This window comes from Cryptomeria japonica, chromosome 1 (genome assembly GCF_030272615.1).
Source record: "Cryptomeria japonica chromosome 1, Sugi_1.0, whole genome shotgun sequence".
Lineage (NCBI taxonomy): Eukaryota > Viridiplantae > Streptophyta > Pinopsida > Cupressales > Cupressaceae > Cryptomeria > Cryptomeria japonica.
In genome coordinates, this window is record NC_081405.1 from 659034314 (window position 1) to 659272545 (window position 238232).

At 38.4% G+C, this 238232-nt stretch overlaps 1 protein-coding gene and 1 pseudogene across 1 annotated transcript; both read left to right on the forward strand.

Moving 5' to 3' along the window:
• Positions 1–22376: 22376 nt before the first annotated feature.
• Positions 22377–135253, forward strand: LOC131858323 (serine carboxypeptidase-like 17). The gene is made up of 7 exons (XM_059211525.1): positions 22377–22843; positions 127268–127413; positions 127947–128020; positions 128351–128473; positions 128580–128682; positions 134540–134917; positions 134991–135253. The coding sequence occupies exons 1-7, from the start codon at positions 22686–22688 to the stop codon at positions 135251–135253; spliced, it is 1245 nt and encodes a 414-aa protein (XP_059067508.1). The 5' UTR covers positions 22377–22685.
• On the forward strand, positions 86429–89536 carry LOC131047791 (potassium channel SKOR-like; annotated as a pseudogene).
• Positions 135254–238232: the final 102979 nt, after the last annotated feature.

Sequence of the window (238232 nt, forward strand, 5' to 3'; positions counted from 1 at the left end):
TTTTTTTTAAAAGCAACTCTTGTCTACTTCTCTAACTGACATTCCTCGCATACCGAATTAGTAGGCTTTACCAACTTAGGAAGATCTCTCACTGCTTGAGTAGAACTTATCTTAACCATGCAATCAAAATTTGCATGACACATCCTCCTAGGCCATAATCAACTTTCATCAATCTGAGCAATCAAACAACTTTTACCACCAGCATTTAAGTGAAAGATATTACCTTTAATCTTTGTCCCTGATGCAATCTCAATTCCGGAACCACTTAAGATTCTACACTTGCCATTCTTAAATTTTAAATCATATCCCTTGTCAACCATTTGTCCAACACTCAAAATATTATGCTTTAGACCTTCTACATACAAGACACCATTAGTATTATGCTTACCATCAAGAGAAATGGAGCCTCTACCACGAATTATACCAGCTTTGTCATCACCAAATCTTACTACACCAACATCATACTTTTCTATACTCACAAACTTACTCTTATCACTTGTCATAGGATGAGATCAACCACTTTCAATAACCCATTCATCTTTCTCATCAACTTTAGAAGTCAAAGCTTTCTCCTCATTAATGCAGCTAGCAGAATCAGTAGGCACTAGATCATCTTACTTGATAGCAATAAATACCCATTCATGATCACCTGAATTTCCTTTCTCAGATTCATCTATTGGCATTATGTGAATCAGTATGAGGACATAATGACATTGTGTGTTGCCATTGATGTAGATATGATGAAGAGAAGAGAACCGATATAACACTGTGAACCGACATTTGTGCCAAAGTGAAGCAGTGTGTTTGTTCAAGGTGAACCGGCATATGGGTATGGGAACCGACACATGGAAGCATTGTATGACTACCAGTTGGTAGTCTCAACTTTAGGGTTTCCGGTTGAAGTGCTTCAAGACTGTGTGGCTCAACCGGTGACTATGTGTGATGAGTTAGCATGGTAATGAAGAACAGATCATGTTGCCATGTAAGCCTTGTGTGTGTGAAGGATCTTGCATGAAGGAGATTGTTCCTATCTACCTCGGGAATGTGAGAAGTTTGTAAATGGTGATAATGTGTGATGGGTTATCAGCTGCCATGAAATCGGTGGAAAACAAACTATGGAGAATGTCTTGAGATTGGATCAAGACTTGCATTTAATGCAGTGTGCTCAATGGTCAGGATTGAACCGTTTTGAATTCCTTAACCTAACAGGTTTCGGGTTTAGGGTTTATGCTACCGACCTATCTATTTTCCTATAAGGTCGATGTTGTGGTTCTTTCTGAGGTTGTTGGCAAAATTTGTGTGTGTGTATCCAAGAGAAGAGATACATGATTCTTGCCAGACCAGAGGAGAGAAGTGATACCTGCAGAGTGTAAGTGTAGAAGGTGAAGAGGAGCTTAAGCGGATCTACATTGGCATTGAGTGTTGCTACCAGATCATTGTAATACCCATTGATCTCTAACCACCTCAACAGTTGGAAAATCCCTTAACAGGGTAGCTTTAACCGACTTGTTGTAAATCCTTTAACAGGGTGACTCAAAACCATTGAGTTCTTGAAATCCTCTAACAAGGTAACCTTTAACAAGGTTTAACCCTTAATCGGGTATTCTAGCCATCCCTTAACCGGGTGATCCCTAATAGGATCAGTTCCTAACAGAAACTATTGTATCAGTCTTTAACCGGACAAGGCTCCTAACAGAATGGACTTTTAAAGAGTTAGAAAACAAGCTTGTAGGTATTCATCCCCACCGTGGTTTTTCCCAGTTGGGTTTCTACGTGAAAAATATGTGTGTCATGTGTGATGTCTTCTTCATGTGATGCTATGTTGTTTTCTGTCAAGTGGTGAATCATGTTGATCTAGTTGCTTATATGTATATCTTTGATGGTAGATTACCTGTTCGTGCATTAGGGTGAAATGGAAATGAAGTGTTAGATTGTATGAGAAGATAAGTGTCAACCAATTTATGCTTGTCTCAGTTATTCTGGGTTTTGTCGATTATACTCTATTTAAGGATCAGTGTTACTGTTTGTCTGTCAATGCACAGTGTCTACTGACAAACTAGTTTAAGAGTGTGTTTTTGTCTGTACTGATTCGCCCCCCCCTCTCAGTACCAGTTTGGTACTATTTGTTCATCATTGAGTTATCAATTGGTATCAGAGTATCCTCCAGGTCCTATGTGTTATAAGCTTAACCGCTTGAGGTAAAGATCCCAGTCTAATGATGAAGAGGGAAGGTCCAAAGCTTAACAGAGAAAATTTCAGTATATGGAAAGATAGAATGAAGATATACATCAGAAGCATGGGTGCTCAACACTGGAGCTATGTTAAGAATGCCTATGTTGCCCCTACTGGTACTCTCACTGATGACCAAAAGAGAGAGATGCAGGAGAATGGGCAAGTCATGGAAGCCCTAATTAGTAGTTTATCTGACATTGAGTTTTTTGATGTCCAAGATAAGGTAAATCCCAAAGAGGTATTGGATACTCTTGAAAATATCTATGGCGGCGATGAGCATGTAAAACAAGCTAAGGAAGAAAGCCTTAGAGGGAAGTCTGAAGACATGTGGATGGTTGAAGGTGAGACCATTCAACAATATGGAATAAGAATCAAAACCGTTGTTGGAGATATCAAAAGTGCAGGTGGTAAAATGGAATATTCCACTGTGGTAAGAAAAGTCCCGAGATCCTTATTACCGATCTATGCAATAAGGGTTGCTACTATTCAGGAGCTGAGATCAATAGACAAGACTAAGGTATCCCTAGACTCCATCATTGCAAAGTTGACAGCCTATGAGCTAAATAGTTTTGATGGCAGTGTTCAAAAGACTGAATCGACTTTTAAAGCTTTTGTTGTATCATCCAAAAAAGGAAAAGAAGCTAGCACTAGTGGTGAACTAGACAGAGCAGAGAAATGGATGATGAGAAGATTTTGATGGCATTTGAAGCTCTTCTTGCCAGGAAACTTCCTAAGGGAACTGACAAATACATAGGTAAGCTTCCTTTGAAATGCTTTTCTTGTAATCGGATAGGACATATTGCTGTAAATTGTCCTAATGGTGACAACAAGGACAAACCGGAAAGGTTCATGAAATTCAAAGGAGGAAACCAGAGAAACTATTTTGTGGCAGTTGATGAAGGTGTCACAGATGAGGAATTAGAAGAAGAAAATGAAGATATTGTGTTTGTTGCTGTCAAGGAAGATGTGTCAGACAAGAAGGCTCTTGTCTCCCAGTTTGATAATTCCAATGAGTGGATTATTAACAGTGGTTGTTCTCACCATATGACTAGTGACCGGAGCAAGTTTCTATCCTTGGAAGAGTATGATGGTGGTGTGGTTCTCTTTGGTAATGATGCACCATGCATGGTCAAAGATAGAGGGTCCATCTCTCTAAATGGAAAGAGCAGTGCTGACAATATGTATTGGGTTGATGGTCTCAGACACAACCTTCTGAGTGTTGCCCAGCTGAATGACAGTGGTCTCACTCTGGAATTCAAGAATGGAGTGTGAAGAATCAAAGGAAAGAATGGTGAATTGGTTGCCACCGACATGTAGACCAAAGGTAACCTATTTCAGTTGAATGCAAATATAAGTACATGTCTTATGGCTAAATTTGATGATACCTGAATATGGCATAGGACACTCTGCCATGTAAACTTTGATAACATTGTGAAGGCTAGTAAGATCAAGGTAGTCAGAGGGTTGTCGGTGCTAAGCAAACTAGATAATACCTTGTGCAGAGAGTGTTAATTGGGGAAAATGTCTTCCTCAACCTTTAAAGGTAAATCTTTCACTGCTGACATTTTGCTTGATCTTGTGCGTACTGATTTGTGTGGTCCTATGAAAACTAGGAGTGTGTAGGGTGATAGGTACTTCATGATTCTCACTGATGACTACTCAAGAATGATGTGGGTCACATTCTTGAAAGATAAGTCTGATGCTTTTGTAAAGTTTAAAGCTTTCAGAGTATTAGTGGAGAAGGAAAGTGGTAATAGGATCAAGTGCCTGAGAACTGATCAAGGAGGGGAATTCACATCCGGTGAATTCAACAAGTATTGTGAAGAACATGGCATCAAGAGACAACTGTCTGCCCCCTGGATTCCTCAGCAGAATGGCCTAGCAGAGAGGAATAATCGGACTGTGGTTGAAGCAGCTAGAACAATGTTGATTCAAGGAAAGGTAGCCCACACCTTTTGGAGAGAAGCGGTGAGCACTGCAGTCTACACAATGAACCAGGTACTCATCAAGAAAGGTAAGGATAAAACTCCTTATGAGTATTGGACCGGTAAGACACATATGGTTAACTACTTTAGAGTGTTTGGTAGCAAATGTTACATCAAGAGGAGTGAACACCAGAGCAAATTTGATGCGAAATGTGATGAGGGAATATTCCTAGGATATTCCACCAAGAGCAAAGCTCTCAAGTGTTTCAATAATAGGACTCAGAGAATCATGGAAAGTGTCAATGTAAGAGTTGATGAAACCTCTGAGAAAACTGAGGAAACTGGCAGTAAGCAAGTGGTAAATGAACCAGTTGTAACCTTCTGGGAACCGGTTATCAATCAACCAAGTACCAGTAACAGTGTTCCTACACCGATAGATGTAGATGTTGATAGTGATGGAGATGAGGATGAAGAAGAAAAGCAAGAGGAATCTATCAAGACCATTCCTCGATACGTCAAGCTGAATCATGATCCTAAGCAGATCATAGGAGATAAGGATGCAGGGATCCTTACAAGAAGAAAGGTCAGAGAAAACTCATGTATGATCTCTGAATTTGAGTGTAAATCATTCAAAGAGGCACATAAAGATGAAGACTGGATCAAGGCAATGGAAGAGGAACTTGAGCAGATAGAGAAAAATGGTACATGGTCTTTGGTACCCAGACCAGAGCATAAAAATGTCATTGGTACTAAATGGGTTTTCAAAAATAAGCTGAATGAGGATGGCACAGTGATTAGGAACAAAGCCAGATTGGTGTGCAAAGGATATTCCCAAGAAGAAGGAGAAGACTATGGAGAAACCTTTGCTCCTGTAGCCAGATTGGAAGGAGTTCGTATGCTTCTTGCATATGCAGCTTTTAAAGGTTTCAAAGTATGTCAAATGGATGTAAAATCTGCATTCCTAAATGGTGTACTTGAAGAGGAGGTGTATATAGAGCAACCGGATGGGTTTTCCCTATCTGAAGACAGTGACATGGTATGTAGGCTACATAAAGCCTTATATGGTCTAAAGCAGGCACCTAGAGCATGGTATGAATGTTTGCATTCCCATCTTGTGAAGATTGGATTTGAGAGAACAAGTGAAGATAGCAATATCTACTTGAAGTCTGAAGAAGATCAGATCCTGATTTGTGAGGTATTTGTTGATGACATTATCTTTGATGGAGATGGCAAGATGAGTCATGAGTTTGCAAATGAGATGAAGAAAGAGTTTGAGATGTCACTCATAGGAGAGATTAAGTTCTTCATTGGACTGCAGATCCAGTAGATGAAAGATGGAATCTTTATCACTCAATCCAAGTATGTCAAAGAGGTGTTGAAGACCTTTGGCATGGAAGATAGCAAACCGGTTGGTACATCGATGGTGACCGGTTGTAAACTATCCAAAGAAGATGACTCGGTATTGGTTGATGAGAAGGAATACTGATCAATGATTGGTAAGTTGCATTATGTAGTGCATAGCAGACCAGATATTGCACATGCAGTTGGCATTACTGCAAGGTTCCAGAAAAGCCCAAGAGAATCCCACTTGGTTGCAGTCAAGCGGATTCTTAGGTATCTGAAGGGAACTGTTGATTATGGATTGTGGTATCCATATAGCAAGGATTTCAACTTGAAAGTATACACAGATGTTGATTAGGCAGGTAATGTAGATGACCGAAAAAGAACAACCGGTGGTGCATTCTTTCTTGGTGGTATACTGGTCTCATGGTCATGAGTAAGAAGCAGATTTGTATCTCTTAGTCTACAGCGGAAGCAGAGTATGTTGCAGCTTTCATGAACTGCAATCAGACAATTTGGATGAATCATGTATTAAATGGCTTCAAAGTTCCTGTATCCAAACCGGTAAGTATATTTTGTGACAATACTAGTGCAATTAACATCTCCAAGAATACGGTTTTACATTCTAGAACCAAGCACTTTGAGCTTAAGTATCATTTCTTGAGGGAAAAGGTTCAGAACAAAGAGATTGCACTGGAACATGTTTCCAGTAAGGAGTAGTTAGCAGACATATTCACCAAGCCTCTCCCAAAGGCTACATTTATATACTTAAGAGGTGAATTAGGGGTGTTGCCCCTTCAGGAGGAAAACTAAAAGCATATGCTCCACATCAGTTAGGTATAGCATAGTTTTTTTTTTGGATTGATGTGTTGAAGGATGCTACTCCTCAAGGGGAGCAACATAATGGAATAGGGCAGCTTGTGCCTCCACTTTGGCATTATTGTCAAAGGGGGAGAAGACGTGAAGCGGAGAAGATATCTATAGAAAATGGGGGAGAAGATGTGAAGCAGAGAGATATCTTTGTATATTGCCATCAATGCCAAAGGGGGAGATTATTGGCATTATGTGAACCGGTATGAGGACATAATGACATTGTGTGTTGTCATTGATGTCAATATGATGAAGAGAAGAGAATCGGTATAACACTGTGAACCGACATTTGTGCCAAAGTGAAGCGGTGTGTTTGTTCAAGGTGAACCGACATATGGTTATGGGAACCGAGACATGGAAGCGTTGTATGACTACCGGTTGGTAGTCTCAACTTCAGGGTTTCCGCTTGAAGTGCTTCAAGCCTGTGTGGCTCAACTGGTGACTGTGTGTGATGAGTTAGCATGGTAACAAAGAACAGATCGTGTTTCCACGTAAGCCTTGTGTGCATGACGGATCTTGCATGAAGGAGATTGTTCCTATCTACCTCGGGAATGTGCGAAGTCTGTAAATGGTGATAATGTGTGATGGGTTATCAACCGCCATGAAATTGGTGGAAAACGAACAATGGAGAATGTCTTGAGATTGGATCAAGACTGTTACATTTAATGCAGTGTGCTCAATGGTCAGGATTGAACCGTTTTGAATTCCTTAACCTAACAGGTTTAGGGTTTATGCTATTGACCTATCTGTTTTCCTATAAGGTCGATGTTGTGATTCTTTCTGAGGTTGTTGGCAAAAGTTGTGTGTGTGTATCCAAGAGAAGAGATACGTGATTCTTGCCAGACCAGAGGAGAGAAGTGATACCTGCAGAGTGTAAGTGCAGAAGGTGAAGATGAGCTTAAGCGGATCTGCATTGGCATTGAGTGCTGTTACCAGATCATTGTAATACCTATTGATCTCTAACCACCTCAACAGTTGGAAAATCCCTTAACAGGGTAGCTTTAATCGGCTTGTTGTAAATCCTTTAACAGGGTGACTCAAAACCATTGAGTTCTTGAAATCCTCTAACAAGGTAACCTTTAACAGGGTTTAACCCTTAACCGGGTGATCCCTAACAGGATCGGTTCCTAACAGAACCTATTGTATCAGTCTTTAACTGGACAAGGCTCCTAACAGAGCGGACTTCTAGAGAGTTCAAAAACAAGCTTGTGGGTATTCATCCCCACCGTGGTTTTTCTCAGTTGGGTTTCCACGTGAAAAATATGTGTGTCATGTGTGATGTCTTCTTCATGTGATGCTATGTTGTTTTCTGTCAAGCAGTGAATCATGTTGATATAGTTTCTTATATGTATATCTTTGATGGTAGATTACCTGTTCATGCATTAGGGTGAAATGGAAATGAAGTGTTAGATTGTATGAGAAGATAAGTGTCAACTGGTTTATGCTTGTCTCAGTTATTCTGGGTTTTTCCAGTTGTACTCTATTTAAGGACTAGTGTTACTGTTTGTTTGTCAATGCACAGTGTCTGCTGACAAATCGGTTTAAGAGTGTGTTTTTGTCTGTACTGATTCACCCCCCCCACCCTCAGTACTGGTTTGGTACTATTCGTTTATCATTGAGTTATCATCATCATCTCACACCTTCATCAACAACATAATAATATTTCTTCTGAAATTTAGGCTTGTATGGCTTCCTAGAAACTCTTTCTAGACACTTTGAAGCAAAATGTCCTCTTTTATTACATAAAAATATTTTAAGAGGAAATTTTCTTTCATACTTATTGACTCCTTTAGGCAATCTCCTGGCAATAAGGGCTTCAAGCTCCTTAAGTTCCTTTTCTTCTTCATCCATCTCCTTTATCTCCTTCTCATGTCTAGATACCATTCTTGAAGAACTTTCTCTTGGATCATACCTCTCCTTTCCAAAAATAATAGCTTTGAATGTAGATTTTGTCTTAGGAAGAGAGACACCAAACTCACTCAATTCAAAGGCAGGGAGCTTGCCAATCGACATGTCTCTAGTCACATTAGTCATGGTCTGGATCTCTTCAATAGCAGCAACTTTGTGTTTGTAAGTAGGAGGCAAGAATCTCAACACTTTAGCAACAATCTCTAATTCTTCCAATACTCCACCGGTACATCTGATATTACACACAAGCTCATTCACTTTCTGCATAAAAGAAGTAATGTTCTCATCTTTGCCCATCTTCAACAATTCATACTTTCCCTTCAAGCTTTGCAACTTGGAAATCTTCACATGATTGTCACCTTCATACAAAGTTTCCAACTTCTTCCAGATCTCATGAGCAGTAAGCAAATCCATCACATTAGTCATTTTAGAATCAATCAAGGCACTCAACAATGCGTGCTTCATCCTAATATTGTATTCAGCTTCCTTAATAGCATTCGGAGTTGTAAGACCATTCAGAGGAATGTTATACACATTTTTAGTAATCTTCCAGTGATCTTCACCAATGCATCTCAGGGTACACTCCATCCATCTTTTCCAAAGAGTGTAGTTTGATCCTTCAAATCTCGGACTATCCTTCTTATAAGTTTCCATCCTGGATCACACCAAGTGATCAAGCTTTTTTAGAGGAACTTGCTTTGATACCAGAAAACAAAGAGGGGGGGTGAATTAGTTTTCTCAAAATCTTTTCTTAACTCAAACACAATTTTAGATCTGATAATTAACAGTGAAAGCATAAGTCAACATCACATCAATAACACACATAACACCCAAGATTTTTGACATGGAAAAACCATGGTGGGAACCTACCCACAATATGATGATACCCTATTAGAAGTATATGAAATATTACAATGGAGAATTCACATTCATTCAGGCACACTGACTAGAGCTCATCGCTCAAAAACAACGAAGGCCTACAACCTAGGGAAGACTCACTGTCTTACAAACATATTCGAATTACATCGGGAAGATCATGAACTGAGAAAATAACATCTCCTAAAGCTTGGTTACAGTTCCAATTAGACACATATACTGCTCCTTCGCACTTATTCACACTAGTTCGCATTACTTCACTGCTTCTGAAAGATCAAAGCATTATTCGCACACACAGATACCTCTCTCACATGAGTATTACATTTATTTATACATATCATCAACCTATCTTTCAAGGTTGGCTCAACGCACATCACAAATTACAAAGATATAACCATACATACTACAATATTATATGCAAACTAAAACAATGGTGGCTAAGACATGGTATGGACCTATATCAACGCCTCAAACATGAAACACCTCCAAGAATTATGCCTTAAACATCCGCAACATGCTACAATCATCATGTCGGCCAAGAACATGAAGAACACCACCAGATGCACACAACGATTAATGCGAACCACCAACAAAAATAGGACATGATCTAGAAATATCCAAAAACATCATGAATTACTATAGAAACAACTGCACCAACACAACTTACTAGAATTACCATCATCATTATACTGAACTTCAAGAACACTAACTGCAACGACTGTCAAACTGAAAGATTCACTTGTAGACCTCCAAATCATGAACCATCTGAATTGAGGACATGCTAGAACATCCCAAACACTCTGCCAAATCCACAAATCAAGATATTGTAACGCAGAGCAATGCGGAGGAAAATCCAGAATACTGATCAACACCAAACAACTAAAAAACCAACTGCAATACCGGATCTCGTAACTCCAACAAATCTCCATGCATACCACTAAAACTTGAGCTAGATCAACTAGAGTTACTTATCTCAAAACCCTTTAATCCACAACAAATCATCTACAACACACTGGCCAAACCAACTCACTTAATTTGATTGCAACATTGGAATACACAGAGGAATATGTTGACAGCATGACAAAACATCACTAAAACACATATTTGCACATTATCCCAATAGGGGGCAGTCTAGCTCTAATGGGTAGTCATGTTTGTATTCTTGAGTGTTTCCATTAAATCCTTTTAAATGAATACACTTATCTTCTTGTATTATTTCCCCATATTGGCAACAATGTTTAAAATATGAACAAATGCAAGCATTTAATGTTAAGATATCAATTTCCATGATGATGATGTTTGTCATCTATTTATATATATATACATTAAGATATGTAACCTATCAATGGTATGTAAGCCTTCCTCCAAATTTAATTCAGTCATGGGTTGAATCAAAAAGTGTATTTTTGAGATAATTTGATCAAAATTCAGCCCCACAAAATGCATTGATTCAATTTTTAATAATTAAGAGGCACCCTCATGAATTAGTTCCACTATTTAATAAGAAGTTCTACATGATGTATCAAAGGCTTGATCCTTTTGATAGGGTAGTTAGTGATGGAATATTGAAAGAATACCGCTTATTTGATCTTGATGATTGGTTGGCATCTTAAATCAAAGGTATAATTGGATAACTAGTGTTCACCCTAGATGATACATTTACTAAAGTTCTTATGCTATAACATATAGGTCATGGTTAAATCAACATTCAAGAAAAGACACAACCAAGTCATAACATGCAATTGATTATAAGTTGTCAACAAAAACTATCATGCACCAACAACCTTTATCTACCCATGCCTAAATCATTTATTATCATAGCCAATATCCACTAAAATTCTAATCAAAACCTATAATAAATCATACTAGTTCATTAATAGCTCAAAATTTCAGTCAAAATATAATCTTTTATGCCAAATATCCATCTCTCGATGGTCCCTAAATGGTGTATAATAGATTTTTTTGTTAAAATGCAATAACATGGCCATTTAATGATGATTCCTCACATGGAGAGGCTTTAAATTAGTCACTAAAAGTCACAAATTAGAATTGGGATGAAGAGAAACAACATGAGATTTAAGGAATAAGTTAAACCATGAGCATTACTACTTGGGCACATGATCTAATTAACAAAGAGTTGTACATGATGGAAGCAATAATGAATTCAAAAATATGCAAGCATCTACAATATTATCCAAAGCTATAGTCCTATAAGGTTAAAATTTAGAATCTTCTTTGCCTCCACATGATACAAATTATAAGATTGGACTTTAATATATAATAATTTTGTGAAGAGATTCTAAATAGTCATTTTACTCATGTAATACAGTTGAACAAGATCATGTTAGAGATGGGATGGTTTCTCATTTAATTAGACCACTTCACTAGGGGGGTGTAGGAAACACCATACAATTTGAAACAATAAACATTATTACCCCCCTATTACTAATATTTTAATTCTATATATTAATTGAGAATTTGATCAAACATATATAGATAAACACATGCACAATTGAGTTAGTGAGGATGAAGCACAAGATGACACACATATTAAAAATACGACACATGAAATTACTATCGCACAAGGGAGTCTTGATGCATATGATGAGAAATATAAAAGTTATACTAGACTTGTTGCTCTTATACAAGAATTAATAAATCTCATGAGTCTTGTAAGGATCTCAACCATAGGTTTGTTGCCTTTTCTAAAATCCCAAATATTTTCAAATTTGATATATCTATTTGCATTGATTTACTCTTTGAGGCTCACGAGAATGGTTTGAGCACTATTTGTACTAATCTACTACTCGAGGCTCACAAGAATGCTTTGAGTCTAGTGCTTAATGAGATGAAAAATTTCAAGTTTATAGCAAGTCTATGAATGCATTGAATCCCTTGAAAAATTGAGGAGTGAATACATGATGCATTTGTTATCCTCAAAAGTAGGTGTTGTTGGTAATAAGTTGGCTAAAGTAATATAATTGAAGTGTATTTAATGCGTGTTAGTGTGGTTCATAATGTAAATGATGAGGATGCATGCTATAATCAAGAGACTACAACATTGGATCAAGCTAAAACTAAAAGTGAGGGTGCAAAAATTTGTAACAACACACACCTTGTGATCTAGATACAATGGCGAGAATATTGAAGGAAATAACTTGAATACATCTTTGATCTTCTCCCTTGTTGTATTGTCAAGGATTATGATGTTCTTTGTATATACTACATCTATTCAGTCCTTTTTCTCAATTGAGGTGGAGAATTATACTTCATAGGAGTGTGCTAATATGGATGCTATCAGTTCTAATCCAGATGTGCTTGTCTTGAGTACTAATATTTGGTCATGAAATCAATATCATGTAGGTGATGCATAAAACCTCAGGGAAATTCATGACATGGAACATAATGATCAAGTTAGAACCATAACAAAGTGCCAACTAGAAAATAACCAATTATAAACCATGATGGGCCTAAAAAGGAGTGTTTCATATACTACTTAATTATACTTGATGATAACTTTTTAGAAATATGTGGAAAAGTTCACTCATGAAAAGGAGATTTTAGTTACCAAAATTCATATATTTGAGTTATTATTACCTAATTAGATATCATGTAGATAATAGTATCATTCAAATCTCTCTAATTAGGCATTCTTGCAGATATTATAGAAGTGTATGTTGTACTTAATGATGAGCATGGGACATTTGATTCATATGCTACTATAGAGAGTAAATGAAGAGGGTTTTGTTGATATGTAGGATTGGTTTAATATCTTGGAGGAATAAAGTGATAATATTGTTAGTATGGAAGCATTGAGGCAATAAAGAACTCATCCAATATAGATCAAGTAAATATGATTTAGACTAATTTTTAGAGATAGCCAACCTAATGAATGTTAGTGAAAAATCATTAGTAGAAGACGGTTAATTGTATAATAGACTTGTGATTCAAATGAATCCATATTTCATACTAACAATTTTTTTGTAAGAATGAAATGAGAATAGGAACTTCTTATAAGTAGAGAACAACAACATCATTCATATTGAGTAAGTACAAAGAGATCCTCAATATCTTGATGTTGTTGTCCAAGTCTATACATCACCACAAAAAGAATGTTAAGGAATAAAAATCAAGGGAGTGTCCTTATGATGCTTATCCTTTACATTTGATTAGTTAAGCTATAGTAGATTGGCGTATATCATGATTTGATAATTTTAATCCCATTGATATGCATGATCATGAATTCTTGATGTAGGAGCATACAGGGTATAATAGCAATCTTAGATCAACCAGAAATATTTTTTTATTTTTTAATAAGGACCGAAGTGGAAGGGTTACTATTTTTAGTTAGTTTTCATTCTTGTATGTATAAATTGAAAACTTACCCCAAGGAGAAAAACTAAAATATGAAGAGAATGCCTAAAGAATCATCTCAATGTCTATGGTTAATAATGAAGAGATATTAGAGTTTTTGCTTTGAGAAATTTCTCCAATATAACATCAAATGCAATTTTGAGGGCATTAGAAGCCTCATTTAGGTTTCAAATTTGGGAGAATTCACTTTAGCACAATTCTAGGGTGATTACACTTTTCAGGATAAATAAATTGGGGATACAAAAGATATTTCAAAGTGTAGATTGTGGTTTTAACTTGTAGATTTTTGTAATCTAAAAGCCCATGTGGTTGCAACTTGTAATATTATGAATGATGTAATATCATTTCATTGAGATAATATAAAGTAGGTGTTTCTTTCTTCCATTTATTTGTTTATTTATTTGTTATTGTTGTGTGTTTGATTTTGTACTTGGAGAGTGCCCTTCATCAAGTGGTATCAAAGCAAAAATTCCTAAGTGTGTAAATATATTTTCAACCAGGAGGAAATTTATGTTGAACACACCACATGATTGAGAGGTGGGGTGAATCAGTCTGGACCTCAAATTACTTAATTTTTGATCTTTTAAAATTCAAACCACAACTATATAATTACTATAGTAATAAATGATGAAAGCACAAAGAATAAAAAACACATGAACACTAGATTTACATTGAAAATCGTAAGCAAGGAAAAACTACATTGAGATTTGCACTCACAATATGAATATAATATATTACAATGTTGCCTCCAAAACTCATTGCCCCTAAGAGGACTTGCAAAACTAAGGCACACAATCTTAGGGCAAGATATAAATGACTTGTAGGACAAACACACTGTCTCAAGGCAAGATACAAAAAGCTAGCAAGAGACACATTATCTCAGGGCAAGATACAAAAAGATGCCAAGAGACACATTGTCTTCTAGTAGAGAAAGGAATAGATGAATTGAAATGAACAAGATCTCCTAATTATGAAATTGTCCTTGAACCATTGTGTCAAGCAACCAATATCATGGAAAACACATTGGAATTCAAACACTATCTCAAAACATTGTCACACTGAAGATATCATCATCTAGGCTCTTTACAATTGAATTTTGCACATCTCCAACACCAAATCTGCTTGCAAATCATTCACATCCATTGCTCATTAATTCACATGTATCTCATACCTACATTCACACATCTGCACTCTTTTATATATAAGATTATTCATTCAAATCCTTGACTAGGTCATCCACAAATAGAATATACATTATTATATAAATTCGACCATCTAGACCAATAACAACCATTCTGGTCCACTCTAAGAGATAGAGAGGAACCAGATACATCACACCACATCCATCTAAGATGATTCCAAAAAACTTTACACACTAACACATCCTCCAAAATTGACTTCAAATGAAACATCTAAATAAACATTAAAACACGTTAACCAGTTGGCCAAAAACTATCCTCCAATGCAAATTACATTATGTGGATCTCCACATGCCATGGTGAGACCCAAAACACTAACCAAACTCATTCTCCAAAGCAAACCCATACCAAAAAAATATGATCTAATTAAGATAAGCCAACAGAACTAGCCTAAACACAACACAACTGAGCATGTCGAACATAAAACAACATAACTTAACTTTCTAGTTAACTTAACACCCAAAAACTTAATTGGAACACAAATAAACCTAATGAACATGTCCTCCAAATTGCAACACTTAAATCCACATATCTAAAAGCCACCAAGCAATCTTCGAATCAGTTCTGATAGGCAACCGTTGTCAGAAAAAACAACCACCACCTCTACCATCTAAGCAACAAAGAACCTATACAATTGATAGTAAAGTATACACAAAATATAAACATTGTATCCAAAGGCGCAACATATAATCTTCAAAATGCAATACAATGTCCAATAAGTTTGAGATTGGAAATTATCATGATGAGGTATGATGTGATATTATGCCTATGGATGTTTTCCATATGTTGTTAGGGAGATTGTGGTGATTTGATCAACATGCAATACATGATGGACATGCCAACATCTATTCCTTGACAAAGGATGAAGCTCATCATAAATTGAAGCCCCTGAAAGAGGTGGAGGAAAATGTATGCAATAATGATAGAATATGTTTATTTGATGGAAGAAATTTTTTGGAAGGTATGAAGCATGAATGTATGTGTTATGCATTGATTCCTAGAGTTGATAGAGAAGATGATAAAGATATACCTATAGAGATTTCAGATTTGTTGAATGGTTTTAGGATATTGTTTTTTATTATGAATTTCTTAAGTGGAGTTGAGTACTTCATGAAGATAAATTTGAAGAGTAAATATCACTAGATCTAGATTAGAGACTTGGGGATGAATGAAAGACAACTTTCAAAACCAAGGAAGGCTTGTATGAGTGCTAGTGGTGCCTTTTGGGTTAACCAATGCATCAAGCACATTCATGCGGCTCATGAACTAGGTGTTGATTTATATTTTTTGGGAAAATTTGTTATTGTTTACTTGGATGATATTTTGATTTTCAATAAGAAATTGGAGGAGCATTTAAATCATACTCGTATAGTCTTTGAGAATTTAAGAGAAGAGAAGTTGTTGATTAGCTTGAAGAAGTGCAATTTTCTGAAGGAGTTGGTGTACTTGGGAGTTGTTGTCTCAACAAATGGTCTTAGAATGGACCTTGATAAGGTGAGGTCTATCATTGAATTTCCTACCCCAAGGAGTGCTACTAACGTCATATGTATTTAGGGTTTGGCTATTTTTTACATAAAGTTTATTGAGAATTTTAGCAGTATTTGTGTACCCTTAATTGATATAATGAGAGAGGATAGAAAAGAGTTTAAGTGGACTATAAGAATAGCAAAGAGTTTTGAAATGTTGAAGAAGAAATTCATAAAGCAACCTATTTCTGAACTTCTAGACTTTAATAAGGTATTTAAAGTAATTGTGATGCTAGTAGTAATGTCATAGGAGTAGTATTGAGTCAAGAGGGTAAACCCATTACTCATTTTAATGAAAATTTGAATGATGCCAAGAGAAAATGTCCTATTTTTCATTAGGAATTTTATGTTATAGTTCAAGTATTGAAGAAATGGAGACATTGTCTTTTGCCAAAAGCTCATTTGTTTCTTTACTAGTCATCAAGATTTACAATATTTGAATATTCAAAGAAAGTTGAATCAAAGGCATTTGAAAAGGGTTTTTTTTTTCGCAAAGTTACACTTTTGTCTTGAAGTACAGGAGTGGAAGGTCTAACAAAGTTGCAAATGACTTGAGTAGAAGGTAGAATTTGTTAACAAAGATGTAGATTGTATTTGTTGGGTTCAATAAACTCAAGAGTTTATATCTTGATGATCCTGATTTTGGAAAGGCTTGGAGAGCTTGCATGTAGCCTATTAATTCAGATAGGACAAGGTGATTGAATTTTATAGTCAAGATGATATAAATTATAATTTAGAGGAATCCAGTTGTGCATTCCAAAGAGTTCCATGAGGGAGAACCTAATTAAGGAGAAGCATAGAGAATGATTGGCTAGACACTTTGGTTAGGATAAGACCAATGCTCTGGTTAGTGAGCATTATTATTGGCTACAATTGCAATAGGATGTGAAGAATTTTGTGCAGAGTTATAGAGTATGTTAGATGACAAAAGGAACAAATCAAATAGGAGGCTATATCAACCATTACATGTACCGGAGTGTCCATGGGAGGATATTAGGATGAATTTTGTTCTTATTTTATTGACGACTTAGAGAGGACATGATTCCATTTTTGGGCAGTGGATAGATTGTCAAAGATGGCACATTTTATTCCTTGTAAGAAGACTAATGTTGTTGTTCATGTTGCAGAGTAATTTTTCAGAGAGGTGGTGAGGCTACATTGTCTATCAAAGAGAATAGTTTCATATTGAGATACCAAGTTTGTTGGGTATTTTTGAAGGCTATGTGGAAGAAGTTGAAGACATATTTGAAGTTTAGTTCTGCACACTAACCATAGACCGATGAAAAAACACAAATGGTAAATAGGAGTTTGGATAAATTGCTAAGATGCTTAGCAAGAGATAATCCCAAGGGATGGGATTTGATTTTACTATAGGTGGAATTTTCTTACAATAATTCCATCTATAGGAACACTAGTAGATGGAAAAAGGAGAAAAGAAAAGTGTCAAAGCTAAAGACTTTGTAGAGCACCTAAATAATTTGTATGAAGAGGTGAGGAAACATATTAATAAGATGAATATTTAGTACAAGGATAAGGAAGATCAAAAGAGTAGATTTAAAGAATTTTAGATTGGAGAAGAAACACAGTTCACCTAAGAAAGAGATGTTTCCAATGGGAACATATAATAAGTTGAAGAGGAAGAAATTTGGGCCATGCAAAATCCCGAACAAGGATGATTCAGGTAATGCTTATGAGGTAGAGTTGCCATGTGAACTTAACATTTCACCTGTTTTTAATATTTCATATTCAATATTCAATAATATCATGGAGGCATTGAAGATGAATTGGTTGAAGCACAATGAATATTCCACCTACTTCAGAAGAGGGGGAGATAGAAGACATCTTGGATAGCCGTGTAGGTAGAAGCACAATAAACAAACAATATGAAGAGCATTTATTTAAATGGAAAGGAAGACATTGAAGATTCTTCATGGCTATCTAAGACAAATTTTGAATATCTTGGTTTTCCTTAAAATACCTTAGATGTGACAAAGTCACTTCTTAAATTACCTCAAGTGTTTGATACATAAGCATCGAGGGTGTAAGAACAATATTGTGTCACCCAAAAATATTGTTTATTTTTCAATAAGGGCTAAAATGGTAAGGTCACTATTTTTGGTAATTTTTCATTTGTTCACATATGAACCTGAAAACACACCCCAAGGAGGGAAACTGAAATGTCAAGTGAATGGTGAAAGAATCATCTCAATATCCTTTAGCATTGGAGGCCTAAATTTAAATTTTATTCCCGAGAATTTCTCCAATACAATTTCTAATGCAATTTTGAGGGCCTTAAAAGACTCATTTAGGTTTAAAAATTGTATGAATATGCTTTAGCATAATTCAATGTATCTCTTCACGAGCTTTCTGATGATATATAATGGTTGAAGATCCAATAGTCAAATTGAAAGCTATGGCTCCCAGAAATTATTCTACCAAAATCCAAATTTCCAATTTCTAATAAAATATTCTTTTGAGTGGAAAAATGGATAGTTGGAATTTTGGCACCCAAAATGGGAATTACACTTTTTAGAACATTCTAGGGTGAATACACTTTCTAGGATAAAGAAGGCAAATAGGGAATACAAAAGGCAATTAAGAGTGCAGATTGTGGTTCCAACTTGTAGATATTTGTAATAAAAAAGCCCACGCGGTTGTAGCTTGTAATTTTTTTGAATGTTGTAATTTCATTTCATTAAGATAATAGAAAGCATGTGTTCCTTTCTTGTGTTTTCTCTTTATTTCTCTATCGTTGTTGTGTGTTTGGGTTTGTAAGGAGAGCGCCCTTCATCACTTCCTCATTTTAGATAATGTTATTTATTACGATGATAAGTGTTTTGATGTTAGCTATACACATGAATAATGATTGAATGAATTTTCACTATATGGTTAAATCCTTGTGGTGCGCATATGTATAAAGAGAAACGCAGTACTTGAGGAACCAACTATTGAAGACAAATAATCTATTAAACTGTATAATCACTCTTCCAACTGATGACATCTTAAATTAGGTTGTTTCCCTACCTTTACCCTTATTTTACAGTAATATTCAATGTGATCATGGTGATTCAATATATAAAACATGTGAATGGGTTGAAAATTACCATGATGAGTTGCCTCAACATTTGATCCTACATGACATGTCTACATTAGATCCCAAGCCTAGTGTTGTCACAATATTTGAGTTTTAGAATGTTCCCATTTGCATACTCACCTAAACAGTCCAACCAATCCTATAAAGTGCATTGAATAAGTAGAGTAGGGTCAATTTCTAGAGTTACTTTCCTATCTCCTTAAGTACATAGTGTGTCTTTAGTTTTGGAAATTTTTCTTGTACATAGCTTGTCTTTATTTTTGTCTTCTATTTGGTCTTTATGTTGTTTTGTCTTATTTTAGTTTGGTGCTACAAGGTTGCCTAATTTCACTTGAGCTAGTATTCTAATTTTACTTTCTTTTTAGTAGAGAAATATTAAGGAAAGGGAAATCATTTTTCAGGATTTATTAGGTCAATTTGAATTGATCGTAAAGTATGAGCATGACTATTCATCTAGTAAGAAAAACACTTAACAGCAAATTCTAATCTACAGTTTGTTGTAATTTATCTTTTCCATTATTCCATGTTACCAACTTTGTTTTTTGTTTGTTTGTTCTCATTTTGTAGATTTCTCTATCATCGTAATGAACGATAATTTTTCATGCATGATGGAATATATTGTAGTTGTAGTAATGTAAATGCATTTGGTCTATTGTCCTTAAAGTGCACTATCATTTGTAGTATATTTTTCTTTTCAATCTCATTCTATGTTCTAGTCTTGCTCATATCCTTTTTTCTCAGCTCATTTACCAGGCTCTCTCTAGGTAATTCTCATTTTTCTAAATTTCCTTATTTTGAAGAAAAAACTTAGTATTTTCATCTTTAAAAAATAATACTTTATATAGGTGAAATACACTTTGATAAGAGCACATATATTTATTTTCTTTATCTATTTCAAACATTATAATTCTTTATATGGATCTTATCTAAGAATTTAGTTAATTGAAGCCTATAAGTAATAAAATAATCAACTAACCCGTCTTTCAAGAACTATGACCTATAGAAGTATATAGCTAAGAGATAGGCCATAAAGATGGGTTAAATTGGAGGAGTTAGAGGAAATTGTGGGTGTATAATTTATGTACCATGTGTTAGTACATTAGTGATTGTAATAATTTAGTGAAAGTGAGTATAAATGAAGAAGAGGAAGGAGTAGATGTACTCAAGGAAGATGTAGATGAAGCATAAACCATAGAAGGAAAGATAAATAATCTACTTGGCATCTTCATTACATTTAAATTACTTGAGATTTAAATTTAAAAAATAAAATTGAAAACATATCTTCTATTTTTCTAATTTTTTAAAATTCTCTCTTCATTTAACTCCATATGTTTTTTTTTTACTAAATATGAACACATCTAAATTCCTTTCCTATTTTTTTCAATTGTTAATAAATAATATTTTGTTTTACAAAAAATGTGATGAAATAATATTCTCCTTTGTAAAAATACGACCAAATTATCTTTTTCTTTGTAAAAATGTGACCAAGTAAAATATTATTTTAAGGGTCAAGTTCATGCTAGTTTTATATATTATAGTTATTTTACTTGATGTTCAATTGAAGCTAATGTTTCAATAAAGAATTGTAGATTAAAGATCACCTTCAAATGAAGCATCTACAAATGGAGGTGTCTAAGTGGCACTCATTCTACATGTTCACCCTTTGTTGGACAAAATATGCTAATTCAAGCCACATTTTTTTGTGATCAAATAAATTTGTTATGACACAATATTTTATTTAATTATTAGATCCTAAGAACTATTGGGATCATGCTAATGTTGTATATAAGCTATATTTTAAATTAAAAATTGACGTTCTAACAAAAATGATATTTTGTAGCTCAACTACTAGGAATTCCATGCTAAGACTTTGGTCAAATTCATAAAATAAAACAAATTTAAAGACATTTCTCACTAGATATGATATGTTGAAAGCTACATAATTAGTCAAACCTTCAAACCTTCCCTGTAGATAAACAAGAGGACCCATATCATATATCAATAAAAAAGAGGTCCTACTAAATTTCATTTAACTATTACATAATCATAAAAATAGCCTATATGCTTAATGACCCCTCTCTTCTATACATATTTAAGATACATATACTAATTTAGATGATACATAAAAATTACTAAAACTATCAACACAAATTATTAGTCCTATAACTTTATTACCTTTCTTTTCTAGATAAAAGAAGGGTTTATCTATCTACCTATTCATGGAAAGCACATGTCTAGTGGAGAGGGTCCTATATGTATGCACCCTAATTTTGCACTTTTCAAAATCTTATGTGGATATTTCAATTTTCTCTCAATTTTGTGCATTAATTGACTTTTCAAGTCCCCTACTTAAAAAAATCATTTCAAGTCCACATGGTCAAATATGATGGCACATTAACATGCATTTTTGTAAAGGTGTTTAAAATGGTCTCAAATCAATTTTGTACATTAGTTGACTTTTTAAATCCCCTACTTTAAAAAATCATTTCAAGTCCACATGGTCAAATATGATGGCACATCAACATGCATTTTTGTGAAGGTGTTTAAAATGGTCTCGAATTGTGATAAGACCAATAGCTGCGCTAAATCATGTTTACTTGTGTGCTGGTGTGGCATCACATGGTTGATTACTTTTTGAATTTTAGAAGTACTTTTTTAGGGATAAACATCGACATGACATTTTTAGTGCATCACTATTGATCCCATTTTGTCCAACTACCATAACATGTATTGTTACTCCAATCACCTATTAGTCCCTCTTTCCTATCTACCATTCAATTGATGGTTCCTCTCCCATTCATAGAAAGCACATCTATCTACCAGTCAATTGATGGTTCCTCTCCACAAATATATATATATATATATATATATATATATATATATATATATATATATATATATATATATATATATAACTATCAAATCCTTAATGAATTTATTGCCTTTCTTTTTCAAATGAGTGAGTCTGTTTTTATACCGATTTTGACAACACAGATGCCCCAATAAAGTCCCAAAAAGATCTCTACCTTCTTTGTAAACACATCTATCTATCTACCCTTCGTCATAAACATCTCTATACTAGATCTAACATTCGTCATGAGGTAGGCCAAGCATCTGAAAATAAGCATGCGTGAATTTTTCGCATTTATTGGCAACACTACAAAATAAGGACATAGACCACGAGAAGAAAATGAATGCTTTCAAGGACTGATGAATTCTAGAAAAAGTAAAATGGTTTGTCTTAATTGAATTGAAGACTCTAGCAACTACTGTGAATCATTTCAAGTATATGAACGCCAACTTCTATGATGTTATACTTGCATAGACAGCTTCTGCTAGAATGTATTGTAACAAATGCACTCGGGAGGCATTTTTATACGGTGTTGTTTACTTTTTGTTAGTAGGTTCACTTCAGGTGGCTGAACAAGCACCAGCAGATGCATGGGTCGAGTCCTTCCCTGGCTACATTGGAAGCCAGCCTTACAACATATATACCGGGTGTGTATCCCATCCTTATACTGTTCTAAGTATATATTCAATGTATATACGAATATATTAACATAGTTATATGAATATTTCAAGTCTGTAGTCAGTTCATATATGGATTGTTCAGGAAAGTTATATGGACAAGCTAGATGTATTTATCCACGTAATTGTAATTGTATATATATATGTGTCAGTTCCAAGTACATATTCAATGGATATATTTTATGTTCAAACTTCAAAGGGTACATAGGTAGTTTCATCATTAAAGTATATGTGGATAGGTCAGAGAGTATTTTCAATGCATATATGGATAATCCTGTACATACATATGGATAGTTCAAAGTGTATATGTTTATTGTGTATGAATATGTATGTATGTATGTATGAGTGAGACACACAGTTTCAAATAAATATTTAATGGATATGGATATGTATTCAGTTTAAAGCATATATAGATAATTGTTCACCGTGTATATAAAAAAGTGTATATATATGTGTGTGTATGTATGTATGTGACACAGTTCCAAATAATTATTCAATGGATATGGATATGTATTCAGTTCAAAGCATATATAGGTAATCTCAAGTATATGTGGATAGTTCAGATCGTAGTTTCAATACATGTATGGATTATCCTGTCTAAGTTCAATGTATATGGACAGTTCAGAGTGTGTATTCAATGTGTATATGAACAATTCAGAATTATATATAATTTAAGTATACCTGATATATATATAGAGAGAGAGGGGGAGAATTTTCAATGCATATATGGACAATCTTGTGTAAATTCAACGTAGATGGTTTGTTCAAATTGTATTCAATGTGTTTATGAACAATTCAGGATATACATTTAATTTATATATGAACAGCTCAAAGTATAGATGTATATTTCACAATTATATTCAATTTATATATGAATGGTAAAGAATATATGTTTAATGTATATATGTATAGTTCAAACAATGTATATATGGTTAGCTGAGAACATGAGCTGGGTTAGTTGAAAATGTATAGTCAAGTATACCTATTTTGTGTTGAACTGTAACTCTTAATTAGCAGAAATCAAAGCTACTATAGATGACGGTGTTTGGTGAGCAGTGTTAACTACACATTTTCTATCATCATAAATTGTTCTACCATCTCATGGAGATCTATGGCATGAACTTGAAGAGTAAACCCTTTAATGTGAATTTAAGAAGTAACAACTTCTCACATGCAATTTCCAAAGCTACTATGGATCCATTCCCCTTATATCACTCACACTTCACATTTCTGCAGGCTGCAACGCTCATGGTTATTGATCTCAAAACACTTTGGTATCGCCAGGATTGTACATAAATTGATTGATTAGATTCTTGCTCACCAGTTCTCAAAGAGAATAGCAGACCCCAAAGTATATATTCTTACGCACCAGTCCTGTAAGGCTAAAGCAACCCAAAAGGCAATGTCTACTAAAACTGGCCAAAAAGTTAAAAACAGTATTATAGGCATCCCAAAAAGCTGTGTATACTCAGATTGAGAAAAAAAACAGAGATATATCCAAAAGGCTAAAGCTAAACTTTTTCTAACCATGCACTTAGTGGCAGGTTTGTTCACTCAGGGCGTCCTCCGTGTGTTAAATTGCATGCTTTGATTTAGACTGCACTCAAATGAGTTTGGGCGTAGGTTCCAAACAAATATGGCAGAACAGAAACCTCTTGAACATGGCTTATAAGCCTAAAAGTGTTAAAAATTTGATGACGCATTCCAGTCAGAAGGTGAGGGTTGCAATTTACCTACTAGAAGTAAAATTTAAACTTAATATAAATCTTGTTAAAGATATTAAATTTCTGTGGTTCATAATTGTGAGAATTTGCCTATAGCAACTAAGATCTAGATGCCAATGAAAAGCACAAGAATAAGAGAGAAATAAATGTGACAAGAACAACTGTATTTTCATCAATGATGCAATAAGATGGATTGGATTTCATAAAATGAACATGAGCCTGTTTATAAATGGCACAGGGAATGAGAGCGCACACAATCATGACATGTGGCTCAATGAGATACAAAGGTAGGTAGGAGAAATAATACAATAGTCCACTAAAAGTGGATCACCCATCGAAAGTGGAATGTGACAACAAGATAAGACTACAAAAGGTGGAATTTCTCCTACAACCATCTTTCCTAGATGCACAATTCCTTAAGTGTCTCATATGCAGACTACAATGAATGCATTATCCTAAGTCAACTTAAGTAAAGTGTAATTATGAAACATAATTTACACCAACACCCCTCTTTAAGTGCAACTTAGGGGAATGTAGACTCAAGCTAACAATACAAGATGGGTCCCGACAACTAGGCCATGTTAGGTACCCATGAACAGATGCAAAGCAATGCAATCTCTCACAAATGGAGAAAGAGAGAAAAACCCAATGGGAAAAAACTCACCCCAAAAGAGAGATGAAGACACACAATGCTCTCAATGATGTATGAGAAGAACAAAACCTCATATGAGGAAAAAGTCCCCCCCAATAAGAGAGAAGAAGAGAGACCATGAAGTCCCCCCTCAATGTAGAATCTCCTGCAAAGATGGTCCAATGATGTTGACCGAAATTGCTCCCCATTAGGAAGAAATAGAGCCAATGTTGAACCAAGAATGTCGAAGTGTGACAAAACTAGGTACCAAAGTTGATGAAGAATGACTGATGAATCACTCACTGCAACATGATGAAGATCAAGCATGGAGAAACCTGCTTAAGCATCGACTGGATACTCATCAATGGCATATTGGTACAATCTAAGTCTCATTGGAGCCATGCACAAATGTGTACAATCTAAGTCTCAATTGGAGCCATGCATGAAGTCTCACAAGATATTTCCTAATCTACAGATTATAAGAGGATTATATCAAATATGTCATCAATGACAAAGTACAAAGAGGTGTGGCACTTTATATTAGTGTGACACAACATAGCTCATGCAAGAGAATACATGTCATAGAGCAAATTTGTAAACATGAAGATGATTCCACCAAAAAGATGCCTTGAAAATGCCTCCGATTGGAATGTCACCAAGAAAAATGTAGGAGAAAACTGACCCCCCCTTGGTTGTTGGTTGGAGAATGCTGCAAGACAGGTATGGTAGACAAGAAAAAAAATTTGTTCCCAGTCTCGCTTATTTAATGAAAATTTTGTTTTATAAAAGAGAGTTAATTTTTTTTAATAAAAATATTTATTTAAAAACACATTAAAATTTTTATTAAAAAATTAATAAAGAAATTTTTATTTTTTATTTTTTTTATTTTTTGAAAAACTGTTATAAAAAATAAAGTAAAAAACACACCTTTTTTAATTTTTGAGATTAAAAAACTTTATTAAAAATAATTAAGATTTTTTTTAAAAAAAATTTTAACATTTAAAAAACCTTTATTAAAAATAAAGAAAAATATTAAAAGTAAAAAAAAAAAAACATAAACAAAAATGATTTCCTCTGTACTTGACGTTCGTACGGCTTGGGAGGGGGTGGATTTTTTTTTTTCACTTCAAGGTGAGGAATTCCGATTTGGATGAATGGACAAGCGATCTTGGAGTTTTTGGGCCTTCTAAGCATAGTGGCGATTTCGGATTTTGCCAAAAATGCTCCAAAATTGCATATTGCTCCTAGGTTAGGTAACCACCCTCCACTTTCAAATGGCTCTAGATTTGGCCTCCGGTGTCGGATTTGGATGATACAAAAGGTAATTCTGAATTTTCTAACCTCCTCAATCCAATAGTGACCTTAGATTTGACCCAACAAGCATCAATATTAACCTACAATAGAAAGCTCCAAAGTACAAAACTCCAAATTACATTAATTTCTATCAAATGACTATCTATGGCACTTCAATGGCTCTGATACCTTGTGAGAATTTGCCTATAGCAACCAAGATCTAGATGCCAATGAAAAGAATAAGAACAAGAGAGAAATAAATGTGACAAGAACAACTGTATTCTCATCAATGATGCAATAAGATGGATTGGATTTCATATAATGAACATGAGCTTGCTTATAAAGGAAAGGGCATAGAGAATGAGAGCGCACACAATCATGACATGGCTCAATGAGATACAAGGGTAGGTGAGGGTAGGTAGGAGAAATAATAGAATACTCCACTAAAGGTAGATCATCCACTGAAGGTGGAATGTGACAACAAGATAAGACTACAAAAGGTGGAATTTCTCCTACAACCATCTTCCCTACATGCACAATTCCCTAAGTGTCTCATATGCAAACTACAATGAATGCATTATCCTAAGTCAACTTAAGCAAAGTATAATTATGAGACTTTCTAGATTTAATTGTGTAAGATTTATTTTGTATCAATGTTTTGAAACACAACCTATGATCTATCATCAAGATGATAAAAAGCTAAAAGAAAAGAATCTTATGAAATATTTTTCTTTACCTTCATAAATCCCTGTACTAAAATGTCCCCATCATTCTTGAACCTTAATCTACTAGTTTGTAATATTCCCCTTATTTTTTTTTGTTTTTCACAAAGTTACATTCAACAAAACAATTGTTAATGTTAGGAAATGAAAACCAAATGCTGCTGAAAGTAACCCTCCACTTTTTGATCACCGAGAGCCCAACCTAGGAGGGTGAGAGCATACAGTGCTGAGGGGATCGTTAGGAGCTTGAAAAACTGAAATTGATTACAATTTGGGTGGCAAGCCAGCCCCTTCCACTTTTCAATGGGATAGAAAACCAGAAGACTTGACGGTAAACCAGCCAAGGAGAAACACTAACACACAAAACAAATCAACTCTACCGCTGTATTTCAGCGGGAGGACTTATTACAAACAAAATCAACTCAACCGCAGTATTTCAGCAGGAGGACTTAATACAACAAAATCAACTCAACCACAGTATTTCAGCGGGAGGACTTACATTATTTCCTGATTACAAACATAGAAGGCGGCCAAGCCATCCTCTTCCACTTGCATAGTGGGAATTACAAATAAGATGCAACAAGAATGATTGATCAGTACTACTGAAACAATCTTACAAAATAGAGATATGAAATTAGATAAGAAGCTTGATGTTGATCTCAACCAATCCACTATCAAAATCACACAACACTAAAACACTACTGCTGTTCTAATTCTGCAAGTTAGAAACACACTGTCCAACACTGCCGGAAACAACAAAACATTCACAACTCTCTCAAAACTAACTGGAATCACACCAAATCAAATGCAAATGAAATATATAACATAGGCGACCAATCCCAAACCTCAAACCTGCAACTTGGAAGCTTCAAATGTGATGCATGCAAAATGAGGCACCTCCCAAATGGTATGGCCCTGCTGTAAATTTCGATTTGCAACTAAAAATCAGAATCTCCAAATCTCAATCTGCAAATTGGTGAACCTTATCGCCCAGGGCGTACCGATGGATAGAGTCGATACCCAAAATGATGCTCTCCACACACAGGCAGCTACGAATAAAACTCACTTCCAGCCAAAATGCACCAGCAACACCAAAAATCACAGCTTCGACAAGAAACTCCAAAACTCACACTGAAAACTGAATCACCAAAAACAACTATCCAGCTAGGTAGTGTGTCTCAAGTACGAAACTGAAGCAACTAGGAAGCTCTTCCAACTTCGAAGTTCAGTCACTAACCATTCTGGTAGCATAATGGTGTAAATTCTCAAGATGCCCAAAATGAGAGCCCAAGGCTCTTAATTATAACATTTGCTCCACCAAATTCAAATTCAACTGCTCCCAGATTCGCCCAAATCAAATTACATTTCATCTCATTTCAAAATGGCATTGCATTTCCATTTCATTTCACCACATGGGCGCCCAAGGAGAAGTTCGTACCATCTAGACAAGTTCGCCCATTTTGCAAGGTCCACACTTGACGACTTAAAGCATTATTTCATTAAGGTGCTCAACTTAGGAGAGAAATAAAAATCATTTAAATAAAACTTGATTAATATCTCCAAAGTCGTCCAAATAACCATTAAATATTAACTTTCCAAAGTCATCCAAATAATAAAATATTAATTTTAGAATGCAGTGTTAATATTTAATAAGTCATTCTGCAAGCCAAAAACTGATCAATACCAACTGGATTGAGGATTGAAGTGCTGAACCAACAATTGGAGTTTTGAACTACCCTGCTAATAATAGAACTGCCTAAAATGGTACTTACTAAAAATAGTAAGTCCCGAAAACAACTCTGAACAGCCTGATTTTTGAATCGTGAGAGGAAGCTCAGAGAACTCAGAATAATCTCAAAACCCTAACAACTGCCACCAACTTACTAAAAATAGTAAGTTTTGCAAATTCCCCTAAATGGATTGCATGTCATACCACTGAAAAGTTCTTGTAAAACCCAGAACGAATCCACAAACAAAAATGTAGAATTCCCACCGAACAATCCTCAAATGACTCGTGCAAAAATCCACAAAAATAGGAAACCGTAATTCTCCATTCCAATCAGCCTACGGACCTCCGAAATAGGCCAATGGACCACTGCTTACTCCTCACTGAGAAGGGGACATTACAGTTCGCCCTCCCCAAGATTGCTTGCCCTCAAGCAATCACAAGCTTGGATGCTGCAGAATCTCTTCATTCTCCCAAGTAGCATCCTCAACTGGTAAGTTCTTCCATTTCACTAAGTATTCATTGATGGTTCTCTTCCTCAAAAATAGTTCTTTGATATCAAGGATTTCCTGTAGAATGAGCACCAATTCTCCCTCTTCATCCAAAGGTGGTAAATCTATGGAGACCATAACATTGTGTCCAAGTGCCTTTTTGAGGCGTGACACATGGAATACATTATGTATGCGGCTACTTACTGGTAGCTCCAACTCATAAGCCACAATTCCAACTCTTCTGATGACCCTGAATGGACCATAAAAACGTGGCTTGAGTTTCTTTGCTCCACTCTTCTTAAGAGTAGACTATCTGAAAGGTTGTAGTCTCAAGTAGACCATATCTCCAACCTCGAATGAGCACTCAACTCTCTGCTGGTCAGCGTACAACTTTTGTTGGTTTTGCACAATCTGAAGGTTGTCCCTCAATGCCTTCAAAATATCTTGACATTGTTGAACCATGTCCTTAGCCTGAGGGGCTCGGCTATCACCAAAAACTAAATCAACAAAGCTGGGAGCCTCATAACCATACAGCGTCATGAATGGTGACATCCTGATAGACACGTGATAGGTGGAATTATAGCAATATTCACCCAAGTGCAACCATCTCACCCATGCTTTTTGCTGCTCTGAAATGTGGTTTCTGAGATAGGCTTCCAGCCATTTGTTTACTATCTCCGTTTAGCCGTCAGTCTGAGGGTGATAATTCGTGCTCGGGGTAAGCACAGTACCACACAATCGGAAAATCTCCTACCAGAAAGTGCTGAGGAACTTGCTGTCCCTATCACTTACAATGTTTTTAGGCAGCCCATGTAGCCTAAACACCTCATGGAAGAACACTACAACCACCTGTGCTTCTGTAAACGAGCTGGTGATAGCGAAAAAATGAGAAAATTTTGTTTATCTGTCTACCACCACATAGATACAATCCTTCCCACTAACCCTAGGCAACCCAGTGATGCAATCCAGAGAGATACTTTCCCATTTTTTATTGGGAATTGACAATGGTTGCAACAAACCGGCGGGTGTAGTGTGCTCGTCCTTGTTCTTCTGACAAGTATGACATTCCCTGATGTACTTCAAGACATCTTTTTTCAACCATTTCCAAGAGAATTTCTCTCAGATCTGCTTGTATGTCCTGAAAAAACCTTGATGACCAGCAAGGGGTATGTCATGAAAAGTTTGTAATACCTTCTCCTTCAACTTAGATTCAGGTGGAAGAAAGATTCTACCCTTATACATTATCAAACCATCCACCGAACTGTAATTTTCATCATGAAAAGTCCCCTCAATAAGGCTGGTTACAAATTGATTTTTGGCATAATTAGCCAGCAACAAGTCTCTCCAACCAGTAGTGAGCTCACATAAAGAGCTCAGATGTGGTCTTCATGAAAGTGCATCTGCCACTATGTTGTTTTTCTATTCGACATACTCAATGTCAAAGTCGTAAGCCTGAAGCTTACTAACCCACTTTTGTTGCCTCTCATTCAGATCTTTCTGGTGCATGAAGTGTCTAAGATTGTTATGATCAGTCTTAACAACAAACTTACTCCCCACAAGATACTTCCTGAACTTCGCAAGAGCATGCATTATGGCAAGCATCTCTTTATCATAAATTGAATACAATCTTTCAGGTCCTCTCAACTTCCTACATTCAAAGACAATAGGATGCTTGTCTTGCATAAGGACAGTACCAACACCTTCTCTTGATGCATCACACTGTAGTTCAAAAGGCGTGGTGAAATCTGGTAAGACCAAAACAGGGCATGAGCTCATAATCTCCTCGAACCGACCAAACACTGTTTGTGCCTTGTTTGACCACTCAAAAGCTCTTTTCTTAGTGAGATCTGTGAGGGGGGCAGCCAACTAAGAATATCCCTTCACAAACCTTCTGTAAAAATTACAGACCTGTTGATGTGTTTTTTATGCACATGCGGACACAAAATAAAATACCAAGGTATCTTATCCTCTCTTGAATAAAGTTTCCCCGAATGCTGAAGATTTCTCCTAAGGATCAATCGAGGTAACTCCAAGGTTCTGGTATGTAGGTTCTCTACGTGTGGATAAGCTCAATTTGGTCTGATGTGATTATGCTGGATTCACAAGGGGACTTACGTTTGACTGCCTGAGTATTTTAATCTGTTGGAACTTGAGTCCTAATTACTAACCGGGAAATAAAGAAATATCAAAAGGTTGAGGGCTCAGAAAGTCTACTCAAAGACCTAGAATGCGAGAAGATAGATGAATGACTAGGTGGAGTCCTACTGGGCTAGGTCTCACCATCAAACTGAACAATTCAACACCAGCTCAGTGTGATCTTCTAAGGGATGCTTCGAATATGTTCAAATCGTACACCATTAGACACTGATCACCATTCAAGATAATGCATGAACAATAGACATGTAACAACTTGAGATTAAGCTCATTCTGTGCCAGTTGACCATGCAGGGCGCACTTACAGTCAGCAAGAGGCTAGTGGTTTGGACTAGGCGGATTCCACGCTAGTGCATTCAATAACTTCCTTCATTCAATTTAATTAACCATCATCTAAAATGAAGATTCAACAAGAGACCATGCATATTGCAAAGAAACGACACATTTCACCATAACTTCAATGAAAATGGAGTTCATTTACAATTTAGGCAACAATTTCTTGCATTTTCCTCCTATTCTATTCTAATTGCTATCTATTCACTATTCTAGCTACTAACTCTTAACTATTAACTATTGACTAATCTCTCACTATTAACCTTTACAAATGAAGAACCAGAGCTTTATATAGGGAGCTCTTTACAATTCAATGGCTCTGATTGATTTACAATCAATGGCTAGGATTACAAGATGGAAAACCCTAATTAGGGTTTGTTGCAACAAACTCCCTTAGCCAATGAGAAAATTACATTCAAATTTTGAGAACCAATAGGAAGCAGGGGTAGGTGCCTCGAAGTTTGTGCCATCACTATTGAGTCAGGTACACTGAATCTGGACATGTTGAGGTGGAGCTATTTGACTGGAGGAACAATGACTAGGATGCCACCTTTTCTTGTACTTGCTTTGTCATGACCTTTGGTTGATCTTCCTCTGTCCTTGATGCACTCGATGAATGATGTACCTCCTTGACTCTCATGTGCTTGATGAAGCCTCCTTCTTTATCAAGTCTTTCCTTCTTCTCTGGTAGCTCATATTGCTTTAAAGTGCTTGTAAGATCCTTCTTCTCTGTCATCATGTGGTTTCTTCATGTGGTAGAATGAGGTCTTGAGGATAGCTTGCAACTCCTCTAATAGTTGAAGTCTTCCAACTCTTTAGAAGCACCTTGAGTCCTCGATAATGATGAAACTTGAAGAGGTCGCCCTTGTCCTGGCCTGGTCTCCCTCAAACTAGATTTTGTTGATCTGCAAAACAAACAAAAGATGATTAAGTATACATAATATATTCATTTTAACATAGCATTTCTTACCTTAAATCATCAACAAGAAGGCATTAGAATGAAATTCGCTCAAGATCCTCTCCAGGGACAAGCCCTATAGTGAAATTCGCTCTGGACCCTTTGGAAGGGTCAGGAGCAATTTTGTCATTTTGCTCAATTTACCTCACATTTTCATCATTTCACAAGGCAATAATATATCAATCCACTCCCAAGTATGTCCAAGGAACAAAGATTTCAGTCTAAACAAGGAAGAAAATAGTGCTTATGGGAAATTTTTCTCTAGATCCTTTGGAAGGGTCAGGAGCGAAATTCATGATTTGGGTTGATTTGAAAGATCCCTGATAGATCTTTGCTGTTAACCTGCTGTAATTTTTTTATTTTTAATTCTGTTTTCCTGTTTATTTAAGTTTTTCTTACAGAACTAGACAGAAGTGCAGAAAGGGTTGTTTACTTTTGTGTTTTTGATTGTTTTATAGCATAGGAAGGAATAGATAACAGCAAATATGAAGCCATACTGAAATAAATGAGTTATACAGCAAAAGTCAGAATTATTGCAAATCGTACCAGGCAGATTTGTCTGAATTACAAAGCCAAACAATGAATCCAATGTATTTCCCAAGCTCTCATACAAATTCGAAGTCAAACTGGAAGATGAAGAATGTTCTCCAAACCCACATACACTGGAAGTGAATACAAGCAATACCCTATACACCACGTGGTGTATTTGCTGCAAATGGCATTCCTCCAGCTGCAATGAACCACGTCTCCACTGGAAAGATGGTAGGCTACGCTGAAACCCTACTGAGAATTGATGCCTCTGTCCTTAATCACCACGCACAATGCCTTATAAGTCCGGTGCCAAAGATTGCTGAGGGCTACGTCCCAGCCAATCCTAATCCTGGGGTTTGCGTCCCAGTCTAGAAATCGCTCTCCAGAGCAAATTCATACAAGTTGTCAAATATGCAAAAGATGATCATAGAATGAAGCTCCTATCCCCTTATAACCCCTCTCAATTGCAAATCGAACCCTAATTGTCTCCAAGTGGCGTGGTCTAGTGGAAATGTTATAATTTCTTATTTTAAAGTGGTCATGTTACTAGAAAATGACCTGTTTCCTCATAGACAGAAATCCGCTCACTGAATTGCCCTGAGACCAAAGAGAAAGATTTAAAGAATTTCAAGATCTTTCCAACGAGCTATCACACAATAGGATGCGCATCCAGATGAGGCCAAAATCCCCTTATTACTCCAAAATGGCTAACAACTTAGCCTTATTTAATTATTAAACGCTAACTTAGGAAATATTAAAAATATAACCCAAATAGCCACAAAATGCCCAACTGACATTACAAACCCTAAAATCATCCTGTCACCTGTCTGTGACTGAAGTCGGAAATCAAGGATTCACTAGTAGTCTCATCCCTAAAATCTAGGGATGCTCCTAAAATTTAGGAAACAAGCCCGATCTCTCTGAAACTGAACCCAAAGAGGCAACTCATGGAGACCCAACCTTGGGCATGATCAAACCTCCTAAAAAGTAGGAACTGCCTCCTAAAAACAAGGAATGTCTCCCAATTGATCAATAACTGCTAGAACACCAAGTCTCCAACACTGAATAACCATACTGGGTCTCTGTCCAACCCTGTCAGCCTACACGACCCCATAATAAGCTGACTCACATGTCTCTGCTAGACAGAGCTAAAGAGGGGACATGACATGATTCCACACTTCTTCTCTCCTCAACTCACTTCAAACCTGATTTATCCAATTTATTCTCACCACAATCAAGTCAATTTGCCATCCATTTAACTCAAAACAAGGTCTTTTTAATGCATTAGGCAAAAAAGAGAGTCAAGTTGAGGATTTCGCTCTGGACCCTTTGGAAGGGTCAGGAGCGAAATTCTTCCTTTGGGTTGATTTTCACCACTTTATTGCCTCAAACTACCTTTCAAAGAAAAGTATACATCAAAACCTTCCCAACCATGCTTAGAAGTCAAAGTCTTGGTCATAACAAGGAGCAAATAGGGGTTATGGGAAATTTCGCTCTGGACCCTTTGGAAGGGTTAGTAGCGAAATTTGTCTTTGAGCACATTTCATACCTCCTTTCTCCTTTCCTTGACTTGGATATAACTTCTCAAGCCTTCTCCTATCATCATCAAGTCAACTTGCTCTCAAAGTGGCGTTTACTTCAAGGTCTTAGTGAGGAAATAAGGTCATTCAAGAATTTCGCTCTGGACCCTTTGGAAGGGTTAGGAGCGAAATTCACATTTAGGCTCAAATCTTGACTTCATCTCTCACATTTCCTTATCCAAACAAGTGCTTTGCCTTCAATAATGCCTGGGACAAGGATTGGTTCATAGGTTTGGGCAAGGTAGAATGTCTTACGGAGGAATTCGCTCTGAACCCTTTGGAAGGGTCTGGAGCGAAATTTCTCCTCTAAGCTCAAATCATCTTTTTTTCCACTTGGTTTTGCCTTAGACTCAATCCTTGATGCATTTCCTTCCATAGTCATGCAAATCTACCCAACTATCCAATGACTTAGGTGAAATCTTAGGTCTTTGGGAAATTTCACTCTGGACCCTTTGGAAGGGTCAGGAGCGAAATTGGTGAATTGGGCTAGAATTTCTCATTTTCCCCTCAACTTTGCCCTTTGACTTGGTTGTTAGATCATTCCTTCATCCTAATCAGGTCCATTCGCCTTCAAGGTGATATCATTTCAATGCTTTTGATGACAATTTAGGTCTTTTCCAAGGATTTCGCTCTAGACCCTTTGGAAGGGTTAGGAGCGAAATCCATCTTTTAGTCTAAAATTTTGACCTTTTCATCAAATCTCCAAGTCTAGACTTGTCCAAGGCGTCCCCAAAGGATAAATAGGTTAGCTTCACATCAATCAATGCCCAGGACCTCATCATTCATCAATTGGATCAATCTCAATCCCTCAAAGATGATATTCACTCACAAAGCTTTATTGACCTCCTCAAACTCAGACATGAGATAACCTAGCAATAAGAGCAAAACTTGACTTGTGGAAGGCTTTCAAAAAGACCCTATCCTGGACAACCTACTGACCCACCTTAACTCAAGCAGAGCCTATTATCTTAATGATCCCTCTGAAAACTCTCAAAATGAAAAGGCTAATAGATAAGAACCTAAAAGACCAAGAAAACAAACCCTAGAAAGCAAAAAGTAGGGGTCCACATTTGCAATGGGGCGATGTGTGAAAACGTCACAACAAGACCCAAGAATCCCTTCAAGTGTGTTATGTTCTCAGGTGGTGGCCAATCAATGATAGCTCTAATCTTTTCAGGATCCACCTTCACACCTTCTGCACTATTGATGTGACCAAGATAGAGTAGCTCTCTCATTCCAAATTCACATTTGGACTCCTTAGCAAATAGGGATTTGGACTCTAGTATAGTGATCACTTCATCTAAGTGTTGCAAGTGCTCCTTCCAAGACTTGCTGAAAATGAGGATATCATAAAAAAATATGAGCACAAACTTTCTCAACTGCTTCTGGAAGATCTTGTTCATGCAAGACTGGAATGTGGCAGGAGCGTTAGTCAAGCCAAAAGGCATGACTAGAAATTCGAAATGCCCAAAGTCGCATTTGAATGTCGTCTTCTCAACGTGAGATGCTCTCATCCTGATTTGATGGTAGCCCGATTTGAGGTCAATCTTCGAGAAGAACACTGCACCATGTAGCTCGTTAATGAGCTCATCGATCCTCGAAATAGGGTACCGATTCTTAATGGTTTTCTGATTTAGTGCACGGTAATCCACGCACATACGCATGGTCCCATCCTTCTTTTTTACCAATACAACAGCCAAAGCAAAAGGGCTCTTGCTTGGCCTAATGTAACCCATGTTCAACAGCTCCTTAATGGCTTTCTCAATCTCGTCCTTCTGCTTCTTTGGGTATCGATAGGGAGTAGTCATAATAGGCTTAGTGCCTTCTTCCAACTCAATGATGTGTTCTGTACCACTCTTAGGTGGTCTACCAAGAGGTGGATTCTCAAACACCTTACTCCTTTTTGTAAGCAAAGCTTGAATGTCATCAAGATAACTTCTCTTCTCTTTAAGTGGATTAGATGGCATGATCATACACTCAGAAGATCTACCAAGAGGTGGTTTCCCAAAGACCTTACTCTTATCTGTGATTAATGCTTGAATGTCTGCAGAGTAGCTGCCCTTGTCTTCTAGTGAGTTTGACGGCATTATCAAACACTTTGCTGCCCACTCCACTTGGTTATGGCGGATCAGCCTCTCCATCCTCTTCAATGAAACAACTCTAAGACCACCATTTGACATTCCTCTCAATACCACCTTCTTTCCATCAGACATGAATTTCAGCTCCATGGTTTGCAGATTTAAAGTGATCTCACCAAGAGATCTCAGCCACTGAATCCTGAGGACTGGATCATCAGTCCCTCCAATGCTAATCACAAAGAAGTCATCTCTAATTTCGTGATTTCCCAACTTCAGAGATATGTTGGAAATCATTCGGTTGCAGGATATAGTGGAGCCATCAGCTACCATGACTTTGAAGCCGTCTACTTCCTCAACCACTACCCCCCTCTTCGCAACAATTCTCTCATCAATGAAATTGTGAGTCGCTGCTGTATAAATGAGAGCAATGACATGATGTTCTCCTATCACTCCCCGAACTCTAAAAGATTCATTCTTGTGAATGCTCGAGAGTTGAGCAACCACTCCTCTATCTTCTAATTCACTATCAGGCCCTTCTGGAGCTTCTTCATACTCGTTGTCCTCAATTTCAGTCTGCTGTTCTGAAATTTCAGAATCTGATCCATCAGATGAATAGGACTCCATTTGGTGTAAATTTCTCTTCCCATGATATTTATGTCTTGGGGACCAAGGTTCTCTGCAAGAGTAGCAAAGATTCTTCCTCCGAAGCTCTTGATAGAGCTCATAATCCATCCAAGAAAGGGACTTCTTGGTCTGATTTGAGAACTTCTTCTTATCCTTTCGGAAAGGAAAAGGCTTGGACTGAAATTTACTCTTTGGGGCAGCCAACTCCATACTCCTAGATTTCTTGATGGCCTCCACCAAGGTAGGTGGATCGAAAGCTTTGACCCATCCTTTCAAGGGCTCTTCAAGACCTTCTGTAAAAAGAACAACTGGCCTCTTCTCTGAGATGCTGCTAACCATAACTGAGAGGTTTTGGAACTCAGTTATGTAATTGTCCAAGGAGCCTTGCTGTTTGAGTTGAGCAAGATCTCTAAACTTCACCTCTGGATCCTTAGAATCAAACCTATCAATCAGCTTGTTGGTGAATTCGGCATAGGTGGTTATCAAGTTATGTCCAGGGGTGACCAACCATGGTACCACCATTCGTGAGCAACTCCATCTAAGTGCAAGGTGGCAAACTTGCTGGCTTCTTCTTCGGGCATAGGCCTCAAGGACAAATAATTGTCCAACTTCTGCACCCACGCTCTAGCTGTACTCTTACTACTTCCATCAAAATGTGCCAGAGTAACCTTCCCAAGAGCTTGTTGATAATCTCTTGGAGTGGAGTATCGATTATCATATATTCCTTCCCTCCTCTTCTTTTGATTCATGTATTGGTCAAGAGACAAGACATTACGGATTTCTTGGGGAAGTGATGCATACTCCACAAAACTAGCCCGGATCTCATCAGCCACAGGGATTTCAACTTCAGGAGGCGGTGTTTCCCTTGGAAAGAAAATTGGTTGCAACGGCCTTGTCAATGATCCAACAGGCATTCCACTACTGTTGCTACCATTGTTGCTGCCATTCCCATTACCACTGGAGTTGTTGGAAGTGTTGGCATTATTTCCACTCATATTCTAATTCTGATCTTGACTATGCCCTCCTTCAGCACTCTGTCTAAAGGTGGCTATCATCTGGGACATCATAGTATCAATTTTTTTTTCCATTTTCTCCATAGCCACAGCTGCATCATTCTGACCAAACATTCTTTCTCCCATTGAATCTGCTAAATAAACTGGATCAATTTCCTTATCTTTGTTTCTCAGAACCTCTGAAAAAGTCTCTTCAACTGGCATTGTAGGAATCTGATACTGCTGTCATCTTTGTTCTTTGTTGTAGTAACGGATGTCTCTATCACTCATGGAGAACTCTGATCACTCTAAATTCATAGGTTGGCAGGAAAACCAGCTCTGATACCACCGTAATATTCCCCTTAATTTTTTTTGTTTTTCACAAAGTTACATTCAACAAAACACTTGTTAATGTTAGGAAATGAAAACCAAATACCGCTGAAAGTAACTCTCCACTTTCTGATCACTGAGACCCCAACCTGGGAGTGTGAGAGCATATAGTGCTGAGGGGATCATTAGGAGCTTGAAAAACTGAAATTGATTACAATTTGGGTAGCAAGCCAGCCCCTTCCACTTTTCAGCGGGATAGAAAACTAGAAGACTTGGCGGTAAACCAGCCACGGAGAAATACTAACACACAAAACAAATCAACTCTACCGTAGTATTTCAGTGGGAGGACTTATTACAAACAAAATCAACTCAACCGCAGTATTTCAACGGGAGGACTTAATACGACAAAATCAACTCAACTGCAGTATTTCAGCAAGAAGACTTACACTATTTCCTGATTACAAACATAGAAGGCAGTCAAGCCATCCTCTTCCACTTGCACAGTGGGAATTACAAATAAGATGCAACAAGAATGATTGATCAATACTACTGAAACAATCTTACAAAATAGAGATATGAAATTAGATAAGAAGCTTAATGCTGATCTCAACCAATCCACTATCAAAATCACACAACACTAAAACATTACTGCTGTTCTAATTCTGCAAGTTAGAAACACACTGTCCAGCACTGCCGGAAACAACAAAACATTCACAACTCTCTCAAAACTAACTAGAATCACACCAAATCAAATGCAAATGAAATATATAACATAGGTGACCAATCCCAAACTTCAAACGTGCAACTTGGAAGCTTCAAATGTGATGCACGCAAATCGAGGCACCTCCCAAATGGTACGACCCTATTGTAAATTTCAATTTGCAACTAAAAATCAGAATCTCCAAATCCCAATCTGCAAATTGGTGAACCTTATCGCCCAGGGAGTACGGATGGATAGAGCCGATACCCAAAATGATGCCCTCCACACACAAGCAGCTACGAATAAAACTCACTTCCAGCCAAAATGCACCAGCAACGCCAAAAATCACAACAGCAACAAGAAACTCCAAAACTCACAATGAAAACTGAATTAAACACTCCAAAAACAACTATCCATCTAGGTAGTGTGTCTCAAGTACGAAACTGAAGCAACTAGAAAGCTCTTCCAACTTTGAAGTTCAGTCACTAACCATTCTGGCAGCATAATGGTGTAAATTCTCAAGATGCCCAAAATGAGAGCCCAAGGCTCTTATTTATAACATTTTCTCCACCAAATTCAAATTCAGCTGCTCCCAGATTCGCCCAAATCAAATTACATTTCATCTCATTTCAAAATGGCATTGTATTTCCATTTCATTTCACCACATGGGCACCCAAGGAGAAGTTCGTACCATCTAGACAAGTTCGCCCATTTTGCAAGGTCCACACTTGACGACTTAAAGCATTATTTCATTAAGGCGCCCAAATTAGGAAAGCAATAAAAATCATTTAAATAAAACTTGCTTAATATCTCCAAAGTCGTCCAAATAACCATTAAATATTAACTTTCCAAAGTTGTCCAAATAATTAAATATTAACTTTAGAATGGAGTGTTAATATTTAATAAATCATTCTACCTACATATCTACCTATAAATATTAACACTCTAGTTCTATTTCTAGAATGAAGTGTAGAATGATTTATGTGTTGTTTTTATTGTAACTTAGATTCGAAAATAAAGCACATTTGTGTTGGGTTCTAATTGCCGATAGCCAACATTAGAACTCAACTAAAGAGGCCGGGCCCATGTTGCCTTTACTTAGCATGTAGCACCAAATTAAATGGGGCCTATGCATTGTAACATGTGTGGTTGTTATTTAAAATATGGCGCCAATACTCCTCTCAGCCGACTCAACCTTGGAGTCTATCCTCATATATATTGAGCACCATTTGATGCATTCAAAATACAATTACATTACATGCAATAATTATTCTGCAAGTGCGAAAATCAGAAAGAAAGAATTCTAAATGCGAAGTGAAGGAAGTGTGCATTGAGGCGATTGTTAATACAAGGGTGAACTTCAATAGAAGATGCGAATTGCAAGACATATGTGAAGCTAGAGATAATTTCCAGATCTATTCATCTGAAGGTCATCTTGCTGTTACATGCAAAACAGATTCAAGAGGTGTATTGTTGTGTGAAAGGCTTAGACAAATTGGTGTGCCACATCAAAGCTACCAGCTAAGTAATGTACTGTTACAATTGGATATAATTCATAGTCAGATCTGAGGATCTTTTGGCTAGGTTTTTCCTCCTAGGAGGTTTTCCCAGGGTATTTGTGTGTCATGTTCATTTTGCTCAATTTATGTTTATGTCTAAGTCTGAAAGTAATTCAACTAAACAACAAATATATTGATTTAGTAATTAACTTCAGTTTTTCTTAGTATAGTTTAAATCTGAAAGTCTAAAATCAACATGGTATCAGAGCTATAGGTTAGATCAACCTTCAGATTTCAGTATTATTTTATTTCCAAATTGTTGTTTCATTTTCTGTCGGGTCAATGGGGCTGAAAGTTGAAGATAGGCTTGATGGAAACCTCAACTTTGCTGCATGGAAGGTCCGCATCCGTATTGCCCTAGAAGAAGAAGAACTTCTTCAATTCATAAATGAAGAAAAGCTGACTGAACCTACAGATGCAGCTAAGCTAAAACAATTCAAAAGGAATGTTGTCAAAGCCAGAAAACTCATTATTGATTCAATTAAAGATCACCTAGTCACCTCCATTTTCTTATTCACTACAGCAAGGAAAATATTCAGTCATCTTCAAGGTACTTATGAAATCAACAATCTCAGTAGAGCAATTACCTCAAGGCAGCAATTACTTAATATCAAGATGTCAAAGGAAGAATCTGCTATGTCTTATTTCATGAGGATTTCAAAACTAAAGAATCAACTAGGTACAATTGGACATAACATGGAAGATAAAGATATTCTCATGATTGCTCTAAATGGTCTACGAGACTCATGGGACTCTTTCATTGAAACCATAAGTGGAAGACCTGAATTACCTACTTTTGATCGTCTTAAGAATGATTGCATTCATGAAGAGTCGTCTTATCACAAGAGGAAAACTCAAAAGTCCTCAAGTGAATGATCAACATGTACTTGCAGCCCAATGCAAGAAAGGTGGCCATTGGAAGAAGAATAATCCTAAGAGGAATAGAGATTTTAGATTATCAAATGCTCAGAATTCTGGGAAGAAGCCAAGGGATCTCTCTCGTGTTCGATGCTTTAGATGTGACAAATTTGGTCACTATGCTAAAGAATGTCAGAATGAACCTCCGCAAAGAGAAGCCAACCTAAATGAAGTCTTAGATCAAAATGAGGATTTCTTATTCATTTCTGCCGTGTCAACCAACATTCCCACAGACTGTAACACATGGTTGATTGAGAGTGGTGCTTCCAGACACATCACATGCTATTGTGAGCATCTTTCAAACCTAGTAGAGAAAGACACTAGTCTACATGTAGTAATTGGTGATGATGTTAAATATTCGGTAAGAGGTTCTGGCACTACTTCTCTGAATTTAGATTCTGGTATTTCTCTTCACCTTAGTGACATCTTATTTGTCCCTGGAATTAAAAGAACTTTAATTTCCATTTCTGCTCTAGAAGATAAAAGTTATCAAGTTGCATTTTCTGAGGGTAAAGTCCTTGCTTGGCCTAAGAAGGCTAGTTTTAAATCTGCTTGTGTAATTGGAAATAGATATGATAGTTTATATAAGCTCTCTGCTAACCCTGTTCAAGCCCTCATTAATGAGGCTCCCAAATCCTGTGAGCTATGGCATAGAAGACTTGGACACTTACACTTTCAAGCACTTCCCTCCCTTGGAAAGATAGTCAAAGGTATGCCTAAACTCAGTCAAATTCATGATGATACATGCAAAGGTTGTGCTATAGGTAAAAATGTTAAAAGTCCTTTTCATAAAAGTGAAAGTAGAGCTAAAGATAAACTGGAACTTGTTCACTCTGATTTATGTGGTCCTATGTCTGTAGCATCTCCTAGTGGATTTCTTTATTATGTAATCTTCATAGATGATTTCTCTAGGAAAACTTGGATCTACTTCTTGAAATCTAAAAAATCCGATGAAGTCTTAAGTAGATTTAAAGAGTTTAAGGCATTGGCTGAAAACATCTCTGGTAAAATAATTAAATGTTTAAGATTTGACAATGGAGGTGAGTATACCTCTGGTAGCTTTCATGATTTTTGTGTTGAGACAAGAATTAAGAGGGAGTTCTATGTTCCATACAATCCTCAACAAAATGGAGTTGCTGAAAAGAAGAATAGAACAATTGTTGAGGCTGTAAAGGCTATGATTCATGATCAAGATTTGCAAACTTTTCTATGGGTTGAGGCTTCTAGAACAACAATATATATTCAGAATAGATGTCCTAAGAATATGACTCCTGAAGAAGCCTTCACAGGATCCAAACCTGACATCAGTCACTTAAGAATTTTTGGAAGTCCTGTATGTGTCCATGTGCCCAAGGAAAAGCGAACCAAGTTGGAGCCTTCCGAGAAGAGAGGAATGCTAGTTGGATATAGTGAATCCTCCAAGGCCTTCAGGATCTACATTCCAGGACAAAGGTATGTTGAGGTAAGTAGGGATGTTACTTTTGAAGAAGATATTGCCTTTAAGAAATCAAAAGGTTCTCTTGTTATTGATGAAGTTAATGACAATCAAGATATGAATGTTGATACTAACCCTGAGATTCAGAGGGAGTCTATTGAGCCTCCACCTCAAGAAGAGCATAATGATCCACCTGAGCCTATGGATCCCACTGATATGCCTAGTGACATCGTTGTTAGCAAAAAGAGGCCACTTTGGGTGAGAAACACTATTCAAGAAGTTGAAAGATTTGCAGCTCCTAGTGGCACTTTCAGAGAAAGTAAGAGACCTCAAGTATTCTCCAACTATGTTGCATTAATGAGCAATCTCATTGAGTCTAAGCCACGTAATATTGAAGAAGCCTTGAGCCAACATGCCTGGAAGTTAGCTATGGATGAAGAATATCAATCGATCATCAAGAATGATGTTTGGGACATCGTGCCTAGACCCAAAGGTAAGTCTGTTGTCTCTTCTAAGTGGTTATTTAAAATTAAACATAATGCTGATGGTAGTATTGAGAAATATAAAGCTAGATTTGTAGCTTGTGGTTTTTCTCAAAAGGAAGGCATAGATTATGAAGAAACATTTGCTCCTGTTGCTAGATATATTTCTATTAGAACTATAATAGCCATTGTTGCAGCTAAAGGTTGGAAGCTACATCAAATGGATGTTAAGACTACCTTCCTTAATGGTGTCATTGAGGAAAAAGTCTATATTGAACAACCTGAGGGTTATGAGATTCATGATAGAGAAACTCATGTTTGCAAATTGAAGAAAGCTCTATATGGCCTCAAACAGGCCCCTCGTGCTTGGTATGAAAGAATTGATAAGTACTTGTTAAGTTTAGGGTTTTGTAAGAATGATGCTGACTCTAACATTTACCTTAAGATATCTAATGATGAAATGCTAATTTTGGTTCTATATGTGGATGATTTATTTCTTACTGGTAAATATGAGCTTATTATTAGATGTAAGAAAGAATTAACTTCAGAATTTGAAATGAAGGATCTAGGTCTAATGCATTATTTTCTAGGTCTAGAAGTATGGCAAAGATCTAACGAAATTTTTTTGAGTCAAGGAAAATATACTATTGATATTTTGAAAAGATTTAGAATGATGGATTGTAAACCAATGTCTACTCCTATGGAATCTAACTTAAAGAAGTTAAGTATTTCTGCAGCTAACTCTGATTTTGCAGATCCATCGGAGTATAGGCAGTTGATTGGATCATTGATGTATCTAGTTAACACTAGACTAGATATATGTTATGCAGTGAATGCCCTCAGCCAGTTTATGAGCATGCCTAAGCATGTTCATCTTGTTGCAGCCAAGCACATTCTGAGATACTTGCGAGGTACAGTTTCTCATGGGCTGAAGTATCCACTCAGGACTCCAATAACCTTGGAAGGTTACTCAGATGCAGATTGGGAAGGAAGTGTCAAGGACAAGAAAAACACCTCAAGAATTTGTTTTAACTTAGGATCCGCAGTGATCTCTTGGGCTTGCAGAAAACAATCCTCAGTTGCACTAAGTACTGTTGAAGCTGAGTATATTGCAGCAAGTGTTGCTTCTAGAGAAGCAGTGTGGCTTCGTAAGCTTCTTGCTGGGTTGTTTGGACAACCTTGGGAACCTACAGTTATTCATTGTGATAATCAAAGTTGTATCAAGATGTCTATCAATCCAGTGTTTCATGACAAGTCAAAACATGTGGAAACTCATTATCACTTCATTCGAGATATGGTGCAAAGAGGCGCCACTTACCTAAAGTATGTCGGTACTGATGAACAGGTTGCAGACATTCTAACCAAGCCTCTATCTAGAGTGAAGTTTGTGCACTTCAGAGATAGACTTGGTATTGTGGATAATGAAACCTTGGTTGAGAGGGAGTCTCAACCTCAGTGATGCATTGTGTTGCATCAACCACCCTCTGCGGGCAATGTAAGGTGGTAGTGTTATCTTCTCAGGGAGAAGAGTAATTTTTACCATCCTCTGCGGGCAATGTAAGATGGTAGAAAAGATCCTCTCCACCCTCTGCGGGTAGTGTAAGGTGGATCCATTCTTTGCTTGTGTGCAAGATGGAAGATTATGATGTTTTGACTATGTAATTATTTCCTCCCTAAGTTAAGAGGGAGTGTTATTTTTATTGTAACTTAGATTCGAAAATAAAGAACATTTGTGTTGGGTTCTAATTGTCAATAGGCAACATTAGAACCCAACTAAAGAGGCTGGGCCCATGTTGCCTTTACTTAGTGTGTAGCACCAAATTAAATGGGGCCTATGCATTGTAATGTGTGTGGTTGTTATTTAAAATATGGTGCCAATACTCCTCTCAACCGACTCATCCTTGGAGTCTATCCTCATATATATTGAGCACCATTTGATGCATTCAAAATACAATTACATTGCATGCGATAATTATTCTGCAAGTGCGAAAATCAGAAAGAAAGAATTCTAAATGCGAAGTGAAGGAAGTGTGCATTGAGGCGATTGTTAATACAAGGGTGAACTTCAATAGAAGATGTGAATTGCAAGACATATGTGAAGCCAAAGACAATTTCCAGATCTGTTCATTTGAAGGTCATCTTGCTGTTACATGCAAAACAGATTCAAGAGGTGTAATGCTGTGTGAAAGGCTTAGACAAATTGGTGTGCCACATCAAAGCTACCAGCTAATTAATGTACTGTTACAATTGGATATAATTCATAGTCAGATCTGAGGATCTTTTGGCTGGGTTTTTCCTCCTAGGAGGTTTTCCCAGGGTATTTGTGTGTCGTGTTCATTTTGCTCAATTTATGTTTATGTCTAAGTCTGAAAGTAATTAAAGTAAACAGCAAATATATTGATTTAGTAATTAACTTCAGTTTTTTTGAGTATAGTTTAAATCTGAAAGTCTAAAATCAACAATATGTATATATATGTATGTGTAAATGTATGGATATGGATATGGAACAGTTCTAAGTAAATATTCATTAGATATACATTGAATTCAAAGCGTATATAAATAGTTTCAAATATACATGGGTCATTTAGAGTATTTTCAATGCATATATGGATAATTCAAAGTGTATATTCAATGTCTGTGTGAAGAATTAAGGAAATATACAATGTGTATAGCTCAATGTTTATATGGATATTTCACAATCATATTCAATTTATATATGGATAATTAAAGAACATAAATTTAATGTATGTATGTATAGTTCAAAATATGTTCAATGTATATATGATTAGTTAAGAACATACTCTGGATTATATATGGACAGCTCAATGTATGTATGGATATTTCACAATTATATTCAATTTATATATGGATATTAAGAACATATATTTAATGTATATGTGTGTGTATAATTAAAAAATCATGTTCAATGTATATATGGCAAGTTTGTTCACTTAGGGTGTCCTCCATGTGTTAAATTACATGTTTTGATTTGGACTGCATTCAAATGAGATTGAGTGCAAATTCCAAGCAAATTTGACATAATAGAAACCCCTTGGACATGGCTTATGAGCCTAAAAGTGTTAAAAGTTTGAAGGTGCATTCCAGTTATAGAATGTGAGGGTTGCAATTTACCTAGAAGAAGCAAAATCTAAACTTAGCATGAATATTGTTATGGAATATTTTTATTTGCCATCATAAATCCATGTACTTACTTTAGCTAATCACGTCCCCATCATTCTTGAACCTTGACCAGCTAATTGTTGCTTCTTCACGTACCATATGATCATGTGTGCTATTTCCAAATTCCATGGCAACAAGGCCTAGGAGGTGAAAAAATCAAAAGCTGAATTCCTTTAACAAAGCCACGCTGTCATTTTCTGCATTAGAGACCTTTTCAACTTTGGGTTTCCCTTCCTCTTGAATATCTTATATCAATGGGGGCATCTGAAAAGTTGGAGATTGATATGAACCATAAGTTCTTAGATCATTATGATTGTATACATTCCAACTAAGCTCTTAGCCATAGAACCTGATAGTCATATTCTAAATTTATCAAGTCAAAGGAGCTTCAAGCCAAGAGGTAAACATGTTGTCTAGGAGTATCCACGGAACTTGAAATATATAATTAAATAACTTGTACAATAGAAGAATATAAAATATGCTGAAAATACTTGATAATAATATGCCACTTCAAGGGGTAACCTCCCAATTCACTTCAATAGTCTTCACTAAGAACATAATACACAACATGGTCATAACAACTAGCCACTAACTCTTATATATACCTAATTATGCGTTGGTTACCATCCAAGCTGACAAGTAGATAATTAAAACCCCTAGGATGACCTAAATTCCTATATAAAATTATAATAATCATCATATAACTTATTTAAGAGTTAAGGTAGCCATAAGTCGACTACCCATAACCCATACACGCTATAGGGTTAGGGACATACATTTCCCTCTCTTTACAAAAATCGTTGTCTTGAATGCTAATCAATTATGGATGCTTTTGCATAAAATCTTCATCTTAGTCTTTGTTGCCGGGAATAATCATTATGTTATGTTGTCATATTATGTTTATGTTGTCGTCGGTAATAATGAGTTACGGCAGTCAGTTAGTTAGTCGTCCCAAAGGGCAGTTGGACGCGACGGTTGGTCGCACTCCTTCGGGTATTATATATTGCATACCATTCCTTCTTAGTATCATCATGATAGTCGTATCTGGGTTTAATGTTATAAGCACTTGATGTACATGGACTGTTGAATTAATACAGAAACTGGTTATTTAATATATTTCCATTATGTTCTGTGCATTTACTTTCTGCATTTAATCGTTTACCCATATGTGGCAAACATTTGGCGCCATTGCCTAGACATACTCGGGAAAGGAAGGAGTGGATGGCGTACAGACACGATGGGCCTACCCATCAGTGAGATTAACCCAGAGGCTGACGATGCGCAAACAGAACAATTGTCGTGGGACGCAGAGCATGATGGCAAGAGGCGAAGGGGAAATTGAACCCTGTAATAATCTCGGCACAATGTTGAGATAAATTGTGGCCAAAAGGGGAAAAAAAAAGTTTTTTTCTTTTTTTTTTGTGTACATGGTGTGTGCTTGCTATGTACGGAAGTGATTTATGCCAAATATACTAAATAAGGACAAAAATAAAAAGATACAAAGTGACGAATGGGAAGTGGCACAAAGAGCGTTGAATCTTAGACAACAAATAGAACGAGGGCGTAGGCTAAGGCAGCTTGCCGAGGGACGACCGGTCGAGGGGTTGCTCGAAGGGAACCCAGGAGGTGTCACGGAGGTTGCAAAGGCAGAGATAGACGGAGAGAATTACACTCTCTACACTATCGTAGGTTTGCCCGAAGGGAACCTAGGAGTCACGGAGGGTGCCGAAGGAGAACTCTACAGTTCGCCTGAATACCACTGTAGGGTAAGAAGTCGCAAAGAGTTGGTGGAACAAACAAGGCGAAGTCTAAACCTGATCGATGCTACCAGAGACCTACTAAAGAACTTTTCCATTTCAGAGGACAACCGGAGCGAGACGACCGAAGGTGACGGTAAGGCCGACGGTGCCGAGGGAGCACAAGGGTACCGTACGGGAGGTAATTTGTTCGATTCAGGGTCAACAACCTTCTCTGGAGGACCCATGAGTGGAGGGTCAGGTGCAGGAGGCGAAGGCGGAGGATCACCATGTACAAGCACACAAGCACCAGAGGAGCGAGACCCAACGGTGAGATGGCAAGTAAGTAGAAGCTGCTGAAGTTCAACGGTGACGGGAAGGAAGATCTCATCCACCATTGTCGCACTTGCGAAACCATATGGTCAGTGAGCAGTGTTATCGACCAGGACGAGTGGGTAACACAATTTCCAGCAACCTTAAGGGGAGTGGCCATCGACTGGTACTCTGATACGGATAAGGCCAAAGTCGGCACATGGCCCAACCTGAAGAAGGAGATCGGGATAGACTTTTGTCTCCTCAGAGACGACAATGAAATAGTAGCCGAAACCTATGGCACAAAGCAGAACAAGAACGAGACTGTCCAAGCCTATAGTTGGCGGCTCAAGGAACTGTTGGGGAAAATGGAGAGTCAACCAGCGGATGGGTTGAAAAAGAGATGGTTCATGGAGGGACTGAAACACTCCATCCGGAAGAAGATGAAAATTGTTCCACCAACCTCGTACAGAGATGCATATAATAGAGCGATGGATCTCGAGAGCGAGACCAAGACATCCAAGAAGAAAAAGAAGAAGGATAGCTCGTCCGAGGATGATGACTCTTCTGAGGGAAGCAGCAGCGATGGTGAGTCCGGCAAAAAGGTGCAAGCCTTGCAGAAGGACATGCTGAGGATGATGAAAGAGCTGAAGGTTATGAAGGGAGGTCCGAGCAAGACCGACGAAGGGGAGCTTTGGTGCACGGAATGTAAGACGGATGGCCACACGAAAGGCTCCTGCCAAAAGAAGGCCTATTGTGATATATGCTAGTTGATGGGGCATCCCACCAGGGAATGCCCCTACAACATGAAAACACGAAACTAACAAGTATTGCTTGCGCAGGGACAACCAACTACATCGGGCGGTACCGACAGCTCCCAGGCGAACAACAATGCAATATCGAGAGGCTACCGAGATAACCGGTGGGGAGGATGAAACAACAATAACAATACAAGGAGTCGGATCCAATAGGACTCCAAAGGCCGACCGATGGTACAATGCAGAGCATGCAACCAGTGGGGGCACTTCGCCCGAGACTGCCCGAAGGGAGAGGCCACACAATATGTGTGCAAATGGTGCGGACTGGGAGACCACGAAGATGCCACCTGCTCGAAGTCCGGCATCAACTTGCTCAATATCGAGGAAACCAAAGAAGAGGAAGTGTTGGCCGTAACCCGCGCCCAAGCCAGACACGCAATGTGCCTAGACCCGGAGACGAAGAAGCGAAGGGTATGGGAAGCATGTGAAGAAATTGAGAAAGAGATACGAGAAAGGGCGAAGGCGAAGGGTACGACGGGTACTTCCAGCCGATCGGAGGCGGAGGAGGCTATACTAAATCAAATTTTAAAACTAGAGGTGCCTGTGAAGGTACATGACCTCCTCCAGATGATGCCTCAATTACGAACGGCGTTGCTGAATAATCTCTCCCAACCATGCACCAATACCAACCACCGCATAGATGTTTCTGGGGGGTCTGCAATAGACCCCATGTTGCTGGCAGTTAACACTAGAAGGAACCCAGCCATTGTGGAGATGGGTATCCTTGGCACCATTCTAACCGATACCATCGTCGATGGTGGATTAGGAGTGAATGTTCTTCCAGAAGAAACCTGGCGGAAGCTGGGGAAGCCGACGTTGTGGCCATCTACATTCAATTTGCTGGGAGTAGATCAACATGGAATCAAACCCATCGGGACACTGATGGGCCAGCAAGTTACCATCGGGGCGCAACCCTTCATACTAGACTTCGTGGTAATCCCACTAAAGAAAAAAGGGTATGATGCAATCTTAGGGAGAGGGTGGCTGGTGGCAGCCAAGGCCACCCACAACTGGAAGAAGAACACTCTGTCTATGGAGAATGGAGGAAGGAAGTTTATCATAGACCTTGGGACGCAGCTGGTTAGTGAGGAATTGGCATCATCTTCAGAATCGGAGGGTGAAGGAGAAGGTGACTTGAGGAACAAAGGACGCGGCTGCAAGGAGCCCAACGACGAAGGGATTCTCAAACTAGGAGAGTGTTCCGAGGATGAGATGGGGTCATTGAACGAGCTCTTCCACTAGCAGATGGAGGATTACGAAATGTTCCAGAGCTACAGGCTCGAAGTAGAGAAACCAAAGCAAGCAACAGAGGAGGTGTACCTGCCAGAATACAGAGAATATTGGAAGGGAGATGCCCCAAACCTCGGTGACGTAGATAATCCCAAGATCATTCGTGTCGGCAATGATTGGAACCCTGTGTGGAAGGCCGCAGCCTTCAAAATCTTTATTATTATTCTTCTTCTTATGTACGGGAAGGAGACTGTGGTTTCTGGAGAATTTATGGTTCCAGGTCTTCGGATGGCCATTGAAAATAGACTTGCCATCAACGGGTCCAAATTGAAACCCTACCACGAGAAGTGCGCAAAGGACCCGAGAGGCTGGAAGGACACTCGAGTGTCCGGAGGGGGACCCGAGAGGATGGAAGGGAACTTGAGAGGCTGGGCAGGTGACTCAACCAACACGAGACCAAAGCGGGAGACTCTCGGGTGAGGCAAACCGAGAAAGGGCAATCCCAGAGGCACGGGACCTGAGCCGAAGACTATATTAGGGATTTAAGAAAAAAAAAAAAAAATTGAAATTTTGTTTTGAAAAATAAAAATAAAATTTTTGAAAGTGGCGGTGGGACCACAGTACAGTGGAACCACCGCGGTGAGACCACCGTGCGGTGGAACCACCGTACGGTGAGACTACCGTGTGGTGGAACCACCGTACGTTGGACCACGTGCGGTGGAACCATCGTACGATGGACCATTGACAATGGAGGAGACCTGCGGTGGAATATCATCGTACGGTGGACCCCCATACGGTTGAACTGCATTGGGCGTGTGGAAGGAGGACTGTATGGTGTGGACGGTTGGTCATGTTGTCCGTATGGTGCGATCTGTACGATGGAGGGGTGACCGTACGGTAACAAGGGTGTTGACCGCACAGGAAGGTGGCCGTACGATTGGAGGTGTTAGTGCTGTTGTTGACCGTACGGGGAGGTTGTATGGCCAGGGTGCCATCAGGGACATTATAGTGGAAAAAAAAAAATGACGACCAGATTGAAAAATCATTCGATGACGTTTGGAGCCAGGACGCTGAAAATATTAGAGTGGAGAAGAAGGGTTTTGGCATCTTAAAATATCACAGAAATGATGTGCGCCATGGACTTTCATATGGTTCTGAGGGTTGTAAATTGGTGTTGGTGGCAGGGGCGCTGCCCCTCGACCCTGCCCTATACTGCGACAGGGAGTGCACTTGGGTCGCTGCCCCCGGACCCCGCGAGGGGTGCTACCCCTCGACCCTACTGGGGCGTTGCCCCAGACGCCAATTTATTTTTGAGCTAGAATATGTTTTTTGAGTTGGGTGAAGGCATCAAAGAAGTCACGGTAAGTGTTGGGTTGTCCCGTACTGTGAGAAAGAAGCCTACAGCTCAACATTGGGGAGAAGCCATAAGCCACAGAGGGAGACGGATTTGGAGGTTGCGAACAAACAGAGCCCGAGGGAAGGCATTGTAGGCACGCGAAGTCATACGGCACTAGGGAGTTATTCAGTTCAGTTATCAACCTTTGGGGAGTGTGATGGAGGATTTGAGGCATCTCCTAGCCTTTGTGTCGGAGGGTTGTGGTCACTTCCCGACATGAATGGTATGCTTTGAGGAACTTAGAGTATGTCTCGACTGGACGAGAGGTTGCCTTGGTGGATGCACAGAGGGCTCGGGAGGAGCTGACCACCAGGTTGGAGGCAGGAGTAGCGTGAGACTTAGCTCAGCATACCCAGGAGTTGGATGCTGAGAGGGCAGCGTGGGTGGCTATCGAGGACAAATTGGCTAGGGAGACAATATCATTTGAGTAGCAGTTGGTGGAGGCTGAGACTGAAAAGCGTGTTTTGCAGACAAGTTTGGTTTAGGCACAGGAGGACTGTGATGTCAAAGGAAGCACTAATTGTGAAATCCACACTTGAGCATCGGATGGTAGTAGAAAAGGGTTTTCAGGCGAGGATGCAGCAGGTGTATGAGTTCCACGCTCAACTAGCGTTCGCAGTTCCTGCAGTTCTCTACCTTGGTTTTGTTTAATGTCATCTCTATTTTATATTAAGTCGTCTGGAGACGACTTGTTTTCTTGGGGGGGATGATGTTGCCGGGAATAATCATTATGTTATGTTGTCATATTATGTTTATGTTGTCGTCGGTAATAGTGAGTTACGATAGTCAGTTAGTTAGTCGTCCCGAAGGGCAGTTGGACGCGACGGTTGGTCGCACCCCTTCGGGTATTATATATTGCATACAGTTCCTTCTTAGTATCATCATGATAGTCGTATCTAGGTTTAATGTTATAAGCATTTGATGTACATGGACTGTTGAATTAATATAGAGACTGGTTATTTAATATATTTCCATTATGTTCTGTGCATTTACTTTCTGCATTTAATCGTTTACCCATATGTGGCAAACAGTTTTCTTCTTTTTCTTTTCCTTTTGCTTCTTCTTCATCCCTTTTTTTTCCTTTTCTCCTTCTTCTTCTTCTGCTTCTTGTTCTTGTTCTTCCTCTTCCTCTTGTTCTTGTTCTTTTTCTTGCTCTTGTTCTTCTAGTTATTGTTCTAATTCTTGTTCTTATCCACTTGTTTTTTTTTGTTCTTGTTATTTTTTTATACTTGTTCTTCTTCTTTCATTTCTCTGTCTTATTGTGAAGAGCTAACCTCTAAAAATAATATCCAAGAACCTATTTGATTTGTAGCCTTGGAGGTGAAGTTGGTGCAAGCCTTAATTTTACAATAAATCACACAAAATAAATTCAATAAATCTAAAAATATTACTAAATCTTAATAGCTATACTTGGATCTCACTTCTCAAAAAAATCTCTTAGAAATTCTTTGATTTGCAGTCTTGATAGAAAATTAAGTAAAAAATCTTATTTTATAATAAATCTTTTAATCATGCTCCAATTGGCCCTACATTTGGATTGTAGTAGTAGAAATTATTTCTTAATAAACCCTCTAAAGGGTAAGTGCACCAAGATGGGAGACCAAAAGGGATAGTTGAGGTTTTACCTCTCATTTCCTCCCTCCCTTCACTCTCTACCGATACTTTGAGGGGCTTCCATTTGTACAATCACTCTTATTTTGTCAGGGTCAGTCTTTAATCTATCTTTATAGACTATGTGGTCTAGTAGTTTGCCTTGCGGTACCATGAATTGGCACTTCTTTGGATTCAACACCAACCTTGCTACTCTGCATTGTTCCATGCATTCCCCGAATTCCTTCAAATGGGTCTCTTGATCATTGTAGATTGACTAGTCATCCTAGAATGCTTTGAAGTTTCCAACTGACATTTTGTTTGACAAGTTGTTGAAGCATTTTACAAACCAAATGAAATTAGGTTGTATGCATACACCCTGTCTTTAGCCACAAACATAGTTTTCAACTTGTCCTCCTTGGCTATGCTTATTTGATTATACCTAAAGAATCCATCCATGAATTAGTAGATCTCGTGAGCCATTACCTCTTCCAAAATTGATTCATTGAAGGGAACTAGAAACGGATCCTTGATGGATACTACATTCAAACTTTTGAAGTCCACATGTATTCAAATTTGCTCAAATTCCATCTTTAGGGAGATGACTATTGAGGAGACCCACTCACCAGTCTCAACCTTGAAGATTATGCCAGCTTCCAACATTTTTTATATTTCCTCCTAGAATTTGCCAACATATTTCTTATTCATCCCCTAAGGTCTGTTTTGTACAAGTTGTGCTCCTCATATGAGAGGATTCTTGTGTACGCATAGTTTTGGTGGTATCCCCTTGATCTCCTTGAACGCCCAAGCAAAATTCTCCTTGTATTCCATGAAGATTTTGAATGTTGCTACCTTCCATAATAAGTTCCAATCATCTCCAACCATAATTGTTTGTGGATTGCCTTCATCTCCTAGGTTCACTTTCTTCATATTTGACTCCTTGTACTTAATCACTTTATCCCACTCAAAGTTATGGGCTGGCAGTCATGCAACTTGGTTACTCCCTCCTATTCTTTGTACTCTAAAGGAAATGTCTAATTTATCACATGTGGCTTTGTCATCTTCTTCTTCAATCTCCCCTATTTGCAACATGTTGCAATCAAGTTGGAGCAATGAACCTCCTTTCTTCTTCCGTTTTAGATTCTCCTCCTTCCAACTCCAAATCAGAAGACGTCATCTCTTTGCTTACTGCTTGCTTGCTCAAGTCAATGACATACTTTCTCTCATTGTTCTCTACTAAGAGAGTCTTTTGTTTTCTATTATGATTTTCCTTGGTTGCAATTAGCCATCCTCTCCCAAGTAATGTATTGTACACTTTCTTTTGCAGTGGAATGATCAAAAAGTTCAATAGGAACAATTGTGTTCCAATTGTTACCTTCTATGCCATTAGCATCCCCAATAGCTTGATTCCATTTTGGTTGACACATACTAATTGGAATGTCGATGGTTAGAGGTTTGGCTTCCTGAGGTACTTTTGTATCTTCAGGTAGTATTTTGACTCTTGAGCCTCCATCAATGATGGTGTTTTTTAGGTTCTTCCTCATGATCTCCCATGGAACAACAATTAGTTTCTTCCCTATGTTCACTATTAGTAACATTAGATCAATGACTTGGTCATCCTTAGGTGCCAGCTCTACAATCATGTCTTTAATTGGACCTTCATGTCACCAACTTTTGCCCTCACCGACCATGTTGGTGATTTCCACTCTCAGATGTAGAATGGTTTGAAGAAGGTTTGTCACATTTATTGATAAGGTTTTTTGTAGAACCTAGTATACAATGTTCTTCTCTTACTCCAATTGTAATGAGGTACTTGTAGTTTTGTTGGAGGTTCTTCTTTCTTTGGCGATCACATGTTCTACTTATGCTTTGACTTCTTGGAGTCATACCTTCTTCATATGAGGGTCTTGATATATTGCATTCTTCATTTATGATTTGGTAATTGCCAAAACTTTCTCATCTTGTTCCTCCACATCCAACATGTTAATTCCTTTTTGCTTTGAGCAGTAAATATCTTTGTGATCACCCATTCCACACCATTTGCACAACATTCCTCCTTTATTTTGCTTGTTTTGATATTCCTTGGTGATGACCCCATTCATTACATTTTCAGCACTAGATTGTTGGTCTTCCTTTGGCATCATACTAGATTTTGCTTCTTGGTTCACTGTTGTTGAACTGATTATTATTTCCCCATTTGTTATGGTATCCGCTAGGAGATGCATTAGTATTATATTTTTGTGGTTTTGGAGGTGTGGTTGGAGGAGTTAATTGTTGCCCCCGAGTAAAGAAAACTTGAGCTTCTTGTCTTCAAATTGTATGGGCATTGCTTGATGGAATGTCCCATCACTTGGCATATGTCAGAGAACAATTTTTTTTGGGCAGTTTGCTTTGGTGTGACCTTACACCTTGCAGTTAATGCACCATAATTCTTTAGTTTCTTTTAAGAATTCCCTTCTCGGCTTTTAGTTCTTTCATTATTCTCATCATGTCCTACACAGGGCTTGAACTGTCTTTGATTCTTCATCGTTGTTTTTTTTATGCTCTTGTCATCATCCATCTTCCACTTCCCTCAAGAGCACATCTTGTCCTCACTCTTGATGTCCATTTCTCAATTGTAGGCATAGATGTATGAGGATGGAGGCACAAATTTCATCTTTTCATGTAGTGAGGGGATCGATCCCTTAATGGACCATCATTGTTTGTGTCTATTTGTCGACTGGTTCTCCAACTTCACCAATAATTCTTTGAGCCTATGGTTGTAAGCTCATACAGTCTCATGCGTCCCTTGCTTTGTGTTGTAGATCTCTGCCACAATCTCATTGTCACCCCACAACAATTTGAACTCTAATTCAAATGCTTTCTTTAGTGTGTTCCATGGGGTTGTGAATTCCACTTCACATTCATGAACCAATCTATGGTTATAAACCATAGCATTGCTAGAAACGTTCTCAACCAAAAAAGAAATTCTTCATGGTTGCTTGCTATCCATATGGTTTAACACATCTTTTAGTGTCTCATGGGATCCTCAAACCCGTTCCTTGTGAACTTATGAGATTTTTTGTCTTTCAACATTTGGACACATTGAGGGAGTCACTGTTTTCCTCACCTAACGTTGCCCTTTTGTGTTTAGCCTGGTTGGACTATTTTGAACTCTACATTCTGGTGCTTTCCTTGCACTCTCAGCCACATAGGAGTCCTCTACATGTCCTGGTTCAACGTCCCTTGCACTCTAGTCATATTTAGACTCATTCCTGCACTCCCTTCATCTAGGGATCTTTGGCTCAGTTCCTCCATTTCTTGATTCTTACAAAATGAATAGTGGATGCAACATATGTTTTTTCTCGAATGCCTCAATTAATTCACTTTTGGGTTTTCTTTCTTCTTCCTCTTTGTTCAACATTGACTATATGGACAAATTGTTTGCTTGGTCAGTGAAGTATTGATATACTTCATTAGGGAGTGGTAGGCATCTAGCTATTGCCTCCCACTCTCCCTTCATATGCTCCTTAGTGAAAGTCTTTCTTTCTTCCTAACTACAACTTTGGTTGACACTTTGGCTTTTGCTTCTTGGAAGCCTTGGGATTTCTATTAGGAATCCTTTGGTTTTTTTGACAATTATTTTCAATCGCCTTCATCATTCTCCTCATTTCCTCAATTGAAGGGATCTTCTTATTGATCCTTCAGTTTCTTTGTGATCGCTTGGAATATGTGTCCTATCTTTGTTAGGTTGCATAGGCAATAATTCTTTAGGATACGCCTCCTACTAGTGTCGCATTCTTCCTCTTCTCACCGGTTCCTTTCTTCATACTGTTGTAGTATTTTTTGCCTTCGCTGCTTCTAATCCATCTCTACTTGAAGGTTTTCAAGGATGAAAAATTGGCATGTGATGAGCCTTGGTAGTCTATGGACCAGACAATGAACCTCTTTGTTGACGGTGAGATTGTCCAAGATGGCACCTTGAGGGACCTCTCTCCTAAGAGCTTCCCTCCAAACATGTTTATTTAATTAGATGTCCCACAAATTGACCAAATGCTATGTAAGTTGACCTTCTTGTTCCTCATTGTCCTGTATAGGTTTGTCTAGAGGCTATCCTATTGCATTGCCATGCTTCGCGTCCATGAGTTATACTTTGTCCGAGTTCGAATCAACAACAACACCAAATGTTTACTTGGGTGTTCTATTTGAATGATTTTTAGAGAGTAAATTGAATTAAAATAATAACAAAATATATCAATACCAATTACATGTAACAATGTTCCTGAAAGATATGTCTTTTTATCTATTCCATTCCTGGATGTGCAATAGATACAAGAACTTCATGTGTGTAGTCCTTGACTACAAGTATAATAAAAAATATATAGCTAAGACAATGTTAGTTGAGAACACCAACCATTGGCAACTACCAAGTAACAACATTACTCTTCACACAAGGAGAACAATCCATTCCACTAGGTACACCACCAAAACCCAAAATACCAACGCCATCCCCAAGTGGACATTGAAATGGAAGATCTAACAATAATATAAATTCAACAATAACAACAATGGAAGTAAGAGTTGAATAACATATGATTCAAAAGGGTTCCCTATCATACAATGCAAACAATATAGTGAGTGTGTCATGTCCCCACCATGTCGAGACAAGTGAACCAATATGATATACCCATGAGAAAGCTCCTTGTATTATCTTTATTCATATATAAATGATATGAATAAGAAAGAGTGAATGATCTAAGATAAATGACCCTGATCAATAATACCAAAGTTACAAAAGCATAAAGACTTGCAAGCATCCAAGTTTATATGGTCATACACACAAACAATATACAATCAATGAAAGGGAAACACAGGAAGACTATCATCATAATCAGAAGTCTGACATAATAACATTAGCACTGATCAAACCCTAGATTATAATATTAATGACTATTCATTGATTAGTCTTTATCATCAATAATCAAGGTATTCATAAGCGAATAAGGATGATAACAATTAATAAAACGATTGAAAAAAGCTGATTTTATGGTCACAAGAAGAGAAGAGTTAATCTTCCTTGGGAAAAACAACCCCAATCTATTTTGGCAGGAGCTCCAGTCGAGAAATAAACAAACTAAAAATACTATCACTGCATCTCAGTGGTTCGATTATGCTAGACAACTCTATGAGCAAGATTCTCAGGTTGACCTGCCACCCTTGGTCAACACCAACACTAAGCTTTTCACTGTTCAAGAGATTGAAATGGGTATTAAAAAGATGGGTATTGGCAAAGCAAAGGACTTAGTTGAGCTTCAAGTGGAATATCTAAAGTGGGGTATGAAAATCCTTGCCCCTCATATTACAAATATTTTCAACAGTATCATTCAACAGGGCTTACCCATAGATTGGAATACTAGCTTAGCAATACCTCTTTTCAAGAGTGGTGATATCAACAATCCCTCCAATTACAAAACTATTATGATCAATCCTTTATTTGCAAAATTGTTTGGGAGTATGATAGAAAGCAGGATCAGCAATTGGGCAGAACAAGGCAATAAACGTGCTAAAGGTCAAGCTGGTTTTAGAGCTAAACATTCCACAGTTGATCATGGTGTCACTCTAAGGCACATCATTGAAAAAGTTTGGGATCATAAGGATAAAGTCTTTTACTGCTTTGTAGATTTCAAAAAAGCATTTGACACGATCCCTAGGGACAAACTTTGGCACACAATGGAGGAACTTGGAGTTCCTAGTCATCTCAGGGCAGCTGTTCATAGGTTGTATGAAGAGGTCAAAATTAAAATCAGAACTTCAGCTGGCATCTCAGAAAGTTTTAGGAGAGACATTGGGGTCAAGCAAGGCTTCCCTCTATCCCCTACACTTTTTGGTTTATACATCGACAAACTCGAAGATTGGTTAAACTTGCAAAATGGGGATGGTGTTCACTTGGGAAAGTTTGTCATAAGACTCCTTTTATATGTAGATGACCTTATCATTATTGCTAAGTCTGCTATTGGTTTACAAGAACACCTACTCTCCCTTGAGCAGTTTTGTAGAACTGTGGGGATGCAAGTTAACATCAGCAAAACAAAAGTGATGATTTTCTCTACCAAAAGAAAACATGACCAGCATGTGTTCCATTTTGAAGGTAATACTCTTGAGGAAGTAACGGATTACAAGTACCTTTGGTATTGACTTCAACAAAAACTTAAGTTGGGAAGGGTGCAGAAACAAGAGAGTTTTGGGAGGTGGAAAGCGTTTTATGCCTTTCAGAATAGGTGTAGAGAGGCTGAGTTATGGGACTGGAAGACCTTTCAAACTCTTTTTGGTCTTTTAGTGCTTCCGGTTGTCCTTTATGGCTGTGAAGTGTGGGGCAGTAGTACTTCTGTCTTGAAATGGAAACACATTGAGAAAATTCAAAAACGTTTGATTACAAACAAGTTCAAGCTTAAAAATTCAGTACCTTATGACATTATGTTGAGTGAAGTGGGGGAAGCACCCATTGAGGCTATTGCTATGACGAGACTCATAAGTTATTTAAAAAGAATCAAGAGAATGGATGAGGACCGATGGCCTAGGATTGTCTTTAATGATACTCTATGCAAAAGAAAGAAGACTTGGATGCAACAAAATAACAAATGGTTAAGTAAATGGAATATCTACTTGAACGCGTGTCCCACCAATAGCAAGGAGATAAAAGCATTTGTTATAGACAAGTTTCGCAAGTGCACTTGGGATAAAAACCTTGGGAGAAAGAAAAAATACTATATTGAAGAGTTTAACCCCACTTGTAATTATCAACAAAAGATGTACATAGGGGCCAATATTCCTTGGAGAGCCAAAATCCTTATTGCTCAATTAAGAACTAATTCTCACCAGCTTTGTAGTGAAACCGGTCATTGGAAAAGACCTAAAGAAGATTGGGAGGAGAGAGTGCGTTCTCTGCTCAACGGGTAAAGTGGAAACGGAAAAACACTTCATTTTAGAATGTGAAGCTCTCAAGGACAGCAGGGACAGCTATATTAACATCTTGACAGCTAACTCTTGGGACAATCTTTTCAGTGAGGGAATTGTTGAGAAGCTGGGAGCACTTATCATCACACTGCATAAGAAGAGAGCTGAAATGCAGAAGGCAATCAATGCTTAATCCCGTGCGGTTGGCAGTTTTGTCCCATAGGCTATATTTAGTCTCGTGGATGTTAAAATAATTTCTTCTTCTTCTTCTTCTTCTTCTTGATCCATCACTAATCAATAAACAAGGAATGGTATTAAGTGGCAGTGCCAACAATGATTAATTATATCAATTACAGCAACGATTTAGACAAGGATACAAACCAGCATCTAAACAATGCCTGATTAAAGTTAGACGACGATCAAGTTAATTATGAAAGAGTCACAATTAATAAATCCTTGCGGAGGGGAGAGACTAGCTTAAGAGAATTGACGGGAGTAGCTTTCTTCTCAGATGCAACTCAAAATGATCATAGGATCCTAGTGGTTGGTGAGTATCGCTAAGGAACGTGCTTATCAAAACTGATAGAACATACCAACGTCTGGGAACAAATAGTGTCATGGACAAATAGCGATGGGATTAGAGAAGGCAGCGATTACGCAAATACGATTTGAATAAGATAACAAGCATCAATTATTGAAAGGTGCGATTTGCAAATGAAGCTTGGAAAGATACGATTAGGATAAGAAGACCAACTATCATGAAGAGAACACCATTGGCATATTAAATCAATGTATTTATGTTATGAGTAAAGAGCAGTGAATTTACTAATAAGGAATCACTAATGAACACCGTTTGGTTCTTTGAACCATAAATGCGATTAACTAATCCTTGTTACAATTTAAATGAGGGTGAGCTTGCCACAAGACGAAAGATGTGACCCCTCCCAAACAGCCGTTCCATCCAAGGACAGGGATATATTGAGATTAGCCCTCATTCATCAAGGAAAAAGGGGAAGTAAGAAGAGAATATGAAAGGATGGAGTATAAGACAACCCGTGCTAAATCTGCACATAGTCATTTTCAGGTAAAAATAAAGCAATTTTGGGTAGGGAATATGGGTACATGATGAAGAAGATATATTTCATATACACCAGCAATCTCATGTAGAAGAACATATTTAAGAGTGGGAATTGAGTAAGTAAAACAAAGGAAGATCTTTGTGGGCAGAGGAGTATGTGTGAGTAAAATAAAATAATATATCTAAGAGAGTGTGCAAGAAGGAAGGAAGATATATCTGATCCTATACCCCAGGAAATAAAGGATAAATATCAAAGGATTATCTGCAGATTATAAAGGGATTGGAGATGTGTGTGGAGTATTGAAATGGAAAGTACATTTAAGAAAGTACGAATTATGTGAAGAATAAGAAAGATAAAATGCATACACCAAATGAATGAGAGGAGATTATGAAGAAGAGAACAGATCTCTTTGAGCAATCCTTAAACAGAGTATAAAGAATAAATTGAGATCCTTTTGGAGCAGATTTGTGATATGATTTATACCAGATTTGTCAAGCAACTTGAAGAGGAAAATTGATAGCATTGATTGTGAAGATAAGTTTTATCTTCCAAAACTATTCTTAGAATTTTAAGTTAAATATTAAAATAAAAATGTCTTCAGATTCAATAAAACTATGTTTATAAATGTATTACAATTCTAATGTTGTCTCAAGACTAAATTGAGGTAAATTTCAAACAAGGACACTACAGAGTGGGGGCAATTTGCTTGAGATTGTTATGGTAAACAAAACAAGGTTGGACTTTGTAACAATCTACCCTGTTTTGCCTTGAGTTTTTTGTTTGTTTGTTTGTTTGTTTGTTTTTGAGTACTTTTGCAATGGATTTGAATTGCCAAACAAAGTGCAGATAATAAAGTACTTTATAATAAATGAACAACTCAGAAAATTAAAGAAACTCAGAAATACAAGTAGCTGAAAATTTCAGAATTAACTTCTGATCCAATTTTACAAAATTTATCAAATGGAAGAGCAACTTAGATCAAAAAATGATATTACATATCTAATTCCAACATACCTATTTGTTGATTTTGTGAAATAAAGGTCTGCTACAGCAATGACCAGCAAATAGAATGTCCAGAAACCCCAGGTACTTCACCAAATGACTCCAAAATGGTATGGACGGGTGTTGAACTGATTAGTAGCAAATAATAAACACCAAGAATGCAGATTTAAATCCTCAAAGACCAATCTTCTACCATAAAACCCTTATGTCCAACCTCTTGAAATAGCATGGTTGGCATGAGGAAGTATGACCAATAATAAATACCAACTAAACCCTCCAAATCACCTTCCAAATCAACCTCTACCAATTAGATATTCAATAAACTCTGCAAAACTGAAATGTAGATCTTCTCTAATGAACACAACTATGACCTCTGAATGAAATCATCAAGTATTCTTTAGATTGTATCTTGGAGATCATTTGAGAGTGTTAATAATCTAACAATGTTGGAGATCATTATTAAGATTAGTATTGCTAAAACAAGGGGAAGTCACCAATGATAATAGTATCTTAAGGATAGTGATTCATTTACCGTTGTGTGATATCCTCTAATAATTAACATGCTTCATTATATCGATCTTAACCAATATAGACATACAATACGTATCATAACAAATCGTTCATCCTATCGATCTTAGCCAATATAGACATACAATACGTATCATAACAAATCAGTGTTAAGTTTATAAAAGGTGATTGGGACCAGTTAAGTAAACAAAGCAAGTCGTTAGTGATGAAAGGTGATAGTCAAACAATGTCTCCCCATACAAGCCATCGTGTTCTAAGGGAAGGTTGTGTCCCTCCCAAACAAGGAAAGACTATTAAGAGAGGTTCGATCTGGCATTCAAGAGAAAAAGGAGGAAAAAATAGGAATGAAAAAGGCTATCAAATTGAATATCGCGGGAAATAATAAATTATACATCAGATTTCGTTCTCAAGATTGGAGCCAAAGAGCATAGAAAGTTAGAAACACACACAAGATCAGTAACATCATAAGGACTGATCAAGATCATACTGAGATTACAACCAGTCCAATTTGGGCATATTATCTATAAATCGAAGATAATAATATATCAGAGGATCATCATATGTATTTGTATACTTATTTTGTATATAAGAGAGATATTTATTCTCAGACCTTATATAAGTATTTTATAGTAGTCTTCATAATCGACTCATTCTGTGAAAGATCCCAAATGGATCCTTTTGCTGTTGCTGCTGTAAATTCTTAATTAAACATACTATATTTTTGTAATTTTTCGGTGATCTTATAGAATAGACAGAAGTTGCAGAAAGGAATTGTTTCTTTTTGGGTTTTGATGTTATAAGTAAAGTAATTGATAAATAGCAACAACTGTGAAATAAAACAGTAAACAATGTTCATATGTAAGAACACTTAAGCAATCTGAAAATACTGCAAATCATATCAGGCAAATAACCTAGTTTTGTATTCAGCAAGAATCCATACATTTATTTGGAGCTGTTCTCAATCTGGATGGATGCCAGATGGAGGAATATTACTGGCAACGAACAAGGAAGACCAAATAAGCTGAATACAACCCTTCAAGCTAACATACAAAGGAGGCGTGGTTGCAAAGGAGGCGTGGTTGCAAAGGAGGCGTGGAAGCTGCTGCAAATCACGTGCCAGTTGAAATAGACCAGCTGCCCTGTTGAAACCCCTAATATGCATGCTGAATCTTTAGGCCAAGAAGATGTGTCTTCTACCTCTGACAATCTCTGTGCAATCCTGAATAAATCCACTATCAACTCCTACTGAGGGCTACGTCCCAGCAAGTTTAGACCTGGGGTTTACGTCCTAGACCAAAATCACTCTTCGAGAGCAATTCCCAAATTTGCAAGTTTCAAAATGATCAAAGATGCTATCAATTAGGTTTTTATCTCCTTTCCCTTTGCAAGTCGAACCCTAAAGAATAATAAAGCTTGCGCTTTATAATTAAAAAGTGACACTTTCCCAATTATGGCGTCAAACTATAGAAAAATATCACTTTATTGCAAATAAATTGCTTCAAGCATCCAAAAAGACTTTGGGAGGTGAGAATCATGTAGCAAAGTTCAAGACCTTTCCAACGATCTATAACACATAGGCATATCAAACCAGATGAAGCCAAAAACCCCTTATTACTCCAAAATGGCTATATACATACCTTCATTTTAATTTATTTAATCACTTAGGAAATATTTAAATATATCAAAATATTTCCATAGATCCAATAATAGCCCAAAATAACCAACCAAACATGAATCTGACTTCGTCCCCTGTCTGTGACTGATGCCGGACAAGATGGGCCAACTGGGAGTCCCATCCCTAAAATCAAGGGATACTCCTAGAAACTAGGAAACACACCCAATCTTCCTGAAACTGAAACCATGGTATGGTCCCGTGGAGCCTCAAATATGGAAACTGCCACAACCTCCTAAAAAGTAGGGAATTACCCTAAAAAGTAGGAACCTCTCACCAAACACCTGTAACTGCTCAAAAGGATCCTGCCCTACTCCTTGGTCCCCCAGGTGGTCATTCAGTCAACTGCTAGTTCTCTCTAAAAAATAGGAATTGTCGTATGAAGGTCCAAAATGGCTCACAGAGCCCCTGCAAAGCTCCATGACCCTCAGAATGAGTCCCCTAACCATGTCATTGACCTACGGGAACTCAAATGGTAGGTCAACCCCTGCTCATCTCATGTCACCTAGAAAAGGGGACATTACATTCTGGAACTATTTTCTTCTATTTATCTATCATTAATCAGTCAAGGAAGGGAGGCTCTATAGGGGACATTACAACCTTTTAAGGAAATTTCTAGAAACTTTCTTTTAAAATCACTTTATTAATGTATTAAATTTTTAACTCCAAAAAGTGATTTAATTTACTTATAAAATAATTTTGGCATTTAAAGCCACTTTTAAGTTTCTCGTCATTTAAAAACTTTCCATTCTCTTTTCAATGAGCTATAACATTGAGGTACCCGATAAATAGATTTAATTAATAAGGCAACCTTAGTGAAAATAATTAAATATAGCTCAATAATGCACTCAATTAGTGCCAATAGTTAAAAACATAAAATGCATGGAAATTAAAATTTAGTTGCATAGGAGTGATCTTGATGATAAAATTTGATAAATGGTCCCGACTGGGTGACTTACTTCCCTCCAAGAATCTTGGAGCCCAAACCAGAAGTTGGAAATAACATCTGAAAGTGTCATATGACTCTTCGAAACTATCTAAGCTCACTTGTAACATCAAATTACACCTTTGAATAAGTTGACAGAAACCTAGAAAGTCAACGACAACTGTATTGCTAGAGAATTTAAAAATGGGGACATTACAGACTCCTTTGCAAATTGTGTGGACCACGAGATCACAAAGATACCAATTTCCCAAAACAAAAGCAAATATCAAAATGATTGATATAGAAGGGAAAACAATAAGGTTCTAACAGTCACAAGAGCACAAACCAAAAACTGATTATACCTAGAAGCAGATATGGAAAAAAATGACTATGGATGCAAAAGTAGAAGTCAAGCAATCCATGGAAAATGACTTATGATGTTCTAATGAGAATACACCACAACAATCTAGTCCAATCAAAATATCATAAGACAAGTATTACAAACCATAATACTCATCAAAATGGTAGATCTTTTGCAAATCATGCCTTAATTAAGGGGCATAATTACTGCTACAATGAGTAACTAATAAAGTTTCACTTTTTGACATCAAGTGAAGAAAGTCCCACCTATTACCAACTTTGCTAGTTTTTACAACTTGATATTGATGAAAAAAACCTCCACAAGTTCCTCTTTTTAATGTCAAGTGGAGATCAAGCAACAACTTTGTCAATTTTCATAACTTGGTACCCAAAGATGAAAAGCTCCATTGAAGACCAACTTAAAATACTTTTTTGCTAGCTAAGATCAATATAGAATGAAAGAAAAATTGGTTGCCCATATTTTCTAAATGCAAAGAATAAAATAAAGTAGAGAAGCATTAGATTTGGGGTATCGAGCTAGGAAGAAAGAAACAATACTATATCAATGAGTTCAATCCCACGTGTGAACATCAAGTCAAAAGGTTTACATAGGGGATAATATCTCACGAATAGCTAAAATTATTATTGCTCGGCTTAGAACTAACTCTCATCAACTCCACTATGAGACCGAGCGGTGGAAAAGGCCAGAAGAGGCTTGGGAAGAAAGGATTTGCACTTTTTGCACCTTCGGGAAAGTGGAAACTGAAAAGCATTTTATCTTAGGGTGTAATGCCTTCAAAGACAGCAGGGATAAGTTTATTAATATCTTAACCGCTAGCTCGTGGTATGATTTATTCAGCAAAGAGCATATTGAGAAGTTGGGTGCACTCATCATCAACTTGCATAGGCAAAGAAGTGATCTACAGAGGTCAGTTTCGATTGGACAGGCTGTACCATAGGCTATCCTTAGCCTCATGGATGTTAAAATTTTCTTCTTCTTCTTCTTCTTCATTCAACTTTGAAGGTTCTTGCTAGGTGTCACACTAGGGCAGCTTTCTAGTTTCAGTATTTTTGTAAGTTGATGAGTAAGTTTCAACATCATTCAAGCATGGGATATCAAATACAGCATTGTTGAAGACCATTCCTCGACAAAGGCATCATTCTAGAGCACTATTCACTTATGCTTCAAGCACCAATTGGATTGATTGCAAGCTCATCGATCAATTTCCAGAGCCTAAACCTCCATTCTCAATGTATTTGTAGGCTAAAGTCCAAATTTAAGCATCATTCATTCAAGAGAACAGAGATAGCAGCATTGAAGTTTCTTTCACATCGTACCTTGTTTGTTTAAAACCATCACTTTCCAAGCACAAATTTGATCATTGACAAAGGTACCAACAATTTTTGGCATCTTTCTTTCGTAGAAAATAGGTGTGGCAAGCATTCAAGCTGATTCTTTCATATTTCTCTCAATTTACAGCACTTCCCTACATCGCCCATGAATGGAAGTGCTTCTTACAAATCAAAATTCATAGTTTCAGCACCATTTCACAGCAGGCTTCACCGATTTCCAGTGGTCTCCAGTACTTTCCAAGTACCTTTTTGCTGCTACAACAATTTCATACTTGCCCAAACCTTGGTATTGTTACCAGATTTTCACCTACAGGCTCAATCAGGTAGAGCCACTAAGTTTTTGAGCAAGTGGTATTTAATGGCCTCTCTATATTGCATTTCATTACAAATGAAATAACCTCAAAAGAATGCAGAAAGCAAAGATTGCGAAGTAAAAGCATTTCATTGATATAATTGTACAAAGCATAGAAAGATTAGGCAAGTCTTTTGGAAAGAATGCAATCTTTATTAAAATGATAGAATGCATGTCTCACACAATAGGCCGTGAGACTAACCATGTTCATTCAATATGCATGATGCACATGAAAGCTAAATTATACATGAATAAGTAAATGCTAAGAATGCATGTCTAGAGGGTGACCAGTCATTGCCTGAATGACTGGCGCTTGTTGGCTGATCCATAAATCTGCTGGTCTCGTCCTGCTCCTCCTTGCTTCCCAAGTCCTCAATGCTCCTTTTTCTTGCATGATTCAATAGGCAATAAGTTAGAATTGTGTTATAAGCAATGAAAGGTCATACACTATACATGAGCATTCACTTATACATGTATAAGTCAGTCTTGATGTGCAAAGAAAGGAGATGCATATTTTAGGTGTCCAAGGGAAATCAAGAAAGTCATCATACATAGGCATATTATTTCTAACATGTTTGCTTCATGTGCAGCTACAAATCTGATCATTTTCATTTTCAGCATGTGGGGTGAAATGGGCTCCCACAAGGGTTGAGCTCGACATGCTAAGCTACAGACAGCTCTGTTATAGTACCATCAAAGAAAGGCATATAGTCCCTAACAAAAGATGTAGTCATGATGCATTTGAAGAAAAACCATAAAAGGAGGAATTGTCATGATGGAGAGCCTATAAAGATGCAATGACAATCCAATTATTGAAAGTCACAGAGAGCATGCATGGAAGAAGCAAATCAGTCTTACTGTCTTGGACAAAAATCAAAGCTTAAGGTATCAATTTTTCCATTCATTTTATCAGAATTTTGTAGCAACATTCTAAAAATGTCTTATCCTCTCAAATCCAAGATGCAGTCTTTTTCTAAGAGCTAGCACAATTAAAATGTCACATCGACTATCAAGGTAATGGTGCCCTTGAGCTGTTATGGAAAGGACAAATACAGTGCTGATTTTAAAATATTAGCAGGGATGGTCATGGTGTCCTGTTTACTTCTCAGAGGGGACTTCACAGCTTTAATCACTATGAAGATGCCAATACACAGATAAAATACAGTAACACATCCATGGACTAGATTACTGTCAAGATGAATACGGTCCGAGAGCTCAAAAAAATAATGGAATAGCAGCCTAAAGATTACAACGCAGCAGTTATAACAGTCAAGGTAGTAAATTTGCAACAACATTCAAATCAAGGCATGCAAATGTTACGCAGTCCGAGCCATTAAAGAGCAGATTTCATGGCAAAATGAAGAAAAATCAACTTTCAGAATTAAGGGGAAATAAGCACCTGGAAATCTGTAAATTGTTTCCAAAATTTCAAAAAAAAAATAAAAACCTTAGAATGTGGCATAGCTCTCATGGCAGCACCCAACACAATAGTCATTTTCCAAGTAAAATGCCTAGTTTATACTATCAAACAGAGATATGCAGAAGAATGAAACCCATGACTTGCAGGAGATATACAATGACAAGGATGCATCCACGAAGATGCATTTATAGCCTTAAGCAACAAGTTTCCAACAGTCATTTTCCAGTAAAATGCAGAAAATCGAATTTTGTTTGTAATATAGTGAAGTAGCAAACCTGAAGTAGCCGAATTTAGAGGTAAATATGTGAAATATCCCCAGAAATCCGCCCAGCACTTAGAAAATGATCCAGAAATAGAACAAAATCATGCCCAGCTTATTATTTTCAGTAAGGAGTATGCAGAAATCAAGCCACAACAACCCCATGGCACCCAGCTTCCAAAAATCACGCTACAACAAGAAATGAAGACATCGAATGCCAAAGGAATATAAAGAGGTTCGTATGTTTCAGTTCCCAGCTCGCAAAAAATCATTTCCAGCAGCTCGAACCTACAACAAACCCTCATGGCCACCCAAAAGTTTCCAGCAGAGATGAGAAAATCAAATGCCAAAAGTATCGATGAAAAAGGAAATGATAGACTTTAGGGTTTTTCTTTCCTATATCTTTGTCGATACCTTAAGGCATTTCTTTTGCCTTATTTGTTTTTCTTTTCTCCATATGTTTCATCCCCGTGAAATTCCTAAGGGGAAGGGGGTCGTTGAATATGTAATATTTATTAAGTGAGTTAATAATCACTTAGTAATTTTAATAAGTATTAATATTTATCAAGTGATATTATTAACTCACTTAATAAATATTGTTTATTTATTTATGTCTTTTAAATAAAAATAAATATACATTAATTAAAGTGACATTTGAAAAAAAAAAAAAAGATTATTATTTAATTAAATATTTATTTTATTTTCATCTTCATCTTCATATTTAAAAGTCAAGAATAATAATAAATGAAATAATAAGATGTTTTGTTAAAGTGATATAGGTCACTTTATTAAAATTATTTTATTATTATCTACATTTATTACCATTTTTTGCCTTTTAATATGAACAGGAAATAAAACAAATATCCAATTAAATAATAAATTTTTAAAAAGTCACTTTATGAGATTTATTTTTATTTTTATTTTTTAGAGTCAATGGGAGATATTTTTGGCATTTATGAAGGCTTGCAGGCCTGTCAAGAGATATTTTGGGACCATTTATGATGCATTTAGGGGCTTCTATGGTTGCAGCATGGGTTGGCTTGACTTCTGGCCTAGTTTTCTCCCTTTCAGACCCGTTTTAGGTCTTTTGAAGGTGGGTTTTTGTTTCTACTCGCCCAAGAGGAGGTGCAATATATTATTCATTATCTGCTTTTTGGAAAGCATATATACTACCTTCTTTCTTCATTATAGGGGTTCTGACCTTTTGCTTCTTGCAGACTGTAATTTTTAGAGTTCTCTCTGCAGAAAGGAATGAGTTTGTAACTTAGTTTCAGAGAGTTTGACATCATTGTAACACCTTTTTGCAGTAATAATCAGTTCATACCTTCCCATTTTCTTCTGGTATTGTGTCCTTAATGTTAGTATAGGCTTTTTGTGACATTCTTTGTCCTTGAAACTGTGTTTTTTTATGTGGGGGATCTTATGCAGAAGTATAATTTTGCAGGTTGTAAGCTTTGTGTCCGAAATAGCAGTCTTAGGTTGTGAGAAAGAGTGTTTTTTTCCTCTTGAGACTATAATTTTTTAACCTTCTTATGAATTGTTGATGCAAAGATTATAATTATTGGGTTGTGTAGGAGAGTCTTTCATTGCTGGCTTTATTGTGTGTTATTTGTTGTGAATCTCAGATTATCATCTGGTGCATCGCCTTAGGTTTAGATTTTAGTTTCATATGTTCTCCTCCTCACTCTTTTCCTTGAAGAAATTGTTAGTTTAGGTGAAGAATTTGAAAAGAACCAGCTTACTCTGGAGGTCCACTTCAGTCTTCAGGTTACCCTCAACCTTGAAGTGTTCCCATGTTTCAATAGGCAGCTAAGGTTCACAGCTTTAGCAAAGGGTGCGAGCTTCATTGATAATAGGTATCACATCCGTATCTTCCAATTGCCACATTCCAAAATTGTCACAGTGATTTCACATAATAAAAAGCATTTCTTTTTGGCCTATTGTAGCATCAATGCGTGCAAATTCCTTTTATGGCAGAAATTGTACCTGCAACTTTGTCATGTCCCCTCCTTGATCATTATATATAGCATAATGAAACGCTTATTATTATTAATTAATATGATAATTATTAACGAATGATTATTTGAAATTATTAAATATTTATTTAATAATATTTTTTAATCATATAAATGAAATTGGAAAATTGATCATTATATATAGCATAATGAAACACTTATTATTATTAATTAATATGATAATTATTAACGAATGATTATTTGAAATTATTAAATATTTATTTAATGTTATTATTTAATAATATTTTTTAATCATATAAATGAAATCGGAAAATTGTCTCATTTATGAGACTTCAAGATTTTCCTCTAAGGTTGAAGGACGACAAGTAAGGACTTACATATTTATAAATTAGTCTTTCGACCATCTTTAGGGAACACGGTGATTTCCATGGACTGCTCGATGATCATTGACCAAGAACGTGGTTAGACATAAGAACATTGAAATCAACCAATTCGATCACCTTCATCTACACTAGGAGTGACTACAGCAGCATGACCATATGATTATTGCACTAGACGTACCCCATGATGATTATTCGAGGGATTCCATGTTTCCACCAGGCAATATAAGTCAGTGGCCATTACCACGAAGCATCCAACCAACAATAAGCTTTTAGAGATTCAAGACAATCGTTTATTATTACTTAGCGATCAACATGATGTCCTTAATAAGATCGCCTCCATGGAAGAATGACCATGCATAACTAATCATAAATTAATTAATAATTGGGGTGCGATTACACTACAAGGTGCGATCTCGATTATGAAAAAATAATTATTAAAGGATGCAACTCCTTGAATAAGTGCTTCCCTCGATATAGTCGCCACTCTCCAAGTATAAAAGAGGATATAAAAGGAAGCATTGAAGGGGAATGAAGGGGGAGACTACTACAGATTATCATAAAAAGTGTATTTATATACATATTTATGCTCAACAAGATCAGATAAACATATACACAAATCGAACAGGAATTAATGTGACAGTAACACTCTTCACAAGGAATCAATTAAGGGCATAATCTGATATTAAGGGATCAAGGGGAAGAAAGGGAGACGGGACGATAGCAAGTGAACTACAGTCTAGGAGCTTCAATAGCAGACTGCGACAGGTAAGTGATGTTTGCGGTTCACAGAGGACATATATGTGTGTGAACGTGTGTGCCACACACACACATATATATAGTAATGAATATTTTAATACATGTTAATGAATAGTTCTAGATATATGTTAATGAATATTTGTGAATATACGTTAATGAATATTTTTTATATGTTAATGAATTTTCCTGAGAACATGTTAATGAATATTTTCTGAATATATGTTACCGAATACATGTTAATATAGGAATATCTAAATGTAGATTATGGAATGAAAATGATAATGAATTGTAGAATGTAGTATGAATGATGTGGCTATATGATGGAGGCTATTGGGAAGAAATTCCCTTAGTCTAATGCAGGGGTTATGATAATCCCTGGTAGGCAGTATATACTGAGAATCTATATGCATATATGTTATGGCTTGGTTGACAAAGTTCATCCAAGAAGAGATGGATCCGGCCGGTCCTCTCTGGTAGACTTGGATGATGAGATGCATCCTCCAAGGCAAGGAATTGATCATATATGATGGTCTTCCTTGGTATGGCTTGGGTGTAAGAAATTACATCCAAGACAGGAATCGAATTAACCTTCGATTTCTTGGTATGGCTTGGGCGTAAGAAATTACATCCAAGACAGGAATCAAATTAACCTTCGATTTCTTGGTATGGCTTGGGCATAAGAAATTACATCCAAGACAGGAATCGAATTAACTTTCGATTTCCTGGTATGGCTTGGAACCAAGATGGGTTCCAAGAAGGCAAGCTTCACAGCCGCCTAAGGACATGTCCCAGTACTGCACTCGTATCCTTTTTATTAAATAAGAATTGAGATTAATGTTAATTAAGTAATTGAAGTTTAATTGCAAATTAGATTAGTTATATATATATATATATATTTGTTGTATTCTAACAATCTGTTTTGCAAGGCAATGATCTCTAACTAGTAGGGACATTACAAACTTAGTCTTTTTCTGATTGTTACTTGGCAATTTCAAATCTGCCAAATCTATGTTATAGCTCCTGCACCATCAAATTGTCATTATTTCAAACTATACTAGTAATTGTACTTGCTACATGATTACCTTCTAGATTGCTTCAGCAACATGAACATTCCAAATCATATTTTTCAAACTGATATACTTACATATTCCTTCATACCCCCTTTGACCCCAATCCTCATGTGGGCCTAGAAGCTTAATCCACACAACCATCTAAATGGTTCATGGCCTAACTAGAGAACATGTCTCCTCACATCTATAAGGATTCAAGGAGGCTAAAGGCCTATTAGCCTAAACACAATGAACAAGTAGAAGAATGAGGGCTTGATGCATAGAGGAGACAACCCTCCTCACATGGACATCCATAATAGAGTCATCTAGAGAGATAAATAAGAATGGAGTACTTCTTGTGACATTTTCACACATCGCCCCATTGCAAATGGGAACCCCCACTTTTTTCTTTTGGCTTAGTGTTTTAGTTTAGTTGTCTTAGTTTGGTGACATTTTAGACTTTTGCTTATGAGAGGGATATGTCTTCTCAGTCCTGTTGGTTGAAAATTTTGTACACTTGGGGGAAATATACAAAATTGTGGTTTCAACCACAGCACATGAGTAAAAACTCTCCTAATTAAGGGAAGGCTCCCCCTATCCAACTAAAACTGAAATAAAAACAGGATGGGACAGCCGTCTTCCTTCTTTCTTCAAGAAAGACAATATCCTTTTCTCTTCACAGAAAAGGATAGCGATTGAAAACGAACAATAGTAACTACTTTCAAGTGAAATGAGAGAAAGGAAATGAAGTTTCCTGAAAGCGCAAAGACTTCCGTCACTTCCTTCGGGACGGGACAGCAATATCAAGTTCAAAGACTTGACTATTGGAAGTCCTATCTACCCTTTGCTATACTAAATTTTACAACGAATAAAAGATAACAGCTCAAAGACTGAAATAATCTATTCTTTTAACACAAAGACAAGAACTAGTGCAAGCTCAAAGACTTGCTGCTATTTCTTATCAAACAGTAATTTTTCCTCAAGAATAGACGCAAGCTCAAAGACTTGCTTCTCTTTCAAGAGGGTTTTCTATTTTAATTAATCTTCTCTACTTGCAGCTCAAAGACTTCAAATCAGATTGGACTAAGCTCCTTTAGAAACACTTTGCATAGAAGAAATAAAAAGATTCAAACTCAAACATGTAGTTCAAAGACTCAAAACTTGAGTAATCCTTCTTTATTATTCTTCAAAAACTTTCAATCCACATACATAAGCTCAAAGACTTCTTGCTGTAAATTTGGCAGAGTTTTTGCTTGCTTTCGAAAAGATATATTTACAATGGACCTCTCAAGTATTTATAGAAGAGGAGCCTTGAGAAAAAGGTGGGAGGATCCTAACAAACTTGAGAGATTCTCTCAACCACCAAGACTCCTTCAATAAATAACTGAGACTTCATTAATTAACTAAGAGTTACTCTAACTAACTAAGACTTATTCCAACTACAATCCTAATCGGACATAACTTGTAGTTGCCTTACATGTAATTACAAAAGTACAAGTAATGTGTAACTTGTATTTTACAAAAATTACTTTTACATGTAACTTGTCAAAACGAAATTACAACTAAAGATTACAAAAGAGAGAAAATTCAACTAAGTGTTAAAAAACACTTAAGTTGCCTTTTGTGAAGACATGAATCCTTGAAATTTCCTAATGCTCACTTGTAGTTCCTCGGGATTCGGTTCATGGGTGTTCTTAGCAACAACCATAGTCTTCACAATAGTGTCGTGACAACGGAGGAGGGCAGAATTGTCTTTATCCAGGATAGACTGGATCTCATGCAGAAAGGCTTGGTGTTTCATCAATGCTTGAATTGAAGATGCCGAGAATTGTTCACTCCTCCATTCATTATGAATCCTCATCTGTAAATCAGCAAGAACTTCTTCTTCTGGAATCAGCTCTCCATCCTGACTTACTATATTGCAAGAGGCCCTTTCACAATGTGAGACAATACCTTGATAGACTTCATCCCGGAATCTCCTTGCATCACTGATCTCCTCAATGAGGGATTTAAGAACAAGGGTTTTGTTTTCCATAAGTTCCTCAAATTCCAAGTACATGACCTTGGAAGAGATGATGGCGCGATCCTGCAAAATACTCAGCTGTTGTTGGGGCATAGTACGCCAGATTGCTAGACTTTTCTCAATACTTTCCAGATTCTTTTTGAAAGTGTTAGAAGTCTGATCCAATTTCTCCTCAATGGTTTCTAGCTTAGACATTATTTGAAAAGTGTCTTTTACCACTTGCATACATTGATCATGAAGCTGATCAATCCAGGAATCCAGTGCTTGTACTTTCTGAGCAGCTCTTTCCACTCCACGAATCGATTCTTGGGAACCAGAAGAACCTATAGAGTAACTCCCTTCAGCAGCAGGTTTTGTGATTTTATGGATGGCTGCCATGAGCTGTCGGTTTTCTTCTTCTAGCTTGTTCTTCTTTGCAAGAAGGTCGTCACATCTTTGCACTAGTGAAGCAACGGAAAACTGAGCATCATGTTTAATGACCTCATGTGTTTGCTTGCCCAATTCTACCTTTGTAACCTTATAATCAGCAGCTGACATTTCATCAAGTGGTTTATCTGCAATAGGTTCCACAATTTCAGCTACTTTCATCTTGTTGCTATCAAAAGTTACCCTAGAAATAGTCTTTGCCTTCTTAGCAACTTTGGATCTGGACTGTTTGAGTTGCTGGTAGTCAAAGGCATCAGGTGAGATCTCTTGCTTCTTTCTTTTCGGGGTGAAAGAACTAAGCCATTGATGCAAAGTCATCAACTGACTTTCAGCAGTAGCTGTAGGCAAAGGAGAAGCAGTTTCTGTTTGAATTACCGTGGTCACCCTGGGAGAAATATCTGTTTGAATAGCGACCACGGTTTGCTCAGTTACCAATGGGCATGAAGATTGCCTCATGAATTCTTCAAAACCAGAAGTGGAAGTATCAATTTTTGATAACTGAATGCAAATGGGATTATCTTCAGGAACTTCCAACACACTTTCTCGTTGTTGATCAGGAGAAGGCCCGTATGCTGAAATGGGAACTGCATTCTGAGGAGACTCATCAATGAGCAAATCAGGAGGAGAAAGAGGCGTCTCAATAGAAACTGGAGGAATGACCTCATGAGGCGTGTCTGAAACTGGAGACATAGGCGCATCATCAGATTGCTGCCCCTCTTCTGGATTATCCAGATCGATCACCCGAACATGGAACCGTGATTTCTCCTTCCCATGAGTAGTTGTCTCCTCAGGAGGAAGCACTACTGCACGACTAACTCGTAACTTGATCCTTGTGCCTGAAGATGAAGCACCCTCCTTATTATCAATCTGAATCTCAGACTTCCGTCCAAGAGGCCCTGTAGAATCATCTTCTTTACCAACCTTGATTTTGATAAGTCTAACAGCATTACTTTTCAGCCATGCGTTAGTGTTGGCCAAGATAGGCTGAAATCTGTCAAGGATGGAGACGCACTCCTTGTGTGACCATTGGATCAAAGGAAGTGGAGCTTCCTCAACCCTTCATGAAGTGTATTTAGGATCAAGTATATGCCCGTCATCGATCATCCCTTGTGGGATATGCACCAAGTTCAAGTCAACAATTTGCTCAACAGTGAGCTTGCAATAATCCATCTTCAGAACTTCGACTTCCGTGTGGAGATCTACCCAGATGTCTTCAATGCGATGAACATGCACAAAGGATTTCTTGATCTTCTCCTTCATACCTCTATAATCAAAATCAGCTCTAGGTTTGAACCTCTTAAGCTTGATTTCCTGCAATTCGACCTCCATGGCCTTAGCCTTCACAGATGTGACAAGGGAGTGTCGACCAATTTTCAATGGATTTGTACTGGAGATCCCCATTCCAACCTTGTGTCTAGCAGACTGAAGAGTATGAACAGCCATAATCTGTCTTCCCAACTCCATAAGAATTATCTTATCGGTTGGGTATCTTGGAAGCATGTATGGCTGTCCATCATAGCACCCAATCCTCATGTAGGTGAAGGTGGGAAATTGCAGGAATAAACACCCATACTCAGACACCTTGACCCATGCCTCATCTGATACTCTTTTATTTCTGAGATCTCTATCAAACTGACACATGAAATATCCGAAGAAAGCATCTTGGACTCTTCTAAAATGTAGCCTGCTAGGTTTCAATGGCAACTGGTCATAATATTCCCAAACTGGTATAAGCGAGCGATCACCCTTGGTAGAAAGACCTGGAAAGTGTCTAAGTGACGCTGCTAAATATACCAAATAAGAATTCATGAAGAAGGTCATAGTGGTAGGAACTGCTGCAAGTTGTTCGCACAAAGCATCGCTGATGATTTCAGCCCATGAAATGTGATGCGACTGCCGTATGAACATGATGAATTGATACATCCATGGCTCAAAGACATTGGAATGGTCAAGGCCCAACATTCTGCTGAGAAGAGTGATGGTGTCTCCTATCTCCCACTTGAAATCACAATGGTACAACTTTGCCCATCTTGAGAAGGAAGGACGTGGCTCTTGAATCCATCTATTGATGTGTCGCTTGCAATCTTTTTCCCTTTTCACATAATACTCTGCTGCACTTTCTTTGGTGATTTCCATATAAACAGGTGCAGGAGGTATTTTGAAGACCTTCTCGATTGTATCCGCATCAAGACGAATTATAGCTTCACCATCATCATTTTTGATGACTCTTGACTCTTTGTCAAAATGATGGGCGCATGCAAGGACAAACTCAGGTTCTAGGGCAGCTACTGGGAAAGAAGATGCATGGTGGATATGGCTGTCCAACAGCCGCTGCAAGTTGTTATCTTGTGGATCTTCTACCCTGTGAATGAATTCTGCCATATCAAGGTGCCCTATTTCTGTGTCCCTGATGCGATCCAATGGAGAAGATACCTGGGAAGGTGTAACCTCGTTCTGGTATTTGTCATATTTGTATTTCATTTTCTTTGGAGTTGGCGACGCCGGCAAATCTAACATTGATTGTGAACCTGGAATGCTGTGATGAAGACTTAAAAGAGTTAAGGCCACATCATAATCAGCTGCAAATATCATTCTTTCTTTTTCAAATGGGAAAAACTTTGATCTCTGAATTTCACGGTTTTGTGAGAGGAAGAGGGAAGATATGTAGAAATGGGAAAATCTTGACTTTGACCAATTTCGGATCTTGGGAGAATTTTCGCAAGTATACAAGTTGGAAAGTACATACATGCAATCGGGGTTTTAAAACCCGAAGACAAGTACACTTGTAAATTCAAAAATGGAGAAATGGACGAAAAATGGGATTTTGACTTGTGGGAAATGATGGGAATGGAAAGTATGGATATGGGGAATGCGAATGAATAGAAACGGGAATATCCGGGAAAGTCATTTTCATGAAAATGGGAAGATCTTTTCAACATGTAATCCGGTATTTAAAACCCGAATTTGCAAGGGAGGGGTATTTCACACCTTTCAAGCTTGGAATTTTAACCAAAAATGATTAAATTCCTTAACCGTAGGGGAAAAACAAGAATTTCCAGCGAACTTGTAATCGAGATTAAAAATCCCGAATACAAGTTTAAGATGGATTTTTAGGAAGAACAATGCGATTCAACAATTGCATTTCAAAGGGGAAGATTTCTTTCACGAAAACCAATTTTTAGGGGAAGAACAACACATGCCAAAAATGCAACTAAAAACGAAAAAATAAAGAAAATAATAAAATGAAGAGAAGAAGGGAAGGAGAACATACCTTTCTTTAAAAATGCAAAATGTTTCTCCAACAATGCAATACTTCTTGAGATAAAGAAGCAAAACCGGACTATCAAACCCTTATCACGTTTTTGTGAAAATGCCCCCAAATGTGGCAGCAATCTTAAACTTGGAGGAGCAAAATGCCAATGAAAGTGTTCATTTCAAGTTTATTGGAGCAAAACGATTAAGGTATTTGCTGGAGCAATAACACCAAAGGTGTTTGAAGAGGTAATAACGCCAAAAGTTAAAAACGCAGCCAAAGAGAATCACGTTTTTGCAAAAAACGTGGTATTCAATACACATTCAATGGATTATTAAATGTGTTGAAACCTATCCCATACTCCACGCCTTGATAGGAAAGAGCAAAACGATTTAGGAGTGTGCAAATTGTTAAAGATTTAACTCCTAAAAACATGGCATTAAAGAAGAACGTGGTTGCTGATTTAGGGCAAAGACCAGCAAATGTATCCTCCAAATGGCGTGAGAGATGTCCAACAAAGCATGAAGATAGGATGCAAACCAAAAAGCCTTCCTCATCCAACGATTTCTCCACAAATTTCGCCTTGAAATGGTCAAAAATAGTTTTTCCCTTGCATTTCGGGTTTTTGGGAGCAAAAGACAAGTTCGATTTGTTCAAAATGAAGCAAATCGGGTTTTGGATAGAAAACAACAATTTCAATTTTTCACTTTTCCCTCTTTCATGCTAAAATCGGGTTTTAAAAGACAAATGACAAGTTTAATTTTTCACTTTTTCACTCATTAAGCCAAAATCGGGTTTTTTTGGACAAATGACAAGTTTAAAATTGTCAAAAATGCACTTTTATGTCAAAATCGGGTTTTTAGATGACAAACTGCAAGTTTAAAAATACTTGTAAGGGGGAAATAAAATCCCTATAACAAGTAAAAAACACTTGCAGATATGTAATGGGGATTTAAAATCCCTATTACATTCGAAAACCATTAAAGTAGCGGTTTTTTGAACAAACTGCAAGTTTACTTGCAGTTGAGCCAAAAAACCCCTATTTTAACTAAAAATGACCAAAAAACAATAAAAAGATAAAAACATCAAAGGGGAAACTTAAAATAAATTACAAGTGACATATTTAGCACAAAAGTGCACATGTAATTGATCAAAAATTCCCCTACAAAGACCAAAACAATGAATATCATTAAAACTTGCAGTTTGAAGAAAATTCTCCACTTGCAGTCTGGGTTTTAAAACCCGAAATTGAAGGAAAGGCATAGCAAACGAATCCAGAATTGGACGAAATTCGAAACGTAGTTCGAGAATGGACTGAGGATCAAGCCAGTCCAAGGATTAGTCAAAATTCTGCCTCGGGAAGCGTGCCATAGAGTAAAAATTTCAATTTTTTCATAAAAATTTCACTGTAGTGGTCCTTCATTTTTGAAAACAAAAATGAGGACAACAACTGGCTCTGACTGGGGAATTCTCTCATTTATCCTTCAAGATTATGAGAGAAAAGAATCCAGAACTCTAAGTGCCTTCCTTTTATCCATTGGGTCACAGGGTCAAACAAAGCAAAAACAAACAAACGAAAGACGAAAAACAAACAAGAGAAAGACATTATGTACAAAAAGTTACCTCGAATCTTTATTCAAAGTAATGCTTCAAATGCTGACCATTATACGGCAGTGGAAATGGTGTTCCATCATGATAAGCCAAGATAAAACTATCTTCTCCAGCAATACGGTGAATGGTGAAGGGTCCTCTCCAAAGAGAATCAAATTTGCCATGTAAACCTTTCGGTTCCCTTCGTTTATCCCAAAGCAAAACACGATCACCAATTTGGAATCCTTTTTGCTTTGCTTTCTTATCAAAAAGAATTTTGACCTGTTGCTGATGCTGAGCAATTCGGTCTACCACTTGTGTTCTTTGTTCTTCCAGCTGGGAAAGATACATGATCCTTTTGTCTAAAGCATTCTCATAAGTTTGATCCTCAATTTCTTTAGATAACTTGAGAGCAGGAAGTTCCAAAGTGATGGGTATTTCTGCATTGATCCCATAAAGAAGTTGAAATGGTGACATACCAATAGCCCTTTTAGGTGTAATCTTGTCCGCCCATAAAGCATCAAAAAGAGCCTTATGCCAGGACCTTTGATTTTCCTCCACAAGCTTGCGAATAATAGTAATCAAATTCTTGTTACTACATTCCGCTTGACCATTACCTTGGGGGTAGTAATCAGATGAATGAGTTAACAAGATATTATACTCAAAGCAAAATTGTGAAATTTCTGAGGAAGAGAAGGTAGCTGCATTATCAGTCACAATTTTGAATGGAACACCAAACCTGGAAATAATATTCTCCTTGAGGAACCTGCATACTACCTCAGAAGTAGCGTTCTTTACTGGTATGGCTTCCACCCACTTGGTGAAATAATCAGTAGCTGTAAGGACATAGGAATGACCTGCACTTGAGGAGGGATTGATCACACCAATGAAATCAATGCCCCATTGTCGGAAAGGTTCTTCAACAATAACCGGCTTCAATGGTAATGCTGCAAGCTTTGGTTGCCTACAAACTGCTGACAATGTACACACTTACGTACCCACCGGAAAGCATCTTGGAAGAGTGTAGGCCAATAATATTTTGCTCTCAAAATTTTATGAGCGGTTACTGGCGCAGAAAAATGTCCACCACAAGCCTTGTCATGGAAAGATTCCAGCAATTTAGTTTGTTGCGCTTTGTCAACACAACGGAGGAAAGTACCGTCAATGGCTTTTTTGTACAAACCAGTATCCCATAATACGAAGTTTGCAGCTTTCAACTTGATACTTCTTTTTTCCTTGAATGTCAAATGTTGTGGACATTCGCCATAGGTCAAGAAAAATGCTATATTAGAGTACCATTCATCAGTAGTACTAACAAACAACACCTTGGGAAGATCTCCTGAATCATCCAACTCCTGCTCCTTCGGAATACCTTTTGCCATTAGCTGACAGAGTCCTCTTCCTCGAACAAGCTTTGTAGGCTTGATCTCCAAGTCATATTCTTGGATTTTAGCAATCCAATTTCCTCTTTTTGTACCAAACTCCTGTTGTGTTAAGATAGATTTGACTAATGTATCAGGAACTAACACAACGGTATGAGAATTCAAGATGTAAAAACGGAAGTTCTTAACTGCTTTTACCACCGCATAGGCATTCTTCTCAATAGAGGAATATTTGAGTTCATGAGACTTCAGAGGACAACTCATGAAAGCGATAGGAGATTCAATTCCTTCTGAATTTTTTTGCATCAGAATAGCTGACAGAGTATGCTCGGAAGCATAGCTATACATAATGAACTCCTTGGTGTAGTTAGGACAAACCAACACGGGTGCATGAGCAATTGCATCTTTAATTTCATTGAATGCCGCTCTTCCTTCAGAATTCCAATGGACAGAAGACTTTCCTTTCATCATGTCCACAATATGACGAGTCTTCTCCGCAAAGTCAGGAATGAATCTTCGCAGAAAATTAACCTTACCAAAAAAGGAATGAACGGCAGTCTTGTTGGACGGCAAGGGGAGATTCTGAATAGATTTAACCCTCTCAGGATCAACTTTTATACCTTCCTTGGAAACAATGTGACCAAGAAGTTTTCCTTCCGTCACCCCAAAAATTGACTTCTTGGGATTAAGAGAGATGCCATGCTTGCGACATCTTTCAAGTACATCTTGTAGATGAAAAAGATGATTCTCATGATCTTTAGAAAAAACAGTAAGATCATCAAGATATACTACAATATACCTTCCAACAATACCACGGAAAGCCAAGTCCATAGCTCGCTGGAAAGTAGCTCCTGCATTGATCAACCCAAAAGGCATTCTTCGGTATGCAAATGTACCCCATGGAGTGGTGAATGCAGTCTTGTGTTGATCAGGTTCACTAACCTCAATCTGATTGTATCCCGAAAATCCATCTAGCATAGATAGCATCTCGGAACCTGTCACCGTTTGCAAGACTTGATCCATGATTGGCAATGGATAATTGTCTTTGAGTGATAGCTGATTAAGATTTCTAAAATCCACACAGATACGTATTTCTCCATTCTTCTTATGCACTGGTACTATATTCGCCAACCATGTTGAATGATGGATGGGAAAGATAATCCGAGCATCAAGCATCTTTTGAACTTCAGAAAGAATGGTACCTGAAATCTTCGGATTATATTGGCGTTGCTTCTATCTGAAAGGTTCTGCGCCAAGCTTGAGAGGAATGTCATGTTGCACTTCTTTGGGTTGGAAGGACTTTAGATCATCATATGAGTACGCCAAGACATCATGGTATTGGCGCAAAAGCTGAATAAACTGATCTCTCTCATCTGAAGTGCAGTTATTGCCAATATTGACAAACTTTGGATCTCTGTCAGATCCAATATTATATTTCTCATATCCCATAGGAGAATCAGTACTCTCTTGTTGACGTATCTTGATATAACGATCATGTTGATCGAAAAGTTTTTCAAGAGAAACCAACCCCTTGGGAATTTTATTTCCTTTCAGCTGAAGGATATTTTCATCAGATTCAGATGATGAATCAGGTACCGAATCTGATGACAAAGAAGAAGGAGAATTACTTCCTTCAAAATACAGGTTATTGAAACCATCCTCAGTTTGCAAGAAATTATTGATCTGCTTATCATCATTGAAGATCTGCCAATGATCCCAATTATCTGGCACACTCGGTCTGCAGATTATCTCAATAATATATTTATCTTGACCAAAGTCAAGATGAGGGATTAAGGAAGTAGCTGAAACAGCAAGAGAATCTGCTCTATCATTGTATTCACGAGGAACAACTGAGATATTGAAAGAATCGAAATCTTCAATATTCTCCCACACCAAATTGCGGTAGTGCTTGAGTCTGTCATTCTTAGTTTGATATATGTTTCTCACTTGACAAACAATTAATTCTGCATCACTTTGGGCATGAAGGTTTCTGATTCCTCTTTTCAATGCAACACTCATCCCTAACAAAAGCGACTCATATTCAGCCGTATTGTTAGTATTAGCAAATTGCAACTTGAAAGAGTAAGGGAAGTGTTACCTATTTTTCGCTCCTGGCTGAAAAATAGGTTGAGAAATGCTAGCATGAACAAAGGAAAGCTAGTGTTTACTAATTCTCTATTTTTTTTTTGTGTTTTAAAGATGGTGTTTCTAAGTACTTCTAGTCTGTAACAACAAAGAGAGAAACATCTCATTGCAAAAGAAAGTATTTTATTCATATTCAAAATTGCGTCCCACACAAGGAGCCGTGGGACTAGCTACATGCATCTAGTACAGAAAGGAAATATACATATATGTATGCACAAGTACAAAGGAAAAAATGAGGAAAGGCATGTCAAGAATGGAACCAGTCATTGCCTGAATGACTGGAACAGTTGAGGTACGCTCGTCGTCGCCTTTGTCTTGCTGCTCCACCCTGGTCCGTTGATGCTTTCCTTCTGATATCTGCAAAAAATTGAAACAAACAATGTGTTAGAACATTTGTTCTAAGCAATAGCTGGCTGCATTTCTGACATATGTACTAATGCACGCATATATATATATGATCCCTACATACATCAAATGCATATAACTCGCATCACAGAGGAATCTCGAAAGGCAAAAAATCAGATCAAAGGAAAGTCACCATACATATGCATTTTTTGCTAACAGGTTTGTTTCATGTGCAGGAAAAGGAAAAAGGACAGCTTGCTGGTTATGAAATTCACTAAGATGAGTGGAGATGAATGCGGCTCCCACAAGGGTTGAGCCCAGCTCATGTGAGGAATGGCAAGGTTTCATACAATCAAATCATGTCAGGGCTGGTAATAAAAGGAAGAAGAGTAACAAAAACGCAAGTATGCAATCACATTATCAAATATCTGCCTATGATCAACATCTACAAATGATCAACAAGACGACATTTTATGCATCAAGCCTAAAAGATTCTTATGATAAGCTGGAAAAGGCGTGATTGATCAGACATTTCAACAAATTCAAGACAGCTGCGTCCTTGGAAATAATATGCAGATTTTAAGAGAATAATGTTTAAATGGCAGCTACAGTTTTCATAAAATATCTATTTTTAATGCACAGCATTGAATGGCAGATGACAAAAGGATGGTTTCTAGTGTTTGTTTTTCACCATTTTCAGTCCAAACAGTCATTCAAAGATGCACACAGCAGTAAAGTTATCAAAGGAGTACACAGTGGTCATGATCAGACAAGGATGTACTTGAATCAGCTGTGAGTGTCAATGGCAATCAACTTTTAGAATGGTGAGACAACCAAAATGGGGGCACATTAAAGATCTACATAGATCCATTAAACTTTGTGAACCAGCTACGATAAGCTCAGACCTTGAATATCGCTATCTTGGACCTGGTTTAGAGGCACACCTTTACTACACAGACTCAGAAACATATTCAGCATTCATTGCCAATACTGATCAGACAAAAGATTTAGCTACAACATTTAATGGAAACACTTATAGCTTGTCTGCATGGTCTATGAGCATCCTTCCGGATTGTAAAAAATGTTGTCTTCAATACAACCCTTCCAGAATCAAAGGAAGGATTTACATGGATTGGGAGCCTGGAAGAAGATAGGTATGGTGTTGAATGTCTTGCTTCAGAGACTACTTCCCCTACTGTTCCAGAAGATTTCCGTTGCCCAATTCCATTAAAGTTGATGAAAGATCCTGTTATTGTTGCTACAGGACAGACGTATGACCGATTATTTATTCAGAAATGGTTTGATTCAGGTCACAAAACATGCCCTAGGACTCAATAAGTCTTGCCTCACATAATTTTGACACCAAATTATGTGCTTCGAAGCTTGATTACTCAATGGTGTGAAACTCATGGTGTTGAAGTACCAAGTAAAGCAAGTCCCAGTGGCTCCAGTGTATGCAGTAACAGCTCTAATGTTTGTTTTGAAGATTAAAGAGGTATAGATATTTTGGTTCAGAAACTTTCTTGTAGAGAGACAGATGTGCAAAGAGCTGCTGTAGAGGAAATTCGATTACTTGCAAAGAGAATTTCAGATAGTAGGATTTTAATTGCAGAGGCAGGGGCTATCAGTTATGTAATAGAAGTCTTAAAGCATGGGAGCTTAATATGCAGGAGAAGCCAGATTGAAGGATTCTTTATCTTTGATTTTATGCAAGAGGTCTGTTGAGATTTTTGTTTCAGCTTGGCGTCAGCATTTCTTTGTAAAATGTGTTCATTTCAATTCGACGATACTTTCTGCACCAGCTTTAGGATTGGCCAAAAATATATTGTTTCAAATGCACAACAAAATGCCAAGTTGCTATTGTTGGAAGTATCACAGTAAAGACTATATAAAAGGAGATTGGAAGGCCGTTTCAGTCAAGACAAGAAATTGGCAGCGGAGGAAGGGGCTACGATGCTATGGGTGTATGGCAGCTTTTGGATAGCTGGAGCATTGATTATAATAGGAGGAAGTCTGTTCGATTTGAATCATGCACGACTGATAGTTCTAATCGCAACCATTTATTCTATGTATTGTGCTAAGTTTGTACTGGATGGTTTGGCTTAGTTTTTTGCATAAACTTGGCTTTATATCAAATGACATTTTGAATTACTTACTCAAAACCAGTAGAAAAGAAAATGAGAGCAAGTGTCCGAGTCAAGAAGCTGAAGAAACTACAAACAGTGCCAAAAAAGTTCAAACATCCTCCCCAAAGCACTACCTCTAAATTATCAAGCAAATCTCATAAGACTAGACCATCTAGTGAAAGATCACAAACTGGTCAGTCTGCACAGGCAATTGGAGAATCATCAACCATCAGATCAGCTAAAGCAGATCCATCTCTTGCAGATTCAGGGTTGCATATACTACATAGTTCAGACCATTATACAACTTTGGGTCTCTCGCGCTATGAGGAAATAGATATGGTAGTCCTCAAACGAGATTACAGGAAGAGGGCAAGACTGCAGGGAGAGAGGAAGGATTAAGATACCTGTTGTGGATTCGGTTATATCGAGTGAGGAAGCTTACAGAGTTTTTCCAGAAAATGGAAAAGGATATCCGTATAAATTATCTATTCGCAAGAATAGTGAAACTTATAGCTGTAGAGCTCTATTGCACACATACTGCTGCTTGCATTTTTTATTATCTGGCAACAACCCTTCCAGAATCAAAGGAAGGATTTACATGGATTGGGAGCTTAACTTTGGGTGATTACCACTTTAGAGATTTCAGAGAGATCAGTGTTGAGAGGCGGTACATAACAACACTTTATTTTGCCATTGTTACCATGGCTATCGTTGGTTATGGTGACATACATGCTGTGAACACAAGGGAGATGATATTTGTTATGATATATGTTTCATTTGACATGATTCTTGGTGCCTATTTGATTGGTAACATGACAGCACTAATTGTTAAGGGATCCAAGACTGAAAGATTTAGAGATAGAATGACCGATCTCATCAGATACATGAATAGAAATAAGCTTGGGAGGGACATAAGGGCACAAATTAAGGGCCATGTGCGTTTGCAGTATGAGAGTAGTTATAGTGAAGCTATTGTTCTTCACGATATTCCAATATCTATTCGTGCAAAGGTCTCCCCAATCATTATATATGTCAGAGGTTGAACAGGTGCCTCTTTTCAAGGGATGTAGCTCTGAATTTATAAGTCAGATTGTAACGAGATTGCATGAGGAGTTTTTTCTTCCTGGTGAAGTCATAATGGAGCAAGGAAATGCGGTAGATCAACTTTACATTATTTCTAGTGGTTCTTTGGAAGAAATACTTGCTGCTGGGGATGGATTGGAGGATACTATTTCACGGCTTGAACCACATAGCATATTTGGTGAAATTGCTGTGCTTTGCAAGATTCCATAGCCTTACACAGTTCGTGTTTGTGAGTTGTGTAGGCTATTGCAACTAGAAAAACAATCTTTTGTTAATATTCTACAACTTTATTTCAAAGATGGACGACAGGTCCTAACCAACCTCCTTGAGGGAAAAGAAACAGATCTGAGAATCAAGCAGCTGGAATCAGATATCACTCTTCTAATTGCAAAGCAAGAAGCCGAATTAGCATTACAAGTAAACAGCGCTGCTTACCATGGTGATTTATATCATCTAAAGAATTTGATTAGGGCTGGTGAAGATCCAGCTCGGGCTGACTATGATGGAAGGACAGCTTTGCATTTGGCTGCATCTAAAGGATATGAAGAGATCGCATTATTTCTCATACAAGCTGGAGCAGATGTCAATTCTATAGATAAATTTGGAAATACACCCTTGCTAGAGGCTGTCAAGGGTGGGCATGATCGGGTCGCTTCTTTACTTTCTGAGAATAAAGCATCTTTGATTTTAGAAGATGCTGGGAATTTTCTCTGCAAATAGAAGCAAATGCCGAGCAAGTTCGAATGCCATGAAATATTTCAGAAAAACACAGAGAGGAAAGCCATGCATATTACATTGAAAAGCATTTTTTCCTTCCAGAATCGGTAAGGGATAGCAAACCTGTGCAGAATAGCAGATGCAAGATGGAAGGATCGCGCCCAGCAAGGAAGCCAAGCTTCGAACACCCAAAAAATGCTCAAAAACGCAACAGATTTCCATGACGGCTCCATAAATTGAGCCCGAAACTAGCAAATACGCAGAGAGAAGAGCAGGCCGTAAGCAAAAAGAGGGCCTAGCACTCATTTCGGCACCCAACACAAAGAAGAAACCGACTTTTTTCTTCTTTCCACGCCCAGCTCAAACCCTAGCGGCGCCCAGAAGGATGCAGAGCAAAGTTTCCAGAAGTCGAACATCAAAAGTGAAGAGCAAATGAACTTTTAGGGTTATGTTTCCCCTAAAATATCTTCATAAAAAAAAATCGCCTATGTTTCCTTCGCATTCTTTCTCCTCTCTTCTATGCCACGTTAATTGTTGGAAGCCACATGGTAAGGTTCGCATATGCATCCAAGTGATTTTAATCACTTTAACACTTTGTAACTCTTTCTTGTTTCCTAAGTGATTTCATATCACTTAATGTCCCCCCTTGCAAATTTCTTAGCAAGTTTTTTCATTTAAAACTCAAAAATACGCCCTCAAAGATGTAAGCAAATGTTTTTAAAGTTTTCCTTTTTATTAAAAATTTATTATTATTTGATCAAACATAGGTTTGATTTTATTTTATTTTATATTTAAAAAAAATAATAAAATATAATAAAAAAAATTTTATTTATTAAAGTGTAAATCAAACACTTTTATTAAATATATTTTTTTTATTACATTTTATTATTTAATAAATAAAAATAATAAAATTGTCTTATTAAGGTGGTTTATTTATCACTTTAAATAAAACAATTCTATTATTTTTATATTATTAAAACCTTTAAATATAAATGAAAATAAAGTCAAACAAATGTCTGACCAGATAATAATAAATCTTTTTTTTAAAAAAAATCACTTTATTAGATATTTTGTTTGGACAAAGGGAGGGATATTTTTGCATTTATGAGGGCTTGCAGGCCTGTCAGGGGCATTTCAGGGTCATTTATGTTGCATTTATGAGATTTTATGGTTGCAGAATGGATGACTTAACCTTTTGGCTCAGGTTTATCCCTTTTCAGATATTTTTGAGGCCCAAAAAGTAGGTTTTTTGAGTTTGCTCGACCTAAAATCAGGAGGTGGAGTCTTCTTGATAACTTTGGAAAAAGGCATATATACTGGGAGCCTTCATTTTTGTAAGGGTTCTGATTCATTCATCTTGGAGCAGACTGTAATTTTTTAGTTCTCTCTGCAAGAAGGGATGTCTTTGTAACACATTTTCAGGAGTTATAAAGCTTGGTGATACCTGTTTGGCAAGGATAATAGCTTGGTTTGCTTCTCTACTTCTCATCTTTCTCTGTTACTGCATCTTCAGGGTTAGTCAGTTCTTTGGTGGTTGGCTTTTGCCCCCGTAAAATTTACATTTCCTTTTGATGCCTTATGCAGAAACATATATACTACTTGCAGGTCATAAGCTGTGTGTTAATGATTAATAGTCTTAGGTTGTGAAAAGGATTTTTCCCTCTTAGGACTGATTATCCAGCCTGCTTATGAAGCATTGATGCAAGGGTCATGGGTTGTTGGTTAGTGTAAAAAAGGGTTTATTACCACTGTTGTACTGTGTGTCCTTTGCTTAGTTAGATTTCAAAAATACCATCTGGTGCAATCACCTTAGATTCAATTTTAGTTTTTATGTTTTCTCCTCCTTACTCTTTTCCTTGAGGAAATTGTTAGTTTAGGTGCAGAATCTGAAAAGAACCAGCTTACTCTGGAGGTTCACTCCATTTTTTAGGCAACCCACAGGCCTAGGAGTGTTCCCATGTGTCACAAGCCTGCTGAGTTGATAGCTTAGCAAACAGGGGTGCAGGTTCAAGTGATAACAGGAAGATCTCTCCCTTGGGAGATATAAGAACTACACCAGCTCCGGATCCATTCGTAGCACAGCTGCCATCAAATTCAAGAGTCCATACATCATTTGAACTGTTGTTTTCATTGGAATGATTAGAGCTGCCTTCATCCGAGATGAGTGCATTGTGAAAAGAAAAGTTATCATCTCCTTCCATAGGAGAGGATGAACTTTCCTCTTGAATAGACGAAGAATGAAGCTCTTCTTGTTGAGGAGATGATATACTTTCATCAACAAATGAAGATGTGGCTTCTTCAACCATAACATATGAACTGGATGACCCATCTTCTGATGCTTGGTCCTGATCAGTATGAACAAAACTTTCATTTGCTGAAAGTAATGAAATATCAGAGCTGCTAGAAGGATAATCTTCAGCAAATTCTGAAATTTCATCTATATGGAGGTAATAATTCCCAAAACCTGAAGATTCAAAAAGAATCTGAGCATGAGGGTCATTGGATTTGACAACCGTGTACTTGGTCTCTCTTTCAGGAATTAACTTCTGCACAACACCTTTAACAGGTATTCTTGCTTCTGTCATATCCATGTTGAGTTCACCTCCAACATCTTTACAAAAATTACGGCCAAGCAACATTCCGTATGATGCAGGAACGTCAGCCACCAAGACAGTCATCTTTATTTTATTATCCGAAAAAGCAGCAAATGCAAATTGCGCGTCCTTGATTTGTCCAATAAGGGGCACTTGTTTGTTCTCCATGGAATAACAATGACCAAAAGTTTTGGTCAAAGTCAGCCCCAAAGCTTGAGCAACTTTCGCGGGCATGACATTATCAGAAGCACCAGAATCCAAGACACAATTGCTTAGTTGAAAACCATTGATCAACAAGGAAATGTAAAAAGGTTCTATCTTTCCCTGGGTGGTAGACGGAATGGTTACCAAATGATTGGGCAACTTTTTGGGTTCTTGTGGGATAGTGTTTTCGAGTATAGGACGAGTCTCCTTACTTTTAACAAAATCAGCTAATCTATCAAATTGATCAGGATTAGCTTGCAAATACTCAACTTCGGACATTTGAATCTTAGTCTTCCTTGCATGGTCAATAATATCAAAGGCTTGAAATGAACCAGCTGGAAAAGGATTAACATTGTCCGATAATGTTTTGGGGTTGGGCATGCTGGGCTTGGGATCAACAGATGAAGCAAGAGGAGGACTTTTATTACTTGGTTTTTCGCTGCATCTTTTGGAATATAAGGTAGCGGCGTTCCTCTTTGAGCAATAACAACAGGTGGTTGTAAATCACTTGCGATCTTTACAGCTTCTTCTTGCTGGGCCAACCGGGTTTGGGATCTTGTCGTTACAGCAAATGCTTGGCTATGAGCCCTACTGGTAGCAACAGAGTCATCATAGTGCATGTAACGTATAGCAGAGTCGCCAGTCACTTCTTCTTCTTCTTGTTGAGGAAGAGCAACTTCATCGGACTGATAATCAAAATAAGAAGACTCATTTTGATCAGTCTCATAATAGCCAACTGCTGCCTTTGAAGGAGGTGGCTCAAGTGCAAGTCTCTTCGGAGGGGGAGGCAACTTGGGTTGATTTTTGGCAGCATAACTGGCAGCAGTATTAGGATATGTCCTTCTTGGGATATCCTTGTACGGTGCGGGGTAGGAATTCTGAGACACTTGCTTCTTTAAAGCAAGAAGTTCATTTGCCAATTTCTGTACCATTGGATCGGTAGAACCAGAAAATGAACCATCCATATGCGAACCTCCTTTGGACCGATTAGAATCCTTCTTGATCTTACCAGCTAAGATCAAATCGTCCTCAATTTTAGTAGCCATTGATTGAGCAACTTCTAAATCAGCAGGAGATGCTCGTCTTAAGAAGAAACTGACCTCGGGCAATTGAGTGTTGATGAAAAAACACTTGAGGTTTTCAGGAGTAGGCTTAGAATTAACAGGAATTCTATTTGCTAATTTGTTAAATTTAGCAATGAATTCACGCATGCCTTCATGCGTATCCTTCTTCATTTGTGTCAACTGGGCCAACAAGGCATGTTCATCTTCTGCAGGCTTGAAACGTTCCTCGAACTTGTCTCTCAATGAGTTCCATGAGACGATTGAACCAGCAGTAAGATTGAAAAACCAGTCTGCTGCAATACCTTGAAGAGTCTCTATAAACAAACGAACAGCAACATCTTGATGTTCAACCCCAAGAACACCACATGCCATATAAAAAGACTTGACATGTTCATCTGGGTGTTGCTTTCCATCGCCATAAAATTTGGGAAGATTTTTGCGTGAACCTTGTGGAAGCCGATGAAGAGGCGGGGTTAATGCCAAAGGACCAAAAGCTACTCCCCATGGACCGGGAGGAGGAAGTGGAGGTGGATTAGCCATATTAGGTAGTGAAGGTATTAGTGGTTTGAAAAAGAAGGAAGAATTTTCACTTGGGATGGATTTCTTCTTCCTTGAAGGAGGATAACTTGTGGTTCGTGAAAGGGAAGATGTACTAGTGAGCAAAAAGGATCTAGCTCTTTCAGCAATAGATGTTTCTTCTGAATATTCACCTTTCTTCCGACGAACGTAAACCCGTGAACTTTCCAGCTTTAAAGAAATGAAAGAATTTCCAAGTTCTTCTTTCAAAAACAGCAGGACACTAGTCTTCAAACGAAAGCGTAAGGCTTCCGAATGCGTCCGTGTCCCCAGCAGAGTCGCCAAAAAAACAGTTGGTTGAAAATTTTGTACACTTGGGGGAAATATACAAAATTGTGGTTTCAACCACAGCACATGAGTAAAAACTCTCCTAATTAAGGGAAGGCTCCCCCTATCTAACTAAAACTGAAATAAAAACAGGATGGGACAGCAGTCTTCCTTCTTTCTTCAAGAAAGACAATATCCTTTTCTCTTCACAGAAAAGGATAGCGATTGAAAACGAACAATAGTAACTACTTTCAAGTGAAATGAGAGAAAGGAAATGAAGTTTCCTGAAAGCGCAAAGACTTCCGTCACTTCTTTCGGGACGGGACAGCAATATCAAGTTCAAAGACTTGACTATTGGAAGTCCTATCTACCCTTTGCTATACTAAATTTTACAACGAATAAAAGATAACAGCTCAAAGACTGAAATAATCTATTCTTTTAACACAAAGACAAGAACTAGTGCAAGCTCAAAGACTTGCTGCTCTTTCAAGAGGGTTTCCTATTTTAATTAATCTTCTCTACTTGCAGCTCAAAGACTTCAAATCAGATTGGACTAAGCTCCTTTAGAAACACTTTGCATAGAAGAAATAAAAAGATTCAAACTCAAACATGTAGTTCAAAGACTCAAAACTTGAGTAATCCTTCTTTATTATTCTTCAAAAACTTTCAATCCACATACATAAGCTCAAAGACTTCTTGCTGTAAATTTGGCAGAGTTTTTGCTTGCTTTCGAAAAGATATATTTACAATGGACCTCTCAAGTATTTATAGAAGAGGAGCCTTGAGAAAAAGGTGGGAGGATCCTAACTAACTTGAGAGATTCTCTCAACCACCAAGACTCCTTCAATAAATAACTGAGACTTCATTAATTAACTAAGAGTTACTCTAACTAACTAAGACTTATTCCAACTACAGTCCTAATCGGACATAACTTGTAGTTGCCTTACATGTAATTACAAAAGTACAAGTAATGTGTAACTTGTATTTTACAAAAATTACTTTTACATGTAACTTGTCAAAACGAAATTACAACTAAAGATTACAAAAGAGAGAAAATTCAACTAAGTGTTAAAAAACACTTAAGTTGCCTTTTGTGAAGACATGAATCCTTGAAATTTCCTAATGCTCACTTGTAGTTCCTCGGGATTCGGTTCATGGGTGTTCTTAGCAACAACCATAGTCTTCACAATAGTGTCGTGACAACGGAGGAGGGCAGAATTGTCTTTATCCAGGATAGACTGGATCTCATGCAGAAAGGCTTGGTGTTTCATCAATGCTTGAATTGAAGATGCCGAGAATTGTTCACTCCTCCATTCATTATGAATCCTCATCTGTAAATCAGCAAGAACTTCTTCTTCTGGAATCAGCTCTCCATCCTGACTTACTATATTGCAAGAGGCCCTTTCACAATGTGAGACAATACCTTGATAGACTTCATCCCGGAATCTCCTTGCATCACTGATCTCCTCAATGAGGGATTTAAGAACAAGGGTTTTGTTTTCCTTAAGTTCCTCAAATTCCAAGTACATGACCTTGGAAGAGATGATGGCGCGATCCTGCAAAATACTCAGCTGTTGTTGGGGCATAGTACGCCAGATTGCCAGACTTTTCTCAATACTTTCCAGATTCTTTTTGAAAGTGTAAGAAGTCTAATCCAATTTCTCCTGAATGGTTTCTAGCTTAGACATTATTTGAAAAGTGTCTTTTACCACTTGCATACATTGATCATGAAGCTGATCAATCCAGGAATCTAGTGCTTGTACTTTCTGAGTAGCTCTTTCCACTCTACGAATCGATTCTTGGGAACCAGAAGAACCTATAGAGTTACTCCCTTCAGCAGCAGGTTTTGTGATTTTATGGATGGCTGCCATGAGCTGTCGGTTTTCTTCTTCTAGCTTGTTCTTCTTTGCAAGAAGGTCGTCACATCTTTGCACTAGTGAAGCAACGGAAAACTGAGCATCATGTTTAATGACCTCATGTGTTTGCTTGACCAATTCTACCTTTGTAACCTTATAATCAGCAGCTGACATTTCATCAAGTGGTTTATCTGCAATAGGTTCCACAATTTCAGCTACTTTCATCTTGTTGCTATCAACAATTACCCTAGAAATAGTCTTTGCCTTCTTAGCAACTTTGGATCTGGACTGTTTGAGTTGCTGGTAGTCAAAGGCATCAGGTGAGATCTCTTGCTTCTTTCTTTTTGGGGTGAAAGAACTAAGCCATGGAGGCAAAGTCATCAACTGACTTCCAGCAGTAGCTGTAGGCAAAGGAGAAGCAGTTTCTGTTTGAATTACCGTGGTCACCCTGGGAGGAATATCTGTTTGAATAGCGACCACGGTTTGCTCAGTTACCAATGGGCATGAAGATTGCCTCATGAATTCTTCAAAACCAGAAGTGGAAGTATCAATTTCTGATAACTGAATGCAAATGGGATTATCTTCAGGAACTTCCAACACACTTTCTCGTTGTTGATCAGGAGAAGGCCCGTATGCTGAAATGGGAACTGCATTCTGAGGAGACTCATCAATGAGCAAATCAGGAGGAGAAAGAGGCGTCTCAATAGAAACTGGAGGAATGACCTCATGAGGCGTGTCTGAAACTGGAGACTTAGGCGCATCATCAGATTGCTGCCCCTCTTCTGGATTATCCAGATTGATCACCCGAACATGGAACCGTGATTTCTCCTTCCCACAAGTAGTTGTCTCCTCAGGAGGAAGCACTACTGCACGACTAACTCGTAACTTGATCCTTGTGCCTGAAGATGAAGCACCCTCCTTATTATCAATCTGAATCTCAGACTTCCATCCAAGAGGCCCTGTAGAATCATCTTCTTTACCAACCTTGATTTTGATAAGTCTAACAGCATTACTTTTCAGCCATGCGTTAGTGTTGGCCAAGATAGGCTGAAATCTATCAAGGATGGAGACGCACTCCTTGTGTGACCATTGGATCAAAGGAAGTGGAGCTTCCTCAACCCTTCGTGAAGTGTATTTAGGATCAAGTATATGCCCGTCATCGATCATCCCTTGTGGGATATCCGCCAAGTTCAAGTCAACAATTTGCTCAACAGTGAGCCTGCAATAATCCATCTTCAGAACTTCGACTTCCGTGCGGAGATCTACCCAGATGTCTTCAATGCGATGAACATGCACAAAGGATTTCTTGATCTTCTCCTTCATACCTCTATAATCAAAATCAGCTCTAGGTTTGAACCTCTTAAGCTTGATTTCCTGCAATTCAACCTCCATGGCCTTAGCCTTCACAGATGTGACAAGGGAGTATCGACCAATTTTCAATGGATTTGTACTGGAGATCCCCATTCCAACCTTGTGTCTAGCAGACTGAAGAGTATGAACAGCCATAATCTGTCTTCCCAACTCCATAAGAATTATCTTATCGGTTGGGTATCTTGGAAGCATGTATGGCTGTCCATCATAGCACCCAATCCTCATGTAGGTGAAGGTGGGAAATTGCAGGAATAAACACCCATACTCAGACACCTTGACCCATTCCTCATCTGATACTCTTTTATTTCTGAGATCTCTATCAAACTGACACATGAAATATCCGAAGAATGCATCTTGGACTCTTCTAAAATGTAGCCTGCTAGGTTTCAATGGCAACTGGTCATAATATTCCCAAACTGGTATAAGCGAGCGATCACCCTTGGTAGAAAGACCTGGAAAGTGTCTAAGTGACGCTGCTAAATATACCAAATAAGAATTCATGAAGAAGGTCATAGTGGTAGGAACTGCTGCAAGTTGTTCGCACAAAGCATCGCTGATGATTTCACCCCATGAAATGTGATGCGACTGCCGTATGAACATGATGAATTGATACATCCATGGCTCAAAGACATTGGAATGGTCAAGGCCCAACATTCTGCTGAGAAGAGTGATGGTGTCTCCTATCTCCCACTTGAAATCACAACGGTACAACTTTGCCCATCTTGAGAAGGAAGGACGTGGCTCTTGAATCCATCTGTTGATGTGTCGCTTGCAATCTTTTTCCCTTTTCACATAATACTCTGCTGCACTTTCTTTGGTGATTTCCATATAAACAGGTGCAGGAGGTATTTTGAAGACCTTCTCGATTGTATCCGCATCAAGACGAATTATAGCTTCACCATCATCATTTTTGATGACTCTTGACTCTTTGTCAAAATGATGGGCGCATGCAAGGACAAACTCAGGTTCTAGGGCAGCTACTGGGAAAGAAGATGCATGGTGGATATGGCTGTCCAACAGCCGCTGCAAGTTGTTATCCTGTGGATCTTCTACCCTGTGAATGAATTCTGCCATATCAAGGTGCCCTATTTCTGTGTCCCTGATGCGATCCAATGGAGAAGATACCTGGGAAGGTGTAACCTCGTTCTGGTATTTGTCATATTTGTATTTCATTTTCTTTGGAGTTGGCGACGCCGGCAAATCTGACATTGATTGTGAACCTGGAATGCTGTGATGAAGACTTAAAAGAGTTAAGGCCACATCATAATCAGCTGCAAATATCATTCTTTCTTTTTCAAATGGGAAAAAATTTGATCTCTGAATTTCACGGTTTTGTGAGAGGAAGAGGGAAGATATGTAGAAATGGGAAAATCTTGACTTTGACCAATTTCGGATCTTGGGAGAATTTTCGCAAGTATACAAGTTGGAAAGTACATACATGCAATCGGGGTTTTAAAACCCGAATACAAGTACACTTGTAAATTCAAAAATGGAGAAATGGACGAAGAATGGGATTTTGACTTGTGGGAAATTATGGGAATGGAAAGTACGGATATGGGGAACGCGAATGAATAGAAACGGGAATATCCGGGAAAGTCATTTTCATGAAAATGGGAAGATCTTTTCAACATGTAATCCGGTATTTAAAACCCGAATTTGCAAGGGAGGGGTATTTCACACCTTTCAAGCTTGGAATTTTAACCAAAAATGATTAAATTCCTTAACCGTAGGGGAAAAACAAGAATTTCCAGCGAACTTGTAATCGAGATTAAAAATCCCGAATACAAGTTTAAGATGGATTTTTAGGAAGAACAATGCGATTCAACAATTGCATTTCAAAAGGGAAGATTTCTTTCACGAAAACCAATTTTTAGGGGAAGAACAACACATGCCAAAAATGCAACTAAAAACGAAAAAATAAAGAAAATAATAAAATGAAGAGAAGAAGGGAAGGAGAACATACCTTTCTTTAAAAATGCAAAATGTTTCTCCAACAATGCAATACTTCTTGAGATAAAGAAGCAAAACCGGACTATCAAACCCTTATCACGTTTTTGTGAAAATGCCCCCAAATATGGCAGCAATCTTAAACTTGGAGGAGCAAAATGCCAATGAAAGTGTTCATTTCAAGTTTATTGGAGCAAAACGATTAAGGTATTTGCTGGAGCAATAACACCAAAGGTGTTTGAAGAGGTAATAACGCCAAAAGTTAAAAACGCAGCCAAAGAGAATCACGTTTTTGCAAAAAACGTGGTATTCAATACACATTCAATGGATTATTAAATGTGTTGAAACCTATCCCATACTCCACGCCTTGATAGGAAAGAGCAAAACGATTTAGGAGTGTGCAAATTGTTAAAGATTTAACTCCTAAAAACATGGCATTAAAGAAGAACGTGGTTGCTGATTTAGGGCAAAGACCAGCAAATGTATCCTCCAAATGGCGTGAGAGATGTCCAACAAAGCATGAAGATAGGATGCAAACCAAAACGCCTTCCTCATCCAACGATTTCTCCACAAATTTCCCCTTGAAATGGTCAAAAATAGTTTTTCCCTTGCATTTCGGGTTTTTGGGAGCAAAAGACAAGTTCGATTTGTTCAAAATGAAGCAAATCGGGTTTTGGATAGAAAACAACAAGTTCGATTTTTCACTTTTCCCTCTTTCATGCTAAAATCGGGTTTTAAAAGACAAATGACAAGTTTAATTTTTCACTTTTTCACTCATTAAGCCAAAATCGGGTTTTTTTGGACAAATGACAAGTTTAAAATTGTCAAAAATGCACTTTTATGTCAAAATCGGGTTTTTAGATGACAAACTGCAAGTTTAAAAATACTTGTAAGGGGGAAATAAAATCCCTATAACAAGTAAAAAACACTTGCACATATGTAATGGGGATTTAAAATCCCTATTACATGCGAAAACCATTAAAGTAGGGGTTTTTTGAACAAACTGCAAGTTTACTTGCAGTTGAGCCAAAAAACCCCTATTTTAACTAAAAATGACCAAAAAACAATAAAAAGATAAAAACATTAAAGGGGAAACTTAAAATAAATTACAAGTGACATATTTAGAACAAAAGTGCACATGTAATTGATCAAAAATTCCCCTACAAAGACCAAAACAATGAATATCATTAAAACTTGCAGTTTGAAGAAAATTCTCCACCTGCAGTCTGGGTTTTAAAACCCGAAATTGAAGGAAAGGCATAGCAAACGAACCCAGAATTGGACGAAATTCGAAACGTAGTTCGAGAATGGACTGAGGATCAAGCCAGTCCAAGGATTAGTCGAAATTCTGCCTCGGGAAGCATGCCATAGAGTAAAAATTTCAATTTTTTCATAAAAATTTCACTGTAGTGGTCCTTCATTTTTGAAAACAAAAATGAGGACAACAAGTCCAAGATAAGGTAAGTCCTGAGTCATTTGAGGAAGATTAAGTCAAGAATTAAGTGTTTCAAGTCTTGATTCCTTGATTGGGTGATGAAATTAGGATTGAAGGGTGAAATTGTCAAAGTTGTCAAAAGGTTGTGAATATTCCGAAATTTGTCAACAAATTGCCAAAGTTGTCAAGAAATTGTTAGAATAGTAAAGGGAAAAAATGTTAAGTTTGAAAGGTGAGGGTAAAGTTATGAAATGCAAAGTGTTGAGGAATGATGAAATGTTTTAGGATGTTATGTGTGAAATTATAAAGACTATCTAATAAGGTTGCAATTTTAAGACAATTCTTGTTTGAGATAAAGATTTTCAAGAGTCAAGATTTTCAATTTCCATTTCAAGGTAGAGATTTCCTTGCTAAAGATTGCAATTTACTTCCTCAATATGGAAATATACTCGCAATTTCTTTGCTTGTGTGGAAATGCGCTCCAAGAGGAATACTTCCCATCATATATGAGATAGCATCCTCGATTGCTCCTCCATGTTGAACAAGGCATCAAAATTTCTTGTCTATAGTGAAAGTATGCTCAATTTCTTGAAGGCTATGAAATTGCACTTGACAAATTTCCTCCCCATGTCTCAATTGTGCCCTCCAAGAAAAATTTCTTTGATCAAAAGGAAATTGCACTCAGAAATTCCTTAACAAGCTAAAGATTTCGCCCTTCAAGGATGAGATTTCCCTTTGTTGAGTGAAATTCCACTCAAACATTTCGCCCTTCAAGGATGAAATCAGAACTTAACTACATGGAACAATCATGATATTCAACCGGATCAAAGGAGGACTTCGCCAAATCAAGAGATAGCATTGATAGGAAAAGGAAAGATCACAATTGCATCCTACCCTTGAATGCCCGCCCTAAAACTTATCTTTGCAAACATGCTCAAGAGGAATCATTGGAATGAAGGGCACTATTCCTTATTCATGTTGCAATCTCACCCTCAAGTCATGAAAATTCCCTTTCCACATAGGAAATGCGCTCAAAGTTTTGCATGTGAAAAGTCAAGTTAAGGATAATTTTCAGGTTTGGATAATTGAATGAATGATGAAGAAGAACATTACAAGGGCATAGGAAGGATATTCTAATACACAAGGAGTCCAGATTCAAAGAACATCTCAGCTAAAGAGAACATCAAGGTGTTCCAAAGGAGGAATCAAGGTCTGAATCATGAGAGGGCATTGCAAGGAATGGAATTCATCAAGAGCATATGAAGGAATACCTTGACAAGGAAGTGCAAGGATCAACATAAGAAGGGATACAACTACAACATCTTGAATTTCCTTCAGAAATCCAAGATCCTAAGTCAAAGTTGGAGACATTCAAGATGTCATTGAGATGATACTATGCCAAGGAAAATTAAGGATTTTTCAGGATCAAAGTGAGGATGAGGATATCAAAGACACATTCCATAATTCAAGAACTACATCAGGGGCATTCAACCTTTCAGAATAACGTCAAGATTCACACACTCAAGGCAAGATGATATTCAAGAGGAGGAATTTCAGTGATGAAGGACATTGTAATATGTTCCACATTTAGGAACTTCACAAAGAATTCCAAGTCCCGGACATAGGATTGCAAGATCAAAGGGGGTGTTAAAGGAGGAAATATTTAAACATTAGGTTGGGATTGGAAATACATCACAAGAAGGTGAATTCCCTAACATGAGGATGGAAATGCATCATGGAGAAGGAAAATTCCCAAAAGTTAGAAAAAGCAAACATGATCAAGGATAGTTTCAGAAGAGTTAATCAAAGTTAAGGACTTAGTCTCAACGATGATGCAATTTGGAAATATGTCCCATCACAATCACACCGGCCTTGGAAATGTTGAGTATCAAGAGATATTACCCCAACTCAGTACAATCACTTCTTTGTTATGATCTACAAAACAAGCATGTTGAGTTGGCACCTATTCATCATCCACCTAGTAGGAGATGCCACGTTAGCACGTCCAGGTGCAATGTACTTGACTCATCCAATGATGAGGATAACTACTACATATTCTATTGTTGAAATAATGGTATTATTTTGGCATCCCATTTCGGAAATATTTAGTAGAACTTTAGCCTATGGTTAGAATAATTTTGATGCCACTATGGAGAGATAAGGGGTTGAATTAAAAGATAAATTTATCCTAAATTATGTCTGCACTTGTGTTGGACGCCCACTTTGAGAATAGATTAATGTTTTTTATTTAAAAATTTCTAAGCTGTCTTTTTTGCTTTTGGCGCCCATACATGAAATGAAGTTTCATTTCATTTGGTGAGGAATTTGAAGTGAATTTGGAGAGTTATACTTTATAAATACAAGGCATGGGTCTCCATTTGGATCATCTTAGAGAAAATTATATCGTTATGCTGTCGGATTGACTCCAGACTTCTTCGAGGGTGAAGACCTCCTAGTTTTTTTGGCAGACTTCGAGTGTGAGACATCACTCCTAGCTATGATTGGATCTTTTGAATGCTTGGTTCAATTTTTGTGGGCATTATCTTGTTGGGAAGTTGTTCTTGGGGCAACTTCTTCCTCAGAAGGGCGTGTTTTTTGGTGTGGTGTGCGATTTTACAAGGACGTACCTACTTGTTGGTTGTATTTCTTGGTGTGTGTGTTGTTGGGAGTGTTTTGGTGTGTTTGTGTGGGCGATTGGTGGTGTGTGTTCAGTGTTTGTTGGCTCGGGGCATTGTGCGAGTCTCCGGTGTTGCTGAAGCTTCGTGGGAGTGATTTTCATCATGTTTGTTGTGGTTCGTGGTGGCTGTTGTGGAGTTGCAGCAGGCTGTTTTATATAACAGCAGTTTGGTATAATGGTTTCTTACATCTTGTATTGTACCTTTCTCATAGTTCAGTATTTGTATTAGCTTGTATCTTCTTATTCTCTTCCATCTTATGTGATGTTTATTGTAAAGCTAAATGGTAGTACCATTAGCTATAGTTGTTTGCATTTCTGTATGTAATTCCCACTGTACAAGTGGAACAGGCTGGCTTGGCCGCCTTCAGTGTTTGTAATTCTGTTTGTCTTGGTCCTCCCATTGCAGAAGCGGTCGAGTGATATTTTGTTTGTAATTGTCCTCCTGCTGCATAAGCGATTGAGTTTAGCTTTATTGTAAGTGTTCATCCTCCCACTGAGATATGCGGTAGAGTGATTCATGCTTGGTTATGTTCTTGTTTCTCCTTGGCTGGTTTACCACCAAGCTTTCTAGTTTTCTATTCCTACTAGAAAGTGGTAGGGGCTGGCTTGCCGCCCATTATTGTAATCAGTACTTTCAGCAGTTTACATCTAACGATCCCTTGCTACCGTATGTTCTCACCCTCCCAACTTGGGCTCTCGGTGATCAAAAGGTGTAGGGTTCCTTTCAGCTAGTTTAGTTTTCTTATTCTAACCCTACCGGGTGTTGGTGTGATTGTAATCTTGTTGAAAAAATAAAAATAAAAATTGTTGGGGATATTACAGTGGTATTAGAGCCACTCTTCCTACCAGCCTGTGTGATAGAAGGGTTCCATGAGTGACAGAGATATCAAATACTACAAACGGGAACAAAGAAGGCAATAGTTTCAGATATCCTTAGTGCCAATAGAGGAAACTTTTTCAGAAGTTTTGAGAAACAGAGACTAGGAAGTTGATTCAGCAGATTCAGTGGATTCAATGGGGGAGAGAATATTTGGTCAGAATGATGCAAATGTGGTTGTGGAGAGTTGAAAAAAAGTTTGATACCATGATGGACATGATGTCCCAGTTATTGGCCACTTTTAATCAGAATGTTGGAGGAGGTCATAGTCAAAACCAGAATCAAAATACCAATGGAAATAATGCCAATACTTCCAACAATTCTGGTGGTAATGGGAATGGAAGCAACCATACTAGCAACAATGGTGGAATGCCTGTTGGATCGGTGTCAAGACCTTTGCAACCAGTTTTCCTTCTAAGGGAAGCACCACCTCCTGAAGTGGAAGTCCCTATGGCTGATGAGATCCGGGCTAGTTTCATGGAGTATGCATCACTTCCCCTAGAGATCCGAAATGTCTTGTCTCTTGACCAGTTCATGAATCAGAAGAAGAGGAGGGAAGGAAGAAATGATAATCGATATTCCACTCCAAGAGACAATCAGCAAACTCTTGGGAAGGTTACTCTAGCACATTTTGATGGAAGTAGTAAGAGTACAGCTAGAGTGTGGGTGCAAGACAATTATTTGTCCTTGAGGCCTATGCCCGAAGAAGATGCCATCAAGTTCGCTACATTGCACTTGGATGGTGTTGCTCACGAATGGTGGTACCATGGGTTGGTCACCCTTGGTCATAACCTGATAACCACATATGCTGAATTCACCAACAAGTTGATTGAAAGGTTTGATTCTAAGGATCCGGAGGTGAAGTTTAGAGAGCTTGCACAACTCAAACAACAGGGCTCTTTGGATACTTTCATAACTAAGTTTCAAACTCTTTCAGTTATGGTTAGTAGTATTTCTGAGAAGAGGTTAGTGGTCCTATTCACTGAGGGACTTGAAGAACCATTGAAAGGTTGGGTAAAAGCCTTTGACCTGCCCACCTTGGCTAAAGCAATCAAGAAGGCTAGGAGCATGGAGTTGGCTGCCCCTAAGTCCAAATTTCAGTCAAAGCCTTTCTCATTTCGTAAAGACAAGAAGAAATTTTCTAATCAGCTTAAGAAGTTCCCTTCTCGGATGGATGATGAGCTCCGTCAAGAGCTCCGGAGAAAGAATTTGTGTTATTCCTACAAAGAACCTTGGGTTCTGGGTCATAGATGCCATGGGAAGAGTAATGCTTATCAAATGGAGGCATATTCTACTGATGGATCAGATTCTGAAAATTCAGAACAGCAGCTTGATTCGGAGGGAAGTGAGTATGAAGAGGCTCTAGAAGGGCCTGAAAGTGACCAAGAAGATAGGGGTATAGTTGCCCAACTCTCGAGCTTTCACAAGAATGAATCATTCAGAGTTTGAGGAGCATTGAGAGAGCATCGACTTGTTGCTCTAATTGATACTAGAGCAACTCACAACTTCATTGATGCTAGAATTGTTGCAAAGAGAGGTCTTATCACTGATGATGTTGAAGACTTCAAGGTCATGGTGGCTGATGGATCAACCATTTGTTTCAAACGGATGGTTTCAAACATGTCAATGAAGCTGGGTAACTATGAAGTCAAGGATGACTTCTATGTTGTCAACATTGGAGGGACTGATGATGTTGTCCTCGACATTCAGTGGCTACGATCTCTTGGAGAGATCACCCTTAACTTGCAAACCATGGAGTTAAAATTCATGTCTGAAGGAAAGAGGGTAGTACAGAGAGAGATGTCTAATGGAGGCCCTCAGATTGTATCAATTAAGAGAATGGAGCGGCTGATCCACCATGATCAAGTGGAATGGGCAGCAGAGTGTTTGATAATGCCATCATGTCCACTTGAAGAAAAAAGAAGCTACTCTGCAAACATACAAACTTTAATCACAAAAAAGAGTAAGAGTTTTGGGAATCACCCTCTTGGTAAATCTCCTGAGTGCATGATCATGCCATCTAATTCACTTGAAGAGAAAAGAAGTTATCCTAATGACATTCAAGCTTTGATTACAAAGAGGAGTAAGGTGTTTGAGAATCCGCCTCCTGGTAGACCTCCTGAGCGAAGTACTGAACGCATTATTGAGTTAGAAGAAGGAGCTAAGCCTGCCATGACTACTCCTTATCGATACCCCAAGAAGCAGAAGGATGAAATTGAGAAAGCCATTAAGGAGCTTCTTGACATGGGTTACATTCGGCTGAGCAAGAGCCCTTTTGCTTCAGCTGTAGTTCTGGTGAAGAAGGATGGGACCATGTGCATGTGCGTGGATTACCGAGCACTCAATCAAAAAACTATCAAAAATCGGTACCCTATTCCCAGGATTGATGAGCTCATTGATGAGCTATATGGGGTTGTGTTCTTTTCAAAGATAGATCTCCAATTAGGCTACCATCAAATCAGAATGAGAGCATCAGATGTAGAAAAGACTGCATTCCGATGCCACTTTGGGCATTTTGAATTCCTAGTCATGCCCTTTGGCTTGACTAATGCTCCTGCCACATTCCAGTCTTGCGTGAACAAGATCTTTCAGAAGCAGTTGAGGAAGTTTGTACTCATATTTTTTGATGATATCCTCATCTTCAGCAAGTCTTGGAAGGAGGACTTGCAACACTTAGATGAAGTGCTCAGTATACTTGTAATATCCCACTAATTTTTTTTTTGTTTTTTCAGGCCAATAGCAATTCATCCACAACAATTACCCGTTAAGGTTAGAGTAATATGCAAAACAACTAAAGGGAACCCTTACACCTTTTGTTCACCGAGAGCCTAGACTGGGAGGGTGAGAGCATACGGTGTTCCAGGGATCGTCAGCATCAATAAACAAACTGAACATTACAACTGCATGGGCGGCAAGCCATCCCCTTCTTCTTATCCAGCAGGATAGAAACTAAACTTCTTGGCGGTAAACCGACCAAGGGAAAGATTACAAGAAATAGAAGTTCAATCACTCTACCGCTTATTTCAGCGGGAGGACATTACATTAACAATCACTCTACCGCATATTTCAGCGGGAGGACCAAAACATTGAACTTTATCACTCGACCACTTATTCAGCGGGAGGACATTACATTAAAACATCACTCTACCGCATATTTCAGCAGGAGGACTATTTATCAAAGAAAACTGAATTACAAAACTGAGAAGGCGGCAAGCCAGCCTCTTCCACTTATGCAGTGGGAATTACAAAATAAAGCAGATAGAATGGGATGCTCAGTACTACTGAAACAATCCTTACAATATGGAGATGAGATGAGAAGATTAACTGCAGATTTCTACACAATACTGTAATTTTCTGTTACACTGCTCTGCAGGCTGAAAGTACAGTTCCAGTAGCCCATGAAAACATGAAAATACTCATATCTCACTCAATTTTTACCCGAATTGACTCAAATCAAGCCCAATCCCACCATACATCCAATACAATGACAACCAATCACAGCCACACCCCAAACAACCCTCTTTTTATTTTGCATGCATCCCAATGCAACCCAAAAAACCCACGCCTAGACTAGGAATTTCGATTTTGCATAATTAAATCAATACTCAAACAAATGTGCTAAAAACTTACAAACTTATTTGCCAGTGTTGGGAAGGAAGATAGGAATAATACCCATAACTATCAGACGCTCCAGCAGAGAGATGTGAGCAAAAATGTGTTTCAGCCACAAGCAAAACCAGCAAGTCCAGAATCGTTGCAACACCAAGATGTCTATGGCAAAGCTCTGAAAGCGATAGGAGAATACAAGGCACAGCTAGGTACTGTATTTCAAGTACGAAACCGGGTAGCACTAGGGAGACGCACTCCGAAACCTCAAGTTCTGTCGCCAATCCGGCAGCATAACATTACAGATTTTCAAGATGGTCCAAATGGGAACCCAAGCCTCATATTTATAACTTCATTCTTCAAATCCAAATGACCTCCCTCCAAATTCCACGCTTGCATTTGAATTTCATTCCACTTTCATGTGGACCCAAGAGTAGCGCCCAACTCCCTAAGTCAAAAGTCACGCCCAAGAGAGGGGAGGACCCACGTTGGACACTTAGGCACAAAATGGCGATGTAAAGTGAAATAATATCCCTTTTAAAAAAAACATTTCACATCCCATAAAATAATTGAATTTCGCCCAAACTTAGGATTAAACAGGCATTAATCCCAAATTTAATAAACCAGCAGCCAATAAATAGATTAATTAAATATTAACCTTAGGAAAGGAAATAATATTTAATTATGTTGCAAATATCTCCCGCACTGATTATTATCACCTCCAAGATGAAACTGAACCCAGACGACCACAAAATGCTGCAGAATTCAAACCCCTGACTACTGCCAAAAATAGAAATGTGCCACCCAGCCACTTACTAAAAATAGTAAGTCAAGAATTAATGCTCAGAAAAATATGATCATCGCGTCCAGAGGCAAAGCAAGGAGTGTTCGGTCGGACAATGGCACCAGAACGGTCATCCCCTGACTTACTAAAAATAGTAAGTCCTCGTTTCATCGATGCTAGACCCTGATTACTCATTCCACCTAGCCTATGGGTCTCAGGAATAGGCTAATGGACCTATGAAAGAACATCAGTGAGAAGGGGACATTACAGTCCGCCCTCCCCAAAATTGCTTGTCCTCAAGCAACTGTAAGGCTGGATGCAATAGAATCTCCTCATTCTCCCATGTAGCATCCTCTGCTGGTAGATTCTTCCATTTGATCAAGTATTCCCTGATCACTCTTCTCCTCAAAGTTCGCTCTCTGAATTCAAGGATAGCTTCTGGAACCAAAACCAACTCTCCCTCCTCATCAAGTGGAGGTAGGTCAGCTGAAGCAACTACATTATGTCCCAAAGCCTTCTTAAGGCGAGACACATGAAACACATTATGGATCCTGCTGCTTGCCGGTAATTCCAACTCATAAGCCACTTCTCCAACCCTTCTACTGACTCTGAAAGGCCCATAGAATCGAGGTTTCAATTTCTCAACCCCACTCTTCTTGAGAGTAGACTGCCTGTAAGGCTGGAGCCTCAAATAAACCATGTCGCCCACCTCAAAGGTGCGCTCAATACGTTGCTGATCAGCATACAACTTCTACTGATTCTGTGCATGTTGTAGATTGTCCCTCAAGATTCTCAAAATATCCTGACTTTGCTGTATCATATCTTTTGCCTGAGGGGTTCTGCTATCACCAAATACCAAGTCTGCGAAGCTAGGAGCTTCATAACCATATAGTGCCATGAATGGTGACATCCGGATGGACATGTGATAGGAAGAATTGTAACAATACTCCCCTAGGTGAAGCCACCTCACCCAAGTATTCTGCTGTTCCGAGACATAGTTTCTGAGATAACCTTCCACCCACTTATTTACTATCTCGGTCTGTCCATCAGTTTGGGGGTGATAACTGGTGCTTGGAGTGAGCACAGTCCCACACAATCTGAAAATTTCCTGCCAAAAGGCACTTAGGAACTTGCTGTCCCTATCACTCACAATGTTCTTCGGTAAACCATGCAGTCTGAATACCTCTTGGAAGAACACTTCAGCAACTTGTGCTGCTGTAAAAGAGCTGGTAATGGCGAAGAAATGAGCAAACTTTGTAAGTCTGTCCACCACTACATAAATACTATCTTTTCCTTGGGCCCGAGGCAACCACGTGATGAAATCCATGGAAATACTTTCCCATTTTTGACCGGGAATAGGCAAGGGTTGTAACAAACCAGCAGGTAGAGTGTGCTCATCCTTGTTCTTCTGACATGTATGACACTCTTTAATGTACTTCAAAACATCATTTTTAAGCCCCTTCCAAGAGAATCTCTCCCGGATCTGCCTGTATGTCTTGAAATAACCTTGGTGAACAGCAAGGGGAATGTCATGGAAGGTCTGCAAAATCTTCTCTTTTAACTTAGATTCAGGTACTATGAAGATTCTTCCCTTGTACAGTATCAATCCTTCAACCAATTTGTACCTTTCATCATGAAAAGTACCCTCTACAAGACTGATTGCAAACTGATTTTTGGCATAATCAGCAAGCAATAACTCTTTCCAACCAGCAGTAAGCTCGCAGAGTGAGCTCAAATGGGGCCTCCGTGATAAGGCATCTGCTACCACATTGTTTTTCCCCTTTACATACTCAATATCGAAGTCGTAAGCTTGTAGCTTACTCACCCATTTCTGCTGTCTCTCATTCAGATCCTTCTGGTGCATGAAGTGCTTAAGACTGTTGTGGTCAGTCTTGACAATGACCTTACTTCCCACCAAATATTGTCTGAATTTTGCAAGTGCATGCATTATGGCAAGCATTTCCTTGTCATAAATGGAGTATAGTCTCTCAGGACCTCTCAACTTTCTGCTCTCAAAAACTATAGGGTGCTTATCCTGCATGAGGACCGCACCAACACCTTCTCCAGACGCATCACATTGTAGTTCAAATGGCCTGGTAAAATCGGGCAATGCTAAAACTGGGTAGGAGCTCATGATCCTCTTAAACTGCTCAAATGTTGTCTGTGCCTTCTCGGACCACTCAAAGGCCCCTTTCTTGGTAAGATCTGTAAGGGGGGCAGCCAACTGAGAATATCCCTTTACAAATCTCCGATAGAATCCACACAATCCCAAAAATCCTCTCAGATGTGTTATGTTTTCTGGAGTAGGCCAATCGATGATAGCCCTAATCTTTTCAGGGTCTACCTTCACACCACTTGCACTGATGATGTGACCCAGGTAGAGCAACTCTTCCATCCCAAATTCACACTTGGATTCCTTGGCGAACAGGGATTCAGATTCTAGTATGCCCAACACTTCATCCAACTGCTGAAGATGCTCTTTCCATTATCTGCTGAAAATCAGGATGTCATCAAAAAATATCAACACAAACTTCCTCAACTGTTCGTGGAAGATCCTATTCATGCATGACTGGAATGTAGCAGGAGCATTCGTCAACCCAAAGGGCATGACTAAGAACTCAAAGTGCCCAAAGTGGCACCTGGAAGCAGTCTTCTCCACATCTGAAGCTCTCATCCTAATCTGATGGTACCTCGATCTGAGGTCAATTTTGGAAAAGAACACTGCCCCATGTAGCTCATCAATGAGCTCATCAATCCTCGGAATAGGATACTGATTCTTGATGGTCTTCTGATTCAGCGATCTATAATCCACACACATGCGCATGGTCCCATCCTTCTTTCTCACTAGAACAACAGCCGAAGCAAAGGGACTTTTGCTAGGCCGGATGTAACCCATGTCAAGCAATTCCTGAATTGCTTTCTCGATCTCATCTTTCTGCTTTTTGGGGTATCGGTAAGGAGTAGTCATGACTGGCTTAGCTCCTTCCTCAAGCTCAATAATGTGTTCAGCACCTCTTTCAGGAGGTCTACCAGGAGGTGGCTTTTCGAACACCTTGCTTCTCTTAGTTATCAAAGCTTGAATGTCTTTAGGATACTTTCTGTGCTCTTGTTGTGGTTCTGAAGGTATCACCACAATATTGCTCTTATCTTTGACCATTGCTGAAATGTCTGAGGAATAATTGCCCTTATCCACCAATGGATTGGAAGGCATTATCAAACACTCCGCTGCCCACTCCACCTGATTATGGCGGATCAGCCTCTCCATTCTTTTCAAGGATACAACCTTAAGTCCCCCATGCGACATTCCTCTCAAAACTACCTTTTTCCCTTCAGACATGAATTTCAGCTCCATGGTTTGTAGGTTTAGTGTGATCTCACCAAGAGATCTGAACCATTGAATCCCGAGGACTGCATCATCAGTCCCTCCAATGCTTACCACAAAGAAATCATCTCTGATTTCATGATTTCCCAACTTCAGAGACATGTTGGAAATCATTCTATTACAGGATATAGTGGAGCCATCTGCTACCATGACTTTGAAGCCCTCAACTTCCTCTGCCACTAGTCCCTTTTTTGCAACAATTCTTTCATCAATGAAGTTGTGTGTTGCACCCGTGTCAATGAGAGCTATTACACGATGCTCTCCAATCACACCCCGAACTTTGAAAGACTCATTCTTGTGAATGCTCGAGAGTTGAGCAACCACTCCTCTATCTTCTGACCCAAATTCGGGCCCTTCAAGAGCCTCTTCATACTTGCTGTCCTCAACTTCAGTCTGCTGTTCTGAAATTTCAGAATCTGATCCATCTCCAGAATAGCCTTCCATTTGATGTAAATTCCCCTTTCCATGGCACCTATGCCCGGGAACCCACGGTTCTCTGCAAGAATAGCATAGATTCTTTCTCCGGAGCTCTTGACGGAGCCCATCATCCATTCGCGGAGGGAACCTCTTGGTCTGATTAGTGAACTTCTTTTTATCCTTTCTGAAAGGGAAAGGCTTGGACTGAATTTTACTCTTAGGGGCAGCCAACTCCATACTTCTGGATTTTTTTATAGCTTCTGCCAGTGTGGGCGGATCAAAAGCTTTGACCCATCCTCTCAATGGTTCTTCAAGTCCTTCAGTGAAAAGGACAACCAGTCGCTTCTCTGAGATGCTACTCACCATGACTGACAGGTTTTGGAATTCAGTCACGTAAGTGTCCAAGGAACCTTGCTGCCTCAGTTGTGCAAGTTCTCTAAACTTCACCTCTGGATCCTTGGTGTCAAAATCTCTCAATTAGCTTGTTGGTGAAATCAGCGTAGGTGGTGACTAAGTTGTGACCAAGGGTGACCAACCCATGGTACCACCATTCGTGGGCCACTCCATCCAAGTGCAAGGTAGCAAACTTGATGGCATCCTCCTCCCGCATCGGTCTCAAGGACAAGTAATTGTCCAACTTCTGTACCCATGCTCTAGCAGTACCCTTAGCACTCCCATCAAAGTGTGCTAAGGTCACTCTTCCAAGAGCTTGCTGGAAATCTCTTGGGGCAGCAGACTTGTAGTCATTCCTCCGTCCTCTTTTCATTTTCTGATTCATGAATTGATCCAGAGTTAGGATATCTCGGATCTCACCAGGAAGGGAAGCATACTCCATGTAGCTATTTCTTATCTCATCAGCTGTGGGTATCTCTGTTTCAGCTTGTTGTACTTCTTTGGGCAAAAAGACAGGTTGTAAAGGCCTTGGGGCTGAACCTCCATTGTTACTCCCGTTATTGCTCCCATTTCCATTGCTTACAGGAATGTTAGAAGTGCTGGCTTCCGGTCCATTGTTGGGCTGATTAGGGGTCCCAACAACGTTCTGGTTGAGCTTTGACAGCAGTAATGACATCATGTCCATCATGGCATTGAATTGCCTCTCTGCCTTCTTGTCGGGTGCCTCATTTGTTTCTGCAGTCTTATCTGCCATTGAATCCACTGAATCTGAGGTATCTAAATTCTTCCCTCTGTTCCTCAGTACTTCTGAAAATGTGTCCTCTTCGGGCACTATAGGACCCTGAAACTGCTGTCTCTTCTGTTCTCTGTTGTAGTGTCTGACGTCTCTGTCACTCATGGAGACTTCTGAACCCACTGACTCTCACAGGCTGGCAGGAAAACCAGCTCTGATACCACTGTAATATCCCACTAATTTTTTTTTTTTTTTTTCAGGCCAATAGCAATTCATCCACAACAATTACCCGTTAAGGTTAGAGTAATAAGCAAAACAACTAAAGGGAACCCTTACACCTTTTGTTCACCGAGAGCCCAGACTGGGAGGGTGAGAGCATACGGTGTTCCGGGGATCGTCAGCATCAATAAACAAACTGAACATTACAACTGCATGGGCGGCAAGCCATCCCCTTCTGCTTATCCAGCAGGATAGAAACTAAACTTCTTGGCGGTAAACCGACCAAGGGAAAGATTACAAGAAATAGAAGTTCAATCACTCTACCGCGTATTTCAGCGGGAGGACATTACATTAACAATCACTCTACCGCATATTTCAGCGGGAGGACCAAAACATTGAACTTTATCACTCGACCACTTATTCAGCGGGAGGACATTACATTAAAACATCACTCTACCGCATATTTCAGCGGGAGGACTATTTATCAAAGAAAACTGAATTACAAAACTGAGAAGGCGGCAAGCCAGCCTCTTCCACTTATGCAGTGGGAATTACAAAATAAAGCAGATAGAATGGGATGCTCAGTACTACTGAAACAATCCTTACAATATGGAGATGAGATGAGAAGATTAACTGCAGATTTCTACACAATACTGTAATTTTCTGTTACACTGCTCTGCAGGCTGAAAGTACAGTTCCAGCAGCCCATGAAAACATGAAAATACTCATATCTCACTCAATTTTTACCCGAATTGACTCAAATCAAGCCCAATCCCACCATACATCCAATACAATGACAACCAATCACAGCCACACCCCAAACAACCCTCTTTTTATTTTGCACGCATCCCAATGCAACCCAAAAAACCTACGCCTAGACTAGGAATTTCGATTTTGCATAATTAAATCAATACTCAAACAAATGTGCTAAAAACTTACAAAATTATTTGCCAGTGCTGGGAAGGAAGATAGGAATAATACCCATAACTATCAAACGCTCCAGCAAAGAGATGTGAGCAAAAATGTGTTTCAGCCACAGGCAAAACCAGCAAGTCCAGAATTGTTGCAACACCAAGATGTCTATGGCAAAGCTCTGAAAGCGATAGGAGAATACAAGGCACAGCTAGGTACTGTATTTCAAGTACGAAACCGGGTGGCACTAGGGAGACGCACTCCGAAGCCTCAAGTTTTGTTGCCAATCCGGCAGCATAACATTACAGATTTTCAAGATGGTCCAAATGGGAACCCAAGCCTCATATTTATAACTTCATTCTTCAAATCCAAATGACATCCCTCCAAATTCCACGCTTGCATTTGAATTTCATTCCACTTTCATGTGGACCCAAGAGTAGCGCCCAACTCCCTAAGTCAAAAGTCATGCCCAAGAGAGGGGAGGACCCACGTTGGACACTTAGGCACAAAATGGCGATGTAAAGTGAAATAATATCCCTTTTAAAAAAAACATTTCACATCCCATAAAATAATTGAATTTCGCCCAAACTTAGGATTAAACAGGCATTAATCCCAAATTTAATAAACCAGCAGCCAATAAATAGATTAATTAAATATTAACCTTAGGAAAGGAAATAATATTTAATTATGTTGCAAATATCTCCCGCACTGATTATTATCACCTCCAAGATGAAACTGAACCCAGACGACCACAAACTGCTACAGAATTCAAACCCCTGACTACTGCCAAAAATAGAAATGTGCCACCCAGCCACTTACTAAAAATAGTAAGTCAAGAATTAATGCTCAGAAAAATATGATCATCGCGTCCAGAGGCAAAGCAAGGAGTGTTCGGTCGGACAATGGCACCAGAACGGTCATCCCCTGACTTACTAAAAATAGTAAGTCCTCGTTTCATCGATGCTAGACCCTGATTACTCATTCCACCTAGCCTACGGGTCTCAGGAATAGGCTAATGAACCTCTGAAAGAACATCAGTGAGAAGGGGACATTACAATACTGGAGTCCAAATCCTTGTTTGCTAAGGAGTTCAAATGCGAATTTGGAATGAGAGAGCTGCTCTATCTTGGTCACATCATCAGTGCAGAAGGTGTGAAGGTGGATCCTGAAAAGATTAGAGCTATCATTGATTGGCCACCACCTGAGAACATAAGACACTTGAAGGGATTCTTGGGTCTATGTGGTTTTTATAGAAGGTTTGTGAAGGGATACTCTCAGTTGGTTGCGCCCCTCACAGATCTCACTAGGAAAAGAGTTTTTGAGTGGTTAGAAAAGGCACAAATAGTGTTTGATCGGTTCAAGGAGAATATGAGCTTGTGCCCTGTTTTGGCTTACCAGATTTCACTAAGCCTTTTGAGTTATAGTGTGATGTATCAGGAGAAGGTGTTGGTGCAGTTCTCATGCAAGACAAGCATCCTATTGTCTTTGAAAGTAGGAAGTTGAGAGGAGATGAAGGGTTATATTCCATATATGGTAAAGAAATGCTCGCCATAATGCATGCTCTCGCAAAGTTTAGGCAATATCTTGTGGAGAGTAAGTTTGTTGTTAAGATTGATCATAACAGTCTTAAGCATTTCATGCACCAGAAGGACTTGAATGAGAGACAACAGAAATGGGTGAGTAAGATACAGGCTTCCAACCTTGACATTGAGTATGTCAAAGGAAAAATTAACATTGTGGCTAATGCTTTGTCTAGAAGACCCCACTTGAGCTCTTTATGTGAGTTTACTGCAGATTGGAGGGACTTGTTGCTTGTTGATTATGCCAAAAATCAGTTTGCAACCAGCATCTTTGAGGGTACTTTTCATGATGAAAAGTACAAATTGGTTTGTGAGTTGATTTTATACAAGGGAAGGATCTTCATTGTGTCAGAATCTAAGCTCAAGGAGAAGATTTTTCAAACCTTCCATGACATTCCCCTTGCTGGTCACCAAGGTTATTTCAAGACATACAGGTGGATCCGAGAAAGATTTTCTTGGAAAGGATTGAAAAATGATGTCTTGAGCTACATCAAGGAGTGTCATACATGCCAAATGAACAAGGATGAGAATACTTTACCGGCTGGTTTGTTACAACCTTTGCCCATTCCCAGTCAGAAATGGGAAAGTATATCCATGGATTTCATCACAGGGTTGCCACGGATCATGGGGAAGGATTGTATATATGTTGTGGTGGACAGATTGACCAAGTTTGCTCACTTTTTTGCCATCACCAACTCATTTACAATAGCTCAAGTTGTTGATGTGTTCTTCCGAGAGGTGTTCAAATTGCATGGTTTGCCGAAGAACATTGTGAGTGATAGGGACAACAAGTTCATAAGTACCTTTTGGCAGGAGATTTTAAGATTACGTGGTATTGTGCTCACTCCAAGCACAAGTTATCACCCACAGACTAATGGGCAAACCGAGATTGTGAACAAGTGGCTGGAAGGCTATCTCAGAAACTATGTCTCGGAGCAACAGAACGCATGGGTGAGATGGCTGCACCTAGGGGAGTATTGCTACAACTCTTCCTATCATATGTCCATCAAAATGTCACCATTCATGGCATTATATGGTTATGAAGCCCCTAGCTTCGCTGATTTGATATTTGGTGATAGCAGAACCCCTCAGGCGAAGGATATGATGCAACAAAGTCAAGATATTTTGAGGTCTTTGAGGGACAATCTCCATCATGCACAGAATCAGCAGAAGTTGTATGCTGATCAGCAGCGGATTGAGTGCACCTTTGAGGTGAGCAACATGGTTTTATTGAGACTCCAACCTTACAGACAGTCTACTCTCAAGAAGAGTGGAGTTGAGAAATTGAAGCCACGTTTCTATGGGCCTTTCAGAGTCAACGAGAGAGTTGGGGAAGTGGTGTATGAGTTGGAACTTCCGGCGAGCAGCAAGATTCATAATATATTTCACGTGTCTCACCTTAAGAAGGCTCTTGGACATAATGTTGTAGCTTCAACTGAGTTGCCCCTGCTTGATGAGGAGGGAGAGTTGGTTTTGATTCCTGAAGCTATCATTGACTTCAGGGAGCGTTCTTTGAGGAAAAAGGGTGATCAAAGAGTACTTGATCAAATGGAAGAACTTACCAGTTGAGGATGCCATTTGGGAGAATGAGGAAATTATGCAGCATCCATGTTTGCGATTGCTTGAGGGCAAGCAATCTTGGGGAGGACGGACTGTATTGTCCCCTTCCAGCCAATGATCACTCCTGGTGAAGAATAGCCTATTTAGGAGGCCTGTAGGCTATTTTTGGTAGAATTAGGGTTTCCATCTTTCGGGAGGATTTTGAGTGGGAAGCAATTGGAGTTTGGGACTTCTTATTGTGGAGTTTTTTTGGGTTTTCAGAGGAGCTTTGTAGTGGTGATACATGCATCGCGTTCAATTGAGGTTTGCATACTTACCATTTTTAGTAAGTAGGGTCATAATAGCCACATTTTTTTGGGTTTTTAAGGATTCTTCTGACAGTATGACATGGAACTTCATATGCTTACTCTTTAGTGGACTTACTATTTTTAATAAGTAACACTTGGTCCCGGTTTGTGCCCTAACGAAGCTATGAGTCACTGTTTTTAGTAAGTATGATTTTTTTAGGGTTTCAATTGAGCCAGGCAGCACCGGCTAGTTTTGGCAGTCTTATGGGATGACTCAGCGATTCAGTTTTATTTCTGGTAGGCAAAGTAGAGTTCAGAATGCAGTTTATTGGACTTAGTCATTTATCATTTAAATGACTTAATAATTTTGATGCCACTATGGAGAGATAAGGGGTTGAATTAAAAGATAATTTTTTCCTAAATTATGTCTCCACTTATGTTGGACGCCCACTTTGAGAATAGACTAATGTTTTTATTTAAAATTTTCTAAGTGGTCTTTTTTGCTTTTGGTGCCCATACATGAAATGAAGTTTCATTTCATTTGGTGAGGAATTTGAAGTGAATTTGGAGAGTTATACTCTATATATACAAGGCGTGGGTCTCCATTTGAATCATCTCAGAGAAAATTATATTGTTATGCTGTCGGATTGACTCGAGACTTCTTCGAGGGTGCAAACCTCCTAGTTCTTTTGGCTGACTTTGAGTGTGAGACATCACTCCTAGCTATGATTGGATCTTTTGAATGCTTGGTTCGATTTTTGTGGGCATTATCTTGTTGGGAAGCTGTTCTTGGGGTGACTTCTTTCAGAAGGGCGCGTTTTTTGGTGTGGTGTGCGATTTTACAAGGACATACCTACTTGCTGGCCGTACCCTTTTTGGTGGTTGTACCCTCCTTGCTGGTCATATTTCTTGGTGTGTGTGCTACTGGGCATGTTTTGGTGTGTTTGTGTGGGCGATTGGTGGTGTGTGTTTAGTGTTTGTTGGCTCTTGAGGCATTGTGCGAGTCTCCGGTGTTGCTGAAGCTTTGTGGGAGTGATTTTCATCATTTTGTTGTGGTTCGTGGTGGCTATTGTGGAGTTGCAGCAGGCTGTTTTCTATAATAGCAGTTTGGTATAGTGGTTTCTTACATCTTGTATTATACTTCTCTCATAGTTCAGTATTTGTATTAGCTTGTATCTTCTTATTCTCTTCCATCTTATGTGATGTTTATTGTAAAGCTAAATGGTAGTACCATTAGCTATAGCTTTTTGCATTTCTCTATGTAATTCCCACTACACAAGAGGAAGAGGCTGGCTTGGCCACCTTCAGTGTTTGTAATTCTGTTTGTCTTGGTCCTCCCATTGCATAAGCGGTCGAGTGATATTTTGTTTGTAATTGTCCTCCCGCTGCATAAGTGGTCGAGTGACATTTTGTTTGTTGTAATGTCCCCACTTTAGCAATTGACCAAGTGTATGTGCGTTAGCCTAGCTCTGCATGGTCTTGAGGGCTAACGAAGGGTTTAAGGGGATCCTGGAGTGTTTTGGCCTAGTCATTTCCAATTTGGGCTAAAACGGAGTTGATTTACTTAGTTTCAGGCATACTTACTATTTTTAGTAAGTCAGCAGGACACAACGGAGGCTAGCTTTGGTGATTGGATTCGATACTCCTCGACAAGAGATTTCCGACGAGCTATCACTCGCGCTATTCGGAGCCTGATTGCTAATATATTTTAATGCCTGAAGTGTTATTAAAGTAACATTTAATTTAATTGTAAAATATTAAAGTGTTACTTTAATATTTATTTTATGGGGATGTGTGCAAATCAAAGGGGCACCCATGGGAGACATAAGTGAATATTTTAATATGTTTTATATTGAACATCTTTTATCCCACATTGCTTAAGTGAGTTGGGTCGACCCTTGGAGAAAGAATAAAAGGAAGCTTTTGTGGCTTCATTCAGCAGGTTGAATATGAGAAGAAATTGATGTGTGAGTGCAGATCCGTTCTTGGCATTAGAGGACGTCTATCCTCTCTTGTGACATTCTAGACGTCATTCCCTTGGGGTTTGGCCTTTGGAATCCATTGCTATCAGCTTCATTAACAGGCAGATTGGGTGCATCTCCAGCTACAGGCAGATTTGGTGTTTTGCTCATACCTTCTTCACTTCTTGACCAATGCTTATGCCATTCTAAAGGGATGATTTTATGAAGATATTGGACTGATTGAAGACTAATTAATACTACAGCAGCACTGTAGCGCAACACTATTCACATTACTGTAGTATGACACTATTCATGCTACTGTAGCGCGACACTATTCATGTTACTGTAGCACGACACTATTCATGTTACTGTAGTAGCAAGATGGGAAGTCATTGTTGGAACATTATGTCAAAAATGCTGGAGTATTTAGTGAGTTGAAAAATCTGCCATGTATTTGACTTTAATAATTCTGGAAATAATATCATATCAGCAGTAGTTCAATGTTCATGTTGCATATTACTGTAATTTCCTTCTAGTTCATGTTATGTGATTTTAAACCTATGCAAAGACTTAAAAACAAACAAACATTTCATTTCCGAAGCCATAAGAGGTTTAAACATTAAACGGAGAAATAAGGAGTTGGATGCAAATTGTTTGACTAAATTCCTATCAGCAGTTGGTTTAGTTTTTGGGCATTCTTGGGTGTCCATTACATTTGTAATTGTCCTCCCACTGCATAAGCGGTTGAGTTGAGCTTTATTGTAAGTGTTCATCCTCCCGCTGAGATATGCAGTAGAGTGATTCGTGCTTGGTTATGTTTTTGTTTCTCCTTGGCTGGTTTACCACCAAGCTTTCCAATTTTCTATTCCCACTGGAAATTGGAAGGGGTTGGCTTGCCGCCCATTGTTGTAATCAGTGCTTTCAGCAATTTACATCTAACGATCCCCTGCTACTGTATGCTCTCACCCTCCTAGCTTGGGCTCTTGGTGATCAAAATGTGTAGGGTTCCTTTCAGCTGGTTTAGTTTTCTTATTCTAACCCTGACGGGTGTTGGTGTGATTGTAATCTTGTTGAAAAAATAAAAATAAAAATTGTTTGGGGATATTACATGGGGGCACAAAGTTTCATGTACCTAACCTCAATTCCCATTGGTGTACATTCAAATATGGACATGCATCCCAAATAATCTAATTATCTCATTGGTCAAGAGAGAGTTTGTTGTAAAAAACCCTAATTAGGGTTTCATTGTTAAATCTTAGCCATAGATTTGAAATCAATCTAGGCTCTTCATTGTAATAGGGGATCTCTATAAAAGGCCTAGCCTTCTCATTTTTAAAGGGTTAATACTGAATAGTTAATAGACAATAAATAGCAGTTAGCAGTAGAGTAGAGTAGGAGGAGGAAGCTTGAAATTTTTGCCAAGTTATGTTGAAATCAATTCAATACTTTCATTGAAGTTAGGGTGGATGTATCTACATTTTGCATGGTTTCTTGTTACTTCTCAAGACCAATTAGAGTTCATTGATCATGGTGGATGCTTATGAAGATATTGTGATGAATTCCTTGGTTCATACTTTTTGTAGTTTGCTGATTGTAAGCTACAGTGTAAAGTTAGCCTGAGCCTAATCATTGTGCTAAGTTCGATTGTGGATACTTGTTCAAGTTGCGTCAGCATTGGGTATTTGGGTGATGTATTTGCAATGTGAAAATCTTCCATTTCCTTAGAAGATTGCATCAAGTTTGTGTTGTTATTGTCATCATGGCGAAGAAAAGCTTGGTTTGAGGAAATTTGTCTATTTGAGTATCATCCATTGTCGTCATTGTTCTTAGGAGTAGATTAGATTTCTAAACTCTCTATCTCTTTTTCCTTTATTTTCCACATTCCAGGTGTTCATAAATGTAAGTCCCCTTGTGATTCCAGCAATATCCAACCCTATAATTTCCAACGCATGGAGCAGACCAATTATGTCCCAGATAACTGATGTATTGAGTAGAGTCAATTCGCAATCCATATTCCCCATCTCCCTATCCAAACCCTAGCAGCTCGAAAGGATACCTTTTCAGCGGTGGAAAAAACTTGCAATGCAAAATGAATATTAACTTTAGGTTTTCATCGTTATATTCCCCTCTATCTTGCTATTTCCCATTTTAATGGGATCGCATTTTTGTAATACAAGGTGATTAATACATAGTGGTCGAGCTCCAAACTCCCACTTATATGTTATAATAAGTCTTTACCTAGTCGTGGGGGGGCTTTAAAACCCCTAAGTCTTTTAAAGACTTATAAAATTTAAAGGATGTAAATTAATTTTTATATTTATTTATTATATTAATGTTGAAAAAATTAATATTTTCTAGCAACATTAATATAATTAATAAATATTCAAATTAATTATTTTGCACATATTAAAATCTCCTAACAATATTCTTATATGGAAATTGAATTTTTGCATCTTTTAACTTTAGGATTGAATACCTTTCATCCATAGACACATGAAAAATGTAAAATGAATATTTAATTGGATAATTTATAAATCCAATTAATATTTGTTATTTGTGTCTTTAAAATTGTTCCCAATATGCATATGGAGGGAAAATATTGAATCCTAAAGAGGTGAAGTTATCTCAAGAATTTGGGGTCAGATTTGAGCTTGAAATGCAGTTATCCATGAGTTTGAGTAGTTCTTCAGCAGTTAAAGCCTGTTTTTGAGTGTTTCAGGGGTCAACCTTCAGTTGACCAAGAGTTTACACCTGATTTCATACAATTATGCAAAGTTTGAAGCCTTTTTGTGGGGGTTTCTTTCTCTACTCGGATTTGGAGATATTTTTGACTTGGAGATCACTCAAGGAGACTTTCAGTTGAGCATCAGTCATCTTATCCTTGCCTTTGAAAGGCTTTTTACATAAAGGAAGGAAGGATTTCAGTTTGAGGGGGTTCTGAATTTTTTCTCAAGCCTAGCTGAGTTTTCTTTCTTGTAACCCATTTGCAGTTTTGACAGTAAATTTCAATAAAGATATCAGTCTATGCCTTTCTCATTTCTAAGCTATTTTTCATTGTGTGATTGAGAGTAATTTTCATTTTTGTGTTATTTATCAAATAACCTTTCTTGAAGTTGCTGTCTCATGCATGAATCATAGGTCATGCATTGTGGTTTATCAATTTAATTGTTTGTGAAAGTCATTTCCTTTCAATTTTTCTGAGCAATGATCCTTTGCATGAAACACTCTTGTGATATGAATTCAGAGATGTTATATGTGTAAAACAGGTGGATTTAGAAGAGTTTTACTGTCATTTTTTCAGATCATATGGTGTATCACCCTATTTAGTATTCCTTATTTTTCCTTTTATCTTCATTTATTCCCTCTCCCTTTTCTCCAGAAACTGCTCTTCAAGGTCTTGTTAGAGTAGGTGATCCATCATTATCAGGAACCGGCCTATCTGGAGGTCCAATCATAATAATAGTTTACCCACAGACTCATGATTGTTCCCATGTTATCCCAAAGTGCTAGGTTTTAATAGCTTAGTTTTTGGGTGCACTTTTGGGCTTTAATAGTACCCATAGGAGAGAGAGGCCCTTCTAACACATGTGAAATGCTAGTCTTGAGCTCACCCACAATCATTAACATGAAAGATAAATGATGAAAGCAAAAGGTGGTAAGTCAAACAATCCTAAGTTGAGGATCTAACATCACTAATCAGGTTAACCTCGTTTTTAGGCAGATGATTCGCATCAAACCATTTAACATGCCCATTCCTAGAAACCCCTTCATTAGCAAACGAATCAGCCACATGGTTGCTTTCTATTTATATGTGGCCCACCCTAACCTCATTGAAGGAATCAATCAAACTTAGGGTATCATTTTAAATAGCCCAACAAGTGGATTTCTCCATATGATGTTTAAGAAGTAACCCTCTATGACAAGTTTAGAGACACCTAACTCTTTAGCCAAATGAATATCCTAGTAAGCCACAATGGCTAATTGCAACATCAATATAATTAAAACTTTCTTCTATTAACATTTATTTCAATGCTTAAAATTTTATTTAATTTTTTTATAAGCATTTTAATATTTTATGTTATTAAAAGTTGTATATCTATTGTATGACTATTTTTTCCTAAAGTTAAATTAAATGTTCATGAAAATAACTAAGGTGCTATTAAATGGCTGATAGACACCCATATTTATAGCTTATTTGGGAATGACTCGTTGCCAAAAGACAAAGTTCAATAAATTTAAAAATGATTTGGACATAATATAACATTTCAAATTTCAAGTTATATAGCATTCTCTCTGTTAATATTATAATAAACCTAGCACACAATAGTGCTCTTGTTTAACTTTTTATTTAATTTTTTATAAGTATTTTAATCTTTCGCATTCTTTAAAATTTGCCAGTATTTTATTTTAAACATTTTTAAGTTTTTTAAATTATATGCTAGTAACATGTAAGGTGCTACTAAATATTGATAAGTATAAATATTTACAGTTTATTATTGGTTCATGGCCATAAAACAAAGTTCACTTTATCTCAAAATGATTTGAGCATAATGCAACATTTCAATTTGCCAACTTCAAATTATATCTCCCTTTATAATTATAAACTTGGCATGTTATAGCACCATCGGAAGTATGAAAATAAATGCATAAGAATACTGCATTCACAAAATACATTGTGAATTTTTTACCAACTTGGCTTGATTGGATTGGAAAGCACTAATTGATGATAAAAAGTTTTGAAAATCAAATTATGTAAAATTAAGAGATGTGTTATGTAGAGGCTCCAAGATTTTTATCATTAACCAAACTTTGACACAATGGCAAGTCCAGCTCCAAATATTTTATATCATTATCTAAAAAATTTTAAAAAGGAGATCTGCCTGGAAGGAAATATGCTTCAATAATTAAGTGCACAGGGCTGAGCAGAGCTCATTAAAATGACTTTTGGCTTCAAGTTACCTTGAGGTGGTTGATCCCTTGCTTCTGTGGGATGTGTAACCCTGTGTTGTTTTCATCTCCTTGTTGTGGGGTACTGATTGGTTTCTGTTAGTTGTCATCCTTAGTGTTGTTTGTTCTTTGTTTGTCTTTTGTGGCTTGTAGGGCTACATTGTTTAATTTTCTTTGATCTCATTTTTTTTTTCTGCTGTTTCTTTTGGGCTTCATAGATTTATCTGAACTTTTCTTTGTAAAAAGGTTCAGGCTTTTTTAAAAATCCACCTTTACTTATATCAAAAACTATTATCTAGAAATTTAATATTTCGTTAATTGCAGACAATATGCTGTAAGAATTGGCAGATGAGCCTTTAACACACACAGAAATATCAGTTGTTCTTCTATGTATGCAGTGTGACCATTTACTAAATTGTCAAATTTTCAGTTGAGTTGATTGCAGAAACTTTTGAAATTGTTGAGCACTCCAAATAATTAACTTAAAAACTTAAAATGAAAAAGTAATTTTTTGTACTTTTGGGTGACTGATCTAAGAACCAATATATGGCATTGGATGCAACTTATTTTAACTCTAACTATTTTAATATTTTGACCTATACTTTCACTCTCTTCCTTGAACGATATTCAATAAGAATATCAAGAGTATTAAATGGCTAAACCTTAGCTATTTTAGATTTTCAAATTTTCAAATAATAAACAAGGTCTGTTTACCTTCAGCCTAGAAGAACAGTATATCCTTTTGTTTATATAAAGTTGGATATTTGAATGTGTGGCTATTTAAGCTCTTCCAAAAACAATTTGATGTGAGAAAACTCAATATTTCTATTAGATTTCAGTTAAGCAAAAGGAAGAATAAAGCTCATTCTTATGGATGAATTATAAACAACATTGAGCAATGAGAGAATTTACCTACAAGTTTGATGTCAATTTGTTTGAAGAGAGAATGAAAGCAAAGTGCTAATATCAGCAATAGTCTCCCATAGAAGCTGAACTATCTATTAGTGCCTTCATGTTCACCTCCTGCCATCTATGAATTACTTTTCCTTGAATAATTACATGCATAAACAAATAGATTGTGAACAAACTCATTTTCTGAGTGTTTGATCCATAAATTTGAGGAGTTTTTCAAGTACATCTTAATTTCTCTTGCTTTCCTAAAATTTCTATCAAAATCCAAACTAATTTTGAAATATCAACTAAAAAGTTCTTGAAATTGCATTGAAAAAATAAATTTGGTTGTTGGATCTTCATATTCCATAATTCCGCTGAGCTGAAAGCTGAATTTTGTGTCTCTATCATGTGCAAGAAATGGTCCGACTATTTGGTAGTTACAACATGTATATATTATATATTCTTAGGACTGTTGCATTTACAAAACGGACCACAGATTTGATGGACAATGAAAATAAAAAACACAGTCTACCTATTGTTCGGAAAAGAAATGGCCTCTTAACAAGGACAATTTCTATTTTCTTTGCATGCTTGGCATAGATCCAAGTGACAATCAGTTGTCCCAGCATGGTAAGTGAATATCCTACAGTGCAGAGCATGAATGCAAACGATATACTTTCTCCTTCAAACCTTTGAACGTTTCTGTAGAATTTCTCAAGAAATGCATTAAGGCCGTCACCAAGAATACCTCTCCTATCAATTATGGAAGTTGTTTGAGATATCTCGATTATTCGGTAGCATTGTATTTAAATGGTATATTCCATTTCAACAAATTTATATATGGAGCATTTCTATATTATTCAAGAGGAGTTTTTTAGGTATATAATACCAAAAAGAAGTTCTAATTGAATCCATACTCTAAAGATTTATCTTGCCATCTTCAGAATCAAAGTGAAAATTTGATATGCAAAAGAGAGTTGAAATATATGATTCTTTAATGCTTATGATATATTGAATTATCAAATGAGTAGCCATTTATGGAAATAAGGTGTTTTCAGTTAAATTTTAGCCAATTTTTAGCGACTCAATTTTCTTGCTCATGTTATTTCTATTGGTTGTATTTTCAAGTCCCATTAACCTGTTTTGATCATCTACATACATCAATATAACATCTTTCTTTATATGGCTCAGGTATATAACAGTCAATGAGACTCGTGGTAGAGCTCTCTTTTATTATTTTGTTGAATCCGAAAGAAATCCATCTGAAGACCCAGTTCTTCTGTGGCTTACTGGTGGTCCTGGTTGCTCAAGTTTCACTGGATTTGTCTATGAGATTGGTTAGTTAATTGGAACCTTGAATTACCATTATTGTTTTTTTCTAATGCTCCAACATTGCCATTTTTAAAAAGTGGTTTTACATTTTCCAATAAAATTCATATCGACACTAGGGAAACAGGGAAATAGACATGCAGTTGAAGGACAGTTCTTTAGATCACCCAATGTTATCTCTAAGGTTCCACTCTCGTCTCATGTGGCTAAGGATTGAGAATATAAATCAGGAAAACCCTAGTTAAAATTGAAAGCCTTGGATGCTTCTTTTGCCTCTTGGACTATGTAAGCTGTAACAGTGTCTAGTAACACAACAGTCAAGCCTAACTATTGATTACATTATATGCGATTCTCTCACGCTACTGTATTTTCCTAGTAAATAGGTTGTTGACTTATGTCCCCGTGTATTTATAGTGACAAATTAAAGTAATACCAATGGTTTCCTTATTCTTTGTGAAAATTTAAAATGGTGCTACAGCCTTTTTTCTTTTCTTTTCCTTTTATATTGAATTTGATGGCAATTGTCTATCACTTATTGCAGGCCCAATGTATTTTGATCTCAATTACACTGGGGGTTTACCCAAGCTCATTGACAATCCACATTCTTGGACTAAGGTTTGATTCATTATTCCCATTTCTTTTAGAATACTTTAACAACAACTTACTATTAGCATTCCATGGCATATTTTATCTCATGCATTGTTTACTCGGGCCAAGAGGCATATTAGACTATAATATAACCCTAAATAGCTCTTTGTAGATTGGGTCTCCCAACTTGGATCTATATAATCTGTTTCCATGTCTAGTAACTCTTTCATTTGCAAATAATTACTGTGGTGTAGAGCATATATCTCATTCAAAATTTTCCTGTGTTGCATTGAATGTAATGTATCGCAGCAGTTTTTTCTTTTGTATAGCATATCCACTAAATTGTTTTGCACTTAGGTGTGCAACATTATTTTTCTTGATTCTCCTGCTGGGACTGGGTTTTCCTACTCCAATTCAACCGAAGACTATGTTACTGGAGACTTTAAGACTGTATCAGATGCATACACTTTTCTTATGAAGGTATTCCAGCTCTGTCTTATTAGAAAAATAATTTTAAAAGAGTATCAATATTTATCATCTTTAAGAGTTTCAACAAGTTGAACATAGCTTATTATGTACGATGCAGTGGTTTGAGGCATACCCTGAGTTTCTATCTAATCCACTATACATTGGAGGAGATTCTTATTCGGGCTATATTGTACCAATGTTGACACAGAAAATAGCAGATGGTATTACATGGACTCCTCACTTTGTATTATTTTCTTTAGAATATTTTTTTTGGCTTTTTTCTCTCAGGCGATCTATGTTTACTGCCTTTTGCTACTGGAATGAAAATTGCAAAGTAAACGGTATGATAAAGCAGAAAACAATACTAGCTTACAACAGTAATTCTAGAAAGATTTGTCAATTCATTCATTCCTTAACAAGATATTACAATATAATTTAGGAATTTCACAATTGCGGTCCTGAACATGTTTCCAACAAAACAATATATAGGATAGCCAACGGTTGCTGAGAACTACCAACTGTTGACAACTATCAATTGTCAGTAACTAACTTTTTTTATTACAATAAAACTAATACTGCATCAACCCCCCAAAAAGAAAGTCATCTTCCAGACGATTGACAAACAAAATTGGAAGGCAAAACAACAAAACTAATGGACTACTGTATTTATTGAGGAGGGTGAGAGGACGTCCCCGGAGCCGGATACACTAAGGATGAAGGAGTGGACGTCTGATAGCTGAGCTAGTGTAGCCTATATGTAATGTCCCCTAATGGGACTTGTTGATGTGTTTTTACACACATGCGAACACAGAATAAAATACCAAAAAGTATCTTATTCTCTCTTGAACAAAATCTCTCAGATGCCGAAGATTAGCTTAAGGATCATTCGAGGCTACTCCAAGGTTCATGAATGTAGGGTCACTACGTGTGGATAAGCTCATTTGTTTGATGTGATTATGCTAGAATCACAAGGGGACTTACATTCGAATGCTTGAATGCTTGATTTGCTAGAACTTAGGTCCTATCTACTCAATTGGAAGATAAAAAAGAGCAAAAGAGGTAAGGTTTGAGAGAGCTTATTCTAGTCTTAAGAATGTAGGAAGATGAATGAATGGCTAGATGGAATCCTACTAAGCGAGGTCTCACCATCAAACTGAACAATTTGACACAAGCTCAGTGCAATCTTCTAAGGATGTTTCAAAGATGTTCGAACTATTACTGCAAAACATTGATCACCATTCATGTTAATGCATAAACAATGAGTGTAGGATGATTTGAGGTTAAGCTCATGTTATTCCAGTTGACCACACAAGGCACGCTCACAATCAGTAAGAGGCTAGTGGTATGGACTAAGCGGATTCCAAATGAATACATTCAACAACTTCTTCCATTCAATCTAATTTATTTATCATCTAACATGAGGATCCAACAAGAAACCATGCACATTGTAAAGAAACAACTCACTTCACCATAACTTCAATGAAAATAGAGTTCATTTACAACTTAGGCAACAATTTCTGCCTTCTCCTACTTTACTCTAACTTCTATTCTTTTTTATTCTCTTTAGACTATCTATTGACTATTAACTACTACTATTAGCTATTCTCCAATTATTAACTATTAACCTTTACAAATGAAGAGCTTGAGCCTTTTATAGTGCTCTCGATATAATTCAACGGCTTAAATCAATTTGAGATCAATGGCCAAGATTTTACAATGAAAGCCCTAATTAGGGTTTGTTACAACAAACTCTCCTTAGCCAATGAGAAAATTACATTTCATGAGTGTGGATCAATAGATATTAGGGGTAGGTGCCTCAGAGTTTGTGCCATCATTGGTGGGTCAGGTACATTGAATCAAGACATGCAGAGGTAGACCTTCCTTGATTGGTGAGTGGTGACTGGGATGATGACTAGGATTCCACCTCAACTTGCACTTGTAGGTTTGGAAGATTTGATACTCGACATTACAAGCTTGCTCGAAGTAGTGGTGATGGGATATATTGAGGGAGCTGAGTCCTTCCTTCATCCGCACTTGTGTTTCTTGGAGTGATTGCATGATCTCTCCTTCGCCATCTTATGATCTCTCCATGTCGATGTGATAGAATGAAAATCTTGAAGATAACCCGCTATTGCTTGCAATTGTTGAACACTTGAATTTTTTCAACTTAGTAGTACTTTGAGTCTTCTTCATGCATTTGAGGTGTTCTTGATGCTGATGAAGCTTCTTGAAGTAGTCCCCTTGTATCTTGTCCTTGGTCTTGCATAGTGATGATAGGAAGTGTTTGTCATGATCGAGTCATCCCTCCATCCTTGCTTGTGTCTCTTGCCTTATGGTGGTTGCATGATCTTCCCTTTTATACCTACAAAACAAAGCAAGTATAGTATCAAACTCATATGATATGTAGCTTATATAATCTCTTAATTTTGACACAATCTTTGATTTTGAATGATTGCAATTAGTAAGTTCATTGGGTAATTTGAATATTGTAGAGCAAACTTGGGCTGTCTAAAGACAAATTTGCTGGTTGATAGGCTTCCTAGCTGAGCAAATTCACTTTTCCTCAATACTCAAATGATAAATTCGCCTTCTCAAGACATCAGACCTGCATCCTCAATAATAAATTTCGCCTATATGCTGGATGAAATTTGCAAATATGCTGATGAAAATCATTGTCCTGCTGGAGTAATTCACTGACCTGCCACTGATGGAGAGAAAAATGTTTGAATTGATGGTTGGAGTAATTGATTTGACCTTCCCTTTATATGCGATTCAGGGTAAGAGACATGTCCTTGGGAGTAATAGGCCGACTTGGTAAAATAAATAACAAAAAGCTTTTTTATGATAGCCGACTTCTTACCTTGAACTTCTCTTCTTGGAATTTGAAATACGAAATTCGTTCTAAAAATCTTGCAAGGTACATGAAGTTGGATATTCGTTCACTATCCTTGCTAGGGACAGGACCTAAAGTGCAGCTCGCTCACTGTCCTTGGTAAGGACAGGTCAAGATGTGAAATTTGTTCTATGACCTCCATAGGGACAGGTCCTATAATTAATTCGCTCTTCTAAGAACAAGACCAAGATTAAATTGCATCATTTGATTGGATCGATCAAAGTTTAAAGCAATCAGTCCGCTCTCTAACCAGCCCAGGGACAGTGTAATATTCCTTTGCTAATGTACGGCAAGTTTGTGAATGTACGGGGTGTGACCGTACGATGAGGGTGAGGGTGTACGGTGGAGATGAAGTGGCAGGTGAGGGTGCTACGTACGGTGAGGGTGTGGAACAATATGATGTAGATGAGGGTGTACGGTGGGGATGTATGGTGGGGTGAGATGTACGGTGAGAAGGTACAGTGGGGATGTACGGTGGAGGTGTGAGGTGTATGGTGGTATAACCATACGATGGGTTTCAGCGGGTATGCGGTGAAGGGTTTGATCTTCCGTAAGTAATAAATTCTGAATATTAGGAATCCCTTATGCATGTATATCAGATTAACAAATATGCAACTGGAGAAAGTAAACAATGATGAGATTCAAGATTTGCCAGATCCGGAATGAGTACAAAGAATAGAATAGGGTGAGGGGTGAATCTCACCGAAACTGCAAATACCAAATAGGGAGGGTCTTTCACCTCCGAAATGGCAGATAACAAAACTCCAACAGCAATTCGCACAATAGAGAAAAATACCAAAATTCGCATACCAACACAAATGACAGACTCGACGATAAATATGGGCTCCGGGAACTTTCCTGAAGGGTTACAAAGGGGCTGACACGACCAAACTAAGACTTGACTAATCTAATTAAGTAAAGGGCCCGAAAGATGTGTTATTAAATTTGGGCCTTACAATAAAGTATTTAAATTTATTATTTAATTATATCAGGGACATCACAGATAGGACCTAAATCCAAAATTTGCTCATGGTCCTCTTGAAGGACAGGACCTATATTCAAAATTCGCTCCATGTTCGTCCTAAGGACAAGATCTATAACTTTACTTTGGTCAGCCCCTTAAAAATGTATACTTTATCAAATCGGGTCATATGTTTGATGATCAACCTCAAGGTAAGGATTTCGCTCAAGGTCTTCTCTAAGGACAGGCCCTATAGTAAGTGAATTCGCTGCACGACCATCTCAAAGACAAAACATATCAATCAGTTCGCTCTGTGTCCTCTTGAAGGACATGCCCTACATGGTTTTTCGCTCTTCATCCTTGCCAAGGATAGGACCTATAATTCATTACTTCGTTCTATGTCCTTTGTGAGGACAACTCTCAAGAAATGGTTCGCTCTAGGACCGCCTTAAGGACAATTTTTATAATCAAACCCGTTCCATGTCCTTCCCAAGGACAAGATTTATACCTTGAATTTGCCCATTTAAGAAGCTCACTTTATGTCCTTCTCAAGGATAGGACCTAAATTCAATTTCGCTTTATGTCCTTTGTGAGGACAAGACCAAAAGATAAACTTCTCTCACCGACCTTCCCAAAGACAAGCTCAAATCGCTTCATGACCAGCTCAAGGACAAGTTTTAAAACATAGTTCGCTCAATGTCCTTGATGAGGATTTCGCTCCTTGTCCTTACTAAGGTACTGTTACCTATTTTTCGCTCCTAGCTGAAAAATAGGTTAAGAAATGCTAGCATGAACAAAAGAAAGCTAGTGTGTACTAATTCTCTATTTTTTGTGTTTCCAACTGTACTAAGGAATGATTTAAAGATGATATTTTTAAGTACTTCTAGTCTGTAACAACAAAAGAGAGAAACATCTCATTCAAAAGGAGAAGTATTTTATTCATATTCAAACATGCGTCCTACACAAAGAGCCGTGAGACTAGCTACGTGCATCCAGTGCAGAAAGGAAATATACATATATGTATGCACAAATACAAAGGAAAAAATGAGGAAAGGCATGTCGAGAATGGAACCAATCATTGCCTAAATGACTGGAACAGTTGAGGTAGGCTCGATGTCGCCTTTGTCTTGCTGCTCCACCCTGGTCCGTTGATGCTTTCCTTCTGATATCTGCAAAAGAGTTGAAACAAGCAATGCGTTAGAACATTTTGTTCTAAGCAATGGCTGACTGCATTTCTAACATGTGTACTAATGCACGCATATATATATATGATCCCTACATGCATCAAATGCATATAACTCGAATCACAAAGGAATCTCGAAAGGCAAATATCAGATCAAAGGAAAATCACCATACATATGCATATTTTGCTAACAGGTTTGTTTCATGTGCAGGAAAAGGAAAAAGGACAGCTGCTAGTCATGAAGTTCACAAAGATGACTGGAGATGAATGCGGCTCCCACAAGGGTTGAGCCCAGCTCATGTGAAGCGATGGCAAGGTTTCATACAATCAAATCATATCAGAGGCAAAGGCATTATTGATTAGACATTTCGATAATTTCAAGACAGCTGCGTCCTTGGAAATAATATTCAGATTTAAGAGTATTTTGCAGAAGTAGGCAGCTACAGTTTTCAAAAAAACATACCTTAATGTGCAGCATTAGATGGCAGATGACAAAAGGGGGGGTTTTTAATGTTTGTTTTTCACCATTTTCAGTCCAAACAGTCATTCAGAGATGCACACAGCAATGAAATTCATCAAAAGACTTGTGGAGCACCTAATAGGACCTAGAAATTGGCATCATTCTGCTTTATTCTGAACTGGGTTAGTGTTGTAATGGATTTGTCCAGTGAAAGTGATGGTGATATTAGTGAATCTGAGATTAGAGAATATGAAGAAAAATCATATGAGGATCTAGTGAAGGGAAATCATGTCATAAAGAATATGGATGGAGCTTTGAGATTTCCAAAGTAGAGGAAAGCACATCCAAAATAATTTCTAGAGAATCCGTGGTAAGAGGCAGAAAGAGGGGAAGATATGGCTCCCAAGCTATTCAATCATCAAAGCGACTTAAATGTGAGAATTTAAGCATAACCGGCAAGCCAAAAGATCTAATTCCCTCAGTGGAATTACCTAAGAATTCTAATATTTTATCCTCGGGTATTCATATTGTGTGTGTAGAAAAGAAAGTTATGACTCTAGAACAAATGCTCTCTTGTATAGAAACCTATGAAAGTTTTGATAAAGAAAATCATTTGATAGATTCTGGCAGTAAATTGTTGAGGAAGAAGTCTCTCAAAGTCGTAGTATCTGAGGAAGACAAATATTCTGTTAAGAGAAATAAGAATACAGTGAAATATGATGTAATAAGAAGTATGAAGGAATTGAGAGAATCCAAGAAGCAGATCCAGAGTGGGAGTTGTCTTGTTGAAGCCAAATTAACACAATTGTTGTGCTCAGCTACAAAAGAAAGCGGTGGCCAAGACCAGACAAATAGCCATTTTGACAGTGCAGGGGACACTGTTCATCAAAGAATTGACAAGAATGGAACAGAGCAATCACCTGCAGAGAATGAGCATTTGGACCAAATGAAGAGCAATTGTACTTCACGAGTACAACAAAAAAAAAAAAAAAAATTAAAAAAAAAAAACAGTTTCAGAATTTCCTATTACAGGTTGCAAAACAGGAAAGTTGATATCATCGGATAAGTCACAAACAAAGAGATATAGAACGAGTAAATCTTCTCAAGCATCAAGGTATGAAATTTGTGGTAAAATTACAGATGAGACGGTAATAGAGTTGTCTAATGTGACTTGTCTTGAGGATATCACCAGTGCTCGTGAAAAATGTAAAAAGTACAACCTATTTCCATCTGATCCAGATTCTGGACTGATTTCTAATGAAACAACCAGCAATGAGGAAGATGGGAAGGAGTAGATTGAAGTAGACTGTTTAGCAGATGTTGCTGATTTTGAATTTATATGTATGAAGGAAGATATTTCATCTGCTTGTGCAGAAAATAAGCCCACTTCATTACCAGAAACTCATCTAAATAGTGATGTCAATAAATCTATGAAACAGGTGAACAATTCAAGCACAAAGATTACAAGAGGAAGACCTGCTACCCAAAACCAAAAGTTGTCACTAAATTCTCAAATTCAATCCATCATATTCTAGAGATATTTCATGAACAAAAAGGGATATGCTCTTATATTGTGCTCCAAAAGCAGTGGTTACTTTGCTTCTAGGAAACATTGGATTCAATTTTGTACTGCAACTAAAATGCATTGTTGTAGAGAGAATTTTCCAAAAGAAAGTCATGTCTACTAGAAGGCATTTATATATGACTTTCGGTGGTCTTTCATGGGGGACTGTGAGCTATGTAGCTAGCACTACAGAGGAGCAGTTGTTATATCCATTATAATACAGCCATAGTGTTGAGGTCACCATATGACATTGATATTAGTCTTTTGATATGAATATCTTGAAGTATATATGTGTGCAAGAGTTTCTGGAAAATCCTGTGTTTTTTTTTTTATATCAACATTTCGGATTGCACTCAGCAATCCATCATCAGGAAGAGGGAAAGACAAAGTGGAACATACCAAAGGTGTCAAGTGGATGCAATGAGCAAAATGGAAGCAGATCATTTCGATTTGAGGAAGAATTTAAGTGTTTTTTTTAAAAAAAAAAAAATTATTCTTTGGGCAGAGTGAAGATTTTTGAAACTGCACTTTTGAATTACTCCAAATGTAAGGAAGCAAGAAGTATGTAACTAAACATTGCAATAAAATCAGAGCCAGAGCAGAGGATGCAAGGAATAAAAAGTCGAAGCCGTGGAGGGTTTCAAACATACATTTATGTGTTTATTTATTTCTTCAAGGTTTTTCGAAATACCCAGGAAAACTCATTTCGAACGCCTTGAAATGATTCAGAAAAAGCGATTTTCATTCAGAAACGGTAAAGATAGCGAACCTGTGAGCAGTATAATAGATGGAAGGTGAAAAGATCGCGCCCAGCAAGCCAGCACTCCTTTCGAACGCCCAGAAAATATTCAGAAACACAGAAAGATTTCCATGGCGGCTCCATAAATAGGCCCGAAGCTAGCAAAGACACAGACAAAGAGTAGGCCGTAAGAAAAAAACAGAGGCCCAGCACTCATTTCGGCGCCCAGAACAGGAAGAGACCGAGATTTTTCCTCCCTTTGTGCCCAGTTCGAACCCTAGCGGCGCCCAGAAGGATGCAGAGCGAAGTTTCCAGAAGTGTCGAACATCAAAAGTGAAGAGGCAAATGAAACTTTTAGGGTTATGTTTCCCCTAAAATATCTTCATAAAAAATCATCTCTATTTCCTTCGCATTCTATTCCCTTCTCTTCTATGCCACGCAAGATGTATGGAAGCCATGGTTAAGTTCGCCATATTCTTCTAAGTGATTTTAAATCACTTTAAAATTTTGTAAACTTTTTGCTTCCTAAGTGATCTTATATCACTTAGTGTCCTCATTTTGCAAATTACTTAGCAAGTAATTTTAAAACACTTAGGAGATACGCCCTCCAACAAATGTAAGCAAATGTATTTTTTTAAGTTTTCTTTTTATTATTATTTATCATTATCTGATCAAACATAGGTTTTACTTTATTTTATTTTATATTTAAAAAATAATAAAATATAATAAAAAATTTTATTTATTAAAGTGTAAATCAAACACTTTTATTAAATATATTTTTATTACATTTTATTATTTAATAAATAAAAATAATAAAATTGTCTTATTAAGGTGATTTATTTTATTTATCACTTTAGATAAAATAATTCTATTATTTTTATATTATTAAAACCTTTAAATATAAATAAAAATAAAATCAAACAAATGTCTGACCAGATAATAATAAATTTTTTTTTTAAAAATCACTTTATCAGATATTTTGTTTGGAGATCTGGGAGGGATATTTTTGCATTTATGAGGGCTTGCAGGCCTGTCAGAGACATTTCAGGGTCATTTATGAGGTTTTATGGTTGCAGAATGGATGACTTGACCTTTTGGCTCAGGTTTATTCCTTTTCAGATATTTTTGAGGCCCAAAAAGTAGGTTTTTTGAGTTTGCTCGACCTAAAATGAGGAGGTGGAGTCTTCTTGATAACTTTGGAAAAAAGCATATATACTGCAAGCCTTCATTTTGGTGACGGTTCCGATTCATTCATCTGGGAGCAGACTGTAATTTTTTAGTTCTCTCTGCAGGAAGGGATGTCTTTGTAACACATTTTCAGGAGTTATAAAGCTCGGTGATACCTGTTTGGCAAGGATAGTAGCTTGGTTTACCTCTCTACTTCTCATCTTTCTCTGTTATTGCATCTTTAGGGTTAGTCAGTTCTTTGTGGTTGGCTTTTCGCCCCCCTTAAAATTGCATTCTCTTTTGATGCCTTATGCAGAAACATATATACTACTTGCAGGTCATAAGCTGTGTTTTAGTCATTAATAGTCTTAGGTTGTGAAAAGGACTTTTTCCTTCATAAGCTGTGTTTTAGTCATTAATAGTGTTAGGTTGTGAAAAGGACTTTTTCCTCTTAGGACTGTGATTATCCAGCCTTCTTATGAAGCATTGATGCAAAGATCATGGGTTGTTGGTTAGTGTAAAAGAGGTTTATTATCACTGTTGTACTGCGTGTCTTTTGCTTAGTTAGATTTCAAAATATCATCTGGTGCAATCACCTTAGATTTAAATTTTAGTTTTACATGTTCTCCTCCTTACTCTTTTCCCTGAAGAAATTGTTAGTTTAGGTGCAGAATCTGAAAAGAACCAGCTTACTCTGAAGGTTCACTCCAATTTTTAGGCAACCCACAGGCCTAGGAGGGCTCCCATGTGTCACAAGCCTGCTGAGTTGATAGCTTAGCAAACAGGGGTGCAGGTTCAAGTGATAACAGGTACATCAATGATGAAGGATTCACTTTTTGTCCTTTCTAAGGTACACGGCTTGGAGATGATATTCACTCTATGTCCTTGATAAGGACAAGACTTATCATTCAAAATTCGCTCCACAACCTTGAGGAGGATATGTCCTATCAAGTCTCAGTTCATGATCTCTCCAAAGATAAGGTCTAAGCTGATGGAAGATACTAAGTGAAAAAAACTCGCTCCAAGCCCTTGATGAAGATTTCGCTCCATGTCCTTACTAGGGACAAGACCTAAAGTGCAGCTCGCTCCATGGCTGGCCCAAGGACAAGACTCAAATTTCGCTCTCAAACCCTTGGAAGAACAAGGCAAAGACACATTCAAATTCACTCAATGACCATCAGCAGATTGCTCTGGAAGGTCACCAAGGACAAGGTCAAGGTAGGTAAATTCGTCCAATGTCCTTTCCAAGGACATGACCTATAACAATTTTTCGCCCAAAGACCAAGTTAAGGACATGAATTAAGTTAAAGGTTTCAAGGACACCATTCAAACAACAAGGCTTGTGCTTGCAACAAGAAGTATGATTAGATAACACAAGAAACCTAGACATGATACAAAGGAGTCCTTCTATTTACCTATCATACTTAACTCACTTGATTTTCTTAGATCCTCATTTCAATCATAACCCTGCGAACAAGATACAAGTCATCCATTTCAAAAGCCTTAACAACTGATTGTCTTTACTCCAATCTCAGGAGACCACCCTGACTTGATGAACCCTTTGGCTACTTGAGGGACTCTATCCCTTCAATGCAAAGATTAATAGCAACTCTAAGGCTGACCAACAACTAAGCTAAGAGGACTGACACTAGAAAGCAAAAAAGTGGAGGTCCCCATTTGGAATGGGGCGATGTGTGAATACCTCACAACAGGACCCTCTTATATTCTATCTTAGAATCACAACTTTAGTACATAGAGAGAAGAATAGAAGGATACTAACGTTAACCAAAGCTTGGTTTAGAACCACTAAGAGCTAGGATGTTACTGCCTGTAACTTAATAACAGTTCTGATCTGATATAATCGATGGTGTTGTCTAATGTCTGTAATGTTTATGCATGTTTAATATATATATACTCATTACATTGGATATCTATATTCATTGTATTCAATATCTTATGTTAAATATCTACTTTCATTATATTTAGTATCTATATTCATTGTATTTAATATCTACATTTATTATATTTAATGTCTGAAGAATCTTTAATAGCTGCATTTTGATTTCTAATACCTACTGTGATTATTAGTACTTTACTAAATTCAGTCATGATTGTTTTCGACCCTGATACTTGCAGACTATCCTATATCAGTTTCTGAAAAAATGCTATCAAATCAGAATAACAGAATGAAATATTTATATCTTATTAAATTTCTGATGTCATGGTAAGCAGTGCGTTAGATACTTCATACCCATGTGGAGTGCAATTACCCTTGCTTTGACTCTTTGTTACTTCTGCGATTCCCTTAAGCCTCCCCTTCCTTTCTATTTTCCACCCTCCAAGAGTGAATACGAACTGCAGATATATATACTCCTCTCCCCTATATAGAAGTAATGGGTCCATATTTAAAGGTAGACCCACAGCCTTTTGGGAGAGACGTGACTCGTGACTTATTGAGAGTCACGTCCTCTTCTTAGTAATATTTCTTTTGCACTATCGTGACTCTTAGGAGACACAATTACTCTTTTGTTGTCCTCATTTTTGAACTTTCAAAATTAGACGATCCCACAAATTTCTACTTAAAATTTGTGATTTTAAGGTTCTAAGGCACATTTTCCAAGGTGGAAAGTCTGCATTTCTTGATGATAAATCAATCACAAGCTTATCATCCATCTTTGTGAAAGTTTCAGTTGGTTTTTGCCTTCATTTTCCTAGCTTTCTGTGCAATTTCGGGTTTCAAGTCAGTCACTGCAAGTAGGAACTTTTTGTTGTCATTGCAAGTTAAGTCACTACAAGTATGAACTTTTTGACCTCACTACAAGTAGTAGGAACTTTTGGATGACATTACAAGTAAAAGCACTTACTTGTAATCAGGCCTCTAAGACCCGATTACAAGTTAGTTCATTATTTTAATTGTCGAGTTACTTGCAAAGTCGGATCTCTAGAGCATCATTACAAGTTGTATTATATCACTTGCAATCGGTTCTTCAAGACCCAACTGCAACTAAGCTCCCTTTAGTTGAGCGTTCTTGTCAAAGTCAAGAGGGGGTTTTATGTCCAACATTGCAAGTAAATCAACTTTACTTGTAATTGGGGTTTTGAAACCCGATTACAAGTTTGCTTTATAAAAGAAAAGAGACACACTTGGTCACTTGCAATCGGGTTCTAGAAACCCGACTACAAGTGTGTAGGGGTTATTTTCATTACAAGTTAAAATCACTTGCAATTGGGTATTTAGAACCTGATTACAAGCCCTTCATGCTTCACCATTGGCAATGTATATTTTACGAGTCCTTGAAACCCACTGCAAGTGTGCAAGTACTACCCTTTCACTTGTAATACAAAACCCTGGTGCAAAGTGTCTTAGCCAAGTCACCTTTGTTTTTGAGTGATGAATGCAAGTGTCTATCTATCTTGCTAAGCCTCTTTTATGTGTAATCAGATCTTAAGGTCCCTGCTGCAAGTTTATATGCAAACCCGCTTACTCAATCGGGTCTCCAAGACCCGATTTCAAATGAAAGTTTCAGCATCTCTTGCCCATTTTGCACATCCCAAACATTCAAGACTTGCTAGCTTGCTATCAAATCTCCAAGACCTGATTACAAGTGCAACTGTAAAAAAATTTCCCTACATTTGCGTTGGTCATTTCCACCTTTTCAAGCTCGCTGATTTTCACTCGCATTCCACCTCCCAAAACCTGAAATTGGTCCAAAATGCACTCAAAAACACTTGAAATTGAGTCTCTAGGATCCAATTACAAGTGCAAACTTGTATTTTCCCATTACACATATGAAGTTGCATGTTCGTTCTCCACAATTGCAAGTCAATGCTCTTGTTTTTTCACACATGTAATGCAGCCCTCTAAACCTAAAATTCACCTGTGAGCCCATTTTTGCATCAATTTATCCTTTCCCTTGTCAATCTTGTTTGCACACACGATCTATCAAACCAACAAATCAAGGCATGGGCATTGTTTTATAACAATTACATCTTGAATAAGGTTTTATGGGTTCTTCATCAGTGAACAAAAGAAGAAGAGATACAACAGTAATTCATGGGGTAGCCCAAGCGTCAACAATCCTCATGAAGTCATCTAGTGACAAAGTGAATCAAGCATAGAGAAAGAACACAACGAAGAGAAGAATTTGCCTCCTAAAGAAATGGTACTACCCCAAACATGTGATAAGGTTGAAGTTCGTTGGCCAAGGACACAAAGACTATCAAGAGTGCAAGTTCTTGTTCTAGTTCAAGATGCCATTCCCAAACCCGAGTCCTTCAATCACAGAGTGTCTTATAATAGCATGAAGATCAAACAAAGGATGATGTAAATAGAGTCGTGTCTTTGGACACTTAGTTTCAATTATGCATTTGTAATTTCATTTTGACAAATTACATGTAATGACATAAATTGTAATTGCAGGAGATCATATCACTTGCAAAGTTGTAACTTGTAATTACATGTAATCACATCGCAAGTCGAAATTCAATAGGACTTGCAATATTGAATAAGCCATAGTTAGTTAGTTAGTTAGTTAGTTGTGGAATAAGTCTCAGTTGGTTAGACTTCTCCCCTCTCCCACATTTTGCTCTCAGCTCCTCTCCTCTATATAGACAAGGGTGCTCTATGTAATTTGGATCTTTTGGCAATGCAACAAAATTCTGCCAATTTCTATGTGCACTCAAAGACTTTGAGCTTAGATGTAAATCAAATTGCTTTCAGTAAAAGAGGCAAGTTGTGTTGAGACTTTGTGCCAATTCAAGTTGTTATGTGACGACACTTTCTGGAATTGATTGTGATTTTTGTTCTATTGTTCAAGAGGGATTTAAATTCAATCTTGTAGACTTTGAGCTGCTAATTATATTTAGAGTTATAGGTTTGGTTTCTAGACTTGGTCTTGTAGACTTTGAGCTACTTATCACGTTTGGAGCTAGTGTAGAAATCTCAAGTAAGGAGATTATTTGTAGACTTTGTGCTTCTTTTATGTTTAAGACTTGTGTATGTAAGGTGAAGTGCATCGTATGGATAGACTTTGAGCTACCCATGTGTTGTATACTGTTATCATTTTGAGAAGGTTGATAGGACAGTAGGAGTGTTGAAGACTTTGTGATTTCATTTCTATTTTTCCATCTCGAGGAAGTGACAAAAGTCTTTGTGCTTTCATGGAAACTTTGCTTCCTTTATGATCTAAAAATCCTACAAAAAGTTTCATTTCTATATTTACCGTTGTTCCTGCAGCTTCTTTTACTGAAATAAGAGAAAGATTATTGTCTGTTATGAAGAAAGAGAATAAGATGTTATCCCACCCAAATTAGATTAGTGTTAGTAGTAGTAGAGGGGGAGCCTTCCCTAAATTAGGAGAGTGTTATACTCACAAACTGTGGCTGAAACCACAATTTTGCACATCTTCCCAGTTGTACAAAATTTTAAAACAACAGTTTTTGGCGACTCTGTTGGGGATACGATACGCATCCAAAGGTCTCATGCTTTTGGTTGAAGTGTACAAAATTTTCAACCAACATCTTTATAATTTAATACTTAATCAATATTTACTTATTAATGGAATTCATATCTACTTATTAATAATCATTAGGTTAAAATTCAGTTATCAGTAACATGGGAACCTTATAAAAATACTTGCTTAATTAATTTAATTAATATTATATTTCTTAACTAATTCAATTCATATCATATTGCTGATAGAAATAAATGGATGATTAATCGGTACTAAATAAATGTATTCTATTATATTTTAATTTTATTTTTATTCTTTTGTATTTTAATTTTTTTATTAAATTATATTCCAAAGTGGGGAAATTACACTATAAAGCTCCTCTATGGGCATCTTGAGATGATAAGCCACTAACAGTTCCCTTTTCCCCACAACCTTCACCATTTGTGTAGCCTTAGCCAATAGACGCATAGTCAAGATCCTTATCTTTCTCTGCTAGTTGGCCATCTTTCTCAACTAATTCTACATATTTGGTTGCCACTTTTGCCTATTCAATTTTTGTCAGATGTGGTCACTAAGCCAATTGCTCTTGAAACCTCTAAGTAATCTCATCTATTTCCACACGTACCTTCTCTAACATCTATATGGAAGCATCTATTTTGATTTTTAGCTGGATATTAGAAACTGTTTGACTCTTCTATCTATATAACATTTCTCAGGATGTGGCCTCCATACCAAATAATATTGTAATTACATTACCATACCTCCTCCAACAACAGGCCTAGTAGGTTGCCATGTTGTCGGCATCTTAATAGTCTCAATCTTAGGCCATCCTCAAGACACGAATATGTTGTTGAACTCTACCTCACATCCATCCTTCATGAAAGCTAGGATATGTTGGGCCTCTTGCCCAACCAAATGAGAATGATTATAATCCAACCATCAAGAAATATCCACTACCTCCTATATGACAACGGCCACTCGTTCCAAATCTTGTATGTACCTTTGAATGGTACCCAAGGGTTCTACCTCATTTGGTTTAGAGATTTCAATAATAATCCCCTCAATGTCACTAGAATCCTTCTCCTAATCATATGAGTCAAAAATGACATTTGTAGGTAGCTCCTGGGTGTCTGGAGGTATCTTGTGGGTGCTTGGAGGTAGCTCCTAGGTGGCTAGAGGTGATTGTTGCACTAGGGAAGGATCACCTTCCTGCCTTGGCTCAATAGTTGTGTGTGTTGTGCATGGCTGAGCACTATGACTAGTAGATTGAACCATCATGGGCTGCTCTATCCCTTCAACTATGTCTCGAGGATGGCTGAGTGGAGGAAAATCCTGTACATCAATGAGAATTCCAAGGATTTTTAACCAACTATTGATCTATGTGGAGGGCTCAATTGACACAAGCAAGGTGGTTGGAATTGATAAAGTAGGAATGTTTCCATCTACGAGAATGGTCTCCACTGCAACAATATTTGGTGGAATGAGGAATTAAGCTTCGACAACTATAGACACAATTTTTGCTATAGGAGTATCCCTAGGTGTAGTGATGGATGTAGATGATGACAACTCAATGGGCTCATAATCATCGTCATTTCTATCTTTGCCTTCTCTTGACACATCCTTATGCTTCCTTTTCTTTTGTGTGGGTTTACCCTCTTCCCTTGATTGAGCCTAGGTATCTAAAGGATTCCAATTAAATGTTGTAGGCTAGGAGGAATCTGTTGACGTGTATTTTGTACACTATCAAACACAGAATAAAATACCTAAAGGTACCTTATCCTCTCTTGAGTAAAGTTTCTGAATGCTGAAGATATCGCGAAAAGGATCAATCGGAGAAACTTCAAGGTTCTTGTATGTAGGGTCTCTACGTGTGGATAAGCTCTCTGTGGTATGATGTGATTTGCTAGAATCACAAGGGGACTTACACTCAATGACCTGAACGTCTGATTTGCTGGAATCAAGAGGGGACTTACACTTGATGATTGAACGTCTGATTTGCTTTGAATGCTGCTGGAACATAGGATTTTACTAGCTTTGATTTGAAAAAAGGAAAAAAGAAAAAGGGCAAGGAAAGGATCTAATCCTAACACTAAGAATGTAAGAGCAATGAATGATCTTTGATGAAATTCTAACTGAGTCTTGTTTTGACATCCCGAGACCATCTCCACAAGGTTAGTGCGATCTTCGAAGGAAAGCTTTATGATGTTCAAATCATCACTGCAGGCATAGACACCATCAGGCTGATGCATATCAATGAAGAAGCAACAATTGAAGTTAAGCTTAAGCTGAATGATTCCAGTTGACTACACAAGGCAAGTCTGCAATCAACAAACTGCTAGTAGTATGGATATACGAATTTCACCATCAATCAAACACATTTCTTCCACTCATCTAATAACATGAAATCAAATATGAGAAGTATAGAGACCATGCAAATTGTTGAATCGACCCATAAATTTCACCATTTCTTCAATGAAGTTTTACAAGTCTTTTACAACAACATCTTGGCAACAATCTTTGCCTTCTCTCTCTACTCTACTCTAATTGCTATTCTATCAACTAGTTAATCACCTTCTAACTACTCTCTAACTGCTTCCAACTACCTTTTACCAAATGAAGAGTCGGGGTTTATATAGTGCCCTTAATACAATTCGATGGCTAAGATCAATTCGAGATCAATGGGCAAGATTTTACAATGAAAACCCTAATTAGGGTTTATTACAAAAAATTTAATGTTGACCAATGAAATAATTGTATTGCTTGGACACATGTCCTCTCTGGAAAATTCCACCAATGAATAACCGGGATAGGTACATCGAAGTTTGTGCCACCTCCCATGAGTTAGGTACATTGAATCTGGACATGCTGAGGTGGACCACACCGACTGGAGAAGTGATGACTAGGATGCCACCTCGTCTGACGCTTGTAACTTGGTAGATATTCAACTTGATGTTGTTGAGAAGCTAGCTTTAATTAATTCATCTGGAGCTATCTGCTTCTTCAACGAACCCTTTGCTCTGACTTCTTTTGTCTCTGATGTGCAAGATGATGATGTACCTCGCCTTGGAATGTTGGATTGGAAGAGGTCGCCCTTGTTGATGTTTGATCGAAGAAAGCCATCCTTGTCGATGCTAAACTGGAGGAGGTTGCCCTTGTCCTTGCTTGATCTTCCAACTCCGGGATCTCCATTTGATGCCTACACAAAATATTAAAGTTAGTCCTTTGAGCATCAAACCTTAAAGCATGAAATTTAAGACCTTTCAAAGGTAAAACTTAAGATATTAATTTGAAAAAAGTCATGATAAATCAAGAATTACACATTTTCAAATTAATAATGAATGGAATTTGGATCTTCAAGACTTAGACTTTACAAAATTGTAATGGGATCACAATAAGTCTTGAATAAGAATTTCAAAAATGATTCTTCATACCTCCTCTTTGATTGCTTAACTACAAAACCTTGGCAAGAGATGAAAGAAAACCGGATTTTGATGGACAAGCTTAGATTATAGTCCTCCCTTGGACGAATTACGCCTCCATTAGTTTTCAAAAGAGCTCCTCCAATTCGCATTTTAAAACAATGAATGAATGATTTGCATTTGTCCACAACACTCCTCTCTTATAGAGTGCTCACCTTCTTCAACCATGAGGCCGACCTAGCAAATAAGCCTTAAAATAAAATATAAAAAACTCTAAGAAGAAGGCCGACTTGATAAATAAAGACAAAATAATGCCTTGTGCGCTCAACTTGTAAATTTTTTTATTTATTTAAATTAATTTTAATACCTCTAAGATGTTTATTTTGATTATTTCAAGGTACAAAATTAATTTATTAAATTAAAATGCCTTTAATTTAATGCGAATTTGATTCAATATCTCCAAAGGCCTCAAAGTTAGAATATCAACGCTCAAATGATGTGAAAATGAAGGACATCACCAATTTCGCCCTGGACCCTTGGTGAGGGACAGGAGCGACTTTTCACTTTTTCTCTCAATCCTTCATCCTTTTATTTGTCGATTCCCCTCGTGGGATAAGTAATGATCTCTTTCACTCGCTCTATACACGTTTGATTTGCTCTTGCAATGCAAAATAGGTGTTTCAAAGATTTTCGCCTTGGGCCTCTAGTGAGGGACAGGAGCGCTTTTAGCAATTTAGGCTAGGATTATCAAGTTTTGAAGTCAAATCTTTGTTCACCATGCTTTAGAAGACCTTTTCCATCCTTGCACAACCTTGCCTTAGCTTAATCTTGGAGGGAAGTTATTGGTTTTGTAAAAATCGCCCTGGTCCTTCAGTGAGGGACAGGAGTGCTTTTGAGTCCTTTGTACAAATTCTTGATCGCTTCAATCTTCAAATTACTCTAAGGCATAGAACATCATTCCCCACTCCCTTTTGAGTCTTGGAAACAAAAAGTATATCTCGAGATGCAAGGAAAGTGGGCACACTTAGAAATTTCGCCCTGGACCCTTGGAGAGGGACAGGAGCGAATTTGCAAATTGTCATCAAAATTTGTAATCCTTGCATCTTAATTCCACCTCAAGGCATTTCAAACATCATTTCAAACTTGCGCCTTGGCTTAGATTTGTCCAAACTTGGAGAGAAAAGCTGGATATTAGGTTTTCGCCCTGGTCCCTTAGAGAGGGACAGGAGCGATTTTGCAAATTCAAGTTTATCCGTCCTTTGCTAGCCCTCCAAATTATCTTCAATGGACAAAACACGCCTTCTTCCACTCATTTCAATCACAAAACTTGCCTTGTCTTTTCAAGAAAATTGCACTTTTTAGAAAATCGCTCTGGACCTTCAGCAAGGGACAGGAGCGCCTTTTGTCATTTGGGTTGATTTCCTCCTTTGCTGACTACTCAAATTATATTAAATGGACAAAACATGCTTTCCTTGATCTCTTCCAATCATAAAATCACTTTGATCCTGCAAGAACAATGCAAATTTGAAAATCAAGCTCTGGACCTTCAGTGAAGGACAGGAGCGAACTTTGCCTTCTAGGCCAAAATGCATCATCTTTCATCATGAAATGTCTTGGCTAGGGAAGATTTCATCTTGTTACACGCCATGAATAAGAGTTCCAGTTCAAACAAGGTCTAAAAATGTGTACATAAAGAATTTCGCCCTGGACCCTTGGTGAGGGACAGGAGCGAATTTACCCTTCTAGGCCAAAACTCCATCATTTCATTGTCTTCAATCAAATCTGGATGCTCTATCACGTTCATTTCGTCCTCCACCATGCCTTTGATGTTTCAATTTGACCAAACAAGGTCAGGAATGACTCAAATAAGTCTTTTCGCCCTGGACCCTTGGTGAGGGACAGGAGCGAATTTTCTTTTAACCTTCAAAATTCATTATTTTCATGCCTTCAAACCTTCAAAAGCATCAAAACCACGTCCAATCATCTCTCCGGGAAACCTTGCACAAAACAAGTTAGCCAAAATTAGCAAGAAATAAACTTGAACAACATTTTCGCCCTGGACCCTCAACAAGGGTCAGGAGCGAAATTTACAATCTAGGCTAAATTGCTCAATCTTTTAGTTTCAAATCACTTCACAGGGCAAGGCAAGATTATTTTCAAGGCCAGGAACAAGGTTTCAAATTCAAGTGAGTTGGCAAACGAAATCTACAATGAATTTCGCTCTAGACCCTCAGCAAGGGTCAGGAGCGAAATTCCCAATCTTGGCCAAAATTCATCATTTTCTTCAAGGTGTTCAATCAATTCCAAAGTCCAAACAAAATGCTTTGCAAATCAAAATTTGGTCAAATAAGGCCAGGAATGAGTCTTAGGTTGATTTTCGCCCTGGACCCTCTGGAAGGGTCAAGGGCGAGATTCGCTTTGGACCTCCTGAGAGGGTCAAGAGCGAAATTCGCTTTGGATCCTCAGCAAGGGTCAGGAGCGAAATTTGACTTTTTGAACTCTCCGACAGGATAATTTTATGGAATATGACATTTAAGTATAAGTGACATTTCCATATATACTTTCAGGATGTTTGAGAGTGGTTTCAGACCTCCAGGAGTTATATTGCAAAATCTAGTTTTTGGAGGTTTTTCAGTTTCCAAACTTAGCCAAATTTCAGGATCGAGACTTTCAAACTTAGCCAAATTTCAGGATCAGGACATCACTCAAGCAGGACCTGCTATCCAGGTGATCCCCTTGGCGACACTCAAAATGAAAAGGCTAATGGACAAAACCCTAAAAAACCTAAAAACAAACCCTAGAAAGCAAAAAAGCAGGGGTCCCCATTTGCAATGGGGCGATGTGTGAAAACGTCACAACAGAATCCTAATCAGGGGCTGACCGAAACTTATTCTATTTATCAACAAGAACTTGAATGAAGATAGCATCCAAAAACAAGGCTATAGCATGTTGTGTCATTAGAAAGCCTTGTGCTTAAGGGACAAGAATTCCTTTATCCGATCCAAAAGTCATGCCCAATTATAAATCTTCCCTATAATGAGAACAATTATGTAATCCACCATCCAAATGAAAATGTCAAATGCATGGCTAGCTCCTATCAACCGACATTTGATCAAATCCATTAAACACTTCCATTTTGCATTCGTTAATAAATGTTTATGAAGCCCTCGGTTTCTTTCACTCCATATGCTTTATTTTTCCTATGGAGTTAAATCAAGTTGGCATAATCGACAAAGGGAGGATTTTTTTTGTTTTGGCGTCTTTCAATGAGTTTGTACATAGTCATCCTTGAAGATGGTATACAAAAATCTAGTGAAGTCAATTGACTAAAAGGAGATTGTGATTGAGCAACCCATATAATCAATTATTGATTTGTGTGTATCCCAATTATAATTAGCAACAATAGATTTCAATTGAGGCTCGAACTCCTGAGAATTGAAGAAAGGAAGTTGAGAAGCCTTGTCCACCTATGCATGTTGGAGTACAAGTTTCAATGGATTATTGTGTTGTTTAGCCACCACATCCAACATTTGCTACATGTAAGGATTTCCAATTTTTCTTGATAGAATTCTTGGTTTGTAACAAAATTTTGCTCATTTAACTTTGCTACTACTATCCTTGACTTCTATGAAATGTGTTTGCTAGAATGCTTGAATGAATTGTTTAAATTGCCCATGCCAATTTAAAAAATGGTTACAATAACTACCTGGCTATGTGAGGGACCGTATGATGCAGAAATGGAATGCTGAATGATGTCATAGCACACCTGTGTGGGATTATGTTTGCTAGACAAGGAATTGATGCCTAGGTCATATGGTGAGAACTTTCTTTGTCCTCACGTTCAGCCATACAATGTGCAGAGGTTTCCAAGGATGTCGTACAATGTAAGGCAAATGAAAAACTAGCATCGTACAAGGGAAAAATTTTTTGGCACCAAACAATGTAAACTAGATCAATGATGGAGGATACAGGGAGGGGCCTTGTACAATTAGAAGGAACGATTGTCAAACCTGCTAAAGGAGAAGGTGTCTTTGCCATACGATGAGTTGACCAAGATGTTGTACACCGATGGGAGAAACCCTTATGTTGTTGGGCAAAAGTTGTACAAGATATAGTTGCAACCAAATTATATTAGCGATGGTGTACCAGTCAAAATTAGATTTGGGCTCACGTCCTCACTCATAAGTATTTAATAGGAGTTAATATTTGGGATTTTCCTCATTATCATTTGGAGGGTAGAGGTTCTATGATTTGGCATACTCTAAAAATTGGAGCAGAACTTATTAAAAGTGGTCTGTTTTGGATCTATAATAAGGGCTCGAAGGCTCTTTTTTGGCTTGATTCTTGGGATGGTAATCCTCCTATTCTCTCCATGTATCTGCACCTACAACTCCTTTGTGATATTTTTTCTGTAGCAAGTTGGCATACAGTAGCGCATTATAACTGTTCAGAATCTAGGGCTCGCTGTTGGTTGCAGATGGAAGGATTCTTGTGAATGGCCGCCAGGTGGGTCACAGGAGGCTCGCTTAGAGTTGGCTCAAAATCTTTCTTCTCGTGTGTGCAATTCCTTTGAGGGGCAAGATATTTTGGCCTAGGCTAGAGATTTGTCTGGTAAGTATTTTGTGGCTGTGGAGTACTTGGATCTTGATAGGAAGTTGTTTAGAGGTATAGAGTTGCCTTGGTGGAAATAGGTGTGGAACAAATTTTCGTGGCCCAAGTACAACTTTTTAATGTGGCTAGTGGTTCAAAATCGATGTCTTACTTGGGAAAATTTGTGCAAGTGTGGTTTCCTTGGTCCTTCTATGTGCGTTTTGTGTTGTAATAGTGAGGAGAGTGTTTCTCATTTTTTCTTTCAGTGCTCTTTCTCCAGTGCGATTTGGTACTTCTGGTGGGGTTTTTGGAATCAGGCTTGTTGGCATGTCTCTTCTATTGTTAAGAATTCTTTTCTTTAGATTGCCTAGGTTCTTGGACCCACTTTCATCATCTGGCATATTTGGTTGGAGAGGAATCGTAGAATTTTTCATGATGCTAGGATTGTTGTTCAACACTTGTGGGGGGCAATTGTTCATTCTCTTCATGAGACTGCCTTGGCAAAATGTGACTTTGTTGGAGGTGTGGATCTTGGAGAGGTTAATATCTACAAGCAGTTCATTTTTCCTCTTCGAGGAGATGTTCCTTCTCATAGGGTGCAAAGTGCTAGGTAGATCATGAGGAATAGATGTAGACATCCTTTGTGGAAGCTAAATCGAGAGGGTCGTTGGATCCCTCTTTAACACTGATGGTTCTTCTCAAGGGAATCTTGGTCATGCTATTATTGGTGTAGTGCACGATAGCTATGGAGATGTCCAATTTATTTTTTCAATTTATAAGGGTCTTCATACCAATAATCTCAAGAGGCTCTTGCCATTTTGTATGTTGTGGAGAGTTGTTGTGTTCTTGGCAGGCAAAGGATTCTTTGTGAATCTAACTCTCAAGTTGTGGTGACTTAGCTAAATGAGCAACCACTAGATGATGTTAGTTGGCACTTAGCTTTGGTTATTAGACAAAGTATTTGGTTGTGTGGCTCTTTGGAATATGTTAGTTTTATTCACATTCCTAGGGAGTGGAATGGAGTAGTAGATTGTCTAGCCAAATGGGCTTCTGAACAAATGTAGGGTTGGAATATTGTGGATGAGGGACAATTATCTCCAGAATTGTCTCTCATGTTGGATCACTTAGTGGATAAAGATAGGTTTGTGTAGTTCTTTTTCCTTTGTTAGGTGGTTGGCCCTTCTTGCTTTGTATCTCTCTTTGTGTTGAATACATTTTTACCCCTATTTTAGTTGTACAAGATATAGTAGGTTGTACCTAACTTTGAGAATAAATCCGAGAAAATAACATCATCATTGGAAGAATGTAATCTTCTGTATGATGTAAGTTGCTTGAGAATATCATAAATTGTGAGCAGAGGGTCATTATATGTTGAGAAGGGAGGGCTATCATACAATAAAATTTGAGAGTTGTGCAATGAATTGTGGGAATCGTATGGGGTAATTTGAGCACCATTGGATGGTATGTGGAGGGTTTAGGTGTTGTACAACTTGAATTATTTTCCAACATACTATGTTGAGACTTTGTCGTACGATGTGTCAATGGTGCCGAGTGATATGTTGAATGACCAAAGAAGAACTTAATATTTTTTGGATTGGCAAGGGGCCGAAGCTGAATTGCTTTTTATTGGAGCTATGAACCAATGAGACCACATTGTAGAGGGGCCTCATCCTCAAATATGTTCGTGTGTCATCCTAACTATTGTTCTCCTCATCCCTCTCAAGATGTTTGACCGTCCATTCAGAATCCTTATCTCTCCAAACTCCTTATATCTCCCTCCTCTCCTTGTCTCTGCAAACTCCTTATATCTCCAACTCACCTTATCTCTCCAAGCTCCTTATCGCTCCAGCTCTCCATGCCAGCAAATCCTCTTCCTTATCATTCCACTATGATAGGCATGATTTTCTCGGTCAAACGAACTTCAGGTAATCTGCACAGTGGACTCTCCATACTCCGTGTCACTGCAAACTATAGTGTTGGTGTCACTGTCTGTTCAACTCTGTCGTCCCAACCTCCGTGCATTGTCTTCCACCATCACATCCTCCGTACACTATCGCTGACAATGACCTAGGACCAAGCAAAGCCTCTCCGGTGCAGCGTATCTACATGCTACGAATCGAACTCATAACCTCCCCAGGCAAGCGCTCAACTGAACCATTGCATTGTGAGGTCATCCCCGCCCAAAGAAGAACGTTTAACGTCCATGAGGCTAAACATTAATAGCATATGGTACAGTCAACCTTGCTATCATTGAGTTTTGCATTTCGGTTCTTTGTCTATTCAAGATGATGATGACTCCCCCAATTTCTCAATGGCCCCCTCATTGAAAAGACTATACCAAGAACAAACTATCAAAACAGTATCATAATTGCTCTTGATATCTCTATGAGCATCACACTTCAAAATGAAGTGTCTTTCAGATTCAACTGCCCTAGAAGTGCAAAAACTACACATCCTTTCTTCCCAAGTTTATTTTGGCCTTTTCCACCACTTTCGTTCACATCGGAGTTGATGAGAGTTAGTTCTCAATTGAGCAATAAGAATTTTGGCTCTCCATGGGATACAAGCCTTTATGTACGTTTTTTGCAAAAGATCCCATGTGGGATTAATCTCCTCAATTTAATAACTATTTTTTCTCCCTAGCTCCTTACTCCAAGTATGCTTACTAAATTAATCTATAACAAAAGTGTCAATCTCTTTTTTGTCTATGGGGCAAACATTTAAATAGATATTCCATTTACTCATCCATCCGTTGTTTTGTCTCATCCATGTCTTCTTTCTTTTGGTCAAGCTATCATTGAAAATAATCTTAGGCCATCTACTTGCTTCCATTTTTTCAATTCTTTTTAAATATCCTATGAGACGCATCATAGCAATTGTATCAATAGGGACTACCCCACTTCACTCAACAAAATATCATATTTAATCGAACTTTAAATTTTAAATAAGTGCTTGTGATCAGATGCTTTTGTATTATCTCAATTTGTTTCCACTTTGAAGTAGAAGTGCTGCTAGCCCACAATCCACACCCATATAGCACAGCTAGGAGCACAAGAAGACCAAAAAGAGCCTAGATAGTTTTCCAATCCCAAAGTTCAGCCTCCCTACATTTGTTTTGAAGAGCACATAATGCTTTCCATCCTCCTAAAGTTCTCCTTTTCCTGCAGCCTTCCCAAATTAGCTTATTGTTGAAGCCAAACCAAAAATATTTGTACTCCTTAACTTCTTCAAGACTATTGTGTCGAAGTGGAACTTATGCAGACTTTTCTCTCTTTTGTTAGAGAAAATCGTGATTTTAGTCTACATAATCCTTGTGTAAATATTTTCAAAGGTTTGCTGATTTTGAAAGGTTGCAATAGTATACAAATGCTTATAAAGAAATATTCTATCATTGTATGGTTAGTTCAAGATTTTATATGGCTTATTTTCATTTCACTATTTCTATAATCCATTTATATTGATGATCATAACATTCCTTGACATTGGATGGCTTATTGTATTCTTGCATAATTGCATAGGAGTTGATATGAACACATTCATGAGTGTTGCAGTTTATTTTCCAATGGAATTTCAAACATGGGAAGAATGATTTCCAGATTGTGGTTATTCATGGAGATTTTGCAGCCCTTACATGGTTTTTCACCTATCATACAAGGGGCACATTGCGGTTTTCCACTCAGGTTGGTCATTTATGCAATTGTTGCATCATTGATACTGATCTTGGTAACTCTTATTTCGAATAGCTATAGATTGCTGCACTTGGAGGATTTTTTCTAACATAAAGAGGCTAGAAGATCGATCTTGTTAGTGATGATCCAACTACCATAGCTTTTATCTGGAGGATATTCTTCATTGGAGGAAATCACATGGATGAGGATGATGTACAAAGTAGTTTTTATGATGAGTTTTGGCAAACGTTTCAGGATGATAGTCATAAGGAGGAAAATGAGTTCAATTTTCATATGGATAGGGAGTGTCTCTTTCCTAAACCCAAGATGAAGAGAAAGATTTTGTGGGCATCTCTTCACAATCTATATGCAAAGGGTGTCAAGTATGTGGCAATGGATGATTCTAGAGTGTACATCACCATCTATCAAAATAAGTTGTTACCTATAGTTTGGGTACCCAGAGTGTCATGGCATAGGTTTTGTTGTATGTCACTATTTGCTACTCTATTGTTGAATATTTTCTGTTACAAATAAGTACACAAAGCTGAAAATGACAATCCACAGATTGACATAATGTATGGAACTACTGTTGTGCATTTCTATAAGTTGTTTTTCAGCAATATAGAGGTGAAAGAAAGAAATTTTTCTAGAAAGTGTAGGGGATGTAGTAGTGGATGCAAAGGCTTTTGTAATAGTCCTAATAGCAACAAAAATCAGATCCACAACATCATCAAAAGTATCAGGAGCTTCTAGTACAAGTTACTCAATGTTTGTGCATCAATTTAGTTTGGAAGTCAAGCTTAGGTAGATAAGTTTTGGAAGGGAGGGAAATGGAAACTAATAGCATGGTCACTTTAGTTATGCATTGAAGATAGTCACAAGTACAACAAAGCAACTTGGCATAGATACACCTCTCAAAGTTGTTAGGATTAAGGTGCCAACTACCATGTAAATCCTATGACATGGTTCCAACTTCCAACTTCCAACTGCCAACATCTTAGAAAGTGTCCTAAGAGACTTAGGATGTATTGCGAAAATAATTTGTAATAATCTCACCATTATTTGTAATACATTCATAACGGGTAATGGGTTCCACTAGCAGTGGTAAAAGTGGGTTGTGAACACAATTATATAATATTGTTTTTCCCACTTATGGTTGTCTAGAATAAGATAATTAATGACTTAAGGAAGTGAAAAAAGATTGACCTGCGGGATTCTCCAAGTGGAAGCATGGAAGAAGCAACAAGTTTCTCTCAGTATATAGTTATTTATTACATTTAATATGATATTTATCTTGCAAGTATGGGTGTGTTGACGTGTATTTTGTACACTATCAAACACAGAATAAAATACCCAAGGGTACGTTATCCTCTCTTGAATAAAGCCTCTGATTGCTGAAGATGTCGTCAAAAAGGATCAATCAGGATGACTCCAAGGTTCTTCGATGTAGGGTCTCTACATGTGGATAAGCTCTCTGTGGTATGATGTGATTTGCTGGAATCACAAGGGGACTTACATTTGATGATTGAATGTCTGATCTGCTTTGAATATTGCTGGAACACAGGCTCTTACTAGCTTTGATTTGAAAAAAAAGGAAAAAAAGACGAGGGCGGGGAGAGAATCTAATCATAACACTAAGAATGTAAGAACAATGAATGATCTTTGATGAAATTCTAACTAAGTCTTGTTTTGACATCATAGGAACATCTCCACAAGGTTAGTGCGATCTTCGAAGGAAAGCTTTATGATGTTCAAATCATCACTGCAGGCATAGACACCATCAGGTTGATGCATATCAATGAAGAAGCGACAATTGAAGTTAAGCTTAAGCTGAATGATTCCAGTTGACTACACAAGGCAAGTCTGCAATCAACAAACTGCTAGTAGTATGGATATACGAATTCCACCATCAATCAAGCACATTTCTTCCACTCATCTAATAACATGAAATCAAATATGAGAAGTATAAAGACCATGCAAATTGTCGAATCAATCCATAAATTTCACCATTTCTTCAATGAAGTTACAAGTCTTGTACAACAACATCTTGGCAACAATCTTTGCCTTCTCTCTCTACTCTACTCTAATTGCTATTCTATCAACTAGCTAATCACCTTCTAACTACTCTTTATCTGTCTTCTAACTGCTTCCAACTATATTCTATTCTCAATCTCTATTCCATTTACAAAATGAAGAGTCGGGGTTTATATAGTGCCCTCAATACAATTCGATGGCTTAGATCAATTCGAGATCAATGGCCAAGATTCAACAATGAAAACCCTAATTAGGGTTTGTTACAACCATTACATAACATTTAATGCTTGACCAATGATAAAATTGTATTGCTTGGACACATGTCCTCTCTAGAAAATTCCACCAATGGATAGCCGGGGTAGGTACATCGGAGTTTGTGCCACCTTCCATGAGTTAGGTACATTGAATCTGGAAATGCTAAGGTGGACCACACTGACTGGAGAAGTGATGACTAGGATGCCACCTCGTCTGACACTTGTAACTTGGTAAATATTCAACTTGATGTTGTTGAGAAGCTAGCTTTAATTAATTCATCTGGAACTATTTGCTTCTTCAACGAAGCCTTGTTCTAACTTCTTGTGTCCTTGATGTGCAGGATGATTGATGTACCTCACCTTGGAATACTGGATTGGAGAAGTCGCCCTTGATGACGTTAGTCCAAAGAAGGCCGTCCTTGTCGATGCTAGGCTGGAGGAGGTCGCCCTTGTCCTTGCTTGATCGTCCTTGATCTGGCTTGATTTTCCTTGAGGATAGTCTTCCGACTTGTAGATCTTTCGAGCTTGGAGTCGCCATCTTGATACCTACACAACATTTCACAATTAATAATATATCTTGAAATCTAAAAATTAAACTTTAAAAGGAAGATTCAAGATTTTAATTAGGAAACTTCATGATAAATCTTGAGTTATCATTTCCTAATTTAGGATTTTCAAAGGAAAATTTAAATCTTCAAAAAAATGGTGCCAAGGTGATTACGCCATACCTCCACTTGGGAATTAATTCTAAAAAAATGATGCAAAAATAGGAGAATTCGCTAGGCAAAATGTACATCAAGACTCCCTTTAGCAAAATGCGCCCCCTTTAGTCTTCACAAGCATCAACTCCACCACCTCTAGCCTTCAACACCTTCAAAACATCTAGAATTTATCCTCCAATCTAGCAAGAAATACGCCTCTCTAATAGCCTTCAAGATGAATTTCGCCTTCCTTAGTCTCCACACTTGGTAGAAATTCGCTCCACACAAGCTAGATTTCGCACCTCCTTCCTTGCTTCTCCAAATCGCACTTGAAACAATGAGTGAATGATTTGAATAATGAAAAACGCACCCCAAATATATAGAGCGCTCACCATTTCATCTCCCCATAGGCCGACTTGATGAAAATAGGCCAAAAAAATAAATAAAACTAAAAAGGAAGAGGCCGACTTAATTAAGCAATAAAAAATGATACCTCAAGCGCTCTTCTTTTAAATTTTAAATTAATAATAATTAATTTCGAAATGCCTCAATTAATTTAAAAAAACGATTTTCCAAGGCTCAAAATTAATTATTAAATGCTATGCTATTTTCATTAAATGCCAATTTAATTAGAATTTTTAAAAATATTTCGAAGTTTTTTGGCGAACTTGGCATCTAGTGCGATTTGCTAAAATAAGGCAAAAAATAATGAATTTTGATAACTTCGCTCTGGTCCCTTGGAGAGGGATAGGAGCGCTCCTACATTTTTGTCCTCCATCCTTCATTTTTTACTTTCAAAACCTCATCCTTGACGTTCAAAATGGCATTTTATCTGGAACTTTAAGTTCAATTCATGTGATCTTTGGAAGGAGCTTGCCTTAAGGCATTTTCGCCCTGGTCCCTTGGTGAGGGACAGGAGCGACTTTTGGTTCATTGCACAAACTCTTGATCATATCAACCTCGAATTACTTTCTAGATGTAGAACATAACTCCCCACTTCATCTTGAGTCCTGGCAACAAGAAATAGCATTTCAAAATGTTAGGCACTTAGGCATTTTGAAGATTTCGCTCTAGTCCCTTGGAGAGGGACAGGAGTGATTTTGCAACTATGAGCTTACTTGTGTTTTGCTAGCCTTCGAAATTATCTTCATTGTACCAATCACGCCCCTTTTCATTCATTTCAAACATAAAACTTGCTTTGCCTTTGCCCGAAGTTTGTCTTGTGAGAAAATCGCTCTGGTCCCTTGGAGAGGGACAGGAGCGCCTAGTGCAACTTGGGTTGATTCTCTCCTTTGTGGCCTATTCAAGTTATATTCAACGGGAAAAACATACTTCTTTTGACCTCTTCAAATCGCGAAATCACTTAAATCTTGCGAGGATAATGCAAATTCGGAATTCAAGCTCCGGTCCTTCAGTGAGGGACAGGAGCGATTTTTGTCCTCAAGGCCAAATCACTACAATTTTCATCTCAAATTTCCTTTGCTAGGGAAGATTTCACCTTCATGCTATGAATAAAAGTTAATGTCCAAAAAAAGGTCTAAAATTGTGCATATAAAGAAAAGCGCTCTGGTCCTTCAGTGAGGGACAGGAGCGAATTTGACCTTCTAGGCAAAAAACTTCATCATTTCATTGTCAAGTCTGGATGCTCTATCATGCTCATTTCGTCCTTCATTGTGTCTTTGATGTTTCAATTTGACCAAACAAGGTCAGGAATGACTCAAATAAGCCTTTTCGCCCTGGACCCTTGGTGAGGGACAGGAGCGCTTTGCCTTCGTCCCTGAGAGAGGGACAGGAGCGAAATTTGACTTTTTGAACTCTCTATCAGGATAATTTTTATGGAATATAACATTTAAGTATAAGTGATACTTTAAGTTATATTCCATATATACTTTCAGGATGTTTGAGAGTGGTTTCAGACCTCCAGGAGTTATATTGCAAAATCTAGTTTTTTGAGGTTTTTCAGTTTCCAGACTTAGTCAAATTTCAGGATCAGGACATTCCAGACTTAACCAAATTTCAGGATCAGGACTTCACTCCAGCAGGACCTGCTATCCTATTGATCTCCCCGACAGCACTCAAAATGCAAAGGCCAGCTAACAAAACCCTAAAAGACCTAGAAAACAAACCCTAAAAAGCAAAAAACATGGGTCCCCATTTGCAATGGGGCGATGTGTGAAAACGTCACAACAGGGTGCCTAAGTTGGAGGGAAAGTATTGGAAGCTTAACCAATGTCTTTTTGAGTTTCATGGAGGCATTCCAAGGGTTCTGGTCATGAGGAATGAAGAGGCTCCTTTAGTAACCTTTATTGGTGGTTTTGAAGCTCTTGTCATTCTATAAATTCAGCCTTTGGGTGTATATTTTAGATGTAATAATTGAATGTAGATTTTCTTTTGGGAATGAAGGACAAATGGGAGGCATAAGGAAGTTGTTCACGTGTACATAGGTGCTGCTATGGTGGAGGCAAAGAGGAAAATGGAAGTGATTGTATTGTAAGCACTTTTATTGTTGATCATGCAAGCTTGTCCTCTCTTCTTGGTGGAGTTTTTTTCTGCAAGGGTTTCTCTAGGTAAATCATGTGTTATGTGTTGATCTTATGTTGTTGATTTATGCCTTATTGCTGCTATCTTATGTTGATATTCATTATTTATTGATGTTATAAGTTCACATATGATAGGTTGATTAAGCATGGTTTATAGTTTGATTTTTGGAATCATTAAGAAGAAAGATCTAATCTTGGTTTTCCACAATTAAGGCAACTTAATTTTCAGATTTGCATATGAGTTTCAGATTTTCATGCTGCAGCCATCCAAGCCTTGTATCTTATCCTTTGATTAGTATATTGGACAGAGATTGATCTTCACAATCTTTGGTGTTGAATCTATTTATTTTCCAACAAATGTTTCTTCAATATGCTTCAAAAGAATATGCACCATTTCACAAATGCATAGACAAGGTTTGACATGCAATTTGTCATGACATATCATTTTGGCATTAGGATCTTGGAGCCATTGGTTTGCAATTGCTTGAGGATAATAGATTTTGGGAAGGGAGGACTTTTCATGTCCCTTTTTCCAAAAATAGCTCTTACTAAATATAGTAAGTTCCCATTAGCCAAAAATAGTAAATCGATTGTGATAGGATACATTGGGAAAGATTATTTATTTAATATTTATAATGTCTCAATGCAATTTACATCCTTTGGGAAAATAAATATTAAATTTATTATTATTTTAGTGGAGCCAACTCAGGATGCATTAATGGCTATGACAATTATGATAGGTTTTATGGCAGCTTGTCAGAGTGAGAGTTGCAGTTTTTTTAGCCAAGAATCAAAAGATGGTTATGGGAACTCTTCATGAGGCCTATTTTGAGAGGGAATATTGAAAAATATCAGGTTTTAATATTTATTTGAACCTCTTGGGTTGTGGGAATTTGTTTCTCAACTTTTATATAAGCCGAAAATATTTCGTGGTGGAATATATGTTATTTTTCCTTTGTCTGACAAAGTTTTGTGCTTGTTGTTCTTCAATGGTTGATAAACTAGTGAAGACAAAGATTCTTTGAGCAAGATGCTTATGGTTTTAGGTGATTTAAGGTTGGGAGACCAATGGTATTTGAAGTGTAATCTAATCTAGAGGTTACCATTGTTCTTAAGGAACTCGATAGTTTCAATAATTTTTAGAGCATTGGCTTGCAGGTGTGATTTTGGTAGTTTTCAGTACTTTCTTCTGATTTGTAGTTTGTAGAAGCTACTGCTAGGTGTTTGGACATGGGTTTTCTATTGTGTGAGTGTCCATACCTCATTTCCAAGTTTTGAAACCAACTGTGAAATTTTAGTGGGATTTTAGTGAGTTCCTTTTAGTTTTTCATGATTGGCACACTCTGTGCTCATCTTGTCTAGTGTGTATTTAATATTTTGCAGCAGTTGTAAGGTATGATTACAGAAGTATTAATGAATGATTATTGATATATATTAGGCCCTAATCGATAATCAAAAGTTATACTTTGATGTGAATAAAATTTGGAAGGGTTTCAATAAGTTTCTATGGATTTAGGTTTATCGAGTGTGGGAAATCCAATTGTTTTCTATGCAAACTTATTTTGAACATAAATATTGATGAATCTATGGTATACATTAAATACAAGCCTGTTGAACACTATCAGATGCTAAGAGGGGAGGGGGGTGATTCAACATATACTAAAACTTAACCAAGTTAACTGCTCAATTATCATTTACCACATTTGCATAAATAAAGAATTGAAAACACAAAAGCAATCACACATGAACACCAAGATTTTTATGTGGAAAACCCAATGAGGGAAAAACCACAGTGAGAAGTATCTCACTATATGAAGAATAGGTTACAATATTTAGGCTCAAGGCCAAGGAGTTCACTGCCCTTAAAGAGTACTTGCAAGAATGAGGTGCACAACCTTAGGGCAAGATACAGAAAACTTGCAGACACTTGAAGATCACTTCTTTAGGGCAAGATACATTACAAATAAAAGAGATACATCAATATTATTGAACTAAAGGCAACCACATCCACAGATATGCTAATTACAGTTCCTTGTTAAAACAAATCTGAAACTACTTTACTGCTTTGATGTAATTGTGAACCTCTACACTGCTTCACAAACACTTCACACAACACATACAACTCATACCTCAATCTCCAAACTAATTCCATCCTTTATAATATTATATATCATCCACAATCACAATAACATCAATTGGGTTGGCCTAATTCGATGTAATGTGTAAATAAGGAACAGTTGGCACAAACACAATCTCCAATGCATTGTGGAAGGCAAAATGAAATGTGTGAGGCATCACACCATGGCGGCGCACTTTCTTGTCCATCCCAAATCATCGCCTATAGATCCCCATGCAACTGTTCCGACCAAAACATTATAGATCAGGTGCAAAAGATAAAGCAGTTAAGGCACATCAATACAACTAACTCCAATTATAATGAGGACCACCAAAGACACCTGTGGATTCTCAAGATAGAATCACATGTCACCAAGAAAGCCAAATAAATGGACCACACCAATAAAACCAACTAAAGGTAGAGGAATGCAATGCCTTCCTATTCACTGTCACTTTGCTACATTATTAACTGAAACACATACCAAAATATCTTCAATTGTAGATCATGTGAGCATCTAAAAACTAAGATATAATTGGAATTTACATTCATGGACATCATATTACAACCGCATGAACAAATGAAACATATGCACCACAACCTAGACCAAAAACTAACTGACAGATTGTTCACCGAAATAGTCACACTTAGGTGAATACCAACTCTAGACCTCAGAGATCATCGCCAAGGCTCCAAAAACTTTGTGATACATCTTTGCATACCTTCTAAAGCATTCACAAATAGATCCCACACATCTACATGATCACAGTATTGACCAATTGTTATTGCATTATACTAGACTACATCCGAACCAAAGAATATTACTAAGTTACACATCAGAATCAACAAGTTTAACATCAATGACAACAAGAACTCATATTTGCAACAATCTCCCCCTTTTTCATTGATGGAAACACTTGTGCCAATGCAAAAACTTACTCCCCCTTTGACATCAAAGACAAAGGGTGTCTCCTTACAACAAAACTCAACAACCATACACAACTCCCCCTATCTACAACACCTCAAAAAATGAAAACCAAAATTGTGTCACCAACTTATATGCATATGTACAAAATCAAAATTGTCTTACTAGTAAAACATTTAACCACCTCGTTAAGTCGGGGGTATGATACTCTTCTAAATGAATTTCAGCTGAGCCCAGGCAACATTCCAATCCGCTTCCGTAGAGACCAAAATATTTCGTTGACTCTCCATCTTCAAAAGAATATTCTCTAACTCTACACAATTAATCGAAACATTTACTGTCTTATTCAAATCCTATGAGTCTTCAAGAATCTTCACCATGTTGGAGAGATGTATGTCTACCACATCTCTTAGATGACCAAAATCCTTCCTGATCTTCTCCTTTTGATCAATCAATAGATTTAGCTTTATGTACAGGTTCTCTATTTGTAGTCTTCCATTACCATCTCCATCTTTCTTCAAATCCACTACATCAGATAACTGTAAAATCTGTGTTTCCAAAGTATGTATCTGATTTTTAATCTCTTTTGTGGATTTAAGCCACTGGTGACAAAATTTGTATACTTCCACAATATGGTTTACACTCTTCTTAAAAAATCTTATATTTTTCAGTAGTTGGGTATGTACATTTGCACACTTGTTTACTAGCTCTACTATTTTTTTCTCCTCTACCTTCTTCTCGACATCTTTCAAAATTGTATCTTCCAAATTAGAAGCATGATCTTTCAAGTTCTTAAGAAGCACCTCTAGTTGCTCCACATCACTAAGAGATTCATCTAATGCTACCTCCAGAAGTCTCTCATGAAGAAATTTCAATGTATCATTGAGTAATTCAGTACACTCTACCTAAGATATGATAAATTTCTTCCTTAGTATGATGGAGGATGTCACCCAGATGCAACATGTGGAGGGGTGACAACTGGTTGAGGTCCATTTGACCTTGTGACATGGGTACCTAAAGCACCTCTGTAGTGACAACCGGTGTAAACTTCATCTGCAACCATAGAAAGTCTTGTTACCCATTTATCATTCTCCAGTTCAATCAAGTGGAGTTGGTCGAGTTTTGTAGTTTTAAGGGAAAATGTTTGTTGTTTGTGTTTGGCCAAGAGATACTATAGAATGCTAAAAGATTTCTGAGTAAATGCAAGTGTTCACAACCAATCAAGAACCATACAACATTGCATATTTTAAAAAGCATTTCTCTTTATTCATAAATGCTAAATGAGATGCTCCCACACAAGCCATGGGAATGACTACCTATGATGCATTATACAAGAAAATGATGCATGGAAAAGATAAAATATAAACAAAGATAAGGGATCCGTCATTGCCTCGTAATGACGAACCCCCCACAGTTGAGTAGCTTCATATCTAGCTCCTTTGTAGAGTTCCCCTGCTGCTCCAAGTGTTTGCAAGAAGATAAGAGAATTGCATTAGAGCTCGGGATACCATATCCTTGCATATTTATCATCAATGCATGCACAATCTGCTCCTACAGTGCATTATACCAGTCAAATCATTGTACATATCAGAAACAGCAGGAAACATATCTGAAAATTCATAGTTTTTGTCTAAGAATTTGTCCAATGTGCAAATACAGGTAAAGTTTTATCGCTGATTACTTCAATTAAATATGTGCATGTGGGAAAAATGGGCTCCCACAAGGGTTGAGCTTAGCATGTATGGCATTAGGGACAGATTATTATGACATCATGCAATCAATCCTTACCCCTCTCCTACGGTGGACACAATAAAGGAGTACATGTCGCTCATGGCATTAGGCTGATAAGAGCATGAGACTCCTAAATGTCATCACCAGCATACTGTCATAAGCGAGGGGCACTCATTCATGGAGACCATCGCACAAGAGAATTAAGGAAGATTGCATGATCATCATTATAACTGTAGTTAAGAAGTAAAGCTTATCATTTAATGTGCCAATATCAGAGAGATGCCATCACAGTGTTCCAGAAGGCTACTTTTCTAGAGGTCAAAGTCATAACATCAATAAGATCTTTGTCAAAAGGTAGCAGTCAATTTTTGCAGTCATACATGCTTTCAAGTACAGTCATGGTAAAGCTTTATATATCAGCCCAATGATACAAGCGAGACATTTAAGGAGGCTCAGTAAAATGACAGCAGTGATAGCATTCACTATAAATATGGAAAACATAGTTACAACCCCAAGGATATCAAGAGTAGAGACTTCATTCTTATACATAAGTTCAGGGGTATCATGCTAGGTGAAACTGGAAGCATAAGCGGATGGTATACAGTGCATTTTAGTACTTCCTGGAAACAGAGCAGCTAGACCATATTTACATCTTACAAAGTGAAAGGTTTTCAACTTTTAACTTGAAACAAATTTTCTAGAATAGCCTCAGAATTATGGCTTTCAAAAAGGGTTTCTTTTTGATAGAATCGAAATGTCAAATTCAAGATATATGCCCCTGAAGCAGCCTTTAATGGCGGAAGTATGCATAATAGCTTCATAAAATAGCAACATGGCGTCCAACAACAGATCAAAGGAAAATGCAGCTACAATTTTTCAGAAAATACATCTTTTAATGCCCAGCTTTCAGAAAATAAATGACAGTGAACTAAAGAATCACAGTTCAAAAGGGCATCATCCTCAATATTGCAGTTAAAAGACAGTCAAATGCATACACTCAAATATAACCAAAGAGCATCAATTCAAATACACAATGCAGTTACAGTCGCTAATAGTGACAAAGCAGCCCTAAATCATTATGATTCCGTTATGATAGGTACAATGCAATGCAATAAGTGTAGTAGCAGACAATTGGTTGGTATTCATGGAAAAAGATTACCACGATGTTAATGGGAACCTGTATTGCAATTCATCTTCTGTTTTAGGGAAAATCAATGACTTGAAAATTTTAGAAAATTTATTCCCGATCAGATGAAATATGGACCATTCCATGCTTCCAGAACACCAATACTAGAAAGTTCAAAGCCAATTGATCTTATAAATCACATGGGACGATGAAGGGGTGAAGGCCCTAAACATACATTTGAGGAGATAAGCAGCAGTACAATTATATATTCTTAGAAATAAGAAAAAGTATTTTTGCCATTAAAACCAGTCATGGTGGCATTCATAGCTGCAAAGTCTGATGAAAAAATCTCAGTAAAATGCACAACTGTAAAAGGGAACTCACGGCTTTAGCAGAGAATATAGAGCAAGCAAATGAGCAGATTTTTTATAAAGCCCTAGCCAAGTCAAAGGACCCACAACGATGCACAATGAATCATCATGTTTAGATTAACATTCAAAGGTAGTATGGAGTCAGGAATGAAGTTTTTACGCTGCTAAACAAAGACATACCAAGTGCCGCTTGTAGGTGTATATTGACCTGCAGAATATTGTTCCAAAAAGTCTTCCCCATTTTGTAGCAAGAAATCATCATGGCAGCGCCTAGCAGATCAACCAAAGGAAGAATCACGCACAGCAAGAAGCCCCTGTGAATTTTCCTCATGGCGGCACCCAGAAGCAAGGCAGAGAGATAGGAAAATAGCACCCAACTAGAAAGAAAATAGTGTCCAGCACTCAGCAGAATCGACATAATGATGCAAAGCAAATGCCCTTCATTTCAGCTTTCAAACCCTAGCATGGCAACCACTCCACGCAACAGCTTGAGAAGGAGAGAAGAAATATCGAATGAAGGAAATGATACTTTAGGGTTTTTTCTTTTCCCGTTATCCTCTTCGTAGCCTTTGGGCATTTTTGCCTTTGGTTTATTTTCATTCCTTTCCCATGCCACGCAAAAATGCCTAAGGGTTCGATGAAATGTTTTTCATCCCCTTGTTTAAATTTTATTAAGTGATTTATTAATATCACTTAATTTTTGATTTGTAATGTTAAAATTTATTAAGTGATATTAATAAATCACTTAATAAATTTTATTTCTTTGTGGAAGCTAGGCATGGGTTTTAACTTAAATGAGATAAATATTTACTAAAATGATTAAGATTTATTACTTAATTTTATTTTTGTTTAATCTCATATTTATCTTTATAAAAGTTAAAAAATTTAATAAATACAATAAGAATAATGTCTACTAAAGTGATTTAAATTTCATCACTTTAACAAAGGTTTTCTTATTGCATTTATAAAATTTGATAAATAAAAATAATAAATTACTTGTTAAAGTGAATTTAATCACTTTAATAAATAACTTAATTATTTTCATGTTATTAAATTTTGACTTTAAAAGGTAAAAATGAAATTAAACAAATATTTAATTAAGAAATGAATTTTAAATCACTTTATGAGATATTTTTCTCATTTAATTGTGAAGTCAAAGAGATATTTCTTGCATTAATGAAGGCTTGCAGGCCTGTCAGTGATATTTTGGGGCCATTTATGATGCAATTAAGAGCTTTAATGGTTGCAGTATGGGTTGGCTTGACTTTTGGCCCAGGTTTCTCCCTTTCAGACCTGTTTCAGGTCTTTCCAAGTGGGTTTTTTGTTTCTGCTCGCCCAAGAGGAGGTGAATTTTTGTATTCATTATCTGCTTTTTGGAAAGCATATATACAGCAAGACTTCACTTTTTCAAGGGTTCTTCTTCATTCATCTTTTTAGCAGACTGTAATTTCTGAGTTCTCTCTGCAGGAAGGAATGTTTTTGTAACACATTTTCAGGAATAACAGAGCATTGTAATAACTTTGAGCAGTGACAAGCAGTCCATGCCTTCCCATATTCTTCTGTCATTATGAGTACTTGGTGTTTATGCAGGTTTTTGTGATAGTCTTGTCCTTTAAACTGTATTTTCATGAGGGTACCTTATGCAAAAAGCATAATTATTTGCAGGTTATAAGTTGTGAGTGAAATAACAGTCTTAGGTTGTGAGAAGTGTTTTTCTCTTCTAAGGACTATGATTTTAACCTTCTTATAAATTATTTATGCAAGGGTTATGATCAACTGGGTTGTGTAGGTGAGTATTGTTACTGTCATATTGTTTATTATTTGCTGTTCTTTCTCAAGATATTCAGTTTGGTGCATCACCTGTTAGATAGTAGGTTCATTTTTATGTTTTCCTTCTCTTTTCTCAACAAAATCATCAAGGTAGTCAGAATTAGGTGATAGCCAGTTAAGAACCAGCTTTCTCTAAAGGTTCACTCCAAGTTTTAGGCAACCTACAGGTCTAGGAGGGTTCCCATGTGTCACAAGCCTGCTGAGTTGATAGCTTAGCAAACAGGGGTGCAGGTTCAAGTGATAACAAGTCTAATGCAAAATCTCCGAAGGGTCTGAAAGATTCTCCAACAGACATCCTTCTCTTATCTTTTGCATTCTTCCCCTTCTCCTTCTCCTTCTCTTTCTCCTTCTCAAGACCGTCCTCTTTGTCTTCTTTTTTTCTTCTGTTATTTATTCTGTATTCCCTTCCTCTTTTTCTTTTGTTTTCTCCTTCTCCGGATCCTCTTTCTTTCCTTTCTTAGTGTCTTCCAGAATCTCTTCAACTATATTCTCTATATTTTGCTCTGTGTTCAACTAATCACCCGAATTAGTCTTTGGATCAACATTGTCACTCTTCCGCTCTTTTGTTCTCTTCTCCAAATAAGTCTTCTTTTTCTCTCTCCCGGACTAGATCCAATGTTTGTCTTCTTTGAAAGAGAAGACAAAGTCCTCTTCAAATCTTCTACAACCTCCATAGCAATATCTTCAATTTGTCTTAATCATCCTCTGGAGGTTGTCCAAATTAGCTCCCATGATGAAATCTACTCCCCTTGGTTTTGAATCTTGTATTTAATGCTTGTACAATTTTGGCTCTATCCTCCTTAGATACAGGGCTGCACACCTTGTCCAAAGCATGTGTCCTCATATCGGACTCCTTCATCAATGCATCTTTTCGTCTTGCTATCATAGCTTCAAGTAGTTCCTTGAGCATCTTGTCAGAGTGATCACTAAGAGCCTTGTCATAAGTAATCAAATATTTGATTATTGTTTTTTCTATCTTTTCCCTATTAGCTTGAGGGGACTCAACGTACAATACTATAATCTCATTCAATGAATCATATGCACAAATAGCAATTATCAAACTATCCAAGTCAAGCAATTGATAATTGGGATCAACTAGAGGAGTACATGACTTCCTCTTCTTCACCAGTTATTTCTTCTTCACTTGATTCCTTTTATTGGTTGGGGTCTCTATCGGAGAGACCAAAATTCTCTTCTTTTGGCTCAATGGCACTATGTCCTCGTCATCTTCTTCCTCTTCTTTAAATTTTGTCCTTTCGGATTGCATCCAAATAACAAATTTTTGTTTTTGTACTTATTCATTAGTGTTGCTACTTTCTACTTCTTCAATCACCAGCTCCAGACCATCCTTCTTTCTTGTTGCTTTCTACTTACACCTTTGCCCTTTTTTCTCTTGTTGTAGATTTGGCAGGGGTTTTGGAGGAACCTATCTTCATCAAAGGAGAGGCATAGACAGACCTAGTCCTCCTTTGTGCTTGCATAGAAGACCCCTCAATTGAAGTCACACCAAAAGCTTCAAATGTCAAAAAAAAATTGATTTTCTGATATAGCTTCTCCATCCTTCTAGGATGCTCTTTCTCAATTTTCTCCTTCCTCAACTTATTCAAGATCTTTGTAGCAATTCCAAACCTTGGTTCATTAGGATCTACCAACAACTTCCTCAATGTCTCAATATTCTTCTCCACATCTTCCATAGACACCTCATAAGGTAGCTCAGGTAGCCAAGCAGTTATTGGCTCAATTGCTTCAATGTAGCAATGATCTTTGCTCACCAAAAAGGTAAACTCATCTTTGTATTTTCGAACCAAATCTACTGGAATCCTCTCCCTCACTTGCATTTTGTCCTAAAAATTCTTGAACCACCCCAAGTACAAGGTGTTGTATGAATCTCCATTCATCCCAAAAGACCTAATATTCTTTCTAATTTGTACCATAATAGGCAAAAGCTTATCCCAAACGTTATTCGTAATCCGCAGAACTTCATTGATGAACATAAATGCCAAATAGATAATCAAAGACCCATACCTGAACTGATATTTTCTCTTCTTTGTTCTCTCCAAGTTGTCTTAAAGTTGTTGCCTCAAAAGTTCATAGAGATCAAACCTTTCTCCAACAATTACCATCTGATGTGCAATGTAGATAGCAATCACAGTGGTAGAACCCTCATGGTTCTAGTAGTAGATTTTATATGCCAAACACTTAGTTACATAATGAACTCTCAGATCAACAATGTCTTCCATAGTCATAGCTCTTCCATCATACAACAAACCAGTAAGCTGAGCAACCGTATCATTTTTCACCATCTTCTTCATAGGAACAGTATTGGTGGAACACAAACTAGTTGATGTCCTAATGGCATCCTTCGTAATCTTGCATGGCTGATCCAAATACATCACATCATCGTTAATCCTACTCAAAATGATTTGAACCCATGCTTCATCATAGCTAAAATCAAGAAATTCCTTCCAAATGTTCTGAACCATCTCCAAAATAGTCTTGTATTGCTTCTTGAATGTAGTTAGGTTTGCTTTTGTAAGTTCCTTCCATACATCATGAAATTTTACATGACTAATCTCTACAAGGGGTGCATGAAAATATGCCCTAACATCCTGCGTGTAAACCACATCTATCAGAACACTTAAAAATGATCCTTCCTTGCCTTTCACCATCACCACAAATGGATAGGGCTTGAATATAGGTTGTGGTTTCAATGTAGAATCTACGATTGAAGTAGCCATTTTGCAATTTCACAAATTGAACTAAAAAACCTAGGGTATGCAAAAAACCTTCAAACGCACTCGTCACACCAAAAAACTCATTTGCACTAAAGAGATCTTCAAATTCACAAGATCATGAGTGATCAAAATGAACTCAAAAAGCCAATTTATCCGGTTCGCACCAAAAAATTTGTTTGCACTAAAGAGCTCTTCAAATTCACAAGATTACCAGTGATCAAAATGAACTCAAAAAGCCAATTTATCCATTTCATCCACCAACTTAAGGTTTCACTGAGATAAATGCATTTTACCGCTACAACTCAAAAAGTTGATAATCCATTTCATCAGAATCCACAAACAGCACCATGGATTGCCACAAAAATCCAAAAACCTTTGGAAATACCTTCACAACCTCTATCATGCTGAAAACAACTCAGCATTTAAACTGCAAGGGAGTCCATCAGATCTTTGATTAGTTCTCCCCCTTTGACAATGCATATTGTCTAGTTATCGAAAGAGGAATCTGCACCGTTAGTAGGTGTGGACTCATCTTCAGTATTTTCTTCCACCTTCTTATCTGATTTCTTCACCCATGTCATCTTCATCTTCTCCTTTTTTTCATTGAAATCAACCTTCTTTACTAGATCAGTAGTCCTGTTATTCTTTCCTCTGTAGAACCTAGCAATGTGTCTTGATTTATTGCAGTTATAACAAGTCAGACCTTGTTGTGGACCATTTCTATTCATTTTGACATTTCCATTCCTTCCGATGTTTGACCTACACTCAGTAGCCTTGTGCCCAAGCTTGTTTCATGCATAGAAATATCCATTGAATGACTAAACATTTCTACCATAGTTTGTATTCACATATCCATTCAATACCATCCTACTTCTGCTCTCATTTGCTTTGTGTCCAAACTTATTGCAAGAGTAACATTTACCATTAAATTACTAAGATCTGATCCAACTACATTCATTAATTTTATGTCCAAACTTATTGCATGAAAAACAATTACCATTAAAGGATGATGAATACTTGGTTTGAGCAGGAAGAGGCCTTCTAAAATTCTTCTTGTTTTGGATTAGAATGAAATTCTTTTGATATTCATTAGGTTTCAACAATTCATCCTTGACCTTTTCCTTTCCTTTATCCTCTTTACTAAGAGTCTTAGAGCTTTCACCTTTATCAATGCCAAGTCCACCTTTATCTTTGTTTTGCTTCTGAGCACTCAACCTTACATCAAGCACTTCAATGCCACCGTTAAGCTTCAGACCTTTGTCAATTTGTTCTTTTTCTTCTTTCAACTCGTTCCTCAACATGTTCACTTCTTCTTCAAGTTTGGTACATTCTCCGGATTTGTCATGTAGCTTCATTTCAAGATCATCAATGGTCTTCTTTCCTTCATCAAGTAGTTTTCTCTGATAGGAAAATTTCTCTTCTTCCTTGGACTTATCTTTTCTTTCATCTAGATCTACTAGAGCATGCCTCAATTCTCCATCCATATCTACTACAACAGCAATGTCTCATTCATGTTTTTCCATAGAATTCGTATCTTTTTTAGAATTAAACTTAGTGTTCAAATCGCAAATTTACTTCAGTTGTTAGGTTGTTTCTTCATGAACATCTCTCTGATACTAATTGTTGAACACTATCGGATATTGAGAGGGGGGATGTAATGTCCCTACTAGTTAGAGATCACTGTCCTGCAAAACAAATTGTTAGAACACAACAAATATACATATATAACTAATCTAATTTGCAATTAAATTTAAATTACTTAATTAATACTAATCTCAATTCTTATTTAATAAAAAGGATACGAGTGTAGTACTGGGACACGTCCTTGTTACCAGATTTTCACCTACAGGCTCAATCAGGTAGAGCCACTAGGTTCTTTTTGAGCAAGTGGTATATTTCATAGCCTCTCTATGTTGCATTCAAGTACAAATGAAATAACCTCAAAAGAATGCAAAAAGAAAAGATTGCAAAGTAAAAGCATTTCACTGATATAAATGTACGAAGCATAGAAAGATTAGGCAAGTCTTTCGGAAAGAATGAAATCTGTATTAAAATGATAGAATGCATGTCTCACACAATAAGCCATGAGACTGACCATGTCCATTCAATATGGATGATGCACATGAAAGCTAAATTATACATGAATAAGTAAATGCTAAAAATGCATGTCTAGAGGGTGATCAGTCATTTCCTGAATGACTGGCGCTTGTTGGCTGATCCATAAATCTATTGGTGTCGTCTTGCTCCTCCTTGCTTCCTAGGTCCTCAGTGCTCCTTTTTCCTACATGATTCAATAAGCAATAAGTTAGAACTGTGTTCTAAGCAATGAAAGGTCATACACTATACATGAGCATTCACTTATACATGTATAAGTCAATCTTGATAAGCAAAGAAAGGAGATGCATATTTTAGGTGTCCAAGAGAAATCAAGAAAATCATCATACATAGGCATATTATTTCTAACATGTTTGCTTCATGTGCAGCTACAAATCTGATCATGTTCATTTTCAGCATGTGGGGTGAAATGGGCTCCCACAAGGGTTGAGCCTGGCATGCTAAGTTATCGACAGCACTGTTACAGTGCCATCAAAGAAAGGCATATAGTCCCTAACAAAAGATGTAGTCATGATTCATTTGAAGAACAACCATAAAAGGAGGAATTGTCATGATGGAGAGCCTATAAAGATGCAATGACAGTCCAATTATTGAAAGTCACAGAGAGCATGCATGGAAGAAGCAAATCAGTCTTACTGTCTTGGACAAAAAATCAAAGCCTAAGGTATCAATTATTCCATTCATTTTATCATAATTTTGTAGCAACATTCTAAAAATGTCTTATCCTCTCAAATCCAAGAATGCAGTCTTTTTTCTAAGAGCTAGCACAATTAAAAGGTCACATCGACTATCAAGGTAATGGTGCCCTTGAGCTGTTATGGAAAGGACAAATACAGTGCTGATTTAAAATATTAGCAAGGATGGTCATGGGGTCCTGTTTACTTCTCAGAGGGGACTTGTTGATGTGTCTGAAATCGCATTGTTGCAAACTCCATACGGCCAACACAGAATAGACTAAACCTGCTAAGTATCCTATCCTCTCTTGAGATAAGGGAATCCCTATTGCTATTTTCTACATTTGATCAAAGGGGACGACCTCAAGGTTTTGATTGTCAGGTCTTGACTGCGGGATTACTCTGTGGTTGATGTGATTTGCTGGGAGTACAAGGGGACTTACGATTTGCAACAAGCTGGCTACTGCAATTCTCGAATTATGCAATGAAGAGCAAAAGGAAAGGGTTAGGAGATCTAAAACTAACAACACGGGTATGCGGGTAGACGGATTCCACATAACCAATTCCTACTTGGCCAGAATAGCTCACAACCTTGCAGGAACGGTGCAATCTTCAAAGGGACTTGGAAGATTTTTAGACTGGAGACACACGACTAAGCACCCAATTCTAGCGCAGCTCAGACGGACACCTGCAATTGAACTAAGCACAATTAAAGGCTCATGTTAACCATTAAAAAGGATACATAATTAGTATATCCTCAATGGTATGAGCCTGAATCTATCAAATACCTGCACACCCAAAATAGAAAGATCTATCTAAAATGCTGAGAGAAACCATGCAAACAGGATGAAAACAAGACAATAAACACCAAATCAATGTCTATATATTGATTTCAGCTGCCTATTACAACAATTTCTGCAACATCTCTATGCTACTACTTAAAATCTAACCTATTCTAACTCTAAAATCTAACTCTCTCACCAGAGTCTAACTATTTAACAAAAATCTCTAACTATCTAACCATCTCACCCTTTACAAAAGAAAGGCCTCTGCCTTTTATAGATATTACAATTTTGAATCGAAGGCTAGGATGGACTGCATCCAAGGGTCCTGATCTACCTTCCAAAAACTAGCAGCCTTAACCCATGCCCATTAAATTCTCACTCATCCATTCAACCACAATTTCAACTATCTGCCACTATTTGGCTTCAAGTTGAGTCTATCCAGTAGTTGGACATAACTGTCCACAACTGACTTGTTTCCCCTTTCTTTCAAAATATCTGAGTGGGACCTACAAGTAGTTTTACAATAAAACAATTTTAGCTTTTTAGAAATTGAATTCCTGGGATTAAATCCAGTTGTGTGCTTTTTCTCGAGAAGGCATAAACTTGCAGCATTCAGAGTGTTCTTTGGTCTTTGGTCCCGGTGGTAGACTTCATATTTGTTCAGCGGCACAGTTCCCAATATTTGGTTGCTCTTGCACTCCTGCAGTGCGTTACCACATCTTTTTTCTTTTCCAATCTTCAGCGCCTGGCCTTGATTGCGATCCTTCTTCGATTTGCGTTTCAGGTCTTTCTCCTGGTTCTCTAATGATGTCCTACGACCTGCGAACGATCAATTTCATTTCAATAAATCAATTTGAAAAATTAATTAATTAATTTAACAAATATTAAAATTTAACGCCTGGAGGGTCATTTGAAAATTTCCCAAGTTTTAACGCTTTACTCCTTTCGTGAATTTAGTTGTTCCTAGCAATTTCGAGCAAGAGGGGTGTTTGAAAAGTTTTAAAAATTTTGACATTTCACCCCTTAATGGTGAATTTCGGGATTTTGGGCACTTTTGCAAACTTTGGGATTTTTGAGTGTTTTGCCAACTTTCACTTTTTAACATTTTGGCCCCAGGGTCCGAAATTTGGATGACTTAAGTGAAATTCGGACCTCTGGGGGTCTTCTGCAAATTTTTCAAATTTCGGACCTAAAGCCAGTTTTGGGAATTTTTTGAATTTTTGAGATCTTGGCCCCTGGGTCCGAAATTCGGCCCATAAGGCAATTTTGGCAATTTTGGCAATTTTAACTTTCTCCTTGAGAAGTGCAAGCTTGGGCACTTGGGTGAGTTTGTCAACGTTGGCACTTTGCATATTTTATCTCCTTTGTATCCCTTGGCAAAAATCGGCATTTCAACGTCATTGCAGGCTTTAACTCTTTCTTCACATTTAGGCGATTTTGCGAGAATTGGGGAGTTTTTGTCATGTCCCCTCTTTAGCTCTGTCTAGCAGAGACATGTGAGTTAGCTTATTTTGGGGTGTTGTAGGCTGACAGTGGTGGATAGAGACTCAGAGAGGATATTCAGTGTTTGGGATTTGGTATTCTGGCAGTAGTGGACCAGTTTGGAGCAGTTCCTTAATTTTAGGAGGCATTTCCTTCTTTTGTGGAGGCTATTCCTACTATTTAGGAGGATTTGACAGTACCCAAGGTTGGGTTACCATGAGACTATTCCTTGGGTTCAGTTTCAGGAGATTTGGGTATGTTTCCTAGCTTCTATGAGCATCCCTATATTTTAGGGACAAGATTGCTCAAGGATCCATGATTTCTGACAACAGTCACAGACAGGTGGCAAGCTCCGTTTCAGACTTGTGGAGTCAAATGAGCATTATACGGCTATTTGGGATATATTTTTAATATTTCTTAAGTTAGCGTCTTATTAATTAAATAAAGCTATTTATATAGCTAATTGGAGTAATAAGGGGATTTTGGCTTCTTCTGGTCAGGCAGGCATATGTGTTATAGCTCGTTGGAAAGATCTTGAATTATTATAACTTATTTTCATCATCCAGAGACCTTCTAGCACCTTGAGTTTTGTTATTTGACGAAAGGGGTGTTTTTCCTATACATAAAGGCCTTTTAATTAAGAATATGCCATTATTTAATAAAGGTAAAAGCATATTCTCCCTTTAGGGTTCGATTAGCTTTGAAGGGAGATAAAAGGAGATGTTGGCTCATTATTTTATTATCTTTTTACATTTTCAAACTTGGCATTTGTGAATTTTCTCTGAGGAGCGATTTCTGGAGAACTGGGACACAAACCCCAGGGCTTGGATATTGGGACGCAAACCCCAATAGAAGGTTTCAGCAGCTTCATTTGGTTTCAGACTTTGATTGGAGTGCAAGTTCAGCATTGGAAGAGCTTTGGCTTTGGACGTTGGGTATATTGCTTGGCACGTGGGAGTTCCTTGGCTGCCTGGACGTGACTGCAGCAGCTGTACGACCTCCTTCCAGCTGGCACGTGGGTTGCTGATTGGTATTCATCAGCCATCTCTTTTCATTGTGCGTGGATGGTCTTTCTTGCAGCCGACAACATTGTTTTGGTTGGTAGATACTTTGTTGGCATATCATTTATGTATTTTGCCTGGTACGATTTGTAGCTATTCTGGATTGGCTGAATATTATATTATTGCACATTATTTTCCAGCCTATTTCATATTTGTTGCTGTTGTTATTCATTGTTTACCTATATCTAGAAAAATACAAACAAAAACAAAAGACACAACCTTTCTGCAACTTTTGTCTCTCTCTGAAAGATCATTTAATAAACAGGAAGAATTTATTTTAAAACAAATAATTAAAAATTACAGCCTGTCAGCTTAAAAGATCCATCAGGGATCTTTCAGTTTTAAGTTCGCAATATGGCCCTAGAGGCTGAATTTGGTTTTAGCGGCACTTGACCCTTCATATCCCCTTCCTCTTCCGCAAGGACAGAAAGGCACAAACTAGGGGATCCCTATCCAAGACGGGGATGGGTGTGCGATTCTCACAATAAATGGCGACTCAGCTGGAAATGTTCCTGAACATTTCAAGGATGACTATCCGGATCGAACCCGAGAATCTCTGGTATATACCCCACAAAACAACCCAAATGACAGAAGACAGATTCAAAGTAAAAATGAGGTCGCAAACTGAATCAAGTCACCAACCTTGAGAAATCGAGTGTGTGAAGTGAAGTTCATTCAAGCCTAAAGAAGGTTGAGATATCATTGTTTAGTTAATGCAAGTTACGTAGAGCGACTCTTAACTCCAAAAACAACTTGGATAGAGCCCTGCTACCAACAAGCGTCTATAGCCCTGGCGGAGTTATCGCCTGTAAGCTCACAGAGATTGCTTTGTTTCCGATAAATTTTCTTGTTGAAAATTGGCAGAGCTGTCTGCATTCCCAAAGCCAAGCAACTTGATATTTCTTTGCTTTTCAATTTCTTTTCTTTTGATTTTTCTCTTTTATTTTCACTTTTTCACCTTGGCTGGTAAGTAGTGAAGCCTACGTGGGATTGAGCGTTACAGTGGTCACTGAAGCAGAGCTTCAAAATTTTTTCACTTGCAGTGACCTCCCTTTGATAAAACGACAGACTTAAGCGTTTATAAGTGCAATGATCACAACGTTGGTGACAAGACGCAATAAGCAACTAAATTTTTAGACTGACTAAGCCTTAAACCAAAATGGACTAACTACGGGGGCAACCATCAATTAGGTGCTCTACCAAAGTTGGCATCCAAGAAATGAGCCGGAAAAAATTTACCGACTTCGTACACCAGAGATGGGAAAAGCAAACAAACCCCTTGAAAAACTGACAGGGAGACAACCCCTTCCGAAAGGACACCTACACTATGGAAAGCAAACTAAACTAAAGCAGAAAACAGGAAATCTAAGCTAAAAGAACAGAAAACGAACAAAAACCTAAATTAACTATGCACAAGAAGAGACCGATTGTACAAAAGGTGGACTATATGCATGCGTTCCTGATCCATGATGATTTCTCAGTATATGCAGCAGTAACAGGGTAGTGGGAACAGTTCTTAGTTTGGCCTGTTTGTCTTTATATTTTGAAAAGAAAATTTTCAGTTGGCCACTCTCAGGTTTAACCAGGACATCGGGTAGAATTATTAATTGAGGGAGTTCATTAGGTCCGTGGTTAATCCATTTACAAGTTGTTTTTCTAGAATATTCAAAATTAAATGGAAAATTTTCAGAATTAACAGCAGGAGGGAAAGAAACAACCTGGTAGGTTTCTGAGTCATGCAGAGTTTTGTACGGTGGGAAGGCTTCAGCAACTGTATCAGGAGGTCGCCATTGGTGGTGCAGCATCTCGATAGCATCTGGTTTATGCAAACCAGCATCACATTCCACATTGGTTGCATAGGCTGAAAATTAGTCTTGAAACCGAACTTGAACTCAGGAAAGAGAGGCGCATCATTTGTCAGTGAATCCCTGGGTTGTATGAACAATGCGGCCTTATGCACTTGTACCAGTATTTCTTCAAACAGAAGAGACTCTTTGATTGATTGGCTCTCAAAAACATCCTCGACGGACTCTTGGACTACATCGTCCATTTGTGGGGCTGCTGCAAACTGCTCTTCAACCTGTGGCTGATCCACAAAGCTCCCTTGATTGTCCTCTTGAACACTATTCTCATCAGTTGCAAGGATAATAAATTCATCTGCTAACTTGGTTTGATTGACTGGTTCATCTTGCTCAGCACTTGATAGCTCCAACTTAACATCGTCAGAAGGTGTGGTGTTGTATTGATTTTGCGATCTTCTATACTTGTCTGCAGCAAGGTAGGCACTCCACACTTTGTTGGTGATGCTCTCCTCTGGTTCTTCCGGTAGTCCAAATTGGGCTTTGACTTAACTGACTACTTCTATGCATAGCGAGCAGGTGAACTCTGAATGTGGGGTGCGGTGAATTCTGCACCACCAAGGTGACAGCACGTTCTCCAAGCATAACTCCTCTTCGAGACCAAATTGATTCTCAATCAAATTCTTGAATCTTGTAAATTCTTCGATGCTGGATAGAGGACTGGGGATATCCGGCTGTACAGTCGCCTCTGGTTTGGGGACATCCCAAAAGAATATCTACCCCTGTAATGCGAGCTCGACCCTTGACAAAAATGTCAAGCAATTCAGTTCATCGTGTGTTTTGGTGTCATGAATTCTGCAATGAGCTGAAGATGCAAATTCAGACAGCTACCTTGGATAGAACTGCAAACTCAACCCCTGCTAGATCTGAAAAATTTCGGACTGTGAACAACCTTCATGAAGCGACTGACTCAACATACTGACTCAGAAATATTTTTGGTATTTTCAAGTTTTCTGATTTTTTGGCTTTTCTGGTTTAACAGGGATCTTGCATATCCCAAGTATAGCATTTTAAAGGTCTCAATAAACTCAACTTGCTGCCTGGATCCTGACAAAGGCCCCCCTAGCGCCAATTCTGTTGCGCGCGGAGGAGGTTAAAAAAGCTATAAGGTTAGTCCTCACAAATATGGATTGATATGATCTTGAATTAGCTGTCTACACATTTCATCATACCGGCCCTCCTTCTAGCGCCAATTCTGTTGACATGTCTGAAATCACATTGCTGCAAACTCCATATGGCCAACACAGAATAGAATAAACCTACTGAGTATCCTATCCTCTCTTGAGATAAGGGAATCCCTAATGCTATTTTCTACGTTTGATCAAAGGGGACGACCTCAAGGTTTTGATTGTCAAGTCTTCACTGCGGGATTACTCAGTGGTCGATGTGATTTGTTGAGAGCACAAGAGGACTTACGATTTGCAACAAGTTGGTCTGCTGCGATTCTCAAATTACGCAATAAAGAGCAAAAGGAAAGGGTTAGGAGATCTAAAACTAACACGGGTATTCAGGTAGACGGATTCAACAGAACCAATTCCTACTTGGCCAGAATAGCTCACAACCTTGCAGGAACGGTGCAATCTTCAAAGGGACTTGGAAGATTTTCAGACTAGAGACGTACGGCTAAGCACCCAATTTTGGCGCAGCTTAGACGGACACCTGCAATTGAACTAAGCACAATTAAAGGCTCAGGTTAACCATACAAAAGGATACACAATTAGTATATCCTCAATGGTATGAGCCTGAATCTATCAAATACCTGCACACCCAAAATAGAAAGATCTATCTAAAATGCTGAGAGAAACCATGCAAACAGGATGAAAACAAGACAATAAACACCAAATCAATGTCTATATATTGATTTCAGCTGCCTATTACAACAATTTCTGTAGCATCTCTATGCTACTGCTTAAAATCTAACCTATTCTAACTCTAAAATCTGACTCTTTCACCAGAGTATAACTATTTAACAAAAATCTCTAACTATCTAACCATCTCACCCTTTACAAAAGAAAGGCCTCTGCCTTTTATAGATATTACAATTTTGAATTGAAGGCTAGGATGGACTGCATCCAAGGGTCTTGATCTGCCTTCCAGAAACTAGCAGCCTTAACCCATGCCCATTAAATTCTCACTCATCCATTCAACCACAATTTCATCTATCTGCTACTATTTGGCTTCAATTTGAGTCTATCCGGTAGTTGGACATAACTGTCCACAACTGACTTGTTTCCCCTTTCTTTCAAAATATCTGAGTGGGACCTACAAGTAGTTTTACAATAAAACAATTTCAGCTTTTTAGAAATTGAATTCCTGGAATTAAATCCAGCTGTGTGCTTTTTCTCGAGAAGGCATAAACTTGCAGCATTCAGAGTGTTCTTTGGTCTTTGGTCCCGGTGGTGGACTTCATCTCTGTTTAGCGGCACGGTTCCCAATATTTGGTTTCTCTTGCGCTCCTGTAGCGCATTCCCACATCTTTTTTCTTTTCCAGTCTTCAGCGCCTGGCCTTGATTGCGATCCTTCTTCGATTTGCGTTTCAGGTCTTTCTCCTAGTTCTCTAATGATGTCCTACGACCTGCGAATGATCAATTTCATTTCAATAAATCAATTTGAAAAATTAATTAATTAATTTAACAAATATTAAAATTTAATGCCTGGAGGGTCATTTGAAAATTTCCCAAGTTTTAACGCTTTACTCCTTCCATGAATTTAGTTGTTTCTGGCAATTTCGGGCAAGAGGGGCATTTGAAAAGTTTTAAAACTTTTGACATTTCACCCCTTAATGGTGAATTTCGGGATTTTGGGCACTTTTGCAAACTTTGGGATTTTGGAGTGTTTTGCCAACTTTCACTTTTTAACATTTTGGCCCCAGGGTCCGAAATTTGGATGACTTAAGTGAAATTCGGACCTCTAGGGGTCTTTTGCAAATTTTGCAAATTTCGGACCTTGAGCCAGTTTTGGGAATTTTTTGAATTTTTGAGATTTTGGCCCCTGGGTCCGAAATTCGGCCCATAAGGCAATTTTGGCAATTTTAACTTTCTCCTCGAGAAGTGCAAGCTTGGGCACTTGGGCGAGTTTGTCAACATTGGCACTTTGCATATTTTATCTCCTTTGTATCTCTTAGCGAAAATCGACATTTCAACGTCATTGCAGGCTTTAACTCTTTCTTCACATTTAAGCGATTTTGTGAGAATTGGGGAGTTTTAAGTTCGCAATATGGCCCTAGAGGCCGAATTTAGTTTTAGCGGCACTTGACCCTTCATATCCGCTTCCTCTTCCACAAGGACAGAAAGGCACAAACTGGGGGGTCCCTGTCCAAGACGGGGATGGGTGTGCAATTCGCACAACAGGACTTCACAGCTTTAATTACTATAAAGATGCCAATACACAAATAAAATACAGTAACACATCCATGGACTAGATTACTGTCAAGATGAATACGGTCTGAGAGCTCAGAAAAATAATGGAATAGCAGCCTAAAGATGACAACGCAGCAGTTATAACAGTCAGGGCATGAATGAACAAACCAACAAAGATTTCAAAGACACACCAAGGTTGGAGATCCAACGCATAGGGAGTATTCCATGACCTCCAAGGCATGATCACAAAATCCAAAATCGACTTTCAGAATTAATGAAATGCCTGAAATATGCACCTGGAAATTTGCAAATCATTTCCAGATTTTTGAAAGCCCTCAGAATGTGGCATAACTCTCATGGTGGCACCCAACACATCAGTGAAATCCGCCCAGAAATGTAAAAATCGCACCCAGCAGCAAGAGAAATCAACAAAAGATGCCTAGTTTTCTATCAGACAAGGAATATGTAGTAATCAAACCCTCACGGCAACCCCCAATTCTCCCAAAATCGGCAAGTAATGGCGGAAATCTGCAGTTTTGTGTCAAATAAATGCTTTCCATGGAACCCTTCAAGTCTGTGAATTGTTATTTCCAGCAGCAGCAGCTCGAACCTAAGGCAAACCCTCACGGCAGCAAGAGTGAGCATTTTTGAGAAGAAAGAAGTATCGATAGGGATGAAATGAGGTTTTAGGGTTGCTTTTCCCTAAAATATCCATCGATGACTTAGGCAAATTTCATTTTATTCTTTGTCTCCTCATCTTCTTCCCCGTGAAATGCATGATATTTCCCTTTCCTATGTCATTTAAGTGATTATTAAATTAATCACTCAATTTATCTTTTATAAGGTTTTAGGCATGATTTTTCTTATAAAATGATTAATAATTTATTAGAGTGGCTAAAATTTATTACTTAAATAGCCTTGTTTCATTTTTTTATATTCAAAGTCAATTTAAACAATACATATAATAAAATAAAAAAATTTATAAAGTGATGAATAGTTTAAATACACTTTATAAAGTATATTTTTTTATTAAATGTATTGTTTTAAATCAATAAAAATAATGAAATTACTAATTGGAGTGATTTAATTTATTAATCACTCTAATAAATAGCTTTATTATGTTTATTTTAAGTAAATCTTGACTTTAAATATAAAAATAGAGTTAACAATATCTAATTAAGTAATAAATTTTAGAGTTTTTATTTTTTTAAAAAATGTTTTCTTTTTTAATTTATTTTATGTTTATAGTTAAAGTCAAAAAATACTAATAAATGGAATAATAAAATGGTTGTTAAAGTGATAGATATGTCACTTTATTAAATTGTTTTATTATTATTTACATTTATTACCATTTTTGCCTTTAAACATAAACATAAAATAAAACAGGTATTCAATTAAAAAAATAGAAATAAAAATAAAAAAATAAAGTCACTTTATGAGATTAATTTTCATTTTATTTGGTAAAGTCAAAGGGATATTTTTTGCATTAATGAAGGCTTTCAGGCCTGTCAGTGATATTTTGGGGCCATTTATGGTGCTTTTAAGAGCTTATATGGTTGCAGCATGGGTTGGCTTGACTTTTGGCCCAGGTTTCTCCCTTTCAGACATGTTTCAGGTCTTTCTAAGTGGGTTTTTTGGTTCTGCTCGCCCAGGAGGAGGAGGATTATTGTATTCATTATTTGCTTTTTGGAAAGCATATTTATTGCAGGACTTCACTTTTTCAAGGGTTCTTACCTTTTGCTTCTTGTAGACTATAATTTTTAGAGTTCTCTCTACAGAAAGGAAGGAGTTTGTAACTCAGTTTCAGAGAGTTTGACAGCATTGTAACACCTTTTTGCAATAATAATCAGTTCATACCTTCCCATTTTCCTCTGGTATTGTGTCCTTAATGTTAGTACAGGTTTTTTGTGACATTCTTTGCCCTTGAAACTGTGTTTTTATGTGGGGATTTGTTGACGTGTATTTTGTACACAATCATACACAGAATAAAATACCGACAGGCATCTTATCCTCTCTTGAGAAAATAGTCTCTAACTGCTGAAGATCTGCAAAAAGGATCAGTTAGATGGACTCCAAGGTTCTTTTAGTGGGGTCTCCACGTGTGGACAAGCTTTTTAGTGGTATGATGTGATTTGCTGTTTCCTCCAAGGCGTCTTACGGATTCCAAAAGCTCGAAGATTTTACTAAACTAAAAAAGAACTTTCAAAAATGGCAAAAGGACAGGGTTTAAGGAAGTCTAATCTAGCCTAGCCCTATGAACGACTTAGCATGAATGAGATTTGGCAAGACTCAACCAACTTCAATTTTGCCATAAGATAACAACTCAATTGAAATTAGTGCGATCTTCTAAGGTAATAATGGTGTTCAATGCATCAAAGACCAAGGACACTACTATGAAGGTACATATCCTAGATGCGACAGTGCTTGAAGGTTAAGGACTCAAAATGTTTTCCAATCGACCACGCAAGGCGTTCCTACAATCAGCAAGAAGCTAGTGGTTTGGATAGCGAATCCTACCAAATATCAAATCTCACACTTAGTCTTTCAAATTAACAAATTACTTTGATTGAGCGTGATTCAAGTACATCCAACAACCATGAAGATAACTTAAGAAATTTGCAACAAAACACCATAACTTCAATATTTTATTGATTTCCAAGTCATCATATACAACAATTGCTTGAATTTCTCTCTTCAAGACTCAATCTTGCTACAAAATAAAAAATTGCTTCTAACTCTAATCTCTCTATTACATCAACTATTATCTCTCACACTTATTCACTATTAACTATTATCAAATGAAATGAAAAATGGGGGTATAAATAGCATCCCCAGTTACAATGAAAGGTCCAGATTGAAAATAAATCAATGGACAAGATCATGACACCTAAACCCTAATTAGGGTTTGTTACAAATGACCTCCTTTTTACTGAACAATATTAAATACATAGCCAAATATTAAATTTGGCACAAAAAACTAGGAGGTATCAACCAATGAGAAATAAGATGTCATGTCATCTGTAACAACCTTTCATCTAGAATCTTATTCCCTTTCCAATTCTCTCTCTTAGCATATGCAATGAATTTTGTCACGATTCCTTCGATTTCTGTGCTTGGAATCTCGGGAAGATTCTTGATACTCTCTTCTAAGTGGATAACCTGATCAAATGCATCTAGAAGAGCCGTGTCCCAAGTAGGTTCAAGTTCCTTTGTTCTATCAATCAGGAGCATGGTGGCATACATCTGATCATACTGCTCATCTGTAACATCTGCGTCCTTGCGAAAGATGATCTTGATCCTATCCTCAAATTCTTGTAAATCCACATCTGTCTCGACCTCGATCCTTCTGCCAAGAATGGTACGAAGTACCTCAAATACTTTGTCCTGGATCGGATTGATCACCTCCTCAACTTGACTACATCTAACACTGATGTCCTCGAAGAGAACACTCTTTATATGGAGTAAGGTTGACCACTGAAACAAACTGTGAGAATCACCTTCTAAGATCCTCTCTTGTGCTAAAATTCTTCTGGATGTGTGTCTTATAACTTTCAAGACAGGGATGACAACGTCCTTGGCATGGGCAAATGCAGCTACTGTTGCCATCAATCTGTGAATAATCTCAAGAACTTGGATAGCCTGATGGGTGATCTTCGACATCCTTGTAACAAACTCAATGGCCACCGTGTGAGATCTATCCATCCAACTACATGTACGCTGGACCAGGTTCCTGAATCTTTCTGCTTCATTGATTGATTGAAGGGGCAATGCCTGCAATGGTGATCTAACTGGATCCTGACGTCCCAAAGGTTCATTGATGTGACTGAAATATGTCCTCCATGCACCGACCTCTTTCTCAAGCTTTCTATTCTTTTCTACTTCTTCTCTAAACTTGTCCTTCAATGCCTCAAATGTGTCGGTGGCATCATCTAAAGTCTGCTCTGCTGTGGATGGTCCTAACTCAATAGTCTGTATATGATAGTCTTCTGCTAGGATCTCACCTTCATATTTGTCTGCTGCTGGTGTAGCTATCTGCAGTTTTCTAGATCCAGTCTCATCTCGAATCATCTTGGACATCTTTGTAGCCTTCTTCTTCTCTGTTGTCATATGTGAACGTCCAACAAGACTCTCTAAATCAATTGCACTGTCCTCGTCCTCTATTACGATCACCTTAGTCAATCTTTCCTTCAACCAATCTGGGATATTTGATCTTGTCTCTTGAACTTGAATTTCTTTATGTACTATTTCTTCTTGTCTGGGAGGAGATGTCACTTCATTATCATTATCTAAATCATAGTCTTGGAGAGATCCATCGGATGAAACATGCTGTGCCTGTCCTTCCTCCTGTCTATCATTTTGTACCATTGATTCCATGGACTCTTCCACTCGAACTGTTCTATCCTCTGGTCTGGAAGAAGTACCTGGTGTTTGATCTTTGTTAGCACCTTGCTTTTTCTTGGAAGACTCTTTCTTTTCTGATCTTTCCTTTCTCTTCGAACCTCTCGAATGGAGATTGCCCTCACTGGCACATCGAAGGTTACCTTCACCTGAATTCCTAGGATTAGGATTGCCTTCACTAACACTGGCTCCACCTTCGGCTGGTTTCTCTTCCAAAGTAAAAGACATGGCTATGCCTTGTTCTCTCAACTTCTGATGCTGAACGTCTACCCATCTGCGAGTACAAGACAAGACTGGTGCCATCAAATCATCTAAATCCACGGCCTCGGGCTCATTCCAATTCAAACTTATTGTTTTGCTTTCTCTATCATATGAAGATTGGATGTGCCTGCCGTTGTCCTAAGCTTGGTCGGCCACTCTGTAAATCTTACATTTCCTGATGAAATCCAAAGGCAATCTAGAATGTATCTTTCGTTTCACTTCGAGATCGTCTAGGAGATTCATCATAAAATCTTCAATCTGGTGCTCATGTCTAAATCTTCTACCGACCGTCTCCTCTAAATGTCCATGTGGATCAAAACTATTCCTCCAAGCAAAAGATGAAAAAGGATACAAGGCTAACTCCTTCTCTGCGTCATCCATGGCTAAGACATTAGGACATACCTCAACTGAATTACCCAAAATAATAGGTACCTGAACTCCATTCTGATGTCTGTGTCTGAATGCTTTCACATATGCTGCCAACTGCCTTGTTACTTCAAGTAACACAATTCTGTCTGTCGGGTACCTCGGCAACATGTATGGAGGTAAAGGACATCCATACACTCTAATGTAAGTGAACTTGGGAAACTGAATGAACCAAGCACCGTACCTCTTGATGAATTCCTGGGCATCCTGAGATAATCTATTGTGAATCCCTCCTTGCAACGTCCTTGTGATGTTCATCGTGAAAGTATCATTGATTAACTTGTAGTTCTTCCCTGGTGGATGATGCAAGTAGGTATAGGATTCACAAACTCTGACCTCGCCGGGTCCTCTTCCAATCACTCCTCTGTGAGGTAGTCCTGCGTACTCAACGCTCCTGATTAAGGCATAGATGACGTATGAACTCATGTGGAAGGACTTAGTAGCCCTGAGTCTTCTCAACTGTACGTCTAAGCAATGGCTAATTATCCTAGCCCAATGTATTGTACCCTTTCCTTGAACAATCACCTGGATGAAGTAAAACATCCATTTCTCAAAATAGAAGGCATGAGGTGCTCCTGTAACTCTGTTGAGCATGGTAATCAAATCTCTGTACTCCTGGAAATCAATCCTGTGTGGTGTGTTCGGTACTTTGCTCAGACGGGGACGACTCTTGAGTAGCCAGTTCTTGTTGATTATGCTTAGGCAAGCATCTGGATCATCATCGTACACTGATCTGGCTCCTTCAATGCTCTTGTATATCATGTCCCTGTGCTCTGGAAGATGGAAGGCTTCACTTATGGCTTCCTCTGAAAGGTACGCCAAAGTGTTTCCCTCATTGGACACAATTGTCCTGGACTGTGGATTGTAATGACGGGCACACTCGATCATCAACTCGTGGCACTGAATGGCTGGAGGAAAACCGGCCGCCTTAATCATGCCACTCTCTATTATTCTCCGGGCGACAGGTGATGGCTTGCCGATGTAAGGAACCTCCCGGAACTTCTTCGTGCTAAAGTTCCCCAAGTTTGTATCTCCAATGTTGCTCCACTTGGACACGATCTTGGTCTCCACTTCTTCGGTCTTCTGATCTTCTTTCATGAGAGCCGAGCGACTGGTGGATGCTCCCGCCTTTGGGGTTGCCATACCTACACAACATTTCATTATAAGAAATAGATTTTGCAATAAATAACGTAAATAAGAGAGATAAGTTTTAGGAAACCTCATGATAAGTCTCTAGAGTCATCATTTCCTAAAATACAACGATTGAGCCAAGAGAAATTCAAGAATCAAAATTTCAAAATTTGAAATATGACGATGAATGAATAAAGCAATAACAATTAAATCGCCATACCTCGATAGAGAGCTAACTCTAGAATGCAAAAACAAAATTTGCCTAGGCAAAATTGAGGTATAAAATAATCTTCAATATGATCTCCTCAAAGTTGACTTCGCCACCTCTGGGGAGAACGTGATCTTCAATTATCGCCTTGGTCGTGGTCTTCAAATTCGATCTTCAAATTCGCCTTGGTGTGGTCTTCAAATTCGCACCACCCTTGGTCTTCAACGTAATTCGCACTCTATACTTGATGATATACTTTGCATCACCTTTGGTTTGGATTCGCACCACCTTTTGATAACTAAGCGCGCCACCCTTGGATGAATGAAACTCGCACCACCTTTGAACACACTTCGCACTATATTCGCTTCTCCTTGATTCGCATGAAGAAAGGTAAAAATGATGTAGAAATGATAGTTTTTACCCCCCTTATATAGCGCGTTCATCCTTCACCCCTTAGGCCGACATGATAAAAATAAAACCATTTTTTAAATGATTTGCAATGAAATGACAAGGCCGACTTGCCTAATTGAGCGCTCAAATCGATTTTTTATTAATTAAATAATTAATTATTAATGCCTTGCGTTTTTTAATTTGCAAATTTCGATTCTAATAAAGGCAAAATAATTAATAAATGTTTAACGCCATATTAAATGCTAAATAAATAAGATTTTCAAATTTTAAATCGATTTAGCATTTAAGGAAATTTGAATTGTTTAATTTGGCGCCAAAAATATGAAAATAAAGGGACGTACCTCATCGCTCTGGTCCCTTGGAGAGGGACAGGAGCGATCCATGATTTTGGTCTTGATTCTTGCGTTTTCAACGTTCAACTCCTTCATTTCCACGTTCCAAATCGATCATCTGGTGGTCCTTCGAATTTGAATTTCTTTCTTGTGCGAGCAAGTGCATCTCATGACCATTATCGCCCTGGTCCCTTGGAGAGGGACAGGAGCGATCCTAAGGTTTTTGCTTGAAATTCTCCATTTTGGTACGATCCTTTCCTTGTATCATCTTCCAAATGCCATTTAAAACCTTGTGCGTCCTTGTCTTAACGTGATTTTCAAAGAATATCATGTGTTTTGCCTAACATCGCCCTTGTCCCTTGGAGAGGGACAGGAGCGATCTCCATGTCTTCACGTTCATCTTGTATCTTTTGACCTTCGAACTTCCATTGTAAGGCGAATAACATCTATGCTCATTCCTTTCGCGCTTATTCCATTTGTCTTCATTATGTGTTTGGACGTATTAAAGGGACCATCGCCCTTGTCCCTTGGAGAGGGACAGGAGCGATCCACGTTTTCTCCTTGACCTTGGCAACTTTACACTTTGATCTCCTTTGCGATGTCCTTCAAACGTCGTCCTTCGCACTTCCTAACCTCGCTTCGCTTTGATCTTGAAGGAACGTGAGTGTTTTTGATAGTATCGCCTTGGTCCTTGTCCAAAGGACAGGAGCGACGTGAGGCTTTTACATTATTTGGCGATGTTTGGACGTTCAACACTCTTGCAAATTATCTTCAAACGATGCCTTGGACCATATGCTATCTTAAGACGTCTTGACTTAGCTTGATCTTGAAGCAAAACAAGGAATCCAAAGCAAATCGCCCTGGTCCCTTGGAGAGGGACAGGAGCGATATGGTCCCTAGGTCCATTTTGGTGATTATTTAACGTTTGAAATCTTCATGCATCACCTTTCTACCTTTCCGTGGACCCTCTAAGACCTTGCGAAATCTTGTCCTTACGTAAATCTTGCTCAAAATGATCAATACATCTAACATCGCCCTGGTCCCTTCCTAAGGGACAGGAGCGATCTATGTTATATGGTGTCAATTTCTTCATTTTAACGTCCCTTGAGTGTTTGCGCATGATGAAGATGCCTTGAAATGTCCCTCGCCACCTTGTCTTGACTTGTGTCGACCTTGAACTTTGGAGGAACGACCTTGAACTTGCATAGGGAGTATTATCATCATTGTATCGCCCTGGTCCCTTGGAGAGGGACAGAAGCGATCCTTCCCTTGTGGCCACTATCTCACTTTGCCAGGTTCCAAGTTTATATTCAACGGACTCGTCCTTCTTCACTCTATTCGTCCATGCCTTGACATCATTTGTAACTTTGCAAGAAAAGCAATTATATCAAAAATCGCTCTGGTCCCTTCCTGAGGGACAGGAGCGAACTAGGCATTTAACACTGTTATGGACGTCCCAAAAATCTTCAATTTATATTCAACGCATTCATCTCATGTTTTCCCTTGTTTTTGAACGTAAACTTGCCTTGACCTTTGTCTGGATTTTGCATAATGAAGGAAATCGCTCTGGTCCCTGGGAGAGGGACGAGAGCCACAAGGTACCTCGTCCTGGTCCCTTGGAGAGGGACAGGAGCGATTTGGTCAATATAGGTCATTCTCCTTCGTTTTTGCATCTCAAATTATATTCATTTGGCAAAGTATCTTCCTTCAGACCCTTTCAAATTGTTAAGTTTTCAAAATCTTGCAAGGACAAGACGAAATTTGAATTGTAGCTCCGGTCCTTCACTGAGGGACAGGAGCGATTTTCCCCCTGGAGGCATTTCTGTGCTCACGAAAATCTTAAATTTATATTCAATGGAAAGATATCGCCGTTCTCCATCACTTCAAACATAAAATTTATATGGACTCTGCAGGGATGATGAGATATTTGAAAATGAGCTCCCGTCCTTCACTGAGGGACAGGAGCGATTTTACTCCTACAGGCCAAAATAACAAGATTTTACACATTTTAACACTTCACGAGGCGACAACAAATCAATTCCAATGCCCAGGATCAAAATTCAAAAAAGTCAAAATTTGGTCAAAATATTCAATCGGACAGAAATTCACATTGACGGTCAACACTTAGACAAATTAAAGCTCTGCATTAACATTCCAATTGAAAATTAGACCATTTTGGCGAAATCATTGCATTCAAAATTTGCATTCCAGAAAAGGAAGCTCAAAAGCTCTCAAAAAACGACTGGATTTTGGCTTGAAAAGGCAAAATTTAAAACCCTAAGGCTTGGCCCTAAATCCAGACAACTAACTAACTAACAAAACCCTAAAAACGAAAGCGAAAACGAGCGAAAAACAAGCAAAAAGAGGGGGTCCCCATTTGCGATGGGGCGATGTGTGAAATGATCACAACAGGATCTTATGCAGAAGTATAATTTTGCAGGTTATAAGCTTTGTGTCCGAAATAGCAGTCTTAGGTTGTGAGAAAGAGTGTTATTTCCTCTTGAGACTGTAATTTTTAACCTTCTTATGAATTGTTGATGCAAAGATTATAATTATTGGGTTGTGTATGAGAGTCTTTCATTGCTGGCTTTATTGTGTGTTATTTGTTGTGAATCTCAGATTATCATCCGGTCTATCCCCTTAGGGTTAGATTTTAGTTTCATATGTTCTCCTCCTCACTCTTTTCCCTGAAGAGTTGTTAGTTTAGGTGAAGATTTTGAAAAGAACCAGCTTACTTTGGAGGTCCACTTCAGTTTTAGGTTACCCACAACCTTGAAGTGTTCCCATGTTTCAATAGGCAACTGAAGTTCACAGCTTTAGCAAGGGTGCAAGCTTCATTGATAACAGTCCTTAGGCGGCTGTGAAGCTCGCCTTCTTGGAACCCATCTCGGCTCCAAGCCATTCAGGAAATCGAAGGTTAATTCGATTCCTATCTTGGATGTAATTTCTTGCACCCAAGCCATACCAAGGAAGACCATCATATACGATCCATTCCTTGCCTTGATGCATCTAATCATCCAAGTCTACCAGAGAGGACCGGCCAGATCCGTCTCTTCTTGGATGAACTTTGTCAACCACGCCATAACATATATGCATATAGATATTTAGTATATACTGCCTACTAGGGATTATCATAATCCCTAAATTAGACTACCGGGATTTCCTCCCAATAGCCTCCATCATATAATCACGTTATTGTCATTCATTGATATCCAACATTTCATACCATTCATATTATCAATATCATCTAATTTATGATTCATATTATCATTATTATTTAAATTATAATCTTGTGACATACACATTGAGATATAATTCTGTAACATACACATTGTAATAATGATGACATAATTTTGTAACATACATACACATTATAATAATCATTACATAATTCTGAAACCTACAGATTATAATAATCATGACATAATTATGAAACCTACACATTATAATAATCATGACATAACTATCAAAACTACAAGTACATTTATATGTGTGTGTGTGGCACTGTTGTGACCATTTCACACATCGCCCCATTAAAATGGGGACCCCCTTTTTTTGCTTTTGTTTTGCCTGTTCTTCTCTCTGCTTCTAGGATTTTGAGTGAGTGAGTTGTCTGGGCTAGGGCTAAGCCTTAGGGGTTTCTTTTGGATATTTTCAAGCCAAGTCCGGTCAAATTTTGAAAGTTATTACGCATCCTCCCGAAGATTGAGATTTTTGAAGTAGGGTGAGTCTGTCGCGAAGTCGGATATGTCTCAGGTTAGGTCTAGTTAGGGTTCTTTTGGGAAGATTCAAATTTTGTCTAAGTGTTAACGTTTTGAAGATAAAATTGTACATTTTTTGCCTAGGTAAATTTTGATCAAATTTTGGAGGCAAGATGATGCCTGAAACAGAGAAAGTGCTCCTGTCCCTCCCTGAAAGACCATGCCACCTTTTCAAGATAACTGATTCCTGGCCTTGAAGATGACCTAATTATGCCTTGTAAAATGATTGAAGACCTAAATTGTGGATATTTTAGCTTAGAAAGGTGAAATCGCTCCTGTCCCTCTCCCAGGGACCAAGGCGAAAATGTTATTTAGTGCATATTTGTCTCTAACTTTTTTAAAATTGTTTTGTGCAGGATCTCCAGGGGAGATAATTGGACGTGACTTGATGATTTTAAGGATTTTGAAGGTTTGAAAATGATGAAATTTGAAGGATTAAGATAAATTCGCTCCTGTCCCTCCTTGAAGGACCAAGGCGAAAAGGCTTATTTGAGTCATTCTTGGCCTTGATTGGTCAAATTGAAACGTCAAGGGCATGGTGAAAGATGAATTACACATGTTAGAGCATCCAGGCTTAATTAAAGACAATGAAATGATGGAGCTTTTGTCTAAAAAAGATAAATTCGCCCTTGTCCCTCCCTGAAGGACCAGAGCGATTTTCTTTATACACACCTTTTAAGACCTTTCTCGGACTTGAACTCTTGTTCATAGCTTGTAACAGGATGATATCTTCCCTAGCGAAGGAATTTCGAGATGAAAAGTGAAAAGATTTGGCCTAGAGGGCAAAATTTGCTCTTGTCCCTCACTGAAGGACCGGAGCTTGAATTTCAAAATTTGCATTATCCTTGCAAGATTAAAGTGATTTTACGATTTGAAGAGGTCAAGGGAGGCGTGTTTTGTCCGTTGAATATAACTTGAGTGGACCACAAAGGAGGGAATCAACCCAAAAGACAATAATTGCTCCTGTCCCTCTCCAAGGGACCAGAGCGATTTTCTAAAAAGGCAAATTTCTTGCAAAGGTAAGGCAAGTTTCGTGTTTGAACTGAATGAAAGAGGGCGTGGTTGGTCCATTGAAGGTAATTTCGAAGGCTAGCAAAGCACAGGTAAGCTCATAATTGCAAAATCGCTCTTGTCCCTCTCCAGGGGACCAGGGTGAAAAACCTAAAAGACTATCTCTTTTCTCCAAATTGGGACGAATCCAGCCTAAGGTACAAGTTTGGAATGATACTTAAAGTGCTTCAGGGTGGAATGGAGTTGCAAGGACCACAAATTTCGATGACAATTGGCTAAAGCGCTCCTGTCCCTCACCAAGGGACCAGGGCGAAATCCCCACATATGCCTATTTGCCTAACATTTTGAAATGCTATTTTTTTTGTTTCCAAGACTCAAGAAGGAGTGGGGAATGATGTTTTATGCTTTGAAGGTAATTGGAGGTTGATGTGATCAAGAGTTTGTACAATGAATTAAAAAACGCTCCTGTCCTTCACCAAAGGACGAGGGCGATTTTTATAAAATCAACAATTTCCCTCCAAAATCACGTCAAGGCAAGGTGGTGCAAGATGAGAAATGCCTTTTTAAAAATGGTGAACAAGGAATTGCTTCCAAAAATTGACAATCCTAGGCTCAAATGCAAAAATCGCTCCTGTCCTTCACTGGAGGACCAGGGCGAAAATCTTGGGAGAGCCTATTTTGCCTTGAGGAAACGAGTTAAGCATGCATAGAATGAACAATGGGGATCATTGCTTACCCCACAACATGAATTGGCAATTTAAAAGATAAAGATTAAGGACAAAAGTAGAAAATCGCTCCTGTCCCTCACCAAGGGACCAGGGCGAAAATGTCCTAAGGCACACTCCTTCTAAAGATCAAGTGAATTAAACTCAAAGTTCCAAATAACAAGGCCATTTTGGACGCCAAGGATGAGGTTTTGAACATGAAAGCAAGGAATACAAGGTTTAAAATGCAAGAGCGCTCCTGTCCCTCTCCAAGGGACCAGAGCGAGGTTATTGACATTCGTTATTTTTTACCATGCTTGGGCGTTAATATCCTCCAAATCGCATTAGATGCCAAGTTCGCTAAAAACTTCGAAATATTTTTAAAATTTTAATTAAATTGGCATTTAATAAAGGTGCATGGGTATTTAATAATTAATTTGAGCCTTAGAAAATCGATTTTTTTTTATTAATTGAGGCATTTGAAATTAATTATTATTAAATTAAAATTAAAAGATAGAGCGCTTGAGGTATCATTTTAATATTTTGTCAAGTCGGCCTTCTCCTTTTATTAATTTTTATTTATTTTGGGTTCTATTTTACCAAGTCGGCCTATGGAAAATGAAGTGGTAAGCGCCTATATAGTAGGGGTGTTTTGAGCAATTTTAATCAATCATTCATTCATTACTTCAAGTGCGATTTGGAAGAGCAAGAAAGAAGTGTGAAAACTGGTCTAGTTGGAGCGAATTTTGTTGAAGGCTAGAGGTGGTGGAATTGATGCTTGTGAAGACTAGAAGAAGTACATTTTGCTAAAGGGAGGACTTCGATCTATCTTTCGCCTAGCAAATTCTCCTATTTTTGCATCATTTCTTAGAATTAATTCTCAAGTGGAGGTATGGCATGATCATCCTTGTCCCAATGTTGAAATTTTGAATTTTGAACTTCAAGTTTTTTTGAAATTGCATAGTTAATTAGGAAATGATAACTCAAAGATTTATCATGAAGTTTAATAATTAAAAGCTTAAATCTTCCTTTCTACTCTATATTTCTACGTTAAAAAATATATTGCTCATTATGAAATGTTGTGTAGGTGTCAAGATGGCGACCCCAAAGGCAGGAACATCCACTAGTCGTCCAACTCTCATGAAGGAAGATCAGAGGAATGAAGAATTGGAGACCAAGATCGTGTCAAAGTGGAGCAACATTGGAGATACCAACTCGGGAAACTTCAGTGTGAAGAAGTTTCGAGAGGTCCCTTACATTGGAAAACCATCACCTGTCGCAAAGAGAATAATTGAAAGTGGCATCATCAAGGCGGCCGGTTTCCCTCCAGCAGTCCAGTGCCATGAGCTGATGATCGAGTGTGCTCGCCATTATGACCCACAATCAAGATCAATCGTGTCCAAGGAAGGGAACACTTTGGCTTACCTTTCAGAGGAGGCTATAAGTGAGGCTCTCCATCTTCCAGAACATAAAGATATGATTTACAAAAGCTTAGAAGGAGCCAAGTCCATGTATGAAGATGATCCGGACACTTGCTTGAGCATCATCAATAAGAATTGGTTACTCAAAAGTCGTCCTCGCCTGAGCAAGATTCCCAACACACCACATAGGATCGACTTCCAGGAGGAATACAGAGATTTGATAACTTTACTCAATCGAGTTACAGGGGCACCTCAAGCCTTCTATTTTGAGAAGTGGATGTTCTACTTCATCCAAGTGATAGTTCAAGGAAAAGGAACAATTCATTGGGCTAGAATTATTAGCCATTGCTTGGACGTGCAGTTAAGGAGACTAAAGCCTACCAAGTCATTCCACATGAGCTCGTACATCATATATGCCTTGATCAGGAGTTTCGAATATGCAGGACTACCTCACAGAGGAGTGATCGGAAGAGGACCCGAGGAAGTCAGAGTTTGTGACTCTTATGTTCATTTGCATCATCCACCTGGAAGTGACTACAAGTTAGTCAATGATACCTTCACGATGAACATCACCAGGATATTGCAAGGCAGGATTCACAATCGGCTATCTCAAGATGCACAAGAGCTTGTAAAGAGGTATGGTGCTTGGTTCATCCAATTCCAAAAGTTTACATATATTAGAGTTCATGGGTGTCCTTCACCTCCCTATATGTTGCCGAGATATCCGACAGACAGGATAGTGCTACTTGAGGTGACTAGGCAGTTGGCGGCTTATGCGAAGGCATTCAGACACAGGCATGGAAATGGAATTCCTGTGCCTATCATACTAGGGAATTCAGTTGAGGTATGTCCTAATGCTCTAGCCTTGGATGATGCAAAAAGGGAGTTGGCCTTATATTCATTTTCATTCTTTGCCTTGAGGGAGAATTTTGATCCTTATGGGTATATAGAAGAGACAGTTGGTAGAAAGTACAGGCATAAATGTCAGGTAGAGGACTTTTGGATGAATCTCTCAAGTGATCTAGAAGTAAAAAGAAAGATGCATTCTAGATTGCCTTTAGATTTCATCAGGAGATGCAAAGTTTACAGAGTGGCCGATCAAGCTCAGGACAGTGGCAGACATCTCCAATCATCTTATGACCGAGAAGACAAAGCAGTGAGGATAGATTGGAACGAGCCTGAGGTTTTGGACTTAAAAGCTTTGATGGCTCCAGTTTTGTCATGTACTCGCAGATGGGTAGATGTACAACATCAAAAGTTGAGAGAACAGAACATACCAATGACTTTTACTTTGGAGGAAAGGCCAGGAGAAGGAGGAGCAAGAGCAAGTGAAGGCAATCCTCATCCTAGAAGCGCAAGTGAAGGCAATCCTCATCCCAGAAGCGCAAGTGAAGGCAATCCTCATCCCAGAGGCGCAAAGAGGAAAGAAATACCTGAGAAAAGGGAACCCTCCAAGAAGAAGCAAGAGGCCAATCGAGATCACTCATCCGGTACATCTTCTCGACATGAAAAAAGGATGAGTCAAGTTGTAGGACAAGAGAAGAGGGTACCTGAAGTCGAGGAATCTATGGAATCAATGGTACAGAATGATAAACACGAAGAAGGGAAGGCATCTCAACGTTCATCAAGTCAATCTCTCCAAGTCAACGAGCTACATGAAGACAAGAATGATGATGAAGTGACATCTCCTCTCCGAGAAGAAGAACCATTGCCTAAAGAGATACAAGTTAGAGAGACAAGATCTGCCATTCCAGATTGGTTGAAGGAGAGACTAACAAGGGTGATTGTGATCGAGGACGAAGATAATGTGATTGACTTAGAAAGCCTTGTACGAAATTCTCAGGAAGGAACGGAGAAAAAGAAGGCCACTAAGATGACCAAGATGATCAGAGATGAGACAGGATCCAGGAAGTTGCAGATAGCTACACCAGCAATGGACAAGTATGAAGGTGAGATCCTTGCAGAAGAATATGATGTAGAAACATTTGAGCTTGGTCCACTCACCGCTGAGCAGGCACTGGATGAGGCAACCGATTCATTTGAAGTACTTAAAGACAAGCTTAAGGAAGAAATGGAAAAGAATAGAAAGCTTGAGAGAAAGGTCGGTGCTTGGAGAGGCTACTTTAGCCATCTCAATCAGCCTTTGGGACGTCAGGATCCAGCAGTGTCTCCTGTACAAGCACTTCCCCTTGAATCAGTTGGCGAGGCAGAAAGAGTCAAGAGCTTGGTTCAGCTTATGAGCTCTTGGATTGACAAATCTCACATAGTTGTCGTTGAATTTGCAACAAGAATGATGCAGACAATCCATCGAGCTATCCAAGTCCTTGAGATCATCCACAACCTAATGATAATAGTAGCCGCCTTTGCCCACACTAGAGATGTTATCATTCCTATTCTACAAGTAATCAAGCAAACACCAAGGAAGATCCTAGCACAAGAAAAGATAATGGATGGAGGAGCTCATAATTTACTCTAGTGGTCAACTCTACTCCAGATGAAGGAAGTTCTTTTCGAAGACATCAGCACCAAATGCAATCAAGTTGAAGAAGTCATCCATCCAATTCAGGACAAGGTGTTTGAGGTGTTATGTACTATTCTTGGCAGGAGGATTGAAGTTGAGATAGATGTGGATCTTCAAGAGTTGGAAGAAAAGGTCAAGGTCATCTTTTACAAAGATGAGAATGTTATCACAGATGAGAAAAGGGATCAAATGTTCGCTACTATGATCCTGATTGAGAAAATCAAAGAACTCGAACCTGGATGGGATGCGGCTCTTCTCAAGGCCTTTGATCAGGTTATCCACTTGGAGGAACGAATGAGGAATCTTCCTGAGATTGAAGGAATTGTGTCTAGATTCATTGCATATGCTAAGAAAGAGCATTGGAAAGGGAATAAGGTTCTAGAAGAGAGGTTGTTGTAGATGATGTGGCACCTTAATTATCATTGGTCTATGTTTCCTAGATTTTTGTGCCAATTAAATATTTGGCTATGCATTTAATATTGTTCAATAAAAAGGGGACTTTTTGTAACAAACCCTAATTAGGGTTTAGGTGTCAAAATCTCAGCCATTGATCTTCTTTTGATCTAGGCCGTTCATTGTAATTGAGGATGCTATATATACCCTCACTCCTTTTCATTTTGATATAGTCAGATAGTTAGAAGTTAGAAGATTAGAGCTTTTGGATAGTCAGAAAGTTATTTTGTAGCAAGATTGAGCATTGAAGAGAGAATTTCAAGCAATTGTTGTCTATTTTGGCTTTGAGATCAATAAAATATTGAAGTTATGGTGTTTTATTGCAATTCTTGTGGCTATCTTCATGGTTGTTTACTTTCTTGAATCATTCTCAGTCAAAGTAGTATTTAAGTTTGAAGGACTAAGTGTTGGGCTTGATCTTTGGTGAGATTCACGTTCCAAACCACTAGCTTCTTACTGATTGTAAGGACGCCTTGTGTGGTCAACTGGAGATATTTGGATTGCCTAAACCTTCAATCATTATTGAACTATTGATATGTACCTTCATGGTAGTGTCTATGATTCTTGATGAATTGAAGAAATCATTAGTCACCGTAGAAGATCGCATCAATTTCAGTAGAGTTGTTATTCCTTGGCAATACTGAAATTGGTAGAATCTTACCAAGTCTAGCCTACATTGAGTCATCCTTAGGATTAGATTAGAATCCATCTCTTGCAAACTCCACCTTTTGATCTTTTTGAGAACTTGTTAGTTTTAGGAAATTTGTTCCTACAATTCAGAAACGTAAGGCCCCCTTGATGAAACAGCATTCACAACGACCACTGGTGCTTATCCACACGTAGAGACCCTACATCGGAGAACCTTGGAGTCATCCTGATTGATCCTTTTTCGCGATATCTTCAGCAATCAGAGGCTTTATTCAAGAGAGGATAAGGTACCCTTGGGTATTTTATTTTGTGTTTGATTGTGTACAAAATACACGTCAACAGGCACACACATCCACACACATTTACGTACCTTCGGTGTCTCTGCTATCTTCCCCCTTTCTCTTGCCTCTGCCTATGCAGCTATCCTTTCTAATTGATGGTGATGTCACTAGATGTTTTTGATTCCTTACCTTTATATCTCTGAATATGAGGGAGAGGTCACACCTCTTCATCATGTATGCCCTTTGGCAAGAGACATACCCGTTCACCATTAGCACCCTTTGAAAGAGTGCAACTCTTCATTATTTCTACCCTTTGAAAGGGACACAACCTTTCGTAATCAGATCTGCACTTATTATTTAAATCAGATCTGCACTTCTCATTTCCAATTTATCCTCCCTCTCAAATGAGGTTCTCTTCTCTTTTTTATATCTCATTGTTGAGGGAGTCACAACTTTTCCTTTCATGTCTTTTGACTTTTCATTAACTTAATTAATTTTTAATTAGTCATATTTAATTATATTATTTTATATTTTAATTTAATTTTAATGTTTTAATTTTATTATTATCATTTATTATTGAATTCTATTTCGAAGTGGGGACATTACAGGGGAGGTGAATTAGGATATACGAAAACTTAACCAATTTAACTACTCAATTATCATTCACCATATTTGCAAAAATAGAGAATTGAAAAAACAAAAGCAATCACACATGAACACCAAGATTTTTATGTGGAAAACCGGGTCGGTGCAAGAAGTTGGGTCCCAATTAGGGGGAAGTCCACGCGTTGGGAATAGCATTGCTAGGAAAAAGGCCCTGCTATTTTCTAAATGGGAACCTATTTTGGATCGGGGTCCCGAGACCGAAAAATAACAAGGCATGATTATGCTTTGAGGCCCAGATTGAAATGGGGACCCATTTTGTTTCGTAACGGAGCCCTATTTTGTGAAAGTATTTTTATAGCAAAAAACATAACATGGCCCCATTATTTAAATGGGTTCCCGTTTATATAAAGGGTCCCCGTTATTTAAAATTTTGAAAACCACCCCGCCATGTGCCTTGGGATTTGAGTTGAGTAAGGCCTAGAATGCCCAAACCTAAGCCTTGGACCTGCAATTACAAGGTTGGACTCTATGAGTAACAAAATATTGACTTCTAGCATATGTTTGATGCCCATTTTTACAAAATTTTCAAACGAAATTAAAACCCATTAGAGATTCCATTGTGTAGAGTCCACATATATAATCTTTTTTAAGATTTGATTATTTTTTCTATTTTTTATCAATTTGTACTAGATTTAGTCCATAAACTCGAAATGTTGTTTTCTTATTTATTTAATAACTTTTTTCTTTTTACATATCTTTTTAAAATAAATTGTCATCAACCTACATAGAATTAATTTTAATATTAAAAAAAAACTTCAAAAAATGATAAGTTTAGGTCAAATTATGGTGGTCGTACATGAGGAGTTTTTAAAATAGCAAATATGGCCAATAGAAAAATAATTAAAAAAATATATTCAATAAAAAATTACAAAAAAATCCTCATCAATCTTCAATGTGTAACAAATCTTTTCGCAAAAGGGTTTGAAAAAAAACTTTTATTTGTGTCAAAAAGTGGTGACCATACAAATTGCATGGTATGGTCCTGAAACAGGAATTTTTAAATAGCGGTTTTTATAAATCCCTTTTGAAAGTATTAAAATAAATTACATATTTGAAAACTAGACTCTGAGTGCTACATTTTGTATTACTAACGTTTTTCAAAATTCAATCTCTAAGTGCTTCAAATTTTTAGGTCAAATGTGACAAAATCTGAAAATCAAGGAAAACACTCACTTTTTGGCCAAAAAATGGACTCAACTCTTGCACACACCCAACCCAATGAGGGAAACCCACGGTGAGAACTATCTCACTATATGAAATTATAATGTTTAGGCTCAAGGCCAAGGAACTCATTTCCCTTGAAGATGATTTGCAAGATTGATGTGCACAACCTCAGAGCAAGATACAAAAGACTTGCAGACACTTAAGAATCAAGATCACTTTTTCAAGACAAGATACACTATAAATAAAAGAGATACATCAATATTATTGAATTGTAGGCAACCACATCTACAGATATGCTAATTACAATTCTCTGTTAAAACAAATTTGAAATTGCCTCCATTACTGCTTTGTTGTACTTGCAAACCTCTGCACTTCTTCACAAACACTTCGCACAACACATACAACTCATACCTCAATGTCCAAAATGATTCCATCATTTATATATCATCCACAATCACAATAACATCAATTAGGTCGGCCTAATTAGATGTAACATGTAAATAAGGAATAGTCAACCCAAACACAATCTCCAATGCATTATGGAATGAAAAATGAAATATGTGAGGCATCAAACCATGTTGGTGCACCTTCATGTCCATCCCAAATCATCACCTATAGATCTGCACACAACCATTCAGACCAAAATATTATAGATCAAGTGCAAAAGATAAAGAGGTAAAGGCACGCCAATACAACTAACTCCAATTATAATGTGGACCACCAAATACACCTATGGATTCTCAAGATAGCATTTCTTGTCACCAAGAGAGCCAAATAAATGGACCGCACCAATCAAACCAATTAAAGGTAGAGGAATGCAACACATTTTTGTTGAGTGCCACTCTATAAGATACCAATGAAAACTCAGACCAAAATATCTTCAACTATATATCACATGAGCATCTGAAAACTAAGATATAATTGGAATTTAAATTCACTAACATCCTATTACAAGCGCATAAAAAATGAAACATATGCACCACAATTCGGACCAAAAACTAACTCAAAAACCGTTCATCGGAACAATCACACTTAGTTGAATGCCAACTTCAGACCTCAAACATCATCACCAAGGCTCTGGAATATTCATGGTACATCTTTATATACCTTCTAAAGCATTCACAAATAGACCTTACACATCTGCATGATCGCAGTACTGACCCACTGTTACTACATTATACTAGACCACATCTAGACCAAAGACATCAATGACATCAATGACAACAAGAACTCATATTTGCAACAAATCCATGCAAATGATGATATTTTATGAGGGTTACTTTCATGATAAATTTGGTAAATTTTCAAGTTGATTTGATGGCGAAATCTCAAAGTCAAGTGCATAGTTTGTGCCGAATGTTGATGAATCTGTATGAGTATTTAAATTAATTTTGGAGAAAACAATTTTATGTGGGTTTGGAATGATAACTAAATTTATTTTCTTTCCATTGCTACAAATTTAAATTAATTTCATAAATTTATTAATCTAGGACATTACAAGATAATACCACATAATTTATAACATAGGGTTCTATTTAGGGTAAGAATATGATAACATGTATATAACATGACTTGGTCATCTTATATATCACATCTATATTGGTTCTTGATAGCTTGAACCAATATTATATTGACGAGAGACCTCTTAAACATTTATATATGAGGATGACCCAATAGAATAAATATCATTATTAGGATACAATTACTAATAGTAAGGGCAGTATTACTCAGGATCTATTCACACTGTGGCAATTATATGAAGCCCCTATATAGCTCCAATTCTATTCTACTAATATGATCAAGCATCATGATCCTATTAATTGTGTCTACAAAGGAGTATTCCATGACTTACTATTTTTAGTAAGTGGCAGTATTGAGCAATTCTATTTTTAGCAGTTTGGACAGGGTCCTGTTCCTGTAGTAGTTCAGTGGTCTTCATTGCTCAACTTCATCCTGGATTTTGTTGATAATCTGTATTGGAGTCATAAGTGATTTAATTAAATATTAAATGGATAAGGAAATAATATTTAATTAAATCACTTATGACTCCAATACTGATTATCAACAAAATACAAGATGAAGCTGAGCAATGAAGACCACTGAACTGCTACAAGAATAGGACCCTATCCAAACTGCTAAAAATAGAATTGCTCAATATTGCCACTTACTAAAAATAGTAAGTCATGGAATACTCCTCTAAAAAACATGATCTTCGAACCCGAAGAAAGAGCTTGGAAATCTCAGTAAGATAGCATCATCCAAACAGCCAAACCCTAACTTACTAAAAATAGTAAATTCTCACTTGAGTGGAGTCAATTCTGTCTATGGTTTCCTTCTGGGTTTTTCATGAGCTCCAGGGTGGCATAACATGCATTTGATTCTTTGGTGAAGTGTGATTTTCTAGAGCTCATGAAAAACCCACTCTAGGAGAAAGAGGGGACCCAAAAATATCACAATACATCCTTCCAAGTTGAATCCAACAAACCCTAAAAAGCTCGAGTAGAACTCCACAAAAGTTGGAAACCCTAATTCTCCTTTCCAAATAGCCTATGAGTCTCCAGAATAGACCAATGGACCACTAAACTAATCACTGCGAAGAAGGGCACATTACAATCTGCCCTTCCCAAAATTACTTGTCCTCAAGCAATGCCATCATAACTCCCAAAAATTTTAAACAAATCCGCACCAAAGCAAGTGCAATCCCAAGTTCCCATGCCCTTCTCAAGAAGAACCCACCATGCTAATGTTGTGCCACTCTGATGACATCAGGGAAAACATCATGCCAAAACTACACTAACCTCCCTTGTAACTCCAAAATGTTACCATCCGTGATGCTCAGAATGAAAAATCTTGAAGGACTGACATCACTATCGTGTAGCATCTCATGCCCATAAAGCTATGAGTAATCAATATCAACAATGCCACTATCTATCACAAGCCTGGGCAATAGGAAATAAAGTGTACACAACTCACAATCAAACTCCACAACATATCTCCCCAAGGTGTCAAGCGAAGCCATGTCTGTAAATGTGGCTTCTCCAAATCTCCCTGCAAAGATGAAAACAATCCTTTGCAAGAGCTCAACAACCTGTTGTGACGTTTTCACACATCACCCTATTGCAAATGGGGACCCTTGTTTTTTTGCTTTTTAGGGTTTGTTTTTTTTGGTCTTTTAGGGTTTTGTTAGCTAGCCTTTGCATTTTGAGTGTCACCCAGGTGATCACATGGATAAGCAAGTCCGGCTTGAGTGATGTCTTGATTCTGAAATTTGGCTAAGTCTAGAATGTCCTGAAATTTGGGCTAAGTTTGAAAGTCTTGATCCTGAAATTTGGCTAAGTTTGAAAGTCCTAATCCTGAAATTTGGCTAAGTCTGGAATGTCCTGATCCTGAATTTGACTAAGTCTGGAAACTAAAAAACCTCAAAAAACTAGATTTTGCAATATAACTCCTGGAGGTCTGAAACCACTCTCAAACATCCTGAAAGTATATATGGAATATAACTTAAAGTATAAGTATGTTTCTTCTTTCTTATACTTAAATGTTATATTCCATAAAAATTATCCTGATAGAGAGATCAAAAAGTCAAATTTCACTCCTGTCCTTCACTAAGGACCCAGAGCGAATTTCGCTCCTGTCCTTCTCCAAGGGACCAAGGCAAAGCGCTCCTATCCCTCACCAAGGGACCAGGGCGAAAATACTTATTTGAGCCATTCCTGGCCTTGTTTGGTTAAATTGAGACATCAAAAGCATGGTGAAGGACGAAATGAGCATGATAGAGCATCCAGACTTGATCAAAAACAATGAAATGATGAAGTTTTTGCCTAGAAGGTCAAATTCGCTCCTGTCCCTCACTGAAGGACCAGAGCGCTTTTCTTTATATGCACAATTTTAGACCTTTTTTGGACATTAACTTTTATTCATAGCATGAAGTAAGATGATATCTTCCTTAGCCAAGACATTTTTTGATGAAAATTGTAACAATTTGGCCTAGAGAGCAAAATTCGCTCCTGTCCCTCACTGAAGGACCGGAGCTTGAATCCCAAATTTGCATTATCCTTGCAAGATTTAAGTGGTTTCGCGATTTGAGGAGGTCAAGGGAAGTATGTTTTGCCCGTTGAATATAACTTAAGTACGCCACAATGAAGAAAATCGGCCTAAGTAACAAGTTCGCCCCTGTCCCTCTCCAAGGGACCAAGGTGACTGGCTAGGGCGCTCCTGTCCCTCTCCAAGGGACCAGAGCGATTTTCCCTCAAAACAAGATTCGGGCAAGAGAAAAACAAGTTTTACGTTTGAGGTGGGTGAAGGAAGACGCGATCAATCCGTTGAAGATAATTTTGGAAGCTAGCAAAACACAAGTGAGCTTATGAATGCAAAATCGCTCCTGTCCCTCTCCAAGGGATCAAGGCGAAATATACATTGTCAAGTCTTCCCCTCCAAATTTGGATGAGTCCAAGTCAAGACACAAGGTCAAAATGATATTTAAAGTGCTTCAAGAGGGTACGAGATTGCAAAGACCAGGGCGATTTTCAAATGAAGCTCCTGTCCCTCAACAAGGGACCAGGGCGAAAATGCTTTAAAGTGCACTCATTTCAAAGATCGGATAAATTGAACTCGAAATTCTAAGTAAAAATGCCATTTTGGATGTCCAGGATGAAGTGTTGAACGTGAAAAACAAGAATTGCAAGGCTAAAGTGTAAGGGCGCTCCTGTCCCTCTCCCAGGGACCAGAGCGATCTTGTTGATGTCCATTGTCTTGCCATGCCTAGGCGCCAATATCATCTATGACACATTAAATGCCAATTTCGATAAAACCTTGAAATATTTTTGAAATTAAATTGACATTTAATAAGTGCACAAAACATTTAATAATTAATTTATGCCTTTAAAAAATCAAAATTTTAATTATAAAGGCATTTAAAATTAAAATTGGGGCGCTTGGGGTATTATTTAATGTTTTTATAAAGTCGGCCTCTTCTTTTATTAAATTTTTATTTATTTTTGGCCTATTTTCCAAGTCGGCCTATGGGAAATTGCAATGGTAAGCGCCTATATAGTGGGGGTATCTTGAGCGATGTTAATCCATCATTCACTTATTCACTCAAGTGCGATTTGGAGAAGAGCAACAAGGTGCGAAATTTGGTCTAGGAAGGAGCGATTTTTGTTGAAGGCCAGAGGTGAAGCGAATTTTCCTCAAGGCGTTGAAGGCTAGAGGTGGTGAAGTTGATAGAAGAAGCACATTTTGAAGACTTCGATCTACATTTTGCCTAGCAAACTTGCTTAATTTTGCATCTTTTCTTAGATTTAGTTCTCAAGTGGAGGTATGGCGAGATTCTCCTAGTCTCAATTTTGAATTTTCAATTTTCAATTTCAAGTGGCTTAGTTAAATTTAGGAAATGATAATTCAAAGATTTATCATGAGGCTTCCTAATTTAAAACTTAAATCATCTTTCTAGTCTATATTTCCATGTTGCAAAACATGTTACTAATTTTGAAATGTTGTGTAGGTATCAAGATGGCGACTCCCAAACTCGAAGGATCTACAAGTCGGAAGGCTCTCATCAAGGAAAATCAAGCCAGATCAAGGATGGTCTCCTCCAGGACGATCAAGCAAGGACAAGGGCAACCTCCTCCAGCCTAGCATCGACAAGGATGGCCTTCTTTGGACTAACATCATCAAGATAAGGGCGACCTTCTCCAATCCAGTATTCCAAGGCAAGGTACATCAATCGTCTTGCACATCAAGGACACAAGAAGTTAGAACAAGGGTTCGTTGAAGAAGCAGATAGTTCCAGATGAATTAATTAAAGCTAGCTTCTCAACAACATCAAGTTGAATATCTACCAAGTTACAAGTGTCAGATGAGGTGGCATCCCAGTCATCACTTCTCCAGTCAGTGTGGTCCACCTCAGCATTTCCAGATTCAATGTACCTAACTCATGGAAGGTGGCACAAACTTCGATGTACCTACCCTAGCTATCCATTGGTGGAATTTTCTAGAGAGGACATGTGTCCAAGCAATACAATTATTTCATTGGTCAAGCATTAAATGTTATGTAATGGTTGTAACAAACCCTAATTAGGGTTTTCATTGTAAAATCTTGGCCATTGATCTCGAATTGATCTAAGCCATCGAATTGTATTGAAGGCACTATATAAGCCCTGGCATTTCATTTTGTAAAGGCAATTAGAGATAGTATGTAAATAGTTAGAGAGTTAGAAGATAGTTGGAAGAGTTAGAATATAGTTGATAGAATAGCAATTAGAGTAGAGTAGAGAGAGAAGGCAAAGATTGTTGCCAAGATGTTGTTGTAAAAGACTTGTAACTTCATTGAAGAAATGGTGAAATTTATGGGTTGATTCGACAATTTGCATGGTCTTTATACTTCTCGTGTTTGATTTTATGATTAGATGAGTGGAAGAAATGTGCTTGATTGATGGTGAAATTCGTATATCCATACTACTAGCAGTTTGTTGATTGCAGACTTGCCTTGCGTAGTCAACTGGAATCATTCAGCTTAAGCTTAACTTCAATTGTCGCTTCTTCATCGATATGCATCAACCTGATGGTGTCTATGCCTGCAGTGATGATTTGAACATCATAAAGCTTTCCTTCGAAGATCGCACTAACCTTGTGGAGATGTTCCTATGATGTCAAAACAAGACTTAGTTAGAATTTCATCAAAGATCATTCATTGCTCTTACATTCTTAGTGTTAGGATTAGATCCTTTCCTCGCCCTCATCTTTTTTCCTTTTTTCAAATCTAAGCTAGTAAAATCCTGTGTCCAGCAATATTCAAAGCAAATCAGAAGTTCAATCATCAAATGTAAGTCCCCTTGTGATTCCAGCAAATCACATCATACCACAGAGAGCTTATCCACACGTAGAGACCCTACATACAAGAACCTTGAAGTCATCCTGATTGATCCTTTTTCGCGATATCTTCAGCAATCAGAGGCTTTATTCAAGAGAGGATAAGGTACCTTTAGGTATTTTATTCTGTGTTTGATAGTGTACAAAATACACATCAACACAACCTCATCCCCATAGCTCCACATGAAAATACTAGGCCTCAATTGAATTATTCTGATACAACCATGGAGACTTCTGAAATCTCTTATAGTTCCCACTTCAAGCACCTCAGAATGATGATCCATAGAGAGAAAGGGTTCGTTGTCCCAATCATAAGTAGAAGAGAGGGCATAAGAATAACCACTAGTTAGAGCTTGAACACTTCCCATACACAGATACTGATAGCCCCAACTCGCCATACCTCTCATCTGAGACCATAAACCCATTCTGCCAAGAGACTGTGAAGTCTGAAAAAGAGTACACCAACAGCCCACCAAGTCTGAAATGATTGACTTGAGATCTGATTAAGAAAATTAGCATCCAAGAAGATGAACAGCTGCTGCAACACAGGAAATTGTCATCCAAAACAACACATCTGCTTATGTCCAAGGCTGGAAAACACCTCCAAGCAATCTCCAATTGAAAGCCATTACTTGCATGACCAAAGAAATTGCACCAACTCCCTTGAATGAGAGAAAACCATAAAGTGAAGTGGTTAATTTGCAACCAATCAGCAAGCCCAAATCTGAAAATATAATCTATTCTTTTCCAAAGAAGATGCCCAAGAGTATGCATTTGTTCAATTCTCCAATTTTGAAACAATATCTCATGGTTGCAAATTGCACCTAGATCCCAAACTCTGCAATGTGATCCACCCTCATCATTGAAGTCAAAAGGAATTCCCATGTCAAACTTGAAAAGTGGATTAACAAATGTCCAATCAGCATTTTTATCAAACAATGGACTATCAACCTGCTGATTACTATCAGAGTCAGGCTCCACCCAAACATTCTTCTGCTCCAAAATTACTTTTTCAGATCTTTGGGGACAAAGAGCAAGATCACACTCCTCCTGAATGCAATCAAGCTCCTCCATTACTTGATTGATCTCTTTGGCCATTTCTCTATTCTCTTGCTCTCTTAAATGTTTGGCCTCACAAAGCTGATTATTTGCTTCAAGAAGTCTCTTGGACACTTTTGAAAGAAAGCCTAGTGAAATCAAGCTCAATGGTGAGCTCACTAACCTCTCCCCTCAATTGCTTATTCAAAGACAAAATCTCATCAGCAAACTTAGTGGCAACATCTCTATCATGCATCATGTGTAAGAAAACCAATCTTATTCCTTCCATTGTGCTCTTGATCATGTGCAAATCAGCAAGGGGAACATTTTGTTCACATTGGTCTCTTGGTGTCATGAAGATGAATTTTTCAACTAGGCTTCTAATGTCATCCAATCTAGATAAAGTGTGTATTTCATTTTTAGAAGACACCAACAATTCATTCTTCCAATCATAATCATGCAAGGCAAAGGTATTGTTGTTATAATGAATACCAGAATCACAACTATCACACTGGGCATCAAAGTCTTCTAAGCTGTCACAAATCACTTGTGCCTCTTCTTTATCACCCTCAACAATGAACTGTGACTCTAGATCACCGAGGTCACTATGTCTATGCTCAAGATCAGCAACATGCATTGATAAACCAGTCATGTCATCAACACCATCAATGCCATCTTCCATGTAAATATTGTTCTTTAAAACCAACACAATATTAGGATCAAATGTAAATTCATCCCATATTGGATCCTCTTCAAACTTAGTTTCTTTTACACCTGGATCCCAAATGCTAAAAGGCTGATTACTTTGCTTAGTTAAAAAGTGCTCACCATAGCTCCAAGGATCCTCCAACTTAGATCTTGAATCTTCTCTTAGTTTCCACTTCCACACATTGCTATTCTCACCAAGAGCAATGCTAGAACCGAGTGATGTTCCATCTTCTATCTCATACAATGGGTTATTGGATGTTATCCAATTCTGGTCTAGGATAGAAAGTGCACAACCACTATGGTCAAGATCCAAATCAAAATCATAATACTTGTCAACACTGATCCCATAGCTGTCCCAGCCCTCTTGTGAATCCTCATCATCACTTTCAGTGGTGTTTTGTGGATCCAATTCACTAAGATGACTAACTTCATGCTCAAAATCAGCCTCATGTGAAGATAAGTCTGATTTCCTCTCAAGAATTAAATCAGCTTCATCGGTTCTAACTTGCATTTCTGTATCATGCTCTTCATTCTTGAACTCATTGGTCTCAAGACCAACATTGACTAAATCTGAATTAGGCTTCAGAATCGTTGTTTTGTTCTTTCCACAAAACCAATCATCATTATTTCTAATTTCATGCAAGTTTGAGGAAGTATCTTGAGGCTTTGTCACACATTCTTCATATGTCAAGACAACCTTCCCATCCAAGCGGTTGGATTTTGCAGCACTCATTGTGTATACCCTTTCTTCTCTCCTCTTCTTATGATTCATAAACTGGTCAAGAGACAAAATATTTCTGATCTCCACAGGGAGTGATGCATACTCCGTGTAACAAGCCCGTATCTCATCAGCCACAAGGACTTCAACTTCAGGTGGTGGTGCTTCCCTTGGAAGGAAAACAGGTTGCAATGGTCTTGACACTGAACCAACCGGCATTCCACCATTGTAACTGATATGGTTGTTGGCATTCCCATTACCTCTTGGATTGTTAGAGGTGCTAGCATTGTGACCATTGGTGTTTTGATTTTGATTATGACCTCCACTAGGATTCAGAGTCATAGTAGCTAGCAACTAGGACATCATGTTCATCATGGTCTCAAACTTCTTCTCAACTCTTTCCACAACCACATTTGCATCATTTTGACCAAATATTCTCTATGCCATTGAATCAACCACTGTTTCTCTATCACTCAAGGAGTACTCTAATTAATCGAAACACATAGGCTGGCAGGAAAACCATCTCTGACCCCACTGTAATATTCCCCTTAATTTTTTGGGGGGTTTTAGCAATAAGAATTACAAAGCAAACACCATAACCCGTTAAGGTTAGAGAAATAATCCATACAACTGAAAGCAACCCTCCACTTTCTGATCACCGAGAGCCCAATCTGGGAGGGTGAGATCATACAGTGTTGAGGGGATCGTTAGCACCACAAACCAAACTGAAATTACAATGCACGTGTGGCAAGCCAACCCCTTCTTCTTATCCAGTAGGATAGAAACGGAACTCTTGGCGATAAACTAGCCAAGGGAAATAACAAGAAAGTAAAACTCAATCATTCTACCGTGTATTTGGGCGAGAGGACATTACATTAAGCTATCACTCTACCGCATATTTCAGCGGGAGGACAATGCATAAAACTTATCACTCGACCACTTATTCAGTGGGAGGACAAAGTACATAAACTGAATTACAAAGCAAGAAGGCAGCTAAGCCAGCCTCTTCCACTTATGCAGTGGGCAAGCAACACATCATAAATGGTTAGTAGTACTACTACTTAACCTTACAATATAGAAAATAGAGAGATTGAATAGAGAAGTAATGTTGTCCAAGCTGATAAGTATTCCCAAGCAAGTGCTAACTCCCCAAAAGCCCTTCAACATGGAATTATGAAATTCTAGGAGTAATGACACGCAAACCAGCAACTTCAAGAGGCTATGACATGCTCATATGACTCCCCAAATTCACCTCTCTAATTTGCATTTCATTTCACTATCACATGGCATCCAAATGATATTTCATTTCATTTCCCAAGGTGGGCGCCCAAGTTGCATTTTAACCAATAATTAAGCAAGTTCAAACTTGCCTAAGTCTTCAACAATAACTTAATGCATTCTTCAAATTTCAACACCTTAGGAAAATATAACATTGATATTAGATATAAATGTCTTTTCCTAAGTCGCCCAATATATCATTAATCAGTAATAAAATAATTAAATATTAAACCTTAGGATAAGGAAATAATATTTAATTAAATCACTTATGACTCCAATACTGATTATCAACAAAATCCAAGATGAAGCTGAGCAATGAAGACCACTGAACTGCTATAGGAACAGGACCCTTTCCAAACTGCTAAAAATAGAATTGCTCAATACTGCCACTTACTAAAAGATATCAAGTCATGGAATACTCCTCCAAAAAACATGATCTTTGCACCTGGAGAAAGATCTTGGAAAGCTCAGTAAGACAGCATCATCCAAACATCCAAACCCTAACTTACTAAAAATAGTAAGTTCTCACTTCACCAAAGAATCAAATGCATGTTATGCCACCCTAGAGCTCATGAAAAACCCAGAAGGAAACCATAGACAGAATTGAAGAATTCCCTCCTGGTAAACCCTAAAAAGCTCGAGCAGAACTCAACAAAAGTTGGAAACCCTAATTCTCCTTTCCAAATAGCCAACGGGTCTCTGGAATAGGCCAACGGACCACTGAACTAATCACTGCGGAGAAAGGGACATTACAAGATGGCTGGCAACACTATAGCAATTGGATCAACATCCAAAGATATACATCCAATAATAATATATTCTTAATCTCTTAATATGCTTTTTGAAAAAAAAGGGTGTAGAAATTTATTAATCACCAAAGAACATTACAAAGCAAATAGGGCTAGCAGGCCAAACATAAAAGAAGCCACCAAATCGGAGATTTCCAAAACACCTAAATAGTTTCTCATGTCTTCCATAACTATATCCTCTAGAGTTCCAAAGTACTCTGAGGACAAGTGCCTCCATTAATCTATTAATATGATGGCTTGTATAAATAGAGAAAAAAAACCGAACCACTCCAAAACTGTTTCTACCAACTCCTCTAATTCTAGCATGCCCTGGATTTCCTCTAGATGATCCATTAGTATTTATCTTTGAAACATCATTAGGGGGGCGACCAAGAACCATCTCGACGAACCTTGCTCCTGACCCATGGCCTCCCTTAGCATAGGGAAGTCTTCCCATACATCCATCTAAACCCAACCTTTGGATGATACCCGAATCACCTTGGATCCACATGGGCAAACAAATCACATTTTGCTAATAAGGTTTCCTGCAGAGCACTAATAATGCACATCCATAATTGATGACTTAACATCTTTTTGTCTTGAAAAATACTTATATTCCTCTCAAGCCAAATCTGCCAAAGAATAAAGGAAGGACCTATATTCCATACAATATGAAGAAAAGGGGTCTTAGTAGGGGAGTTCCCCAATAAAACCCATAAATTAGCCAAAGGATAGGCATGGAGACGAGCCTCATTCCAAACCCCCCACTAGGAGTGCCACATTTCGCTATAGAAGGGACAAGAGAAGAAAATATGAGAGGAGCTCTCCTCACCATGATTGCAAAGAGAGCACATAGAAGAACCCTAAATTCCTGGCTTACTCAAATTATCCCGAGTAAGGCATCTATTATGGGCAACAAACCACATGAAAAATTACATTCAGGCCAAGAAAACTTACTCCACACTTGCTTCCACCAAGGAACCCCAGCATTCCCATGACTCTACTTATCTAGCTCTTGATAATCCAAGGCCACATAAAATTTTCATTTCAAGTCAAAGCCCCAAGAAAGAGTATCTCTCTCCTCCAAGGAGCTATACTCTCACTGACAAAAATTACTAAGTTCTTGCCTATCCTCATCAGATCCCCATGGAGGCCACTCATGAGGTTCTTTCCATCTAAACACTTCCACCTGCCAAGCAGCTTGAAGGCTTTATAATCCTTTACCTTACTCCAACCTGCCTCTAGAAAGATATTACACAAAGAAAGCAAATGCGGGTATAAAGATAAGATAGAAGGGAACCCATCCTAGGAATCAAACCAAAATAAAGCATTTGAGCCTCTATTGCAAATCCAAACTAAGACCTACTTAATTAATTTAGTACCTCTTTTGAGAGTACTTCAAATCATAGATCCTTTTCCTTTAAGGCTACATCGAGGAACATCATTAATCTCAACTACATTTAGATACTTCAAAGTAAGGTTCTTGGCCCAATCCTGATCTTGGTGACAACACCACCTCCAATAAAGTTTAGCAGCCAAAGCCTACCCATTGAGACTAGTATTTTGAAGGCCCAGACCCCCTTCCTTCTTTGGTCTACAAACCAAATCCCACTTAACAAAAATCCACTTCTTAGATAAGTTACCTACCCATAAAAATTGATGAGAGAGAGCATCAAACTCATGAATGAAGCTAGATGGGGCGACCTGCACAAAACACTTGTACAACAAGTTAGCCTATATCATTGACTTGAGAAGAATTACCCTCCCAATAGATGAAAGCCACCTATTAGTCTAGTGGGTAACCCTCCTATGTAGCTTATCCAAAATACCCTGCGAGAATCTATTAGGCAAAGAGCCCACAACAATGGGAATGCCTAAATACACAAAAGGAAGGGTACCAATCTAGAATCTGAGAATTCTTGCAATTTTGATTTGAATAGGCATAGGGGTGTTAAAAAAGAAAATTAAGGACTTATATTCATTAATCCTTTGCCTAGAGGTTGCTAGATAAATATTCATTAACTCTAGCCAAACCCATCAAGGTAGTATCATCAACAAACTATAAGTGCAAATGGGAGGCACTCTGTCAACCCAGTTCAGTCCCTAGAACAACCCGAGCCTCACTCAAGACTTAATAAATCTCTGCAAACCTTCAGCCATCAAGATGAAAAGATAAGGGGAAAGAGGATCACCTTGGTGAAGACCCCGAGAAGCTCCAAAGAGCTTAGATGACTCACTATTGATGAGAACTGAGAAAGAGGAAGAAGTGACACAAGTCATGACCCATTTGATCCATTTGCTACCAAATTTGAAGGCTCCTAAAAGCTTAGTCGGGAAGGTCCAATTAACCTTGTCATAAGCTTTGGCCGTGTCAAGCTTGATAAACATAGCTTTCTCTTTGGCGGTAGCCATGGAATGGATAGCCTCTGTTGTGATGACAACTCTATCCAAAATCTGCCTACCAGCTACAAAACCCCCTTGTTCCTTTGAAATAAGGAGAGGAAGCCATGACTTAAGCCTCTTAGCAATTAGCTTAGTAATGATTTTGTAAACCACATTACACCAAACTATAGGCCTGAATTGGTCCAGAGAATTTTCTCTTTTTTTTGGAATGAGGGCAAGGAAGGTAGCATTCATGCCTTTCAGCATTGATTGGTTACTCTAAGATTCCAAAACCACCTCCAAAAGATCCATCTTAACAGTATCCCAAAATTCTTGGTAGAACTCAATTGGAAATCCATTAGGACCAAGGGCTTTCCCTTTCTTCATTTGGAACACAATCCCCTCTAGTTCATCCAAGGTGACAGGATTAATTAGTGACTCATTAATCTCATTAGAGACCAGCAAAGGAATACAATCCAAAATAGCAGCCTCCTTCTCCCTAGCTAAAGGGGTATCTTCAATAAACAAAAGAAGAGTAATATTGAGTAATTTCTCTAAAAATTGTCTTAAAAGAAGAGGGTTGATTTCCTTTAGAATACCTAAGAGAAATGAGGAGATTCCCTTAACTCCTATCCTTAATTGAATTGTGAAAGAAGAATTTCTGCCACCTACCTGTAACCAATCAATACAAGACCTTTGTTTCCAAAAGATCTCCTCCTTTAATTCCCATTCCTCAAGATCCTTCACAGGTTCAATTTCGCGATAGAAAGAATCTTTTGAAAGACCATGATCTCGAATATGACAAGTGATCTCATCCAATCGAGTCTGGAAGCAACCTTAATTGAGAAAGCATTGCCAAAGGACTATCTATTCCATCTTTTCAACATATATTTAACAAATTGGATTTGTTTGGTAAATGAGAACATAGTTGTCCCATACACCAGTTTCCCCTTGGACCACCACTCAGATATCAACTCCTATAAAGAAGAGTCATGCAACTAAATTAGTTGGAGTTTGAAAGAAGGATTTTTGTGAGTTCTAAAGAAGACAATTGATATTTTTGTGAGTTCTAAAGAAGACAATTGATATTTTGATCGTCTAGTGGTTAGAACCCTTCCAATCAAGAATCTCTGAGCTAGTAGTCCAACTATCCCCAATCCAATAGGTAGACACAAGGAACCTATCAAGACTCTTAGAGATAGAATCAACACCCCATCTCCTATTATTCCAAGTGAATGTATCATTAGAAGGCTTTATATCCCTTAATCCAACTGAACTATGTTATCCTTCAAGAGCTTAGAGGACTGCTCAAGCCTTACAACCCCTCCCCTCTTCTCATCCATACTTAAAAAAACATTAAAATCCCCTGCAAGGAACAAAGGGAGATATGGATCGAGTGACCTTACCATCCTAATAAGCAACCATAGCAAAGACTTTCCTAAAAAGTCAGTCAGAGCATACACATTGGTGAGAAGATTAACTTCACCCATTTCTAAACTTGAAGCAACCATAGACATTGAAAATCTATGAGAAACCCACCATAACGGAAGAACCTTGCATGGATCCCAAAAGAAAGCCACACCACCTGAGTTTCCATGCACCCGAATGCATTGACACTAGCCTCTAGCCCAAATTCTAGAAGCAAAGTTTAACATACCTTCAACAGACATTTTAGATTCCTGAATGAAAACAATTTCTGGAGAATGAAATCAGATCAAATCTCAAATAGCCTTTTGTCTAGGGATGCTATTCATACCCCTAACATTCCAAGAGAGCACAATCATTTTTGAGATGGGGAGGAATGGGAATCAATGGTTCTTATTGAACCAAGCTCAACCAAGGTCTCACCAATTAGTTTCACTTTTTTTTTATCCTTCTTCCTTCGCACCTTAGGAGCCTTTTTTCGTAGTCCCCTTTTCGATAATTTTTTGTTGCAATCCCAAAGCATGTGAGACTACCTTCCCTTTCTCGGCATCCTAAGAGTCCTTCTCCATATTAGTCACTAAGATAACTACACTTGGAGCATCTTTCCCCTCTTTGCACTCCCTTATCTCCACCTCACCTAAGGTTACCAAAGGGATGTTTGTGTCCATCTGAGTATCTAAGATTCCATCTTGAGGAACATTAGGGGGGTTTCCATCCTCCTCTCTAGCTACATATTCTAAAATCAACAAATCCTGCCCCATAGGAATCCCAAGAAGGCCTCATCAAACTGATCCAATTCTTCTAGAACATCAAATTTGTTGAACATCTCATCATTCTACCTATCTCTTAGAGTTTTGTTATGCCCTCTTCCCTTATTTTTGTCCTTGACCGAGATAAAACCTTCTTTGTCTTCCAGCATAGGATTTTTTACTTTGTCCTTCTTGGGTGGTCATTGAGACAATGTACTGTTGGAGGGTCCTGCAAGATTAGATTTGGGACACATACTCTCCAAATGACCATATTCATGACAAATTTGACATTGAAAAGGGAGGGTTTCAAAGTTGATTTGCTTGATCCAGGAGGTGGATCCCAACTAGATTTCCATAGAGTTTGGCAAAGGCTTACTTAAGTCAACTCCAATACAAACTTGAGCATAAGTGATTACCTTTTTGTCCATAGTTTGTTGTGACTGGCCCACTGGTTTTCCAAGTAGCATCGCAATCGACTGGTAGATATCACATATTCAGAATTCTAATGGAAACCAAGGGAGTCACACCCACCTTGGAACCCTTAAGGGAAGTTCCTCCCTAGGGTTGAATCCCACATGCCATGGTTTAATAAAAAGGCCAACTTGATTATTAAAATATGGTCCTCCTTCAAAGGTCTTATTTCGGTTGGACATATTTGAAAAAACCACCAAAAAGTAGTTGTTTACAGCCAGCATAACCTCCATTCACCCTCTGAATTCCACGTGCAACAATCCCACAACTCCAAAAGGGAAGCGAGAATCCAATCCCCATGAACTTTAAAATCAAAGCATGATTAGAAAGATATGTTACATCTTCCTCCACCGTGTCCGGTTGAATCACAAGCATAGGCATGTGTTCACTCCTTGCAAGACAACCATTCACCTTTGAAGGTCCAAAACCTCCACTCTGAGATGAGATCTCCTCAGAGCTTGACTTATTCATCCCAAAGTTGGAATGTTCATTCATTCTTGGAGGTGAAATCCCTCCAAGTACAACATGTCTTTGAAGGGAGACATTTGCTACAATGGAAATCATCCATGAAAAGCCATGCAAGGTTGCAAAGGAAAAAGTGAACTCAAAACTAGTCACCCAAACTCTAACAAAAACAAGCCCTAGCACATGCAAAAAATTATACCATAATCCAAAACTAGCCACCCCGAACACACTACACCACCCCCCCCCCAAATGCCTCCTCCTAAACACACACACCCTGCAAGAAAAAACATACCCCATGCGCTGCAAATGCAGCCCCACAGACAACCCTCCAATGCAATTAGGGCCTCCTGACCCTATCTTGCACATATCTTCTGTCCACAGACATTGCTCCGATCATCAATATCATCCTTCAATCTCTTAATATCCTTTATCATCTAGTGAAATCCAATATTTTTGGTATAGTCTAGTTCATATAATATGAAATGTTCACTTTGGCCACTAATAACTAAATATGAGATTATTGGTAAGCAATATGATGTCAAGAGATGTTATACTATATGATTGCAAATGGATTTAATCTATTATATGGGATTTAGAGCTACTAAGATTCTTGATTTTCAAAAGATTTTTTTAGTCTTTTAAACGAAAAAGTAACAAAGGCATGTGCAAGTTAATTTGTTTTGAGGCAGATGCGAAGGAGAGATGTTTGTCGTAAATTTATTTTCCCAATGTCACACAACTTTCTAACTAACATGGGCAACTCTAACAAATACAACCATTTCTAATGGACATGGATGTATTGGGCATCGATGCCATCAGATGCATATGGTGTATTCTAATCGTTGGATAGCTAGTGCCAATCCTGTGTGCTTTGATGGATGCCCATACTTCTGTTTGTGGTGTTGTAGGTGATGTCAGGTCATCCATAATCATCATGTGGTTCCCATGTTGGTACCATCACCCCCTTGCCCCTTCCATCCATTCTTTCCATTATTTTAGTTGTATTAATATTTTATCTATTTAATAGCCCATTGGAAGGGCTTGAGGTGGTGATGTGACAAGCAACTATTTAATGTCCTTGCAATTAAAAAATATGAGAGCAGTAAAAGCACAAAATGAAATTTTTGTATCTCATTTCATTTTATTAACTGACAAATGTACATATTTATAGATCTCACAAACTCAACAACTTTCCTATAAATATGCTAACATTTATGACAACTAACTAGCGTGTTCAACAACAAACTACGAACTGTTGACAGAAGTGTGACTATTAACTAGGTTACATATATTTAATAATATATACAAAATAAGCTGAGAGATATCTTATTGTACCTTAATGGGAGACTAAGTTGAGGTCGTGGTGGTGCCAAGCTATTGAGGTCATACACATATTCTTTCACTACTCATGTCCACCACTTTCACTACTTTGCCCATTTACTTTATAAGACAGACAAATGACTCTGAATTTTACTCAAAAAAACAAATGTTAACTAATACTTTTGCTGCCGTTGTAAGAAGCCTCTCGGCTTAACAATAACTAGAGAAGACTAGTGACAACAATGGAGTTAACTAACATCTCTACAACTCTTTATCGACACATGCACAACACTATTATAATTCAGTTTTGATATATTCTCTAACTCTTGCCCTTAATAAAAATTGTATTTTGATGAACTCCTAACATATCTCTACATAGTACAAACTGGAAAATAAACTAACTAGCACCATAAACCAAAGCAATAGAAAATATATTATGTAGAAGTTATTCTTTGAGAACAATTCTTGGACCAATAAGACATCTTCAAGTTGCTTCCCAACTGCAAAACTGAAAGTATAGCCACCTTGCAAGCATCCAAGTTCCCAACATCATTGGACACCATTTGGACATGAAGTGTCTCATCACCCTTGTAAAGGTATGATGCTAAACTTCCAAATTTCAAATCCTCCTCTTAACTATTCGACACGAATCCTCACATGTATGTATCATAACCCACTAAGGTATGGCTTCTTTGAACCACATGCACCTCAAATTATTGAGCATCTATCTATGCTTTGTTGCATACCTCCCTATCTTCAAAGTGTTGGCCTTATCATAATAGGACAAGTGGCTCATCTTCAATGAATTCATCATCGATTCATCACTATCAATATCTAGCGGTTCTTCAACAACAACTATACTTACAATTGATTGCAGTATGACCTATTGTCCTACAATAGTAACACTCAATCTTATTCTTACCTGACATTCTCTTTCCCATCCTTTTCTTTGAGTATAATGCAAGCTCTTGCTGATTATCTCCTCTTGAATGTCCTATAGTTTCTCTCTTTTCTACAACTAAGAGCACTGAATCACATTTTCAAAGTCTGTGAAGGCATCTAACTAAGAGTAAAAATAACATTGAAGGCAAACCATTTTGACAAGATAGCTTTAGCATCCTTTTTATCTACCACATCACTGACTTATACTAGTTGTTTAACGAGAGATATTAGATTGTTTATGTGGTTAGACATAGTATTTTCATCAAGCATTTTGAACCTAAATAATTGCAACTTTAAATAGAACTTTACATTTGTTTCTTTTGCTCCAAACAACTTATTTTATTCATCCAAAATTTCTTTAGATGATTTTTCTAAATCAACCTGATGTAATTTTTAATCTGAAAGAGGAAGGCCAACAATGGACTTGGATTTTTCATCTCTATTTTCCCAATCAATCTTCCTTTTAGAATATGTAGGTACTTCTTCTATGCTATTCACTATATTCCATAAATTTTTGTTCATCAATTACATTTGTATTTTCACCTTCCATGTGTGAAAAGCATGAAAATTATGATCATTAAATTTTCCTAGAAGTGTTTCCATTTTCAGATACTTCTACGATGAAAACAAAAAAAAAATACTTTTATGATTGTATCACAATAGAAGAATTCGCAGCAGCATAAGGGTTTTAGCAACTTTGGTTTTTTACTTTGTATTATATTGCTTCCTCTGGCAGCTAGAAAGCATAAGTAGTTCTTCTGCAATATTTTAGATATCCATCATAGGTCCACATAGTAGCACCCTCAAACACATTGGCGGCAACTTTCTCCAATCAATCTATGTATTGGTTTCTATGAGCATAAAGATACAGATAATGGAACAGCTTCTTTGCAGCATTCAAATCTTTAAACTTCTGTTGACGTGTCTGAAATCGCATTGCTGCAAACTCCATACGGCCAACGCAGAATAGAATAGCCGACTGATTATCCTACTCTCTCTTGAGATAAGGAAGTCTCTAATGCTGTTTTTCTAAGTTTGATCAAAGGAGACTACCTCAAGGTTTCTTTTGTCAGGTCTTGACTGCGGGATCTCTCAGTGGCTTGATGTGTTTATGCTGGAAACACAAGGGGGCTTACGTTTGATTGGTAATTTCATATGCGAATTCCCAGGGACCTCTTTTGGTTTTCTTTCAGGTGATGTTGATTTATTTGAAGCTGACTTAGCAAGACTGGATTTCTAAAAAAAAGGATAAAATTGGGAGGAAAGAAAGGAAGGGTAGCGAGAGAGAACAGTAAATATTAACTAGGACAACAGATTTACCCAAGCAGACAGACACCTCCAGGAAACCAGGTTAAGCATCATCAGTCATTCAGACACAATGTTTGCATAAACTTAGTGCAATCTTCAAAGGAGAAACCAGATTTTCATATTACCAAATACAATATTAGAACTTCTATATTCATGATACGTGTACTTTTGATAATCGAACTGAATCATAAAATAGCCCAGATTAACCATGCAGAAAGGAAAAAAAGCAATCAGCTATCCTCTAATGGTATGGACTGTGGAGATTCTATCAGATGCTTGGTAAGAACTGCTGTATAAAATGAACAGACATAATTAAAAGCTTTCTAATTTAAATGAAGAAGGAGACCATGCACTCACAAGGAAATTTGAAGGTAATTTCAATCCATTGTATTAATTCCTGCAAAATTTCTTCAGAGCTTTCGCAACAATTCAAGAACTTCCTCCTGAATGAGGGAAAACCAGTCCCCTTAAATAGGTTTCCAAAAATGGATGAATGGCCAAGATCTAATCTAAACAAGTGGCCCAGATTCATCCTTACAAAAGGAGGGACCCACACTCATAAATAGGGAGATAAATATCTACAATTACTCAAAAGGAGCAATAACTACCAAAGGATAATTACAACTTTGAAATAATCCAAAAAGGGGAGGTGCACAAAAAACTTTACAATATGTTGACCAAAAGTCAACTGTCACCCTTTTGGGACAAAAGTGCACTTTTTAAGACTTGGAGGGAAAAAAGCATTTTTGAGAAACTGCTTTCTCTATTCTGGTTTCACATTCCTTTTGCAGAAACTGGTCTTCGCCATGCAGGTATTCTCGCCATAAATCACGACCTGCTGCTCGTTCCTCGCGGACATATTCCTGAAACTTGATGCATAATTGGAAGAGGGGATTAAAAGGTGGCATGGGAGGGTGGCGAATTTTGTATTGCATGCCTTCGAGATACTGGTCCACGTGCCTTAAACCGTCCTTCCAGCTGGAGCGATTACGCTCGAAGCATAATATGTCTGAATGGAACTGACCAGCAAAACTTAAGTCTTCAATGGAATAAGAAGCCTTATCTGCTCCCAATCTTCCCTCCCAATCCGGCCGGATTACACTGTCGGACAGGTCATTTATCCACCCCGAAACCATTGATCGGAGGATGGTCTTGCCTAGTTCTTGCATGTTCCCCAGAATCGCCTCACACGCGTCATTTTCTTTATCAATAATTTCCTGGGCATCGTTCTTCATGGTGACGGTCCAATACCATTCCTTGAGAACACTGATGCTATGGGGACTCAAGATGTCAGGCAGTGTGGGAATTTGTGTATGTGTCCAGAAAAGAGCTCTTAGGAGGGGAAGGGTAGAGGCCGCTACTTCATGCATGTGGAGGGATTCTCTCTTTACTTCTAACAACCTGACGAGAGTGAGCTCTCGATGGAGAGCCATTTCCTTTACTTCTTTGAGGATCTGTTCTCCTTTTTTCTTGATGTCTTGCACCCATTCCTTAACAGCCTTTGCGGTATCCCGGATTCCTTCAAATTCAGTTGTGGTCCTCTGCGCCAATGCCGTTGGGGGAATATGGGATTCAGAGGGGTTGTGTAGTGGCCGTAGGAGCTTATCGATGTATCCCTCGGCTTGTTCAGCACGGGCTCGATACATGTCCTTTTCAGCCGTGATTTCCTCGAGCTGTCTGAGTATGTTTTGTACCGAGTCCTTAAATTCCTCTTTTTCTTGCTCTTTTGTAGCTCGTCCGATGGGGACAGTCGTAATGCTATAATCTGCCAGGGTTATTTGATCTGCTAGCTTGTTTACGGGCGGGGTAGCAATATGAAGAGTGCGGTTCCTTTGCCCATCCTTGGTTATCTTAGAGTATGTTCTCGGTTTCTTCTTCCCTTTTGCTTTTGTTTGATCCATTCGCGAGAAGATGTCTTCAAGGTCGATGGGCGCCTTGGTGGCGGCCCTACGCTGAGCCCTGGCGATCAGCCACTCTTGAGGCACCGTCTGGGTTGAGGATAGGGTTAAGTTAGCACCTTGTGCTCCCATACTTTCAACTGGCTGATCACAAATTAACAGCTGTCCCGCCATCGGAGGGGTGGAAGAAGGAGGAAGCTCTTTGTTTGCATCTGAGTTCTCCCCTATCTCACTGAATAATTGTCTGATATCTTCCTGTGATGGTGGCTCCTTGGTTCCCTCGAGCTCATGGATCTTGTCTGTTCTTTGTTCCCCTTCGACAGTTGAGTCGTCCTTGGCTGCATGGAGGAGTAGTAATTCATGGCGGCTCTGCTGGGTAGGTTCATGCACTTCGATCCCCTGGGTGGATGGGATTTCTCCTTCCTCTATCTGGTCACCCGGCTTGGTCGAATTGGGGCCCTTTTGCTCGGTGTCCGGCATATCTGGAGCAGGAGGATCATTGGCTTGGAATGCCTCTATGTCGCTCTGGGAAGGCGGAGCAGGTATGCAATCCAAATCTATGGCACCATCGGGCGAACTGGGGTCTGAAGATGAAGCGGTCTCTGGCCTTCTTATGGGAATCTTCTCCCTCCTTGTTCTCTTGGACGTCCGAGTCCCTCTGCAAGCCTTAGTTTTCTTCCTTTTCTCTGGTTTTTCAGCTGATGTCCTTTCATCTTCGGAAGACTGAGAGTCGAAATTGCCCATCAGATGGTAAGTAAACTGGACCCCTTCATGGACTAGCCTCTCGATCTGGTGTTGTAACCATTGATCTGTGTATCTCGCCGGGGCTGTCATGACTGCTTCGAAATCCGTGATTGGGTCTCGAGACCAATCGACGCCTGGCAAGAGATGCCTCACTGCTTCGAATTCCCGGACTTGGAGACAATTCCCCGAGTCTGTGAGCTGATCCGGGACCCGACGGTACTCAAAGAGTCGCATTTGCTGCACACTCAATCTAGAATATTCCCGTCGCCTGACTTCGTAGTCATCGGAGCAATTTTTCCAGTAATCTTCAATTGACTCCTTTGCTCTGTAGCGCCTACCGTAAGCTCTCTTTGCCAAATTGTCATGATCAAAACATTTTCTTGGGAAATGTTCCTGTAGGCCATAAGAGGCTAGCTCTGCAAGGGACTCTTCTGCTAGGGTGGGAGTTCTCAATTGGACATCATGGTTGCCTATGATCATTGGAAATGCGAATCCAGCCTGCTTGCTTTCTCGTAATAATATGCCGGCAGGGCGTGATTGCCTTGGCACTTCCATGAGGACTACTTTATCGGTTGGGTACCGCGGAAGTCGAAGGGGGGCACCTTCGAAGCCAGCAATTCGGATGTAGGAGAATCTTGGGAACTGAATAAACCAGGCCCCATACCTCTGCACTAAAATGGTAGCTTGCTCCGAGAGCCTTATGTGTAACCCTCCCTGCATTAGCCTGACTAGGCGCATTGTGAAGGCGTCGTTGACACGTTCGTACTGTCCAACTGCGTAAGCCGGGCTGCTCTTTTCCCTTTGAGCTATATCCTGGTAGTGCAGCTGCGGGTAGCAATCATAAACCTTTACCTGACCAGGCCCATTCCCGATCTCACCTTTCATTATTAATCCTGGCAGTGGCTGGTTCTTTGCGAACATATAGACCAAATAGGAGGTCATGGTGAAATACTTCTTTGTCTCAAGCTCAATCAGCTGAGCATGGATGTTATCACTTATGATCTGAGCCCAGTCAAACTTAGACTTTCCGGCAAAGACCTGTTCTGTAAAATAGAACATCCATTCTTCAAAGTAGTTGGACTTAGGGAGTCCCATGACTCGGCTAAGTAAGGTGACCATATCGCCATGTTCATTATGAAAGTCACTTCTGGGGGTCTTTTTCACAATCCTGGTGCTTGAAGCCCTTTTTTCTTTGAACCATTCTTCGTTAATTAGTGCCCTACATCGAGCTGGGTTCATATCATACGCCCCCTGTGCCTCGTCCATTGTTGTAGCTATGGGATTATTTGGAAAGGGGATATCAAATGCATCGCCGATAGCCTCAGGGGAGAAGTCGGCAATAGTGATATCTTCCAGAAGCACTAATCTGGACTTTGGCTCGTAATGCCGAGCAGCTTCCACTACTAATTCATAGTTCTGGATTGCTGGAGGAAAACCTGCTGCTTGGGCGATGCCACTTTCCAGCATTTGCCTAGGCCTGCCATATGCATTGGGTGAGAAGACCCGATCCCTGAAATCCTGAATATCAATGTGGCCAAGGTCGGTGTCACCAATGTTGTCCCAGATACTCTGGACCTTTGACTCTCTTAACCCTCCCCTCTGATACTGATACTTCATTCTTTCAACTTTCCGTGGGATGTCTGATTTGGATGCTCGTGAGGTTTCTGCTGCAGCGGGTGTTTTTGATGATTCTGCCGCTGATTTAGGCATTTATCCTGCACAGCCAGACACGGATTACAAGGTGACACGAGAATGACGATGCGGGTTAGAAAATAACAGAAGTGTTTCAACAGACCGAGATTAGCTTAAATGTCACTCTGGGCTAACAATCTGATTAACTTCTACAGCATCATATTCCTGAAGATTTATGACTAAGCATTCTTACTCTCGAATTTTTTGGATTAATTTTAACAAAGGCAGAACATGAGAATTTTGAAAAGAGATGCAGTTTTCGGCCAAACTCCGGGAATAAGTCCTAAATTTTGGATGCTCGAATGATGGAGATGCAGACTCTAAGCATTTCAAATTTTGCGTATTTGCGTATTTGATTCACACATTTTAAATGACCGTACGCGATAAGGCGTACTTACCTGATCGGAGCGAATGATGGGTGATTGCCCGACCTTGTTGCGCGGGGCGAGCGGATGATCCTCCTTGTTTTCGGATTTAAGAGTTCCTTTCGAATTTTGAATTGGAGGTTCTCGAATCTAACCTTCGCGGGTGTGCTCGTCCTGACCTCCGCGTTACACACTGTGCCTTCTGCGTTTAATGTTTTGCTTGCTTTTTGGACTTCGTTTTTAAACTTTCATCTTGGAATTTCGGACGCTTAGGGTCCGAAAACGCTGCTTGCCCGACCTTGTTGAAGCTCGAACGCAGGGGTCCGAAATGGATGCTGCGCTATGTTTTTAAAACTTTATTTGCCTTTGTTGAAGTTCGGACGCGGGGGTCCGAAATGCGCGTCGTTCGCACTATGTTTTAAAACTTAACTTCGCCTTGGTTTAAGTTCGGACGCGGGGGTCCGAAATGCGCGTTTTGTTATGTTTAAAAAAACCAACTTTGCCTTTTTCGGAGCTTAGGGTCCGAAGCGCGTGTTTAATATGGTTGCTTTTAAAGCCTTGCTTCGCCCCTTTTATTCGGAGCTTGGGGTCCGAAGTATGCGTTTTGTTGTGCGTTTTTGCTTTTTAAAACTTACTTCGCCCTTTTCAGAGCTTAGGGTCCGAAGTATGTATGGTGTGCGTTTTTGCTTTTTAAAACTTATTTCGCCCTTTTCAGAGCTTAGGGTCCGAAAACGGTGTTTATGTAGCTTTTTTAAAAAAACTTTAACTTTGTCATTTAGGGTCCGAAATGCGATGTTTGCACAATGTTTTAAAACTTCACTTTGTTGAAGTTCGGACCTAAGGTCCGAAATGGATGCGCAGCGTTACGTTTTAACTTGATTTTGGATATTTCGGACCTGGGGTCCGAAAATGGATGCGCAGCGTTACGTTTTAACTTGATTTTGGATATTTCGGACCTGGGGTCCGAAAATGGATGCGCAGCGTTACGTTTTAACTTGATTTTGGACATTTCGGACCTGGGGTCCGAAAATGGAATTCCACCTTACGCTTTTAAATTTTGAATTTTCACTTTCGGACACTTAAATCCAAAAAGAGGAGCGCATAACGTTTTTTTACCTTAACTTGACTTTCGCCAAGTTCGGACCTGGGGTCCGAAAAGGAGATGCATTATGTTAAGTTTTGAAATTTTGGAACAAACTCTCGGTATTTACGCCCGAAAGCCAGATCAGTCAAAAGGGCTCATTGGTTCACTACTCCAACGTTGATCAGCTTACGGACTGATCACGAACTCGCTCGAGGAGATACGAGAAACTCTGATTCAATTCTCGGGATGACGATCAAAAAACTCAAAACTGGAAAGGGGGACCCTGTCGGCGACAGGGGGCGTGTGCAACGCACAACAAATGGCGACTCTGCTGGAGAAATGCTCCCAGTCATTTCGGGAACGCAAGTTCGGATCGAACCTAGGATCTCTGGTTAACCACCACGACTGAGAGGAGAGAAGGAGAAGAATCTTTCAAAATAAGATAATGTGAATAGTCAAATCAAATCACACGCAGGTCGGATCAACTAGTGTGTGCAAATGGGGTTCATTCCGGCCTAGAAAAAGTTGTGGCATCAATGTTTCACTGTGTCGAGATGTCCAACGGGCTAATACTCCAAAAGCAACCTGGATAGAGCCCCGCTGCCAGCAAGCGTCTATAGCCCCGGCGGAGTTATCGCCTGTTAGCTCACAGAGATTGCTCTGTTTCCGGCAAGAAGGTTTTATCCCTTTTTCTTTTTATACCGGCAGAGATGCCTGCATTCCCTTTTGCCAATTTTACGCTTAACGCTTGATTTCAGAGCGCTTGATCAGTTTTCTTTTCTTTTCTCTTTTTCTTTTTTTTGGGAATAGTAGGCAATGAAGCCTACGCGGGATTGAGCATAACAGTGGTCGCTGAAGCGTAGCCGCAGACCTTTCATCGATATAGCGTCCCTTTGATTAGCAACTGATTGTATGCAGTTTTTTTTTTTTTTTATGTGTATCTGTGCAGTAATCGCGATATTGTGGATAGGTTTTGACTAGGACAAGATTTTGTAGAGAAAGGTCGTCTAGATCTAACCGGACGGATCATGGGGTGCTCCATTAATCAAAAGTCTCCCCGAGCTTGGATTCCAAAAACAGATGGTAACAGTAATCTGGCGTCGCACCAGCGTTTGTACATGGCGAAGGCCTCTTTCGAGAAAATGACAGGGGTCCCAAAAATGGAGCAGGAAAACAAGAAACTAAGCTAAGACAAGGAAGGAAAACGGAGCCGCTATTCACAATGAAAAAGGCTTGGGGAAGCCTATGGCTGGAAATAATGCTTGAGGAATTGACCATTCACGGGCAAGGGAACGTCCTCGCCTGTTAGGGTCCTGAGTCGGAATGCATTCTCTCCCAAAATTTCTGAAATTTGAAAAGGACCGAGCCACAGATTATCAAATTTGTCGTGCTCTCCCTTTCTTTCATGAGCTTTGTCCCAACAAAGAACAAGATCGGAAATGCGAAAGGCCTTTACTTTTGCCCGTCTGTCGAACCAACGCTTGACTACTTCTTGGTGTTTGGCAAAATTATTTATAGCGTCGTCTCTTTTTTCATCTAAGTATAACAGCTGGGACAACCTGGCTTCCGCAGCGTTATCGATTCCTAGGTATTTGCTCATGAACTGCAAAGTTGGTATTCTCAATTGTATCGGGAAGATGGGGTCAAGACCATATACTAAGTGGTATGGAGAAGTTCCAATGGCGGCCTTGCATCGGGTACGGTCTGCCCAAAGGGCAAATCGGAGTTGGGTATGCCAATCTCTCGGGTTCTTGTCTAGGAGTCTTTTAATCACACTCAGGAGGTTTTTGTTTGTGGATTCCGCCAAACCATTACCTTGGGGATAGTAATTAGATGAAAATTTTAAAGTGATCCCGTAATTGAAGGCCCAATTTGAAAATTTTAATGACGTGAAAGCAGAACCATTATCACAGACTAGAGCATGAGGACAGCCAAAACGTGTAATAATATTCTCCTCTAAAAATTTAATAACAGCATCAGCATTGCATTGTTTCAACGATTGAGCTTCAGACCACCTTGTACAATAATCGGAAGCGGTTAGAATGTACCTGTGTTGCGCAGAGGAGGGTGGGTTGATTGTACCTATGAAGTCGAGCGCCCATTGGCCAAATGGTCTTACCTCTATGACTGGTTGGAGTGGCATAGCTGGGGTACGCTCCCTTGCTGCGGATACTTGGCACACATGACATTTCTTTACATGTTCGTGGGTGTCTCGAAATAAGGAAGGCCAATAATAGCCTGCCCTGAGGATTTGGTGAGCCGTTGCTAAGCCTGATCCGTGGCCGGTTCCGAACTTGGTATGGAACTGCTCTATAATCTGGCGTGCTTCATCCTCATTTACGCACCTCAGGTAAATGCCCTCATGATTCCTGCGGTATAAGACGGCACCTTGCAGCATGAAACGGCTACTCTTCATCCTTAGTGCCCTTTTCTGCACTGGGTTGAGGTGTGATGGGCATTTCTGATTAAGAAGGTAGAAAATTATGTCATCGTACCAACTGTCTGGGGAGACCTGTTCAATCAAATACTGTTGATGTACGATTCCTGAGCATTCAGACGCGAGGGTTTGTGTCAAGGCCTGACCTCGCACTAGCTTCATAGGCTAGATTTCAACGTCATATTCCTGAATGATGGTCACCCATTTGCCTCTCCTTTCGCCTAGCTCATTTTGCATCAATAATGTCTTCACTGCGACATCTGGTACTATGGCATATATCTTACTCCTAAGTATATAATGCCGGAACTTCCTGATGGCTTTGACTAGCGCATAGGCCTGCTTTTCAATGTTTGGGTATCTTAGTTCAGCCTCCTTCAACGGAGTACTCATGAATGCTATCGGGTGCTCACCCTTTTCCTCCCTTCGCTGAGTTAAGATTGCTGCACAGGTGTGCTCGGAGGCGAAGGAATAAATGTAAAAGGGCCTTAGGTAGTCAGGGCTTACCAGAACCGGCGCTTGGACGATTGCTTGCTTGATCTCTTCGAACGCCCTTTTGGTTATTGGGGTCCATTCTATCTTGGCGTCCTTTTTCAACATATCGTTGAGAGGGCGAACTATTTCAGCAAACCCAGTTATGAATTTCCGAACAAAATTTATCTTTCCGAAATATGACTTAAGTTCCTTTTTACTTGCAGGGAGGTTGATTTGCAGTATGGCCTTGATCCTATCAGGGTCAATTGCTATGCCCTTTTCTGAGATAACATGGCCGAGGAGCTTACCTTCGGTCACTCCGAACATACATTTCCTTGGGTTTAAGGATATCCCGAATCGACGACAGCGTTGGAAAACCTTTCGCAAATCATTCACATGATCTGCCCTTTGTTTGGAGAAAACGGTCAAGTCGTCCATATAGACAATGATGCAGCGACCTACAAGGTCTTTGAATGCAATGTCCATGGCGCGTTGAAATGTAGCCCCTGCGTTGATCAAACCAAAGGGCATTCTCCGATAAGCAAATATCCCCCACTTAGTGGTAAACGCAGTCTTAAGTCGGTCCTCGTATTCGACCATTACTTGGTTGTACCCAGAGTAACCGTCCAAGAAGGACATCATCTGGGATCCGTTGACTGTTTGCAGGACTTCATCAAGGGAGGGCAGCGGGTAGTTATCCTTTTCTGATGCTCTGTTTAGATTACGGAAATCGACACACAGTCTGATTTCCCCGCTCTTCTTTCTTACTGGGACTAGATTAGCGACCCAGGTAGAATGTCGTACTGGAAAGACGATGCGAGCAGCCAGCAACTTCTTTACCTCTTGATATATTAATGGTTCGAGGAGGGCATTCACTGGACGCTGTCTTTGCCTGAAAGGTTTTGAATCTGGCTTGAGGGGTATGGTATGAGTTATTACAGATGTATCATAGGTTTTGAGATCCTCATACCCCCAAGCGATGATATCTGGGAATTCCCTCATATTTTTGAGGATTCCGTCTCTTTCTTGGGGCGTACACACTTTGCCAATCAGCACGTTCTTTTGATTTCCTTGCGTGCCGATGTTGATTTTATCACAGGCGCCTCCTTCTGCAGTGCCCTCTTTGCGAGACTTAAGCTGGTCCCAGTCGAAAATTCGTTCTAACTGCACCATACCTTTGGGAATCGTATTTGTTCTGAGATTTAAGACCCCCTCTATGTCAATCTCGGCTTCTTGGGGTTCTTCCTCATCTATGATCTGAGTTGCAAATACATCTGAGCTTGTAATGAAGTCGATGATGTGTTTGTCATCATTAAACACCTGAAAATTGGTAATGTTGTCTGGGACTGATGGAACTGAGGCTAACTCTACTGTAAATTTCTTCAAACTTTGCATTGATAGTGGCTCAAGCGTGCTTGCGGCCTGGGCCAACGAATCAGCGACCTGGTTTTGTGACCTGAATATGGTTTTGATGTTAAAAGCATCGAAGCTTTCCATTATGTCCCACACGCGATTACGGTAAAGGCTGAGTCTCTTGTCGTGGCAAGTGTATTGTCTTCGAACTTGCCTGACTACTACTTCGGAATCTCCGAAACAATGCAGGATCTGGGCTCCCTTTTTAGTGGCTAATAGCAAACCGTGAATTAAAGACTCATATTCTGCTATATTGTTGGTGCAGTGAAACTGTAGTCTGTAGGAAGCTAAATAGGTTTCACCAGTGGGGCTTATCAGTTCTACCCCTGCTCCAGCCCCTCTCTTGGATTTAGAGCCATCGAACCTTAAGGTCCAAGTCTGATTTGGGCTGGTAACCTTGCTGGTCGCGGTTGCCGAACCTGTAATTCCATACTTTTGCCGCTCAGGGGGTGTGGTGGCCTCCGGTCTGAGAGTATGAGTTTGTAGCACCTCTGAATGCCTCTTGCATGCCTGACTCAACGCTGACCTGCATAGTGAACAAGTTGTTTCTGAATGGGCAGCATTGTGAACTCTGCACCAACCGGTTAGGAGCAGATTTGCAATAGAATCTTGATAGTTGAGCTGGGACGCTGGTCTTTCACATTTACAGAAGAATTCCCTGAGGCTGCTAAATAACTCCCCTTCTTCTGGCGATGGGGCCTCCTTATCATAACTCTCCGCAATCTGTCCGAAATTTTGGACTGGGTTTGAGCATTGTACCAATAGGACTTCGTTCATTGACCCGACGTCTGCCCTATATGTGCCCAGGTCTGATTCTAAGAATAGGGTTTCATTAGCCTGATTATATTCCGTAATCATCAGCTTGAGCCGAGGTTCGGACTCGATCCGGATCTGATTTGCTACCCCTCTCCATGGTAGCCACATGTGAGTGAAACTAGAATGCAGCCAGCCGTTGAGGACGCGGGTCCAATCTCGGCTGAGTAACATGCCATAGGCCCCTGGGATGTCCACCACTTGAATGTCGATGTACATCTGAATACGTGGATCAGCTGTTAGTTGCATGTGTATGTTGTTTAGCTCGCCCACTACAGTTACTTCAGATTTGTCCAACTGGGTAACCTTTCGGTTAGTCTTGGTGGGGGTCAAGCCTAAAGCACTGCATACTGACAAGGGCATAACATTTGCTGAAGCTCCCGAGTCAATGAGGCAATTGTGCAAGTTCTTACCAAAAATTCGGAGAGTTAATAAAAAAGGGGGGGGTTCTAGCTTTTCGGTGAACAAGCTTATTGTAGGCTCTGATGGTATGGTATCATTGTTCATGATTGAGATATCCTGAGTCCTTCCCCGTGCACGTGCTCCAAAGCCGGCCTCCATAGGTGGATCATTTTGGAACTCAGGTGGTGCAGAATAATTCACTGTCGCATCCCTGGGAGTTGTTGGTCCTCTCACCTCACCACTGATCTTCTGGGGTTGTCCTTGTACTATCCTTTGTCCAGGGTGATCGTCCATCCCTTTGGACTGAGTAGGTGTGGGTTCCTTAAGACTATTCAAGACCATGTCCCTGACTTCGGAGACTTTCATTAGTTCAAAAAAGGGTAAGTTGACTTTCATTTTTTTGAACTCATCTGCCACCAACTGGCCAAGCTTAGCAATTTCTATGTTGCTGGATGACCTATCACTAGAGCCTGGATTTGTGACAGTAATTGGCTGGTTCTGCGGAATGAGCATCCTTGTCTGGGGTGGGGTTTTCTGGGGCTGCCCTTGGCTCGCGTACTGTTGCGATGCCTTTGGATAACTTGGGTTATTACTAGCATTCTGATCTGGAGGGACCTGGATGTCTTTGGGAGGTGTGGAAGTGGTGTAGGGGCTGCTGTTGCTGTTTTGGTTGTTATTGTTATAATACCCCCGATTTGCGCGCTGGTACTGCTGAAATGCATTCACATCGACGGGCTGATTCGGGTCAGCCACCTCGTTTTCATCCTGATTGGGGAAGAAAAATGGGGGAATGTAGGTTTCTAGAACAAGTGCAGTGTCGTACCTTGGTGACGGCACTATTTCAAATCCAGAGGGAGGGAGCACTGGTTGAGGCATTGTGTTTTCCACCTCTCGTTGGAATATGCTGGCAGCAACCTGAAATTCGTCGCATTGTAACTCTGAGTGCCGATTAGTGTTGTGTAACCTGCACCAGTTAGAAAGTGCTGCCTCTGCCAAAAATACCGTATCCGTTGGCCTGTTTTCCGATGCTGGCGGATTGTCGAGCGGAGTAGGCACTCCTCCGTTGTTGGGACGGGTGTTCCATGTCCTTGCGGGTCTTTGATATCCTTGATTCTGATATTGGCCCTGGTGTTGGTTCCTCTGATTACTTTGCAACTGATTATTCTGATTTCGCAGATGAGTAACTTCAGAGGACAGCCTTTTCATTTGGTCAGTCAGTTCCCGCATCTCATCCTTCTCCTCTTGGGTTCTTGATGACACAGTGGTATTTTGCAGATAGATAGGCTGCTTAGGGAGGATTTGGGCTATAGGTGGTCCTGGATGAAGTACCAGTTGGCTGGTGGGCTGCTGAGGCTGATATGCCGGTTGTGGGATTGGGTTTAAAATGGGCGTTTGGTGGGTCAAAGCTTGAGTAATTCCCTGGAGTTGGCTGGATGCAGCAGGGGGGCCTAATTGCATCAAGGGCCCGGCGATATTTTGGCCTAGCCCCTTACTAATTTCCATGGCCTTAGCATAGGCCTCAGTTAGTGTAGTTGGCGCAGGGTGTGATTGTCGGACGAACATGGCTGTTAAATAATCCAGCGCTGAATAGTAGATTTCCCTTGCCGAAGCGTCACTCACCACATACGGATCCTGTAATCGGGTGAAGGCCTTATGGAACCTATTGTTGAAAGAACTTATAGGCTCGTGTTCCTGTCTCTTGACTTCCACAAATTGCCTGTACAGCTCCGTGGGGGTTATAGGGATGCCATATTTTCCTGTAAAGGCTGCCTTCAACTTTTCCCAAGAGTCGATAGAGGATACCGGTAAATGTATGAACCAGTAAAATGCGTCTTCCCCCAATGAATAAGGAAAAAGCCTGCATGCAACATCCGCGTATTCAATTCGCCTATTGCGCAACGCATCCTCAAATATTTTGATATGCTCTTCCGCTGTCCTGTTTGGGTCATTTGGATGAAAAACGGAACAGAATCTGTCTGGGCTCTTGGGCATATCATGGTAAGCCGGGAAAATCAGCGGTGACGGGTTGTCTACCAACCATGTGGCACCATTTGGAGCAGGTGGATTGTGCGCCATTCGTGGCTGAGTTATCTGTGTTGTAGTGGGAACTAGATTTGTAACCACTGGAACCGTAAAAACTGAACTCCCTGGAACGGCAGACTGCTGATTCGCCGAGCTGGACTCACTGGGGTCTGAAGGTTGGCGATAACCCTTGCGTCTATAGCACTGAAAACCAGTAAATCTCTCCCGTTCTGGGCTTGATTTTTGGACTCTTTCGAACCTTTTAGGAGAAAAAGACCCAATTCGTTCCAGCGTGAGTTGTCTAATATGATCTTTGAGCTAGACTGCTCGGAGGCCCTCCTTCTAGCGCCAATTCTGTTGCGTGCGCGAAGGAGGGACAAAAGTCTTGGATAACTCTTTACGGATATGATTATCTTGATTTTGGCAGTTCAAACAATCATGCATTTACTGCGGTCGGCCCTCCTTCTAGCGCCAATTCTGTTGACGTGTCTGAAATCGCATTGCTGCAAACTCCATACGGCCAACGCAGAATAGAATAGCCGACTGATTATCCTACTCTCTCTTGAGATAAGGAAGTCTCTAATGCTGTTTTTCTAAGTTTGATCAAAGGAGACTACCTCAAGGTTTCTTTTGTCAGGTCTTGACTGCGGGATCTCTCAGTGGCTTGATGTGTTTATGCTGGAAACACAAGGGGGCTTACGTTTGATTGGTAATTTCATATGCGAATTCCCAGGGACCTCTTTTGGTTTTCTTTCAGGTGATGTTGATTTATTTGAAGCTGACTTAGCAAGACTGGATTTCTAAAAAAAAGGATAAAATTGGGAGGAAAGAAAGGAAGGGTAGCGAGAGAGAACAGTAAATATTAACTAGGACAACAGATTTACCCAAGCAGACAGACACCTCCAGGAAACCAGGTTAAGCATCATCAGTCATTCAGACACAATGTTTGCATAAACTTAGTGCAATCTTCAAAGGAGAAACCAGATTTTCATATTACCAAATACAATATTAGAACTTCTATATTCATGATACGTGTACTTTTGATAATCGAACTGAATCATAAAATAGCCCAGATTAACCATGCAGAAAGGAAAAAAAGCAATCAGCTATCCTCTAATGGTATGGACTGTGGAGATTCTATCAGATGCTTGGTAAGAACTGCTGTATAAAATGAACAGACATAATTAAAAGCTTTCTAATTTAAATGAAGAAGGAGACCATGCACTCACAAGGAAATTTGAAGGTAATTTCAATCCATTGTATTAATTCCTGCAAAATTTCTTCAGAGCTTTCGCAACAATTCAAGAACTTCCTCCTGAATGAGGGAAAACCAGTCCCCTTAAATAGGTTTCCAAAAATGGATGAATGGCCAAGATCTAATCTAAACAAGTGGCCCAGATTCATCCTTACAAAAGGAGGGACCCACACTCATAAATAGGGAGATAAATATCTACAATTACTCAAAAGGAGCAATAACTACCAAAGGATAATTACAACTTTGAAATAATCCAAAAAGGGGAGGTGCACAAAAAACTTTACAATATGTTGACCAAAAGTCAACTGTCACCCTTTTGGGACAAAAGTGCACTTTTTAAGACTTGGAGGGAAAAAAGCATTTTTGAGAAACTGCTTTCTCTATTCTGGTTTCACATTCCTTTTGCAGAAACTGGTCTTCGCCATGCAGGTATTCTCGCCATAAATCACGACCTGCTGCTCGTTCCTCGCGGACATATTCCTGAAACTTGATGCATAATTGGAAGAGGGGATTAAAAGGTGGCATGGGAGGGTGGCGAATTTTGTATTGCATGCCTTCGAGATACTGGTCCACGTGCCTTAAACCGTCCTTCCAGCTGGAGCGATTACGCTCGAAGCATAATATGTCTGAATGGAACTGACCAGCAAAACTTAAGTCTTCAATGGAATAAGAAGCCTTATCTGCTCCCAATCTTCCCTCCCAATCCGGCCGGATTACACTGTCGGACAGGTCATTTATCCACCCCGAAACCATTGATCGGAGGATGGTCTTGCCTAGTTCTTGCATGTTCCCCAGAATCGCCTCACACGCGTCATTTTCTTTATCAATAATTTCCTGGGCATCGTTCTTCATGGTGACGGTCCAATACCATTCCTTGAGAACACTGATGCTATGGGGACTCAAGATGTCAGGCAGTGTGGGAATTTGTGTATGTGTCCAGAAAAGAGCTCTTAGGAGGGGAAGGGTAGAGGCCGCTACTTCATGCATGTGGAGGGATTCTCTCTTTACTTCTAACAACCTGACGAGAGTGAGCTCTCGATGGAGAGCCATTTCCTTTACTTCTTTGAGGATCTGTTCTCCTTTTTTCTTGATGTCTTGCACCCATTCCTTAACAGCCTTTGCGG

Coding starts and splice junctions, on each gene's coding strand:
- LOC131858323 (XM_059211525.1), top strand. CDS start 22,686: ATGTATTGTAACAAATGCACTCGGGAGGCATTTTTATACGGTGTTGTT. Junction 128,474..128,579: donor CATACACTTTTCTTATGAAG/GTATTCCAGCTC, acceptor TGTACGATGCAG/TGGTTTGAGGCATACCCTGA. Junction 128,683..134,539: donor GACACAGAAAATAGCAGATG/GTATTACATGGA, acceptor TCTCTTGTATAG/AAACCTATGAAAGTTTTGAT.